At 57.0% G+C, this 202,901-nt stretch overlaps 46 protein-coding genes across 46 annotated transcripts; 32 read left to right on the forward strand and 14 right to left on the reverse strand.

Moving 5' to 3' along the window:
- Positions 1–2,143: 2,143 nt before the first annotated feature.
- JKF63_07889 (uncharacterized protein) lies at positions 2,144–3,397 on the reverse strand (the record flags this gene model as incomplete). Its single annotated transcript, XM_067903817.1, has 1 exon — positions 2,144–3,397. One exon carries the CDS (start codon positions 3,395–3,397, stop codon positions 2,144–2,146), a length of 1,254 nt encoding a protein of 417 aa, XP_067759289.1.
- A 2,402-nt stretch (positions 3,398–5,799) lies between these two features.
- Positions 5,800–7,356, reverse strand: JKF63_07890 (uncharacterized protein; the record flags this gene model as incomplete). The annotated part of the gene is made up of 1 exon (XM_067903818.1): positions 5,800–7,356. The coding sequence occupies one exon, from the start codon at positions 7,354–7,356 to the stop codon at positions 5,800–5,802; it is 1,557 nt and encodes a 518-aa protein (XP_067759290.1).
- A 4,571-nt stretch (positions 7,357–11,927) lies between these two features.
- Positions 11,928–16,379, reverse strand: JKF63_07891 (uncharacterized protein; the record flags this gene model as incomplete). The annotated part of the gene is made up of 1 exon (XM_067903819.1): positions 11,928–16,379. One exon carries the CDS (start codon positions 16,377–16,379, stop codon positions 11,928–11,930), a length of 4,452 nt encoding a protein of 1,483 aa, XP_067759291.1.
- Positions 16,380–17,828: 1,449 nt separating this feature from the next.
- On the reverse strand, positions 17,829–24,233 carry JKF63_07892 (uncharacterized protein; the record flags this gene model as incomplete). The annotated part of the gene is made up of 1 exon (XM_067903820.1): positions 17,829–24,233. One exon carries the CDS (start codon positions 24,231–24,233, stop codon positions 17,829–17,831), a length of 6,405 nt encoding a protein of 2,134 aa, XP_067759292.1.
- A 1,143-nt stretch (positions 24,234–25,376) lies between these two features.
- On the reverse strand, positions 25,377–25,997 carry JKF63_07893 (uncharacterized protein; the record flags this gene model as incomplete). The annotated part of the gene is made up of 1 exon (XM_067903821.1): positions 25,377–25,997. The coding sequence occupies one exon, from the start codon at positions 25,995–25,997 to the stop codon at positions 25,377–25,379; it is 621 nt and encodes a 206-aa protein (XP_067759293.1).
- Positions 25,998–26,983: 986 nt separating this feature from the next.
- Positions 26,984–29,416, reverse strand: JKF63_07894 (uncharacterized protein; the record flags this gene model as incomplete). Its single annotated transcript, XM_067903822.1, has 2 exons — positions 26,984–28,266; positions 28,297–29,416. The coding sequence occupies 2 exons, from the start codon at positions 29,414–29,416 to the stop codon at positions 26,984–26,986; spliced, it is 2,403 nt and encodes an 800-aa protein (XP_067759294.1).
- A 1,845-nt stretch (positions 29,417–31,261) lies between these two features.
- JKF63_07895 (uncharacterized protein) lies at positions 31,262–32,152 on the reverse strand (the record flags this gene model as incomplete). The annotated part of the gene is made up of 1 exon (XM_067903823.1): positions 31,262–32,152. One exon carries the CDS (start codon positions 32,150–32,152, stop codon positions 31,262–31,264), a length of 891 nt encoding a protein of 296 aa, XP_067759295.1.
- A 1,098-nt stretch (positions 32,153–33,250) lies between these two features.
- On the reverse strand, positions 33,251–33,691 carry JKF63_07896 (uncharacterized protein; the record flags this gene model as incomplete). The annotated part of the gene is made up of 1 exon (XM_067903824.1): positions 33,251–33,691. One exon carries the CDS (start codon positions 33,689–33,691, stop codon positions 33,251–33,253), a length of 441 nt encoding a protein of 146 aa, XP_067759296.1.
- A 1,167-nt stretch (positions 33,692–34,858) lies between these two features.
- JKF63_07897 (uncharacterized protein) lies at positions 34,859–36,577 on the reverse strand (the record flags this gene model as incomplete). Its single annotated transcript, XM_067903825.1, has 1 exon — positions 34,859–36,577. One exon carries the CDS (start codon positions 36,575–36,577, stop codon positions 34,859–34,861), a length of 1,719 nt encoding a protein of 572 aa, XP_067759297.1.
- Positions 36,578–38,866: 2,289 nt separating this feature from the next.
- On the reverse strand, positions 38,867–41,335 carry JKF63_07898 (uncharacterized protein; the record flags this gene model as incomplete). Its single annotated transcript, XM_067903826.1, has 1 exon — positions 38,867–41,335. The coding sequence occupies one exon, from the start codon at positions 41,333–41,335 to the stop codon at positions 38,867–38,869; it is 2,469 nt and encodes an 822-aa protein (XP_067759298.1).
- Positions 41,336–46,253: 4,918 nt separating this feature from the next.
- Positions 46,254–50,372, reverse strand: JKF63_07899 (uncharacterized protein; the record flags this gene model as incomplete). Its single annotated transcript, XM_067903827.1, has 1 exon — positions 46,254–50,372. The coding sequence occupies one exon, from the start codon at positions 50,370–50,372 to the stop codon at positions 46,254–46,256; it is 4,119 nt and encodes a 1,372-aa protein (XP_067759299.1).
- Positions 50,373–51,446: 1,074 nt separating this feature from the next.
- Positions 51,447–52,445, reverse strand: JKF63_07900 (uncharacterized protein; the record flags this gene model as incomplete). The annotated part of the gene is made up of 1 exon (XM_067903828.1): positions 51,447–52,445. One exon carries the CDS (start codon positions 52,443–52,445, stop codon positions 51,447–51,449), a length of 999 nt encoding a protein of 332 aa, XP_067759300.1.
- Positions 52,446–53,521: 1,076 nt separating this feature from the next.
- JKF63_07901 (uncharacterized protein) lies at positions 53,522–61,276 on the reverse strand (the record flags this gene model as incomplete). The annotated part of the gene is made up of 1 exon (XM_067903829.1): positions 53,522–61,276. One exon carries the CDS (start codon positions 61,274–61,276, stop codon positions 53,522–53,524), a length of 7,755 nt encoding a protein of 2,584 aa, XP_067759301.1.
- A 14,145-nt stretch (positions 61,277–75,421) lies between these two features.
- Positions 75,422–77,248, reverse strand: JKF63_07902 (uncharacterized protein; the record flags this gene model as incomplete). The annotated part of the gene is made up of 1 exon (XM_067903830.1): positions 75,422–77,248. The coding sequence occupies one exon, from the start codon at positions 77,246–77,248 to the stop codon at positions 75,422–75,424; it is 1,827 nt and encodes a 608-aa protein (XP_067759302.1).
- A 10,815-nt stretch (positions 77,249–88,063) lies between these two features.
- JKF63_07903 (uncharacterized protein) lies at positions 88,064–88,549 on the forward strand (the record flags this gene model as incomplete). The annotated part of the gene is made up of 1 exon (XM_067903831.1): positions 88,064–88,549. The coding sequence occupies one exon, from the start codon at positions 88,064–88,066 to the stop codon at positions 88,547–88,549; it is 486 nt and encodes a 161-aa protein (XP_067759303.1).
- Positions 88,550–88,870: 321 nt separating this feature from the next.
- JKF63_07904 (uncharacterized protein) lies at positions 88,871–89,974 on the forward strand (the record flags this gene model as incomplete). Its single annotated transcript, XM_067903832.1, has 1 exon — positions 88,871–89,974. The coding sequence occupies one exon, from the start codon at positions 88,871–88,873 to the stop codon at positions 89,972–89,974; it is 1,104 nt and encodes a 367-aa protein (XP_067759304.1).
- Positions 89,975–91,583: 1,609 nt separating this feature from the next.
- Positions 91,584–92,678, forward strand: JKF63_07905 (uncharacterized protein; the record flags this gene model as incomplete). Its single annotated transcript, XM_067903833.1, has 1 exon — positions 91,584–92,678. One exon carries the CDS (start codon positions 91,584–91,586, stop codon positions 92,676–92,678), a length of 1,095 nt encoding a protein of 364 aa, XP_067759305.1.
- A 1,458-nt stretch (positions 92,679–94,136) lies between these two features.
- On the forward strand, positions 94,137–95,789 carry JKF63_07906 (uncharacterized protein; the record flags this gene model as incomplete). Its single annotated transcript, XM_067903834.1, has 1 exon — positions 94,137–95,789. The coding sequence occupies one exon, from the start codon at positions 94,137–94,139 to the stop codon at positions 95,787–95,789; it is 1,653 nt and encodes a 550-aa protein (XP_067759306.1).
- Positions 95,790–97,949: 2,160 nt separating this feature from the next.
- Positions 97,950–100,547, forward strand: JKF63_07907 (uncharacterized protein; the record flags this gene model as incomplete). The annotated part of the gene is made up of 1 exon (XM_067903835.1): positions 97,950–100,547. The coding sequence occupies one exon, from the start codon at positions 97,950–97,952 to the stop codon at positions 100,545–100,547; it is 2,598 nt and encodes an 865-aa protein (XP_067759307.1).
- Positions 100,548–102,580: 2,033 nt separating this feature from the next.
- Positions 102,581–103,696, forward strand: JKF63_07908 (uncharacterized protein; the record flags this gene model as incomplete). Its single annotated transcript, XM_067903836.1, has 1 exon — positions 102,581–103,696. One exon carries the CDS (start codon positions 102,581–102,583, stop codon positions 103,694–103,696), a length of 1,116 nt encoding a protein of 371 aa, XP_067759308.1.
- Positions 103,697–105,480: 1,784 nt separating this feature from the next.
- JKF63_07909 (uncharacterized protein) lies at positions 105,481–108,294 on the forward strand (the record flags this gene model as incomplete). The annotated part of the gene is made up of 1 exon (XM_067903837.1): positions 105,481–108,294. The coding sequence occupies one exon, from the start codon at positions 105,481–105,483 to the stop codon at positions 108,292–108,294; it is 2,814 nt and encodes a 937-aa protein (XP_067759309.1).
- Positions 108,295–109,052: 758 nt separating this feature from the next.
- On the forward strand, positions 109,053–112,478 carry JKF63_07910 (uncharacterized protein; the record flags this gene model as incomplete). The annotated part of the gene is made up of 1 exon (XM_067903838.1): positions 109,053–112,478. The coding sequence occupies one exon, from the start codon at positions 109,053–109,055 to the stop codon at positions 112,476–112,478; it is 3,426 nt and encodes a 1,141-aa protein (XP_067759310.1).
- Positions 112,479–113,959: 1,481 nt separating this feature from the next.
- JKF63_07911 (uncharacterized protein) lies at positions 113,960–115,273 on the forward strand (the record flags this gene model as incomplete). The annotated part of the gene is made up of 1 exon (XM_067903839.1): positions 113,960–115,273. The coding sequence occupies one exon, from the start codon at positions 113,960–113,962 to the stop codon at positions 115,271–115,273; it is 1,314 nt and encodes a 437-aa protein (XP_067759311.1).
- A 1,101-nt stretch (positions 115,274–116,374) lies between these two features.
- JKF63_07912 (uncharacterized protein) lies at positions 116,375–118,063 on the forward strand (the record flags this gene model as incomplete). Its single annotated transcript, XM_067903840.1, has 1 exon — positions 116,375–118,063. The coding sequence occupies one exon, from the start codon at positions 116,375–116,377 to the stop codon at positions 118,061–118,063; it is 1,689 nt and encodes a 562-aa protein (XP_067759312.1).
- Positions 118,064–118,697: 634 nt separating this feature from the next.
- On the forward strand, positions 118,698–119,954 carry JKF63_07913 (uncharacterized protein; the record flags this gene model as incomplete). The annotated part of the gene is made up of 1 exon (XM_067903841.1): positions 118,698–119,954. The coding sequence occupies one exon, from the start codon at positions 118,698–118,700 to the stop codon at positions 119,952–119,954; it is 1,257 nt and encodes a 418-aa protein (XP_067759313.1).
- Positions 119,955–120,724: 770 nt separating this feature from the next.
- On the forward strand, positions 120,725–122,104 carry JKF63_07914 (uncharacterized protein; the record flags this gene model as incomplete). The annotated part of the gene is made up of 1 exon (XM_067903842.1): positions 120,725–122,104. One exon carries the CDS (start codon positions 120,725–120,727, stop codon positions 122,102–122,104), a length of 1,380 nt encoding a protein of 459 aa, XP_067759314.1.
- A 1,561-nt stretch (positions 122,105–123,665) lies between these two features.
- JKF63_07915 (uncharacterized protein) lies at positions 123,666–127,418 on the forward strand (the record flags this gene model as incomplete). The annotated part of the gene is made up of 1 exon (XM_067903843.1): positions 123,666–127,418. The coding sequence occupies one exon, from the start codon at positions 123,666–123,668 to the stop codon at positions 127,416–127,418; it is 3,753 nt and encodes a 1,250-aa protein (XP_067759315.1).
- Positions 127,419–128,642: 1,224 nt separating this feature from the next.
- JKF63_07916 (uncharacterized protein) lies at positions 128,643–129,230 on the forward strand (the record flags this gene model as incomplete). Its single annotated transcript, XM_067903844.1, has 1 exon — positions 128,643–129,230. The coding sequence occupies one exon, from the start codon at positions 128,643–128,645 to the stop codon at positions 129,228–129,230; it is 588 nt and encodes a 195-aa protein (XP_067759316.1).
- An 826-nt stretch (positions 129,231–130,056) lies between these two features.
- JKF63_07917 (uncharacterized protein) lies at positions 130,057–131,229 on the forward strand (the record flags this gene model as incomplete). Its single annotated transcript, XM_067903845.1, has 1 exon — positions 130,057–131,229. One exon carries the CDS (start codon positions 130,057–130,059, stop codon positions 131,227–131,229), a length of 1,173 nt encoding a protein of 390 aa, XP_067759317.1.
- A 1,023-nt stretch (positions 131,230–132,252) lies between these two features.
- On the forward strand, positions 132,253–133,998 carry JKF63_07918 (uncharacterized protein; the record flags this gene model as incomplete). The annotated part of the gene is made up of 1 exon (XM_067903846.1): positions 132,253–133,998. The coding sequence occupies one exon, from the start codon at positions 132,253–132,255 to the stop codon at positions 133,996–133,998; it is 1,746 nt and encodes a 581-aa protein (XP_067759318.1).
- A 1,287-nt stretch (positions 133,999–135,285) lies between these two features.
- On the forward strand, positions 135,286–136,833 carry JKF63_07919 (uncharacterized protein; the record flags this gene model as incomplete). The annotated part of the gene is made up of 1 exon (XM_067903847.1): positions 135,286–136,833. The coding sequence occupies one exon, from the start codon at positions 135,286–135,288 to the stop codon at positions 136,831–136,833; it is 1,548 nt and encodes a 515-aa protein (XP_067759319.1).
- Positions 136,834–137,576: 743 nt separating this feature from the next.
- JKF63_07920 (uncharacterized protein) lies at positions 137,577–137,876 on the forward strand (the record flags this gene model as incomplete). Its single annotated transcript, XM_067903848.1, has 1 exon — positions 137,577–137,876. One exon carries the CDS (start codon positions 137,577–137,579, stop codon positions 137,874–137,876), a length of 300 nt encoding a protein of 99 aa, XP_067759320.1.
- A 2,504-nt stretch (positions 137,877–140,380) lies between these two features.
- JKF63_07921 (uncharacterized protein) lies at positions 140,381–142,957 on the forward strand (the record flags this gene model as incomplete). Its single annotated transcript, XM_067903849.1, has 1 exon — positions 140,381–142,957. One exon carries the CDS (start codon positions 140,381–140,383, stop codon positions 142,955–142,957), a length of 2,577 nt encoding a protein of 858 aa, XP_067759321.1.
- Positions 142,958–144,063: 1,106 nt separating this feature from the next.
- On the forward strand, positions 144,064–144,708 carry JKF63_07922 (uncharacterized protein; the record flags this gene model as incomplete). Its single annotated transcript, XM_067903850.1, has 1 exon — positions 144,064–144,708. One exon carries the CDS (start codon positions 144,064–144,066, stop codon positions 144,706–144,708), a length of 645 nt encoding a protein of 214 aa, XP_067759322.1.
- Positions 144,709–146,323: 1,615 nt separating this feature from the next.
- On the forward strand, positions 146,324–147,655 carry JKF63_07923 (uncharacterized protein; the record flags this gene model as incomplete). Its single annotated transcript, XM_067903851.1, has 1 exon — positions 146,324–147,655. One exon carries the CDS (start codon positions 146,324–146,326, stop codon positions 147,653–147,655), a length of 1,332 nt encoding a protein of 443 aa, XP_067759323.1.
- Positions 147,656–148,592: 937 nt separating this feature from the next.
- On the forward strand, positions 148,593–149,237 carry JKF63_07924 (uncharacterized protein; the record flags this gene model as incomplete). Its single annotated transcript, XM_067903852.1, has 1 exon — positions 148,593–149,237. The coding sequence occupies one exon, from the start codon at positions 148,593–148,595 to the stop codon at positions 149,235–149,237; it is 645 nt and encodes a 214-aa protein (XP_067759324.1).
- Positions 149,238–150,853: 1,616 nt separating this feature from the next.
- Positions 150,854–152,185, forward strand: JKF63_07925 (uncharacterized protein; the record flags this gene model as incomplete). The annotated part of the gene is made up of 1 exon (XM_067903853.1): positions 150,854–152,185. The coding sequence occupies one exon, from the start codon at positions 150,854–150,856 to the stop codon at positions 152,183–152,185; it is 1,332 nt and encodes a 443-aa protein (XP_067759325.1).
- Positions 152,186–153,118: 933 nt separating this feature from the next.
- JKF63_07926 (uncharacterized protein) lies at positions 153,119–154,450 on the forward strand (the record flags this gene model as incomplete). Its single annotated transcript, XM_067903854.1, has 1 exon — positions 153,119–154,450. The coding sequence occupies one exon, from the start codon at positions 153,119–153,121 to the stop codon at positions 154,448–154,450; it is 1,332 nt and encodes a 443-aa protein (XP_067759326.1).
- A 910-nt stretch (positions 154,451–155,360) lies between these two features.
- Positions 155,361–156,005, forward strand: JKF63_07927 (uncharacterized protein; the record flags this gene model as incomplete). Its single annotated transcript, XM_067903855.1, has 1 exon — positions 155,361–156,005. The coding sequence occupies one exon, from the start codon at positions 155,361–155,363 to the stop codon at positions 156,003–156,005; it is 645 nt and encodes a 214-aa protein (XP_067759327.1).
- Positions 156,006–157,623: 1,618 nt separating this feature from the next.
- On the forward strand, positions 157,624–158,268 carry JKF63_07928 (uncharacterized protein; the record flags this gene model as incomplete). Its single annotated transcript, XM_067903856.1, has 1 exon — positions 157,624–158,268. One exon carries the CDS (start codon positions 157,624–157,626, stop codon positions 158,266–158,268), a length of 645 nt encoding a protein of 214 aa, XP_067759328.1.
- A 1,618-nt stretch (positions 158,269–159,886) lies between these two features.
- Positions 159,887–160,531, forward strand: JKF63_07929 (uncharacterized protein; the record flags this gene model as incomplete). Its single annotated transcript, XM_067903857.1, has 1 exon — positions 159,887–160,531. The coding sequence occupies one exon, from the start codon at positions 159,887–159,889 to the stop codon at positions 160,529–160,531; it is 645 nt and encodes a 214-aa protein (XP_067759329.1).
- A 1,640-nt stretch (positions 160,532–162,171) lies between these two features.
- On the forward strand, positions 162,172–163,503 carry JKF63_07930 (uncharacterized protein; the record flags this gene model as incomplete). Its single annotated transcript, XM_067903858.1, has 1 exon — positions 162,172–163,503. The coding sequence occupies one exon, from the start codon at positions 162,172–162,174 to the stop codon at positions 163,501–163,503; it is 1,332 nt and encodes a 443-aa protein (XP_067759330.1).
- Positions 163,504–164,435: 932 nt separating this feature from the next.
- JKF63_07931 (uncharacterized protein) lies at positions 164,436–165,080 on the forward strand (the record flags this gene model as incomplete). Its single annotated transcript, XM_067903859.1, has 1 exon — positions 164,436–165,080. One exon carries the CDS (start codon positions 164,436–164,438, stop codon positions 165,078–165,080), a length of 645 nt encoding a protein of 214 aa, XP_067759331.1.
- A 4,019-nt stretch (positions 165,081–169,099) lies between these two features.
- Positions 169,100–170,845, forward strand: JKF63_07932 (uncharacterized protein; the record flags this gene model as incomplete). The annotated part of the gene is made up of 1 exon (XM_067903860.1): positions 169,100–170,845. One exon carries the CDS (start codon positions 169,100–169,102, stop codon positions 170,843–170,845), a length of 1,746 nt encoding a protein of 581 aa, XP_067759332.1.
- A 1,279-nt stretch (positions 170,846–172,124) lies between these two features.
- Positions 172,125–173,669, forward strand: JKF63_07933 (uncharacterized protein; the record flags this gene model as incomplete). Its single annotated transcript, XM_067903861.1, has 1 exon — positions 172,125–173,669. The coding sequence occupies one exon, from the start codon at positions 172,125–172,127 to the stop codon at positions 173,667–173,669; it is 1,545 nt and encodes a 514-aa protein (XP_067759333.1).
- A 717-nt stretch (positions 173,670–174,386) lies between these two features.
- On the forward strand, positions 174,387–174,686 carry JKF63_07934 (uncharacterized protein; the record flags this gene model as incomplete). Its single annotated transcript, XM_067903862.1, has 1 exon — positions 174,387–174,686. One exon carries the CDS (start codon positions 174,387–174,389, stop codon positions 174,684–174,686), a length of 300 nt encoding a protein of 99 aa, XP_067759334.1.
- Between the last annotated feature and the right edge of the window lie 28,215 nt (positions 174,687–202,901).

Below are 202,901 nucleotides of genomic sequence, written 5' to 3' on the forward strand. Positions count from 1 at the left end.
CTGGAGCGGCAGCGAAACAGATGCCCTCGCCCACGGGAGGAAAGAGAGGAGTGGCTGCCTTTCCTTCCCCACACCGCGAAGGTCCACTAAAAAAAGAGAATGAGATTTTTTTTTGATTGAACAACAACAACAAAAAAAAAGCAATCACGCTGATAACACCCGAAGAGGGGGAGACACATACGTGTACACACCTCTCGGCCACATGCATGCTGATGTCAAGGCTCTTCCTGTGCTCGTGGCAACGCGTAACTCTGATGCTGCAACGAGAGCTGTATAGGCATGTAGAACATGTGTTTGTGTGTGGGGGGGGGGTCTCCCCACCCAACCCCTCCCATCCCTTTTCAGCCAATCCGAGCATTGCTATGGGCACACATCTTTGCTTGCTGTGTTTTTCTCCCTCTTGACCCCCCCCACTACCACCAATATCCCATCGTCACATCCATGCTGATCTTTTTTCCCCCTTTTTTGTGAGAATCGATGCTCTCCTTTCCCTCTCTCACCCCCCCCCCCCACCCCTCCTCTGTGTATGCGTGCTTTACTACCAAAGACAGTCATTCAAACAAAAAAACCGGCGCAGTCGCAGCCAACACGGATGATGGGCACCGGCGGATGATAAAACCAAGCGACGCCCCCCCCCCCTCCAAAAAAAATATTTTCGAAGCAAGCATGCGCGGGGATATGCGCCGCCAATCGACCCCCCCTGCCGGCGCCCTCAGCCCCCGGCCCAGGGGGCGTCGCGGCCCGGCGGCGGGGTGGGGTGGGGGCGAGGGCCCAGGCCGCATAGGGAAACCACCAAACCCGCGCAAGCCTGACCAGGCGCAGGACACGAGGAGGACCGCCACCCCACAAACACGCGGGCCTCGCGCAACGGAGAAAGGGGAGGAGCGCACAGATGTTTTCGGTGGGAGCCGTCGCCCGAACAGAAATAGGGACATGGTGGTTCTGGCGTGCGCAAGGGTCGGCGAAAGCGCCCGACATGTCCCCCCCACCCCCCTCACACGCACACAAACGTGTGCTGCGTGGGCGACAAGCGGATCAACTGCGCCATAAAACCCCTCCCTTTTTTTGTTTGCTGGGGGGAGGGGGCGGGGGGAAGGGAGGGCGATTCTCTTTGTTTTTTTTTTTCTTGTACTCTCCCCCTTCTGTTGTGATAGTAATGATACGTACACGTCCACATATATACACGCACCTAGACTTTAGTTGATATATAAATATATATATATATACGTACGATAATACATGTATGTAGGGGGTTATATGAGGGACCAGCACTAAAAAAAAAAGCAGCTGTTTTGCTGCGCCGGAGGAGTGCCCAAGCCGTTTACGAAGCACAGCAAATCAAAATCCACGCGCCTCCCCCCCCCCAACCACACACACACACACGCCCTACACACAAAAAAAAAAACGGGGGCAGAGAAGGCGAAGAGCACGTCACCATCTCTACAAACAGACCTGGATGTGTGCTTCCCGAATTCTTCTTGAGCACCGCAAAGCAGGGACAAGCATCACACACACACACACACACACACATGTATATATATATATTATATATATACATATGTTGAAGGAACAGAAGACGGGGAGGGGACGGACAGTCAAGACTCGCAGAAGCACCACCAACCTAAGCAACATGGAGGACGGTGGAAAAAGTTAACACGAAGAGCGAGGCGTCCAAAATAGGTGTGTGAAGGGAAACAGCGAAAAGCCCTGATGGCCATCGCCATACACGCTGCGGCTCACACAAAAACCCATCAAACAACGAAAGAAGGGGAGCTAAAAAAAATGTAAAACTGCACCAACCTATGAAACCTGAAAAGAAAAATATGTGCAGATTCGAATATCCGTTCAGGTATTGTGTGTGTGTGTGTATGTGTGTTGCTTTTTTTGGGGGGGAGGGAGGATGGGAAGGGCTTGAGGCGAAGGGGGGACGCGCAAGCCGCCACGTAACAATTGTTTTTTCTCTAGGTAGCGAAGCGCAGGGGGGGGGGGGGGGAAGAGGAAAAAAATGTAAAGGTCGCCCCAAATCGTTCGCACGCGTACACCCCCACACGCGTGCGCTGCACCCCATAAATACAGTCCTCCTTCTGCCCAGCCTTTTTCTTTTTTGTCGAGATGCGGGCGTTTAGGTCTGCAGACGCCACGGCTACGTGGTGGTGGTGGTGGTGGTGGGGTGATGATCTTTCTCTGTCTCCTCGTGCACGTTGCCCTTCCCTGAGTTGTGCGGCGGCTTTACGGACCTCGGTGTCGTCACCGGCATCACGGGCGTCTTGGAATTGTTTAGCACGTCCTGATGCGGCTCACGGGCTGCATTATTGCAACTGGTGGAGCTCGTGGTGCTGTTACTGGTCTGCTGGCCATCGACCGAGTCATCCAGGACCTCTTCACCCTCGGAGGGCCCCTCATTATTGTAGCCCTCGCCGAGCACGGGCTCCTGCGAGTGTCCCTTCGAGTGGTCAGTGAATGGATCTTTGGCGTTGGCGACGGCCTCGAGGATCAGCGTGTTTTGGAGGCTGTTGTACTCATTGTTGAGTGGATACACCTCTGCTATCGCTGGCAACACGCGGTCCATTGAAGCCACAAGCTGCTGCAGATACTCGTGATTCAGCGTGAGGTAGCGGTGAATGATCTGCGCAGCGGCGTGGTCATTCACCTCCATGAGCATGCCGAATATGTTGTTGAACTTGTCTCGGCGTTTGACGTATTCCTTCCACGCCTCGTCACGCTTTTGAGTGCACCTCTTGTGGGTCTTGCTGTCGCAGAACGGCTTACCCTTCTTCGTGTATCGCCTCTCCACCTTCTCTACTTCTGCCTTCGACTTGTTGTAGCGACCCAACGCCTCAGTGCACTTGTGGCGGTACTCGCAAATGGTTTTTAGGTAATCAGAGACGGGGAGGAGGCGAGTAATGACGTCGCGGTGAATGCCGGCGTTGTACGACTGGAACGGCTGACCCTCATTTATGCGACGCGCCTCCTCAGCGAAGGTCTTTGCCAGTCTACGCACCTGCGAGTTGGCCTCGTCCGGCATGCGCGTACTCGTGACGGAACCGGTGTAGTCCGCCATCGCGGCGCCGGCGGTGGCAGCGGCCTGCTGCGACATAAATTGCACGTCCGCCTCGGTCGGGTATGGGCTCGGCTCCTCGGTCGCCTCCGGTCCGGGAACCGGGTTGTTGTTGGCGAGGGTCAGCTCCGTGAACGCCTGCCCGACAGCCTCATAAGCGCTCGCGATTTCTTTCATTGCCACCATGCCCTGCATCACAGCGCGATCGAAGTGATCGACTGCGCACTGCAGCCGCCGCATATCGTTCACGCGGCGCTCAAATTCGTAGTCGCGGTGCGCTGTCATGTTGGCCGAGTCGGAGTCGAAGCGTTTTGCAAAGTCGGCTCGAAGTTTTTGCATTTCCAACGAACAACCGCGAGCGGCGGGGGGGGGGGGAGGAGGGATGAGAAAGGGGTGAGATAAATCACGTGGACGCGAACACGCGTACAAGAACAAATATAGAGGGGAATAAAAAACCTTAGCAGCGCACCCAGGTGGGGGGAAGGGGGAAGAGGGGGAAGAGGACGTGTGTAGCGGCAGCAGCAGAAAAAGAGAGGGGAAGGGGGAAAAAAAAAACAGACGGATCCCTGAGTTGATGAAGTGTTGAGAAACCCTAAAAGGGAAGCACCAAAACGCAGCAGCAACTAAAACACCTAGTCGCACGCACACACCGATGCGCGCCACGGATGTGTGTGTGTGTGTGTGTGTGGATTATATATATATATATATATATCTACACGTGTATTGGTTTTGAGTTTGCTGCGCGGTCGTGTAATCGCGAGAGGCCTAGAACAAATGAGGTACCCCAACTACAAACAAAAAAAACGATCGTTCACAAAAACGTCTACACAGACAGAGACAGGAAAAAGCGCTAGCGGGGGGCGGGGGGCAGTGCGGGGAGGGGGGGGGGGCAGTGCGGGGGGTGATGATGGCCGAATCGTGAAGAGGAGAGAGAGAGAGAGAGAGAGGAGACCCGTGGCACACTGATGAGGTAACCCACTACACTAAATCCCTCTACAAAATGGTCAAGTACCAACAGTGGGTGTGTGTGTGTGTGTGTGTGTGCGTGTGTGTGCACGCGCGCTTGGGGGGAAGGGTAGCTGTCGATGACAAAAAGAAAATCCGGTTCTCGTCAAGCCACGCGCCACATGTCCAGAGAGAGAGCGAGAGAGCACCGAAACGCACGCGCACGTCCACGCAAGCACAGGTACAGGTCAATAAAAAAAAAGCCAAGATAAAGATAAGAGACAAGAGAAACGCAAAAAAAAGACAACGATGATAAAGTTTGACGGACCGGGAAAAGGCAGGGAGGGGAGCGGGAGGGGAGCTCTATGTAAAAACAGAAGGAGGAAGGCGTGTGTAGCCGTACCACTCAGTGTTCGACATGCAGCTTAAACCATAGGAGGCAAGGCAGAACAGCACCCGTGTGTGTGTGTGTGTGTGTGTGTGTGTGTGTGTATGTGTATGTGTGTGTATGTGTGTGTGTGTGTATGTGTATGTGAAGGGAGAGAAAGTGTGGCGATTTTTTTTTTGGGGGGGGAGAAGGTTTGTGGGTGTTGACGCCAGCCGCAAAGACACGGGTGACAAACGAAAGAGGGGGAGAGACGTCGGTTGCCACCGCCCCGATTAGTTCTCAAAAGAACCGCACACACACACACACACGCAAGGAAAGCAGGCAAATACGAGCCAAATCGGAAGGAGGGAGGGGAGAGGGGCGACAGTCAATCGAGGGGTCGTAACAGCCATCGGGGGAACGGCGCTGCTGACTCAAGGCAACGTACAAAACCTCGTGCTCTGTTCTGTATGCTGTCGCTGGCACGCACACACACTACGCGCGCGCAACGGACGCCATACCCTAACCCTCACCACCCCCCCCATTCAGCCTCCATATTGCGTTGGACGATGATGTAAAGTGCTTTACTAGCGAACGCACGCACACACACACACACACACGTGCCCCCTCCCGCGCATACGGAAAATGGAGGGAGAGGGTGGGCTGCCGGTGCACCTTAGGAGCAAGCCCAAATCGAGAGAGCGCACGTCAGAGAGTGAAGCCAATGTTTAACTACACACTCCTGCCAAACCACACACAGAGATACCTACATATCCTCACACCTGTGTGCTGCGCGCCACTCTCAGCCATGCCTCTCTTGTTTTTTTTTGGTAACCCGTTGGTTACTGTTGTGTAAGAAACGAAGCGTCTACGCTATTCACACACACACACACACCACATCACATCAAATCACACATCACATCACATCACATCACACATCACATCACATCACACACCACACACCACACATCACATCACATCACACATCACACCACATCACCGCCACCCCTCCTTTTTCCTCATCGCAACCCGGGAATTTGGGGGTATTTAAGCAGTATTTTATCGTCTAGTCGTACACAGAATTCACAACAAAGCTGACGTCACTGTTCTCCCTCCCTCCCTCCCTCCCTTTCCCTGTGTGATGACGGGAAAAGCGCGAAGGCGTCAAGCAAGATTGTCACAAGAGAAGACGTGGTGCAAAATTAATAGCCGCCCAATAAAAAAAAAAAACATTTTTTTAATCGAGTCTTCCACCAATGTCGAACAAACAGATGAGCAGCGAAAAGCTGTGTGTGCGGCTGTGTGTGTGTGTGTGTGTGTGTGTGTGTGTGTGCGAAAAAGAAAAAAAAAGAAAGGGTGGTGGAAACGAAAAACGCGTCGCATCCTGCGTCTGGATGTCCTCCTCCTCCTCATTCGCTTTTCTTTTTTTTTACCGCTTTTGCGAGCGCTGACGCAAGCACAACTCGCACGTGCAAAAGAAACGGTACTGCTCCAGGAGGTGTCGTGAGCGCGTCTGGAGGTCTTCGCCGAGGCTGCCGAGGTCCACGTACGAAATCGTGATTTCCTCCCCAACGGCGATGGGGCGCGTGGCCTCGATGCCGATCCAGCCAGCCAGAGATGGCGAGTACGAGGTGGAGTACGGCGACTCGGACGAGGTCGCGACCGCCCGGAAGGCGGCGAGGCGCTCGCTGGCTTTCCGACGAGCCGCCGCCTCCGCCCGCTCATCCGACGGCGAGGCGTGGGAGGCACCACCAGGGCGCCCTGTAAGTGCCGCAGCCGCCGCCATGGCGTCCGCCGAGTCGTACAACATAATCACAGCTGCATTCGGCACGCAGCTGTGGTTCAGCATGCACACGGTCTCGTGCAGTGACCATCCCGTCGTCTCCTCCGAGTTGTACGGAAAGCCGATGCTGTTGCAACGGGTGCGTAGAAGTGTGTCACGCAAGTCCGTCCAAGGAATGGGGTACGGCGGCGGGAAGTGGGCCCCGAGAGCGCTGCCACGGTGGCGGATGCCATCACTGTTGCAGGCACGGATGACGCTGCCGACGGAGGCGTGCACGCCGACCTGACTCAAAAAAGGGTGGCTGCCCACCGACTTGGCTGGTGCTGGTGGTGTTGTGGTCGCAGTGCTGGCTTTGGCCCCCTTCCCGAACGTCGCCACCACGCGGTCACGAGCAAATACTTCACACAGCTGCGTCGACTCCTTCGACTGCACGCTCGCATTCGTGTCGAGGGTCGCCAACGCACGCATCATAGCGGTGTCACCGAGGTACGCACGCGCGCCGTAGTCCAGACAGAAGCGAAGAAAGTCTGTATCATTGCCAGGTGCACGGATGGAGGCGGGGAGAGAGGTGTACCAAGCGCATGATATCGCGTGAGCGCGCAGGAGAGGGTGGCGGTTGAGTCGCTCATCCACGACACTGCCGCCTCTCCTCACTTCCCCTCGTCGCTGCAGGAGGGGGATAGACATATTCGTGCCGTCAGCCCCGGCAGGGTTCAGCACGTCGACACCAATATCGAGGAGCAGCTGAACCACACACGGTGCGCAGAGAACGAACTGGTCGCAGTTGGGACAGGAGTAGGAGCGCACCGGGGGGACAGGGGCAGTGGCAGTGCTTGACAGAGAGGGCGACGACGTGAGTGAGGACGACACACCGATCGGAGAACGGGAGAGCGCGCTGGGGTGCGACTGCGGCGGCGGCGGCGGCGGCGGTGGCGGCTGATGTTGCGAGTTGTGCTGCGCTTTTTGCGACTCCGCGCACAGGCGAACGTCAGCAACGAGGCACCGAGCGCAGATATGGTTTGCGAAAGGCGAGTACAGCACAGCTATATCCGGTGGGGCGGCGAAGATCGCGTTGCCAGGCTTCAGTTCTATAGTCGCGACGACTCGACGGCCCTTGCGCTTCGCATCCGGGTGCATCTCCTGGACCGCCATCCGCGGGGCGGCGCCGATGGAGACTTGTGTCGGATGAACGTAGTAATTCATTGGACGACGTAATTACACGGAGAAAATCGAGAAGAATAATTTTTTTTTAAGGAGGAGATCAGAGAACAATTGAGAAACGAAGGAGAGGGTGGTGGTGGCGGTGGTGGTGGTGGTGTTGTTGTTGTTTGCTTTATATACTTTTTTTTTCTTTTAATCGTTTTTTCGTTGTGTTATCCCTTCTTCTTTTTTTTTTTTTTGAGGGGGGGAGGCCTGTTGTTGTTGTTGATGATGATGTTTTTCGAACCGTGCCGCTGTTCTTCTCTCCCCCCCTCAAAAAAAAAAAACAACAGCAAAAAAGAAAAGTGAAATACAAAAAAAAAAAGAAAGAGGGAAACACACACACAAATAAGGAGGGACGCGGTGGTGTGGCGGGCAGTCTCGCTAAGGGCACATCTGTGGGTGGAGTGGTCAACACGTGGGCGGAGGCCACGCCATTCCGAAGATCATGAGAAAATGGGGAGGAGTGGAGAGAGAGAGGGAAAAAGTGTGAGTAGAGCATAGGGGCACAAGAGAAGGGATGCACTGTGAGCACCACGATTGGACACCTCTGAGGAACGTGCATTTTTCATGGGCTCCGGTTCACGTGGCATCGACGCGGAGGGGGACCGAAGATTTGGCGCGCGGCGGGGGAGGAAGAGGGGAGGAAGAGGGGAGGAAGAGGAGGAGCTCTCTCGTCCGTTGCGTTGTTGTTGATGCATAAAATATTCCCTCTGCTTATTTTGTGCGGTGGTGTGGACCGCCCACTATACCCCCCTTCCCCCCCTCCTCCTCCTCTTTTCTGTTGAAAAATTACACACAACGTCCGAGGGGAAAAAGAGAGACCAGCAAAAAAAACAATACGTGAACAAGTATAATCTGCTTTATAGCATCGGTGCCAGACTACATCACCTCTCACACACACACACACACACACACACCAGAAGTATACCGCCACACTCCAACGTCTTTTCGCCCGCCCCCCCCTCCCCGCATGACCTGTCCACAGACCGACCTCGTCGCATGCCGAAGAGGCAGGCACGCATCACCGCAAAAAAAAAACTCCATCATCCTTGTAATAGTATCTGCTTCAAACCTCGCCTATCCTCTTTTCCCAGGACGCCTCGTCGCCACCCCTGTTATGCTGGCTGTCACGTGGTGTGCCCGTCGGAAGGGGGGGGGGGGAACTCAGGCTCCTTCACTATCCAGCAGCGAAGGCCAGGCAAGACCTATTCGAGTTACGCTGACACCGCGCATAACAACGGGCACGGCACAGGTCTGCTCGCTGCCGCAGGTCCCGACACCAGCTGCAGAGTCATTCAGCACCAGCACCAACCCCTCCCAAAAAAAAAAAAACAACAGAGTCAGTGGTGGACACACACACACACACACGCATCTTCCTCTCACCCGCGTAACTACACGGGGGCGCCACCAATACAAGAATAACATGCAAACGTAAAGAAGCCTCACCCTCACCACCACCGCACATATACATACATATATATATATATATATATATATATATGCATGTATGTATAGACGCACACGCGCGCGTCCCAGCGCTCTATGAACACCACCAAAATGGGGAGAAGAAAAAAAGGAGAGAGAAAAATAAAACACACACACACACACACACCGCGTGAGGGGCCGGACGGCCATACCCCCCACCACCACCATGCATGGAGGGGTGAGTACGCCTCTCTCTACACAGCTCCCCTTTCCCTTCCGCTTGCGTCATCGCAGAAGACTCTATGGGGGGGGTCGCATCCAGAGCTCTTCAAAAAGTTGTTCTCCAACACTCGCTCTTTCCGCTAGCGGTTCGTATTGGAGAAAAAAAAAAGATCCACTTTTTTTTTTCAAGGGTCACGGTTCTCTGGCTTGGCGTACGGCATGCCGAGCACATCGAAGACATCCTGCTCCGAGCGCACCTCGACACGTTTGTCCTCTAACTCATCCTTCGGGACGCCGAGTTCCTCACCTGCGTTTTTCCCACGAATGCCAATGCGCTCGTACAGCGCACGGGCCTCCTCTGGCGTGCCCAATTTGAAGAGGCCGTACTCGTTCAGCAAGTACCCCTTGCTGATGGCGGCCTGGCGCATGATGACGTTGAAGTTCTTGCTGCCCGTGAAGGTCAGCATCGCTGTGGGGACACTCTTTGTCTCGATAAGACGAATATCGACGCGACGCGCCTTGTACACTTTTGTGTTCTCGCGGCCAGCCTTGTCACGAACAATGCGGGGTGGCAACCGACCCATCCCCATGTACTTGAGTGGTCCCTGGGCCATCGTCGCCTCCAGGTACTTGATGCTCTCAAGGAACTCGACAAACCCCCCTAGGACGCCGGTAGCAGCAACCGGCTCGCTCAGCGGCGGTGCGTCAAGCGTGCGCGAGAGGATAGCGTCGACGTCACCGCTGAAGGGGTGGCGACGGCGGTAGCTACCGCAGATAAGAATAGAGAAGTCCCTGCCGAGCAGCTCCATGCACTTCTCGCGTAAGAAATTTTCATGCAACACGCTCTCCTGCATTGGAATCTTTTCATTGATGTCGTAGAAGTACTTGATGCCGACACGCTGCTGATCCGTCAATGATGGGATGCTATCCGCCTTCTGGAGAAGCTCGTCCACAGTGAAGATTCCCTCGCGGTCGAAGAGCGCAGCGGCGGCGCGAGGGCCGAAGCCGTGCACCTGCGTCAACTCCTGGATAGCTTTGAGCTTCGGCTTGGTCTTGCTCTCTAGCTCCTCGAGCTTCCCGGTGGCGATGATCTCCTCCGCTTTCTTCAAGAGCTTTGCGCCGAAGCCGGAGAACGCCTTCAGATCCTGCGGTGTGTTGAGGGGCTTGTCGAGGTTTGTCTTGAGACTCTCAATGCTGCGTTGGTAGCTGCTCACCTTGTATTTTTCTCCAAGAGCGTTATTCAAATCTGCCATCTCCTGGAAGATGCGAATAACGTTCTCGCGATGATCGCGACGCAAGAACGTGCGGCGGAGCATACTTTTTTTTTTTCGCTGTCTATGAGTGTTTTAATAAAGGGGAAGAAGTCGTGCTAGAAAAATGGGGGGAGGGGGGGGGGGGGGGGGGGAGGATGGAGGAAGGAGGAAGGAGGAAGGAGGTGCGAAGCCAACGCCAAGCACGCGCTCGATTGTAAATAAATATATATATTATATAAATATATATTAGAATCTTCAGATCGGTGACGTGGCGCAAAGCACCGGTACCATCGAAGGTCACCTAGTAATCCGCGAAAGTGTGTTGGAAAGTATACACACGTATCCCTTCCTCCCTCTATATATGTGTGTATATATATATATATGTATGTGTGTGTGTGGTGTGTATGCGTCTGTAGTCAAAAAAAAAAAAAACGGTGCGTCGTATCGCTATCTGGAGCTCAATCTGAGAACACGTTATACACGCATGTGACAAGTCCGGTGCGATGTCTTCGAAGTGGAATGCTGTGGTATAGACAGATGACGTTTTGTTGTTTTTTTTTTTGGGGGGGGGGTTCTTCCTCGTATTTTTTTTTATTCGAGGGGCGATTTGCACTTGCCTTGCCCCCTTCTATTTTATGTAGAGGGAAAGATGCGTAGAGGTACGTACGTATGTATGGTGTGTACGTGTGTGTGTGTGTGTGGTGTGTACGTGTGTGTGTGTGTGTGTTGCAGACGCTCTCAGAATGTTGCACTTGACGTAAGAGCTGCGTATTCTCTTTGATGAACGCGCGAGCCGGACGACGTGAGAGAGAAAAAAAAACAAAAAAGAGTGGGGTGTGAGGAATGTTGACATGGACGACAAGGAATGCAGGACTTCTCGCTTGGCCTGGGTCCATATATATAGAGGACGGGGGGGAAGGGGGGAAGGGGGGGCACTACAAACGCATATGCAAGTATGTAGGCAGTCGTAGGCAACCTCCTCTCGATCTCGAGACGCACCACCGCTTGATGTGCTCTGCCCGATGTGGGCGCAGTACATCATCTCCGTTGTGGTTTATTTTCTCTCTGCAGTTTCCTTGCAGAGAATACACAACTAAGCGACGACGATCCTCACAGACACACACACACACACACACACACACGCGCACACAACCTCCCTCCCTCTGCAAGAACGCGCGCAACGTACAACGCCCATCATCTGCCACCACGCGCACGTGTCTTGAGAGCATCCACATCATTTTTTCAGTCACCAACGACACCACCTCTCCCCTTTAAAAAAAAAAAGGGGGAGAACAGAAAAAAAAGGGAAGGAAGAGAAACAAAAAAAAACACGTGGCGCCTTCTCGCAGCCCTCACACACACACACACACACACACACACACACACACACACACACACACACACACACACACAAACACCTATCGTCCGCCATTGCATGCATTCATGTCAATCCGTCCACGCGTTAACAGCGATACTATCTATGAGAGCGAAGAAAACAGGGAGATGATGAAGAAAAAAAAAAGTCGTAGAGAGAGAGTGGGGTGAGCTCACGTGCAACAAAAAGAAAAGGGTAAAACATATAAGAAACGATGAACGCAAGACTGTTCACCTCGGTGTGGACGATACACCGAAGCCGAGCACGTGCCAAAGTAGGCTTATTCGATACCACCCTCACACGCTGCGATCCTTTGGAGAGACGTAGTCCATGCCTAGCGCCTCGAAGATGGCACGCTCCGTCTGTGCCTTAACACGCTGCCTCTCCACGATCTTCGCGATCTCGTGCAACTCCGCTATCTCTTGCTTTGTCTTCTCCTTTCCCTTCCTCTTTACCTTCTTAGCGGCGGCTGTCACGCTCTTCCCTGCTGCGCTGCCCTCTGCAGAGGTTGAAGCGCCATCCTTCGCGTCAGCGGCGGATGGCCCGCAAGCGACCCTGTCTCCCTCGTCTTTGATGGCGGTGATATCGAAGCGAGCGAGGCGGGTGACCATGTCGTGGAAGCTCAAGTCGGGGCTTTTCTGCAAAACGCTGTACTGCTGCATCTGCCTTCGCGTCGGCTTGCGGAAGAGGCCGTACTCGTTGAGGATGCAGTTCTTCTTGATGGCCTCGCTGCGCATAATAACGTTAAAGTTCTTACTCCCGGTGAAGTACAGCATCGCCGCAGGAAAGCTGTCCGAGTCCACGTAGCGGACATCGAGGCGGCGGGCGCGGAACGTGGTCGACGTCGAGGTGTTTGCCTTCGTCTCTTTACCTTTGCCAGGAGCCACGAGCTCGCTGCCCATCGCGCGCAGGCGACACAGCCCCATGAACTTCGTTGGTCCCTGCGCCAGCGTGGCTTCGATGTACCTATCTGCCTTGAGCCCAGCGAGGAAGGCGTCCAGTACCCCCGAAGGCGGCAACAGCGGGCGGCCACCGCCCTCCGCTGAGCTGCGCTTGTGCGTGATCAGCACGTCAATATCGCCAGCGGTTTCCACTTGGCGGCGGTAGCTACCACACACCACGAGCTCGTAATCCTTGCCGAGGTACTTGCGCATGCGCAGCTTCATGAATGCCTCGTGCAGGCGACCCTCCTCATGTGGGATGCGGTGGCACATGTCCTCGTAGTAAACCAGACCGAGGCGCTGCGCCTCATTCAAGTGGAACTTGGACTTGTCCGCACAAACCACAAGATTGGCTGGCTTGCCGCTGCTCTTGTTGTTCATGTCCAACTCCCCTGCCTTGGTCGCGTAGCTTCGAAGCTGCTCTACAGTACTAATGTTATATTTCTTAAAGTAATCAATGGCGGTGCGTGGGCCGACGCCGTGCACCTGTGTGAGCTCGCGGATAGCGCAAATGAGGGGTTTGGCCTCCTGCTCATGTAGCTCCTTCAATCCACCCGTCGTGAGGACTTCAATCACCTTCTCACGCAGCTTCGTCCCTATGCCTGGGAGGAGGTTGTCTGGCGAGAGAACGAGACTGCGCTTCGCCCGGTTCCGCTCCACCTCTTCGGCGCGCCTCCTCTTCGCGGCGGGGTCGTCCTTGTAGAAGGCCTCCATCGACGCCATATTTTTAGGGTCGTCCTCTGGGAGCGGCAGCAAATTCGGTGGCAACAACTGAAACACCTTATCGCCGCGCTTGATACGCTCGACGAAGCGACCATACGACTGCGACTTGAAGCGCTCGCCAAGGGCGCTGTTGATCTGCGTGAGCTGCTCGAATATCTGCACAACGCGCTCGCGGTAATCGGGGAAGAAAAGAGTATCCTTGGAGTTGGCGCCCTTACCGCCTTTGCCAGACTTGCCGCTGCCGCTGCTGATGCTGCCACTGCCGCTGCTGGCGCCGCCCTTGGCGCCGAAACCGGCCTTCAAGCCGCCTGCCGCGCCTTCCAGCTGCTGCTGCTGCTGCGACACGCGGGCGGCGGCTAGGGCAACGAGAGAGTGAGGCACGGGCGTCGAATCAGCAGTGGCAACGGCTGCCACCTCCTCCTCTGCTTGCGGTGCCATTGGATATTCGTCGTCAATGACCTCGGGCTTTGACACCAGGGCCATCGCTGCTGCCATCGCCGCCGCAACATCGGCCTCTCTCTCCGCAGATTGAGTAAGATCCTCCACCCCGTCAACCCTTTCCGGCTCCACCACAGGTGAAGCAGACGTCACTGTCGCGGTGGTAGCCGTACCCGCGACACTCCTCCTCCCCCCGAGCCCACAACGCCTCCCACCCTTCTTTGTGGCACGGCCCTTCGACTTGGCGCTGCCTGCGACAGTTGCCTTATCGCCAGCAATCGGCCCGACAGAGCTCGACGTGGCTGCCATCGGTGGCGGTGCAGCCGCGTCGCGCGAATCCAGACTCTTTCCCCTCTTCAGACGTCGACGCGGGGATGACGGCGATGAAGATGCACACACCTCGGATGACGCCGCCGCCGCCGCTGCCGCCCCCACATCCCCTTTGGGTTCGGCTGCGGCCAAGTTTGCCGTAAAGCCGGCTTCGTCCACGGGCGGTGGGCCACTGGTGGAAGGGGGGGGTTGCGGAGACAGCGTGAGCCTCTGCTGCAGCTGCCAGCGACGGCGAATAATTTTCGCAGCCAGACGCTTCTTCAGGGCGAGTGGGGAGAGCCCCTTCGCAGGATCGGCGGCTTCGACCTCGACGTTGGCAAACAGTTTGTGAAACGAGCCGGTTGCGGGCGGGGGTGTCGCTAGCTTTTTTTTCCCACCGTCCGCGGCAGCCCCCTCCGGTACGGACGAGTGTGCGGTGGCCACAGCCACTTCTGGCGTGGCACCGTCCGCCGGGGAGAGAACATGATTCGCTGTCGCCCGCTTGCGTCGCGACCTCCTCCCTTTGCTAGTGGACGCGCAGGAGGCAGTCGTGGACTCCAGGGTCTCCGTGACAACCTCGACATCTGCATCCATCTTCGACCTCGGTGATCCCGTCGGGGCGGTTGGTGCAGCCTGCTCCTCCGCACCAACCAGCACGTGAGTCGCGGGGGTAACCTTGGTCGCGGACGGGGGAGAAGTCGACTTTTCTGCCGTCGCATCCCCGACCGCTGGCGCTTGGGCTGCGACGGCTACGCTTTCCTCTGCAGCGCTAGTAAGCGTTACTGGTACCTCGGCACGCAAACGCTTTCCACCGCGAGTACGTGAGGCGGATCGCTGGCGCTGACTACTGCGGCAGGGACCACCACCACCACCACCACCACCCCCGCTCGTCTCCGCGAGGCCGTCGGGCAGTTCATCAGCACTATCCGTTTTGTTGTTGTTCTCCTGGACAACGACTTCTGTGTTCTTAGAGCTCGCAGGTTTCTCAGCGGCCTCTTGACTCCCTTGACGAGGCAAGCGTCTCCTGCCTCTTCTGCCCGGGCGACGCTCCACAGCCTTCGCATCGGACGCGACAGCCTCAGATAAAGCTTTCGGGTGCTGTGAAGACTGCGGAGGGGCGGTGGCGCCCGCCGACTCGATGCCCGGTGCCCGACTTTCTCCCTCACCCGTGTCTGCTGTCCATGAACTGGGGTGATTATCAGCCACCCTGAGAGACGGCACCACTGCAACGCCGGCCGGCTCTACTCCACCCGCCGACCCCACGCCCCCCACAGAAGCAGCACCGGCGGCGACGGCAACGGCAACGGTCTCGCTGCACCCCGGGCGCTCCCCTTTCCGACGTCGGGAGGGCTTTTCGTGCGAGGCCGCAGAGGCCGCTGTGAGGGTTCTCACGTGTGCCGCCTCTGTTAAGGGGGCCGAAACCGCAGCACGAGAAGCCACACTCAGAGCAGCAGCAACGGCCACCGGTTCCACCGTGGTCTCGGTAGCCTCTACCCCTGCCTCTATCCCGGCGCGGCGGCCCCTGTCGCCTCTCTTCACCCTCGTACTCCTCTTTTTGCGGCTAGGCAGGGCCATCTCGGTGGCAAGGGCATCCGCCTCGGGGGCTTTGAGAGCGGGGTCGGAGCCATTCGCGTCGTCCGTCGGCTGAGAACTTGTTGCCGAATTCCCAGTCGATTCGCTGAAGCCATTGAGATGCGCGGTAGCTGTGACCGTCGGTGGCTGTGCGCCCACCGCAGCGTCGTCCAATGTACCGTTGCCCGCATCCGCCGCAGCAGCCACACTGCTCTTGATGGCTCGGCGGCGCAAGGGTTTGCGAGGCTTCTTTGAAGAGTCAACCAAGACACCAGCTGGCAGAACAGAGTCAACGACCACGGCAAAGCCACCATTCTCGTCATCCCCGAGCGAAACATCGGCGAGCGGGGTCGTCTCCTCTGCCACAGAGACACGACCACGCCTGCGATGAGAGCCGCGACGATGACGCAGCTTCGTCCTCGTTGACAAAGCGGCGACGGCGGCGACGGCGGCAGCGGCAGCATCAGTGTCAGCAGTTGTATCTGCCGATGTGCTTGTCGAGCTGGCGAAGCCGCGCCGCTGCACCGTTAGCGACGCCCTCATGGCTAGCGAAGCGCACAGGGATGCAGAGGTCCCTGAGAGACGCCCACCAGCGCGCACCCATGCCGATGACCATCGCGGCGGCCCACGAGTGAGGCACCGGCCATCACTAGAAGCCAAAGATGCTGCAACCAGAGCGGCGACAACGACAGAGAGAGAGTCGCCACGGTGGCGATGGAGACCTCGCGCCGTCCATGGCACAACCGAGCCCAGTCGGAGGCGCATCCAGCGGTCTATACCCTTACTTCTCTTTCCTCCTCCTCCCCCTCCCTCGGGGATGCGCTTCGAGAACGTGGTAAGTATGGAGTAATGGAGAAGAGGAGGGGAGGTATGCATGTGTATATAAATAAATATAAATATATGTGTGTGTGTGTGTGTGTGTGTCTGTGTATGTCGATGAATACACTGTGTACCTGCGTGTCTGTGTCTTCGTGTGTGTTTATATAATATATCATGCAAATTGCATGCGTATGCACGTCGTTCTGGATGTGAGGGAGACTTGCAGTATCTCTACCTGCTTTGCTTCTTCTCGCATAGACTCCTTACTTCCAGGTCCTGCGTGCACTACGCACGGGCAGCACCAGCACACAAGCCTACACAACGGCGCCAGCAGCAGCAGCAGCAGCAGCAGCGGTTGGCGGCGGTGCTAGGAAGAGGGAGGGGGGGGGAGACGATGAGACCTCCAGTTGATCTATGTAAAAGTGTAGTGTGTCACTACCCCTTCTTCTACACACATATCGTTCTATAAGCACATATATGCGTAACCGTGCACGGGAGGCTCGAGTATGGCAGCTGGCAAAAAAAAAAGAAAGAGAGAGAGATGAGGTTTAGGGGGGGGGGGGACGCGATGTGCGCCTGTGTGTGTGTGTGTACAAAAAAAAAGGGGGGAGGGCACAGCCAACCCACCTTCTATTTTTCTTGCTGGCTGCGTTTGCAGTGATGCGGAAGGTGGGGGTAGCCAAGACGAAAATAATATAAATGTATACAATAAATATGTATAGCTGCGGGCAGAGACGTGCACGCGCGAGCTCACGCAGAAAATCTTGAATGACCCCTCCCCGAAAAAAAAAATGCGTGTTCGAAAACCCGTGCAGGAACGTCCTTTGTGTGTGTGTGTGTGAGTAGTAGTAGCAGCAGCAGCAGCGAGGGGTAGGGGGAGGGGAGAAGGGGAGAGGTAGTGTGAGAGGGCAAATTGTGGTATGCGACAAAAATATATAAGAGCTCACACACACACACACACACACACGCGGACGCGGGAGATGCCTCGAGGGAAGCATCATCACCATCACCACTATCACGCCAGCAGTGTCAGCAGTAAGAGAGCACATCGTTGGACGCCCACAGAGAAATGTGGTCGACGCGAATCGTCTATACGAGACGCGAGACGACACGGTTAGCGATATATCCAGGTCTCCCTTCCAGATGCTGTATTGTATCAGCATCAAGTATTGATGTATGCCGCGCTGGGCTTGGAGGAGGAGGAGGAGGAGGAGGGGGAAGATTTTCTCTTGGAATTAATCGTGTTAAAACAGGAAAAGAAAAGTCAATGCCCGGGGGCTCACACACACACACACACACACTCTCCTCTCTGTCTTGCGCGACCCCCCCCTCCTTCATGGCGATTCACCGTGAAGCTGAACTTCTGTTTCGTTTGTTGCACCTGCTGTGGTTGAGTTAATGGCCTTCGGACCTGCATCCGTCGCGAGTGGGGCGGCGCACCAATTCTTTGGTCGCTGCTTCTGTGGGGCGACCACTGCCACTGCGCATCCGCTGGGTCGTGCTGATGCCCCAAGAGTCGTACTCCTCCAACAGTCGCACAAGTGTCGGAGTAAGTCTCGGCACGAGACCGCGCTGCATGTCGCGGAACGAAATCATCATGAGATCAAAAGCGAAGGACATGTTGGGGTACGGTGATGCAGTAACGTCGCTAGTGACAGCGGGTGGCGGCACCAGTGGCTGGCCCGCACCCTCCTGCTGCTCAGTATCTCGCCTGCTCCTGTTGAGGCCGCCATCCTCTCGCTGTGCCCTTAGTGAAACCCTTCCTGAGAGCCCCTGCTGTTCGTTGAGGCTTCTTGGCCCTGGCGCACCTTCATCACCCACGCGGTCGCCAACAAGGTGGGCCGGGCTCTCTGACACCGTGTGATCCACCGCCGACGACACCGCCGCAGCAGCAGCGGGGGCTCGTGTGCGACGTTGACAAACAAGGTCCGTCGACCGTCCACACAGCTGCTCCTCCGACAAGCCTGGCAACTTCGGGTAGCGCTGAGAGAAGTGATTCAAGACAACGAACTCGGCCCGCACTGCGGCACCGATGCGGAGTGCCTCGGGAAGAGTCGAGTGCTTCTTGCGAATGGCCTCGGCTTCAAACCCAGGGCCAAAGGTCGCCTCGTGCAGGAGAATGAAGACTGGTGGTGGTGGTGGTGGTGGTGGTGATGGGGCTGGTGCCAGCGTCGGCGGAGGCGGAGGCGAAGTAGACCGTCGACCCGAAGGTCCTGCTTGAACCCCGCCAGAGCTGCTGCCTCCGTTCCCCCTCGCCATGAATGTCGCTCTCCCTTCCTCGAAAGCGTTACCGGTGGCGGATTCATCTGCTGTAAGCCTGCTCCGTGCCGGGAGCTCGGTGGAGTCGGCGACGCATGTCGGCAGGCGACTCTGCGCCGATGCGGTGAAGGCCCGGCTGCGCTCCACCAAGAAGGAGGACGGACGTGTGTCACCTGAGAAGAGCAACACACGAGAGGTGTCAGGGACACGCGAGAGACGCTGTGCCACAGACATCCCTCCAGTGGAAGCCTTGGCCACGTCTGCCCTGACTGCAAAAGTGGCGCCGTCCTCAGCCACTTCGCCACACACGCCGCGATCACTCTGCCCATTATTCAACGGCAAAAAGGAAGGGAATCGCAAGAGAAGTGCGTGCGCGTTGGCGGGGTGGTCGACGGTGATCACCTCCGCATTCCACCAGGCATTTCCCGTTGGCTGCGCCGTTGCCGCATCGCCACCGACACGGCAGTCAGCCACCATGGAAGCACCTGCGTGTGCCTCAAAAGAAGCTGGCAGAGAGAAGGAGGAGGAGAGGCATTGCCGCTGATGGTGCTGAATGCCGACCTCGATGGCCTGGTTCCACGCGGAAAGGTGTGCTTGCAGCAACGGCATCGGCACAACATGCTGCTCCTCGGGGTATACGCTGCGAGTGTGAAGAGCCTGGCGATTGTGGCGTTGGCAGCGATGCGTGACAGATGCAGCACGAGTGGAGTCCACAACGCCATCGTCGACACCGTTGTGATCGGGCTCCAGATCGCCCACAGCGTCATAAATGGTGTCGCCCTCCACGGCGGTCAACGCCTGGCGCCTCTCCTCGACTTCGCGCGGGGCAACATCGTCCTCCGCCGTTTCCACCACCTTCGACAACAGTCCCTCCCCGCGAAGGTGGTTGACTGGGGGTGGCATCAGCTCAAATAGGCATTCGTCGTGAAGCCACGTCGCGTATGGCTCCGTGTTGCCCCAGGTGTCTGTCATGAAAGCATAAACCTCGGTCGGACACACCACAAGAAGTCTCGGCACCGATTGTGGCGCACACTCGGCACGTTGGAGGTACTCATGGCGCAGCGTGAGGAGGGTCATGAGGCCGAGGTGGTGATCTGCGTGGGCATGTGAGATGAACACAAGTACGATATCCAGCACAAACCGAGCAAGACGTAGGTCGGCACCATCATCATCATCATCATCCAACTCGGTAAGAATCGCTCCCGGAGCGATGTAGGGTGAAGACGCACTGCCCTTTGGGTCCACCGCGGGATCGCTGCGGAGCCCTTCGCGCTGGTCCTCCCCCCTTGTGCTCTCTTGGTGACGGTCAAGTGCGCCGCACAGCGGTGACGTTGACCAAGTGTTGCAAGACCGAGTGTTATTGCATGAGCTGCCGCAACGGACTCGCCTGCAGAGGGAAGCAAGCTGCCCGGCGCTGCCCTCGCCAAAGTCTAAGATGATCACCCCACGTCGAAGTTGGTGCGAAGCCGTCCTAGAAGGTGCCGAGAGCACTTGGGGAGACACAGTTGCATGGGAGTGGACAACACGAGTCGTGGTAGAGCTGCAAGAGCGCTTCAAAGAAGTGACCGGCTCAGCGCAACGCAAGTCATCAACTGCGCGCCATGCGCATGAGGTCTCGTCCGTGGAGAGGCTGGCGTGCGTCGGCAACGGTGTATATGTCTCCTCCCCCACTCCAGCCCCCGAGGCATGGACACCATCGTCCTCTCGAAACGGGCGATGGGCGGTGCGCTCCCCTCCTGGAAAGCAGTAAGCGGGAAGATACAGCTCCAGAAAGCTGCCGCTCACGTTTCGGTACTTGCTGGGGACAGCAGAACCGGTGCCGAGAAACCCAAGTGCCCCACCCCCACTGTCGCTCACACCGATGCAAAACGCATCAACGCTCGCACGCGGGGCTGCATCGCAGTCGTCTCTCTCCTTGTGCCCCTCAGTCGAAGTTGACGTCATCACTGGGGCTTCCCCAGCGGTCGGTGCAGTCGAACTCGTAGAATCCGTCTTGAGTAGGCGGAGGAACGAGGCGGAGAGAAGAGAGAGCGCTGAGGCCGGTGTGGGGTACGGCAGCAGAGACGACACTCCATCCACGACAGCGATGCGGCGAGGTGGCGCTGGAGAAGGAGGAGGAGGTGGTGGTGGTGGTGGTGGAGTCCTCGCGGATACGGAGCGTGGTAAAACGCAAGACGTTTCTACACTTCGAGGTAGAGAGTTCAGAGTCGCATGTGCTGCACAAGCGGGCGCTGATGCGTCATCGCGGCTCGGACTAGACCTACGCACGCGCTTACGGGAAGTCGACGAGTCAGTGGTGGGAACGACATCGAGGCCCGAAAAAAACTGGACAGTTGATGATCCTCGTTGCAGCGAGCCTTCCATCTCGGCCCCTTGCGTTTCTTGGACAGCCTTCTTCTTCATGCCCTGATTTTTGGAGGGCAACTGCAGCGCCGCATCGGGGATGCACCGCAGCTTCAACGAGTAAGGCCAGTACTCCACGCTGTCATCGGCACACGCGCTACTCGAGCACAGCGCGTTTGGCTTGGCACGCTGCGCGTGCGCCGCCTCATCGCTGCCGGGTGCCTGCGCCGAAACAGCGGCCCTTCCTGCTGCGCAGCCCTCACCAACGCCGCCGAGGTCGCCAGCTCGTTGCGTCAGTGCCTTCAACCCCATAATGGGGAATAGCGAAGGCGCTAGGTGATGCAGATGGTAACGGTGGACAAGCGCCGTAGGAAAGGCAGTGAAGTACTGCTGCACGTAGCTGGTGAACAAATGCCACGTCGTGCGCCGCAAGCAGTCTGCCGCCGGAGGGCATCTCTGCTGTCCCTGTGGCGAGTGGGTCCAGGGTGACTCCCTGAGGGGTGCAGTAAGGCCATCCTCGCGCCGCCGCCTCTTCTCGCCCACCTCCGCATCCTCCTCGGTATGGTCGGTCATGTCGTGGAGAGTGAAGGACAGCGACGGGGCTAATGAGAGCTGTACGGCTGCCTGGGACCCAACGGGGCTCCGCTGCGGCAGCGAAGAGGTGCCCGAAACCGCAACCGTGGCACTGCCGGTCTCGATCCTCCTCCCAAGTGTACTCCCCCCACCCTCATTCGCCGCGCGGCAGACGCCTCGGTCCTGATGGTGATGATGATGATGATCCCGCGAACTGCTTCGGGCAGTCACGTCAGCAAATATGAACATGTTATAGGCGCTGTAGACGTTGGATGCATTTATGCTGTAGTGCGGTGCTGGCGACGTCATCGACTGCACAGCTAATTTCTCTTCATGCGTCACTGGCGAGCATAGCAGCGTGCCTCGGCCGCAACGGCGGTCAAACTGAAGAAAGTACGATGTGGGCTGCACATGAACAACGTGTCGAAGAGTGAGTTGACGCAGTCGTCGAACCAAACGTGGTTTCTGCGAAGGCGATGGAGCTGCGGAAGTCCCCGGAACCATCACATCCTCCTCATCCTCGTAGTAGTACGCCAGGTGCGGGAAGTGCTCGCGCAGCAGTCGCTGCAGCACCCCACTGCCGTGGCCATCCACCGCGCAGGCGCGACAAGCGCTGCTGCCCTCTTGAGTCCCCTCACACGCAGCAGAACAGCCGCTTGCGGGCGGTACCTCACTGTCACTGACGGCGTTGCCGCCTAGTAGCCGAGTAAGTGCCTCTCGCACATCCTCCGGCCGATCGCCGTCCAGCACCAGCGAGATATACGCATGCCTCGTTGCCGCGGTAGGTCGCATTACTTGGTGAGGGTGTACCCAGTGACGTGTAGGGGCAGGAGGTGGATCGCTGATGGTCTCAGAGGAGACAGTAGCGCTCTGCGAGGATGGCCTCAATGCAGCTGAGGTGCCCGCCATGTCCGGATCCACGTCTGCCTCTACAGGCATCCCGAGCTTGAGCTGACCGTACTTGGGGCCCGAGCGAACACCCAGCGAGCGCGCCTTAGCGACGTCGAAGCTAGAACCCGGTGCCACGATGATCGCGTACCCCAAGACCACATCATGACTTGTGGGGGCCGTGAAGAACGCCGTCGGCGCTGCCGCGTCCGCCCCCTCTGCTCTCTTGCCACCCCCTGTGCGCGCGGCAAACTTAACGGAACGCGGCGGGTGACGCTCTCGCTGGTCGTCTGACACAATGGACGGAGATGCCAACGGTGAGTGGCTCATCATGGCATCACTTGCGGCGGAAGCAGCTGCAGTGCCCTCCCCCCCGCCACGTCTACAGCCACCCGATACACGAAAACCAACAAGCAGGCTCTGTGCGCTGAGTGGAACGGTGATATGGATGAATGGCGACACGTCCGCCAGCGGGTTGTCCTTTGGTGTGACACACAGCATCGTCGGCTCCCCCACCGTCTCCATGAAGTGAACTTGGTTATTCCCCTCGGGCGCGCTCGAGTTCGTGATGGCGTCGTCGCTGCCGCCGCCGCCGCCGATGACCGCCGGGCTCGTCGTACTTCTCACCACACCATGGAGCTGCCGGAAGACCATGGGCCGGTACTGAAAATAGTGAAAGCGCAGCGCCCGGAGGAAGTCGCGCAGACCAGCTGACGGTCGTGTTGAGGCGATCCTGCTTCCTCCCACAGTCACCACTGATCCAACTGTGCACTCCACAGCTAACTTTTGAGCATCTCGAAGTCCAGAAGCATGCGCACTTGCGTGTTCGCTGAGGGAGCTGCGGGGCTCGCCACCGTCACTGTCGCGTGCACCAATCGGCCCGGTGTCATGGATAGAAGCTGCATGTGGTGCATCGTCCAGAACCGCACTGGGGCCAAAGAATGTGGCATGCCGTACCCCGGCATCGTTGATAGTGAAAAGCATGCCAGGTAGCCCCATCACAGCGGACGCCGCGCCGACAGGCATCTCCGCCGTCCTCGCGTCTACGATCTCGGCGACCGTGTCGTGTGTGGCGCCTCTTTGGTGCGCGTCCTTGACAAAATAAGAGGCATTGCGAGACAGGGGCGGAGTCACGGCGGCCCCTGTGCTGCTCCAGCGCGTGAAGAAAAATCCCCGCACCTTTTTGAGTTTGATGTTGGCCTCCGAGCTAAACCGCTGCGTTCCCTCCGGACAATTGAAGAAAATGTAGCCCTCACTGCCACTTAGGCCGGTCTCCGACGTCACGTGCGGTGCTGGCGTCGTCGTCCATTTATCCGGTGGCAACAGCGACGACGATGGCGGCCGTGGGTTCAGTAGTGTAGCCCGGTGGAGCGGACCAGACCGGGGCCACTGTGGGGGCTTTGCTCTGAGGTACGCAGACCAGTTCCACTGGGAAGACACCGCAGCCGCAGCTGCCTCGGCCGTCGACGAGCGCTTCTGGGGAGCGTCATCACCGCATGCGTTCAGCGATGACGCAAAACGAGAAGCGGAAACGCTCGCTTCGGCATCCGCGGCGTAAATGTGGCCTGAAATCTCTGGGGTCTCCCCTCGAGGCGGACTCGACCCCGCGGCGGCGGTGGTGGTGGCGGCGGTGGTGGTGGACTCTCGCAGCGCGGGATGATCAAGCGGACCGTAGTAGCAGCACCCACCGTACCCGTTTGGCGTATCAGAGCCGAGCAGCTGAACGTAATACGCCATTAATTATATCATTACCGGAAGGAAGAGAAGGGAGGTGGGGGGTGGGGTGGGGTGGGGAGGGGTGGGAGAGTACTCGTTGGCATAGAACAGCGCTCACACAACACAACGCACACCTCTGTTTTTCCTCTTTCCCGAGAAAAAAAAATAGTAAAGAGAGAGACGGAGAGACGAAAACAAAACACTAAAAAGAGAACCGTGTGTACGTGGAGTGGCGGTCACGACGAGTGTAACACACTAAGCGCCCACGGCCTCTGTCTGGGGATTTCGAGCGTGCTTGCTTGCTTTTATTTGATTTTATGTGCGTGCGGGTGTATCCGTCTGTCTGTCTGTGTGCGCTAAAAAAAAACTTATTGAAAACAAAACGCCGGTGTGTGTGTGTGTGTGTGTGTTTTGTTGTTTCAAAACGGGGTGGGTGGGTAGAGGAGGAGGGGGGGAGACGATGGGAATTGAAGTGTTTAACGAGCCGCAGATCGAAAGGCGTGGTGGTGCTCCTTTTTTGTTGTTGTTCATGGAGAGCCGGATTGTTGGGGTACCTGTGTGATGGCGTTGTCACTAAACCCACGCACCTACAAGCACACCCACACACACCGACCCGGAAGGAGGGGGAGGGGGCAGGAAAAAGATGAGGTCGCGTATGTACTCAAATGTCAGCAGGCCACAGCCCCCTTCCCCACCTTTCCCCTCAGAGGAACGTGTCGTTGACACCGCTGCGGTGTATTCACCAAGTCTTCCTTTTATTTGTTTGAGGGGGGGGATGGGGGTTGCCTCCCTCTTCCTCCAACACCTCCCCCCATGGAGAAACCTCGAGTTTTAGGGCTAGAAAACCGCAGAAGAGTCTCAGCGAAGATTGAAGAAAAAAAAAGGAGGCACACATTCACGAGAGAAGTGCACACACACAGACACACACACACACACACGTGATACAGCAGCATCGCAAAAACGACGCCCCGCCGCAGAGCTGCGACACGCGCACTTGGAAGAAGCGCGTAGGCCATGCCACGAGCAAGAGAAAAGGGGGAAGAAATGGAGGAGGGAGGGAAGACGCGATGAGCAGGTTGGGCACTGCCAGATAAACGGGGGGAGAGGGGCCTAACGCTGCAATGCTCCAAGTCTGGCAGCATTATTGTCGTCAGGCTTACCTCGCTACTTCTTTTCCGCCTCCGTGGCGCTGTTGCCGTCACCCGGAACCTCCGAAGGCGTCGAGGACGGAGAAGTAGCTCCTGTTGCCGCTGCTGCAGCAGGTGCCTTGCTGCCACTGTCCGCATTCGCTGTCTTCCCTTCTAGGCCCTCGCCCAAGAATCCTTCAGCATTCATTGTTATCCATGACGGCAACATCAACTCCGCGCCTGCCACCAACCGCGGAAGCAACGTCATCCTCAAGCCCAGTATGAAGAGGCGGAATGCCGCCTCCTGCGGAATGCGAGGCACATCGCGGGTGAACAAGATGAGCGCCTGCGCCTGTCGGTCCCACGTCGGATAGTACGACCGCGATGCCCCGCCGCGGTAAAACTCGCGGCGAGCGGACCAGAACGCCTGTTCATCGCCATGCACCGCCTCCGCGTCGATGAGGCGCGGACACTGTGCCGGATCGTTCTTGTACGCTGCAACGTAAGTCGGTGTGTAGTCGATCGCAACGGACGAGCGCAGCTGATGCGTGCGGCCACCGCGGCGGGTGAGGTAGTCGCGCTGAATGATGCGCAGACGCGAAGAGACGAGGCGGCCGACCTTCTCTGTTCCGGTCGCCGCTGCAGCTCTAGAAGACATCGAGGCTCTGGAGAAAGTGCGACATGGAAAAGATAGAGACCCAGAAAAGGCGGGAGGAAAGGAGGGCGCAGATAACGATGAAGCATTGGAGAGAGGAAGGCGGGCCCCCGTGAACGCATGCGCGCAAGCGCGGCGGAGGTAGTAGTGGGGGGGAGGGGGGGGGAACGAATGTGTTGGTAACCATCGGCCTTTGTCTGCTGATACACACTTACACGTACAAGCAAGCATCGATGTGATGGATATACATGTGTAGTTGAGGGGTGGGGGAGGGGACCGTGAATAGAACTCGCAAGTGACCTTGAAGGCTCACCTGCACATTCCTTTTTTTCTTTCCTGTCGTCGACGCCTGTGTAGCGGCTCCACACGAAACAGAGTCTCTAGTTCGCAGGCATCGGCCTGCAGCCAATCCGTCACGTACACCAGCAGCAACTGATGACATACCCGAGGGACTGCACCGTTGCCAGAAGCACTCGCGGCGTGCGGTGTCATCCGTTCCAACGGCCGCGTCCTCTTCATGTTGTGCACACACACACACACACACAGAAACAATGAAAAACGGTGAAGAGGAAAGAAAGCCGAAGCCACAAAACACACACCAAAAAAAAGATTCGAAGAGTGTAACGTTTGCCCACGGAACCACACCACAGAAAGAAGCGAAGCCACATCGACATATCCAGGGCCTATGCATCAAAATATACACTCGTGTATATATATAATGTATATATATATAGTTTTCTCTTTCCAGGGTGGGAAGGGAGGGAGTAGGGGGGGGGGGCACATACGCCAAAACAAAACAGTCAACAGGAAAAGGGTAACGCAGCAACAGCAGCACACGCACACACACACACATGGGGATTTGCAAAGAAAGAGAGGGAAAAAAACGTGTATACGACTAAGAAAAAGGAAAAATAAACGAAGAGGGATGCAGGCAAGGAGGCCAAAATCAAAAATAGTGTACAGCGTTGATAGGGGAGGGAGGGAGGCCATCAGCCTGCCCTGCCCAACTCCGGTGCGCTGAGATCAAGTTCCTGCGCGCATGAAGAGAGAACATCGAGACTTTGTGCATCCAGCGTGGCCATGGGCAACAGGAGCCCCTCCACACCGTCGTGCTGCATCCCAACGAGTGCGCCACAGGTGAGGCACGTGTAGATGATCCACACAGCGCTCCGTTCTGCTGCCGCCGCGCCGTCATTGCCGGTTGTAGGTTTAGAGCCCAGTGGATGCGACGCCGCCTGGTGCCCGTCCCCCTCCACTTGAAGCGATGATGCAGCTTGTGAACGGTGGACGTAAGCTCGAATGTTGGCCTGACCGAGCGCTGCAGCGGCTACGTCGCCTGCCTGTGCGCTGATTTCTTTACTCGAGCATAGAGACGCGACGCGGGGAGACTGCACGGAACGAGATATTGGGGTACAGCTGACGCTGCAGCTACCTTTTCCTTTAACCACTGGCCCTCGGTCGAGGCTATGGTCCGGCGGCGTTCCCCCGGCCTGAGCGCGCAGCACAACAGCAGCAACCGCGCCCGTGCCTGCACTGGGGCCCCTGTTTGTCGGGTTCCCAGCTGGTGCATCCGATGGTGCGGGCAAAGAGAGCAGCGCCGTCAGTCCATGCACCACCCCAGGTAGATGCAACCATTCTACGCCATGTGCGGCACCTGTAAATCGAACGCACACATCACAGGAACAAATGAAAGAGCCGTATATCATGGAGAGGAAACCGTTTGAGGTGACAGCACGACCGCAGAGGCAAGCCGTCGTGAAGTGAAGATCGGCTGCACTCTCACCCGTGTTCCCATCAACTTCTACTGATACGCTGGCACCACACATCGTTCCGCGCATCACCGCAGTCCCGAGAGGGTTGTGCTTGAATATCGTGCTGGCCGTCATCGTTGTGTGCACTGTATCGAGCCTGTCACTTGTGCCCTGCAAGGCCTTCCTTATGGACTCTTGCAAGAGCGGCGCCCGTCCTGAGAGGGAGAACGCAGCATTAGTCCTCTCCAGTAAAGTCGATGGTAGCGGTTGTGGCGATGGACCTCGCAGTTGTTGTCGCTGTGCGGCTGCAGATGCAGCTTGAACGGCATCGACGTCAAGCGCGGTGCCAAGCGCATCCACAAAGCTCAGCGTAGCGCTTTCATCGTCGTCGTTGTCGTCCTTCTCGTCGTCGCCGCTGCCGCTGCCGCTGCTGACGCGCGTTTTGACACCCGAAGAGACAACGAGTGCCCCGACGATCGACTTCCCTCTATCCGCGGTGTCTGCGCTCTTTCCCATCTGTCCAACATCGCCCCCGATAGTTAGCTGCTCATCTCGGGTAGCCGCTTTGCCGCCTTTGCCCTCGTGGACCGCCACGGCCTCTGCTGGCCCAGGCGGTGAGGGGTCGGTCACGTTCTTTCCGAGCGTAGGTTGCTCCTTATGTGAAGCGGCGGACCTCGGTGGTTCCAAAGAGGAGACGTGAGCGCTCCCCTTGAGGGAGTCACAGCGCAGCATTACCTCGCCTTCAGACTTGCCGCTTGCGTCGTCTCGAGGTATGCGGTGACCACTGTGGCGCAGCTGTCGCCGGGCGCTGCGCTCTTGCCACGAAGAGAGCTCCGAAAGAACTGCGCTGAGCTCACCTGCCGCCGGCAGTGCACCAGAGGCGGCCAATGGCGACGCGGGATCGTTTCCCAGGGGGTCACTGCAGCGCTGCCGCTGTGTACGCGCGGGGCTAGGTTGGGCCTGTGCAGCCGCCACGCCAGCATGGCCATCGCTGCCCTGCCGTGGCGTTGGATTACTACTTGTCAACTTTGGCGCCTGCACGGCGGACACACCTTCACGCCCTCGCAAGGAAGGCGACGAGGTAGTGGGTAACGCGGCGGGTCGATGCTGATCGACGGCAACGGCGTCGCGAAGTGACGCAGGAATCGGCGGTGGCATAAAGGCCGCCCGCGAGGGTGCAGCAGCTGCGGCCACCGAGGAAGGTGCACCACCGCCCAACGAATGCCTGTGCGCCCCACCGTCTGCTCGCTCTGCGCCATGCACCTTCACCCCCTGCTGTCGAAGGGCAGCAGCAGCACCTGGCGAGAGCCGCGCTGGACCCTCAGCGCGAGAGCCGTTGGTTACGCCGCACGTGGTGGGCGCTCCCTGCGAGCCTTCTTGGATTTCACGCCTGCGCTGTCTTGCGTCTGCGATGTGCTGCTTCTGTGCATCAAATCGCGCGAGCAGCTGAAGAATCGAGGAGGTGCCAGCCCCGGCCCCAGCACCGCCAGCGGCGGCGGCCGTGCTCGGTGAGAGGCTCGCACCACCACTACGACCACTGGCTTCAGACGAAGACGGCAAGGCCTGATGACCTCTTCGTGGAGGTGGCGGCGGTGGGGGTGGCGGCGGCGGTGGGGGTGGCGTAAGGTGGGCAGAAGCCTGAGGACCGTCATGTTTTAAGGCGCTGTCCATGCGGTCCACGGCAGGCGCACCGCCATTCCCTGTGTCGTCGGCGAGCTGCTGGATCAAATCAGGCACGTGTCTCATAAGTACTGGCGACATGAGCACCTGACCCGCGTCAGGTCGCCGCCGCGCGTCCTTCTGCAGAAGACGCACCACCAGCTCCCACAGCTCCTCCGAGTAGACAGCTGGAATACGGGGTGGCTGTTTGTGCACGATGTCCCGCATCAGCGCCTTCATCGACGTGGACTCGAACGGGACGTGGCCGGCACACAGCTCGTACAGCAACACACCTAGCGCCCACATATCACTCTTGCTGTTGTATGGGCGACCCTGGCAGAGTTCAGGTGAAAAGTAGCACGGCGTCCCACACATGGTGCTCGCCATCGCTACTGTGCTCTGTAGGACCGTACTAATGCCAAAGTCGCCGAGCTTGACGACATGGTTCTTGGTGAGGAAAATGTTTGACGACTTGATGTCACGGTGCAACAGGCGGCGGTCGTGCATGTACTTCACCGCCATTGTGGTTTGCACAAAGAGACTGACAACCTGTGCCTCTGACAAGAGCCCTGCAGTAGTGGTGAAGCGCGGCGAAGCCCCCAGATTACTCGGAGGGGCGGCAGAGTCGCCTCGGAGCCCGCTAGCGGCCCTCATTCTCCGCGCCGTCTGCGCAGAACTCAGCAACGAGTACACATCACCGCCGTCCGCATACTCCATGACGATATACAGATGTGGGTGTTCCTCATAGTACTCGACATAGCGAACAATGTTGGGGTGATGCAGTTTCTGCAGTATGTTTATCTCGTTGTGTGCGTTGTGCCTCTGAGCAGACGACATGCCGGCCAGGTTCAGGTGCTTGACAACAAAATACTGTTTCTTCGGTTCATGATAGACGAGCAAGGCTTGGCCGTAGCTGCCCTTCCCCAGAGAGCGAACCGCCAGGTAGCCGGACTTGCGAAGCGTCAGGGGCAGTTGGGGCCGTGAAGGCCCGATCCCCAGCAGCAGGTTCAGCTCGTCCACCGCATTCATGCTTCTCGGTTTACTTGTGTACGTGTCTGCGTGTGCGTGCGTCGAAACAGGGAAGCCACAGAGGCAAGCAGGGGCCCCGCTGACCAAGGTGCAACTAAAAGAGCGTCCAGAGATATAACGAAGAGATTTTTTTCAAAGATAGAAGATGGCATGACGTGCTACGGAAGGGGAAGAGAGAAGACGCAGAGAATAATGCGGGGCCTGCCTCGCACGCGGACGTATGCGCGCGCGGTCATCGGCTTGTGTCTCAAGAGGGGGAGGGGAGAAGGGAGTCAGTCTCCGTACATACCCGAAGAGGTGGCGAAGCATCACTCTTTAGAAGGATGGGGAGATTATATATATATGTATATACACCAACGTCCACACTCGCAATATGACTGGATGTGCCCTTCACCACGTCGGTGCATGGACTCTGTCCAGGAGAAAAATAGGGAGTTGTTGTTTTTTTTTTATTACTTTACGCGCAAGTAACACTATTCAATGAATCATACAAAGAAAAAGAGACACACACGCATGGATTATACTCCCACTCCTCCTCCTCCCCCACCACCACCATCCATCCATTCATCCATCCATCCATCCTCGGCCATACGCGACCAGGACCACCGATTTTTCCAACGCGTTGATGTGTGTGTGTGTGTGTGTGTGTGTGTGTGTGTGTGTACGTCAAAGTGTGCCATGTCAAATAAATGGGGAAGGGGTCTCCGATATGCAATCCCAAAAACACACACACACACACGCACGCACGCACACACGCACGCACACTCCGTGTGGCGTGGGGAGAAACAAGGAAGCATTAAAAAAGGGGGAGAGGGAACGCGGCGTGGCCTATCCAGCCGTTGTGTACCCAACCACACGTTGTGTGACTGGGTCACGGATCACAAGCAGCGGAGCTCCCCATACGCCATAGCGGTGCACCTCTTCCGGTGGCGGAGTCGACACCGTTGTGGGAGACGGCGCACCCTGACTCTCGTGAGCATGACGGGTGCGAACTTCATGATAAGATGCGACTGGAGGTGAGCCAGTGAGAAGGGCGCCACCTCCTGAGACAGCAATGTCCTGCACGCCAGTGGCGCGGAACGCGTAGGTCGTGGTGGCGATGCTCCCCATCGATTCGACCCCCGTCCCTTCGCTTGCGTTTGTCGAAGAGGATGCCGCGGAAGGGCTGCCACTCGCCTCCAACGTGACCGATATCGTCGGTGTAGAAGAAGGAGGTGCCCGCTGTAACAGCGACGACACACGCACCATCGCACCGCCGTCCTTCCCGTCAGCTCGGTGCCGCCACCACCGTGGGAGTAGCACATGATACCACGCCTCCCCCTCTTCGAGATAGTAAACTCGTGCCGACAGGCACGTGAAGTACAATAACGCGAGAAGCGGGGACCAAAGGAGTAACTCACGGAAGCCGGGCGGCAGTCGATCCAAATACATCGACAACGTCATGTACTGCCGGTGGCGGTTGGCATTGCGCTCTCGACGGAAGGCACCATACGCGCTGAAGAAGTTTGACCCACGGCTGTGGGTGGTGTGGTGGTGGTGGTGGGCGGTGTCCTCCGTGTTTGTCGTCCTCGACGTGAAGCGTCGGCTCGTCCCGGCTGTAGCGTTAAATGACCTCAGCAATGCGACCCGCCTCGTTGCAGCACGGGCCAGTAAGCTCACCGCAGGTACCGCAGCCCACACGCTGATGCCCGCTGCCGAACGACTGAGTGGTGAAGTCATGACAACAACCTACGGAAGCAAAAAAAAAAAACTCACGGGGAAAAATGGGAGGGGAGAGGGGGAGGCCAGCGCAGAAGGTGGACAAACGGAAAAAAAAAACGGCGCGGCTGTGTTGCTACAATGAGCAGGCGGCTGAGCAACAAACATGCATGAAGCACGCAGAGAGACAGACACACGGGGAGAGAAGAGAGAAGAAGAGTAGCAAGGGGATCACAAGAGAAAAATGACCCGAGAACATAATTAAACAAAGAGAGAGAGAAGGGGGCGAGAGGGGGCGAGAGGGGGCCACAAAGGACTAAGACGGTTTGTTTGGCAGCCCATGCATGCACAGCCTCCAACCCCCCCCCTCCCCACCCCTTTCCTCCCTCCAGCAGCCATTGAAGGCCCGCCGAGTCAGTCAGCCATCCATCCGTCAAGGGGCGTGACATGAGCACCGTAGCTCCATAACAAAAAAAACAATAAGGGAAAAAACGATCGAGTAGCACCCACTGCCAAATGGCCACCCTACTGGCGACGACCACCACCACCACAGGAGTTGGCATCGTGCTTACCGGAAGGAGTACACAACAACGCTCATGTCAAGTACATCTGAACTCAACAATGCCCCGTATTCCACGCACGTCTTTCCTCTTTCCACGGCCCTTTTTTTGGGGGGAGGGGAGGGGAGGGAAGGGGGGGGGGAAGAGAGTGGTGGAGGGGGGGCGCAGATGTTATTAACGCATGCGGTGTGAGCCGAGTCAAAAAAAAAAGCTTCACCTTTTTTTTTCCAAGGCTTTCCGTGTTGCCTTTTCATTGGCCCTTCAACGCTGATGCGCTAGCCGTCACCATCGCCCCTACCCACACCCACACCCACACCATACCACCTTACAAATATGCATATCTGTACACACATACATGAGGGAGGGAAGAAGGACGACTTGATATCCAAAGAACTTACACGACTCAGGAGGAGGGCAGCCTTCCACAAACGCGGGGAGAGGCACCACTCCCCCCCCCGCCCACCCGAGTAGGCGCGTGACGAGCATAGCAGAGCAACTAGCAGCAGCAGTGAGAGGTGGAGGAGGCCACACATGTTCCCATAATCGAAGACCCCCTCCGTCACCAATTCTTATGCTTCTGCACGCGGAACGACTCCGTACGCTGCGTGCGTCCCTTCCTCATGAGTCGTCGAGTGCTCTCTTGCATTTGGAGCAGCTGCCGCGCTGTCGCCATCTCCGCCGCGCGGTCCTTGGCGGTGCGGTAAACTTGTCCTGCCGTGCCACCGCGCCGTCCGACACGGTATGCACGGTCATACATGAGATCCTCGGCGGCACCCTGCATGGAGCGCCGCCCCTCTGCAAAAATGTGCTGACGCGCTCCGTACTCCCGGTTCAGCTGCTGTTGAACGTAGAAATTCGAGCGCTGTGTCTGCGAACGCAGACGACTCTTCTGAAGCGCGACCTTTGACTGACGGAAGTTTTGCTTGAGTGTGTGTGTGGCGAGCGCACCATCGGAGAGCTGCCTCGATGAGAGGCAAAGGGCCAAGGTGAAGCGGAGCATGGCTGTGATGCAAAAGAAACGCTGTCCTTGGAACGATATCCAGTCCACTTGCCCCGTCAGGTTTTCTCGCCTGCTGCAAGTCTTTTTTTTTTTTTTTTGGGGGGGGGGGGGGGGGGTTGTATACCGAGACTGTGAAGGGGGAGAGGCGTACGCGCGCGCACGCCCGTGTGTGTGTGTGAAAAAAAAAAGATTGTAAACCCGTCAAACCATTGGGGGGAAGAGTGAGAGAGAGACACACACAGAGAGAGAGAGAGAGTCTATGGTAGGGAATAGATAATGGAAAGAGGCTCGCGCTTCCAACGTAGATCCCTCCACTTATGTCGGATCGATCAGTGAAATATTACACAGTTCGAGATCAGCCCAAGCAGGGCGGGGAGAGAGAGAGCATGCAGCTGTGGTCTTGGTGGGCATGCGTTGGTGTTCATAAGAAGACAGATTGAAGGACAACCTCTGAGCCTCGCATCACACCTAAACCGCATGAGTGGGAAAGGGGAGGACATAACGGGAAGAACATAACACGAGTACTCTCTTGCGCATCTAACGGACTGTTGTCACCTCGACTGCTGGACTCTAGTGAACATATTCGAGAGAGAGAAAAAAAGAAGAGGAGGAGGAGGGGGGGGGGGGGCAGAGGGCTGTACATCATGCGTACCAGTATACTTACATTGCAATGGCACACACACAGGCAGAGGCGGAGCGCAAAAAAAAAAGTAGAAAAATGCCCAAACGGCTCAAACGTATATCGACACTTCACCACCACCACCACCCTGACACTCCACGACCCTTCACTCACTGACACACGGACACATATTTGGAAAGGGCAAAAAAAAAGGGAGGGGGGGGGTGAAGAAGAAGAGAAGGTCATGACTATGCGAAATAAACGCAAGGAGAGGAAGAGCGCGGACAACGCAGCACAAAAGTGGCGAGGGAGAAGACGCGGGTCCCTACGCCGCGAGGCATACGTCGATAAACTCACAAGGACGCCACTCGAAACGGGGATAGAAGGAAGAGGAAAGAATGTGAAAGCGCGCACACATATCGTGAGTTTTTTTTTTGTGTGCGCGTGTGTGCACCCATGGGGTCTGTGGTCTGCCAGTGGTGAAGTGACAATCAAGTGCCCCCCCCCACACACACAGGGAAGTGCACGGCATTGATCAACCTGAGCACTCACGCAGCCTCGCTCTCACCCTCCTCCTCCTCATCATCCTCCTCCCCGCTCGCGTCGAGTTGACGTTGCAGGCTTATCGCTTTCATCGAGTAGGCCTCGCGCTGACGCCTGTCACGGATCTCCCAAATCTTTGCTAACGCCTCTTCCGTGTCCACGCCGAGCCGCTCCTGTAACGCCTGGACTCCCACCATGTCCAGCTCGCCGGTCTCCTCGTCTACAAGCGCCTCGTCATTCATGGGGTCCTCGGCTTCGTCCTCAGGGAGCTCATCGAGGTCATCCAAGGACAATCCCATATCCTGTCGCTGCTGCACGACCGCATCGCGCGCTTGGCGGTATGCAACCGCAGCGGTCACAAAGCGCATCACGCCGTACATCACGATACCGCCACGCTGCTTGACTTGGTTCTCGACGATGTTTCGCAGCTCCTCAACGCGCTCGCGTGCCTTGGCCGCTGCGTTGATCTCGTCAGCCAGCGTCGGTATAAGCTTCTCCTTCGGCGCCTTGTCCTCGTCGTCGGAATCTGACTCGGCAGCGTCTTCCTCGATCATCTCCTCGGTGTAGAACTCCTCTGGGTCGACCTCGCACTGGTACTCCCCATCCAGCCAGCAGATCCGCAGAACGCGCGCGGCGCGGCGCACCTGGCGCGTCGTCGGCTGTGTAAACGGGGCGCCAAGAGCCTCCTCTGACGCTGCGTCATCCTGCCTGCGGCGCTCCTCAGCATTACCTTCGCCGTCATCGTCGTCGCCACCGGCCGCGGCAGCGAGCTCTGGCACAAGGCGCTCCAACCTCAGTGGAACCCCACGATTGTACGAGGACACTGGGTTGAAGGCGCGCAGGTGCTGCACCAAAACTGCCGGCTTCAGCAGTGCGGCAACCTTCGCAGCTGTGTTTGTGTCCTTGGGAGTGGAGTTTAGCAAAAGATAGCACACGCAGCGGAAGACAAGGTAGGTGACGTACGGGATGGAGATGAAGCGGTGGTCGCGGTGCTCAGCGAGACGCTCCGCCAACTCCGCCGCAGCGGGGGAAAGCACTGGCTCAGCATTTGCAGTTGAGGGTGCGGTAACCAACTCGACAAGTGCAGCCTCCTGCGCAGCGGCACGGTGGTAAGCGCCGAGTGTGGCGTCCTGCGCTACACGCACGCACTCTGCCATGTCCTCCAGCATGTGCTTGAGCTCACCCACAGCGCTTTTGGGGAGGGTTAACAAGAAGCGCTGGGACTTGAAGAATTCTCTGCGGGACTCGCTCATTGCAGTCTCCTTATCCTCGAGCGCTGCGGCAGCGCGAGCGGCAGGGTCTTTGTCCGACGTCGTACCCTCGCCGTTCTCCTCAGCGTCTTCACCACCCTTTCCGGCCTTGAGGGCCTCCTCCTCGTCCAGCAGCTCCTCCACCTCGGCCTCGGTCTCCTCGTACGCCTCCCGAAGCGCCTCCTCGGCAGCTCGCTTTCTGCGAAGGTGAACTTGGAAGCGACGGAAGCTGCGCTGAATGACGTCGGCGGCGGTCTTCTCGCGCAACGCACGCCGCTCAGACCACTCCTGCCGAAGTGCATTGACCTTACCCTTCTGTGTTGAGGCGTACGCCCTGCGCTCCTCGTCCTGGAGCTGGTGGAGGAGGAAGAGGGCGAGGTACTCCTGTGGATTACTTGGCTGCGCCGTAACCGTCTCCGCGATCCCCTTCGCCAGGAGAACCCCGACGTGGTTTTTCAAGTAGGCGCTATCCATGGTTGACGTAGGCGTGCGGTGATTGGGGATTGGGGAGAGAGGGGAGGGGAGGGGAGGGGGGTTGTGTGAGTGTATGGAAGGGGGAGGGAGGGGGGCTGTTCTGCGGGTACGTCGACGAGTAAAACGACAAGCGTTACTCCACACGGCAGACCGAATAAAAATAAATATATATAAATATTTTCTTTTCAGGATTTGAGACCCTGACCCTGAAAACCTGTTTCCCTTCGAGAGAGAAAACGCACGCACACACACACACACAGAGAGAGACAGAGAGAGAGAAAAAAAAAGAGAGAGATGGGGGTCTCGCGCGGGCGATTAGATTGGATAGGGTTATCCTGTTGGTTGTAGCTGTGGCAAGCTACTATCAGCATGCCAGCGGCGGGGGTGAGGAGGAGAGTGCGAGGACGACATATGCGTGTTGGCGCAGGCGGTGTGCAAAGAAAAAAAAAAGTGCGCATGGTTGATCAAGTCCGCAACGTGTGTGCATGTGTGGAGGGGGGGGGGAGAAGAGGCGGAGGGGAGTAACGAGGTGGAGAGTGATAATCAGAAAAGAAGGGAGAGGCACCAAGGGAAGGCCCGACTTCCTCCTTAGCATAGAAGAGGGTGACCAGTGGACCTCAACTGATGCAAAACAGGAAAGCTAAACGCAGAGAGAACGTACACTGCCGCCATCACCTTGGATCAACCCCTCCACCCTCCCCCACCCCTGCGCCTTGCCCCCCCCCCTCCATCATCACTGCCTACATGATCGGACATTTTCGTGTATATGGCAGGATATATACATGAGGGACTCGTTGGTGGCGCTGCGCTAGTTCTCCTCAAACACACACACACACACACAAGTGCTTCACGGTGACCCGGCACCGTCGCAGCTAGAAAAACAGCGCAGCAACGATGTTTGTCTCGATGTCGACCGACTACTCTCCCACCGACGGGGGTGACCAACGGTGGGCGATGGATGACCTGAGAGTCACCACTAAAGCTCTCCGTCCCTTTCCATCTGGGATTTTCCCTTCACAGAGCCATGGATGCCGATATGTCGACAGATGTTCGAGCTTCTCCTGTCGGTGACGGGGATGAGGTGCGTGCCCATGCTTGGGATCTGCCGCGAGAAAGATGAGAAGCGGAACACACACACATACACAGAAATTGTGTCTGTAGGAGACCAATACTTTTCTTTCTTCCAGTCATCCTAAGCCCCCACCCCTCTCTCACTCCCTCCTCCCTCTTCTTCCGCGATCAGCTGGCTCCGGCTTTCTTGACATGGGCATCCCCCCAAGCAAGTACGTCAACCTTTGTACGTGTACCTCTTCAGCCCACATGACCATCTGCCCCCCTCCAAAAATAAAAACACGGTCACGCATACAGAAGGCACACTATGAATGCCAACACACCAAGGCAGAAAGAAAAAAAAGACTGCTGTGAAGCCTTTCGGAAGGGAGAAGAGGGAAGGGGGGGGACGACGACGACGACGACGACAAGACATCAGTAGACCCACGAACGATGCAGACCTGAGAAGGAAAAAAAGAAAAAGCATAGATATATTATATGAATCCTGTTTGGAGAGGGAGGTGGGGGGGGATGGGGGGTAGGTGTGCCGGAAGCGCAAAAAAAAAAAAGTGACCGCAGACACACGTGAAAAGACGAAAGATTAAAGCAATGATACATGTTCATATGTTTTTATTTGTTGCTTCTCTCCCCTCCGTCCCTCCCGGTCTGTTCATTTGGACACTACACAAGGTGTCACTGGGTTTACTGCAGTGCCCCACACACACACACACACATACAACACCAGGCCTGCACCGAGCCCCATCCAAAAGACCTCATCGCGTGGTGCAATGCAGCAGGAAGCACGCGCTGCCGCAGTAGCCGACTCTCACCTGAAAGGGGGCCTCCTCCACTCCACTAACCCCCCCCCTCGCTGCACCCTCCCCCCCCTCAGGAGAGCCCAGGCATCTCAGCAATGCCCAGCAAGTGCTGAACGAGATACGTTCGAGTCGCGCCGATACCCTGCCTACCCTGAGGGTCTCTTAGAGACAGGATCGCCGTGGCGGGTTGCTTGGATGCAGCACCACCCAAGACCTAGCCACCAGGATGCGTAGCGATGCATCACTGTCAACTCTCCAAGTCCTGAGGGCAACTAGACCTCGTCACCAACAGACGCCCTTTCGCATTGGACAGTGTGTGTGTGTGGGGGGGGGACACAGGGGAGGGAGGGAGGGAGGGGTGCGAGGGTGTTAGTGTGTGTGTGTGTGTGTGTGCCTACTCAGCATCTTTCTGTTCAGAAGACTAGGGGGTTTGGGCGGGATGGTGGTTACCTCTTTGCAGCAACACCTCTCGCATAGCCCTTTCCTCCTCCCTCATCAGCTGCTGCCGCTGTGCTGCCTCCTCCCTCTGCATCGTCATGCACCGACGCTGGTAACTGCGAACCGCCTCCTCCTGAAAATGGTGACGGTCGCGCTCCTCCTGCTCCGCCAGCTGCGTCGACCCGGCCATGAAGAGCAGCGGAGTCATGCCAATGATAAGCCCCAGCACCATTCCCAGCGTGATGCCCGCCTGCGTGGCACGCGAGTAGGAGTCGCTGTGTTGCTGCTCCGCTGTCAGCTGTGGAGGTGCTACCCGCGTGTATCGTTCCGCCAGGCCGTGCACCTGAATGCCCGCAACGCCGCTGACGACTCCACCAAGAGCGGCGGCGGCCATCTGGGAGAGCCCAAGGCTGTCCGAGAGAGCGTTATCGATGGCACCACCAGCGAGGACAAGGATCGAGTTGTCCAGCATCCCAAACGCAAGGAACGGCGGTGCGGCGGCCACGATAATCCTTAGGTATGTCCGCCACGGAATAAAGTTCGGGGCTTGTTTGATGGACGCGCTCGCTGCGCCGGTGCCAACGGCAGAAAGTGGGGTGCTCGGCGGTGAGGGGGAAGCCACCGCGCCGTCGCCATCGACGCCACTGATACCGCCACCGCATGTGCGGGAATCACTGCCCTCCAAAGGTGACGGTGCAGGCGATGGCATCGAGAAAGGCACAGTACAACTACCAGCGGCGGCAGCACCATCACCAACGGCGTCACGACTCCCTGGCGCTGCCTTCGCCGAGGCCGCCACCGCCTCGGCTGTTTGACGGGAACGCGTGGCAGACTCGGTTACAGAGGAGAGAACGCTCGTGGAATGGGAAACTGGAGCTTCAGGAGAGGAGCTTGCCTGGAGTGCATCCCGGCTGCTGCCCAGCGGCCCTTCTGGAGGCATGGACAGTGGCGAGGCGGCGTCGCCCTGAACAGTGTCCAGCGGCAGCTCTGGGACCGCAGTGTCTGCGCTTGTCTGGCCGTCTTTCGCGTGGCGACGCTTGGCCGGCGTCGAGTTCGCGATCCGCCGCGCCCAGGCATCGTACTCCTTAGATGAGATCGAGTTATCTCTGTCTGTGTCTGCCTCCTTCACCTGCTCCGCCACCTCCTCGTAATCTACGCCGAAGTACTCGCTGGCAGCCCCCATGATAAGTAGCAGCCGCCGGCTCTCAGCGGATAGCTGACCCAGCAGCTGCGGCCCCAGAGTGGGGTCGCTGTTCAGCAGCTCTGAAAGCACATGCGCCACGTCTCGTTTATAGCGGTTGCGAAACGGTGACACCGACGTCGAGATGCGGACGCTGTGCACTGTGAGGGTGCCACCCGTTGCCCGCGGTGAACTCAACGAGGCCACCTTTTTTGTACCACCGAGATCACTGGAAGCGAGAGTGCCAGCGACCGGACAAGAGGGAAGAGATGCAGTCGGTGTACCCAAGGCAGCCCCCTGCGATTCGCCTAGTGCTGCTACGTGCGAGTGCTCCGTCGCCGTGGGTGCCACTCCAGCAGAAAGCACTGACGGCTGCGAGGGCAACGCACGTGACGTCGATACCGGCGGTGCGCTGGCCGTCGTGCTCGCCGAAGAAGCCTCAGTGGCCCTAGATGCCGCCACTATACTGTCCGCGCCGGTGGTGGTGGTGGTAGTGGCTGGCCCTTGACCCTTGCCGCTGTACCCAACGTCATCGGCACCGGCCTCATTGACGAGAGCCCAGAACTTGGGCTTCTTGTTACGAATCCACGATGGTGACGACGACGGCATGAGTGTCGTCGCACGGCCATCATTCGGGATCGAAGTGGGGTTTGTGGTTGCGACGGCATTCTCATCACTGCCCGCTCTGGGACCACGACTGCTGGCACCGCTGGTGTTGGTGGTGGCACCAACACCGCCCGCCCTCGACTCTGCTACTGGAGACGTTGCGGAAGCGGCCGCAAGTGCAACAGAAACGCCAGAAACCATCGCCGACGCCAGTGATGGAGGCTCAACACGACCCCCTCCAGGACTCGTAGAGGAGGTCTGAGCGAAGGTGGTCGGAGTGGATGTAGTTCCCTGGGATTGCTCCGCCTTCGCTCTTTCCACCTCAGAGAGCGCCCGCAGCGCCACCCGCAGACGCTCAGTCATGTCCGCCAGCGACGCGCTGGGCGCCGCAGCCGCTGGCGCCGGCGAAGCCGTGAAAGATGACGCATACAGAATCGCTGCTGGCGGCGCTGCAGCGGCTAAAGTGGCTGACGTCGTCGTTGCCGAGGGGCTGGGTGACGATGATGCACAAGCAGCGCTGCTAGCGACGTCACCACCCACAACCTTACTCGATGCCGTCCTCATCTGCTGAGATGATTTGGTGGGGGTGGGGGTTATCGCCCGGTTCGACAGGAGCAGGCCGCAGTAGGAGACCTGCCCCGTTGACACACACCCGAAACGTCGCATGAGAAAAGATATATATATGCATATATATATATATATATATATGTGTGTGTGTGTGTGTGTGTTTTGTAATAATATGTAAATATATATATTCCTATAGTATGTCACCAGTTAATGATTGGAGGACGTTCAATGACCACTACCCCTCCACCCTCGTTACTCGTTGTGTTGCTGCAGCAGCCACTCCCGCGCAACCACCACACCCTCCTCCTCCTTTGTTGATTAATATTTGTCTGTGACGTTACTCGAACGTTGTTATGAAGGCCCGTGTCGCGTCCTCCTCTTCCCTCCCTCCCTCCTCCCTCTCTCGAGGCGTGATGATACGCCTGTGCCTCCAGCAGGGAAAGTGGAAAGGGGAGGGGGGGGGGTTAAGTTGATGACGACGCAGGCAGACAGTGGAGGCGGGGTGCTCGACAGAGTGAGTTCATCCGCGTGCGGCACTGACGGGTGGGTAGGGAGAGGGAGAGAGGGAGGGAGAGGGAGGGACCAATTTCTGAAGTCGTGGTCGACTACGTTTCTCACTCTACACCCGAGATGCGCGCACGCCTGGACCTCAAAAATACGGATAGGCCAGCGATAGCAATTGGACACACACGCACACACTCCAGAAGCTCAGCCCGATGTGTGTGTGTGTGTGTGTGTGTGTTGGGGGGAGGGGGGGTGGGGACAAGAGTAGATCTATATGGTAATATATGTATATATATATATATATATATATACGTGTGTGTGTAATGGGGGTGGGTGGGGTTATGTACGTGTATATGCACCGATGAATGCACTTAGCGAACTCATCTGAACTTCAACGCGAAGGAGACACTACGCGATGTGTGGCAACGTGGGAGGAACAGCAGCAGCGAGAAGGGGGGGAGGGGAGGGGAGGGGCAAACTGAAGGAGACGAAATTGGAAAAAAAAATTTAGAATATATGACGACCCTCGTCAAAGATCATCTTCAACGGTTCAAGTGCAGATCTCATCACACTTCGTACATCCTGGGCCATCATCTGCATGTGCGCCGCCCTGTGTGTGTGTGTGTGAGTGTGTGTGCATACAGACGGCGACACCACTACAGGCAAACACATAAAGCAATGATACATGTTCATATGTTTTTACTTGTTGCTTCTCTCCCCCCCCTCCCGGTCTGTCCATTTGGACACTACACAAGGTGTCACTGGGTTTACTGCAGTGCCACACACACACACACACATACAACAACAACAACAACAACACCAGGCCTGCACCGAGCCCCATCCAAAAGACCTCATCGCGTGGTGCAATGCAGCAGGAAGCACGCGCTGCCGCAGTAGCCGACTCTCACCTGAAAACGGCCTCCACCACCGACCAGCGTTGCGTTTAGGCGGACACACACACACACACCGCAGACGAGCCCGTATGGCGTCTCATTCCGGTGCCTGGCACAGATGGTTTTGCAGCTACTGTGCAGCCACTCCCCCGACGCCTGTATGTCCACCACCACCACCACCACCACCACCACACGAGGCGCATATATTCAAATATATATATACAGGCACATGTGTGTGTGTGTGTGTGTGTGTACCTGTTGAGTGCACATGTCAGTGATAAATTGGGGGAAGAGAAGGGTGTGGACTAGTGACACAGAAAGAAAGGCAAAAGACAAACCCTGTGTGGGGAGGGCGGGGGGAAGGGGGGGAGGGGAGGAGGGGAGGGGAGCGTCAACCAGACTAACGCCCGGGGTGAGTGATCTACTACATCTGTAGAGCTGTGTGCATTGAGCATTTCCCCGTCTAACCCAACCCAACCCATCCCACCCCACACACGCAAGCCACCACAGAGAGAGGAAGAAAGAAGAATGCCTGCCCAAGCACACAGCTTAAAGAAAAAAAAGGGAAGAGAAGGGAGAAAAGATGAAGGCGGGGGGTACAGGGGGGATGCCGGAGGAAGCAGGGCTCGTAGCCAAACGCCGATGAAGCCAACCAGCACGTAAGCAGAGAGCCAGGAAAAAAAAGAGACGCGGCGCCACAGAGACTACAATCACTAAAAAAACGTATCACCCCTCACAAACCATATGGAGGGGGGAGGGGAAGCCATCTGAGATAAGGGGAGACGAGAAGAAAAATTCTTCGACAGTACAGCCAGCCAAACAGGCACACACACACACACATTTGCACGAAGACTGTGGGCGTCACACAAACACACACACCCACACAAGCACACACCCACACAAAAAGAAAAAAAAAAAGAGGCGCGCGCTTCTCAATTGTGAATGGAAGATAAAGCGTGAAACTGAGAGAATAAATAAAACAAGGGAATGTTGGGGAGGGGGAGGGGGGGGGGAGAGAGGCGGTGGCTAATCGCCAAGCATATACACAAAACTGCACACGCACACCTAGACGCAGATAAGACAGAGCAGCCACACAAAAATATAATTAGGTCTGTGTCCTTTTTTTTTTGGGGGGGGAGGAAGGGGGAGGCTTCAGGCGGGGCACAGCAGTGACGGCAACAAACCAAAGTGAGACAACGAAAATATTTACCCCCCCCCCTCCCTCCCACCCTCCCACACCCGATGGAAAAAAAAATTCTTCGGCATCGCATACACAAACGAGATTACACCAGTTGGCACAACAACAGCGGGAAAAAAAAAACGGAGCAATGCGAAACCCAACTCACTGCCGAGATATAAAATAAAACACCAGTCAACCGCCCCCTCCCCTCCCCACCCCACCCCACACTCCTTCAGTCCAAAACGCAGGAAGGAGTGCCTCTCCTGTGCCCTGGAGCACACACACACACACACTCCAGCCATCGATCGTGCAACGCACCTCAGACAACAACGGAGCCCACGTAGATGTTAGCGAAGATATCACAGGGAGGAGGGAACACGCGATCTGCTACACTAGATGTACACGTTCCATGAAAAAAAAAAGAGGAGCAGAGCAGAGACAAGCGCGCATCAGCACTTATCACCAGGGCCACCACACCCACCTCATTATGCACCACCCTCTGCCCCCCCCACACAAAAAAAAAAGCAAACCGAGTAGAGAAGCGTGGTGGCGACAGAAGAAAGAAGAGATGAGCACCAGTGCAAAAAAAAATTGTGAGGATGTCTCAATCTGTAAGGGAGGGGAGGGAGGGGAGGGAAGAAGCGTGACCATGGGTGCGGAGGAGGGGAGAAAGTTTGAGGTAGTGGGGGGCAGGGGGGGGCAGGGGACGGAAGCTTTGGAGGGGCGTCAAGACAATCAAAGAAACCTACGAAAAAAATGGAAAAGCCAGGGTAATACAAAACACGAAAAACGGGAAGATGAAGAGGGAAAGGGGATTGTAGCATGGAGCGGCGACACGGGCAGAGTAGGTGAACGGTAGAGAAGAAAAAAGGGGAGAAGACGAAGGACGGGGGGAAGGAGTCGGGAAGAGAGACGCGTGTGCGTTTATGTGAAAGTTGGAGGGAGAGGGGGGGGAGGGGTCAAGGTTGAACAAAATAAAAATATTTGAGCGCACTACACACACACAGAGAGAGAAAGAAAGAGTGCGGCACATAAATTCTTGAAAAGTAGCCAAATCCAGGCAGGGGCTATGCATTCATCCACAACTCAAGGGAAAACAGAAGAAAAATGGAAAAGGAGTGGGAGCAGGAAGGAGAGAGAGAGAGAAGGGGAGGGCAAAAAAAAACGCGTGGAAGCACACAATACGAAGGGAGGGGGGAGAAAGAGGGAAAACAAAATGGTGGGATGCAGGAGAGGAAAAAAAAAGGTGCAAGGCGCCAGAGAGTCCACGACTAAGGATCGGGTCAGGTGCGCCGGAGGAGAAAGGGAGGAGCGGGGGAAGATGACAAGGACAGCGATGATGACCAATGGGAAGGGGGATAGGGAACTCAGACACACACACACATACACACGCATACACATATACATACATGCGCCAGCGCGATACACGCCAAGTGTTATGAACTCACAGAGAAGCCCAACCACTCAGCAGTCAATCCAAAGGGGGAGAGAGAGAGAAAAAAAAAAAGAGGCATCCTCACTCCACCTATCCACGCGTCCCCAAACCCTCTTGGCGTGTCGTGCACATCACTGTTGTGCACGCGTGCATGTATGTAACGCGAATCTATGTGGGTGTATATCATTACATGAAGGGGGGAAGGGGAGGGGGAGGAGGGAAGGAGGGAAGAAGGAAAAAACGTGGAGAATGAGAATAGGCTGCAGAAATGGGGTCAAGAAGCAGAGCCTCTGCCGAACCCCTCCCCCCTCTCCCCTCTCCCCCCCCCCTTTCCCTCCCTCTCTGCCTGTCTCCTTTGAGAGAAAATTGGGGGGGGGGAGAAGGAAAGTGGAAAAGAAAATTTTATATGAGCAGAGAATGAAGAGGAGTATATATGAATATGTATATATATATATATATATAAATATATATATATACAGAGGGGGGGGGGGGCTGGGCAGGCATCTGGCAGACACAGATGGACAATACGATAATGATGATGTGGAAAAAAAAAGAAGGGGAATGACCAAGGAAGACTATACCAAAAAAAATAGTCATATATATATTTATATATTTATATATATATTGAAGAACACAGGGAGCTGCCATAAACAAGCGCAATGCATAGCAGTGACACACGCACACGAACCGTGAAGTCCAGACATGCGCGCAGGCACACAATGGAAGGAACATAAAGGAAAATATATGTGTATATATATATACACGTGCATCCCCCCCCCAAGAAGACGCAAGTGATGGTGTGTAACGGGGGAAGGGGGAAGGGGGGAGGGGGAGGGGGGGTTAAAAAAATGAAAGCCACACCACAACGCATGAAAGAACGCTCACCCAAGCGAACAAGCAAAAGATGCAGGAAACAGACGGGGGGAGGAAAAAGGAAAGGAAAAGGAAGAAGGGAAGGGGGAAGGAAAGGGGGAAGGAAAGGGGGAAGGCAGAGGTGCAGACACATTACGACACCCCTGCGCCCTCGCCATCCGGCAAACTCACGTCGGTGGATCGGCGGCGGCGTGACAGTGGCACCTTTCGTGTAGGAACGCGGCTAGCACGCTCGTGGTCCACTCCAAAACCGCGATGTTGGGAACGGTCATGCGATGCCACTTTGTCCGGTCGCACCATGAGAGAGTGACGGTGGTGGGGATCAGGCTGACGATAATTGGCCGTGTTGCTGCCCCTCTCCTCACTGGAGGTGCTGCTCCACGATCCAGCTGCATCCCCCTCAGGGATCGCCGCAACCGTTTTCTGACGCACTGCTGGCACAGGCGACTCATCGCTGTGGCCCTCAGTCATGCTAGTGTCGTTGGGTGAGTTCAAGCACGCTGGATTCGTAGCTGTCTCTGTAGTGGGGCTTGACCCCGATGTCGGCAGTCGTTCAAGTGGCCGCCCCGAGCCCTTTGCCAGACGGCTGCCCGGATCGTCCACAGCACGTAAGGAAGGTGGCTGCACCAGCTTCCCTGGCGAGTGGCCGGTACCGGCCGCTGTATTGGCACCGGGGGCTGCGCCGGCGTTGCTGTTCAGGTTTGTGCTACACACGACTGGCGGGCCGTGGAGAAATCCGTGCAACTTCCCGCCCTGAGACGACTCATCACCGCTATCGTCTATGGTGCCTGGGAATGACTCGGGCCGATGTGACCGCTGTTGGTGTAGTGGTCTCGCCACCTCCTGGTCACGCCGGACGATGCCCTTCATAGGTGACGCAGAATTGTTCGAGGGCTGTGCAGGAATGTCGCCTGCGTTCGGCAACGCCCCAGCCGGCAGGCTGTACGAGCGAGGTCGATTACGACTTGGTGACACAGTTGAGCCAGCCGCCTGTACGCCGCTGCTGGGAACACCTTCACTGCCCGGGCCAAGAAACACCACTGCCATCGATCTGCGATCGGCTAACATCCGTGCTCGCGAGTGCATCACCTGCCACACACCCTGCATTCCCTCAGCGCTGCCAACACGAGGAACAAGGGCGCCTGTCTTGAGGGGTCCTGAAGCGTCGGCCTTCACAGACGACCTCGTCGCATCAGTGCCAATCCCAGCGGAACCAGCGGCTTGGAAGGTTACCTGGCCAACAAAGCGGCCCAGGGGTTCTAATGAGGGAGATCGACCACGCACCGCACGCGTCACCACTCCGCTCTCCTTGGAGGGTGTGAGGGCTGCACGGACGAGGCCTGCCGGTTGCGAGACGCGCCGTTCTGCGAGTCTGATGCGATCCCCGTTGCCTGGCGACCCTCCCAGTGGTGGGGCGCGACGGACACGACTAGTAGCGTGTACAGAGGAGTCTCCACCGCTCTCACAGCCGCCAGCACTAACGCTGGTGGGTGAAGATGTGGCGAGGGCGACTGGCGCCAGCGCGCTTGGTTTGCCCTGTTGTTTGTCAGTGCAGTCTTCGCGACGGGCGCGCGCGACCGCTGCCGTGGTCGGTGACGGAGCCGCCGGTACGGATATGGTAGCGGCGGTCGGTGGGACAATCACGTTGCTGTTGCTGCTGCTGCTGCCGCCGGCGTGGTTGCTGCTCAGCCAATTGGCGCCGGAGCGTCCTCCGAGGCTGTAACACCCCGCTGGGCCCTTTGGTCCTAAGCGAGAAGACGAGCCTAGTGCAGTGTTGTGCTCTCCCCTCAGGGCCGGTGAGCACGCCTCGTGCTGCAAAGACCGCGTAGAGGCAGAGGAGGCTGAGTCAGAGCTGTGTGCACAGCCGTTGTGCGCGTTTGCGTCGGAGACGTCAGCGCTGGACGTGCGGCTGCTTGCAGTCAGCTGCCAACGCAGTCTACAACTACCGTTGGTGGTGCGCAGCGACAGCGGTGGCTGCGTGCTGCCCAGGCTCGGCAGGCAGTCCACCGAGGACGGCATACGCATGCTACAGGAGCTACAGCGTTTTGCAGCTTCCGTCGCGACGGCGGTGCACCGCGATGAGTCCGGCCGAGGCGCCTGTGTAACTTTGAGGTGTGTGTCGCACATGTTTCTGGGCGAGGTGACCGCTGCCACAGTTGACAGCTTCTGAGAGGACAGCGGCTTGGTCGTGCCAATGGAGGAGATGATAACGGCAGGACGTACTTGCTGCTGCGGGTGGTGTGGCATGGCGAGTCGCTGCACCACAGCAGACGGCCTCGGAGACGCCTCCGTGGCAGAGCGGAAAACCCCCGATGTGGCGGATGCCATGCCGACGGCGGTGCTCGACAAGAACGGCGGGCGCGAAGAGGTGGCGGCGCTGCGCCTCATCGACGACTTCCCCTGAGGGGTAACCCCAGGTGTTGGCGGCGCGCCATCATCGATTCTCTCTCGCCTCCCAGCCTCGGCTCCGTGCGGATCAACGCTCGTAAGTTCTGCTCCTTGCCAGCCGTGACTCGCTTGCTCTGAGCCGGGCGTAGGGACATCTGGGTGTGCCTGTGGCGCCGTTGGCATGTGCGTGATGTTTTGGCGCACGTACCTCGGTGATATCGCGCGAGCGTTACAACCGGCCAGTGATCCGTCGATGCCGGCGACAGCCCGGTCCTTCTCTTTTCGGGTGAGTCCAGCCGAGGGCGACGGGCTCGCCTTACACAGCGCCTCGCTCCTCTCCTCGCCGGCTTCTCTCTTGAGCGGAGGAGGGCTCGAAGGCGGCAAGCGCGCCCCGCTCTGGGCGCCCAGTACCGCGGCAGGAATACGCTTGGCAGCCTCGACCATGCGCCCGCTGGTCATACCCCGCGAGGACTCTCTCGGCAAACTGTTTTTTGTGCCCGCCGATACCGATGCATGAGACACGACAGAGGTAGGAGTAACACTGGGCGAGCCCAGGGGGGTGTGCCCCGTTGTGGTCGCACCAGCGGAGGCAGAGCCGGTTGGCGAGCGCGCCTTTGGTGGAAGCGAGGCCGTTGTCTGCGTTACGATTTCTGTGCAGTCCTCGAGCACCAAGATCTCCCCCTGATGGCGAGTCCTCCCGGAGGTACTTTGTTGTCGCCTAACCGGCGCACGGACGTTCTTCCTCTCATTCGGAGCACGCGACGCGCCCGACGACGCTTCGGGCAATCGTCCAGCAACGGCAGAAAAGGGAAGGGGCTTCGCAGCGGTCGCCCCGGCCTCGCTCGTGGCCCCGTCGCGCCCGTCGCCGCCACCGTCTTTTGCAGGACTCCGTTCTGTCCGTCCATCAGGAAGACTGTGCGTGCCGTGTGGCACAGCAAGAAGCGGGGTCGAGTCCATCATCGATGTAACTCCTGCAGCAGCGTCATGCCCAGCCCGACGCCCATGCACGCGCTTTGTAAGATCGCTCTTGTCCCCCTCCGCTGGAGTCACTGCCTCTGCGCGTGCTAGTGGACTAGTCGGCGCCGGAGGACCGCTGGATGTGGCGACGCGCTGCCTCTGCTGCGGTGTTCGGAGCGGTTGCTGTTTTAACAATGCCGCGGCGCGTGACACTCGCGAGCCACCCGCCCCTGCGACAAAGCCCCCACACGCTCGGCTCACAGCGATGGCAGCTGGCGGAGACACCTCTGCTGCCTCCTGTGCCTTCGCCCTCGCCCTCCAGGCGGCCACGGGAAAGTCATCTGAGACCGCCTCAGTCCGACGCATCCGATCCAAATTTTGTGGAGTCAACTCGCAATGCGAAGACGCTGTTGTCATGGAGGATGTGGTGGCAACCCCCATAGAGGTGACAGGACGTGCTACGACGGTGGGGGTGGCATTGGTAAACGTCCCCGGAACCTTGGGGCCTGCGCTGGTAGCGGTGCGTGGCGACGCACGTAACTTGTCGACTCTGTTGAGTCCGAGGCTTGGTGACCACACAGCACCGCCGCTACCGCCGTGAAGGACGTGCGCTCCAGACCACACAGTCAAAGATGAGCCAGACATGCATATTTGCTGCTCACCCACGGAAGGGGATACCGTGCCACGACGCATCGACGCGCAGGGCGAGATGCCTCGCGACAGACCTGAAGCCGAAAAGGGCCATGGAAGAGACTTGAACTGTTGGCTCACTGCCTCACTGTCGATCCCAGTAGACAACTCCGACTCGTCCTCCTCGTCCTCCTCATCGGTGTCGTCGTGATGCCCTGGCGTGAAATAGGGCAGCGGCGGGCGCTCCAGGCGCTGCGCTGGCCGTACCGGCTCCATGTTGATGTCACCACACCTCAAAAAAAAAAAGTGGGAGAGGGAAAAAGACACAAGAAAATCAACACACAAGCACACACACACGCACACCTCTCTTTTTTTTTTGCTTTCAGTGTATAACTGTGTTGTGTGTGAAGGAGAAAGAGGGAGGGGAAAGGGGAAGGGGAAGGGGGAGGAGGAGGAGGGGGAGGAGGAGGGGGGATAAAAAATAGTAGGCACCAAAGAAATCAGTCCAGAGAGACACGGCGAACCCCAACGAACAGGGCCCGCACGTGTGTATGAGAGTGTTATGAGGATAACGAAAAGTCGGTGGATGGTGAGTGGCGTGCGTGTGCGTATATATATATATATATATATAGATATATATATATATATGTATATGTGGGTGTGTGGACGGGTGATATGGATGAGTGGGTGGGCAGTGCGCACTCACGCCAGCCTCTTCTTCTCCTCCCTCCTCCCCCCCCACACTGAAAGAAGAGGACGAAAAGCAAAAAAACGAAAAGCGGAGGTCGCTGAGATAACAGCAGCGCAGTATGAGGAGATAAACCGTGAGATGTGGTACAGACAGACAGACAAACAGCCACACCTACACGTGGGTGTGTACGTACGAGGGAGCGGGGGAAGGGAGGGGGAGGCGCAGGGAGGAGGAAAAAAAAGACGAGTAGTAATGAGCACAGGTGGCAACGGGAGTCCAGATTGAGAAGAGCAAATGTACGCACAGACACGATAGTGCAGGGGGATGGGGAGAGAGAGCGCAACACGCCTTCACCAGCTCCCCAGTACGCGCATGGGTGTTTAAGCGTGCGGGTGTATGCAATTGGGTCATCATTCGCATGTGCGCCGCCGTGTGTGTGTGTGTGTGTGTGTGTGCTTGTTATCTGTTTTCTTTTTGCGTTTGCGGCTTATCATCGTAGCATATATCTTTGCCATACCAGCAGCTGCAACGCCAGCTATGAGAGCATTGCGGAGCCCAGTCACTATCATCACCCTTGATTGCACAACCTGCAGAGTGAAAGAAACGGAGCAGTGGTTATTGGGGCCGGGGAACCGCCGCCCCCCCCCCTCCGAAGAGGCCTAAAAGAGCTGCAAGTCACGCCACTCCTTTCTCTGTCGCTCCAGCTCCGCCGCCAGCGCTGCCTCCTCCTTTTCCTTCTCTTCTTTGAGCTTACGCCGCCGTATCGCCTCCTCGCCCAGGCGCGCAGCCTCGAGCTGCTGATCTCGCAACGCCTCCATCCGCCTCTTCTGCAAGCGCTCCTCGCCCGTCATGTTCTCCTCGGGGCACCAGCCGTTGGCGTCACCACCGCTGCCACTGCACTGCGCTGCTGCCATTTTCAAGGCCGCCTCTTTTTTCCGCTGCTGCTCAAATCCCACCTTGAAGCGCATGAGCTTCTTCTCATCAGCCAACTCCTTGTGCGCCTTCTCAAACACGGTGAAGGCCTCCTGCACATGGGGCAGCTGGCACTTGTCCGGGTGCAATGCCTGTGCCATCTTGCGGTAGCGCCTGTCCACATCGGCGACGCTGCAGCTGCTGGGGTCCACATCGAGGATAAAAAAGTAGTCCGTTGATTTGCACTGCAGCACCCGGCGAATCTCAGCGGCCTTCTGGGAATCACTGGACAAACCGCTGCTGGCAAGCTGGGTGAGGGAGCCGAAGGCGATGGGTGGCAGCGCCGCTTCCGCCTCACGTGCGCGCTTCCGTTGCCCAGTCGCGGGGCCAGCAGGTGACGAGGACGCAGCAGACGGGAGGGGGGTGCGGCTCCCGCTTGACGTGCCGGAGGCGCCCTCCTCTGCCAGACGATTCTGCTGCTTCTGATAAGCCCGCTTCAGGTGATAAAAAACCGCTTCCTGGCTGAGCGACTTGTGTACCCTCTCAGCAGCGTGGAAGGCATCGATGGCGTTCGCGAGTTGACACTTGTCGGGATGCAGCAATAGCGCGATCCTTCGATACTGCCGGTGAACATCAGCCACCTCACATGTGGCGATGTCAAGCTGAAGAAACTCAAATGGACTGGCCCTGCGCGCCTCACATTCCAGGAGCCGCGCAATCTCAGCCGCCTGCTGCACCTCACTCATGCTTTCTGGAGGAGAGGAGAGGAGGGAGGGACGGTGGGACGGTGTCCGCACTACATACATATATATGTAAACAAACAAGGGGGAAGCCCAATATCCACCGAGCAGGTAAGAGATTAATGTTATCGAACTGCAATTAACAGCCGTGCAGAACGCACTTGAGTGTGTTGGTGGGGTGGGGTGGGGTGGGTGTGAGAGAAGAGAGGAGAGGGACCAAGGGGGTAAGAGAACGTGGAAACAAATGATAGATATAACGCAGCAGGGGGGGGATAGAGAGGGAGGGGGGAGGAGGGAAACGCAGCGCTGTGGTGGCATAACACAGAGGGCCGTCAGTACCAGCAGTGAAGATCAAAAACTTGGCCATACCCCCCGTAGTAATATATATATATATATATACATCGTAACCTGGTAAGCCCCCTTTTCTCTTCCCCTCTCCCCAATGTGGCACTCAAACTTTCGTAAACGTGTCTGAGGTGTGTGTGTGGGGGTGTGCGGATGTAATTTCAACGATACATTTATATAAATATACATATAAATATAAATGTATACATGTATGTGTGTGTGTGTGTATGTGTGTGTGTGTGTGTGTGTGCCCCCGCTACGGTCGAGTAACACGAAATCGATGCCTCTTCTGTCCATATCTTTTTTTTTTTGAGGGGAGGGGGGATTATGCTTGCGTGCTTATTTTATTCCCACACACACACACACATACACACAAGCCCCTTCTTCTGTGGGTGCCCAGATGGGATGTTTGCAAAGTGCAGCAGGCATCAAAAACACTTATTAACTCAGAGAAAAAAAAGGCTTTTCAGTCGCTGGCATCGTCGTCCCTCCATCCCTCCTCCGTATTCAGATGAAAGTGGGAGAGAGAGGAACGCCTGGTGAGAGACCCAAAACCAACAATGCAAGCCAATGAGAGAAAAAAATCACGAAAGGAACAGGGGGGGAGGGTGCAGGAGTACCCCCCCCCCTCAGCGGCCTCTGATCGCTCAAAACCGCCTCGCCCCCCCCCTCTCCCACCCTACCCCCCTTCCTGTCCCTCACCCTTTCCCTCCCACCCACCCACCCACCCCCTCGGCTCAGAAGAGGTTAGCGGACGTGAAAATTTGACGCAGTACTTGGGGCAGCGCATCAGTTCGCATACATTCGTACCCGTGCCCAGCCGGCAGCTGCTGCTGGAGGTCCGACGCCTGTGCACCAAGTGTAGCAATAAAAATGCAGAACATCTTCACCTCCGGCTTGCTCAGAATTATTTCTGTCAGCTCGCGTGGTGTGATGCCGTACCGGGGCAGGTTTGCGTCGCTGATCACAAAGACAAAGTAGGCATCGCCCCTCTCCTTCGTCACGATTTCAATGCTGCGCCGCATTGCCTCGACTGTGTTGTCGCCAGACCAGCAGTGCTGTGCGTAGGCCATCATCCTCTGGCAGATGATCATGCGCTCCTTCTGGTTTGCGGGTGGGACACCAAAGTTGACGAGAGGGATATGGTCGCTGTCACCGTTGTGACCCATCATGGCATAATCCAGCTTCGACTCGAAGCCGGCAAAGGCCTCCATGATCATGATAGTCGTCTCAAGCAACTTGGTCAAGCGCTGGTCCAGGCCGTTGAAGGAATACATGCTGGCACTCACGTCCAGCACAAAGACCAGCCGCTTCTTGTACCTCTGGTTAAACGGGTTCGTCTCCTTGGAGTCTACGCGGCGTTTGTAAACATTCTTTTCTCCAATGATGCCCTCCACTATTTTCTTGTCGTCCCAGACACCGTCAGTCTGCCCTGTCATCCATACCCGCTCACCCTCGGAAGCCTTCAGTCCCATCAGCAGCGTGCGCAGCTGAGCAACCGCTGGTCGCACACGTTCCTGCAGAACCTGATACTGCCTGTACTCCTCCTCGGTCATACCAATAGACTGCAGGCGCTCCTTCAGGGCCTCGCGACCCATCCGCCGCGCCTCCTCGAGAAGGTGCTTGGGGACCTTGCGCTTCTCCTCGGGCGACACGCGATACACATAATTGCCCTTGTCGAGGCGGTACGGCCCAACCAACCCCCCCAACCCCGCAGTGTCTGTGCCACCCGTGCCGCCGGCCCAGGTGTTGCCACCGTGGTGCTCCTTGTCGTCCACCTCGCCGTGCTTCAGAGTACCGGAGGGCTGCTTATGTGGCCTGCTGTACCTCATCTTGAAGTCCTTCACGTCCCCCTCCCCCTCCTCGACGGTGGCAGCGTCACCAACGGTTTCTGCGTTGCCGGTAAGCAGCGACGACCACTCTGAGTAGCGCTGCTGCACACGCTCGCTGTCCACATCAGCAACGGAAAGCTGCTGCGAGGTCGATTGCCACACGTAGATAGTGCCACTGCGGCTGTCCAGAGACCAGCGCTCTGACGCCAATCCCGATGCAGCAGAAGATGACGGCGACGACGACGACAACGACGCGGCGGCCGCCTGAATTTCGGAACGAGGGACGCCCGCAAATGTGCGCTGCGTGGCGTGCTGCGTGTCAATCGCAAAGACCGTCTGTCCGTCAGGGTGGATCTGGAGGAGTTGGTGGCGTGCGTCATCCATAAGGACGTGGGAGGCCGCCGATGGCACGGCGTTGGCAAGAGCGGAGCCAATATTGGCTTTGTAGTAGCGCAGCTGCAGCCCGCTCTCTGCAATACCTTCGACGCGAGCGTAAACGAGGTTGCGACCCGCTGGATCGTCCTTGTCGGCCTCGGACCCGGCAGTGGCGCCTAGTGGTGTGCCTGTCGAAGGCGACTCCGTTGCACCGACGACACGCCACACCGACCCCATCAAGTCTGCGGGAACGAGTACCCCATGTGACACGCTGCGCTCGTCACTCGCAGCCAAGTGAGAAGCGCTCTGATCATCAGCGGGAGCCATCGCAGGAGCCTCCACAAGATCCAGCCGCTGCGTCTCCGTGGGGAGCGGCAACATCGTTGCACAGACGCTTCCATCGACTGCCACTGACACCTTTACAACACCAGCGCTGCGATGCCACGCCCCAGGAGCACCACCACCATCACCAGCAGCAACAGCAGTGGCGGCAGCAGCAGTGGCGTCCATCTCTACCGTAGCCAACTGCCCGCCCACAAACCGCAGCGACGTCACCGGCTGTGGGAAGCGCACCTTCACCACGTGCCCTTGGAGAAGGAAAAAGCAGTCCTTTGTAGCTGCTGAGCCGTCGGTAAAGGAGATGACACCGTGGCGAGCACTTACATCGAGCACACGGACGCCTGGGTCTGAGGCTCTTGGAGTCGATGCAGCAGAGAGACACCAGTCCAGGTGGAGCGGCAGCACAGCAGGAAGAGTCGTCACCTTTTCTACCCTGTCTTTCGTGTTCGCTGCTGCCATCGCTTCTTGTGCGACACCCATGCGGGTCATGTACAGGTCCGAGGCCGCACTCGCCAGCACATCAATCAGGAGTGTGCGGCCTGTCTTGGTCGAGGACAGCAGCAGCATACTCTGCGGAGTGCGTTCCGAGGCGGTTGCGGCGCCGCTGTTCCTGCGCAGAAAGGATGCTCGCGCACCCACTGTATGTGACCAAGTTGCAAGTGACGGCGGCCACATACAGTGGCGCTGCGGCTGCCCCAGCGTGTCACCCACCCTGGCGCCACCAGTGCTCCAAGGAAGTGCTTGCGTAGACATGTTAAACCCCGTAAAAATGAAGAGCGACTTCGGGGAGTCAGCTGCGACTGCCAGCTCCGTTGCATAGTGCGCAGACACATCCGAAAACCGTACGTGGCCCACCGGCCAGAGCGTCGACAGCTGCTCCACCTTGTCGGCGATAGGGTAGTGTGCGTCTATCGAGGAAGGCGGCAGGCGCACGGTCGCGACTATCAGTCGCAGTGCTGCAGCTGTGGCTGCGGCTGTTGCGGTCGACGGGACACTCTTGCCGCCGCAGTCCTTCGAGGACGGGCGGCGAATCAGCAACACCGCGAGCAGCGGCAGTGTCGCAGGATCTGTCTCCATCTCGCACCCCACAACAGTCGTCACGGAGGTCATGTCAACAACCGTGTCAGTGGTGGAATCCACGAATGGCAGTGTGAGCTGGCTTGCCCACTCCGTAAATGCCTCTGCTGTGGATGATTCGGTACCGGCAGAAGACGACGACGCCACCGCCGCCGCCGAGGCAGGAAAAAACGACTCCGTTGGATACGTTGTGTGCCACTGCGCTGCAGCCGTGTCGCTCGCGTGGGCACTCTCTGTTCGCTGCGCTGCTTGGTCCTCCTCGGCCTCGAGAATGCGCTCAAGGAAGCGGCGTCCACTGACCATCACCACCTCTGCTGAGAGGGAAACGAGGGCGGAAAAATTTTTAGCCTCTGCCGCCGTCGCTGTGGGGGTCTTCGTTGTCATGGGCAGCGTCACTAAATGCGGTACGGGGAGCAGCGGTGTCGGCAGCCCTGCCTTGAAGGGCTTGAGTAGCTGCAGGCCACCCTGCTGAACCATCGGTTGGAGGTAGTTGGCGAGCACCTGACGCACGATGCGTAGCGTGTTCTCGTCACGCGCGTCGAAGTTGAAGACGTTGTTCAGGGCCCCGTAAACGCCGTCTTGCGGATAACGGGACATGTGCCTCACCACGGCGATGAGTTCACGGAGCGAGAACGGGTACGTCAGGTTACCTTGCGTAAAGGCGTTCTGCAGCTCGCGGAAGACCAGAACGAGGCGCTTTAGGAACGGCTGCGGCAGGGCTGGCGCGTAGGCAGTCAAGACACTGAGCTGCGATTCCGTGTCCGGGTTGCTCATCACGTACGCAGCGAAGAGGTCACCACACTCGCGGAAAAAATCGTTGCCGTGAAAGGGAAAACCGGGCGGATTAGCCAAGACGATAATGCGAAAGTCCGGGTGGATTACGATGCGCTGTGTCGACCCCACCGTAGCGGCGGTTTTTGAGGCGGGCGGTTCCATCGTGGGGTCGCAAATCTGCCGTCCGTCACCGAGCCGCATTTCGCGGTCCTCAATCAGGCCCTTCAAAACCTGAACCACCTCAACCGGGGCCTTGTCGATCTCATCCACCACGAGACAGTGACCTTGCTGGACCGCTTTCACGAGCGGCGAGTCCTCCCAGACGACCTTGCCGCCTTCTACCGTAGGGTTGATTGTCAAGCTACCCACGGTCGTGTCACGGTGCAGCTGGATGTAGTGCCGTGGGATGCCGAGACGGGAGAGGAATACATCCACCACCTTGTTCTTACCCACGCCTTGGTTGCCGATAAGAAGAATGTTGCTGCCCATCGCATATTGCTTTGCCAACCAAGCCAAGATCGACTCGTGCACGTGATTCGCATGGAACCCAGTGACGAACGGAACTAGGGCTGACTCCGCCTGCGTGTATGTACGACAAAGCTCCAGCACAGGCTCGCCGTTCACGCTCCAGAGGCGACTGGCGCTCGTGGACGTTGCACTACCGGCGCGCACGGCGTCGTTCGCGGCCAAAAGGAGAGCCTCACGCTCCGCTGTCGCTGCTGTGGACGCCCTGTCACGGCATTGCCTCGCTGTACGGACGCTTTGTTGCGCCAACCCGCAGACCTCCAGCGCGTGCTGCACTTTGGTCGCAGCGACACCAGTCATCATCGGCAGCAGCAGCGTGTTGCGCACACTCTCCTCGATGCGCGATGGGTAGCGCACGGCGAAGCGGACGAGCTGGCGCAGCTGCCGGAGGCTCAGCTGCGGCATCTTACCATCTGTAGAGTGCAGCTCCTCCAGCTCACTGCTCAACTGAATAAGCTGCTCCACAACAGCCTCAATGCGCTTCTGCGTCGCGGCTGGTGCCTCTTGCTTCCACCAGGCCTCGGACTGCACCAAGCGTGCCTCTGCCTGCGCTACTTCCCGAAGAACCGGCTTTAGCGCACCTTCATTAGCGTCTGGCATTGCCACCATGCGGAACAGCGTTGTGAGGTCTTCTGTTATGAAGAAGTTCCGCCCTCCTCGGCTGCCCGACGCGCCGCCAGCGCTGATCGGTGACGGTGGACGAGCCGTCGCCACCACTCGAAAACACGGGTGCACTGCGAAGATTTTCCGCGCCCGCATATCTGCATCCGTTGGCTTCCAAACCACTCCGTTAGTCGGGTCACGCTCCGCGAGCTGCTCCTTCAGCAAGATATACTCATTCGGTGGCTTCAAGATTGTGCCGTCGGCCAGCACGGCGCTCTGGTCCACGAGGATCTGCTGTAAGGAGGACAGCATCCCACTCGGCAGCTTCTCCATGCCATCCAGTACAACCAGCTCGCCGTGGATGGCGGCGTGTAGCAGCGGGGAGTCCCGCCACGTTGTGTTGCCCGTCTTGGGATCGGTCATGCGCTGCTGGAAGAGGTCCTTGTGCGTCATGTCCGCGTACAGGTGCATCGTCGAGGCAAACGGGTATCCCAGCAGCCGCCCAAACGCGCGCGCCATCGCTGTCTTGCCGCAGCCGGTGGGGCCGAGGAGGCAAATGTGTTGTCGGCTGGCGTGCACCTGGAGCATTGTCTGCAGGACGTGGTAGTGCGCAGAGGTGAAGACCGTGGATGGCGCAGCAGTGGTGCTGAGGTACTCCGCGACCTCCCACCCAACTTTGCCGCTCGCACTTACGGACTCGCTTAAGGAGAGCGCCTGGGCCCCCATGAAAACCCTCAGAAGATACGTTCCCGACTGGCCAGGATGCTCAGCATCGTGCGCAGCAGTCGCCACCACCGCCTCTGCCACGACGACTGGAACGCCGGAGAACACCGCAGTGGACGTGACGTTGCGGTACTGAAGAATATAGTTGCAGGTCTGCTGCACCGAGGGTGGGACGCTAGCGACTGTCGCGGCAGCCGAGACGAGCTGGCCGGAACGGACGTAGGCGCGCGCCGCCGCTGAGCCGCGAGGCTCGTCATTCGCTGACCCCACGCCTTGCCCCCGCGCAGCGGAGAGCAGCCTTTGACTCATGCGCAGCTTCTTGGCTGGTGGCTCGCGTACCAGGTGGCCACGTGGAGTCCTTTGCCCACTGCTCTCACCGCTAGAATAGCGAGAATGTGCGCCGCTACTGGCAAACTCGGCGCTGAGGAGCAAAGGTGGGTACACATGACAACGCTGTAGCACCTCTGCGTACTGCGCCAGTCGGCAGCGGTACTCCTCGATGCTCGCGTACCCCGTTGCCGCGCCGCCCGCACCGCTGCGGACAAGTTGCCGGGCGTAGTACGGCCAGGGGAAGCCGCGCATGACGGCCTCGCCCACTGGCATATCAGGAAAATTGGCGAGCTCCTGTTCAATGGTGGCGAGTGCCCAGTTGCCAAACGTCTGCAGAGGGCTGCTTGCCGACGAGAAACCGCTGGCGCCGACGCTGTCTGCGTCCTCCTCGCCAGCGCCGTCCCTGGAGAACTGCTCTACCACATCATCGCTGTAGTGCATGGAAGGGTCCGTAACCCTACCACCGCGCGCTGGCGCCGCTGGGGCAGCCCTCCTCTTGCTCGGCTTGCTCAGCTGAAAATCGCGTGTGGAGTCGTTGATGGCGGTGATGGCCGCGCGCAGCTGCACCACCTGTTGAACGCGCGCCGACTGCTGCTCCCGAAGCTCTGCAACCTGCTTCGTCCGCTTGCCATTGTTGCTGCTCTGGTCACCCGTGCTTGTCACCAAAGTGCCCACCACGGACAACGACTGACGGATCACCGGCATGGGCGTGCGGACGTACAGGCACTGGAAGCGGGAGCGCAGCGGGGGATCAAGTGGGTTGCCCTCATAGGGCGGCACCGGCACCGTTATGCCAATCACACGGAACTTCTCCGAGACGCGCACCAAGCCCATTTGAGCCAGCTCATGTTTGGCTTCAGCGATCAGCTCCGCGCGCGGCACACCATCGCGTGTGCTCTGCTCTTGATGCCCCCGCTGTTGAAGTTTGGAATCATATAGTTTCTGCAGCAGTGAGTCGTAGCGTGCCGGGTGAATAAGGACCGATCCGTTGTCGAGGTGCATCTCTCGGTTTTCGAGGAGATTGTTTATGACGGGCAGGACATTGCGCTCCACACGCGCCAGACCCTCTAGCACCAACAGCTGGCCCTCCACGGCAGCTGAGACAGCGCTTTGGTCATCGTAGATGAGGCTGCCATTCCGTATCTCTCGACGCTGCTTCAAGTCGCTCTCTGTGATGTCGCTGTTTAGGTACACAACTCGGATCTCACGGCGGGTGAGGTGGCTGTAAAGCATCACCAGCCAACGCATTGCAGGGCCAGGGTCACCAATGAGACACATGTCCTGACCCAGGTGCTCCTTCTGCGCGATCCAGCGAAGGTAGCGCCGCGTGAGGGGGTCCTGCACGGAGAAGAACGTGTTGTCCTCCGCCAGTGAAGCATCGCTCAAGGACGGTAAGCTGCCGACGGGGTCCATAGCTCCTGTCTGAGAGTCGGCAGACGCAGCTGGTAGAAGATATGGTGCGGTGTGGTCAACGCCAGGGGAGGCCCATACCACCCGCTCGGGGTGCACCGCGTAGTCCGGTACTGAGATCACCACATCGCCGATGGTCAGTTGTGTGCTGCAGGGCACCTCCACGCCATCCCGTGACATGGCTGGAGTACCAGAGCGCCGTTCACCTTCAGATGGGGTCCAAGGTGCACCGCCGCTGCCGCTCGGACTGCACAGTGACTGCGAAGTCGTCAGTAAAGAAGATCGATAATGCTGCCGTGCGCACGCAAGAGTATCGCCGCTGCGGAAAGACACAACGATAGGCTCTCGTGCAGCAAACCTGATGAGCGAGGAAGATGCCAAGGCGGTGACTGTGGTGGTGTGAAGAATCAAACTAGAATAAGGGTCGTGGTAGTAGTGAAAGGGGGTCCATAGAGGGTAATGAAGCTCACGACAGGGGACCTCGACAATACGGCGGCGCAACATTTGCGGGGAGGGGGGAGAGGGGGAGGGGGAGGGGGAGAGAGAGGGGGAGAGAGAGAGGGGGGGGGGAGGGAAGTAAGGGACAGAATGAAATAGGGAGGGGGGAGCGAGTGGAAGGCCCCCGCCACAAATGGACTAGTCGCACTACGATGGGTCTCTTGTTTCTACTCGGTCCTGCTTTGTGGGGTGACCGTCGATGTAGATTTGTGTGTGCGTGTAAGTAGTGGTGGTAGATGAGGGATGGCGACATGACAGTAAAACAGCGAAAAAGAAGAAGAGGGTTTGGAGAGAAAACGGGATGGGAGACACCCCAGAAGGGAGAGGGGGGTAGGTGAAAAAACACAATCGTTTGGGGGGGCAAACAGGAAATAGGAAGCAGGAAGGAGGGACAGAGAAGGGAACGTCGCACACCCACAACCCTCCGACATTGGTGTCTTGTCATTCGCGTCAACCAGAAGCCTCCGTTGCTGAAGCTGCTTGGACATTGCACCCGCCCCTTCACCATCAGCGAGGTGAACGATCGCCCACCTTCCCCTCACCCCGCACCACCGCACCACCGCACCACCGCCACCAACCACAAAAAAAAAGGCGCAAGAAAGGAGCCGATGACCCTTCACCAACAAATATCTCTTTTTATTTTTGGCACGTCAACACAAGACATGAGATGAGAACGAGGGAGAGAAGCCACATTGAGGGCTGCCAGCGTGCGCTCCAAAGACATCACCCCCTCGGGGCTCCGTTCCTCTTGGCGGAAGCGTCAACCCAAGTAAATCTCCGAGTCTTTCAACTGCACCACCACCACCACCACCACCACCAGCCCCTCTCCCCCATCCCGGGGGAGATACGGGGGGGGGGGGGGAAGGCTGTTTACTGGTGATGCCTCTACTACGGTACACTTCCTCCTGCCTCCAACTAATCATGACACACCTTCTCCGCACGTGACAGTCCTGCACGTGCGTGAGGGAGGGAGGGAGGGAGGGAGGGGGAAGGGATGGGGAAGGACTATAAGATTGCATTGGGGCATCGACTGAATAAGGTAAAATAAATAAATAAACCCTGAAGATGTGCCGCATCACTTCGCTCCCTGCTGTCGTGGTTTGTTGTTGCATCGGGGACTCCTCTTTCCTCATCGCTCACCTCACCCCAGCCCTGCCAGCCCCACACTGCCTTTCTTTCCTCGCCAATCCACAGAGTAAGCACGACGAGCTATCACGCAAGGCTGCCATTAAGACACAAAAATATAAATGCGTGAACATATATGTGTGTGTGTCAAAGAGAAAGAGCCCAGCTCTACAACAACTGGGAAGGCTGTGTGGGGTGGGTGGGTGGGTGGGTGGGTGGGCATGCACAAAACCTGAAAAGGGGGCGAGACAAAAAAAAGGAAAGAAAAAAGAGACGCGGAAAGGCGAAAAGTGGGGCGGGGAAAGAGGCAACAATGAGTTGCCCTCCCTTTCATCCCAGAAGATAACAGAAAAAAAAAACCTATACAGAGAGACTTGGTGAATCGTGACGAGCCGCCGCCAGCAAACCAGCAGGGAGACCGAGAAAAAAGAGAGGCTCACATATGATATACTCACCTCTCTTCGCACAAACACACACACACACACACACAGTCACATACACAACTAAACACATCCGTGGGAGTTCGAAGCATGAAAAACCAAAACAGAAATACATTTGTACCCCACACACACACACACATACAAGTGCAAATAGATATATATACACACGCGCACGTAACACCTAGCCTTGCTGAAGCCTCCCCACGCACGCATACAAGAACAGCTGGTGTGGAGAGAACGTGGCGAGAAAAATAAGGAAGGTGAGGAGTGGAGAATAGGGGAGTGGCTGTGTGTGTCTGTGTGTGTGTGTGTGTGTATGGGAGGGGGGGAGGGGGGCGTACTGAGAGGCGAAAAGGGTGAGGCGGAAAAGGCTTGTGAAACACACAAAACAATTCCACAAAACAAAAAAAAAGCTGCAAAGCAAACGGTGGTGTCAAAACCTTCGTCTCCCCTCTTTGGTGGGTGCGCTTGCCTGCACCCTTGCGTGGCGCACAAGTGCGCGCCCCCTCCGCCTCAGGTGAGGTCAAGAGGGAGATCATCGGGGAGAGGAGGAAGGGGGAGGGGGGAACAGCAATGTTCGGCACGGCGAATAGCCGGTGGTGCCATCGCTCTGCTTCACCGTGCACATGCCCCGTCGATCTCCTCCCTCAGCACGCCCTGTGGCCTCAAACCTCCTCCTCCCCTCTCTCCTCCTCCTCCTCCGCCGAGGTCTACCTCCTCTTCCTGGGGATCACATCATCTGTTTACGTGGAGCAACCGCCGCAAGCATGCTTCGAGCAGGGTCTATTCACACACGGGCCTACGCATCCACCACAGAAACACACACACACACACACACAATCCCATACATGCTCCTACCTTAAACACGCCTGCACACGTCCGTTTGCGAGCCTGACAACGAAATCATGCACTTATCCTCAGGGATCACCGTGTACTTTGCAGTACCGCTGCAATCCTTGCTCGAGAACGTGCGCATGACCACCACGTCTACACCGCACCCCAGTATAACGGAGCCGCCCTCTGCGGACGCGTGGCACTCATTCGTAGCGATCTGCTGTTTCTTGCACCCATTTTGGCAGAAATAATCCGTGCATTTTGTCTCCTCCACCACCAAAGCGCCGGGGGCAGGGGTGCTGCCGCTGGACACCACCGCGGACACGGGGTATTCCTGGACCAGGCACTCGTTCGTCCCCTTGCGCACACGCACAAACCCGTCCTCGCCCCAGTTCGTGCCCCACGAGTTCTTGATCACCCAGTAGGGAACATCGTTTGTCGTGTTGTACCCAACGAGCAAGACACCGTGGTTCAGCTGCTGGCCGTTGCACGTGGTCAAGATGCCGCTCTTATACGACATGAAGGCAGTAGCGTCGACTGCAATCGCGATAGGGCCGTTCTCCGCAAGCCACGCAGCCATCTCATCCTCGTCGCTTTGGATCGTCACGTGGCCGTCGATGGCCGCCCCAACAACAAGGTCATTGCTATCTCGGCACTCGGGAACACTGCCATCACCGGACACGTAGGCGTAACTCTCCTCCGTATACACGCTCCCGTTTACGTTGCTCACCAGCCACTCAAGCGCCTGCAGCATCAGCCCGCCGTTGCACCCCGAGTCCACACCATCGCAGCTCACCAGCTGCTGCTCTGACAAGCGCACCAGTGGGTTACCAGCAAGGTGCCACTGCGACTCGATGTTCCCGATCGTCGAGAACGCCCAGCACGACCCGCACGACCCCTGATCCTTCACAGGCGACACGGCGCCCTCCGCGCGCCAGTCCTTTGCCGCAGGCGCCTTCGACCGGTTCGCTCGAACCCTGCGATAGTTCTGCCCTGCCAACTCCTTTGCCTTGGTGTAGTGCGCAGTGCCGGCCAAGTAGCGCGCAGCGAACTCCGCCTCCGACAGATCGAAGAACTTCGTGACCCCGAAGCGTGCGTGTGGGTTGTTCGCCTGGTGCTTGAGCATCAACTCCATGTTGCGCTCGAAATTCCTCAGCCGCTGTTGCTCCTCGCCCAGAGTCTCGTACGTGCGCCGGTACTTCTGCTTGAAATCCTCGAAAAGCGCAGTGGTCGACATGCCCACGTGCATCGCATGCGCAGGTGTGTAGGCAGCCGCCAGCAGCACGCACGCAACCGCAGCGACGCAAAGAAACGCCCTCAACATCGCCATCGCGGAGAAGAGCAAGGGGAAAAAACGAGGAGGGGAGAAGTGGAGAGAGACAAACAAAAAAAAAACACAAAAGGGGATCTGGGCCAGTCGATCACTGTGCGAGGTCGGAGGGGGGAGAGAGGAGCGAGGAGACAGAAATAGTGGAAGAGAAGGGCGGGGCAGAACACCATCACATAAAACGCCGGCGTGCACGACCTCACACAGCAGGGCCGCATCAAGCACATCGCGTGTACAGAGGAGCGAGACAGACAAAGGCCCCCGGCAAGGTGAGTCACACAAGCCCTCTCCCCTGTGCACACTCTGTGCGGTGATCTCCAGCAAGAAGTACCCCCATGATCGTGAAGTCCCATCACTGGGGTAGAGTACAGGTCAAATTTGTTTTCTCCCTGCACATCACCTTTCGTTTGACTTGCCGCTCTCCGCGAACGCCGGCCATTACACAGAAAAAAACAAGCGCACATTGAAGGCAGGCGCAGACATTCACATCATCGTTTTTCATGTGCTATAACAATATATATATGTACAGATTATATTACATATATATATATATATGTATATATGTATATATATATATATTACAGATACATATCCCCCCCTGTTAACGTTTGAGGGAATTATTTGCTGCGATGGTTGTGAAACAAATTTTTTAATATCTTTGTGTGCTGTTGTGAATGCACATTTGTTTTTCTTCGTTACTTTTTCCCCTTTTCTTCATTTTTTTCTTTTTGGAGAGGTCTGCGTATTCCACGATTTCTTTGCTTTGCTTTTGTTTTCGCTCGTGCACACACAAAAAACAGGCAAAAGCGCGCACCAGCACCACTCCAACAAAAAGAAAAAAAAAGCGAAGTGGAACTCACTGTGGTCAAAAGAAAAAATTTGAATGAATGTTGTCAAGGCAGCAAATGGAGGAAGGGAGGAGGGGATCAGAGGGGGGTGAAAGGCACCAGACACGTCGAACAATCATGCGCACTGGCACCAGGGTGCAGTGTGCTAGCTGTGTGTACGTGCAAACCTTGGGGAAAAAAAATAACATCGGAGCACTCACGCAAACCACCATGGTGAAATAAGCTCCGACGCCAACGCTGTCCAGGGAAACGTGGGGCAGCTGAACAGAGAGAAGAAAAAACGGCATAAAAACAAAAGAAAGACCGCCCCATACCCGGGAAAAAAAAAATCCAAGCTGCAAAGGATAAAACCTCAAAAAGCGAGCACATCAACCACAATATATATACACGGAATTATTTTTCCTCACCACATCCCACACTCCCCACCACCACCACCACCAGCCCCCGGGAAAGGAGCGGCGAGAAAAATAAGGAAGGTGAGGAGTGGAGAATAGGGGAGTGGCTGTGTGTGTCTGTGTGTGTGTGTGTGTATGGGAGGGGGGGAGGGGGGCGTACTGAGAGGCGAAAAGGGTGAGGCGGAAAAGGCTGGTGAAACACACAAAACAATTCCACAAAACAAAAAAAAAGCTGCAAAGCAAACGGTGGTGTCAAAACCTTCGTCTCCCCTCTTTGGTGGGTGCGCTTGCCTGCACCCTTGCGTGGCGCACAAGTGCGCGCCCCCTCCGCCTCAGGTGAGGTCAAGAGGGAGATCATCGGGGAGAGGAGGAAGGGGGAGGGGGGAACAGCAATGTTCGGCACGGCAAATAGCCGGTGGTGCCATCGCTCTGCTTCACCGTGCACATGCCCCGTCGATCTCCTCCCTCAGCACGCCCTGTGGCCTCAAACCTCCTCCTCCCCTCTCTCCTCCTCCTCCTCCGCCGAGGTCTACCTCCTCTTCCTGGGGATCACATCATCTGTTTACGTGGAGCAACCGCCGCAAGCATGCTTCGAGCAGGGTCTATTCACACACGGGCCTACGCATCCACCACAGAAACACACACACACACACACAATCCCATACATGCTCCTACCTTAAACACGCCTGCACACGTCCGTTTGCGAGCCTGACAACGAAATCATGCACTTATCCTCAGGGATCACCGTGTACTTTGCAGTACCGCTGCAATCCTTGCTCGAGAACGTGCGCATGACCACCACGTCTACACCGCACCCCAGTATGACGGAGCCGCCCTCTGCGGACGCGTGGCACTCATTCGTAGCGATCTGCTGTTTCTTGCACCCCTTTTGGCAGAAATAATCCGTGCATTTTGTCTCCTCCACCACCAAAGCGCCGGGGGCAGGGGTGCTGCCGCTGGACACCACCGCGGACACGGGGTATTCCTGGACCAGGCACTCGTTCGTCCCCTTGCGCACACGCACAAACCCGTCCTCGCCCCAGTCCGTGCCCCACGAGTTCTTGATCACCCAGTAGGGAACATCGTTAGTCGTGTTGTACCCAACGAGCAAGACACCGTGGTTCAGCTGCTCACCGTCGCACGTGGTCAAGATGCCGCTCTGGTACGACATGAAGGCAGTAGCGTCGACTGCAATCGCGATAGGGCCGTTCTCCGCAAGCCACGCAGCCATCTCATCCTCGTCGCTTTGGATCGTCACGTGGCCGTCGATGGCCGCCCCAACAACAAGGTCATTGCTATCTCGGCACTCGGGAACACTGCCATCACCGGACACGTAGGCGTAACTCTCCTCCGTATACACGCTCCCGTTTACGTTGCGCACCAGCCACTCAAGCGCCTGCAGCATCAGCCCGCCGTCGCACCCCGAGTCCAAACCATCGCAGCTCACCAGCTGCTGCTCTGACAAGCGCACCAGTGGGTTACCAGCAAGGTGCCACTGCGACTCGATGTTGCCGATCGTCGAGAACGCCCAGCACGACCCGCACGACCCCTGATCCTTCACAGGCGACACGGCGCCCTCCGCGCGCCAGTCCTTTGCCGCAGGCGCCTTCGACCGGTTCGCTCGAACCCTGCGATAGTTCTGCCCGGCCAACTCCTTTGCCTTGGTGTAGTGCGCAGTGCCGGCCAAGTAGCGCGCAGCGAACTCCGCCTCCGACATATCGAAGAACTTCGTGACCCCGAAGCGTGCGTGTGGGTTGTTCGCCTGGTGCTTGAGCATCAACTCCATGTTGCGCTCGAAATTCCTCAGCCGCTGTTGCTCCTCGCCCAGCGTCTCGTACGTGCGCCGGTACTTCTGCTTGAAATCCCCGAAAAGCGCAGTGGTCGACATGCCCACGTGCATCGCATGCGCAGGTGTGTAGGCAGCCGCCAGCAGCACGCACGCAACCGCAGCGACGCAAAGAAACGCCCTCAACATCGCCATCGCGGAGAAGGGCAAGGGGAAAAAACGAGGAGGGGAGAAGTGGAGAGAGACAAACAAAAAAAAAAAGGGGATCTGGGCCAGTCGATCACTGTGCGAGGTCGGAGGGGGAGAGAGGAGCGAGGAGACAGAAATAGTGGAAGAGAAGGGCGGGGCAGAACACCATCACATAAAACGCCGGCGTGCACGACCTCACACAGCAGGGCCGCATCAAGCACATCGCGTGTACAGAGGAGCGAGACAGACAAAGGCCCCGGCAAGGTGAGTCACACAAGCCCTCTCCCCTGTGCACACTCTGTGCGGTGATCTCCAGCAAGAAGTACCCCCATGATCGTGAAGTCCCATCACTGGGGTAGAGCACAGGTCAAATTTGTTTTCTCCCTGCACATCACCTTTCGTTTGACTTGCCGCTCTCCGCGAACGCCGGCCATTACACAGAAAAAAACAAGCGCACATTGAAGGCAGGCGCAGACATTCACATCATCGTTTTTCATGTGCTATAACAATATATATATGTACAGATTATATTACATATATATATATGTATATATGTATATATGTATATATATATATATTACAGATACATATCCCCCCCCTGTTAACGTTTGAGGGAATTATTTGCTGCGATGGTTGTGAAACAAATTTTTTAATATCTTTGTGTGCTGTTGTGAATGCACATTTGTTTTTCTTCGTTACTTTTTCCCCTTTTCTTCATTTTTTTCTTTTTGGAGAGGTCTGCGTATTCCACGATTTCTTTGCTTTGCTTTTGATTTCGCTCGTGCACACACAAAAAAAAAACAGGCAAAAGCGCGCACCAGCACCACTCCAACAAAAAGAAAAAAAAAGCGAAGTGGAACTCACTGTGGTCAAAAGAAAATATTTGAATGATTGTTGTCAAGGCAGCAAATGGAGGAAGGGAGGAGGGGATCAGAGGGGGGTGAAAGGCACCAGACACGTCGAACAATCATGCGCACTGGCACCAGGGTGCAGTGTGCTAGCTGTGTGTACGTGCAAACCTTGGGGAAAAAAAATAACATCGGAGCACTCACGCAAACCACCATGGTGAAATAAGCTCCGACGCCAACGCTGTCCAGGGAAACGTGGGGCAGCTGAACAAAGAGAAGAAAAAACGGCATAAAAACAAAAGACAGACCGCCCCATACCCGGGAAAAAAAAAATCCAAGCTGCAAAGGATAAAACCTCAAAAAGCGAGCACATCAACCACAATATATATACACGGAATTATTTTTCCTCACCACATCCCACACTCCCCACCACCACCACCACCAGCCCCCGGGAAAGGAGCGGCGAGAAAAATAAGGAAGGTGAGGAGTGGAGAATAGGGGAGTGGCTGTGTGTGTCTGTGTGTGTGTGTGTGTGTGTGTATGGGAGGGGGGGAGGGGGGCGTACTGAGAGGCGAAAAGGGTGAGGCGGAAAAGGCTTGTGAAACACACAAAACAATTCCACAAAACAAAAAAAAAGCTGCAAAGCAAACGGTGGTGTCAAAACCTTCGTCTCCCCTCTTTGGTGGGTGCGCTTGCCTGCACCCTTGCGTGGCGCACAAGTGCGCGCCCCCTCCGCCTCAGGTGAGGTCAAGAGGGAGATCATCGGGGAGAGGAGGAAGGGGGAGGGGGGAACAGCAATGTTCGGCACGGCAAATAGCCGGTGGTGCCATCGCTCTGCTTCACCGTGCACATGCCCCGTCGATCTCCTCCCTCAGCACGCCCTGTGGCCTCAAACCTCCTCCTCCCCTCTCTCCTCCTCCTCCTCCGCCGAGGTCTACCTCCTCTTCCTGGGGGATCACATCATCTGTTTACGTGGAGCAACCGCCGCAAGCATGCTTCGAGCAGGGTCTATTCACACACGGGCCTACGCATCCACCACAGAAACACACACACACACACAATCCCATACATGCTCCTACCTTAAACACGCCTGCACACGTCCGTTTGCGAGCCTGACAACGAAATCATGCACTTATCCTCAGGGATCACCGTGTACTTTGCAGTACCGCTGCAATCCTTGCTCGAGAACGTGCGCATGACCACCACGTCTACACCGCACCCCAGTATGACGGAGCCGCCCTCTGCGGACGCGTGGCACTCATTCGTAGCGATCTGCTGTTTCTTGCACCCCTTTTGGCAGAAATAATCCGTGCATTTTGTCTCCTCCACCACCAAAGCGCCGGGGGCAGGGGTGCTGCCGCTGGACACCACCGCGGACACGGGGTATTCCTGGACCAGGCACTCGTTCGTCCCCTTGCGCACACGCACAAACCCGTCCTCGCCCCAGTCCGTGCCCCACGAGTTCTTGATCACCCAGTAGGGAACATCGTTAGTCGTGTTGTACCCAACGAGCAAGACACCGTGGTTCAGCTGCTCACCGTCGCACGTGGTCAAGATGCCGCTCTGGTACGACATGAAGGCAGTAGCGTCGACTGCAATCGCGATAGGGCCGTTCTCCGCAAGCCACGCAGCCATCTCATCCTCGTCGCTTTGGATCGTCACGTGGCCGTCGATGGCCGCCCCAACAACAAGGTCATTGCTATCTCGGCACTCGGGAACACTGCCATCACCGGACACGTAGGCGTAACTCTCCTCCGTATACACGCTCCCGTTTACGTTGCGCACCAGCCACTCAAGCGCCTGCAGCATCAGCCCGCCGTCGCACCCCGAGTCCAAACCATCGCAGCTCACCAGCTGCTGCTCTGACAAGCGCACCAGTGGGTTACCAGCAAGGTGCCACTGCGACTCGATGTTGCCGATCGTCGAGAACGCCCAGCACGACCCGCACGACCCCTGATCCTTCACAGGCGACACGGCGCCCTCCGCGCGCCAGTCCTTTGCCGCAGGCGCCTTCGACCGGTTCGCTCGAACCCTGCGATAGTTCTGCCCGGCCAACTCCTTTGCCTTGGTGTAGTGCGCAGTGCCGGCCAAGTAGCGCGCAGCGAACTCCGCCTCCGACAGATCGAAGAACTTCGTGACCCCGAAGCGTGCGTGTGGGTTGTTCGCCTGGTGCTTGAGCATCAACTCCATGTTGCGCTCGAAATTCCTCAGCCGCTGTTGCTCCTCGCCCAGCGTCTCGTACGTGCGCCGGTACTTCTGCTTGAAATCCCCGAAAAGCGCAGTGGTCGACATGCCCACGTGCATCGCATGCGCAGGTGTGTAGGCAGCCGCCAGCAGCACGCACGCAACCGCAGCGACGCAAAGAAACGCCCTCAACATCGCCATCGCGGAGAAGGGCAAGGGGAAAAAACGAGGAGGGGAGAAGTGGAGAGAGACAAACAAAAAAAAAACACAAAAGGGGATCTGGGCCAGTCGATCACTATGCGAAGTCGGAGGGGGGAGAGAGGAGCGAGGAGACAGAAATAGTGGAAGAGAAGGGCGGGGCAGAACACCATCACATAAAACGCCGGCGTGCACGACCTCACACAGCAGGGCCGCATCAAGCACATCGCGTGTACAGAGGAGCGAGACAGACAAAGGCCCCCGGCAAGGTGAGTCACACAAGCCCTCTCCCCTGTGCACACTCTGTGCGGTGATCTCCAGCAAGAAGTACCCCCATGATCGTGAAGTCCCATCACTGGGGTAGAGCACAGGTCAAATTTGTTTTCTCCCTGCACATCACATTTCGTTTGACTTGCCGCTCTCCGCGAACGCCGGCCATTACACAGAAAAAAACAAGCGCACATTGAAGGCAGGCGCAGACATTCACATCATCGTTTTTCATGTGCTATAACAATATATATATGTACAGATTATATTACATATATATATATATGTATATATGTATATATATATATATTACAGATACATATCCCCCCTGTTAACGTTTGAGGGAATTATTTGCTGCGATGGTTGTGAAACAAATTTTTTAATATCTTTGTGTGCTGTTGTGAATGCACATTTGTTTTTCTTCGTTACTTTTTCCCCTTTTCTTCATTTTTTTCTTTTTGGAGAGGTCTGCGTATTCCACGATTTCTTTGCTTTGCTTTTGATTTCGCTCGTGCACACACAAAAAAAAAACAGGCAAAAGCGCGCACCAGCACCACTCCAACAAAAAGAAAAAAAAAGCGAAGTGGAACTCACTGTGGTCAAAAGAAAAAATTTGAATGAATGTTGTCAAGGCAGCAAATGGAGGAAGGGAGGAGGGGATCAGAGGGGGGTGAAAGGCACCAGACACGTCGAACAATCATGCGCACTGGCACCAGGGTGCAGTGTGCTAGCTGTGTGTACGTGCAAACCTTGGGGAAAAAAATAACATCGGAGCACTCACGCAAACCACCATGGTGAAATAAGCTCCGACGCCAACGCTGTCCAGGGAAACGTAGGGCAGCTGAACAAAGAGAAGAAAAAACGGCATAAAAACAAAAGACAGACCGCCCCATACCCGGGAAAAAAAAAATCCAAGCTGCAAAGGATAAAACCTCAAAAAGCGAGCACATCAACCACAATATATATACACGGAATTATTTTTCCTCACCACATCCCACACTCCCCACCACCACCAGCCCCCGGGAAAGGAGCGGCGAGAAAAATAAGGAAGGTGAGGAGTGGAGAATAGGGGAGTGGCTGTGTGTGTCTGTGTGTATGTGTGTATGGGAGGGGGGGAGGGGGGCGTACTGAGAGGCGAAAAGGGTGAGGCGGAAAAGGCTTGTGAAACACACAAAACAATTCCACAAAACAAAAAAAAAGCTGCAAAGCAAACGGTGGTGTCAAAACCTTCGTCTCCCCTCTTTGGTGGGTGCGCTTGCCTGCACCCTTGCGTGGCGCACAAGTGCGCGCCCCCTCCGCCTCAGGTGAGGTCAAGAGGGAGATCATCGGGGAGAGGAGGAAGGGGGAGGGGGGAACAGCAATGTTCGGCACGGCAAATAGCCGGTGGTGCCATCGCTCTCCTTCACCGTGCACATGCCCCGTCGATCTCCTCCCTCAGCACGCCCTGTGGCCTCAAACCTCCTCCTCCCCTCTCTCCTCCTCCTCCTCCGCCGAGGTCTACCTCCTCTTCCTGGGGATCACATCATCTGTTTACGTGGAGCAACCGCCGCAAGCATGCTTCGAGCAGGGTCTATTCACACACGGGCCTACGCATCCACCACAGAAACACACACACACACACAATCCCATACATGCTCCTACCTTAAACACGCCTGCACACGTCCGTTTGCGAGCCTGACAACGAAATCATGCACTTATCCTCAGGGATCACCGTGTACTTTGCAGTACCACTGCAATCCTTGCTCGAGAACGTGCGCATGACCACCACGTCTACACCGCACCCCAGTATGACGGAGCCGCCCTCTGCGGACGCGTGGCACTCATTCGTAGCGATCTGCTGTTTCTTGCACCCCTTTTGGCAGAAATAATCCGTGCATTTTGTCTCCTCCACCACCAAAGCGCCGGGGGCAGGGGTGCTGCCTCTGGACACCACCGCGGACACGGGGTTTTCCTGGACCAGGCACTCGTTCGTCCCCTTGCGCACACGCACAAACCCGTCCTCGCCCCAGTCCGTGCCCCACGAGTTCTTGATCACCCAGTAGGGAACATCGTTAGTCGTGTTGTACCCAACGAGCAAGACGCCGTGGTTCAGCTCCTGGCCGTTGCACGTGGTCAAGATGCCGCTCTTATACGACATGAAGGCAGTAGCGTCGACTGCAATCGCGATAGGGCCGTTCTCCGCAAGCCACGCAGCCATCTCATCCTCGTCGCTTTGGATCGTCACGTAGCCGTCGATGGCCGCCCCAACAACAAGGTCATTGCTATCTCGGCACTTGGGAACACTGCCATCACCGGACACGTAGGCGTAACTCTCCTCCGTATACACGCTCCCGTTTACGTTGCTCACCAGCCACTCAAGCGCCTGCAGCATCAGCCCGCCGTCGCACCCCGAGTCCACACCATCGCAGCTCACCAGCTGCTGCTCTGACAAGCGCACCAGTGGGTTACCAGCAAGGTGCCACTGCGATTCGATGTTGCCGATCGTCGAGAACGCCCAGCACGACCCGCAGTACCCCTGTTCCTTCACAGGCGACACGGCGCCCTCCGCGCGCCAGTCCTTTGCCGCAGGCGCCTTCGACCGGTTCGCTCGAACCCTGCGATAGTTCTGCCCGGCCAACTCCTTTGCCTTGGTGTAGTGCGCAGTGCCGGCCAAGTAGCGCGCAGCGAACTCCGCCTCCGACATATCGAAGAACTTCGTGACCCCGAAGCGTGCGTGTGGGTTGTTCGCCTGGTGCTTGAGCATCAACTCCATGTTGCGCTCGAAATTCCTCAGCCGCTGTTGCTCCTCGCCCAGAGTCTCGTACGTGCGCCGGTACTTCTGCTTGAAATCCTCGAAAAGCGCAGTGGTCGACATGCCCACGTGCATCGCATGCGCAGGTGTGTAGGCAGCCGCCAGCAGCACGCACGCAACCGCAGCGACGCAAAGAAACGCCCTCAACATCGCCATCGCGGAGAAGGGCAAGGGGGAAAAACGAGGAGGGGAGAAGTGGAGAGAGACAAACAAAAAAAAAAAAGGGGATCTGGGCCAGTCGATCACTGTGCGAGGTCGGAGGGGGGAGAGAGGAGCGAGGAGACAGAAATAGTGGAAGAGAAGGGCGGGGCAGAACACCATCACATAAAACGCCGGCGTGCACGACCTCACACAGCAGGGCCGCATCAAGCACATCGCGTGTACAGAGGAGCGAGACAGACAAAGGCCCCCGGCAAGGTGAGTCACACAAGCCCTCTCCCCTGTGCATACTCTGTGCGGTGACGTAGGTGTGCCACACGTTGCGTGTCTTGCGGATGTTGCGGCGTTTATGTCTCTAATGTTTGTCGACGTGATTTTCGGGGGGGGGTTGATTTTTCAGTTCCGTGTTTTCCTGCCTTTCCGTGCCTTTTTTTGCTCCCTTCAGCTGTCGCTTCCGGAATCGAAATCGTCAACGGGGGCCGCCAGTCATTCTGTGGAATACGTCAAGATGAATAAGCAACAACAACGAGTACGAAACTGGTGCATACTGTGGGGGAACGCGCCAGGGTAAGGGACGAGAAGACGGTGGGATAGAAAACGTTGATCCTCGGCCCGGTGGACCCCTGGACAGATCAAGGAAGAAGCTGAAGAAACTCAATGTCGCGGCGAGTCGCGACGAGACGATACGCACACGCACACACATATAGAGATCTCCACACGAGAAAAAAAATACAGGCAGTAAAAAAAAAGGGTAAAATGCTCATACCGCCATGGCCTCCCGGTGAATTTCCTGCACTTTGGCTATCAGTGCGGCACACCAGCGCTTATGACGAACTAGAAGCTGGGCGTCTTGCTGTGCCTGTTCTGGCTCCTCCGACGCAGGCGGCTTCACTTCACACCCCGGGCCGGTGGATTCTGCGCCAACAGCCTCCTCCTCTACCCGCTCCCTGCGCAGCCGCTGCCATTCGCGGTACCGCCGCTCCTGGCGTTTCCGTAAATCGGTCCACACCCTGGGTGTCCTTTCCTTAAGAAGTTCCTGCAGTACAGGGTCCGTGCGAGGAAAGCACAACGCGAGAGCGACAGAGAGCACCCCTTGCGCAACCGCCTCCGGGTGGTAACCGCCTTCCAGTGCAACGACCAGCCCCACGGTCCGTCCTTCATGCAGGCACCACTCCTTCAGCCGTGACAGGACGGAGGCGAACCCACTCTCTACGGCCATCTTGCCCAGGGGATCGCCATAGGCAGCATCGAACCCCAATGACACCAAAATCAGGTCAGGTTGAAACACAGCCAGTCGCGGTAGGAAAATGCCTTCCAGAACACAGTTCATGAGGTGGTCAGAGATCACCTCCTCACACCGCGTCGGCTGCTGCGCGTTGGTGTGCACAGCCACATTGCAGATGCTGCCTTTGGAAGCGGTGTGTCTACTCCCGCCGACGTAACCAGTGTCACCGCGCCTGTCAAATGGATAAAACTGTTGCTTGTCGTAGCGGTGGAGCGATAGATAGAGTAACGAGGCAGGGTCACATGCATCTTCAACAAAAGACGCGGTTCCCTCGCCGAAGTGGACGTCCAGATCGAGAATCGCAATGCGGGGAGGGCCAGAGGGAAACAACGAGGCGTGACGAATGCGCAATTGCTGAGCTGCGATGGCGACGTTGTTGACCAGGCAAAAACCGCTCGGCTGTGACGCCGTGCAGTGATGCCCGGGTGGCCGGACAAGACAAAATGAAACAAGGGGAAGCACACACCCAGTAGCGGTGGAGGCGGTAACAGACCGAGAAGCCGCCACAGCGCGAAGTGCGGCTGCGCTAGCATCGATCACGGCACCTGCAGAGAGTCGAGCGGCAACGCTGCTCACACGGTCGATGCAGTAAACATCTCTTTTCAGGTTCTCCAGCGCCACACCGCTCTTCACAAAGTTGTTGTATACTTGCGGGTCTTGGAAGGAGCAAACCTCATCATAGGTGGCCAGTCGTGGAGGTATCCACTGCGAGCGGTTCGCTGCGCTCATCGGTGGCGCTGCTCGGCTCAGGTCCTGCTCCATGCTGCCATCCATGTGCATCCTAAAGGGTCTCAGTAGCTCGATTGGAAGAAAGTCGCAAGCGCACCCACAGCCCTGGAGGGCTTCGATTGCACGCTGCAGGCGGTGCGGTGTTTCAGGAGAGCGATTAATTTCAGAGCGATGCAGCAGCACACGGGCGTCAAAACACCACCCCACTGTGATGTCGGGGTGCTGAGGTGGCGTCCTATTCGTCACGCTACCCGAAACAACATGCTTCGTACTTGGAGCCGAGAGGTTGCTGTCGCCTGCATCAGCACAAGAGCCCCCTGTAATATAGTACACCCCCTTGTCTACAAGCTTTCCCAGGAGCGCAAGCTCTTGGTCATCGACAAGACACAAGTCAGCTCTGGGTGGGTCTGTAGATTGTGGCGCTCGCAGGCCCACTCGATCCGCTACAGCTTCCAGCGGTTCTTTTAAATGACCTTTTCTAATAGGCGCTTCGGTCTCCAGCTGAGGAGGCTGAAAGCGCCGCACAACGACGGTGCCGTTCAGTTCAGGACGCGCAAAACATCGCGGTGGCATCGGTGAATGGAGGTCGGAGTAAACTAAGTGGCGTTTTTTTTAAAGAAGAGTCACAAGAGAAGCAGTGGATAATAATGGGAAGCCCCCTACACCCTTTTTTTTCTTCTAATCACACTGTCTACTTTGCGATGCATGGAAGGCACGCGCGACGGAGTTCGTCGTCTCTAATGGATGGGGACACCACCTTGGGCTTCCTCCTCCCTCCCTCCCTCCCCCTGAACAGAAAAACTGAGGAAACTCTATTATGATGTCTTTCTTTCTTTGTCACAAGAGACCATACACAACTCTCACTTTGGTCGAAGGGTGATTTACACTTGAGAGGCCCGCGGGGGGGATGCAAGATTTGCAAGAAAAGCGATAGAACAGGAAAAGAAACAGAAAACGATACGTAACGTTAGAAAGGGAGAGAGAGAAATCCCCTTTCCTTTATTTACTTTGAAAATGAAATAAAAAGTGAAACGAAAGCAGCCAGTTCACAGTGGCCCTCTGGCATCTGAAAAAAGATGTGACATGTTTGACCCCTCACTCAGATCCTAGTGAGCCGTCCAAACCCGGTGAAGCCCATAATATCACATTACAACGATTTCAGATCCATTGGACATCGCTGTAATTCTTCTCCGTGCGCAACAGATAGCAACACAGACACATATATATATATATATCCTTTGTTTTTTTTTGCGCACACTAACTCATGAGCAAGCTCAAAGGCCTTTTTCCCATTGGTGAAGCGAAAAGGGAGGAGGCACACTCGATCGAGCACCACGTCGCACACTCTGGTACGTGATTAACGTACACCGACCCCGTTACCCTTTTTCGTCTTATGCGCAACATTGAAGCATAACGACAGGCTTTCAACCTCTCCAGGCATTGAACTCGACCGTGCGGAGGTCCATAATGAGTTCAACACGACACTGCTCCCTGAATACCTCTCGATTTTTTCCGATGATGAGTCGCTCAGCTTATCCCAGTAAAGCTGAAAACTTGAAAATATAGATGGAGAACGTTGTGTAAGCTGCTTGGCAGCGATTGCCACAGAAAACAAACCCTCTTTGTATCAAAACCGATGCATCATATGATTCACAGTCCATTGCGAATCCTATCAAGTCCACCTCCGCCTCGAGGCTTCACAACAAATACTCGCAATTTCGCCGCTGGTAGCTGTCGACGTCGGGGCCGCCAGCACAGCTGCTGGTTACATATAACTGATCTGCCTTGTCCACTCAAAAATCTACGAGATTCCCTGCGCCCTGCGACGGGAAAAACACGTCACTAATGTGACCTTGGTGACTTTTCAAAAAAAAACTGCACTGTGTTTATGAAATCACCCGCCTGGACTTCACAGGCGACACCACAGTCTTCTATGCTCACACGAGCTGAACAAGATAAGGGAAACAGATCCGCCACCTCTTCGGCGTGCGAGCATCGAGGTACGCGCACCTGTGACTAGGCAGCAGAAAACTCGTCTTGCAGTGGAATCCTTGCTTGACGGCGGTTAGAGACTGCCCCACCTCTGTAAACCCAGACCTCAGACAAGACCACCTTCAGAAGTCAGATTGCATTTTTCAATATCACTTCTCTCTTTAGAAGAAGGTTACACTGGCGGTATATATTTAGTGGCTCATCTCTTTTTTTCTCGGCACGTATCCGCTCTGTGAGTCGATAAAAAGTTCAGATCCGACACGATCTCCCACAGGGCCTACACACACACACACACACACAAACGGAATGTGATGCCAAACAGCAGAAGCCCCGGTAGCAGCACGCTGCCGCAACGGTGACTCAGTCCTCTGAGCGCGCAGTCCCTCCTTCAAACCCTGCTAATCCCCGTCGCGCGTCGTCCATCGACGAGTGTAGCCCTCCAGGTGTGCCAGCCGCCACGTGCTGCATCACTCGGGGTGGCCCAAAGGCTCCCCTCCCACCCGCAGCAATGATCAGCGAGGCCCGGCCGAGGTGTGTTCGAGTCGTGCGGGTGGTTTTCCTATCATATCGATGACGCGAACGCGTCTGCCGTTGCGTGGCGCCCTAACGCAACACCACGCACGAGCGGACACTCGGCATCAGCAGGGATACGCGATCGTGACCGTCCCCGCGTCGCTGGTGTTTCACGCTGCCACCCCCAGCAGCCGTTGATGGGGTTTGGCAGGCGGGGAATAGGGTGCGGCTTGTCTTCACCGACGAAAAAAACGAAAAAAAGAGTAGGTAGTGGATCTTGGATATGATGCAGCGTCATTCTCCATAGTGAGGGCCTCCCTTTACGCTATACTTCCAAACTCATAAAATACCATCAGCGGCGCCGATCACGGTGCCACTGAGAAAACCAAACTTCAAAAAGAATAACAAAACCGCATCGTTGCACTGGGAACCTTTGTTCCGTAGCGGTGTCGCCGTGCTAAATCCCTCGTAAGTCCACACTATGAACGTCTTGACAATCTACAATGGTGCTGTAAATTGAAGAGGGAGCCTCTGTAGCCGCAGCGGAGATAAATGTCAAACGTTGAGAAAAAAATAAACGCATCGGTCATGCTTGTGTTTCCTTGGGAAAGTCCTGCAGAAAAAGAAACTCACTGCATAAGTGGGGGAGAAGTTGCTATTTTGAAATGATGCTTCGGCCTGATAATTCCATTATCTTCAGCTTCCGATCGACAGAAAATACCATTCCCTGTCGCAACCACTTGTATAACAGAGGCTATGCCGGGCAGTCCAATAGGCAAAGAATGAATCATTCCGTGAAGATCAGTTTCCTAGAGATCCATTCGTTGGAGGTCAAGAAAAAAAAAAACGCTCATCACACTAATACGATTTCGAAAAATATATGTATCAACGAGCTGCCGAAGTATAACGCAAACAAAAGTACTGCACAAAGATCTCAGATTAGCGATAAAAGTAGTCGAGTGCTAGCGCGGTCGTTTTACAAAAGCTTTGGTGAATTCTCCGGAGGCCTCGGGAACAACAAACGCCTCTTTGACTCGATGGAGTCTAGCAAAGCATAGGCATGAGACTCCTCACGGGGTGGAAAGTCGACAAAGTGCATCAAAAAAAGTTGGTCATTGTCGATATGATGATCAACGAGCAGAATATGGACTACAGTCTTCAGTGATGGTAGTCCAATGTACGACTCGGCCGAGAGACTCACGCTAACAGAACTATTACCTCTGCAAATATTACCACTCAAAAAGAAAAATTCTCATGGTGGCGATCGAAGAGGTTGAGTTTCGAATCTATGTGAAGGAAAAAGTCGGAGACAAAGCGTTTACGCCGTCCATCTTCTAGAGATACAAGCAATTTCTCCAGAGTTGAAACCACCACACGATGTACAATCATAGTCTCCAAATACGTAGAGGTGACCTTCTGGCTTGCTTACTCCTCTGGAGGAAGGCGATTCGAGAGTACATGGCCTTTTGTAAGTTCCATTGAGCCCTCCTCCTCGTTTTGGGGCACTCATCTAGAGCCATATACTCCACTGGCGTCGTTCGTGAGTGGCTTTTCCCATCCACTGCTTCATCCTTGCTGAGCTCTGCTGCACCCATGTATCTCGTATTGCCTCCACCCATAACCCGTCGGGGCAATCAAAGGCACAGATGGCGGGCCTTAGTCGTATGCGAGATATAAAGGAACACCAAGAACACGAGCGTCAGGAAAGACGTCCAGCCCTAGTGTTCGTCTGAAGAGCAGCTCTCAGCTATTTTCTGTCACCTTTGAATGATATCCCCAGCGATCTGCGCTTGCGGTTCGAGAATCCGGAACTTTAAACGGGCTACTTCACCCCCGACGCCAATGAACGAGGAATAAGACGGAAACGCACCGAGATAAGGTATTCCGTAGGCAGCTCTGTGGCACTGGGCTACTTACAGATACTATGTAGTTCAAATTTCGAAACCCCTTTCTTCGAGGCCGGGGCACGCCGCGGCAGGCACCGTACCCTCCAAAGCGAGTAGTTTGCCTACCCGAGTGCTCCAGCCTTCCCATCTTTGGGTGGATTGGGTTCCTCTTCAGTCGGCGTCTCCGCCTCTGGCGCTCCTGGCAGCATATGAGGTGGTGACCTTAAGAAGGAAGTCCTCAGGCAGTGTGGACTCCCCTCTCTTGGGGTGGCAAGCCAGAACATCATGATTCCTCGTGTGCTTCCCACGCAGTTGTCAGTCCTCTCGAATCTGTGTACGCACGGCACCCACCTTTGCCACGTGAATGTGATTCTGGGTGGCCTCTCACATAGTGGAGCGAGAGCCGCTCTCGGAAATAGACCAACTCTGCTCGAGTAGTGTGCGTACTGAGCGCAAAAGGTGGGGCGCTTTGAAGCCTCGTGCACGCATCTCCACGTCGAGAAACCGTAGACTTGACTGGGGAGCAGAAGACATACAGATCCCAGAAAAATCCACACGGCACTGCCTTTTGACACCCTGGGTAGCCGATGAGCGTAACCCAGAGCTTAAATCAGTGCTCGTCGTTTAACCTGAGGGTGGAATGACCCGCACCCCCCCCCCTGCTTGGCGCGAGCAACACTCGATATTACACGTTTTTCCATTCAATGCTTTCCAAGACATATCACCGGAAACAAAAAACAGAATGCCACACGAAACCTCTTTTCCCCACCTCGCAGAAGTGTACTAGACCTGTCTTTGAATGCAACGACGCGAAACGCCTCCAACGTTACACCGATACCAAAAACCGCCAGACCATCGGAGAACAGATATCCGCGCTACCGGCAACCCCCTCCCCCTCACTCCTTTGACACCGACGTTTTATTCCCCAGATTCAGGGAAAAACCCCCGGCACTTTTAGGGAGGCGGCGGCGGCCTGTCCTCACCACACCCGGGAAAGACAAGCCGCACCCTATTCCCCGCCTGCCAAACCCCATCAACGGCTGCTGGGGGTGGCAGCGTGAAACACCAGCGACGCGGGGACGGTCACGATCGCGTATCCCTGCTGATGCCGAGTGTCCGCTCGTGCGTGGTGTTGCGTTAGGGCGCCACGCAACGGCAGACGCGTTCGCGTCATCGATATGATAGGAAAACCACCCGCACGACTCGAACACACCTCGGCCGGGCCTCGCTGATCATTGCTGCGGGTGGGAGGGGGGCCTTTGGGCCACCCCGAGTGATGCAGCACGTGGCGCCTGGCACACCTGAAGGGCTACACTCGGCGAGGGGCGACGCGCGACGGGGATTAGCAGGGTTTGAAAGAAAAGGAATGAATTTTCATTGGCGAAGTCTTTTTGACGGAGGCAATCGAATGGTACATGATTTTCTGGATGGATTGAAAGTTCTACACGGGAGGGGGGGTCCGAGCGAGGGGGTCGGGTACCATGTGGTCGGCCGGCGTTCCGAGTGAGTGACGCACATTCACTGCTATGCAGTGTGTGGTGCGGGGGGTTTCTGATGAATACATGTCCGGGTTTCGTCCGAGATGTCTGGTCCGAATGTATTTTGGTACCCCGTACCCGGGTGTACCCGGGACGGTTTGGTCCAGGGCACCTTGTGTGCCGATATGCTCCTGAAGTGGTTTTCTACAAATGTGATGTCACATGTGTGTATGTTTGTTATCTCTTTACCGAATGATTATTCGTTCTCTCTCCTTCTACCTCTGTCTCTTCTGGAATTGGATACGAATCCAGTAAGTAATCTAAGTGGGTTTAATGCGGTCTCTGACGCAAAAACGCCCACCCACCCACCCCTGAGAACTAGAACTCCTGACGGTGTCTGGTCCGCGGTGAAGTGGTTTTTTCTTAAGAAATGTTGATTCAGTTTAAGCTGTTCCAGGCCACACGATGGCAGATCAGCAAACCAGTTTGTTTTCAAGGTGGTCAAGAATACCACGTGAGTGTGATTTTATTCCGTATTTTTACATGTGCCCGAGGGGGGTTTCGACCAGCTCTCCTTTTCCCCCGCGCCCGGGTCTTTCCAGGAAAGAGGGCGCGGGTCTGAGTTGAAAGGGTGCGCTTCCGAGATGGTAGGATCGTGGCGGAGAGCTATCCACCCTCATATGCCGATGGCGTTTCAACACCCCGTGGGCTTTAACAAAGGGGAGCCGTTGATTGATTTGTTCCCTCCGTAATGACATCCCTTTCGATTCTTTACTTTTTCAGCATTTTTCTTCCCTTCAATAGTTGATGGCTGGGCATCGCTGGGTGAAGAAATGGTAGCCGGGATGACCTGAAAAATGAAAAAACGATATGTAACGTTTATGATTGATTTCTCCAAAGATTCTCTTGTTTTCAGTTTTCTCTTAACACAGCATGGGTTCCCGCTGTGTTCGCCATAACCCTCTGACGAACGCCGGCGGGGCGTTTTTCATCCACCCAGTAACTTTTCTTTGTTTTCTGTCACTCTTTGGTTTGTTCGATTTCTCTAGTTTAGTAGATTCTCTTGTCTTCGTCTTTTTGCCCACTAACAACACGAGTGCTCGTTTCGCCTCGGCTTCTTCTTTTCCCCTCGGGCACCACCGTTTGTTCAGTCGGAGCTGATTTGCCTTTGTAGTTTCCTGTGTTTTCAGATTTTCTTCCGTGATCCGTTGTTTTTGCATGTCCGTTCGGCATGCACACCTTTGGCACAAATGAAGGGGCACTCGGTGCTTGGGGCTTCCCCGGTACCGGTGCCAAGCCACAAGAAAAACATACAACAGAGACGTGGACGACGTGACGTGTTCCACACGCGACTGGACGCGAAGGGCGGACGAACGGAACCCCAGTTACGCGGCCACGCGGCTGTAGTCGCGTGCCTGCCTTGCCGTCCCCTCTCTCACTCCCTGTCGGCCTTCCCCTTCCGCGACACCTCTCTCATACCACTCGGTGGCATTATACGGTTGAGCAAGCGGTGTTGAAACCTCTAGCCCCACACAACCGATAGCGGGCGGCGGGCATTACAAGGCCGAGGAGCGCACAACTCCTCTCATGGCGCCAACTTAAGATTGAAAATTCAAAGGGAGCACTAAAACCTGGGGTAGCGGAATATTCTCACCCACCCTGGAATGACGTGAAGCAAAGGATCTGAGCTCCGTTTTCCAATTACCTGCACCCAGGATAATTGTTAACTGAATCTTCATGCTCTGAGACTATTTTTCACGAAATGCTAAAAACCGCGCTGCGCAGCGAAGCAGCACACTTACACCACCGAAAGGAAAGCGGTGAGAAAAGCCAACCGCCTTTTAGAGCAAGTATTCCATTGCATAACCAAGTTTTTCAGCCACTTCCGCGACCCCTCAGCTCAACCGCGAAGCTGACAAATGTGTTTTTCCAGGGTTTATATTCCATGACTCTCAAATCGACAAACATGCGAAAACATTACAACTGTTTTGCTTTTTTCAGGGGGGTTCCGTTTCCGAGGGTCGGGGTCGGCAAAGCCCCCCAAAGAAAAAGAACCGATGGCCACAAAAACAAAAGAGCCAGATGAATTAACACCGGGGAAGTGAAAAAAGGTGCAGAGCGCAGTGAATCACTCGAGTCGCAGTTGTGAGAGCCGCCGCCGAGTGGAGAGGCGAAAGGATGCCTTCGGCCTTCAAAGGTGGGCATTATTTTCACTTATCCGGTCGCATGAAATCTATAGAGTGAAAATTCGATAGCGTTCAACCACCGGCTTCTGTAAAAGTCCGCCCCTTGGAAACAGCACGCAACCCTAAAGGTACGCATGGCACCGGCCAGCGCATATGGAACGCGAAAGCAGACACACACAGATAGAATTGCCCGTTGCCCTGGATGAGGGTTCTTTTCGGAGTTGCGCAAAAATTCGAAGAATCAATTCAATTGAAAGAGCCAGCTGGTATGAAACAGTTTCCCAACTTATCTGGAAACACAGTGGAGGAGAGAGGCGCGCGCCCCCACCTGTTTGCGCACGGCCCATCGCGAGCCCAGCGCCGGGCCTCGCACTGAAGAGGCCAGGGTGGGAAAAGCCTTTCCACCGGCATTGGGGGCGCTAGATGCCCTTCGGCGCTGCTAGTCGCATAGATTTTCGGTTCTTTCATCCGATTTTTCCACCGCACCCACACCACTGCACGTTTCTCGATACAGAAATAACTTTCTTTGGAAGGTCACGGTGCCTTTGCGAGACGGCAATCGAGACGGCAATGGAAATCTACGGGTTCAAGACTCAGCTGTGAACATTGAATGGCGGCGAAGACCAGTGTTCCGCTCGGGATACGCTGCGCGGAAAGTCTTATTGGCCCGTTAGTGGCTAAAAAGGATCACCTCGCAGGTTTGTGGCGCGTTGTGGATACCACTGTCGGGGAAGTGCGGGGTGTAAAGGCCTCGGGCGTTTGTGGTCCGGGAAAGGGGGGCGGCCCCGCGCGCACCCCACCAAGGCGACAAACCATTTAGGGCTCGTGGAAAAAAAAGGTGATTGCCTTTGAAGGTTGCCTGGGGGGTAATAATGGCGACGCGTGCGGTCGGAAATGTCGCATCCTTTGAATTTTCGGATGCGTTACCACTACAGCGCGCCAGAAGAAACCCAGCGGTAAAAGCGTCATTTTGAATACCGGCCCTGGGGTTATGGTGTTTCCCTGTGTCGGTTGTTGGGCGGGGGTGTTGGTGGCCGTTTCCAAAACCGTTGGGGCCGCGCGGGTGGGGTTGGTGTGCGGGGTTGGTTGTGATCCCCCTGGGCGCAGGAACCCGACCCCGCGCGCCACCCCGGCAACAGCGGGGAACCACCACTGCCCATTCGACGACGCCCGGGGGACGCACAAACCGCGCGACCGGAATGCGGTGAAGGCAATCAAGTTCATAGCCCCGCGGATACGGTAGGGGGGGGGGGGATAAGCCACATGTGGTCTCAGCGCGTTTGTGCTTTTTCAATTCGTAGCATAATTGGGCGCCCCGGGGGGTTCGGCACGCGGGTAAGATTTGTCAAAAATTAATACCGAGCTGGAGGCAATTCTTGTGATCATTTTCGTTTTCCGTAAAAAGGCTGCTGGGGAAAGTTTGTTCGTCGCGTGTATTTGGCTTCTCCGTCAATTCACCGTGCCACGACGCAAATCCTCGTTGTTGTCACAAATTCTGGGAAAGACTCCTCCTCACGGAAAACGGGAGGATTGGTTTCTAAGAAGAAAAAATGCTACACGGAGAGAAGCGGAACACGCTCGGAGTCATACGGTGCCTGTGCGTTTTTTTCTTTTCACTGTTGGTTTTCTTTTCTCAAGGTAATGGCACTTTCTTGCTGGACTCCGTGTGCAGGGTGCGTGTGTGTTGGGGGGGGGTTGCGGTGGTGAATGCAGAGGTTTTTAAAAAAGTGAGAAAAGAGAAGGAAAAGACACAGCCAGCCAACTTTAGCTCTTTGGAGTTACGGGTGATGAGAGGCGTTTTGGGGCGAATATGGGCAGCGCTGGCCGGTGTGGTGAGGAGGAGGGGTCGTATGCCGAATTCTCTCGAATTCAGGAAAGAAAGCTGCTCCTCAGGTTAGCGGCCACCCAAGAAAACACCGGAAATGAGGGCTTGCGGGGCCCTTCTTTCGATTTTCTTGGGGTTTGCCAAAATGTTGGTGGGTTTGTGGCGGGTTTCATTTTTTTTTTCGCGTGTCCTGCCACCCCTTTCGCGGGGAGTTCGCCCATAATTTGATGGGATTGCGGATGGTGTTTTTACTAAAAAGGATGACGGTGCGGTGTCGTGGCTGCGTGTTGGGGAATGCCGTGGGTTGCGTCGTTGCACTGGGTTTGGTTTGGTGGCGTGGCGTTTTTTCGAGTGCCCCCGGCTGCCGTGTCCTTTTCCACGGGCTGAAAAACCCGCCCTTTTCCATCGGGGGGGGGGGGCTGAAGCAGCGCACCTGCCCACTGGCAGCCTTGCAGAACCCGGCATCTCTCATGATCCTTTGTTTGAGATGAGTGATGCAAAAATATTCACTTCAGTGCTCAGAGGTCCATCGGCAAAGCTGCAAAGCCTTCGGGGGGTGGCGCCCCCGGGAGCCAGTCAAGAAAGCTGATTCAAAAAAGGGCAGCAGCAGGCTTTGATGCGATTGCTTCTGAATAGGGTATTCATACCTGCGCAGGAATTCTGACGTTGAGTGAAACAGGTGTGTGTCACGCTACTGTGTCAGCAGCCCAAGCTGTGCACAGCGGGTTTCATCCCAATGAGGACCCGTCTTTCGTTTAGTGGAATGGTTTGCGGCTTTTTAGGCGCCCGTTTAACAGACGTTCCTCGCGATTTGTGTGTGGAGGCTAGTGGCGAGAATCTGAGCGTGTGTGTGTGTGTGTGTGCGCCATCCAGCCTTGAGGACTTTTGAGGTACGTGAGTGTAAAAATTTTGCACTGTTACAGATTTATTCAAACACCATCTTTGGCGGACCACGCGTGTCGTTGGAGTGAATCAGTCGGGTGGGGGTTGTATTGGATTGGTTTCCAGTAGCGTGGCATGGTTGCGAGACTGCAATGATGCTGACCACATTTCTCTGTTATTACAAAAGTGTACATTGTCACAGTATAATTGCCTTCTGCCGTTACTCTTCTTTTCTGCGCACCTTCGGGCGCTGTATTAATAGTGGTCGTTATTGGTTCGTTACCCCTTGTAAGTTTCATTTCTATGTTGAAAAAAAAAGCGATAGAACTCATGTAATAATTGACCCTACGTACCTTACCGCGCGAAGGTGTTGTGACATTATGAAGTCACAGCGCAGGAGGCGAAAAGGAACACTGGTAAAGAACTGGTGCCACTGGTCCCGAGACAACCATTAACCGCTCTCAAGCTCGGGTATGACTGGAGGCGGTCTTAGTGCACATGCGATAAACAATCAAACTTTTCGCACACCATTTTTTTTCCTGCACCAACAAATTAACAAGAAAGCGTGGTTGTTTCATTCCTGGAGGATTTTTGACCGACTTTCCGCATTCCCGTAAAGGTTAATAATGTCTGTTAGTTCGCCGAGTGCCCTACGCTGCACTCTGCTACCAGTGCAGAAAGTCATTTTCCTGTCAGTTCTGCAGGTCACAGTAGATGCTGTTCGAGAGGCTCTATCCAAGTATACAGATATCGCTCCAGAAGCGTTTGAATTGTACGTGAAAGCGAACAACACACTCATTGCTTGGGGGGACAATACAAACTGCAATGATTCAGTATTCGCTCTTGTGAGGTGCCGTGGTGGCGGAAAAGGTGGCTTTCGCAAACAGCTGGAGAAGAAGGCTCGTGGATTTGCGCGTGCTAAGATGAAAGAAAAGCGCAACAACGCCAAGCTGATGCCGCAGGAAGAGGGCAAGCCTCAGCAGAAGAAACAAGACATCGCGGTAGTGAAAGCGGTTCTGGCGAAGGCTGAGCCAAGCGAAACGAGAGCGCTTGTAAACCAAGGGCTTGCTTTTGTCATGGACTCCTTGAAGAGAAGAAGTCATTCTTGCTAAACTGCTTGACATCTGTGTATTTCGAGCAACGTTCTCAACGATACGGCGTAACAAAATAATCCCCTGCCTACCCCCCCAAAAAAACAGACGGTGTGCTGACATGTATTTATTTTGGCTTATACCTTCACCTTCGACAGCTTACAAGGTAGACTCACTCCACATGATATTCATACCATGGCGTGTTAGACTGGCCGAAGATTAGGTCAATGAAGGCGATATCGAAACTATTTGCTTTGCTCGTAACTGATTCACTCTTTCCATCAGTCCCAATGGTCTTTTTTTTCTTAATGACAAGAAGGGAACTCGTGTAGCTGGAATGAGATGACGCAAACACCGGTGTGGATCAAAGAGTGTCCCGCTTATGCTGTAAAGAGAATTGCGGCAGTGAAAAGAGATCGCATGGTCATCAGAGAACTAGATGACCCAACGAAGTTTTCTGTGAATGGAAGAGAAAAAAAGTATTTGTGCACAATTGGAAATCCGCATGTGTGTTCATGCCTTTCAACACAGCCGTGCATTCATATTTTATCTGTATTGCTCTTGCACTATAACGTCATCGAAGAAAATCCAATTATATGGCAAAGGTATATCAATGAGGTGGAGCTAAGCGACCTCATTGACAAAAAAAAAGATAGAGAACGATGTCTGTTTTGCCGCGAGTGCATGAGCAACGGCTGCTCATGCGAAAGTTGCGGTGCCCGTTTTCATCGGATGTGTCTGAAACTTGCGTCTAGGGGCCGAAAAGGGGACTCCAGCACCTGTCCGAAGTGCAATGAGACGAACTTCAAGTCTGAAACGAAAAGCATTACTTCCTGTAGCAACTGCAAAGAGTCTTGCAAAGCAAGGCACTACCGTTGTCTGCTTTGCCCTGCTTTTTACTTGTGCGGGCGCTGTTACAGATCATCGAGGAATCATCCCTCACACCCTTTTGCTTGTTGCGGCGAGGACAGCCCCTCAACGTCGGGGGGCACTGTAGAGTTTCACAATGTGGGGGATTTGCAATACCGTGAAATTAACCCGGAGGATTATGATGTACTTCTCGCGTTAGATCACGATCACCGGAGACCGTTGGGGGCAGATGAGATCAGAAACCTTTTAACTGAGCGTTTTGGAGCTCGTGCCAGGATGAATGATAGTTGCCCGGTGTGTCTCCGCGGATTCACGGTTTCCAGCATGTGCACAGCACTTCCTTGCGGTCACGTGATGCATTCCGGTTGTGGATTCAAATGGCTATCTGAGTACAGTGACGCATGTCCGATTGACAATCGCAAGGTGAGGGACAGAAGGACTATCCAGGAGAGGGAGACTGCTGGCAAGGCTCAAGCTGCCCTGCAGGCTTCTTCAAGCGATAGAATGGCATCGCCAAATTTATTTCAGGCTGGATCCCTCAGGTTTGCTGCTGGTAGGCCACGGGGGCGGAGGTAATAACTCTGTTAGGACCGCATGCAACTTCCTGAATGTCTCACTGTCTTTGGAGCAGCCGGCAATTTATTCTGGCGCTTTGAATATGCGGCGGGGGAACGATTTTTCATTCGTGTTGTCTAGCGTTAGACTTCATTATTTTCGGACAGTGAAACTGTGGAATCGCCCGATGGATATGTGCACTGCGGAACTTCATGCGAGAGTTGTTTGAATTTCTTATTGTTTTTATTTTGGTTTTCTATGACATGACGTAGAGAGTATATATATATTTCCGAGGTATTGTAGTCACTTGCTTCACAAGAGCACGAGGACCTTTTTCCCCCTTCTGTTGTTGACCTCAGTGATGGGACCGGTTGCAGCGTGAACCATTCGGTTTCCATATTCGTGCAGTTTAAAAAAAAAGCGAATGTATATGTGAACTTCTGCACATTCGGTTTATATCTGTGAGGAGCACTTCCAATGAAAATTTCTGCTGAGACATATTCATGTGTCCCTTTTTCTCAGATTCCTGCGCGGTATATGGGTATTTCATCTTATTTTTTTTATAATACCACCCTGTGCTTGGGGAGTGATGATTCTACAAATCCCACTTAGCTTTTGACATAGGGAGTTCTTTTTTTTCATTTCAGAGGTATTATCTCTTTTTTTTGTTTGTCTTTTTTTTTTGTCTCTTAGAGTGCTTGAAACTTTTTCTGACAGGAGAATGTCGCTGCATCATATCCAAGATCCACTACCTACTCTTTTTTTCGTTTCGGGGAAGGCAAGCCGCACCCTATCCCCGCCTGCCAAACCCCATCAACGGCTGCTGGGGGTGGCAGCGTGAAACACCAGCGACGCGGGGACGGTCACGAGCGTGTATCCCTGCTGATGCCGAGTGTCCGCTCGTGCGTGGTGTTGCGTTAGGGCGCCACGCAACGGCAGACGCGTTCGCGCCATCGATATGATAGGAAAACCACCCGCACGACTCGAACACACCTCGGCCGGGCCTCGCTGATCATTGCTGCGGGTGGGAGGGGAGCCTTTGGGGCACCCCGAGTGATGCAGCACGTGGCGGCTGGCACACCTGGGGGGCTACACTCGTCGAGGGGCGACGCGCGACGGGGATTAGCAGGGTTTGAAGGAGGGACTGCGCGCTCAGAGGACTGAGTCACCGTTGCGGCAGCGTGCTGCTACCGGGGCTTCTGCTGCTGTTTGGCATCACATTCCGTTTGTGTGTGTGTGTGTAGGCCCTGTGGGAGATCGTGTCGAGTCTAAACTCGGTATTGCTTTGTGGGGGAAGTGGACATGTAATGAACAGTAACAACAACAGAACACATGGGGTGCACCACAGCGAAAGCTTTGTGCGTTATCTCTTTGCAGTGGGGGTTTCTCTTTTTATTTAATTTCACGATGTTCGGGGTACTCTTCCGTGTGGGTCTGTGTGCGCCTATCAAAAAAGCGACTCGGTGACGGGCTAGCTCGGGCTCTGAAGTATCCAGGCCTTTTCCACTATCCTCTCCTTCCTCCATTTTCTGGGTTCTGCTTTAAAAAATTTGAATGATGCTGAACACAATGCGACGGTGATGCGTAGATCAGTAGACCGAACCGTAAGCTATAAGGTAAATTCTTGACGATGCGCCGTCTCACTGCCTGTACATCGAGTGCTCCGTGCGTTCGCTCCATCTGCGGAGCGGCGCCTCTGATGTACTTCCCTCCCGTGCCGTTTGCGTCCGCCTCCAAGGAGAAGCAGATCAAAAAGAACACCAAGATCGCGATCGAGATGATCCGACGCTACAAGGGTGAGGCACCGGTGCCCTATACTCGCAAGCACACCGCCACCATAGAACAGCTCGAGAAAGAGATCGAGGCGCTTCTGGGTGGTGCGCAGAAAATGCGCAAGGCCACCACGGATGATCAGCCGATGGACAAGTTGGCGCTGATGGAGCGGTGCCTTCGCCACGCTCTGTGGTCCTACCACAAGGACGATGGTAAGTACGATTTTGATCAGATTGCGAAATGGGTTGTGTACACCCCTGAGGACGAGGTGAAGCTCGCGCAGATGAAGCGCCAGGCAGAGGCCAAGTCGAAGCTCGCCGCATACCGTGCGAAGCGCGCCCAGGAGGGTCTGCCTGACGCTCCGGTACCACAGATCAACTGGGAAGAGGAGTACAGCAACGTGACGGACCGCGAGCTCGTGAATGAGAAGCGGATTCGCTATGATACGATCGCGGCAAACACCATGGAGCGTGATGAGGCCCAGATCGAGGCGGTGCTGCAGCAGTACCGCCGGCCGGTGCAGGACAAGCGTCTTGATGATCTTGTTGAACTTCTTGAGCGCTTCAAGCCTGTCCTCGCTCGCGAAGCCATTATGCAGCGCCTTACTATCAAGCACTTGGAGGGTCAGCTGGGCGTGTGGCGTTACATGGACTGGTGCCCTGAGGTGCGTGACCGCGCTGAGCTCGAGGTCGATGTTTCCGGCTTCCAGTGGTGGTCTCCGCTGGAGGAGCGTCGCTTGTTGCCGGTGCGCCTGCGCTCTGTGAACGAGGTGCGTGAGATTATGGCGCAGACCCAGTCTGCCAAGGCTGCTGAGGCGTCGGCTCACAGCCCACAAGCGTCTCAGTCTGCCGCAGACGGTGACCGCGAGCGACTCCTGAAGGAGGTGCTGGCTTTACAGGCCCGCATCCACCAGCGCGATGACGCGCCGGTGGAGAAGAAGGCTGCTCACTAAAGGGTGTGTGTTTCACATTGTTTCCAACCACTGCACGACACACAAGCCGTCGTATATGATGGGGGAGGAGAGGATGATGAGCCGGCGCGTGACTTGTTGTGTATTCGCGGATGTCACTCAGTCCTATCGTTGTTGGTTCACCAGTTCTTCGCGTTTGCGTGATTGGCGGCGTCGGTTCCCCCATTACCTTCTTTTCCTTTTTTTGGGGGTTTCTACTCTCTCACCGCGTAGTTTTTTTTTGTTTTACACAGGTTAGGAAGTGCCGCGAAGGCACGTGTGTGCGCGTGTTTGTTGCGGGTAAAGGCGAGCGGAGAGAGGCCGCACACGCACCTGGGCGCAGCATCGCAGGCACGGCGAACAGAAGAGTGAGCGAGCACCCACACCCAATCCACCCCACCCCTCTCCACTCCTCTCCCCGTCGCTCTCCACTCTTCTGGTTCGTTCTTTCTTCATATTGTTTTTGAGGTAGTACACACACACATTACGATCATTTTTACCCCCTTTTTTCTTTTTTTTTTCGCCGTCGTTGTTATTAAAAAAAGGTGTGTGTATATGTATATATATGTATATACACACTTTTTAGCACCCTGTCTGTCTCTGTGTGTGTTTCTGTGGCCCCCACTCTCCCCCAAGATGGGGGGGAGGAGGGAAAAAGAGGAAAAGAAAACACCGCTTCAGTCACAAACACTACATGCACATACAACATACACGGGTACACACACGGTGGCTCGTCTGTGGTGGTCTGGAAGCGATGTTGTTGGTGCGATGGGCGCAACGATATAATTGACTGCGGGGTGTGTGCTAGTGATGGTGTAGAAGCGGGGAAAAAAGATGAAAAAAAGAAAAAATCTGCGTTTTGTACGCTTGTGTGTCTAAAGATTTGCCGCACATGCAAAGGCGGCATCGTTGGATCAGCAGCACCGGTTGCCCCCTTTCAAGAACCCTATATTGCCCCTGGGGGTGGGGGGGGGTGGGGACACTAATCCGGTCAGGTTTCCTCCTCCCTCTCTCTTTTTATTTCCCTCCCCTCCCCCCCCCCCAGAATGTGGAAAGATCTAGCGGTGATGTTATATCCTTCTCTTCCTCGTATCTCACCTCCTCCCTGGCACGCTTATTTTGCCTTCTTATGTTGCTCGCTTTTTATCCTCTTGTCTGTGGGCGTCTGTGTGTATGCACCTGGAACCCCCCCCTCCCCCCCTCCCCGCGCTCGCCTCCATCCCGGTGTTGGTTAAAACAGAACCACTTTCAAAGCCCACAAGCGTTCTCTCATACATTACAACCCCCTCCTCACTCCCCCCAGAAAAAAAGAGACTAACTAAATAGACTCCTTCCCTCCCTCCCTCCCCAAGGCGAGAACTACTTCATACACACGGTGTAAAGGTTCTGTTGAGGTATTCGTGGAGTTGAGTTCTCGCGCACCTTTTTTTTCCCCCCTCCCTCCCCTCCCCCATTCCCCTAATGGACGCGAACGAGTTGAAGAACAAAGGAAACGAAGAGTTCTCCGCCGGCCACTATGTGGAGGCGGTGAATTACTTCTCTAAGGCGATCCAGCTGGATGGGCAGAACAATGTCCTCTACAGTAACCGCTCCGCCTGTTTTGCAGCCATGCAAAAATATAAAGACGCGCTAGACGACGCCGACAAGTGCATTTCAATCAAGCCGGACTGGGTCAAGGGTTATGTACGCCGAGGTGCAGCCCTCCATGGAATGCGTCGCTACGACGATGCCATCGCTGCATACGAAAAGGGGCTCACGGTGGACCCTTCGAACAGCGGCTGCGCGCAGGGCGTGAAGGACGTGCAGGTTGCCAAAGCACGCGAAGCTCGTGACCCCATCGCTCGCGTTTTCACCCCGGAGGCGTTCCGCAAGATTCAAGAGAATCCTAAGCTCTCCCTCCTGATGCTGCAACCCGACTACGTGAAAATGGTGGATGCCGTTATCCGAGACCCTTCGCAGGGCCGCCTGTACATGGAAGATCAGCGGTTTGCCCTGACACTCATGTATCTGAGTGGGATGAGGATTCCCAACGACGACGAGGACGAGGCGGAGGAGCGTCTGGCTACGAAGACAGCAGCTGTAGCGTCCGCGACTGCCAAGTCGGAGGAGACGAAGCCTCTCACTGACGACGAGAAGGAGGCCATGGCGCTCAAAGAGGAGGGTAACAAGCTGTACCTCTCGAAGAGGTTTGAGGAGGCGCTGGCGAAGTACCAGGAGGCGCAGGCGAAGGACCCAAAGAACACACTATACATTCTGAACGCATCGGCCGTGTACTTTGAGCAGGGAGACTATGACAAGTGCATCGCCGAGTGTGAGCACGGCGTCGAGCACGGTCGCGAGAACCACTGCGACTATACAATCGTTGCCAAGCTTATGACTCGGCACGCCTTCTGCCTCCAAAAGCAGAAGAAGTACGAGGCCGCTATCGACCTTTACAAGCGCGCCCTTGTGGAGTGGCGTAACCCCGACACTCTCAAGAAGCTGACGGAGTGCGAGAAGGAGCACCAAAAGGCGGTGGAGGAGGCGTACATCGACCCTGAGATTGCGAGGCAGAAGAAGGACGAAGGCAATCAGTACTTCAAGGAGGATAGGTTCCCCGAGGCCGTGGCGGCGTATACGGAGGCCATCAAGCGCAACCCCAGCGAACACACCTCCTACAGCAATCGCGCCGCCGCGTACATCAAACTCGGCGCCTTCAACGATGCTCTCAAGGACGCGGAGAAATGCATTGAACTGAAGCCCGACTTCGTGAAGGGCTACGCGCGCAAGGGTCATGCTTACTTTTGGACAAAGCAGTACAACCGGGCACTGCAGGCCTACGATGACGGTCTCAAAGTGGACCCGACTAACACGGACTGCAAGGATGGTCGCTACCGTACCATGATGAAGATTCAGGAGATGGCCACTGGTCAGTCCAAGGATAGCGATGAGGCGGCGCGCCGCGCCATGGACGATCCTGAGATTGCGGCGATTATGCAAGATAGCTACATGCAACTAGTGCTGAAGGAGATGCAGAACGATCCCACACGCATTCAGGAGTACATGAAGGACCCCGGCATCTCAGCAAAGATCAACAAGCTTATATCCGCTGGCATCATTCGGTTTGGTCAGTAGGTGCTATTCTGGCTCTACTTCGCCGCCGCCTTCACCAGCGGCGCTGGGCATCGTGACAAGGAGAGAGAAAAAAAATACGCGACGAGATGGGCACGTGCGCGAAAGGTAGTTTTGTTGACCATACCAAACATCAAGGCTGGGTTGGGGATGCGCCTTCTGCGTGAAGGTAAAAGGAAGAGTAGATGAGGTGGGTGAGGTGTGTGTGATCTGTGATTTGTGATGTGCTGTTGGTTACACATACACACATACACACATACACATATATACATATATACATATATATTTGTATATATATTATATACTTGTATATATATGCTCATATATTTTCGCATATATGCACCAATACACACCCCTCACCTCATCTACTTCACTTTCAGCTTTCTCCTTTTCCTTCTCCCGCTCCCGCTCCCCTGCCCCTCAACCCCTTCTTTTTCCACACACACACACGCACGCACACACATACACCACACCCCGGCATACGCTCTCGCGCAGTGATGCGACTACTCCGTTTTGTTTCCTTGGCGCCTCTTCCTTGTGTCTTTCCCCATATATGTTTCCCTATTAAATGGTGTGACGGACACGAAAGTCGGTCTGTTTTCGAGTAGGATGAAGGCCCACATGAAAAGAGGTGAATAGAGGGGGAGAGAGAGAGTGTGATGACGAGCAAAAGGGGGGGACTCACCAACCATGCCCGAAAGGGACATGAGCCTCCGACACCGGCTTTTACTGGCTCTCTCTCACCCACTTCCTTCCCCTCTTGCTATCTTCTTTGTAGAAGACGTTTAAGAAGCATGATGGGAGAGAGTGGGTGTGGGGGTGGGGTGGGGAGGGGTAGCGTGCTGCGTCTGTTAGGCCCTGGTTTATGTGTGTGTGTGTGTCATCCTCCTTTTTTATTTTCCCCTATTGGCACAATTTCTTGTGTTTCTTCGCTGTCGTACGTGTCCCCCCACAAAAAAAGATCTCCCTTCTTCACCCCATACACATACTTACTGGGCCTGACATGAGCTAAGGAGAGAAGAAGGAAGTCGCACAGGGCGTGTGCCGTGGCGCATGTGCGCGTGTTCTCCTCTACACGTTTGTGCGGAGTCTTCTCATAACAGTTTGTAATGTGCGCGCATGATTTGAAAAAATTTAAGCGTCTATTCTATGCGTTTCTATCAAGAAGTCGTGAAGCACAAATACACTGACACACACACAAAACACACACAGACACACACAACTGGAATACATACGAGAGCGAAAGGGGGATGCTGCTGGGTGTGCATCACCTCGTCGCCTCGCACCCCCCCCTCCCCCTTTATAGGAGAAGAGGTGGTGGACGTGAGGATGAAGAGGGGGGGGGGAGGTGTAATGGGGGAATGAGGGTAGAAGGGCCAACCAATACCTGAGAGGCCAGACAGGATGGCCATGGAAAAAAAAAGAGTTCACTAATAGCCTTATATATATTCCCCCCTCTATTTCCGGGCTTCAGTTGGACGACATCGAGTCGGGTGAGTAGGTGGGTGGCGGCGATAGGTGTATACGGGGGTTGTGGGCATCTGAGAAACGCACGGGCTTAGTCGCGCCGCTTCTGGTTTTACAAGCTGATCATGTTGATGTGATTCTGCAATTCAGTGCAACTCCCACCAACGCCAAAGATCGCGAGCAGAACACAACATGATCAAGAAAAAAGGAAGGAGGCAACACTCACTCACCGTTGGTGGCAGTCTGCGGCTGATGCTCTGGAGGACAAAGCTCACGTATTCACGACACCACTGTGCTGCATGATTCCCTCCAGTATTTATATCGAGGCTGTGAGGAGGACCCTCTCATCCGTGGCCAAGCCGGCGCTTTGGTGTCTCACCACCCCCCCTTTGGTTTGTACATGCGCATCTTGTCTCATGCACGGCTATACACTCCACCCATCATGTAGCAAACACCTTCGTCGCTTTTCCACCTTTTCTCAATTTTCCTCTCCCCTTACCCCTAAAACTGTCAACGCCAAATCAAATCTTCTGACCCCCCCTCCCCCCCCCCCGTAAATCTGACTGAGTGCACCCCCGTTTTTTTTTCTTTGCACCTTCCAGCACCCGCGCACGTGATCCGTGCACCACTACTCACTACTCAACAAAAAAGAAAAACAACAGTGGGTGTAGGGCTGATTTTTTTTTTGTTTCCATCATGTCCAGCGATCCACAGCTCCGCCTCTCCATGGCGAACCCGAACAACGTCCCAAAGGAGTACGTTCGCGCTTTGGATCCACAGCTACTGCCCCCGCGCGTGGGGCACAACTGGAATGACCAGGCGTTTCGCGCCAAGCAAGGCAAGCCACAGCAGCTGGAGGAGGAGTTCCGCGGAAGGCGCGTGTTCCCTGCCACGCAAAACAGCACATTCCCAGCACCGGCACCTGATATGTGCCGCACGGCGAAGCAGTTAGTCGATGCCTTGATGTCTGCTCCCCTCAACCGCAGCGCCGCCACGCGCAAAGCTCGCACTGTTGAGGCGTTGCGCCACGTGACGTTGGATGACAAGGTGCTGCGCTTCTACGCTTTCTTCAATGAGCCGGCTCCTGAGGCGGGGTCAGCCTCGTTCTGGCACCGCAAAGTGGTCATTAGTTTTTTCCCCGTGGACGACACCATTCTCATTGAGGAGCCTCGAATCATCAACAGCGGCCTAGACGGCGGCGTCTTTTTGAAACGGCAGAAGGTGATTGCTGATCCCCGGCAGCGGGAGCTGTTCCCTGGCGAGGAGTACGTGTCCCTCAACTTCTTCAATGTGGGGCACTCAGTCCGACTCAACTCCACCGAGTTTTTCCTGTACGACTGCGACAACTTCACACGGGATCTTCTCACAGCCCTCGGCGTCGAGGTGGGGGAGCCGTTGGGGTGCCCAGATGACCTGCTCATGTCCGAGTATGGCCAATATCAGGAGCGGCTCAAGTCTGCCAAGTTTGGCTTGCTCTCGCAGGATCACAGTGCCGACGTCGTCGAGCGTTCCATCCGTTTCATTCGTGACGGTGGAAAGGTGCTCCGTTTCTACGGAATCCTCGACGAGCGCAACAGCATCCCTGGCGGGATGCTACGGAAGATGGAGGTGTTGCTGTTTGTGGAGGACAGCTCGATAGCTATTCTGCAGCGGCGGAGCTCCCCGGAGAGTTGCCGAGGGCTGTATCTGTCGCGATGCTGGTTGCCCAAGTGCGGTTCGGTGGCCAAGGTGAATGAGCTTACGTTCGCGCATCGCGTAAATGGACAACGCGAGCCTGACATGGGTAGCCCAGACGCGTATTATCGTGACGTGGATCTGGACATCGGTGTGACGCTGAACGTATTCGGCCGCTCGGTTCTCCTTTACGATTGCGACGACTACACACGCGAATTTTTCATGGAGCGCCACGGCGTCGCTCTGCGTCCGCCGGTGGACGTGTCGAGTTACTTCCAGGGGGAGAGACGCAGTACGGTGTTCGGAACAGATGTACTCACAAAGAGCCCCATTGGCGGCCATTCGAGAGGTGTAGGGGATCCATCCGCCAGCGCTGCCGACATCGGGGACGCCGACGCTTCTCTCGCCACCTCCTCCGTCTCTGCCGGTGCAACAACGAAAGTTGTGCAGGCTGACACACTCCGTTTCCGTGCTGTTCTCGCCCACCCTGCCAATCATGATGACCAACAGCGCCGCTTTAGTGTCCTCTACTACGCCGGGTCAGAGGAGTTTGTGGTGTTTGAGAGCCCGTATCCGAGGGCCGGCATCAATGGTGGCTGCATGTGGAAGCGGAAGAAAGTGATGAAGATTCCACCCAAACCGGGCCCACGCAACGCGCCGAAACCGCCGGCTGTGCCGGGCGAGGTGCCACACTACACCCTTTCCGATCTTGGTGAGGGCAAGGTCATCGTCGTGAACGGTGTGGCGTTGCGGCTCTTTAGAATGGATGCAAACACGGCTTCTTTCTTCGCTCGCTGCGCCGGGACAGTGCCAGAAGACACTGCTGATGAGTCAGCAATGGTGACCGATGCAACGGGGGCGATGGTGACAGTGGACCACCTTGTCTCTGAGCTGCGCAACTACCTTGGGTCCCACTATGGAACTGGAGTGGCCTCGTTTCTAGCTCTCGACCGTGACCGCGACGGTATTGTCAGCATGCCCGAGTTCGCCAAGGTGATGAAGGCGTTCCAGATTACTGAAGACAAGAACGCCGCAGCTTTAATTTTTGCGCACATCGCCCCCACGCGTGACACGGCGTTTTTCACCTCCGCGGACTTCATGAAGTGGATGGACGCCGTCAAAGGGGAGCACGGGGCGAATGCTGTACGGATTTCCAGCATGCCCAAGGGCGGCAAGGAGGCTGAGCTGAAGGAGATCAAGAGACGTGCACTGCGGTCAAAGGTGCTGCGGGAGCTGAAGTCCCGCCTGGACGCGAGATGCTGGAAAGGTGTGGACATGTTTCGCCTGGCGTCCACCATGCCGCGTGCCTATCGTGGCCGCCGGGCTGACTTGTACTCTCTCACGAACCCAGACCGCGACACGGTCATCACTCCAGTGCAGCTGCGCCGCTGCATCGAGGAGATCCTCACCGGCACTCCCACCTCGGAAGAGATGGCTTCTCTCTTAGAGTTTTTCTTTCCTAGTTTGCCAGCGGAGGCCTACACCCAAACCCGCGACAACGGCACCACCTACGCCGTTGACATAAACGCTTTCCAGAAGCAATACTACATTATGACGAAGGAGACGATGCTGCCAGACGACGATGCTGCTGCTGCTGCTGTTGCCGCCCCAGGTTCGTAGCGAAGAGGAAGAAGAGGGGGGGGCGGGGGAGAGTAGAAGGGAGTGGATTCATGTCATTTGATGTTTTTTTTTTGCCGTGCGGGGATATGATGGCGTGCTTGTCTTTGCTCCCCCCTTCCCTCGTTGCTCAAAAAAGGCTTAATCCGCAGCCTGGAGGCATTGATGAGCGTCGTTTATGAAGGGTCAACCCCGCCCCTCTCGTTCTTTGGGTTTCTCTCCCCTCCTCTCTTTTCCTGCCTGTCTGTCAGTCTCACCAACCCTCCCCCCCCCTTCCTTCGTTGGCAGCAACCATGGTTGTCTGATGGTGTCATATCAGCATGTTCATATGGCGGTGTAGTGAACTCCCCTTCGTCTTCTTCCCTCCTCCCTCTGTGTGCATGTGATCACCTTATGTTTCTTTCATATGTAAACTACAATGCGGGATCGTGCCATCTCTTTTCCTTCTTCTCACCCATTCTCTCTCCCTTCTTCGGCATGTCCCGCCTCCTCCCCTCGCCCGTCCCCCGCCCCCACTCACGATTCTTTCTTTTGTTCTTCTCCCTGTCTCAGCCTCTATAGTTTTTTGTTGCTCTCCCCTCTGCAGTTGCTTCTGTGTGTGTGTGTGTGTGTGTGTGCGCCCCCCCCCCCGTTTCCATAACTGCACTCTTGAAACACACACACACACATTCCCAAGGATAGAGAGAGGAGAAAGGGGGGGGGCTGGTGTGAGCGAGGAGGGGAGAACATGGCTTGATTCCCAAGAAAGAAAAACACATGACCGACTTCCTCTTTCCTTTTTTTCCCTCTCCACATTATCTTCCCTCTCTTCCTCCCCCCGCTATACAAGGGGGAGGGAGAGAGGGGGGGGATATACAGATGCACGCGACATTGACATGGTGCGATGTTGGGGTTTGCTTGTGGAGAGGAGGACACTTCATGCGCTTTGGCTCCTTTGAGGTACTTACCGTGTTGCACTGCAGTGACGGTGCGAGTACAGCTTCCGCGTGGGTGTGTGTGTGTGTGTACATTAGTTAAAGTGTAACACCCCTGGGCAGGCACATGTGGGAATGGCGCCCTTTTTTTCCAGAGGGGTCAGACGCTTCGCCTTGGAAGCGTGGTGCAACTGCCTGAACCCTCTCTCCTCCTTTCACCCCTCTCTCTCCCATTTTTTTTTCTCTCTGTGGCTGTCTGTCTCTCTCTCTCCCCCTTTCCTTCGGTGTGCTGAACATTCCTTTGCTGCGCACGTACGCGTCTGTGTGTGTGTGTGTCTCATTCCCCTTTCTCTTCTCTCCCCCTCCGTCTAACCACGAGGGGGTGACCGCAACCACAGCGACAACAACAAAAGTAAAACCAAAGGACGTTTCCATCATCCAAGTCGGTGCGCGTTCTCTCTTGATTCTCCGCTCTTTTTGTCCTCTCCCTTCTTCGGTCGCTCTCGCCGGTATCTGCTACTTTTTCTGGCGTCCCCCCCCTCCCTTCTCCCCTCCCTCCTTTCACACAGTCTACACGAGGGGTGGGGGTGGGGGATAAAATTCACCCATCCATCATATATATATATATATTCAAAAACGAAAACAAATAAAATAAGCCTCGCAACGACGGTGTGAGGGGAGGAACAAAGAAAAAGAGTATTCAAAACATACCAAAGGGAAAAGCGCGCCTGCAACTGAGTGAGTGAGCAGGCAGATTTAAGCAGAGGGAGAGACGACGAGGAGCCTGTGGCCGACAAATATATGTACATACATACACACATATATATAACGCGTCAAGTAGAGAGGACAGTCAGAGCAGTGGAGTATACGAGCCGAACATAACCCACTGAAAAAGAGGGAAAGCAAAAAACAACAAGAGACACATTCGCGATTTTCCGCCCCTTCCACTCCCCTTCCACCCCCCCCCCCACCACAAGCCCCACCCCATTTTTATTCCCTCGGTCTCTTTTCAGTTTTCTTCGATCGAAACGCTTTTGAATATTTCTTTTGTTCTGTTTTTCCTCCCCTCCCCCCTTTCCTCCCCTCCCTCACCCCCCACAGTAGTGGAGATCCTGATTGAAAATGTCCGGTTCTCTTCTTTACGATCAGCTGAAGCGCATCGAGGAGGCGTACTTCTACCAGCCAGGTAAAATGACGGGTGTGCATGCAATGAGTGGCGTTGTGACTCCGCACACAGAGAAGCGTAACCACTCTCGCCCGTTTTGCCTCGTATCTGGCAATGGGAATCGCCCACTCGCAGAGGCAGTGGCGCTTCTGATGGGCACCCACACCCATCACACCTCCGTGATGCAGTACTCCAACGGTGAGGTGAATGTACGCATTAACGAGAACGTTCTTGGCGCTGACGTCTACATCATTCAGAGCACGACTGGCAACGAGATCATTGACGTTAATACAGCGCTAATGGAGCTGCTTCTCCTGATCCGAAAAATGCGTCTGAGCAATGCAAAGAGTGTGACCGTCATCGCCCCCTTTTTCGGGTACGCTCGCCAGGACCGCAAGACGGACCTGCGCGGCCCCATTTCCGCCTCCGCGGTTGCGCGCATGATCGTCAAGATGGGTGCAAACCGTTTTGCCTCCCTGGATCTTCACTCGAACCAAATTCAAGGTTTTTTCGATAACATACCTGTAGACAACCTGCTCATGGCGCACGAGTTTGCGCGGTATCTGCGGGATCAGCCGTGGTTCGACGTACATCAGGTGGTGGTGGTCTCGCCTGATGCAGGCGGTGTAGAGCGGGCGAAACAGCTGGCTGATATTCTTCAAGTGGGTCGTATTGTCACCATCGTGAAGCGGCGCATCGCGGCTGGCAAGGTGGACACAATGCAGAGTGTGGGCGAGGTGGCCGGTTTCACCTGCATCATCGTAGACGACATGATCGACACCGGCGGCACGCTAGTCAAGGCCTGTGAGCTGCTCAAGGATCTGGGTGCCGTGCGCGTGACAGCGTGCTGCACTCACGGCATCCTTACGAACCCTTGCTCGGAGCGCATCAACAACTGCGACGCTCTTGAGGAGTTGGTGGTGTCGGACTCCATCCCGCAGGAGGAACATCAACGAGTAGTCCCTAAGCTGAAGGTGCTCACAATCGCACCTCTAATCGCGGCCGTAATCGACAAGTACTTGAACGAAGAGAGTGTCAGCTCCCTCTTCCTTACATCCCTGCAGGGTAACTAAGTACGATGCGATGGAGCGCTGAGATTCAAGACACATCTCTGTGAGTTGCGGCATGCGGGAGAGGGTGGGAAGAGGAGAAGAGCTGACAAAAGCTTCCGACCTCTCTCTCTTCCCCCTACCCCCCTCCTCACCCTTGCCTGCCACGGGCAGACGTATACGCGCACATACACCCAAGCCGAAGAGCTTAGAACGAGAGGGGTGTAGGCCACTTCATTCTCTCTTCTGTTTCGTTTAACTGACGGTGTTATTGATGGTTGCACCAACAAATCAACGCGTTTGGTGGCCAAAGGACTCTCCCGTGTGTGTGTGTGTCTTCGATACTCCCCTCAACGGCACTTTTGTTTGTGTGGCTCATCTTCTCTCTTTCCTCCTTTTACTGGGGTGGGGGGTGCGTGCGTGGTCCACTACTCTCTTTCTGTCGGGGAAGGCAAGCCGGACCCTATTCCCCGCCTGCCAAACCCCATCAACGGCTGCTGGGGGTGGCAGCGTGAAACACCAGCGACGCGGGGACGGCCACGAGCGTGTATCCCTGCTGATGCCGAGTGTCCGCTCGTGCGTGGTGTTGCGTTAGGGCGCCACGCAATGGCAGACGCGTTCGCGTCATCGATATGATAGGAAAACCACCCGCACGACTCGAAGGCACCTCGGCCGGGCCTCGCTGATCATTGCTGCGGGTGGGAGGGGAGCCTTTGGGGCACCCCGAGTGATGCAGCACGTGGCGGCTGGCACACCTGGAGGGGGGGCTACACTCGGCGAGGGGCGACGCGCGACGGGGATTAGCAGGGTTTGAAGGAGGGACTGCGCGCTCAGAGGACTGAGTCACCGTTGCGGCAGCGTGCTGCTACCGGGGCTTCTGCTGTTGTTTGGCATCACATTCCGTTTGTGTGTGTGTGTGTGTGTGTGTCTAGGCCCTGTGGGAGATCGTGTCGAGTCTAAACTCGGTATTGCTTTGTGGGGGAAGTGGACATGTAATGAACAATAACAACGAAAGAGACGTCGAGTGCACCTGTGAGGATCTTCTCAACTTTTCGATTTAAAGTTTGGGAGGGTCTGAGGACGGAAGGGGGGGGGCTGAGGGAATACATAGGTTTACTTGAGCTTACTCACGCACACGCACACGCACACACACACATATATATTTATATATTTATATGGTGTGTGTGTGTGTGTGTGTGTGAGTGTGTGTGCTGTAAGACGACAAAAAAGCGCTTGTCTGGTTTTTTACCCCCCTTTGGCTTTCTCCTCTTTTTTTTTCTCCTCTTTGCATCTTCTGTCTGCTCCTCCTCCTCCTCCTCCCATCTTGAACCATCCGCCTCCCCCCGCCCATTACATACATCCTACTTATTGATTACGAGAGAAGGCTACGACAAACAACAGACGGAAGCGGCTAGAGGTAAGCCAAGCCATTTTTTCTTCCCTTCCCTTCCCTTTCCCTCCCCTCTCCTCCTGCGTGTGTGTGTGTAAACACTGGCACACTCGTGCGCTGCTGTGATTCTCTCAACACTCTCGAAAGGTTTCTTCTCAGAACCCCTCAAAAAAAAAAAAGAAGCGATAAGGGATACGGTTTTCTCTAGAGTTTCTTTTTTCCACCATTTTCACTCACGTATAGTAGACGGCCGCACATATCCCTACGCCCACGCTGCTGCTGTGGCTGCTTCTTGAACCTCTTCCATTGATGAGGCTGATTATAAAGTCATAGATACAAAAAATTTGCACTTACACACACACACACACCCACACACACACCTACTCCGTTTATCCCCATACATGTGTACACTCGCAGAATGTCATCGCTGAAACTCAGAGAAATCGGTGTCAAGAACGACTCTGTAGAGGACGGAGACGTTTTGGAGCTGTTCGCAGCGTGTCGCGAGAGCGTCGTCCACGTCGCGGCGTCGCATCTGCTGCCGGGGCATGTTGCCGTGACGACTCGGAGCGGCTTTATTCAGCTGATAGACACCGCCACCGGTGAGTTTCGCCTTTTTTTGACGTATCTCGACCGAATCCCCCTTGACGCCTCTCTGCGGTGCCTTTCACTTGCGCCAGGGCTTTACGTGGCCTCGCCACAGCAGTACCGTGGCCACTGTCAGCACCATCTCATCTACTCCTTATCCTACTCAAACGAGCTTCTCTTGGCGAATGTGGAGACGGGGGAAGTGCGCCTCTGTGCAGCGTGTGGGAGCCGGCCAAGTGTTGTGCAGTGTGACGGAGACTACATCGTCTGTGGCGAGGGGAGCGGGCAGGTGACGGTCTGGCGCGCGAGTTCGGAAGAGTGGAACATGCGATGTTCTTCTAGCTCTGGTGCATCCCCCTTCCCATTGCCGCCTTTGTGGAGGGCCCGCTTCTTTGACAGTACTGTTGTCTGTGCAAATACCCATCGGGATCAGGTTATCTGCTGCTCAGCAGACTATCGCTGTGTCGTGGCTTCTCTGGAGGATGGCATCCTGCACGCGACCCTGCCGCTCGTTTTGGACCAGGCAGTGGCGGTGTTTGCTCTCAGAAAGCCGTCAACGGCATCGTTGCTGCACAAAAGCCTAGTCATATGCCTCAGATCACGCATCTCTGTCTTTACAACGAGGTCTTCGGGCGACACAGCTGCCGCAGAACAACCCCTTCCGTCTCTCTTGCCGGCTGCACGGCACGCGGAGCGCTGGACTCACCAGCAGGACTGCGTTCTTGGACGGGAGGAGGTGGCGTGTGCTTCATGCCTGGGCGGTTATTTGGCGGCTGGTACGATTTCTGGACTGGTGATACTGTGCGCCTGTGAAGCTGTCGTCGAGTCGCCAGTGAGGGAGCTGGTGCGCTTCAACGTTGGTTACGGGGTGATGGGCGTGCAGCTGTTTTCCAACGACACACTCCTCGTTGTTACATCTGTTGGTGATGTCTGGCGATGGCCGCTGTGTGATTTGCTGCGAAGCGCTAATGCGAGCGGCACAGAGGGTGGTGTGGATAAGACACTCGAGGCGGAGCCAATGGCTACAGTGCACCAGCCCCCACTGCCGTTGGCTGCACCAGGGGGTCCACCGACGCACCCTCCGTTAGACAGCACTCTCTCCCTCGAACCGCGTGTGTCCGCGACCCCGTACGAGCTGAGCTTCACGCAGGAAGGCTTCGCCGAGGACCGCAACCTCTCTGCCCACGAAATTTCGAACCTGACAAATGCACCGCAATCGGAGAACGAGGCAACAAAGGGGACAGGGGAGGCCTTGACGCCGGTCTCTATCGGCGGGGATGGTCATCATGTTGAGGCCATTGGTGGTGGTGAGGAGGAGGGGACCCCGTCTGTGCGTCTCTCCACTGCATCTGTGTCTTTGCGGACTACGAGCGTATCTTCCGAGGACGATAGTGACGAGGGTAACCTGGACGCCCGCCGCGTCGAGCCAGCGACGGTGCCGTGCCTGCCGCCCCCGGTGCCTCCGCTCGTGTCGCTGGCGGTCACAGACAAATCCGTGGAGGGGAGAGACATCGGCACTGCAGCTCGATGTGCCACCGAGTCGCAGCCGCGCATCTTGTACGACCCAGAGCAGGGCCCTGAGGAGCCTGAAGTCGTTGGTGTGGACGTGCTGCCCAGTACTGCTGAAGGCTTGGCCGGACTTAGCGATGATCACCTGCACCTCGCCACCTCACTCACTTCCACGGCTGACACCACCGCCTGCCACGACTCAGCGTCAGAGGACAGCGGTGCAGGCGGGCCAGAGGTGTTAGCGGAGGGGTCGACCGCAGGTGCCGCGGCACTGGCGGCAATCGAGGGGGAGATCAGTAGTGAGAGTTTACATCCCTTCCAGACCAACCGGGTCGGTCTCCAGGGCACGGCCGATGCGACGCAAAATGTCCACAACCGTCCGGGTGCTCCAAACAGCCCCCCAAAAGATATGAAGGCGCACGTGGAGGATCTGGAAAGCGAGTTCGCGCACGCGATGGGGCGATTGCTAGGCTCAGCTGTGAGTGTTGAGGGTCTTCGGAAGAACCGCCGTATGTGTCCTCGCAAAGTGGCTGGTGTCCTTGCCAACCTCACGAATCAGCGGGCGACTGCACCGGACGTCGATGTGGTTACTTGTGATGAGGCACCAGCGAAACTCCCTGGGCTTGAGGGGCCGAACAGCACCAAGCTGCTGGAGGCGAAGCGGGCGACATTGGAGGCGGCTGTGTTCGATTTTGAGGAGTATCGGCAGGCTCACCGCCTGGAGGTGGATGCCCTGCAGTACCACCACCCCGTTCTGGCCCCTACTTACACTCTGCAGGACCGTGTCTTCGACGCCGTCGTCTCCGCTGGACGTCTTTGCGACAATGGAGACAGAAAAGCCTCCGAGGCCAGCGGGCGTGCCGCTGCTGTTTTCCCGGCAGCGTCAGAGGACGAGCTACGCGACGTGACGCACGGCAAGGTGAAGTGGACTCTGGACCCTCAGATTGCCGAGGAGCGTCGGCGCGGCGGACCCGATATGGCACAGCACCACTGCGATGATTTGATATTTCCGACTCCTCGCTCCCCGAAGGGCACGGTGCTGTTTGCAGAGGAGGCGCCTCTCATGCCGAGCAGAGCCTGGGAGGAGGTTCTCCTGCTGCCGCTGCCGCTTCCTCCTGCTCCCTCTGTCTTCTGAGGCAATTTTTATTCAGCCACCCTCCCCCTTCCCCCCCCCTTCCTCTCTTCTTTTCGTTCACTTGCTATTCCCAAGTAGTCCACCACCACCACGAGCTTTTCCATGTCACTAGAGCCGGCAATGGTGATCAGGCTCGAGCTCATAGAGGATTTGGGCAAGGGGGAGCGAAGGCGATATACTTGCCTTGTTTTCCTTCGCCCCCTTTTTTTTTTGGGCAGAGGTTTCCCTTTGTGGTGTGTGCGCTCTTCCGCAGCCGTGTAAGGATGCGTATTGTGCTCTCATCCTGAGAGAACGAAAATGAGGCAGGGACGTGGCTGTGAGAGGGAGAGCGGTGGTTCTCCGCTTATGAGTCATGTCCACTTGACCTGTTTCTGCCGTGAGCATGTAGCTGCGCACTTTACGTGTCATGCCTGCAACAGTCGTGCTTGGTGTCTCCTGTTTCCTCCCCTACTTTCTCTGTGAACTCTCCCCCCTCTACACCTCTGGTGTGGGTGTCCCTCTTCTTAGGTGACGTGTGTGGATGCAATTTTTGTCTGGTTGCGTTTTGTTGACGTGCTTCACTGTGTGTATTCCCCCTCACCCCCCCCACCCCCTGCCTTCCCCCCTCTCCATACCCCCTTTATTTCTGGCGTTTACATCACCACCACAGCAAAACACTCATGGGTGTGGACAAGGCCCTCTCCCTCCCTCGTCCACCAACAACACACACACACACACACAGACGCACTTATATATACATATATAGCGTTATTGCCACAATGAGCCGATACAAAGAGCTCCAGCCCGTGCTTGACGGCATCTTTCACTCGCGTGGGGAGGAGGTGGTGGCCCACGAGATGGTGTCTGATATCACCAGTAAAAAAAAGGCCTTGACGCTGCGGCTGCTCATCCTGTCACACCTCATCGGTAGCAGCGGTAACGCCACGCTCAGTATCCTCACGGTAGACTCACACAAGCAACGGGTGAAGCTTAAGTCTGCCTTCGCCCTGGATCGGTTGGTCGACATCTCGAGCGAGGGAAGCTTCGATGCAACCTTCCACTTTGGTGCCAGTGGCGTGTTGTCTGTCAGCTTCGAGTCCCACATACAACGAGAGATGTTCGTCGCCGCTACTCGACGCATTCGCGCGACGCCGTCATCGTCCTCCAGGGGCCGTGACGCCTACGCCGAGAAGCGGCTGAGCGTTATCCACGGTGTGCTCTCAGGGGCGATGGGCGCCGAGGTAGAGGCCGACGCTGCGGCGCGAGTGCGAAAGCTTCGTCAGGACAAGCGACGCGTCTTCACAACAGAGGAGGAGGAGCACCTGTTGCGACATATGGGCACTGGCGGGGCCGGGTTCGACGACATCAAGCAGTTTCAGGAAGTTCTCCTCCGCCGTCAGAAGAGTTCCGAGCTCAGATCGCTCGATCTGCTCACCACCTCGGAGGCTGCGTGGCACGAGGCGCAGCGGCAGTTGCAGGGCCTCGTCCAGGACGTGGAGGAGGTGGAACGGCGCATCGAGTCGTACTCAACTCATCTTTTATCCAAGAAGAATGTCATCCAGTTAGTGGAGCACGACAATAACACACTGCAACGACGGCAGCAGAACCTAGAGTCTCTCTATTTGATGATGTCCGATCTGCGCTACCAGCTGCAGCTCGCGCCGGCGACGATGTCGCTGCTGAGCCGCTTGCGGACCATACCCGACGATAGCCTTGTGGCCTTCTTCTCCGAAGGCAGCAACGCGGCTACGCTGTCGGCAGCCATGAAGCAGATGCAGAGTGTACTGCAAAACCCGAAGCTGGACAGTGATTTCCCTATCACCGCCGTCGCGGAGAGGAAGGCCTTTTTTCTGGAACAGCGAAGAATGATTGCACAACGCTCCAAGTCGTACATCATGACCACAATCGAGTACTTCGAGTCCGCGTACCTCTCGGACAAGACGCGGTACAGTCGTGATGCGTCGCTTGTGTGGCGATTGCACGTGGAGCTGGCGCACAAACTGCTGAACATAAGCGATATTATCCGTGCTCTCGGGCGTATTGATGTGGAGGGCTTTAATAACGCACTACGCAAATATCGGATGAGCATGCAGAGGGTTTATGCGCTGGAGATCACGCGCTTCTTCAAATGCCTCAAGAGGCAGGTGAAGAAGGTGAACACCTGGCGGGGCCCCTTCCTCCTCGGCTCCTCCGAGTCGCGGAAGGAGTCCCTGTCGATGCACATGGAGACGGCCCAGGCCGGCGCGACGCCGAGGATGCATTCCCGCAGCGTGCTCACAACACCAGCACTCACTCCTCGAATGACACACTTTGACAATGACTCAGACTACGGCATCGGGGCTGGTGGTCGGCTAGCCTCTGGCGTTGATGGCAACGAAGACCACACGTACCTCTCTGTCCAGTTCCCATCTGTGGGGGATTTGGACATGGAAGGCATTGTCCCTGAGTCGGCCATTGAGTTGTACCAGAGCACGAACACACTGCGCCGGATGAACGTGCGAGCTGAGAAATCGTCCGCGATGAGCGGCTTCAAGTCCCTCACCCCTGTCCACACCAGCGGTGGCGGGTACGTACGGCCCGATCTCGCCTTCGCGATCGCGCTGGAGTCGTCTGTGCTAGCGGTGATTCACGAGGAGGTTATTCTCAACCGCTGCTTCGACTTATTCAGCGAACCAGCAGAAAAGGATGATGACGGCCAAGGTGGCGCAGAATCCTTCAGTGCCAGCGTCAACACCCTGCCGGGCGGTGCCAAGAAGACAGGCGCTGCCACTCCCATCGATGCGGCGACGGTGGACCGCGCGCAGCTCAGGCAAGAGTCCTTGCTGGAGCTATTTGGTGGCGTCGATACGAATCATCTTGTACGCACTCTTCAAGGGTTATCGCCTCGCTCCAATGCGCCGAGCTCCCGCGCGAGTAGCCAGGGCATTGGTCTGCCACCTCGTCCACCTCCGGCAGGGTACGGCGGAGGTGGCGGTGAGGTTCCGTTGCATCATCGGCGGACGTGGAGCAGGGCGTCATCGACGGTGTACAGTTTCGACCACCACTCTGTCAGAGGTGACGACATGGATGGCAGCGGTCCTGAAGGTGAGGCCAGCTGTGCCTCCCGCACCACATTGCACCAACTTTTTCTCATTCGCACGCTGCGTGACTTGGCGCTTTTCCTCGTAGAAAAGTGTGATCGTGTGTATTGCATCCCCATCTTGTGTATGTTGCGCGCCTACCGCTCCACCACGGCTGACAAGGCCATGCTGCCGTCGAAGAGCGCCTTCTGTCAGGCGATGCTGGCGGAGGTGGAGACCGTGATGGTGCGTGGCATGATGCAGTTTGTGGCGGAGCAGACAGACTCTATTCACCGGTGCCGCAAGCGGTATGTGGTGCATCCCACGGCGCTGCTGCACTGCTTCTCCAAGATGCCGGCCCTCTTCCTGCGGCTTGAGGCGGTGCACAACGCCCTAGCAGCCAACGTGTGTGACCGCACGGAGTACGCCTCCATCGCGCTGAGTCTCGTCAACCAGTCATTCGATGCGCTGGACCAGATTACAGACGTGAAGGCCGGCGGCGACAAGCAGAACAAGCAGCGGCTGAAGCTGAACCAGCTCATTGCGCAGAAGGTGCACTCCGTGATTAGTGGCGTGGAGGTGGACATCAACTCACTCAAGTGGGTCTTTATCCAGCAGTACCGCCATCAGTCGTTCTTCTGCGCGTTTTATTCAACGATGCCAAGCGACAGCTTCGCGGTGGAGCTGCTGCACGACCACTATGAGTCAGCGAAGGTGAAGCGGGACCGCTACGAGGAGCTATATCTGACGCGTGTGCTTCTCGTGCGCAGCTTCCCGGTCTTTGGAGTCTTCGTGCTCTCCGCGGAGGACCTCTCGATGATCTACTCAAGGGAGGAGCTGCATCATCATAAGGCGCTTTCCGTGGACGCAGTCAGTGCGGTGATTGGCGGGCTCGAGAAGGAAATGCGCTGCGGGGTGGGGGCGAGCGCAGCGCGGATGAAAAAACATTTTTTGAGGGATGTGGACCTCAATGGCAACGAGGCTTCTTTCCATAAAACGCTGCTGCAGCGCACCTGGCAGCACTTCTCCTCACTGCTGCTCCAGAAATTTGACTTCGTGGTAAAGCTGCTCACATCGCCGGTGTATCGTGACATATCCCTGTCCGTGTCGCGCTCAGACGTTCTGGGGATGCTCGCGGCTTACTAGACGGCAAGAGAGAGGGCAGGGGCGGGGTAAGGCTCGCGGCAACTGCCTGTCGTCGTATCGGCAGGTAAGACTCCATAGTTGCTGCAAACGCCGTGGAAGGGGAAAAGTCGAGACACACACACACACACACACACACACGCTCTGCCAGAAGCGAGAGAGAAGCCTGGGCATCGACTCTTCCGTCTTCCCAAAACTGTTGCACTTCTCTAGCCCTGTGTGTCATTGTCCATCTTCACTTTGTTGCGTCAATTCCCTTTCAGCGTCGCATGTTATTTTTATTCCCGCGTTCGCCCCTCCCCCCTTTTTTTAATTATTTTTCACCGCCTTGGACGTATTTGGTTGGACTGTGCACGTCTGCCCGGGTTTACAAATTCTCGCCTGTCATCGCCTGTTGTCCTCCTCCTCATACATGTCAGTGTCTTTTTCCCCTCTACCCCCTCATTTTCTGCTGTTTTTTTTTGTGTCTGATGAAATCCAGAGAAGAACGAAGGGCAATAGAAGAAGACAAGGGAAAGGAGGGAGGGAGGGAGGGATGAAGAGGAGGGGGGGGGAGCTGATGGGTGTGCATGCACAGAGCTCCCCCCCCTCCCCCCCAAGCCACTCCGACGTGGAAAATACCCCAATCGCATGCGCAAGCATCAATCCCCCCCTTTTTCCGATGATGGGTATGTACACATACACACATTATATATATATATATAATATGTGTGTACATACCCAACGCGGGGGAGGGGGGTGAGGGGAGGGGGAGAGATGCACCGAGTTGTCTCTATGTTGCTTCCTCACTTTTTACTATTTTTTTTTTCTTGGCTGCTCCGGAACCGTCTCCCTCTCTTCCCCCTCACCCTCAAAAAAAAGGGGGAGAGGAGGTGGAGTTCGCGTAAAAGGTGTCGTATACACGCATACACTCGCAACACGCGCATAATAATAAAGGCTGACATGCACGTCATTGTGTATCGTAATGTACATTGATGCGGTCGGCGAGTTTTGCCCTCTTCCCTTTTCTGTGGGTTGAGAGGTGCCTCGGGTGGGGTGGGTGGGGGGTGGGGGTGACATCACAGCGATGTCGACTGACTATTTCAATGTTCCATGTGGTTCAATCACTCTCTCTCTCTTTTTTTTCTTTGTTCTCCCTTCTTGCGCCTTCGTTAATAGGCGCAGACACCCACGCCCACATTACAAGCACACGCGCACACCTACACAGGGACGCCGTGTGCTTTTACACGTCTATGGGTATGTGTTGTGTGTGTCTGTGCGAGTGCTGTTGTTAGTTGGATAAGAGCTGCGACTGCTTTCATGAGCAGCATTCCCGGCTCCCTTTGGACCTCCTCTTCCCGTGTTGAGATGCACAGGGTGGGCCTCGCCGGAGCAACAGTAGCAGCAGAGTAGCAGTAGCAGCACTCGCAACAAAGCGGGAAAAAAGGGCTTGGACACAGCGCAAGCTCAAAAATCGAGAGTGTTGAGAGAAGAGTTTCGCAACGATGTTGCACTCAACGCGGATGCGGTGCATTGGGGTGCACATACCCAGCGCCAAGGAGCTGGATGATCAGCTGCTGCTCAATCGTCTGCGAAGGTCGCGACCGAAAAGTATTTTTTCCATGAAGGCTCTCACAGCAGGCCGCATGCAGGGCTTCATAGCCGCTGCTGGTATCGTTCTCGGCGCTGCCGTTTTTCTGGGTCCGTGGCTCTGGGAGGAGGTGCAGGAGCTGATGGGCAACCGGTACGTTCCCCTTCCCCCGTCGCAGATGCCCCGCACCTCACCGGAGTGGTGGGAGAACGAGTGGCGCAAAATGAACCCGTTGTGGCGGGCGGGTGAGTCGATGGCCGACTTCTTCGTTGGCCCCTATCGTTTTGTAAAGGAGCAAACAGGGCGCGACTTGTCCTCTGCACAGGATTTTCTACGAACCTCAACATCACCACCACCACCACCACCACCGTCGTCGTCGTCGTCGTCGTCTTTGTTTGGAGTGGGTGAAAAAAGACACTTCAGCTTTGTGCATCGTTTCCTGTACATGTTCTGGCGAGGGGTATCTCCCGCTTTTTTTACTGATCTCGCCACAAGTCGTGGTGGTGCAGAGGGGGCCAGTAAGAGTGGGGGGGATGCTCGCGGCGCCTCTGTTTCCCCCGTGTTGCTGCCGAGCCCGCCATTGATGTTGGTGCCGCTTTGCGGTGACTCCCCGATCATCCGCACCGCGGTACTACAGGGCTTTGAGGTGGATGCTGTGGACTCCTCTCAGACCGCCATACAGTCAGCCGTCAGCCGCACCGAGGAGGGCCTACCGCAGGGCCTCTACTCAAGAGTTCACCTGCACTGGCACGACTTCTTATCTCCTGAGCTGTGGGAGGGGCCATTGAAGGGAAAGAGGTACGACGTTATTTACGAGCGTCAGGGCATGACCTCGCTAAACCGGGAGCAGCGACCGGACTACGCTTATCTGCTGAAGCGTGCCCTGAAGGACAATGGCCTGATCTATGTTGAGGGCATCTTCCGCACGGGACGGGTGAAAGGCAATAAGTTGGTGGGGCCACCCTATTCCCTGTCGAGGCGAGAGTTGGAGCAGCTGTTTCCCCTAAGCGAGGGTTACTATGTGCGGTGCGAGGAGAAGACGGACGCGATGCTGCAGCTAAGCCGCGAGAACCGCATCCTCAAGCGAGTGCCCAAGGAGCGTTACGTGACTCCGTTCAGCTGTGTGGTGTTTCGTGAGGCCACCGTCAATATGCGAACACGAACGGAGCCGCTGCAGCGCCCCGAACCACCGATATTGACACCTCCACAAGAGAAATTCGTATGGTAGTCGAGGCGATGGGTCCTCTCGTCGTATTCGGCTCGCTGTAGTTGGCGTGACTCCCTCCGTGGGCGGGGGAGGCGCTGCTACTTTTTCAATCCTGTCTTTGGCGTCGAGGTCATCGTCACTAGATGCGTCTCTGTCTCCCTTCTCCACGTGCGTACACACCCACTTGCGCACATGCGAACCAATTCGGAGATGTTTTTTTCTATTTTTCAGAGGGGGAGAAGAGGCGAGCGGCTCGGCAGACATGCGTCTGCATGTGCACTCATGTGCTCCTCTCCACCGTTTGAGTGCGGTCGGCGGCGTCGGTGGATGATCTCATGGATCGTGCGGGGATGTATCGTTATTTATTCCTTCACATGTGTTTTTAGGGGGGGGGTATGGGAGGGAAAAAGAGAAGAAGTTGCGACAAAGTGTTTTCTTTGGTGTGATCCCCTCCGCTAGGTCCTTCTCGATGTCTCTCCTGCAACGGATACTTCACCTGGTGCACACAGCCCTCCCCCCCCTGTCAAGACAATGGTCAAACGAGCACAGCGATTGAAACATGGACAGCGAGGTGGTGCATCGGTACACCGCGTCACATATATGCACTTGGAAGTTCGCTCCAGCAACAGCGAACTTCGTAGGGAGCTGCTCATGTGTGTGTGTGTGTGTGTGTGTGTGTGTCTGGGGCAACACTTGCACACACGCGCACATGTATATATATATATATGCATGTAATATATTTCTATTCTGTATATTGGCGCCCCCTTGCTCATGCGAAGCTTGCAATCTGATGGGAAGACGTCACCGGTTTTCTTGTTCTAATGAAAACGCGGCTTATCCCTCTCCTCCTCCTCCTTGCTGTTCCTCCTCCCACGTATCTCCCTCCTGGTGTATCTTGCCCCACTCCTCTTCCCTCGCTCTTTATTCTCTATTTTTTTTTTCTGTCTCTCTCAACAACTCCGCAGCCTTGTCCCGCAAAAAACAAAAAAGGGGAAAAGAGCCACCCGCACACCCGCACACCCGCACCCGCCCATCCCCCAAAATCCTCAACCCACGCGTTGGGACGACGTCGTCTTCTTCACCTCCCCAATTTGACTCCCCGGTCCGACGGGCGGCAGAGCCATGTGCGACTTTAGTGTATTGGGGTTGCGGGGATGCATGCTGACTCGACGGCTGTGGCCCTTCGATGTGGCACGGCGAAGCGGCGGTATTTCGATGTGCTCAACGACGTTCTCGTCTAAGCGGTCTCAGGCTACGGGTGCGGGGGGTATGCCCCTTCCCCCTCCTTCTCCTCCTCCCACATCATCGTCCTCCTCTCCAGTTCCGGCGCCGGTGAGCGCCAACACGCTCTACCGCAATGACGCTGCGGGGAACAACGCCATCCCTTTTGGTCGTCACTTATCACCTGGGGAGTTGGCGTTACCCCAGAGCCCCCGGGGGTCGCACCTGTCGGCGCGCAACATCGCCATAGAGGCTCTGCAGATGAAAAAACTTCACCAGGAGCGCGGCGGCAATCCGATGTTGGCCCAGCAGGCTCGTCGCGTGCTCTTTGCCACTTCGATCGCTGGGCAGAATATCGACGCCCGCACCGTCGCACTTCTTCTGAACACGGCCGTGTACTTCGGCATGGAGAGCGACGCACGCGTGGTGCGGGAGTGCATTGATTTCTGTTTGAGGAACGACAAGTTCATCTCGCTGGACATTATGCCCATCGTGGTCACAGCGTGCGCCACGCTCAAGTCGCGTGACGCGCGCGAGGTGATTGAACTGCAGGCGATCAAGGCCACCAAGAACGCGCGCTTCCTGGATGCGAAGGGTGTCACAAACATCATTAGCGCTTTCTCAAAGACGAGCATCAATCATGAAAAGCTGTTCGGGCTGCTCTCGATGCGTGTGCAGACCCTCGCGCGCGTGGGTGAGTTTGAGGCCGCCCATCTGGTGATTCTCGCCAACGCCTTTGCGAGGCTGCGCTTTAGAGAGCAGAATGTTTTCAGTGCCATCGCGCGGCGTGCCATGTCACTGCGAGAGCGCGTCACCGTGAACGAGTTGGTGCCCCTCATCAACGCCTTCTCCAAGGCGGGGCTCAAGGACCCGAAGCTGAGCAAGCGGTTCGCGGGGAAGGCCATGGAGTACGTGGACCAGATGAACGCCGAGCAGGTATCGATGATGTTCCAGTCTTTTGCCTACTTCGGTATCCGCTACGATCAGCTCTTCGGCGTGCTGACCAACCGCGCTGTAGAACTGATCGACGAGTTCAACGCGCAGTACATCAGCACGACACTTGCCGCCTTCCAACGCATCGGCATCAACAACCCCGAGCTGTTCGACAACCTGGCCGAGCGTGCGCTTGCAGTGGTGCAGGATCACGATGCAAAGGATATCGCCATGACCGTTACAGCGCTAGCGCACTTTGGCCTCAAGGATGAGGAGCTGTTCAAGCGACTGGCGTCGCACGCCGCATCCATTGCGGATCAGTTCGACTCGATGGGGTTGGTGAACACAATCCACGCGTTTGCTCGCACGTTCTTTCTTCAAGAGGACATGGTCGTTGCCTTGTCGGAGCGCTGTGTGTATGTCTGCCGTCACCTCGACGCAAATCAGGTGCGCCGCCTACTCTGGTCGCTCGCCAAGTTCCAAGTGAAGGACCCCCGCATCCTTACCCCGGTTTTTAACCGCTGCCTCGCTCTTCACCAAGACTTCTTCTCTGACCCGATGGGTGGGGAGGAGATCGAGGAGATCTTTGATGCCTTTGGACCCAACTTCTGCCCTCCCCTTTACCAGCTCTACATGTCGCGGGGGAGTAGCGTATAATTAGGTCACTGGTTCGTGTGTGTGTGTGTGTGTGTGTTTTGTGTGTTTTGTGTGTGTGTTGCGTGTGTGCGTGTGCGTTGGCTGGAGGCCTCCCTTCCCTTTCCTTTCCTTCCCTTCCCTCCGCTCCTCTTTCCTTTTGCTTCGACTACGTGCTCAGGGAGTTGGGGGAGGGAGGGAGGGGAGGGGAGGGGTGTGTGCCCTCGTGGTGCGTGTGGGATCGGTCACAGTGCAAGACGTTGGTAACAATGCCGGAATATCGTCAAGAAGGGACAAAAGAAAAACAAAAAAGACGCGACTCGGGACATTTTATTGGATTCGACAATGTTGTTGATGTATTGTGGCGGTGCTGCATAGGAGAGACAGCCCCCCCCCCCTCCCCTCCCCTCCTTCCTTCCTTCCTTCCTTCCTTCCCCTATCCGATTCGTTTTTTTCTCCTGTCATGCCCCTCTAGTGAATTTATGGTGTCTCCTGCTCCGTGGTAAGGAGGAGAAAACGTGAACACAACAATACACAAACCGCGGTTGTGGGCAGGCAAGCACGCACACCCACACACGCACCCACACAAACACACGGGGGCACTTCCCCTCCCCCCTTCCCCCCCTTCCCCATTGCCAATCTTTTGGATCCACATTTAATGAAGCCGAACGCCGATGAATCAAGTAAAACGTCGTCGGTGCGGCAGATGCTGCGCCAACAGCGCGAGCTGCAGGAGATGCGCAAATTTGGTTTAGCACCACTCGCCGTGGATACAGAGACGCACCAGGAGATCAGCCCCAACATTCCAGAGTTTATCTCGCGTGCGCCGTGGTACTACGGTGCAACAGGCCCTACACTCGTTCATCAGCGCAAGCAAAGTGACGGCACCACCACTCAGGTGCCAGTTGACGTATTGGATGAAAAAGTAGACCGCATCGTGGTCAAGGGCCAAGCGACTCGCTTCACCGCCGGCGCATGCAAGAACTGCGGCTCCCGCACTCACAAGACGAGCGAGTGTTACCAGGCCAAGAAGAAGGTCGGTAGTGTCTACACGAATCGCGTCACCGGGGAAGACATCGAGACGCACCAGGAGGTCAAGACGTACTCGCAGAAGCGCGACCGTTTTGTTGGCGAGGTTGGCGTTGACTTGATGGGTGGGGTGCGCCAGAGCGAAGAGGCTGACGATGTCGATGTTTCGGCACCGGCAACGGCGCGCCATCGCCCCGAAGATGTCTTTGGAAGCCGCACGGCACAGCACGGAGGGGCGGAGGTGAAGGAGCTGCCCAAGTATCTGCACAATTTGGATCAGCAAGACGGCCTCTTTTTTGACCCCAAGACCGGCTCGATGCGCGCGAACCCGAACGCCGGTGACTCGACCAATACTTTTCGAGGGGACCTGGAGCGATATCGCACTGGCGACTTTTATAACTACGTCGAGTCACAGTATCGTTTTCTGACAGGAAAGTCGAAATCCTTTGTGGACTTCGAGTTCGATGATGAGATGCGCAGGTCACATGAGCAGCCGTCGCAGCAACAACAGGACCAGCACGGTACAGGTGGGCCAGTAGCGAAGACGTTAGTGGAAACACCACAGGATGTTCTTCTGCGCTCTTTATACGGCACGGGAGCGCCAACATTCGACACCGATCTGCCACCCGTATCTGCCCCTGAGAACAAGACGTCCCCGCCATCTACATCTTCTGCTCTTCCGATAGGCTCACCAGCCCCGACGGCAAGTGCGGCCGCGACCGCGCACTCCAGTATTCAGGAAGCTTCCCTCTCATGGGTGCCCACACGCAACGGCCACGCTGCCGTATACGGAAGCTACTTTGACCCAATAAGCTTTCGGTGGGGCTACGCGTGTTGCAGGGCCATTGGCAAAGACGCGACTAGCTGCCGCGTGACACACGCGTGACGTCCATGGGAGAGTTATGCCCCCCCCCCCCTCCCTCTCCCCCTCTCCCCCTCACCTGCTGTTCCCTCACACACACACATACGGACAGAAGTATCTTTGTCTCTTGGCCTGGTGCTGATGCCACCTCCCCTCCCGCGCATGTTTCGTTCTATGTTGTTGGCCCCTTAGCCAACGTAGAGAACACCACGATAAATTTCAAAATAAATAAAGACAACAGCAACAGCTAAACAAAGAGGAGGGGAGGGGGGAGGAAGGGGAGGACGGGAGAGGCGCGATGGTGATTGCGCCACACATCCTATACGCGTATATAAACATGCATCTGTTTGCATCCGCGTTTACGCATGTCTGAGAAGGAGGAGGAGAGAGGGGAAAGAGGCAGTACGTGTGTATGTGTGTACGTGTCTGGGGTATCAACCAAGACAGGACCGACACTCGTCTCCTTTTTGAGGCCCCCAATCCCCCCCGCCGCCGGTCCTCCTCCACACTTTCTTCTTACACCTCACGTACCTCTTTCTTTTTCTCTGGTTGTGGCCCTCTCCCTGTTTCCACAAGGACATTCCCAGTTGCACCTCTCTCTACAGCATTTGCTTCTTGGGTTCGAGTTGCACATTCTACACACACCAGTGCGCGTGTGCATTCATGTTGTGTCGTCCCTCACCAAAGCGTGGCCCCGAAAATTTTTTTTTTTATTATACGTCTGTCTCGTTCTCTTCTGTACTGATCGTGTGTCGTTCCCCCTGGTGGTCCATCGCTCAGATTCGCTTTCAGCAATGGAGGTCTCCCCGAGCGCTGCACCCACGACCGTGCCGACGGACAAAACGTTGGCGGAGCGGCGCACGGCTGCCACACTTGACGATGGGGCGGCCACCTTGGCACTTGAGACACAGAAGAGAGGCGACTCAGATCCGTGGTTGTCGATTGAGCTTGCGCGGCGCAGGGTGAGTCGTTACCTGCAACCAACGCTTCTCATTCAAGGCCGTCCCATCCCCGGGACGGATGTGAGGACTTATTACAAGTGTGATCACATGCGCCGTAGCGGATCCTACAAGGAGCGTGGCAGCCTCAACGCGCTTCTCTGCCTACCAAAAGAGAAGCGAGAAAAGGGGGTGATTGCGGCCTCGGCAGGCAATCACGCGCTGGCGCTGGCGTACCACGGCGGGAATCTCGGCATTCCCGTAACGGTGGTGATGCCGCTCAACGCCCCGATCGTGAAGCGGGAGAACTGCAAAAACTTTGGTGCGAATGTCATTCTTCACGGCAAAGACTTTGGCGCCGCCAAGGAGAAGGCGGTGCACCTGGCTCAGGAAAAGGGGTACACCTACGTGAATGGCTTCGACGATCTGAACGTGATCGCTGGTGCCGGCACATGTGGGCTGGAGATCCTTGACCAGCTGCCATCCGTGGATGTGATTATTGTGCCTGTGGGCGGCGGCGGTCTCCTCGCCGGCATCGCCCTCGCCGTGAAGAAGTTGAGCCCGAAAGTGAAGGTGATCGGCGTGGAGTCAGAGCGGTGTGCCAGTGCTACGTGTGCCCTCAAGGCAGGGAAGCCGATATACACTCCTGTCGGTGCGGGAGGTACCGTTGCGGACGGCTTGGCTGTGAACGTGGTTGGCGCGAACACATTTGCTGTGATTCGTGAGTATGTGGACTCCATTATCACTGTACCTGAGTCTTACATCACTCGTGCAATCTTGCACATGCTGGAGGTGGAGAAGATGGTGGTGGAAGGCGCCGGCGCGACGGCCCTCGCGGCCATCATGGCAGGCAGGCTAGACGCTGAGCTCAAGGGCAAGAACGTTGTAACACTTATCACTGGTGGCAACATCGACATAATGCTCATAGGGCGTGTCATCAACCAGGGCCTCTACGCCTCTGGCCGCCTCCATATGTTCGACGTCGCCATCTCCAACCGCGTTGGGGGTATCGCAAACTTCATGACTGCGCTTGCAAAGACCGGGGCATCGGTCAGGGCGGTTTCGCAAGAGACCCCGCTCGTCACCGACATCAATGTGACAACGCTGCACATGGAGGTGGAGACAACAGATCTTGAGCACTGGACGTCGGTGGTGGCGATGATGAAGCAGTCGGGCTTCGTTTTACTACCCTACAGTGGTCAAAAGTACAACAACGTGGACTTGTCAAAGTTGTAAGAGACCCCCGACTGCGTCAGTGAGGGACTTGTGACTCTGTTTAACGGCGGGGGTCGCTGTGGATGCAATAAAGGGGTTCGTGGAGGTGATGTCCTGCCCCCCCTCCCCCCCTCCCCCCATCATCTTCGTCATTCTATCGGCTCGCACGCCCAACACCCCCACGGCTGTGTAACACCATTCACGCACTCACCCACTCACTAGCTTCTGCGATCGTGAGCGTAGTTCCCCGGTTTCTTCGTCGGTTTGGACGTGCTTCTCTCTTCCTTTATGTCCTCCCCCCCCTCTCGACCTCTTTTTTTTTCCATATTGATATATACAAATATATTATATATATAATATATATAGTATATACTGTATATATAGTATATTATATATATATATATTATTCAGTCTTATTGAAATTCTGTTCGTCTTTTTTTTTTGTTTCTAGTGAAGGGGGAGAGGGGCTGCATCACGCACTTCTCTTCCCTACATCTCTCGTCATATCGCCCCCTTTTTCGTTTGTTCCCCCTCCCTCCCCCCCTCCTCCCCTCCCTCCCAAATCTAACATCCAGCGTTTCCCCACGTGCTGCTCAGCCCCATTACTCCAAAAAGGAAGGAGGGAGGGATGTGTACGCGCTTTTTTTTTGTCATTGTCTGTGACACTCCGCAATTTTTTTTTTTCGAGAAGCTAGACACACACACAAAAAAAAAAACAACAACAACCAAGCAAACAGACAAGCGAGCATTGCAGTTCCCAGTGCCAGCCAGCTGAGCGTGACATCCCCCCACTCTGGATACATACGCACACACCGGTGTTTATACACACAACGACCCCAATCAAGCCGTCTAGAGTAACTCGTGGAGCAACAGTAAAACATATATGCCGACGACCGCTCAAGAACGGTTATTTCCGAGAGACACTGAAAAGGGGTCGGCGCTCGGGCATATGTGTGACCATTGCACTTGAGTATGTACGTTTGTGTGTGTGTGTGTCTGTGTATCCATGTATACAGCCTTCACCTTCCAACTCTTCCTCATTTTCGAGTACCCCCCCCTCTTTCTGCCGTTCTCGCCGCTCTCATCTCTTCTGCGTGGAAGCATCTATTGACTGCGCACGCACCCCCCCTTTTTTTCTCTACCCCTCTTTTACAGTCCCCCCCCACTGCCACTTTCCCCGCTCCGTCTGCCAGCCGCTGGCTGCGCATTATTTTCTCCCCCTTTTATCCCCTCACCTCCCCCCCCTTTTTTTTTACCTTGCCTGCCCCCAGACAAGGGGCATCCGGGGCGGGGGGGGTATCCACGTTCCATTCTTTCGAGCTGAGCTGAGAAGGGTGGGGGCGGTGTGTGTGTGTCTCCCTTGTCGGTGTGCGTACGTGATCTCTGTCTTGCCCTTCAACATCTACCCAGCAGGTTGAAGGGCCACTTTCTCTCTTCCCCCCTCCCCCCCCCTTCTGTGCGTTGTGCCTCACCTCAACAGGGGCCACGTGACAGGGAGAAGAAGCGGGGCATCTGCACCGCCCGCCTTCGCATCACTTCTTTTCACACAAAGCATATTGATCGATTGTGTACATCTCCGCCAATGTTGGTCTACCTCAGCAAGCGCATCGCCATGCCGAATGGCGTGAAGGTGACGTCCACTGCGTGGTGCGAGGAGCAGGGGTGGCTTGCTTGCGGTGGGGAGAATGGTCTGCTGAAGGTGCTCAAGGTGGATGGCGGCCCACAAGGTCAGAGGGCCGGTGGTCTTTCCTCAAATCAAACCCTCGAGGGACACGAATCGACTGTCCACATGGTGACTTGGAACCAGACGTACGGCAAACTGACTAGCTGCGACGTCAGTGGCCGTATTGTGGTATGGATGCTGCACAAGGGAATGTGGTTCGAAGAAATGGTCAACAACCGCAACAGCAGCCGCGTCGTGGACTTTTCGTGGAACCCTGCAGGCACAAAGATATGTATCGCCTACGAGGATGGCACGGTCATCATCGGGGGCGTAGAGGGCAACCGCTACTGGGGCCGTGAGCTGCCCTACACTCTGGCAAAGGTGTGCTGGAGCGCCGATGGCCACTTGATTCTCTTCGGTACCGCGGCGGGTGACGTGTGTGTGCACGACGCCATGAGCGGCGCACAGCTTAGCCAGATCGAGGCCCGCTTCGACAAAGCTGAAGGTCCGTCCCCGTTGGCGGGGTTGTCATGGCACCCAGCAGGGGCGGAGCGACCGGAGCCGCCGGCGACGCTTGCCGTGTGCTACCAGTCCGGCAAGGTGGAGCTCATGACTGGCATTAGTGATGATGAGCCGTACGTGATTGACACGAATTTGCCTCTTCGATGTGTTTCGTGGAACCCACTCGGCACGGTGCTCGCGGTCTCCGGCGTGACACCGAGTGGGACAGGAGATTCATCTGTGGTTGTGACACAGTTCTTTAGTAACGAGGGGGTTCACCTGCGCACGCTGCGGGTGGCTGGAAGCCAATGCGGCGGTCTCACGTGGGAGGGCGGCGGCTTGCGAGTCGCCATCGCCGTTGATTCATCCGTGTACTTCGCGAACGTGCGGCCCGAGTACAAGTACTGCTACTTCAAAAAAACTGTCGTCTTCACCTTCACGGTGCCCGATAAGGTTGAAGAGAGCGTCATGTTTTGGAACATCAATACGAACGAGCGCAAGGTGAAGAGTGTGCGAGGTTTGCTGTACCTTGACGCGTGCAAGGAGGCGTGCGTTCTGGTCAGCCGCCCCGACACGGCTCAGCCGCAGCAGAGCATGATCCAGTTGGTGAACACCATTGGCAGCCCGTTGGAGACGCGCTTTATCGACATGGAGCTCTACACATACGCCATGAACTCCTCCGTCGTCGTGTGCTGCGGCGATGAGTCCATCTACGTATGGCAGTTCCGTGACCCCAGTGCGGTGGTGGACGGGCTTGACCCTGTCTCAATGCAGGCGAGTCGCGCTGAGAGCCTGGAGCGCATCATCCACATCGCCGACATCGTCCGCAGCGACACGACACCTACCATGAAGGTGCGCTCGGCTCTCACAAATGATCTTATTTGTGCTGTGTGTCTCAGCGAGACTCACATGTTCGTTTCTCGCGAGTCTGGAACCCTGCACGTTTATCAGCTCCACCCCCTGCAGCTCGTCTCCAAATCCATCCTTCCTACCCGCGCGCAGTCCATGTCGGCCAACTGTGACTCGACGCAGTTGGCTGTTATGGACCTCGGTGGCATCATGAGTGTATATCCGATGATGCGGGAGAGGTTCTCACTTGTGCCATTCAAGGCTGAACCGATGGATGGTGTGGAGCTGAAGGACGTGTGGAGCATGCGCTGGGCCGTCGACGACCCGCATCGTTTTGCAGTTATGGAGAAGACACGCATGCTCGTGTATAACCGCGGCGTTGCGGAGGAGCCGGTGCAATCGTGCGCGAACCTGTGCAAGTTCAAGTCGCTCAAAATACGTGCGCTGCAGCTGGATGAGCTCTTGCTTGACCCAGAGAGACCCCGAAAGGACTACGTCGTTGATTTCGAGGCACAGCTGCTGCGCGAGATGCGCGCCGTGCTGCGTGACGACACCATCAAGAACGCATATGAGTTTGCCGAGTCGCACAATACGAAGAAGTTGTGGGAGCTGCTGGCAGAGCACGCACTTCTCCAGCTAGACTTCACCTATGCCGAGATGGCATTTATACACTGCAAGGACTACCCTGCCATTCAGTTTGTGAAGCGCGTCCGCAGCCTTGACGACCCGAAAAAGCAGCTCGCTGAGGTGAACGCCTACTACCATCGTTTTGACGAGGCGGAGAGGCTCTACAAGGATGTAGACCGCAAAGACCTTGCACTGGACCTGCGCCACCGTCTCGGCGACTGGTTCGGCGTCGTGCGGCTCGTCCAGGAGGGCGGCGGCGATGAGGCGCTGTTGCTAAAGGCGTGGGAGAACATTGGAGACCACTACGCGGACCGACAGAAGTGGTCCAAGGCTGCGCAGTACTACACTCAGTGTCGCCACTATCGTAAACTAGCCAATGTCTTTTACATCTTTGAGGACTACGAGATGCTCACGCAGCTGATCTCCATGGCTGAGCACGACAAGGAGCTGATGGTGACTCTGGGCAACATGCTGCTGACTGTTGGGCTCGCCGAGGATGCGGCGAAGGCCTTCGTCGCGGCCAGCGAGCCGCGCATGGCGGTGAACGGGTGCGTGCAGGTGAACATGTGGGACCGGGCCATCGCACTTGCGGAGGAGCACCGGCTGGAGGATGTTGGCCAGCTCCTCCAGAAGTACGCCAAGTACCTCATTCAGCGCGAGCGTCTTACTGAGGCGATCGAGCTGTACCGCAAGGCCAGTAAACACGATGAGGCGGCGACGTTGCTGGCGCAACTCGGCAAACGCGCGGCCCTCAGTGACCCCCTGAAGGCGAAGAAGTTCTACGTGCTCTCGGCGCTTGAGGTGCAGAGGTACCGTACCAGTGCGATCGCTCTCAATCGCGACGGCGTCTCGGTGGTCTCGGAGCTGCTCAGCAAAGACCGCAGCGCTGTGTCGGAGCGCACACTCGACGCGGCCTGGCGCGGTGCGGAGGCATACCACTTCCTACTCATGTGCCAGCAGCAGATCGTGGACAAGAACTTCAAGGTTGCACTTGTCCTGGCGATGCGCCTCATGGAGTATGATGACCTGGTGGCGCCGGTCGACAGCTACAGCCTGATTGCCTTAACGGCGTACCTCGTGAAAAACTTTGGTTTGTGCAGCAAGGCATTCGCGCGGCTCGAACAGGCAGAGCGCAACGACGAAGCGGCGGGAGGGTCCACGGCAGCGTTGCCAGCGACGCATCTCGAGAACTTTTCTCTCGACCTCGATGTGACGCAGCGTACGATGGCGAGCACGAGTGGCGGGTTCGCCGGTGGTGTTAACAGCATTACTAGCCGCGGCGGTGACTCTGCACTATCGGGCACCACAACTTCTCTCCAGCTCACCAACCCAAGCAAGGGTGTGACGCGAACAGCCGCCCTGACGTACCCGACCGTGAGTCTGCTTGATCCACCGAGACGCTTTGCCGACCTCGCACAGCGGATTTTCATGGCGCACGCACCGCTGGATACGTCGGTGGAATCGGTGCCGTGCCCGACTTGCGGCAGCTTCAACAAGGAGTGGGCACAGCGCTGCATCAAGTGTCAGCAGCCCTTTGACACGTGCATTGTGAGCGGCTGTGCCATTGCAAGCGAGGATGGGGCGTGGCAATGCGCTGTGTGCCATCGAAAAGCACTGGAGGCAGTTGTGGAGAAGTACCGTAACTGCCCGCTCTGTCACACGCCCAGGAGGGGCCGGGCGCGCCGCGTAATGTGATGTGATGTGGTGTGTGCGTGACCTGGTGATGTACAATATAGAGCACCATTGTTGTATGAGACGGAGAGGGGAGAGATCAATGAAAGTAAGGGCTGGATAGGGGGGGGGGCAGTTGTTGTAGGCTGAGAAAGTGGACGAGGGTGTGGTGGTTTAAAGACACGGACCGCACAATCCCATGCCCGTGCTTCCCTACGTCCTCAGCTGTCGCCTTCATCTACTTGTCCCTCTTTCCTTCTCAATGTTTTTTTTTTTTTGCGCATGCGTATGTCGGTGTGTGTCGCATCATGACGTCAGTGAAGGGTGACAGTGGCCGACAAGAACGCTCCCAGTGTGCAGTTTTTTGCTCGTAGAAACGATTATTTTCACCACCACCACCACCACCACCGTCACCACCACCGTCACACGTTAGGGTGCGCGCGTCCTTTTCTTTATCGAGCAGAAGATGGAAAAAGAGAGAGAGAGACTAAAGAAGGCGAACACCACAGTGCGTCGATGCCCCTCGAAGACATGATGTGTGTCTTCGAGAGGTACGCTTGCCTGTGTCGATATGCCTGAAAGGGGGGGGGAGGGAGCTATGGAAGTACGTGGGTGTCTACGTGGGGCTACTTGTGGAGATGTTGCTGCTCCGCTCTTTTTCTTCCCCCCTCCCCCAGGCCAGATCGACGAACACATGAGTGGGCGCACTCGGACTGCCATAAGTGTACCCCCCCTCCTTTTTTTATTTTTCCCCCCTACGCATATTTCGTCCCGGGAAGAAAAGTTGCCCACATCTTTTTTTTTTTTCGTGATCATCATCATCCCTCATTTATTTTTGTGGCCCTCCCCATTTATCTGACCTCCTTTCTTCCCCTCTCCCTCCTTTCTTCCAACCTGCACACACACACACACACACACACACACACACACACACACACACACACGCACACAAAGCACACATTCACAATCCTCGTCACTCTTCTCGTACAGGCTGGCTTAGGGCCCGGGTGACGTGAACGAAGTGCGGAGGACCGCACGAAAAGCCCCCAAACTGAGAACACGCGCGCACGCTCAGCTAACACTCCTCAGATACACGCAGCGAGTGTGTGTGTGTGTGTGTGTGTGTGTGCAGAGGGGGGGGGGCACTTCGCCGTGGCGACGACGTGTGCGCGTGTTGGCCCGCACAAACACTTCAACCCCCCTCCTTCCTCATTTTCAAGTCGCTGGTGTTTCCTTGACATAAAAAAAATGTTTCATCACACTGCGCGTCGCATGGCGAGCCTGTCGAGATTCACCGGGATCGAGATCGACCCGTACACGGCCAAATCGATGTTTTTGTTTGGGTTTATTGCTTCTGTCGGTTTCTTGTCTGTCTATTCCGTCAAGGAGACAAAGAGAGCGGGGCCGATTGAGTTGCCTGAGGAGTTGGAGGCACAGCGGCAGCGACATAACGATCCGCGGCGACCGCCGTGGCCACTGTTGCACCAGCGTGTTGTGTTGCTCCGGGAGGGCAAAGCTCCTCCAGAGGATATCGCGCTCATGTGGGAGCAGACGAAGCATTACTATCCTGCGGACTGGTTGATCCCACTGGAGCTCACGCAGGTGCTGAAGTACTCGAGTGGAAACTACTTACAGACTTACGTGGCCGACCCAGACGAGATGCGCAAGGAGGTACTGATGCAGCTGCTGAACGTCAAGTATGGCCGTGTCAGCGATCCCAACGGTGGGCGGGTTAACAAAGACGTCGAGGAGATCATCTCTATGGCAGTCGATGACCTGGAGAACATGGATCTGAGTCCGTCCGCTGACGCAGTGCTGATACCCACTCACACGTGATGCGTTTTTTTTTTTTTTACACCTCTGGCTGCAGCAGACAGCCGAGCGGACAGTGGGCACATACACGAAACACAACAACATCGTGGTAGGACTTGGCGCGCTGTTGTCGATAGCCGCTTTGTTGGCTCCCCCACCCCCCATTCCCACCGACTCCTCCCTCCCTTTTCTGTTGGCTGCTCGCTCTACTTTAGCATACAACTCTTCTCCATGAAATTGTGCCCGTCGACAATTTTTTTTCCGTTTCGCAGCCCCCCTTTGTTTGTTTAATGGGCGGTTGTTTGCATCTCTCTCTGTGTGTGTGTGTCTGTGTGTGTGTACATCGGACGACTTGGTGTTCCGCGTAGCGCGAGTTCGCCATGATGGCGATAGGCGCAACTCCTCTCTTCTATCACTACCGCCGCCTTTTCCTCTGTGATCAAAGTCTGGTGTCTGCTAGCCGACCGGGCTGTTTGACGACTATTCCCCTCTTCCCGCCCTGCCCTTTCTCTGATCGCTGGTGTGACACCTCCCGCCTCTCTCTGCCGCTCATCCGAATGCATCAACAGTTTCTGCGGCCTTGTGCTTCTGCCACTTCACTGTCTCCCTCCCCCCTTCCCCTGCGCGTACGCAAAGCGTACACACACACACACGCGCGCGCTTACATATTAAATAATAATAAAACACATCACCCTGCGTACAGCGCGGTGGGGGATCGCCGTAGTGCCACCGATTTTTTGGGTAACGCACGTATGTGCGTTTCGCTACCTCGGGTGTAAGGGGGTAGCTGCGCGTCTCTTTTTTTTTGTTGTGTGTGTGTGTGTCTGCTGGTACTCATTGAAGCTGTGCAATGTCGTCCCTTGTGTTGCGCCGCGACCTCTCTTTGGAGGTGCCGAGGCTGTTGGTCGGTGCGGTGCAGCCGTACCAGACACTCGCTGGGCCTGCGCTTACCACGTCCTTTCTGCGTCAGCCAGACCTCCTCCCCTTCCAACGAACTGCCTTTTCACACGCGGCCATCGCACCATTGTACTTCCACACGCTGCTGCACACCCTCGCCGAGTTTGCTGAGACACCGCGTGCCGTTCAGCATAGTCCTGTGAAGTTGCGCCACGCTCCCATGCCCAATTTCTGGGACTTAATCGGTACGCTGAACTGCTTCTACTACTCAGCCCACGCCCCGTACGGGGAGCTGGCCGGGAGCTCTGCTTTGGATGAGCATCCGGCCATGGGCGCGGTGGAGCTCGTGCGTCCTGGGCACCGCAAGGAGAGCGACGTGAAGCTGACACTCTTCAACAACGCTCACCAACCTGTGGCATCGATGCTGATGACGGGTCCGAAGGGAGGAACCACGCACCAAGCAGGTGGGGACGCCGTGGAGGATCTTCAGGACACTTCCTGTGCCTCTCCTCTCACACGAACTGCCTTCCCGTATGTCGAGCCGCCCACTGAGTTGACCACGTCGGACTGCGAAGGGCTTTCTGCCGTCATGATCGGTGGTACACAGGTATACGGCGGTCTATACGGTAGCCTGATGCCAATGGAAGGTAGTGGCGGCTTTGGGCAGCGCGCCTGTTATAGGGTAGAGAATGTGGCCGTGTCCTCACTATCTCCAGATGACCCTGGCCAGGTCAGCGTGGCAGAGGAGGCCGCTGACGACAACGCGGCCTCGTCATCGGAGTCCATTGCCATGCCACCCTGGGTTCTCTATGATTGTGTTCAGCGCTTCTTTTTTAGACTCCACAGCAGCGGCGTCTTCGGTGGTGATGCGGCAATTGCGCCGGGGGAGGGCTGGCGGGTCTCAGCTCATCACGTCATTCAAACCGGGGATGCGGTCTTCGGCGTTCCTGTGGAGGTTGTCTGCGCAGTTCCGCGTGTGTACATCAACTATCGATTGCCACCGTGGCGGCATCAGTTAGGGCTTCCTGCGGTGAACAACGCCACCGCGTGCGTGTGTCTGCGCTGTGAGACGCGACAGGATGGCCGGCTCGTTTCTACTGGTGTGTACTTCTTTTGTCGGTCTTAAAATTTGCGTTTTCCCTTTTTTTTCGTGTTGGTGGTGGTGGGGAGAGGAGGGGAGGGGAGAGGAGAGATGATGAGAATGGGGGGGGGGGCGGGGGTGGTGTGTGGGCCATCTGGCAGCGTGAGATACCCCCATTTTTGCTTCATTGACGAATCCCTCTCTCCTTTGTTGCTCTTGCCATGTCGACAAACGTCCGCTGCACTCTCCCTCCTTCACCCCTCCCTCTGTCTTATTAAAAAAGAGTTGCCTAGTATAGGCTCACATCTTCACTGTCTGCACTGCTCCCTCTCTTCTGCACCGCGTACACCAATGGATATCGCACAGGGAGGGGGGGAGCCCTACCGTACCCAGGCAAAAACGTTTATCCAGTGTGTGTGTGTGCGCGCATTTCTCTTGGGATGCACAAGCGAATAAATTCTGGCAACTCTCCAATCATTGGTGAGGCCGAAGTCGTACCTTTTTCCTCCTGCCCCCTGGCCCCTGTCCTCTCTTCCCCTCCCCCCCTCTGTCCCCCTTGTCGCTTCCCTCGTCGTCATCACAGCGCAACGTCTCGGTTCTAATAGGGGGAGGGGTGCGCACTTTTCTGTAGCGGTGTAGGGGCCATCCGCGAGCTGCACTCCCTTCCTTCCTCCCTCACTCCCCCCCCCCCACACACACACACCGATGCTTACGCGTTCTCTGCCCCCTTCCCCTTTTCCGTCTTTTTATCTGTCCTCTCGTCCCCCGCCTCAACTCTTCTTTCCCATTCGGGTTTTCACACACACACATATATACACAGGTATGCACAGGACTGCCCAGTTGGTGATCTGCTCGGTTGTCCCAGCTCTCGCACTCCTGCTGCATGCCTCTACATCTTTGAGCCTCTCTCTACCCAGGGACGTCTGCTTAGCTGTTCTTCCTCCTGCCCTCCCTTTGTGTGTTTGTCTGTGTGTCTGTGCCACTGTTGCGCGTGTGTGCATCGAGCAGCGAGTACACCGGAGACGGTGATAATTTAGGTGCTTGGCTAGGCAGTCTGCTGGTGCCCCAATGCCGAAGCGAAAGAAGGGTTGCGGGCGAGGGACGGTTGTGAAAAATACGTGGGATGTGTCCGACTCGCCAGCGGCTGCCCCTGGAGGGCGTAGCGGCGGCGCACATGAACGTCCGTCCATCGCTACCACCGCGGCGACTTATCGCCGCCCGAGACCGGTGCGGCGCGTCGACCCCTCTGTGCTGAGGCGTGCGTTCATGCTGCAGAACTTTCAGTTCATCCTTCGTGCCGACCTGCTGACGCTCACGTCCACGCAGGGACTACCGCAGGGCCAGCGTCGGCTGCTGGAGTGCATGCAGGCGAGCGACAATCTTGTGCCGTGGGAGACGGTGCACTCCGTCGTCATGCGGACCACTCCCGAGGAGTTTCAGTGTCCCATCTGCATGGACATGCCGACAGCACCGCGCATCACGGAGTGCGGCCACGTCTACTGCCTCCCGTGTGTCCTGCAATACATAAGCTTTCGAAAGGCGGCCGGCGCGCCGCGGACGTGCCCGATATGTCACGATCTTCTCATCCCCTACACACTACGCCCGTGCGTGTTGCAGCCGGCGCCACCGCGGAAGGCCGGGGTGGAAGCTCGCTTTGACCTCTTCAAGCGACACCGCCGCTCGTGCGTACTGCGCCGCTTTGACGACCCCTTTCTCTCGTCGCCGCCGCCCTCCGGGAAGGCCGCTGTGATTCACCTCCCGGCCTACATGGAGCCGACGTCGTGCCAGAGTCGGTACGTGATGGCGACCCCTCAGTATGAGGCGGAGCAGCGCTATGCGGACGGCGCCAGTATTTCGGAGCGGATGCGCGAGCTGGAGCAGCTGACGCAGCCGCTGAGCGAGTCTGACGCGGAGGTGGGGCGATTCTTGCTTGAGGCGCTGAACGAGGTAGCTAAGGAGCCGAAGGGCTTGGCGCCGTCGATGCTGCGCAGCTCGCCGCCCCTTGCACCATGCCCTGTCAGCTCTGCTCCGGAGGACGAGGGCGCGTACTTCGAGCTGTACGCTGACGGAGAAGGGCAGCCGTACTACCTCCATATGTTGACGGTGAGGATGCTGAAGCACGACGCGAAATTGCGCCACACGCCACTGCCGGTCACAGTCACTGGCGTGATTGAGGAGGTGGTCACGATGGTGCAGACGGAGGAGACGCGCCACGTCTACAAGGTCTTCTCGCACATCCCCCTGCATGGCACGATTAAGCTCTGCGTTGTGAATGTGGATCGGCTCGTCCTGCCGGAGACTCGCGCTGCATTTGCCTCCACGCTGCAGAAGATGGCAAACGACAGGGCGCGGCGCCGACGCCACGACGACCTCGCCGCCAGCGAGGATGTTTCGTGGAAGCAGTACTTGATGAGGTACAGCAGCCACAGCGGCACCCACGGCGGGGACGGCTGGGGCTTCTCGCCAGACATGGCGCCGTCCGACTTCTCCATCGACATGGAGAGTCTGCCGTGCCTGCAGCTCCCCTCCACGGGCTCTACGGGCAGCGACCGTGGGTTACCGCCCAGCACGCTCGACACGCGGCAACGTGCCACCAAGCGACAGGACCTGCAGTCGCTGCTGGCCAACTCGGTGGAGTCGCCCCTGTCACACGACAACACAGCAGAGGCGGCGGCCGGCACCCCGAAGCGCAGCTCTACCGCCGCCTACTCGGCCGGCTGCTGGGCCCAGGGGAGCGCAGCCAAACTATTCGCCAGGGCGGAGAGGAGGTCGACCGTATCGACGTGGGGTGGACACGTGTTCACCCCCAAGTAGTCGCCTCCCTCTGAGGTGGGAGGGGGATCTCTCTCACTGCTAGCGCCCCTGCGCGTCATTCTGTGTCTGCATGTTGTGCGCCGTTGGTAACCCCAGCGGTACACCCGAAAGCGTGCGCGCACACAGCGGCGCATGTGAGTGCGTAGTTGGACCAGCATCACGTGCGTGGTGTCATATGTAGCGTCCACTGCTCTGGGGTTATCTGTAGGGAATCGTGTGGGATGGGAATAGAGCAGGGCAGAGAGGGGGAAAGAGCGATCGATGCCACGCAGCGGCCCCTGTTGTTGTCACATCGGTGTCCGATCTCCTTTCATATAACCATCGTTTTTCGCACCGTGTGTTTATATATGTATCAGGTCCCCCCCTCTTTCTCGCGTCGTCTCGCTCTTTGCGCAAACAGCGGGACCTCCCCCGCTACACACACACACACACACAAGCACACATACACAAGCACGCACACGTGTGTGTGTGTCGGGAGGGTCTCTCTCCGATTTTCACTCAAGGCCGCCCTAGGTGGCGGCGTAGCGTGTAGTGCAGCGCATTCATCCATCAGCCCGCCTGCTTGTCTGTCTGTGCAGAAACGATACGCTCACTGGTACTTCTGACTGCACCGGTTCATTGCCGAGATATGTGCACGCAGCTCAATCTACGAGCTTTTTCGCGTACATCCTTGTCGCTCGACTGTGGTTGTAGCTCTCCCATGTAGGCGCTGCTTTGGGGAGGAGGGGGGGGAGCGTGGTTGTGAATGTGTGTGCGCGTGTGCGTGCCTGTATGCATGAGGACACCGACCCCCTGGCATGCGTCACTTGGCCCCCTCTACTCAGAACCACACACTCCTCCATTCAAAGACCGCGTGCATGGGTGTGGGTTGCTGAGCCTGTGTACGTTTTCTCCCACCCCCTATCATCCCCCCTTGCGTCTCCTCCATCTCGGCATTGCTCTGTGAGGGGGCCCGCTGCTGCTGCTGCTGCTGTTCTTCAAGGCAGAAGACGACGGGACATTGCAGTCCCCCTTCCCTTCCCTTCGCCTCCCCATAGAAATCACAGCGTACATTCCTGCGAAATACCTCCCAAGTTAATACGAAGAGAGGCACACATACGTTGTGCGTGATCCCACCAGTGGACGCATCGATCTCAGTGTACCGCGGCTACTTGGCGTTCTGCTCACAGAGCGTCGTGCGCAGCTCCCCGGTGGCTGCACTTGGTGACCGCTAGCGCTGCGGGTTACCCCTCCTTTTTTCGTATATTCTTTCTCGGTTTGACTTCGGGGGAGAGGGCATTCGAACGCATGTGGAGAGCGGAAGAGAACATATTTGTGCACACGAGGCCCGCGCGGCTCGACACGCGGTACTGCCACACGAGCGGCGGGACAAGGACACCGCCTGCAGGCATGCTGGTGCCGCCACGGTGGTTCCATGTCCCCGGGAGCGGTGCACAGGATGCGCAGGCACCGACAGAGGGCCTCGTCACGTCCACTCATCTGCCCTGCTCGCTGCTACAGCAGGGCAGCTCGTTGCTCGATCACCGCGATGCTGCTGACGATTCTTCACATGGGCTGGGGCTGGACGGCCGCGACGCTGGCGGGGGTTGCTGGGGCATGGCTGAGCCCTCCAAGGTGACACCCCAGAAGCTGCCTTCCGCCTCACAAAGCGGCATAGACACGCATTGCACTCCCACGATGGGAATCCACTACCACAATCCGCATGTGCGCCCCACGCACGACATCGGCACAGACGAGACGTCGTCTGCAGAGGTGAGCCGCCTGCTGCGTCACTACCGAGAGGAGAACGTGCGACTGCGCGAGCAGCTGAGGGCAAATGAGTTGCACGAGGCGCACATCATGACGAAGCTCGAGGAGGTAAGTCACAAGTGTGCACGTCTGCAGCTGGCATGGCAACGTGCTTCCAGTGACACACCGAGCGCGCTGTTCCAGAGCGTAGACGACAACGTGTGTGGCGTGCCACGTGCGGGCGATGGCAGCGGAAAGGTCCAGGATACGCTGCAGTCGCGTCTCGCGCAGCGTGAGGCTGAGGTGCGCGAGTTGCAGGGGCGAGTAGAGGCGTACCGGGAGGCATTGCAGCGCTCTCGAGCCTACGCGGCACTGTTGGAAGGGGGGCGGCAGCCAGCTTCTGCACACGCCACTTGCACTACAGGCAGCAGTAGCACTGCTAGCGCCTCGCCCACATCACTCCACCTGCTCCTCTTGCAGTCCCTGAACGCTGCCGATTACCTCGTGAAGGTGTTCAACGCGCTCCAGCACTGTCACTCCACACGGCACGATGGTGCCGATGGGGGTGCGGGTGGCTGTTGCTGTCGCAGCCTGCACGACTGCAAACTGCGCTGCCTGGAGGCAGCCATGAGGGGTGCACCCATCAGTCGCGAGCTGCTGGAGCTGGAGGATGGGCCGGAGAACGACACGGTTGCTGCGAACACGGAGACGGCAGTCGCGGTGCGAGAGGAGTTGTTTTACTGCGAGGCTGTTGCTGTCCGTCTGGCGGCATCGCTGCTGGGCCGCGAGAGCTTTGCTGATGACGACGCTGCCCCGTTTGTCAGAACACTCACCAGCGCGTCATCAGAGAAAGCCCTGTCCGCGTCGCCACCCGCTGCACTTCGCTCACGAACCGCGCTTGATGCCACTGAACTCGCTGCAGTCGCGAATGAAGCCGCAGGAGCAGCGTCAGGCACTGACGACGACGGCGAAGAGTGCGCCAGGAGGGGTGAGGTAAACACGGAGGAGAATGGGCATGGCACCGTGCTGTGCGCGGCTACCGTACGCGAGCCCCGGCGCCGCCCTCCACGATGCCGTCCCGATATTGGCGACTGCGAGGTGCAGTAGTGTACGGACTGGAGGGGGCTCTGGTGACAGCGATGGTGGTGGGTGGGTTAGGGCCTGTGTGTGCGTGCGTGTGCAGTGCAGAGCTCTCGGACCTCTCATTGTTGTCTGTCTGTATCTCCCCCCTCCCACAATTAGTCACTACCCACCTTCCGTTGGGTTTCAGAGTATTTGAGCAGGCGTGCGCTGAGCCGTCACGTCTTTGGGGAACGGGGGAAGGGGCACACGTTGGCTAGAAGCCCGAACAGGGCGCTTGCTCGTAGAGAGCGCTTGCGCTGTAGGACGACTCATCTCAACCCCAGCCTTTTTTCCCCTCTCCGCTTGTATGCGTGCGTATGTGAAAATGTACGTGTCTTTCTTCCTTTCTTTGTGTGTGTCGCTCTTACGAATCGCTCTTTAGCGCCGTTCTGTATCCTGCTCCTGATCTTTCTCCACACCTCTGCTCCACCCCACCCATCATCTCCATCATCTCCATCGTTCCCGATGCTTCTGTCATTCAACTCTTTCCCTCCCTCTCTCTCCTTGATATCATGACGACACGCAACCTACACTCACAAAAATTTGCTGCCGGCGGTGCGCCAACTCACAAGTGTAGTGAAGCACCTCATTTCTCTCCCATACAAATACGAGTTGGCCGCTTAGGCGCCGTTTCGGATTTACGCTGTCTCTTGTCCCCGTGTGCACGTCTGTCCGTGTGTGCGCCCCCCACCCCTCTTCATTGAGTCTGCCGTCACTCCCCATTCATCATGTCCCAGCAGCTCGCTTTCCACGACGTGTCGAATGACGCCATTCAGCACATGCAGGCCAGCGAGGCGCTGCAGAAGCACCTCGAGAATGCCCAACTGGCGCACCGCGTGTGTGTCGCCAAGGCGCTGAAAGCGGACGAGCCGCCGGTGGACAAGTGCGCACTGACCTGGGGTGAGGTGGTGATGCGCTACAACCAGTGGTCTGAGTACCGCCCGGCATTCCAGGATAGCGACGCGCGGAAGAAGTACTCCCAATACTGGACCAAGAAGCGTCAGGCCGCCGACGACAGCAGTCTGTAACAGTAAACTGATCTGTGTTTGCGTATGTGCGTGTGTGCGCATGAGTCTGTGGAGGGGGGGGGTCTAGGCATGAACGCACCTGCCCTCGTCCTTCTGCGTGTCCGCAAGCTGTGCATTCACTTGTGCGTCTCCCCCTCTGTGTGTGAGCTCTGCTCGCCTTCACGTTCAGGGCAAGTCTCCTCACACCCGCACTCCGTGGAGGTGGGGACGGAGGCGAGGCCCAGGAAGCCCGAGTGGGGGAGGGGGTAGAGCGCGAGGACGAGAAGGGAAGGGCCCTCGGCGTCTTTTCTGTAGAGCTGTGTGATGATGGGGCCAGTGGACCCCACCACTGGCGCGTAGTGTGCACGTGTGTGTGTGTGTGTTTTAGGATTGAGACATCTAGTTGTTGTGTGACACCGCCTCTTTTCTCTCCCTCTCTTCACCTCCCCTCCCTCTCTCCACGATGTATGCAGATACGCACAGCGCTCACATATACACATGTCATGCATGCTCTAATGGATTTTACCCTCCGTGTGTGTGTGTGTGTGGGTGTGTCGATTTGTGCACACATGGGACGATGGCCGCCGCGATCAGAAGAGAAAGGAAGCGGCACCGGCTAGGCATAGGGATGTGATTGTTGTGCGCCTCGCCCCCCACCCCCCACCCCCTATCTGCATTGGGTTGGCGTGTGCGGGTGCAGGGGTGGGTGAGTGCGTATGTAAGTGTGTATGTGTGTGTGTATGTGTGGGGGAGTTTCTCTACATAGCTCTCCCCGTATCGTGATGGGGCACAGACAAACAGAAAACTGATAAAGCGTGATATACAGCCGCAGCAGGGAAAAGGGGGGAGACAACATGTAATGCTGCGTGGCTCCGTCATCCGGTGCGCTTCACTGTGTTGGTGTGTAACGTCCGCCCCCCCATGTAGGGGTTTGGTGTTCCCTTTGTGTGTGGGGTGCGCCTTGGAGTGTGTGTGAAGTGAGGGGGTGTCACCGCAGTGTCGGAGTGCTCCGCCCTCAATCTATACCTGCGCATGTTTGCGACGTGTGTGTGTGTATGTGTGTGCATCTGCGTTGGTTTCTTTTGCTCGAGGCGCCTCAGCCCCCTCATTTTTTAACCCCCTTTTCCATGTTTCTTTATTTACACACACAAACACACACAAACACACACACACGCACACACACGTCACAGACATGACGGCCACGGCTGTCCGCTGGTGGCGGGTGTGTCGATGTGCATGTGATATGCCTCTTCATGTGCGCGGCAAGGACTACCGCGTCCTGCTCTCCGGCGTCAAATATGGCGGACTTCTTTACAGCTGTCACCACCAGTATCAGCATTTGTACCGATTGCTACATCATTGTCTGGGTCGAAGGCAGTGATAAGCCCGTGTACGCTTGCACCGCCCCTCTGCTCCCTAGTTGGCCCTGCGCGTCCAAGTCATCGGAAGCGGCCGCGGTTCCAGCGGTGGACGTCGTGATGCTAAGGCGCTTCTTCTCCGCTCTCGCCCTCCTCTCGTGCTCGCCGCCGCGGACGGCAACGGCAAAGAGCAGGACATGCGAGCCTCGAGCCGCGCGGCAACACGGCTTTCCCTTCACGCGGGATACCACCAAACTGCTGCGCACAGCTCTTCCGCAGGGCTTAGTGAGCGCATACGGCGCATCGTCGCTTTATTACTGCGTCGCTGTGCTGGCCCCAGGCACTGTTGCTGCACTGGCCAATCGGCTGCTCGCCTGGCTGGCCTGTGGTGTGCTGGCAGCGCTTCCCCTTGGCGCTGGCAACGGTGGTGGTGCGGTGGCGCTAATTACGACCAGCGTTGGATATGTGGGACCTCACGTAGCGCTCTACCAAGTAGTACTTGCCCATTCCCATCATCCGCCCCGTGGCACCGCTGTTCACAGCGCTGCTTCGTATCTCCACTACGTGACCACCAGCGACGTTGCTGCTTGTGGTAGGACTCCTTGGCATCTTGATGCTCTGCGCAGCGTTTGGACATGATGTGTTTCCTGTGACGTACACACTCACTTGCCCGTTTCCGGGCACACTTCAAAGCAAACCAGCTATACCTACATGTGTGTAATGCGTACGCGTGTGGCCTGCGCGGCTGGCGCGATGGACGATGCACCGCGAATGCGTTTCTCTCGGGCGCCTTCTCGTTTCACCCGGCTGCTCTCTCTCTTGCCCCCTTCCCTGCGGTGTGGTGTGGCCGGCAGTTTTCTTGTTCTGCCTCCCCACGCTTTCGTCTTCCTCCTCCTCCTCCTCCACTGACACGTGCATACTTCACAGACGTCGATATTGAGAGGGACTCGCACGCAGAGCACATCCGTACCCCCCACCCCCCCACCCCCCCACCCCACCACCACACCCTCCCTCTTTTCCCATCCTCTGGAGGGTTCCACTGCGCGCGGGTGAAAAAAAAGGGCGCGCGTGCAACACATCAGAGCGTCATTTTGGATTTTTACCTTTTTTGTGTGTGTTTTCTCTGGTGTGTTCCGTTTCTCCAACAGCGGGGGTGATGACAGCATTATGCGAGGCGCGTCATCAGTCCAACTCGAGCGGTTGCCAAGCCCAGCAGATGGCGGCGTGGACAGTCTGCACGGGGATGACACTGGGGCAGAGACGGCGAGGCAGAGGAGCACTGTCAGCACCACGACGTTGTTTCTAGCGCTGCCTTGGCTCGCCTGCACCGTGTGCCTGGTCGCTGTTGTCCTTTATGTGAACATCGACACCTTCTCTGTCTGGGGCACATTGATGTCCATGCCGGGTAGCACCGCGGGGGATGTGTCAGCGCTTCACCGTGACATGGCCCGCTACACCGTCCTCGTCGTAAGTCTTGTTCTCCTGACGGCACACTTGGCCGTTTCATTCTGCTTCTTTCGTCGTGCCTATCACGTTTTGTGGGACGTGCAGATGTCTCTCGTGGAGCTGTCCTTCATGGTGGATATGATCCGTGCACACCGCCACAGTACCTCTTTTTTTGTGGACTGCGTGGAGCGTGCGCGACGCGTAAGCGAATCGATGCGGTACTGGGTGAAAGAATTCTCGGGATTCAAAGAGATCTGCGCCGCGGAGTTGGCTGTGAACCAAGTGACGCTGCGACTCATGACCTGCCCCTCGGATGGTGTACAGCGACAGGGGCCGCCTGGTGACACGCGCTCGCTGTGTATCGGCTCAGGGGCATCTTCGCCGGTGCAGATGACTCGCAGTAGCCGTTTGGCACCGGACATTAACGCAGCCGCTTCTCGGCTTCATTTGGATGCAGCCTGGTCACAGCACGCGCAATCGGCGCGCACAGATAGCGCCCATGCAGACAGCGGACCCAGTCGGCATCTGGCTTGCCATCAGAGTGGCTCTCGCCGCTCGCTGTCGGTCACCACAGAAACGGGCATCACACCGATGGCTCACCAAGTAACGCTAAAGCGGCGCCACGTTGCGCTTCTCCTCCTGAGCTTTCTTACTTACCGGGAACTTGTGCGTGTAGAGGCCGAGGAGACGCGACAGATCTCTCGCGATTTCATTGCAGCTGTCAACATGTGCGCTCAGCAGTACAAGGCGTGCATAGTTGAGCTCTACAGTGACCGCGCCATCCTGTCGTGGAACGCATTCTTCGAGTCCGCTGGCAATTATGCCCAGACTTGCGTGCAGTGCGGAGAGTGCTTTCATGATCGGTTTGTACGCAGGTTCTCTCCGGAGAACGGTGCGTACTTCTTCAGCACTGCCGGCTACGCGGGTCACGTTGTCTGCGGCACAACGACGGAAAGGTCGCTCTTGCTCCATGGTCAGCCCGTGTCGATGCTGCGTGGGCTCCCGACTCTACTCGAGATGCGCTACTGCGCATTTGTGTGGCTTGGCACCCCACCACCGGCGTGCTCCAATTCGCCCATGCCCTGGATCAGAATTGGCGCCGTGCAGACCAACGCAGACTTCTCGCTTGATCTGCACGCCATGCAGCGTACATCGACAGAATCGCTGCCAGTAGCCATGGTGTGGCACATGCCCCAGTGGCCAGTGTTCGGCAACGAGCGCGCCGTCAGCGCAGAGGTACCGGCGAATGACATTGCCACAGCGCTAAAGCAGGACGGGGACGCTGTGCCGATCTCGCCTGCGAACGCCACTGCTGCGGCTGCTGACAGCCTTGCCGCTGCCGCTCCACTATCCAAACCATTGTCTCCGCACAGCAGCCGCGGAGCTGGTACGCTGAACGAAACCTTCTACGATCGTAGCCACAATTTCTACCAGCTTTCCAACACGGTGCTTGGGGAGTCCAAGTCGTGCGTCGTACGCCTCGCTATCTCCGATACAGGAAACTTCGTGGCCGTCAAGGAAATCAAGATTGAACGGGAGGACGTCAAGCCCATTCGGCGGCGTCGGTATCAGCGAGAGAATCGTATCATCGTCACGCGCGGCAAGAAGCCACAGTGGATGAGTGAGGTGGAGATCATGGAGCGGCATCGACACACATGCATCGTTGCTTACATCTCTTTTGTGGAGACGGAGGACAGACTTCGCATCGTCATGGAGTACGTGGGCGGCGGCAGCTTGCTCAAATTCGCGTCTTGCCACCGCCATGTAGAGGAGGGGAGGGGGGAGGGAGGGCGGACGCCAATGGCGGTCCTGCTGCGCCACGTCGTGGAGGGGCTGAAGTTTCTGCATCACAAAGGCATCGTGCACGGTGACATCAAACCGCAGAATGTTCTCGTTCCCGACTCGGGGCCGTGCAAGATAGCAGACTTCGGCATCTCTCGCAGGGCCACCACAGCTGTTACCAGCGGGATTGAAGGAACCCCATTTTACATGGCACCGGAGGCGACGCGCGGGGAAGTCACGGCGGCGTGCGACATTTGGAGTTTTGGCATCATGATGGCCCAGGTGCTCACTGGTCGCCTACCATATGATGCTTCTGTGCGTGACTACTACTTGGTGAGTCAGTTCATGAACCACAACGACGTCGAACGTGCGTTGTGCGCACCCATCGGTCAACCCGCTCTCGATGTTTTTCTCGCATGCACCCAATACGACCCCGCCAAACGTAAAACAGCCAAAGCCCTGTTGAAGATGCCCTACTTCACTCTCCACCCCGACGGGAGTACCCGTGATGCCTAACGTGAGAGCCGCAGAAGGCAGGCCAACAAGTGTTCGCCTCCTCCCCTCCTCTCCTCTCAGTCCTTTGCCGTGCCGCGGTGACTGACAGTGATCGGTGCCGGATCGCCATAGCATCGTCTCCATCCCTTGGCTCCCCCGTGCTTCTTCCCTCACATGGTCACCGAAGCCGCCTTTGGACGCAGAAGAGCGAGAGTGCTGAACATGGGCAGTGCCCATCCTCTCCCCCTACTCCCCTGCCCACAGTGCGCTATAACGTTGTCTTATTCAGAGAGAGAGAGGTAGCCAAACCATCCTGGGTTGTGAACCCAAGGTCACCCCGCCTGTTCCCCCCCCCCCCCTCCCCCTCCCCACCATCGTCGGCCTATTAACCCTTCAAGAAGCCTCCATACCCCGTCCCTCTCGCCACACCCCTCTTCCTCTCCGCACCAGCCGACTCGCCATTTCTTCCGCCCCTTTCGCTGATCCCCTCCCCTCCCTCCCCTCTCTGTTCTCCTTAGCTGCAATGATGTGAAAGGAAGACTTCAACTGCGGTTGCTTCGCTTTGTGCCGCTGTGCGTTTTCGTTGTGATGCGTGCTGGTCGCGTGGCGCAGGGGTGTGTGTCGCCACGGATGCGGTGCGCGCGTGTGCTCCTTTGTCCGCGAACCCCCCCTCTCCCCCTTCCCTCTCTCCCTCCCAGCCTGCTTGGTTCCTCTCTTCACACACACACCGCGGCTGGTCAATGGTCTTTATCCGCCGTCACCGCCACATGCGACCTGCGCCGCGCCCCTCCGCGCGCAAGCGCGGCGGCGGCGTGCTGCCTCGCATGCCATGCGGCGCACACGAGAAGGCCCAGTCGTGCGTACGCACCTCTCCACGGCTGCCCCCCCCCTCCCTACCCCTTCCTCCCTCTCCTTTCCACGTTCTCTCCTGCCCACACCACCGCCCTTCTCTCTGCGCTCGTTTGCCACTACACGTGCACGACGTGGCGCTCTTCTGCTTTTTGCGCCGCGTGGACGTGGACCCTCGCTGCCACAAACGCTGCCCCACAGTTCTCCACCACACATTTTGTGCTTCCCTGCACTTGTCACCCACTCCCCAAGATCGGATTGTAAGTACACACATCACCATGCGCGAGATCGTTTCCTGCCAGGCCGGCCAGTGCGGCAACCAGATCGGCTCAAAGTTCTGGGAGGTCATCAGCGACGAGCACGGCGTTGACCCGACTGGCACGTACCAGGGCGACTCGGATTTGCAGCTCGAGCGCATCAACGTTTACTTCGATGAGGCCACCGGCGGCCGCTACGTGCCCCGCGCGGTGCTGATGGACCTCGAGCCGGGCACCATGGACTCCGTCCGCGCCGGCCCGTACGGCCAGCTGTTCCGCCCGGACAACTTCATTTTTGGTCAGTCCGGCGCTGGCAACAACTGGGCCAAGGGCCACTACACCGAGGGCGCGGAGCTGATCGACTCCGTGCTTGATGTTTGCCGCAAGGAGGCGGAGAGCTGCGACTGCCTGCAGGGCTTCCAGCTGTCTCACTCCCTCGGTGGCGGCACGGGCTCCGGCATGGGCACCCTGCTCATCTCCAAGCTCCGCGAAGAGTACCCGGACCGGATCATGATGACCTTCTCCGTTATCCCGTCCCCCGCGTGTCGGATACCGTCGTTGAGCCGTACAACACAACCCTATCTGTGCACCAGCTCGTGGAGAACTCCGACGAGTCGATGTGCATTGATAACGAGGCGCTGTACGACATTTGCTTTCGTACGCTGAAGCTGACGACGCCGACGTTCGGTGACCTGAACCACCTGGTGGCCGCTGTGATGTCCGGCGTGACCTGCTGCCTGCGCTTCCCTGGTCAGTTGAACTCTGACCTGCGCAAGCTTGCCGTGAACCTGGTGCCGTTCCCGCGTCTGCACTTCTTCATGATGGGCTTCGCGCCGCTGACCAGCCGCGGCTCGCAGCAGTACCGGGGCCTGTCCGTTGCGGAGCTGACGCAGCAGATGTTCGACGCCAAGAACATGATGCAGGCTGCCGACCCGCGCCACGGCCGCTACCTCACCGCGTCTGCGCTGTTCCGCGGCCGCATGTCGACCAAGGAGGTCGATGAGCAGATGCTGAACGTGCAGAACAAGAACTCCAGCTACTTCATCGAGTGGATCCCGAACAACATCAAGTCTTCCATCTGCGATATCCCGCCCAAGGGCCTCAAGATGTCCGTCACCTTCATCGGCAACAACACCTGCATTCAGGAGATGTTCCGCCGCGTTGGTGAGCAGTTCACCGGCATGTTCCGCCGCAAGGCCTTCCTCCACTGGTACACGGGTGAGGGCATGGACGAGATGGAGTTCACCGAGGCCGAGTCCAACATGAACGACCTCGTGTCCGAGTACCAGCAGTACCAGGACGCCACCGTCGAGGAGGAGGGTGAGTACGACGAGGAGGAGGAGGCCTACTAGAGAGTGGCTGTACGTGTGCGCGTGTGTTGGTGCGTAGCGCGCTCGCTGCCTCTGCGTCCCGCCACCCCCGCTCTCCACCGCTCGGTGTGTGTCGCCTGCACTCGTTCCCTTAGCGCCTTTTCTATGTTCATCATTTACCTGTACACCGCTTTGGGCTCGTTTTCCTTTCCTTTTTCTTTTGTGAGTGGGTGGGGCGTGTGGGAGGAGAGGAGAAGGTGTGTGTGTGTGTGTGTGTGCCGGGCGGGCCGCGTGTGTGTGTGTGCGCGTGCGCACGTGAGCCCCGTCCCTCCCCCTCTCCCCCTCCCTCCCCTCTCTGTTCTCCTTAGCTGCAATGATGTGAAAGGAAGACTTCAACTGCGGTTGCTTCGCTTTGTGCCGCTGTGCGTTTTCGTTGTGATGCGTGCTGGTCGCGTGGCGCAGGGGTGTGTGTCGCCACGGATGCGGTGCGCGCGTGTGCTCCTTTGTCCGCGAACCCCCCCCCCCCTTCCCTCTCTCCCTCCCAGCCTGCTTGGTTCCTCTCTTCACACACACACCGCGGCTGGTCAATGGTCTTTATCCGCCGTCACCGCCACATGCGACCTGCGCCGCGCCCCTCCGCGCGCGAGCGCGGCGGCGGCGTGCTGCCTCGCATGCCATGCGGCGCACACGAGAAGGCCCAGTCGTGCGTACGCACCTCTCCACGGCTGCCCCCCTCCCTACCCCTTCCTCCCTCTCCTTTCCACGTTCTCTCCTGCCCACACCACCGCCCTTCTCTCTGCGCTCGTTTGCCACTACACGTGCACGACGTGGCGCTCTTCTGCTTTTTGCGCCGCGTGGACGTGGACCCTCGCTGCCACAAACGCTGCCCCACAGTTCTCCACCACACATTTTGTGCTTCCCTGCACTTGTCACCCACTCCCCAAGATCGGATTGTAAGTACACACATCACCATGCGCGAGATCGTTTCCTGCCAGGCCGGCCAGTGCGGCAACCAGATCGGCTCAAAGTTCTGGGAGGTCATCAGCGACGAGCACGGCGTTGACCCGACTGGCACGTACCAGGGCGACTCGGATTTGCAGCTCGAGCGCATCAACGTTTACTTCGATGAGGCCACCGGCGGCCGCTACGTGCCCCGCGCGGTGCTGATGGACCTCGAGCCGGGCACCATGGACTCCGTCCGCGCCGGCCCGTACGGCCAGCTGTTCCGCCCGGACAACTTCATTTTTGGTCAGTCCGGCGCTGGCAACAACTGGGCCAAGGGCCACTACACCGAGGGCGCGGAGCTGATCGACTCCGTGCTTGATGTTTGCCGCAAGGAGGCGGAGAGCTGCGACTGCCTGCAGGGCTTCCAGCTGTCTCACTCCCTCGGTGGCGGCACGGGCTCCGGCATGGGCACCCTGCTCATCTCCAAGCTCCGCGAAGAGTACCCGGACCGGATCATGATGACCTTCTCCGTTATCCCGTCCCCCCGCGTGTCGGATACCGTCGTTGAGCCGTACAACACAACCCTATCTGTGCACCAGCTCGTGGAGAACTCCGACGAGTCGATGTGCATTGATAACGAGGCGCTGTACGACATTTGCTTTCGTACGCTGAAGCTGACGACGCCGACGTTCGGTGACCTGAACCACCTGGTGGCCGCTGTGATGTCCGGCGTGACCTGCTGCCTGCGCTTCCCTGGTCAGTTGAACTCTGACCTGCGCAAGCTTGCCGTGAACCTGGTGCCGTTCCCGCGTCTGCACTTCTTCATGATGGGCTTCGCGCCGCTGACCAGCCGCGGCTCGCAGCAGTACCGGGGCCTGTCCGTTGCGGAGCTGACGCAGCAGATGTTCGACGCCAAGAACATGATGCAGGCTGCCGACCCGCGCCACGGCCGCTACCTCACCGCGTCTGCGCTGTTCCGCGGCCGCATGTCGACCAAGGAGGTCGATGAGCAGATGCTGAACGTGCAGAACAAGAACTCCAGCTACTTCATCGAGTGGATCCCGAACAACATCAAGTCTTCCATCTGCGATATCCCGCCCAAGGGCCTCAAGATGTCCGTCACCTTCATCGGCAACAACACCTGCATTCAGGAGATGTTCCGCCGCGTTGGTGAGCAGTTCACCGGCATGTTCCGCCGCAAGGCCTTCCTCCACTGGTACACGGGTGAGGGCATGGACGAGATGGAGTTCACCGAGGCCGAGTCCAACATGAACGACCTCGTGTCCGAGTACCAGCAGTACCAGGACGCCACCGTCGAGGAGGAGGGTGAGTACGACGAGGAGGAGGAGGCCTACTAGAGAGTGGCTGTACGTGTGCGCGTGTGTTGGTGCGTAGCGCGCTCGCTGCCTCTGCGTCCCGCCACCCCCCCGCTCTCCACCGCTCGGTGTGTGTCGCCTGCACTCGTTCCCTTAGCGCCTTTTCTATGTTCATCATTTACCTGTACACCGCTTTGGGCTCGTTTTCCTTTCCTTTTTCTTTTGTGAGTGGGTGGGGCGTGTGGGAGGAGAGGAGAAGGTGTGTGTGTGTGTGTGTGTGTGTGTGCCGGGCGGGCCGCGTGTGTGTGTGTGCGCGTGCGCACGTGAGCCCCGTCCCTCCCCCTCTCCCCCTCCCTCCCCTCTCTGTTCTCCTTAGCTGCAATGATGTGAAAGGAAGACTTCAACTGCGGTTGCTTCGCTTTGTGCCGCTGTGCGTTTTCGTTGTGATGCGTGCTGGTCGCGTGGCGCAGGGGTGTGTGTCGCCACGGATGCGGTGCGCGCGTGTGCTCCTTTGTCCGCGAACCCCCCCCCCCCTTCCCTCTCTCCCTCCCAGCCTGCTTGGTTCCTCTCTTCACACACACACCGCGGCTGGTCAATGGTCTTTATCCGCCGTCACCGCCACATGCGACCTGCGCCGCGCCCCTCCGCGCGCGAGCGCGGCGGCGGCGTGCTGCCTCGCATGCCATGCGGCGCACACGAGAAGGCCCAGTCGTGCGTACGCACCTCTCCACGGCTGCCCCCCTCCCTACCCCTTCCTCCCTCTCCTTTCCACGTTCTCTCCTGCCCACACCACCGCCCTTCTCTCTGCGCTCGTTTGCCACTACACGTGCACGACGTGGCGCTCTTCTGCTTTTTGCGCCGCGTGGACGTGGACCCTCGCTGCCACAAACGCTGCCCCACAGTTCTCCACCACACATTTTGTGCTTCCCTGCACTTGTCACCCACTCCCCAAGATCGGATTGTAAGTACACACATCACCATGCGCGAGATCGTTTCCTGCCAGGCCGGCCAGTGCGGCAACCAGATCGGCTCAAAGTTCTGGGAGGTCATCAGCGACGAGCACGGCGTTGACCCGACTGGCACGTACCAGGGCGACTCGGATTTGCAGCTCGAGCGCATCAACGTTTACTTCGATGAGGCCACCGGCGGCCGCTACGTGCCCCGCGCGGTGCTGATGGACCTCGAGCCGGGCACCATGGACTCCGTCCGCGCCGGCCCGTACGGCCAGCTGTTCCGCCCGGACAACTTCATTTTTGGTCAGTCCGGCGCTGGCAACAACTGGGCCAAGGGCCACTACACCGAGGGCGCGGAGCTGATCGACTCCGTGCTTGATGTTTGCCGCAAGGAGGCGGAGAGCTGCGACTGCCTGCAGGGCTTCCAGCTGTCTCACTCCCTCGGTGGCGGCACGGGCTCCGGCATGGGCACCCTGCTCATCTCCAAGCTCCGCGAAGAGTACCCGGACCGGATCATGATGACCTTCTCCGTTATCCCGTCCCCCGCGTGTCGGATACCGTCGTTGAGCCGTACAACACAACCCTATCTGTGCACCAGCTCGTGGAGAACTCCGACGAGTCGATGTGCATTGATAACGAGGCGCTGTACGACATTTGCTTTCGTACGCTGAAGCTGACGACGCCGACGTTCGGTGACCTGAACCACCTGGTGGCCGCTGTGATGTCCGGCGTGACCTGCTGCCTGCGCTTCCCTGGTCAGTTGAACTCTGACCTGCGCAAGCTTGCCGTGAACCTGGTGCCGTTCCCGCGTCTGCACTTCTTCATGATGGGCTTCGCGCCGCTGACCAGCCGCGGCTCGCAGCAGTACCGGGGCCTGTCCGTTGCGGAGCTGACGCAGCAGATGTTCGACGCCAAGAACATGATGCAGGCTGCCGACCCGCGCCACGGCCGCTACCTCACCGCGTCTGCGCTGTTCCGCGGCCGCATGTCGACCAAGGAGGTCGATGAGCAGATGCTGAACGTGCAGAACAAGAACTCCAGCTACTTCATCGAGTGGATCCCGAACAACATCAAGTCTTCCATCTGCGATATCCCGCCCAAGGGCCTCAAGATGTCCGTCACCTTCATCGGCAACAACACCTGCATTCAGGAGATGTTCCGCCGCGTTGGTGAGCAGTTCACCGGCATGTTCCGCCGCAAGGCCTTCCTCCACTGGTACACGGGTGAGGGCATGGACGAGATGGAGTTCACCGAGGCCGAGTCCAACATGAACGACCTCGTGTCCGAGTACCAGCAGTACCAGGACGCCACCGTCGAGGAGGAGGGTGAGTACGACGAGGAGGAGGAGGCCTACTAGAGAGTGGCTGTACGTGTGCGCGTGTGTTGGTGCGTAGCGCGCTCGCTGCCTCTGCGTCCCGCCACCCCCCCGCTCTCCACCGCTCGGTGTGTGTCGCCTGCACTCGTTCCCTTAGCGCCTTTTCTATGTTCATCATTTACCTGTACACCGCTTTGGGCTCGTTTTCCTTTCCTTTTTCTTTTGTGAGTGGGTGGGGCGTGTGGGAGGAGAGGAGAAGGTGTGTGTGTGTGTGTGTGTGCCGGGCGGGCCGCGTGTGTGTGTGTGCGCGTGCGCACGTGAGCCCCGTCCCTCCCCCTCCCCCCCTCCCTCCCCTCTCTGTTCTCCTTAGCTGCAATGATGTGAAAGGAAGACTTCAACTGCGGTTGCTTCGCTTTGTGCCGCTGTGCGTTTTCGTTGTGATGCGTGCTGGTCGCGTGGCGCAGGGGTGTGTGTCGCCACGGATGCGGTGCGCGCGTGTGCTCCTTTGTCCGCGAACCCCCCCCCCCCTTCCCTCTCTCCCTCCCAGCCTGCTTGGTTCCTCTCTTCACACACACACCGCGGCTGGTCAATGGTCTTTATCCGCCGTCACCGCCACATGCGACCTGCGCCGCGCCCCTCCGCGCGCGAGCGCGGCGGCGGCGTGCTGCCTCGCATGCCATGCGGCGCACACGAGAAGGCCCAGTCGTGCGTACGCACCTCTCCACGGCTGCCCCCTCCCTACCCCTTCCTCCCTCTCCTTTCCACGTTCTCTCCTGCCCACACCACCGCCCTTCTCTCTGCGCTCGTTTGCCACTACACGTGCACGACGTGGCGCTCTTCTGCTTTTTGCGCCGCGTGGACGTGGACCCTCGCTGCCACAAACGCTGCCCCACAGTTCTCCACCACACATTTTGTGCTTCCCTGCACTTGTCACCCACTCCCCAAGATCGGATTGTAAGTACACACATCACCATGCGCGAGATCGTTTCCTGCCAGGCCGGCCAGTGCGGCAACCAGATCGGCTCAAAGTTCTGGGAGGTCATCAGCGACGAGCACGGCGTTGACCCGACTGGCACGTACCAGGGCGACTCGGATTTGCAGCTCGAGCGCATCAACGTTTACTTCGATGAGGCCACCGGCGGCCGCTACGTGCCCCGCGCGGTGCTGATGGACCTCGAGCCGGGCACCATGGACTCCGTCCGCGCCGGCCCGTACGGCCAGCTGTTCCGCCCGGACAACTTCATTTTTGGTCAGTCCGGCGCTGGCAACAACTGGGCCAAGGGCCACTACACCGAGGGCGCGGAGCTGATCGACTCTGTGCTTGATGTTTGCCGCAAGGAGGCGGAGAGCTGCGACTGCCTGCAGGGCTTCCAGCTGTCTCACTCCCTCGGTGGCGGCACGGGCTCCGGCATGGGCACCCTGCTCATCTCCAAGCTCCGCGAAGAGTACCCGGACCGGATCATGATGACCTTCTCCGTTATCCCGTCCCCCCGCGTTTCGGATACCGTCGTTGAGCCGTACAACACAACCCTATCTGTGCACCAGCTCGTGGAGAACTCCGACGAGTCGATGTGCATTGATAACGAGGCGCTGTACGACATTTGCTTTCGTACGCTGAAGCTGACGACGCCGACGTTCGGTGACCTGAACCACCTGGTGGCCGCTGTGATGTCCGGCGTGACCTGCTGCCTGCGCTTCCCTGGTCAGTTGAACTCTGACCTGCGCAAGCTTGCCGTGAACCTGGTGCCGTTCCCGCGTCTGCACTTCTTCATGATGGGCTTCGCGCCGCTGACCAGCCGCGGCTCGCAGCAGTACCGGGGCCTGTCCGTTGCGGAGCTGACGCAGCAGATGTTCGACGCCAAGAACATGATGCAGGCTGCCGACCCGCGCCACGGCCGCTACCTCACCGCGTCTGCGCTGTTCCGCGGCCGCATGTCGACCAAGGAGGTCGATGAGCAGATGCTGAACGTGCAGAACAAGAACTCCAGCTACTTCATCGAGTGGATCCCGAACAACATCAAGTCTTCCATCTGCGATATCCCGCCCAAGGGCCTCAAGATGTCCGTCACCTTCATCGGCAACAACACCTGCATTCAGGAGATGTTCCGCCGCGTTGGTGAGCAGTTCACCGGCATGTTCCGCCGCAAGGCCTTCCTCCACTGGTACACGGGTGAGGGCATGGACGAGATGGAGTTCACCGAGGCCGAGTCCAACATGAACGACCTCGTGTCCGAGTACCAGCAGTACCAGGACGCCACCGTCGAGGAGGAGGGTGAGTACGACGAGGAGGAGGAGGCCTACTAGAGAGTGGCTGTACGTGTGCGCGTGTGTTGGTGCGTAGCGCGCTCGCTGCCTCTGCGTCCCGCCACCCCCCCGCTCTCCACCGCTCGGTGTGTGTCGCCTGCACTCGTTCCCTTAGCGCCTTTTCTATGTTCATCATTTACCTGTACACCGCTTTGGGCTCGTTTTCCTTTCCTTTTTCTTTTGTGAGTGGGTGGGGCGTGTGGGAGGAGAGGAGAAGGTGTGTGTGTGTGTGTGTGTGCCGGGCGGGCCGCGTGTGTGTGTGTGCGCGTGCGCACGTGAGCCCCGTCCCTCCCCCTCTCCCCCTCCCTCCCCTCTCTGTTCTCCTTAGCTGCAATGATGTGAAAGGAAGACTTCAACTGCGGTTGCTTCGCTTTGTGCCGCTGTGCGTTTTCGTTGTGATGCGTGCTGGTCGCGTGGCGCAGGGGTGTGTGTCGCCACGGATGCGGTGCGCGCGTGTGCTCCTTTGTCCGCGAACCCCCCCCCCCCTTCCCTCTCTCCCTCCCAGCCTGCTTGGTTCCTCTCTTCACACACACACCGCGGCTGGTCAATGGTCTTTATCCGCCGTCACCGCCACATGCGACCTGCGCCGCGCCCCTCCGCGCGCGAGCGCGGCGGCGGCGTGCTGCCTCGCATGCCATGCGGCGCACACGAGAAGGCCCAGTCGTGCGTACGCACCTCTCCACGGCTGCCCCCCCCTCCCTACCCCTTCCTCCCTCTCCTTTCCACGTTCTCTCCTGCCCACACCACCGCCCTTCTCTCTGCGCTCGTTTGCCACTACACGTGCACGACGTGGCGCTCTTCTGCTTTTTGCGCCGCGTGGACGTGGACCCTCGCTGCCACAAACGCTGCCCCACAGTTCTCCACCACACATTTTGTGCTTCCCTGCACTTGTCACCCACTCCCCAAGATCGGATTGTAAGTACACACATCACCATGCGCGAGATCGTTTCCTGCCAGGCCGGCCAGTGCGGCAACCAGATCGGCTCAAAGTTCTGGGAGGTCATCAGCGACGAGCACGGCGTTGACCCGACTGGCACGTACCAGGGCGACTCGGATTTGCAGCTCGAGCGCATCAACGTTTACTTCGATGAGGCCACCGGCGGCCGCTACGTGCCCCGCGCGGTGCTGATGGACCTCGAGCCGGGCACCATGGACTCCGTCCGCGCCGGCCCGTACGGCCAGCTGTTCCGCCCGGACAACTTCATTTTTGGTCAGTCCGGCGCTGGCAACAACTGGGCCAAGGGCCACTACACCGAGGGCGCGGAGCTGATCGACTCCGTGCTTGATGTTTGCCGCAAGGAGGCGGAGAGCTGCGACTGCCTGCAGGGCTTCCAGCTGTCTCACTCCCTCGGTGGCGGCACGGGCTCCGGCATGGGCACCCTGCTCATCTCCAAGCTCCGCGAAGAGTACCCGGACCGGATCATGATGACCTTCTCCGTTATCCCGTCCCCCCGCGTGTCGGATACCGTCGTTGAGCCGTACAACACAACCCTATCTGTGCACCAGCTCGTGGAGAACTCCGACGAGTCGATGTGCATTGATAACGAGGCGCTGTACGACATTTGCTTTCGTACGCTGAAGCTGACGACGCCGACGTTCGGTGACCTGAACCACCTGGTGGCCGCTGTGATGTCCGGCGTGACCTGCTGCCTGCGCTTCCCTGGTCAGTTGAACTCTGACCTGCGCAAGCTTGCCGTGAACCTGGTGCCGTTCCCGCGTCTGCACTTCTTCATGATGGGCTTCGCGCCGCTGACCAGCCGCGGCTCGCAGCAGTACCGGGGCCTGTCCGTTGCGGAGCTGACGCAGCAGATGTTCGACGCCAAGAACATGATGCAGGCTGCCGACCCGCGCCACGGCCGCTACCTCACCGCGTCTGCGCTGTTCCGCGGCCGCATGTCGACCAAGGAGGTCGATGAGCAGATGCTGAACGTGCAGAACAAGAACTCCAGCTACTTCATCGAGTGGATCCCGAACAACATCAAGTCTTCCATCTGCGATATCCCGCCCAAGGGCCTCAAGATGTCCGTCACCTTCATCGGCAACAACACCTGCATTCAGGAGATGTTCCGCCGCGTTGGTGAGCAGTTCACCGGCATGTTCCGCCGCAAGGCCTTCCTCCACTGGTACACGGGTGAGGGCATGGACGAGATGGAGTTCACCGAGGCCGAGTCCAACATGAACGACCTCGTGTCCGAGTACCAGCAGTACCAGGACGCCACCGTCGAGGAGGAGGGTGAGTACGACGAGGAGGAGGAGGCCTACTAGAGAGTGGCTGTACGTGTGCGCGTGTGTTGGTGCGTAGCGCGCTCGCTGCCTCTGCGTCCCGCCACCCCCCCGCTCTCCACCGCTCGGTGTGTGTCGCCTGCACTCGTTCCCTTAGCGCCTTTTCTATGTTCATCATTTACCTGTACACCGCTTTGGGCTCGTTTTCCTTTCCTTTTTCTTTTGTGAGTGGGTGGGGCGTGTGGGAGGAGAGGAGAAGGTGTGTGTGTGTGTGTGTGCGCGTGCGCACGTGAGCCCCGTCCCTCCCCCCCCTCTCCCCCCCTCCCTCCCCTCTCTGTTCTCCTTAGCTGCAATGATGTGAAAGGAAGACTTCAACTGCGGTTGCTTCGCTTTGTGCCGCTGTGCGTTTTCGTTGTGATGCGTGCTGGTCGCGTGGCGCAGGGGTGTGTGTCGCCACGGATGCGGTGCGCGCGTGTGCTCCTTTGTCCGCGAACCCCCCCCCCCCTTCCCTCTCTCCCTCCCAGCCTGCTTGGTTCCTCTCTTCACACACACACCGCGGCTGGTCAATGGTCTTTATCCGCCGTCACCGCCACATGCGACCTGCGCCGCGCCCCTCCGCGCGCGAGCGCGGCGGCGGCGTGCTGCCTCGCATGCCATGCGGCGCACACGAGAAGGCCCAGTCGTGCGTACGCACCTCTCCACGGCTGCCCCCCCCTCCCTACCCCTTCCTCCCTCTCCTTTCCACGTTCTCTCCTGCCCACACCACCGCCCTTCTCTCTGCGCTCGTTTGCCACTACACGTGCACGACGTGGCGCTCTTCTGCTTTTTGCGCCGCGTGGACGTGGACCCTCGCTGCCACAAACGCTGCCCCACAGTTCTCCACCACACATTTTGTGCTTCCCTGCACTTGTCACCCACTCCCCAAGATCGGATTGTAAGTACACACATCACCATGCGCGAGATCGTTTCCTGCCAGGCCGGCCAGTGCGGCAACCAGATCGGCTCAAAGTTCTGGGAGGTCATCAGCGACGAGCACGGCGTTGACCCGACTGGCACGTACCAGGGCGACTCGGATTTGCAGCTCGAGCGCATCAACGTTTACTTCGATGAGGCCACCGGCGGCCGCTACGTGCCCCGCGCGGTGCTGATGGACCTCGAGCCGGGCACCATGGACTCCGTCCGCGCCGGCCCGTACGGCCAGCTGTTCCGCCCGGACAACTTCATTTTTGGTCAGTCCGGCGCTGGCAACAACTGGGCCAAGGGCCACTACACCGAGGGCGCGGAGCTGATCGACTCTGTGCTTGATGTTTGCCGCAAGGAGGCGGAGAGCTGCGACTGCCTGCAGGGCTTCCAGCTGTCTCACTCCCTCGGTGGCGGCACGGGCTCCGGCATGGGCACCCTGCTCATCTCCAAGCTCCGCGAAGAGTACCCGGACCGGATCATGATGACCTTCTCCGTTATCCCGTCCCCCGCGTGTCGGATACCGTCGTTGAGCCGTACAACACAACCCTATCTGTGCACCAGCTCGTGGAGAACTCCGACGAGTCGATGTGCATTGATAACGAGGCGCTGTACGACATTTGCTTTCGTACGCTGAAGCTGACGACGCCGACGTTCGGTGACCTGAACCACCTGGTGGCCGCTGTGATGTCCGGCGTGACCTGCTGCCTGCGCTTCCCTGGTCAGTTGAACTCTGACCTGCGCAAGCTTGCCGTGAACCTGGTGCCGTTCCCGCGTCTGCACTTCTTCATGATGGGCTTCGCGCCGCTGACCAGCCGCGGCTCGCAGCAGTACCGGGGCCTGTCCGTTGCGGAGCTGACGCAGCAGATGTTCGACGCCAAGAACATGATGCAGGCTGCCGACCCGCGCCACGGCCGCTACCTCACCGCGTCTGCGCTGTTCCGCGGCCGCATGTCGACCAAGGAGGTCGATGAGCAGATGCTGAACGTGCAGAACAAGAACTCCAGCTACTTCATCGAGTGGATCCCGAACAACATCAAGTCTTCCATCTGCGATATCCCGCCCAAGGGCCTCAAGATGTCCGTCACCTTCATCGGCAACAACACCTGCATTCAGGAGATGTTCCGCCGCGTTGGTGAGCAGTTCACCGGCATGTTCCGCCGCAAGGCCTTCCTCCACTGGTACACGGGTGAGGGCATGGACGAGATGGAGTTCACCGAGGCCGAGTCCAACATGAACGACCTCGTGTCCGAGTACCAGCAGTACCAGGACGCCACCGTCGAGGAGGAGGGTGAGTACGACGAGGAGGAGGAGGCCTACTAGAGAGTGGCTGTACGTGTGCGCGTGTGTTGGTGCGTAGCGCGCTCGCTGCCTCTGCGTCCCGCCACCCCCGCTCTCCACCGCTCGGTGTGTGTCGCCTGCACTCGTTCCCTTAGCGCCTTTTCTATGTTCATCATTTACCTGTACACCGCTTTGGGCTCGTTTTCCTTTCCTTTTTCTTTTGTGAGTGGGTGGGGCGTGTGGGAGGAGAGGAGAAGGTGTGTGTGTGTGTGTGTGTGCCGGGCGGGCCGCGTGTGTGTGTGTGCGCGTGCGCACGTGAGCCCCGTCCCTCCCCCTCTCCCCCTCCCTCCCCTCTCTGTTCTCCTTAGCTGCAATGATGTGAAAGGAAGACTTCAACTGCGGTTGCTTCGCTTTGTGCCGCTGTGCGTTTTCGTTGTGATGCGTGCTGGTCGCGTGGCGCAGGGGTGTGTGTCGCCACGGATGCGGTGCGCGCGTGTGCTCCTTTGTCCGCGAACCCCCCCCCCCCTTCCCTCTCTCCCTCCCAGCCTGCTTGGTTCCTCTCTTCACACACACACCGCGGCTGGTCAATGGTCTTTATCCGCCGTCACCGCCACATGCGACCTGCGCCGCGCCCCTCCGCGCGCGAGCGCGGCGGCGGCGTGCTGCCTCGCATGCCATGCGGCGCACACGAGAAGGCCCAGTCGTGCGTACGCACCTCTCCACGGCTGCCCCCCCCCTCCCTACCCCTTCCTCCCTCTCCTTTCCACGTTCTCTCCTGCCCACACCACCGCCCTTCTCTCTGCGCTCGTTTGCCACTACACGTGCACGACGTGGCGCTCTTCTGCTTTTTGCGCCGCGTGGACGTGGACCCTCGCTGCCACAAACGCTGCCCCACAGTTCTCCACCACACATTTTGTGCTTCCCTGCACTTGTCACCCACTCCCCAAGATCGGATTGTAAGTACACACATCACCATGCGCGAGATCGTTTCCTGCCAGGCCGGCCAGTGCGGCAACCAGATCGGCTCAAAGTTCTGGGAGGTCATCAGCGACGAGCACGGCGTTGACCCGACTGGCACGTACCAGGGCGACTCGGATTTGCAGCTCGAGCGCATCAACGTTTACTTCGATGAGGCCACCGGCGGCCGCTACGTGCCCCGCGCGGTGCTGATGGACCTCGAGCCGGGCACCATGGACTCCGTCCGCGCCGGCCCGTACGGCCAGCTGTTCCGCCCGGACAACTTCATTTTTGGTCAGTCCGGCGCTGGCAACAACTGGGCCAAGGGCCACTACACCGAGGGCGCGGAGCTGATCGACTCTGTGCTTGATGTTTGCCGCAAGGAGGCGGAGAGCTGCGACTGCCTGCAGGGCTTCCAGCTGTCTCACTCCCTCGGTGGCGGCACGGGCTCCGGCATGGGCACCCTGCTCATCTCCAAGCTCCGCGAAGAGTACCCGGACCGGATCATGATGACCTTCTCCGTTATCCCGTCCCCCGCGTGTCGGATACCGTCGTTGAGCCGTACAACACAACCCTATCTGTGCACCAGCTCGTGGAGAACTCCGACGAGTCGATGTGCATTGATAACGAGGCGCTGTACGACATTTGCTTTCGTACGCTGAAGCTGACGACGCCGACGTTCGGTGACCTGAACCACCTGGTGGCCGCTGTGATGTCCGGCGTGACCTGCTGCCTGCGCTTCCCTGGTCAGTTGAACTCTGACCTGCGCAAGCTTGCCGTGAACCTGGTGCCGTTCCCGCGTCTGCACTTCTTCATGATGGGCTTCGCGCCGCTGACCAGCCGCGGCTCGCAGCAGTACCGGGGCCTGTCCGTTGCGGAGCTGACGCAGCAGATGTTCGACGCCAAGAACATGATGCAGGCTGCCGACCCGCGCCACGGCCGCTACCTCACCGCGTCTGCGCTGTTCCGCGGCCGCATGTCGACCAAGGAGGTCGATGAGCAGATGCTGAACGTGCAGAACAAGAACTCCAGCTACTTCATCGAGTGGATCCCGAACAACATCAAGTCTTCCATCTGCGATATCCCGCCCAAGGGCCTCAAGATGTCCGTCACCTTCATCGGCAACAACACCTGCATTCAGGAGATGTTCCGCCGCGTTGGTGAGCAGTTCACCGGCATGTTCCGCCGCAAGGCCTTCCTCCACTGGTACACGGGTGAGGGCATGGACGAGATAGAGTTCACCGAGGCCGAGTCCAACATGAACGACCTCGTGTCCGAGTACCAGCAGTACCAGGACGCCACCGTCGAGGAGGAGGGTGAGTACGACGAGGAGGAGGAGGCCTACTAGAGAGTGGCTGTACGTGTGCGCGTGTGTTGGTGCGTAGCGCGCTCGCTGCCTCTGCGTCCCGCCACCCCCGCTCTCCACCGCTCGGTGTGTGTCGCCTGCACTCGTTCCCTTAGCGCCTTTTCTATGTTCATCATTTACCTGTACACCGCTTTGGGCTCGTTTTCCTTTCCTTTTTCTTTTGTGAGTGGGTGGGGCGTGTGGGAGGAGAGGAGAAGGTGTGTGTGTGTGTGTGTGTGTGTGCCGGGCGGGCCGCGTGTGTGTGTGTGCGCGTGCGCACGTGAGCCCCGTCCCTCCCCCTCTCCCCCTCCCTCCCCTCTCTGTTCTCCTTAGCTGCAATGATGTGAAAGGAAGACTTCAACTGCGGTTGCTTCGCTTTGTGCCGCTGTGCGTTTTCGTTGTGATGCGTGCTGGTCGCGTGGCGCAGGGGTGTGTGTCGCCACGGATGCGGTGCGCGCGTGTGCTCCTTTGTCCGCGAACCCCCCCCCCCCTTCCCTCTCTCCCTCCCAGCCTGCTTGGTTCCTCTCTTCACACACACACCGCGGCTGGTCAATGGTCTTTATCCGCCGTCACCGCCACATGCGACCTGCGCCGCGCCCCTCCGCGCGCGAGCGCGGCGGCGGCGTGCTGCCTCGCATGCCATGCGGCGCACACGAGAAGGCCCAGTCGTGCGTACGCACCTCTCCACGGCTGCCCCCTCCCTACCCCTTCCTCCCTCTCCTTTCCACGTTCTCTCCTGCCCACACCACCGCCCTTCTCTCTGCGCTCGTTTGCCACTACACGTGCACGACGTGGCGCTCTTCTGCTTTTTGCGCCGCGTGGACGTGGACCCTCGCTGCCACAAACGCTGCCCCACAGTTCTCCACCACACATTTTGTGCTTCCCTGCACTTGTCACCCACTCCCCAAGATCGGATTGTAAGTACACACATCACCATGCGCGAGATCGTTTCCTGCCAGGCCGGCCAGTGCGGCAACCAGATCGGCTCAAAGTTCTGGGAGGTCATCAGCGACGAGCACGGCGTTGACCCGACTGGCACGTACCAGGGCGACTCGGATTTGCAGCTCGAGCGCATCAACGTTTACTTCGATGAGGCCACCGGCGGCCGCTACGTGCCCCGCGCGGTGCTGATGGACCTCGAGCCGGGCACCATGGACTCCGTCCGCGCCGGCCCGTACGGCCAGCTGTTCCGCCCGGACAACTTCATTTTTGGTCAGTCCGGCGCTGGCAACAACTGGGCCAAGGGCCACTACACCGAGGGCGCGGAGCTGATCGACTCCGTGCTTGATGTTTGCCGCAAGGAGGCGGAGAGCTGCGACTGCCTGCAGGGCTTCCAGCTGTCTCACTCCCTCGGTGGCGGCACGGGCTCCGGCATGGGCACCCTGCTCATCTCCAAGCTCCGCGAAGAGTACCCGGACCGGATCATGATGACCTTCTCCGTTATCCCGTCCCCCGCGTGTCGGATACCGTCGTTGAGCCGTACAACACAACCCTATCTGTGCACCAGCTCGTGGAGAACTCCGACGAGTCGATGTGCATTGATAACGAGGCGCTGTACGACATTTGCTTTCGTACGCTGAAGCTGACGACGCCGACGTTCGGTGACCTGAACCACCTGGTGGCCGCTGTGATGTCCGGCGTGACCTGCTGCCTGCGCTTCCCTGGTCAGTTGAACTCTGACCTGCGCAAGCTTGCCGTGAACCTGGTGCCGTTCCCGCGTCTGCACTTCTTCATGATGGGCTTCGCGCCGCTGACCAGCCGCGGCTCGCAGCAGTACCGGGGCCTGTCCGTTGCGGAGCTGACGCAGCAGATGTTCGACGCCAAGAACATGATGCAGGCTGCCGACCCGCGCCACGGCCGCTACCTCACCGCGTCTGCGCTGTTCCGCGGCCGCATGTCGACCAAGGAGGTCGATGAGCAGATGCTGAACGTGCAGAACAAGAACTCCAGCTACTTCATCGAGTGGATCCCGAACAACATCAAGTCTTCCATCTGCGATATCCCGCCCAAGGGCCTCAAGATGTCCGTCACCTTCATCGGCAACAACACCTGCATTCAGGAGATGTTCCGCCGCGTTGGTGAGCAGTTCACCGGCATGTTCCGCCGCAAGGCCTTCCTCCACTGGTACACGGGTGAGGGCATGGACGAGATGGAGTTCACCGAGGCCGAGTCCAACATGAACGACCTCGTGTCCGAGTACCAGCAGTACCAGGACGCCACCGTCGAGGAGGAGGGTGAGTACGACGAGGAGGAGGAGGCCTACTAGAGAGTGGCTGTACGTGTGCGCGTGTGTTGGTGCGTAGCGCGCTCGCTGCCTCTGCGTCCCGCCACCCCCCCGCTCTCCACCGCTCGGTGTGTGTCGCCTGCACTCGTTCCCTTAGCGCCTTGTCTATGTTCATCATTTACCTGTACACCGCTTTGGGCTCGTTTTCCTTTCCTTTTTCTTTTGTGAGTGGGTGGGGCGTGTGGGAGGAGAGGAGAAGGTGTGTGTGTGTGTGTGTGTGTGTGTGTGTGTGCCGGGCGGGCCGCGTGTGTGTGTGTGCGCGTGCGCACGTGAGCCCCGTCCCTCCCCCCCCCTCTCCCCCCCTCCCTCCCCTCTCTGTTCTCCTTAGCTGCAATGATGTGAAAGGAAGACTTCAACTGCGGTTGCTTCGCTTTGTGCCGCTGTGCGTTTTCGTTGTGATGCGTGCTGGTCGCGTGGCGCAGGGGTGTGTGTCGCCACGGATGCGGTGCGCGCGTGTGCTCCTTTGTCCGCGAACCCCCCCTCCCCCCCTTCCCTCTCTCCCTCCCAGCCTGCTTGGTTCCTCTCTTCACACACACACCGCGGCTGGTCAATGGTCTTTATCCGCCGTCACCGCCACATGCGACCTGCGCCGCGCCCCTCCGCGCGCGAGCGCGGCGGCGGCGTGCTGCCTCGCATGCCATGCGGCGCACACGAGAAGGCCCAGTCGTGCGTACGCACCTCTCCACGGCTGCCCCCCCCTCCCTACCCCTTCCTCCCTCTCCTTTCCACGTTCTCTCCTGCCCACACCACCGCCCTTCTCTCTGCGCTCGTTTGCCACTACACGTGCACGACGTGGCGCTCTTCTGCTTTTTGCGCCGCGTGGACGTGGACCCTCGCTGCCACAAACGCTGCCCCACAGTTCTCCACCACACATTTTGTGCTTCCCTGCACTTGTCACCCACTCCCCAAGATCGGATTGTAAGTACACACATCACCATGCGCGAGATCGTTTCCTGCCAGGCCGGCCAGTGCGGCAACCAGATCGGCTCAAAGTTCTGGGAGGTCATCAGCGACGAGCACGGCGTTGACCCGACTGGCACGTACCAGGGCGACTCGGATTTGCAGCTCGAGCGCATCAACGTTTACTTCGATGAGGCCACCGGCGGCCGCTACGTGCCCCGCGCGGTGCTGATGGACCTCGAGCCGGGCACCATGGACTCCGTCCGCGCCGGCCCGTACGGCCAGCTGTTCCGCCCGGACAACTTCATTTTTGGTCAGTCCGGCGCTGGCAACAACTGGGCCAAGGGCCACTACACCGAGGGCGCGGAGCTGATCGACTCCGTGCTTGATGTTTGCCGCAAGGAGGCGGAGAGCTGCGACTGCCTGCAGGGCTTCCAGCTGTCTCACTCCCTCGGTGGCGGCACGGGCTCCGGCATGGGCACCCTGCTCATCTCCAAGCTCCGCGAAGAGTACCCGGACCGGATCATGATGACCTTCTCCGTTATCCCGTCCCCCCGCGTGTCGGATACCGTCGTTGAGCCGTACAACACAACCCTATCTGTGCACCAGCTCGTGGAGAACTCCGACGAGTCGATGTGCATTGATAACGAGGCGCTGTACGACATTTGCTTTCGTACGCTGAAGCTGACGACGCCGACGTTCGGTGACCTGAACCACCTGGTGGCCGCTGTGATGTCCGGCGTGACCTGCTGCCTGCGCTTCCCTGGTCAGTTGAACTCTGACCTGCGCAAGCTTGCCGTGAACCTGGTGCCGTTCCCGCGTCTGCACTTCTTCATGATGGGCTTCGCGCCGCTGACCAGCCGCGGCTCGCAGCAGTACCGGGGCCTGTCCGTTGCGGAGCTGACGCAGCAGATGTTCGACGCCAAGAACATGATGCAGGCTGCCGACCCGCGCCACGGCCGCTACCTCACCGCGTCTGCGCTGTTCCGCGGCCGCATGTCGACCAAGGAGGTCGATGAGCAGATGCTGAACGTGCAGAACAAGAACTCCAGCTACTTCATCGAGTGGATCCCGAACAACATCAAGTCTTCCATCTGCGATATCCCGCCCAAGGGCCTCAAGATGTCCGTCACCTTCATCGGCAACAACACCTGCATTCAGGAGATGTTCCGCCGCGTTGGTGAGCAGTTCACCGGCATGTTCCGCCGCAAGGCCTTCCTCCACTGGTACACGGGTGAGGGCATGGACGAGATGGAGTTCACCGAGGCCGAGTCCAACATGAACGACCTCGTGTCCGAGTACCAGCAGTACCAGGACGCCACAGTCGAGGAGGAGGGTGAGTACGACGAGGAGGAGGAGGCCTACTAGAGAGTGGCTGTACGTGTGCGCGTGTGTTGGTGCGTAGCGCGCTCGCTGCCTCTGCGTCCCGCCACCCCCGCTCTCCACCGCTCGGTGTGTGTCGCCTGCACTCGTTCCCTTAGCGCCTTTTCTATGTTCATCATTTACCTGTACACCGCTTTGGGCTCGTTTTCCTTTCCTTTTTCTTTTGTGAGTGGGTGGGGCGTGTGGGAGGAGAGGAGAAGGTGTGTGTGTGTGTGTGTGTGTGTGCCGGGCGGGCCGCGTGTGTGTGTGTGCGCGTGCGCACGTGAGCCCCGTCCCTCCCCCTCTCCCCCTCCCTCCCCTCTCTGTTCTCCTTAGCTGCAATGATGTGAAAGGAAGACTTCAACTGCGGTTGCTTCGCTTTGTGCCGCTGTGCGTTTTCGTTGTGATGCGTGCTGGTCGCGTGGCGCAGGGGTGTGTGTCGCCACGGATGCGGTGCGCGCGTGTGCTCCTTTGTCCGCGAACCCCCCCCCCCCTTCCCTCTCTCCCTCCCAGCCTGCTTGGTTCCTCTCTTCACACACACACCGCGGCTGGTCAATGGTCTTTATCCGCCGTCACCGCCACATGCGACCTGCGCCGCGCCCCTCCGCGCGCGAGCGCGGCGGCGGCGTGCTGCCTCGCATGCCATGCGGCGCACACGAGAAGGCCCAGTCGTGCGTACGCACCTCTCCACGGCTGCCCCCTCCCTACCCCTTCCTCCCTCTCCTTTCCACGTTCTCTCCTGCCCACACCACCGCCCTTCTCTCTGCGCTCGTTTGCCACTACACGTGCACGACGTGGCGCTCTTCTGCTTTTTGCGCCGCGTGGACGTGGACCCTCGCTGCCACAAACGCTGCCCCACAGTTCTCCACCACACATTTTGTGCTTCCCTGCACTTGTCACCCACTCCCCAAGATCGGATTGTAAGTACACACATCACCATGCGCGAGATCGTTTCCTGCCAGGCCGGCCAGTGCGGCAACCAGATCGGCTCAAAGTTCTGGGAGGTCATCAGCGACGAGCACGGCGTTGACCCGACTGGCACGTACCAGGGCGACTCGGATTTGCAGCTCGAGCGCATCAACGTTTACTTCGATGAGGCCACCGGCGGCCGCTACGTGCCCCGCGCGGTGCTGATGGACCTCGAGCCGGGCACCATGGACTCCGTCCGCGCCGGCCCGTACGGCCAGCTGTTCCGCCCGGACAACTTCATTTTTGGTCAGTCCGGCGCTGGCAACAACTGGGCCAAGGGCCACTACACCGAGGGCGCGGAGCTGATCGACTCCGTGCTTGATGTTTGCCGCAAGGAGGCGGAGAGCTGCGACTGCCTGCAGGGCTTCCAGCTGTCTCACTCCCTCGGTGGCGGCACGGGCTCCGGCATGGGCACCCTGCTCATCTCCAAGCTCCGCGAAGAGTACCCGGACCGGATCATGATGACCTTCTCCGTTATCCCGTCCCCCGCGTGTCGGATACCGTCGTTGAGCCGTACAACACAACCCTATCTGTGCACCAGCTCGTGGAGAACTCCGACGAGTCGATGTGCATTGATAACGAGGCGCTGTACGACATTTGCTTTCGTACGCTGAAGCTGACGACGCCGACGTTCGGTGACCTGAACCACCTGGTGGCCGCTGTGATGTCCGGCGTGACCTGCTGCCTGCGCTTCCCTGGTCAGTTGAACTCTGACCTGCGCAAGCTTGCCGTGAACCTGGTGCCGTTCCCGCGTCTGCACTTCTTCATGATGGGCTTCGCGCCGCTGACCAGCCGCGGCTCGCAGCAGTACCGGGGCCTGTCCGTTGCGGAGCTGACGCAGCAGATGTTCGACGCCAAGAACATGATGCAGGCTGCCGACCCGCGCCACGGCCGCTACCTCACCGCGTCTGCGCTGTTCCGCGGCCGCATGTCGACCAAGGAGGTCGATGAGCAGATGCTGAACGTGCAGAACAAGAACTCCAGCTACTTCATCGAGTGGATCCCGAACAACATCAAGTCTTCCATCTGCGATATCCCGCCCAAGGGCCTCAAGATGTCCGTCACCTTCATCGGCAACAACACCTGCATTCAGGAGATGTTCCGCCGCGTTGGTGAGCAGTTCACCGGCATGTTCCGCCGCAAGGCCTTCCTCCACTGGTACACGGGTGAGGGCATGGACGAGATGGAGTTCACCGAGGCCGAGTCCAACATGAACGACCTCGTGTCCGAGTACCAGCAGTACCAGGACGCCACCGTCGAGGAGGAGGGTGAGTACGACGAGGAGGAGGAGGCCTACTAGAGAGTGGCTGTACGTGTGCGCGTGTGTTGGTGCGTAGCGCGCTCGCTGCCTCTGCGTCCCGCCACCCCCCCGCTCTCCACCGCTCGGTGTGTGTCGCCTGCACTCGTTCCCTTAGCGCCTTTTCTATGTTCATCATTTACCTGTACACCGCTTTGGGCTCGTTTTCCTTTCCTTTTTCTTTTGTGAGTGGGTGGGGCGTGTGGGAGGAGAGGAGAAGGTGTGTGTGTGTGTGTGTGCCGGGCGGGCCGCGTGTGTGTGTGTGCGCGTGCGCACGTGAGCCCCGTCCCTCCCCCCCCCTCTCCCCCCCTCCCTCCCCTCTCTGTTCTCCTTAGCTGCAATGATGTGAAAGGAAGACTTCAACTGCGGTTGCTTCGCTTTGTGCCGCTGTGCGTTTTCGTTGTGATGCGTGCTGGTCGCGTGGCGCAGGGGTGTGTGTCGCCACGGATGCGGTGCGCGCGTGTGCTCCTTTGTCCGCGAACCCCCCCTCCCCCCCCTTCCCTCTCTCCCTCCCAGCCTGCTTGGTTCCTCTCTTCACACACACACCGCGGCTGGTCAATGGTCTTTATCCGCCGTCACCGCCACATGCGACCTGCGCCGCGCCCCTCCGCGCGCGAGCGCGGCGGCGGCGTGCTGCCTCGCATGCCATGCGGCGCACACGAGAAGGCCCAGTCGTGCGTACGCACCTCTCCACGGCTGCCCCCCTCCCTACCCCTTCCTCCCTCTCCTTTCCACGTTCTCTCCTGCCCACACCACCGCCCTTCTCTCTGCGCTCGTTTGCCACTACACGTGCACGACGTGGCGCTCTTCTGCTTTTTGCGCCGCGTGGACGTGGACCCTCGCTGCCACAAACGCTGCCCCACAGTTCTCCACCACACATTTTGTGCTTCCCTGCACTTGTCACCCACTCCCCAAGATCGGATTGTAAGTACACACATCACCATGCGCGAGATCGTTTCCTGCCAGGCCGGCCAGTGCGGCAACCAGATCGGCTCAAAGTTCTGGGAGGTCATCAGCGACGAGCACGGCGTTGACCCGACTGGCACGTACCAGGGCGACTCGGATTTGCAGCTCGAGCGCATCAACGTTTACTTCGATGAGGCCACCGGCGGCCGCTACGTGCCCCGCGCGGTGCTGATGGACCTCGAGCCGGGCACCATGGACTCCGTCCGCGCCGGCCCGTACGGCCAGCTGTTCCGCCCGGACAACTTCATTTTTGGTCAGTCCGGCGCTGGCAACAACTGGGCCAAGGGCCACTACACCGAGGGCGCGGAGCTGATCGACTCCGTGCTTGATGTTTGCCGCAAGGAGGCGGAGAGCTGCGACTGCCTGCAGGGCTTCCAGCTGTCTCACTCCCTCGGTGGCGGCACGGGCTCCGGCATGGGCACCCTGCTCATCTCCAAGCTCCGCGAAGAGTACCCGGACCGGATCATGATGACCTTCTCCGTTATCCCGTCCCCCGCGTGTCGGATACCGTCGTTGAGCCGTACAACACAACCCTATCTGTGCACCAGCTCGTGGAGAACTCCGACGAGTCGATGTGCATTGATAACGAGGCGCTGTACGACATTTGCTTTCGTACGCTGAAGCTGACGACGCCGACGTTCGGTGACCTGAACCACCTGGTGGCCGCTGTGATGTCCGGCGTGACCTGCTGCCTGCGCTTCCCTGGTCAGTTGAACTCTGACCTGCGCAAGCTTGCCGTGAACCTGGTGCCGTTCCCGCGTCTGCACTTCTTCATGATGGGCTTCGCGCCGCTGACCAGCCGCGGCTCGCAGCAGTACCGGGGCCTGTCCGTTGCGGAGCTGACGCAGCAGATGTTCGACGCCAAGAACATGATGCAGGCTGCCGACCCGCGCCACGGCCGCTACCTCACCGCGTCTGCGCTGTTCCGCGGCCGCATGTCGACCAAGGAGGTCGATGAGCAGATGCTGAACGTGCAGAACAAGAACTCCAGCTACTTCATCGAGTGGATCCCGAACAACATCAAGTCTTCCATCTGCGATATCCCGCCCAAGGGCCTCAAGATGTCCGTCACCTTCATCGGCAACAACACCTGCATTCAGGAGATGTTCCGCCGCGTTGGTGAGCAGTTCACCGGCATGTTCCGCCGCAAGGCCTTCCTCCACTGGTACACGGGTGAGGGCATGGACGAGATGGAGTTCACCGAGGCCGAGTCCAACATGAACGACCTCGTGTCCGAGTACCAGCAGTACCAGGACGCCACCGTCGAGGAGGAGGGTGAGTACGACGAGGAGGAGGAGGCCTACTAGAGAGTGGCTGTACGTGTGCGCGTGTGTTGGTGCGTAGCGCGCTCGCTGCCTCTGCGTCCCGCCACCCCCCCGCTCTCCACCGCTCGGTGTGTGTCGCCTGCACTCGTTCCCTTAGCGCCTTTTCTATGTTCATCATTTACCTGTACACCGCTTTGGGCTCGTTTTCCTTTCCTTTTTCTTTTGTGAGTGGGTGGGGCGTGTGGGAGGAGAGGAGAAGGTGTGTGTGTGTGTGTGTGCCGGGCGGGCCGCACTTGTGCAAAGGCTCCGAGGGGCTGTGTGCTCGAGGAGTTAACGACGGAAGGACGGTTCGAGTTCCCGGATTTTTCATGTGGAGTAACTTCAGGTGAGTTTCGTGGTTGCAGGCGCGACTCCGCTCGCCGGTCATCGGGCTGCTGTCCTCTTCTACTTCAACCCTGCTTCCTCGAACTCACAAACTTCTGTATTTGTCATCCCTCATCTCTGTCGACAGAAGTCGCATGTGCTATGGGATGCTGTGAGAAACGGTTACTCCGTGGGCTCATGTGGGTACACCCGTTATGGCTGCCCGTTTTTTTACCCTTTTCAAGGAAGAGCGTCTGTGATATGCTGCTGGCACTGATCCCCTAAAGCGGTGCGCCGTGCGACTGCAGAGAAAAAGGCGCGATCGCGAAGTCTCCCGTCAGTGTATTTTCTCGCTTTGATGTCGTGGCTGCGGGTAAGTGGAGTGCATGGTTTTGTGCTGCGTACCCTCCCGCTTCTTTCCTCCCATTCGCTTTCCTTTCTCTCACAAGCACACACCGGCCCACGAAACACACACACACACACACATACACACACACACGCACACGCGCAATCCCCACCTCCGCAGGGCGCACTCGTGTGACGAGGTCCCCGTGGTTGTCAACGGTTCTCAGCAAAAACGTATCTCCCTTCTTTCTTCCTCCTGCCCTTCCTTTGTGTGTATGTGTGTATGTGTGTTTGTCTGTGTGTCTGTGCCACTGTTGCGCGTGTGTGCATCGACCAGCGAGTACACCGGAGACGGTGATAATTTAGGTGCTTGGCTAGGCAGTCTGCTGGTGCCCCAATGCCGAAGCGAAAGAAGGGTTGCGGGCGAGGGACGGTTGTGAAAAATACGTGGGATGTGTCCGACTCGCCAGCGGCTGCCCCTGGAGGGCGTAGCGGCGGCGCACATGAACGTCCGTCCATCGCTACCACCGCGGCGACTTATCGCCGCCCGAGACCGGTGCGGCGCGTCGACCCCTCTGTGCTGAGGCGTGCGTTCATGCTGCAGAACTTTCAGTTCATCCTTCGTGCCGACCTGCTGACGCTCACGTCCACGCAGGGACTACCGCAGGGCCAGCGTCGGCTGCTGGAGTGCATGCAGGCGAGCGACAATCTTGTGCCGTGGGAGACGGTGCACTCCGTCGTCATGCGGACCACTCCCGAGGAGTTTCAGTGTCCCATCTGCATGGACATGCCGACAGCACCGCGCATCACGGAGTGCGGCCACGTCTACTGCCTCCCGTGTGTCCTGCAATACATAAGCTTTCGAAAGGCGGCCGGCGCGCCGCGGACGTGCCCGATATGTCACGATCTTCTCATCCCCTACACACTACGCCCGTGCGTGTTGCAGCCGGCGCCACCGCGGAAGGCCGGGGTGGAAGCTCGCTTTGACCTCTTCAAGCGACACCGCCGCTCGTGCGTACTGCGCCGCTTTGACGACCCCTTTCTCTCGTCGCCGCCGCCCTCCGGGAAGGCCGCTGTGATTCACCTCCCGGCCTACATGGAGCCGACGTCGTGCCAGAGTCGGTACGTGATGGCGACCCCTCAGTATGAGGCGGAGCAGCGCTATGCGGACGGCGCCAGTATTTCGGAGCGGATGCGCGAGCTGGAGCAGCTGACGCAGCCGCTGAGCGAGTCTGACGCGGAGGTGGGGCGATTCTTGCTTGAGGCGCTGAACGAGGTAGCTAAGGAGCCGAAGGGCTTGGCGCCGTCGATGCTGCGCAGCTCGCCGCCCCTTGCACCATGCCCTGTCAGCTCTGCTCCGGAGGACGAGGGCGCGTACTTCGAGCTGTACGCTGACGGAGAAGGGCAGCCGTACTACCTCCATATGTTGACGGTGAGGATGCTGAAGCACGACGCGAAATTGCGCCACACGCCACTGCCGGTCACAGTCACTGGCGTGATTGAGGAGGTGGTCACGATGGTGCAGACGGAGGAGACGCGCCACGTCTACAAGGTCTTCTCGCACATCCCCCTGCATGGCACGATTAAGCTCTGCGTTGTGAATGTGGATCGGCTCGTCCTGCCGGAGACTCGCGCTGCATTTGCCTCCACGCTGCAGAAGATGGCAAACGACAGGGCGCGGCGCCGACGCCACGACGACCTCGCCGCCAGCGAGGATGTTTCGTGGAAGCAGTACTTGATGAGGTACAGCAGCCACAGCGGCACCCACGGCGGGGACGGCTGGGGCTTCTCGCCAGACATGGCGCCGTCCGACTTCTCCATCGACATGGAGAGTCTGCCGTGCCTGCAGCTCCCCTCCACGGGCTCTACGGGCAGCGACCGTGGGTTACCGCCCAGCACGCTCGACACGCGGCAACGTGCCACCAAGCGACAGGACCTGCAGTCGCTGCTGGCCAACTCGGTGGAGTCGCCCCTGTCACACGACAACACAGCAGAGGCGGCGGCCGGCACCCCGAAGCGCAGCTCTACCGCCGCCTACTCGGCCGGCTGCTGGGCCCAGGGGAGCGCAGCCAAACTATTCGCCAGGGCGGAGAGGAGGTCCACCGTATCGACGTGGGGTGGACACGTGTTCACCCCCAAGTAGTCGCCTCCCTCTGAGGTGGGAGGGGGATCTCTCTCACTGCTAGCGCCCCTGCGCGTCATTCTGTGTCTGCATGTTGTGCGCCGTTGGGAGCCCCAGCGGTACACCCGAAAGCGTGCACGCACACAGCGGCGCATGTGAGTGCGTAGTTGGACCAGCATCACGTGCGTGGTGTCATATGTAGCGTCCACTGCTCTGGGGTTATCTGTAGGGAATCGTGTGGGATGGGAATAGAGCAGGGCAGAGAGGGGGAAAGAGCGATCGATGCCACGCAGCGGCCCCTGTTGTTGTCACATCGGTGTCCGATCTCCTTTCATATAACCATCGTTTTTCGCACCGTGTGTTTATATATGTATCAGGTCCCCCCCTCTTTCTCGCGTCGTCTCGCTCTTTGCGCAAACAGCGGGACCTCCCCCGCTACACACACACACACACAAGCACACATACACAAGCACGCACACGTGTGTGTGTGTCGGGAGGGTCTCTCTCCGATTTTCACTCAAGGCCGCCCTAGGTGGCGGCGTAGCGTGTAGTGCAGCGCATTCATCCATCAGCCCGCCTGCTTGTCTGTCTGTGCAGAAACGATACGCTCACTGGTACTTCTGACTGCACCGGTTCATTGCCGAGATATGTGCACGCAGCTCAATCTACGAGCTTTTTCGCGTACATCCTTGTCGCTCGACTGTGGTTGTAGCTCTCCCATGTAGGCGCTGCTTTGGGGAGGAGGGGGGGGGCGTGGTTGTGAATGTGTGTGCGTGCCTGTATGCATGAGGACACCGACCCCCTGGCATGCGTCACTTGGCCCCCTCTACTCAGAACCACACACGCCTCCATTCAAAGACCGCGTGCATGGATGTGGGTTGCTGAGCCTGTGTACGTTTTCTCCCACCCCCTATCATCCCCCCTTGCGTCTCCTCCATCTCGGCATTGCTCTGTGAGGGGGCCCGCTGCTGCTGCTGCTGCTGCTGTTCTTCAAGGTAGAAGACGACGGGACATTGCAGTCCCCCTTCCCTTCCCTTCGCCTCCCCATAGAAATCACAGCGTACATTCCTGCGAAATACCTCACAAGTTAATACGAAGAGAGGCACACATACGTTGTGCGTGATCCCACCAGTGGACGCATCGATCTCAGTGTACCGCGGCTACTTGGCGTTCTGCTCACAGAGCGTTGTGCGCAGCTCCCCGGTGGCTGCACTTGGTGACCGCTAGCGCTGCGGGTTACCCCTCCTTTTTTCGTATATTCTTTCTCGGTTTGACTTCGGGGGAGAGGGCATTCGAACGCATGTGGAGAGCGGAAGAGAACATATTTGTGCACACGAGGCCCGCGCGGCTCGACACGCGGTACTGCCACACGAGCGGCGGGACAAGGACACCGCCTGCAGGCATGCTGGTGCCGCCACGGTGGTTCCATGTCCCCGGGAGCGGTGCACAGGATGCGCAGGCACCGACAGAGGGCCTCGTCACGTCCACTCATCTGCCCTGCTCGCTGCTACAGCAGGGCAGCTCGTTGCTCGATCACCGCGATGCTGCTGACGATTCTTCACATGGGCTGGGGCTGGACGGCCGCGACGCTGGCGGGGGTTGCTGGGGCATGGCTGAGCCCTCCAAGGTGACACCCCAGAAGCTGCCTTCCGCCTCACAAAGCGGCATAGACACGCATTGCACTCCCACGATGGGAATCCACTACCACAATCCGCATGTGCGCCCCACGCACGACATCGGCGCAGACGAGACGTCGTCTGCAGAGGTGAGCCGCCTGCTGCGTCACTACCGAGAGGAGAACGTGCGACTGCGCGAGCAGCTGAGGGCAAATGAGTTGCACGAGGCGCACATCATGACGAAGCTCGAGGAGGTAAGTCACAAGTGTGCACGTCTGCAGCTGGCATGGCAACGTGCTTCCAGTGACACACCGAGCTCGCTGTTCCAGAGCGTAGACAACGTGGGTGGCGTGCCACGTGCGGGCGATGGCAGCGGAAAGGTCCAGGATACGCTGCAGTCGCGTCTCGCGCAGCGTGAGGCTGAGGTGCGCGAGTTGCAGGGGCGAGTAGAGGCGTACCGGGAGGCATTGCAGCGCTCTCGAGCCTACGCGGCACTGTTGGAAGGGGGGCGGCAGCCAGCTTCTGCACACGCCACTTGCACTACAGGCAGCAGTAGCACTGCTAGCGCCTCGCCCACATCACTCCACCTGCTCCTCTTGCAGTCCCTGAACGCTGCCGATTACCTCGTGAAGGTGTTCAACGCGCTCCAGCACTGTCACTCCACACGGCACGATGGTGCCGATGGGGGTGCGGGTGGCTGTTGCTGTCGCAGCCTGCACGACTGCAAACTGCGCTGCCTGGAGGCAGCCATGAGGGGTGCACCCATCAGTCGCGAGCTGCTGGAGCTGGAGGATGGGCCGGAGAACGACACGGTTGCTGCGAACACGGAGACGGCAGTCGCGGTGCGAGAGGAGTTGTTTTACTGCGAGGCTGTTGCTGTCCGTCTGGCGGCATCGCTGCTGGGCCGCGAGAGCTTTGCTGATGACGACGCTGCCCCGTTTGTCAGAACACTCACCAGCGCGTCATCAGAGAAAGCCCTGTCCGCGTCGCCACCCGCTGCACTTCGCTCACGAACCGCGCTTGATGCCACTGAACTCGCTGCAGTCGCGAATGAAGCCGCAGGAGCAGCGTCAGGCACTGACGACGACGGCGAAGAGTGCGCCAGGAGGGGTGAGGTAAACACGGAGGAGAATGGGCATGGCACCGTGCTGTGCGCGGCTACCGTACGCGAGCCCCGGCGCCGCCCTCCACGATGCCGTCCCGATATTGGCGACTGCGAGGTGCAGTAGTGTACGGACTGGAGGGGGCTCTGGTGACAGCGATGGTGGTGGGTGGGTTAGGGCTTGTGTGTGCGTGCGTGTGCAGTGCAGAGCTCTCGGACCTCTCATTGTTGTCTGTCTGTATCTCCCCCCTCCCACAATTAGTCACTACCCACCTTCCGTTGGGTTTCAGAGTATTTGAGCAGGCGTGCGCTGAGCCGTCACGTCTTTGGGGAACGGGGGGGGGCACACGTTGGCTAGAAGCCCGAACAGGGCGCTTGCGCTGTAGGACGACTCATCTCAACCCCAGCTTTTTTTCCCCTCTCCGCTTGTATGCGTGCGTATGTGAAGATGTACGTGTCTTTCTTCCTTTCTTTGTGTGTGTCACTCTTACGAATCGCTCTTCAGCGCCGTTCTGTATCCTGCTCCTGATCTTTCTCCACACCTCTGCTCCCCATCGTCTCCATCATCTCCATCGTTCCCGATGCTTCTGTCATTCAACTCTTTCCCTCCCTCTCTCTCCTTGATATCATGACGACACGCAACCTACACTCACAAAAATTTGCTGCCGGCGGTGCGCCATCTCACAAGTGTAGTGAAGCACCTCATTTCTCTCCCATACCAATACGAGTTGGCCGCTTAGGCGCCGTTTCGGATTTACGCTGTCTCTTGTCCCCGTGTGCACGTCTGTCCGTGTGTGCGCCCCCCACCCCTCTTCATTGAGTCTGCCGTCACTCCCCATTCATCATGTCCCAGCAGCTCGCTTTCCACGACGTGTCGAATGACGCCATTCAGCACATGCAGGCCAGCGAGGCGCTGCAGAAGCACCTCGAGAATGCCCAACTGGCGCACCGCGTGTGTGTCGCCAAGGCGCTGAAAGCGGACGAGCCGCCGGTGGACAAGTGCGCACTGACCTGGGGTGAGGTGGTGATGCGCTACAACCAGTGGTCTGAGTACCGCCCGGCATTCCAGGATAGCGACGCGCGGAAGAAGTACTCCCAATACTGGACCAAGAAGCGTCAGGCCGCCGACGACAGCAGTCTGTAACAGTAAACTGATCTGTGTTTGCGTATGTGCGTGTGTGCGCATGAGTCTGTGGAGGGGGGGGGGTCTAGGCATGAACGCACCTGCCCTCGTCCTTCTGCGTGTCCGCAAGCTGTGCATTCACTTGTGCGTCTCCCCCTCTGTGTGTGAGCTCTGCTCGCCTTCATGTTCAGGGCAAGTCTCCTCACACCCGCACTCCGTGGAGGTGGGGACGGAGGCGAGGCCCAGGAAGCCCGAGTGGGGGAGGGGGTCGAGCGCGAGGACGAGAAGGGAAGGGCCCTCGGCGTCTTTTCTGTAGAGCTGTGTGATGATGGGGCCAGTGGACCCCACCACTGGCGCGTAGTGTGCACGTGTGTGTGTGTGTGTGTTTTAGGAATGAGACATCTAGTTGTTGTGTGACACCGCCTCTTTTCTCTCCCTCTCTTCACCTCCCCTCCCTCTCTCCACGATGTATGCAGATACGCACAGCGCTCACATATACACATGTCTTGCATGTTCTAATGGATTTTACCCTCCGTGTGTGTGTGTGTGTGTGGGTGTGTCGATTTGTGCACACATGGGACGATGGCCGCCGCGATCAGAAGAGAAAGGAAGCGGCACCGGCTAGGCATAGGGATGTGATTGTTGTGCGCCTCGCCCCCCACCCCCCACCCCCTATCTGCATTGGGTTGGCGTGTGCGGGTGCAGGGGTGGGTGAGTGCGTATGTAAGTGTGTATGTGTGTGTGTATGTGTGGGGGAGTTTCTCTACATAGCTCTCCCCGTATCGTGATGGGGCACAGACAAACAGAAAACTGATAAAGCGCGATATACAGCCGCAGCAGGGAAAAGGGGGGAGGCAACATGTAATGCTGCGTGGCTCCGTCATCCGGTGCGCTTCACTGTGTTGGTGTGTAACGTCCGCCCCCACACACACACACACACACACACACGGGCCAACAAACATGTGAATGCACTCGGCTGGGTACACCGTCATTTCCTCATCTCGTAGTCAAGGAGTGCGAGCGGATCCGAAGCTTCCATGACAATTTCGAACCGGCTGCAACGACAGTGTTGCTGTATTGTCCGTGTTTTTTCTCCCCCGACGTACTACGCCGCACATTAAACACCTTCCGACCAAAAAACTCCCAGCATCCTCTCTCCCTCTCTTTTGGCTCTCTCCCACACTCACTTCCAAATTCGCTTCAGATTCTCTACGCCTTACAGCTTTCACCACTTTTCCTCACACTTCCTCAACTTATCAACCATGGCCAAGGGAAAGCGCTCCGCTGATGCCAAGGGCAGCCAGAAGCGCCAGAAGAAGGTGCTGCGCGACAACATCCGCGGCATCACGCACGGCTGCATCCGCCGCATGGCGCGCCGCGGTGGCGTGAAGCGCATCTCGAGTGAGATCTACGAGGAGGTGCGCCGTCTGCTGAAGGCATACGTGGAGGACATTGTTCGCTCCAGCACGGCCTACACCGAGTACGCGCGCAAGAAGACCGTGACGGCCTCTGACGTCGTGAACGCGCTTCGCAAGCGCGGCCACATCCTGTACGGCTACGCGTAAGCATGCATGTCTTAGTCTCGTTTCCGCCTCTCTCTCTCGCTTAGGCACACCTGCGTGAGCGAAAGAGGGGCGTCCAGGGACACGTGTATGTGCGTGTACGTGTCTGTGTGTCTGTGTGTCTTTTTATAGAAAACCTTTTTTTTTTCTGAACTACCCCCTCCCCTTCTCCCTCCCCCCTTTTCTTCATTTTTTTCAAAGGTCAACGTTCGTTATGCTGAAAGATCTTTTTTTTTTCTTCATGTTGAGTTTACGACTACCCCCTTCACTGACCCCCCCCCGGGCAGAGAGCAAGAGAAACCACAGAAGATGATCATTACGGAATAACTCTCTGGCGCGTGTGTTGTAATTGGGGAGAGAGGGCCCCAAACGCCGCGTACATTATCTGCACGCGTGTGCCTCATCCCCTGCTGCCGGGTGAACACACCCACCTGTTTACAATGAAGCGCTGCGCGTCGATGTTGCCTGGGTTGCTCTCACCAAATCAGCGTACACACCCACACCCTCATGGATAAGAAAACGGGCACGGTAAAGCTGAACCACATCCGCCTTGAAGACGTTGATCGCATTTCTCCGCTTCTGGCACTCCACTATTCCTCTCACCCCACATGCCCGTTTTGATTTTTGCTTGCAGGGCCTTCTTGCGCGCCCATCCCAATCGCGCACACAAAAATTACACACACACACACACACACACACACACGCGAACCCACGGGCACATATGGGGCCGGTCATTGAGCTACTGGCAAGGGCACACAAGAGAGTCTTCCAAGGAAATCCAGGCACCAACGAGAGAGATGCAGTGCGGATGCACTGTTTCATCGGGTTAACGGCGCTGAGATTGCAGTCGCGGTGCGTTTCTTTTTCCTTTTTCACCGCCTCTCTTTTGGAACCAGGCATGCGTCCTCCACAATTGCTGCGTTCTCTCTCCCTCGAAAGCGCGACTGTATTCAGGGGGGGTGGGCGATGGGTCAAGCCGTCACGGTGACCCCCCTCACCCACGATCGATCTGCGGAGACAGAGAAAGAAAGTAAGCGCCACCCACATGTATCTCGCTCTTGGCTCACCCGAGGCAGGTTTGAGAGAGTATCGGGGTTCACAGGCTAGCGGATGAGGGGGGTGCGCCCTGCCGCGGGAAAGCGCACGGCGTTGCTTGTGTGCGCGCTTTCTTGAGAGCCATGTCTTCAGTGCTGACAAAAGTAGTTGTGATGCGGCCGATTGAGGACGTGGCCTATGCTGCACTGGCCGGTGAACCCCAGCGCGCTCTAGGAGCTGGTGGGGGGGACTGGCCAACTGGCGGCGGGATCCCCTTCCGCATCGCGAAGCTGTTACACATGAGGAGGCTGCGCATCTTCTCACACGGATCACTGCAGCGACGCCCCGGATCTCAAACCGACATGTCAACTTTCCAGACTTGGCAAACCGCTCTCGGTTTGAGGTCTACACAGGGGATGTTGTCGAACATCGAAGACCGCGCCGAGGGTGTGACCCAGCACTTGGTGAAACCTCCTGCCGCACATTTTTGTGGCCCAGGAACTCTCCGGGCTTGGGCATTCGAGCTGTTTGGCTGCTGTAGGCTTTTGCTTGAGGTCCACACCTGCGGGGGAGGGGGAGGTCTTGTCTCGCTCGCAGGAGTTTCGTGCCTGGGAGGAAGTCTTGCGCGACAGAGTAGCCTGCACAGCATCAAAGATCTCTGAACATGCTCTGCCGTCTAGTAAGTGGACTTTGAGGGCTTCAAAGAGCTGGGGTACCTCGCACCGCTCGTTTGGTATGCTGCCAGCTCAAGCCCTGCTCCTTTGATCAGCCGCAGTGCTTTGTTTGGACACAATTTTGATGCACGTGACGGTGACACGCCAATGATGCGTGTTTGGGCCGCAACGAGAGTGCGTACCAGGCCGCACCGGACGTGACTCGTCGCGTTCCCTTTTTTAAAATTCCATCTTGTGTGCCTTGGTTTGCCTTGCAAAGGTGTTTCATCATAATGTGGGGCGCATGGGGTGTGCCATATGACTGGCACTTAATTTCTCTGTGTGTGTGTATGCGAGAGGTAGAGGGAAGGCCAAATGCCATGCCACCAAAGCAATGCGGAGCCGTACCGCCCCTGAACGCTGCTCTTTTCTTCTCATTAACCTCACGACGCACTTTTCGGACACCCCATTCCCGCCTTCTCCCCCTCCCTCTCTCTCTCTCTCGAAGACTGCGTTTTCTTGAGGAAGACCCGCTTTCCACGAATGTGTGACACATGTGAATTGCCCGTGTCGTTGGCGTTTGTCAAGAAGTTGTTGAGCAGCTCTCCGTGTTCCCACTTAATTTTCATTCTGCTTGTATGTGCACCATTGGTTTATTAATCGTTTTTTTTTGTTCCTTTGATCTCCCTCCACTCATCCTGCTTGGCCCTGCGGGGGGTAGAAGCGCCCGCCGTTGCTCGCTAGCACAGCGACCTGCACACCTACTCATTGCTCTCTCCACTCCGTTTCCACTAAAGATCATTTCTGTGTGTTGTTGTGCATCTGTCCACGTGCTACAGCGTCGTCGTGTTCTTTTCCGGTTTCCCTCCTTCCCACTTCTGCATTTTCTCTTTTCGTCTGCACGTCACACAGTGCCCGTCTGCTGTCCGGACTAGACCTCCAAGAAGCGCACTGTCTCACGTGGCGCCTCCTGACATGTCTGCTGCGCCCCCCTCACTTTCTGGGTTGCAAGCACACACGGGGTCACGTGGAAGAAGGAAGAAGGGCATTCGCTCTATATGTTGTCCTTCGCCACAAGACACCACTATGTGTTTGGGGGCGTGCCACGTTTCCTCGAGTCGTGGGACCCTTTGCAGTACACTTTCGTTGTGCCGTCGGGCTTCTTTTTCCCCCTCCTTCAGATTGTCGCCGTTACTGCGTTCACTGTGTGTCCACTGTTCTCATGTCAGTGTCACGTTCAACCTGAGAGTCCTCAGGCGGAGTGCAGCGTACTCTCATCTAAGCATCACCTTGCTGCGCGGCCGCCATGGCGCCTCCCGTGTTGCAGGAGTGTATGCCATTACAACTGTGGCGTGTGCTTGGATATCAGGTGCAAGGGAAAGCGATGAACGGGATCAAGAACCGCAAAGGTGGAGGCACACGCGGTCCTGCACGCGCCTTTTTTGTTCTCTTTGACTGCTTCCCGCTACCCGCTTCTCTCCCTCCTCCCCATGCACGCCACCAGGGTAAGCTACAAGGAGACACCTTTACTGCTCGTCGGTATCCTTGGAGAGGGGGGAGTGATTCCAGAAAAGGGCTGTGTATGTTTTGGTGTTCGCCATTTGTGCGTGGAGAGGAGGGGCGGCGGTCTCCGGTTGCACTTCTTTCTTCTTTTTCTTCTTGCTGTGATCCAGCACGGTCCCTTGTACTGCCGCGTGTCGTCTGAGAAAAGACGCGCACTAGGCATACCGGCCGTCGATGTATCGCTCACACACCGTCTATTCAAGCACGGGAGTCTATCGCCACCATGAGAGAACCGCATCACCCTTGAGGGGAAATAGTGTCCCCGGTGGACGCTGGAGTGCGGTAGTGCGTGTGTGTGTGCGTGTGTGTGACTGCGGGTGCGGAGACTGGAAAGGAGGCGACGCCCCGCACCGCCCCGCGTGGCACCAGGCTTCGGTCAGGAGTTTAGGTGGCTGTGCGCGTGGTTCCTACACCGATGTTCCCCTCCCCTCCCCGCCCTGAGTCTTGCTGGTAGGCATGCTCCACTTCTCACTAGGCCCCTCCCTTTCGCGGTTTACTCTTCCCCCCTCTCATCATTTTGCGTGAGTTTTTTTTCTCGCTGTCGTCGCCTTTCACCCCCTCCCCCCCTTCACGCAGGGTGTACGCGCGTGACGCGATGTGATGTCAAAGAACTGCATCGACAGCAAGTACAGTTCCAGCACTGCGGCGCAGTGTCACACTTCACTCGCACTTTCACCTCTTCTCCGTGCGTCCAGCACAGTCCCACGGCTTCCCCTTTTACCCCATCCCAGATGCTGGGAGATTTGCATAGAGGAACTGAAACGTTTATAGAAACTGTAGACCAAAAAAGGGCTAAGTGAAGTGCAACGCGTGCTCAGATTGCAGACAACGGGCATTTTTTGCCAAATCTTCACTGTACCTTTGCTGTGTACATCGTTAGTTGGCCTTTTTCTATGCTTTGCACCTCACCCCTTCCTCCCATGTACTGCGCACTGTCCACAGCTGTGTGTACTTTGCCGAGAATAGGGCCGCGTTAAATCCTCTTGCGGATCGACCTTGAGAATATACCTGACTTCTACTCCTTTCATGCCCACCACAAATACACACAATCTCTTACTCGGAACACCAGTGACGCTTGTCTTCTAGTCTTGCTCATCCGCGTTTCAAGACCTTTTCATCGACCACACTGGCCGGTATCACTGTCAACGTTGTATCTTTGCTCTTATTTTTCAGTTCTGGCAACAATTCTGTCTATGAAGACGTTCTTGTTCCTCTTGATGGCACTTGCGGTGCTAGCTTCTTACAGTGAGAAGAGCAGCGCCTGCAACATCCCAAACTGTGATATCTGCGGTCCCTACGAAATGGGGTTGTGTGAATACTGCATACCAAACCCCAGTGAATATTCTCTTTGGGGTTGCATAGCGAGGGCATGCCATCCCTACATGTGCCTGACTTGTAAATTAAGAGGTCCTGCAACGTGCGCGAAATGCAACGCAGGCTTTTCCTTGAAGGAAGGTGCGTGCGTCAAGAATCCCTGCACAGTAGCAGACTGTGCGGCTTGCGACGAACAAGGCGTGTGCACCCTGTGTGCAGAGGGTTACCACGCACAGGACGGTGTGTGTGAGCAGGACGCCTGCAAACGCGAATACTGTAGAGCTTGCAACGAACAAGGCGTGTGCACCGCGTGTGCAGAGGGCTTCCGCGCACACAACAGTGTATGTGTGCGGGACAGCTGCGAAGACGAACACTGTACAGCTTGCGACGAACAAGGCGTGTGCACCGCGTGTGCAGAGGGCTACCAGGCAGAGAACGGTGTGTGTGAACAGGACGCCTGCCGGGTCTATGGGTGTGAAGTTTGCCATGCCGGCAAACCCTCTATTTGCACAAGGTGCGAGTATCCCTTCGTTTTGACGAAGGGGGGGAGGTGTATTTCACCTAAGAACGCTGCCGCATCGGTGAAGTACGGCGTAGCTGCTGTGGCTGCATTGGGCGCTACTGCCTTAGTGTGCATGCTCTAAGGACAAACGCGTAATGTCGCACGGAAAGGGCGTGTGGGAAAATGAAGAAAGCATTGCGGAGAACCTCGAAAAGTTGTGAGGGGAACGCAGAAGCAACCCAGGGCGGTACGTAACGGCAAAAAAACAGCGAATTCTTTTCATAATGCGACGCAAGTCGCGTGGCACCAATGTCTGGTCACACTATTTTTATTTCAGTGTATTTTTTTTCTCTTTTCATATCTTTTTGCCCAGGGTATGTGTTTCTTCGTTCCTCCTCGCCTTGGCGCCGCCGATGTTGGTAGCTCTGTTGTATCCCCTCCACGTCACATACGGACACATACGCAAACCCAGCCGCCTCCCTATGTGCTGCGCTTCTTTCTTCCCGTGTCTGCAACTGCCCTCCCCCCGCTCCCCTTCTGCAATTGTTTTTGCGCATGAGTGAGTGCTTGCAAAAGAGTGGTTGCACGTGTGGCTCTCCTCAACTACATCCCCGTTCAGAAGGGGAGATTTCTCCCGCCTAATCTTTTCCTCTTGTTTCTCCTCCTCAGGTACCTGTTTTACCATATCGTTTGTATAACTTCTCTTTTGGTTCAAAAAGTGTGTAATTCCCCACTTCTCTTTTTTTTTCCGTTCTCCCATTGTACGTGCGTATAGTTTCTCTCAACTCCGTTCGTGATGCAATCTGCTCCGACGTGACTCCTCTTCCCTTCGTCCCTCCTCCCTCTGCCCTCTGTTTTTATTGAGGCCTGTTTTGTGTGTGTGTGTCCATGCGTTCAGATTACCCTGTGTTGTGCGTCATGCGGGCAACACGATTGCCACATCCATCAAGCAGCAGGGAAAGAGAGACACCCGACAAGGGCACGTGGCCCTGCAAAGGGGGCGCGGGGAAAAGGAATTAACATGAAAAAATAGCTTTTACTCCTCACCGTGAACATATCTAAAGCAAGTAAGGAGCGAACTCTTCAACTGTATGCCCACGCGCGCGCGCGCGTACACACACAGTCTCAGCGGACTCACGCCACGCATCCTACCGCATCTGCTCTTCTTCCGTCAACATCCTCTGTACATTTGAGATGACTGACCCACGAAGGCCACCGTGTGCTCTACACACGTGCATGTTCTTTTCCTAATTGGAAACAATAGTGGTGAATGTGTGTCCGTCGTGTTGACCACTTGTCCTACCACAGATGTTCTCTTCCTGTTCTTTCTCAGGTGTTAAGCGCCCCAATATACAAAGGCACAGCATGTGAGCGCTAGCTTTCTCTTCTCCACCCATCATCTTTCTGCGCTTCCAAGCAGGCGGCGCACGCACACATCCCCGTGGTCTTTTTTCGCTCTCTTCTCTTGTTTTGTACGTGATTTGGCGGCGCTCCTCCCCCACAAATGACAAAAGTTCAGGTGTTGCTTGTTGATACATTCTTCTCCATGAGTGCGTCCTCCGCCGTTTTGGTCAGCTGTCACACGACATGCGAGCAGGGGAAACGATATATAAGCAATGACGGGGGTAGGGGTCGAGACTAGAGAGGCTCACCTTCCCACGAAATAAAGGAGTCACGTAAGGACGGTGCGGTGATGCAAGGGATCCTTTGTTCGCACACCGGCAGCGTTGGCGAAACTGTGGGAAGTGGCTCTCTTCACCGCACGGGTGCCGGAGAGAGTCCCTGCTTGTTTGCAGGCGTGTCGGTGCACCTGTGGCGAACGTAATCTTTTCAATTCCTACCGTCTTTGGCTCCTGCGTGACCCTTGCGTGGCCACGGTGCGAGTTGATTGGGGGCGGGGGTCACTGCAGGCTCTCTTTTCTAGTGGGTACCCGGGCATGTTTTTATTGCCGGCAACTCCGCTTTACGGCCCCGAGAAGGGAAGTAAGATCTAACGCCGAGCCTGCCCATGTGTGCGCGGGTTCGATGGCAGCGACTCAGTCCCCATGGTATTGTCCTAAGATCTGCGACGGGTGAGGATTTTCTACAGAACACTTGTCTTGTTTGCTATGGCGGGCTGTGTGTCGGCGGCGATGTGTGCATCTCGCCCCTATGTGCGGTGTCGTGCGAAACAACTGTGATGGCGCAAGCGGCCTTGCTGGTTGAGGCTCTGTGAGCTTATACTGTATCAGGGCCGCGGCGCTGTGAAGGACGCAAAGAACCTCTCGATATAGTGGCCTGAGGGTTATCGGTGCCGCTGTGGGAGCGATCTTGATGTTTGATGCCGAAAGTCCATGACGCCGTGGCGAGGACTAGGCTGGTGTACTTGTTTTTGCTGCGCCGCTTTTAATATAGCACCGTTCTCGACAGGTGCAATGTTGAATGGCAGGGCTGCTTGTTTAGGGATGGGAGGGTTAGGAGCATGAGGTTGAAGGAATAGCTGGGTTGAGGCGGCCCTCGGTCATAGGGTTAGGGTCAGGGTCATAGGGTTAGGGTCCGGGTCATAGGGTTAGGGTCCGGGTCATAGGGTTAGGGTCCGGGTCATAGGGTTAGGGTCCGGGTCATAGGGTTAGGGTCCAGGTCATAGGGTTAGGGTCAGGTCATAGGGTTAGAGTCAGAGTCATAGGGTTAGAGGTCCAGGTCATAGGGTTGAGTCCAGGTCATAAGGTTGAGTCAGGTCGTAGGTAGGTTAAATTAAAATTGAAATTAGGAAATTAAGATTAAGTCAAATCTGGGTTGAATCAAATCATAAATTAGATTAAGTTAAATTAGGTTAGGTCGGGTTAGGGTTTCATTGGCGAAGTCTTTTCGACGGAGGCAATCGAATGGTACATGATTTTCTGGATGGATTGAAATGGGCTTTAAGCTCGGCACGGGGGGTCCGAGCGAGGGGGTCGGGTACCATGTGGTCGGCCGGCTTTCCGAGTGAGTGACGCACATTCACTGCTATGCAGTGTGTGGTGCGGGGGATTTCTGAAGAATGCATGTCCGGGTTTTCGTCCGAGATGTCTGGTCCGAATGTATTTTGGTACCCCGGACCCGGGTGTACCCGGGACGGTTTGGTCCAGTGCACCTTGTGTGCCGATATGCTCTTGAAGTGGTTTTCTACAAATGTGATGTCACATGCGTGTATGTTTGTTATCTCTTTACCGAATGATTATTCGTTCTCTCTCCTTCTACTTCTGTCTCTTATGGAATTGGATACAAATCCAGTAAGTAATCTAAGTGGGTTTAATGCGGTCTCTGACGCAAAAACGAAAACAAAAACACATTTTGCACAAAAAATACCGTACGCACGCGCCCAGGCAGATCCGCAGCTTCTCGTCATCTAGCCGTTCAAGAAGTTCCGCCACGTCACAAAAAGACGATTGTACTTCACAACATTCGCGCTTAACAATGAGCAACAAGACGGATATCGCTTCGCTTTCCACCGAGGAGGGCGATGTGGACATCAGTTTCTTTTTGAACAACCCAAGCACGTCGACTAGAGCGAAGACGTGGAGAGGTCTCCGCAAACAAGGGATCATTTCAGCGGAGAAGTATCACGAAGAGCTTGTGCGCCTGGCTGAGGGTCTTGAAAAGGACAAGGAAAGGGACCGAACGGTGCCGTTGGACGGTGACGCGAGGATTCAACACAACATGATGGAAGCGCAAACCATCTACGCGGACACACGGCTCCGCGAATGCATGAACACGGAAAATGCAGACAAACAGGCTATCGAGGCGCTCCGGAGCCTACGCCAAACAACGGGAGACCCGTTAGAAGGGGCCCTGGAAAAACTGGAAACGGCAATCGAAGCATCACAGGTGACACCAGTCGTGGCGGCGTCGGCGGTAATCCTGCTCGGCCTATCCGGGCCGGAGCTGAAAGAATTGAGCGATAGGGAGCGGATCGCGTTATGGCTCGATATGTTTCTCGAAGAACCCAAGCCGACGCGCCTTTTCCGGTACAACGTGCATGTTGCAAGGGCGATGGGAGCCCAGATGCGTACATGGCGACAAATTATCCAAGAAGTCAGCGAGCCATTGCTTCCACAAACGCCACGCCTGGCGAGATTCACGCGAGACATTATGGAAACAGCGCAGGCTGCAGTAATGACTAAAAAGGCGGAATTTGAAGGCGGCGCTGGTTACACCAAAAAACCCAAAAGCACGTTCCGGAACTCAAAGGACGATAAATGTGACCCGCTTGAAGGTGGAGCTGCGTATGCGCAAATTGTGGGCACGGACGGGTCACCAATTGGAGCGTTGGACTTGAGCAGCTGGGATGAATTCGCCACCACTCTTTACGCAAAGTTGGACACCCTCAATGCCAATGATCGTGAGCTTGTTTCTCGGATGATGAAAGAACGCATGCGCGCGCAAACGCGCCAAAGCACTCAATACCGCTCGGACGCCCCCGCAAATTACAAGAGTTACCAAGGACGAAATTATTCAAATGGTAGCAGGCGAGGCGGCTACGGCAACGGAAACGCAGGAGGCAGAGGCCACACATACCGCGGAGGCGAACCGCAGGAAAATCCAAAAACTGATGCGCGACGGAACGGCAGCCGTCGTTTTGAAGGAGGAATCCACACACACACCAAAAAATATGTCGAATATTGCCCGCGAATTCGGCAAGGAAGTGTGGGGCGGCGACATGCTCGAAGGCAAAACATCAAACATAGAACTCGACGCCATTTACGAGCAGTACCTCCCACCAAAACGCATCGTTCCGTCGGATACAATGGTGTACTTGGACCGCGATAAAACCCAACAACTTACGAAGATGGTGCGCGAGCACGGCTTTGTTTATTTTCCAATCTTTATTATGAAGCATTGGATAGCGGGCATTTTGGAGCAAGACGACGAGGATGCAACAGGCATTCAGTTATCCCTTTATGATTCCGCACCATCCCCAATTTTGGAGCAACAACTCAATGAGAACCTCAAAAAGGTTTGGCCAGCTTTGCGTTTGGTGAAACAATTTTCGCCACGTCAGGAACGCTATAGCAATGATTGTGGGTTGTTCATGTCCGCGGCATTTTTCAGTCATTATTTACAATTAATGGTTGATCACCGTCGTGATTTGCCACGGTGTTTGCGACGACTATTTTATGCGGCGTCGCAGTATCACCCGCCTCGTGATTATTTCCTCACGAAAATGAGAAAGGTGCTCACGAACCACCCGGTGTCTAGGAAAGATTTCTTTTACGATGAAATCGCGAAGATGCCATGGAAGCGTGCAAAAATGGATGACGCAGTCCAATCATCCGGATCACGCGACGCTCTCCACGGAGGTGGTGGTGTAAAGCAGTCGAAAAAGTCTCCGCCGAATCGGAAACGACCAACGACACGCACCACACGAGCGGTCCAGAGCATTCCAAAACCATCTTCGAGACAGAAGAAAAGGGAAACCAGGATGCAGAGGAACGTGGACCGAGCTGCGCGAACGAGGCGCACACCACAGGAGAGAAAATCGACATCGCAGGCGTCGTCCCGAAAACGTCCGGACAGGTCCTCGATGGATGCTCCGCTTCCAAGGCGTAAGGCTGCAAAGAAACGTGGTAGACAAATGTCCGTGGATCCAGTTCAGGTGACAGAAAACACATCACATTCCCCACTGGTAAGCGACCCCTCATCCGATGATGAGGACATGCTGCTGATTGATGCGATCGCGCGTGCCGACGCACGCGCTGCAGCACTACGGGACAACGTGCCCGTCAATGAAACAACCAGCGCATCAGCACGAGACGTGGCTCACGAGCCTGATGGCGCATCAGCACGAGTCGTGACTCACGAGCCTGAGAGCGCATCGGCGAAAACTCCCGAAAAAGCATCAGAAAATGAGCAGAGGATTGTCCCAGAGAACATCCCAGGGAGTATGCCAGCGAACGCGACCGTGAGTGTAGCTGAAAACGTGCCGGCGAATCCATCACCACCACCTCCACAAGGGAAATGCATCTCCGAGTGGATAGAAGAAACATTCGCAGAGGCAAACAAACACGCCAGGAGGGTATACGAATTTGTTTTGGATCACCTATGGGCTGCGACGGCTCTGGCGAGAGCCGGCGATGGTGTCGCGCGCGGTATGAGCGACACAGCCGTTGGACAGCAGCGTGTGCGACACAAACTGACACCGCTGCAACCCTATAGTGTTCAAGAGATGCTGAAACTTCTCCACAAGAAGATCCACATCGTGGATCCATCACCGACCGATCCGAATGAGGTGATTTTCCGTGAGGAGAACGGAGCCGATGAGGTGTCGATGGACCCTCCGATCGACGAATTGTATCTCGTTCGAGGGCCCTCGATGTCGGCGTTATCTGACCAGTTTAGAAACTATAAGTTTCTCCTCGGAGCGAGACTCCGTGAGGCACCGGAAGACATGAACGGGGTGCGATACCCGAGCTATTACGTCCTCACAAAAGTGGCGTCGGAAGCGACGGTGGGTGTGTACATTCCCGCCGGGATGACGCATTACCCGACCTCAAAGCCACAGCGTGCGTCACGCCACGCGTCCCGATACGTGCCTCGTCCAAGAGGTGCGACGCCGGAGACACATCAAGGTCGTTCGGAGGATCCAGCGCCACGTCTGACCAGACGGAAAAGATGGCCAGGTGATGGAGTGAACGTCGATCCGGACATCAACGATGAAGGCGATGAAGGCGAGACATCCAGGATTCCTGGCAACAGGAAAGGTGATGGATACGCCGATGTCGACGCGAACATATCGGAGGAGGCGAAACGAGCACTCGAGGATATCCGTTCAAACCCTTTAAACATGCAGGGCAGGCCTCTTTCGCAAGCAGAGGAAGCAGAGGCCTGCCCGAGAAACTGGTTCCTCTTCAGCGCGAAACCGCCACACGTCTCACAGCTGGCATGGAGTCTTGTGAGGCCGGACACGCGCGCACACCATCTACGATGGCTGACGCGCATAAAATGCATGAATTCAGAGCAGATGCTCATGCGTCTTCCGTCGGCGTGCATCGACCTGATCCTGTCGACCGCTCGGGCACGCAAATGGAAGTGGGCAACGACAGCGAAGGCGTTTGCGGGAGTAGCGGGTGCGCTGCGCGACCTGCCGCTCTATTCCACCCAATCGCGAGGCATTCGCCTCCAGGACGACCCGGAATGGCGAAGCGCTTTTGGCACGGCGCAGCGCTTCATGAAGGAGTCGGTGCCAGACGCGCCTCCTTTCGTATCGCGTATGCAGGTCGAGAAAATCCTCGACCGACTTCGCCTAGGCCATCCTCGGGCTGCACTTTTCTTGGCAATGATGTGGGGATTCGCGGCGCGAGCGTGCGACATATCCACGCTGCGTGTGAAGGACGTGACGGTGTTTCCGACACCCGCTGCGGAGCCGGACCACCACAGCAGGAGAAGAGCGACCACCATCGCAGAGGAGGAGCCGTGCGTGCGAATCACCCTGACGATACGCAAAGGAAAAGGTGCCAAGACGAGGGGCCCATACCCTGTGCCGTCGATGCTGACCAGAGACCTTGCAGCCACGCTGCAAGAGATGATGGCAAAACGGAAACCATCAGAGGAGTTGTTCGCGCCTCACTCGGAGGAGCTGAGGTCGCGGATCGCACACGAGGTGCGGACAGAGATGCGAGGCGCACAGCTGCCCTCGATTCGAAAAGGCGCACTCCGCTGCATGGCGGAAGCGGGTGTCCCGCTGAAGGACTTGATGACGATATCAGGCCACGCCAAACAAGCCACGCTGCTGCGCTACCTTGGGTATGGCCAGCAGCCTACGGTGGAGGCCGAGACCGCAAGGGAAAACGCAGGAAGAGCGTTATTCCAGACCCGCTAGAAGCGGCGACTTCGGTGTTTCGTTTCCGCTCCCAGGAATCGTCATGTGCGAACCTCGCGATTGCACCGCAAGAGGTGTCGGACATGGTGGATCGCATGTCCGGGTTCGTCCGAGTGATGGCGGAAAGGCCGGCGCTGGTAAAGCACTGGCCGCTGCACTTGAAACAAAACACGCCGCTCGACATGGAGGCGGTGCTGACGATGCCGACAAAACGCGCCTCCACAAAGCGTTTTCTTCGCCGGATCCAGTGCTTCCTGGATCCCTGCTTCTATGATGGATTGCGGACCTCGCGGACCATCAAAAAATGCGCCCTGACAGCGGACGAGATCCGCCAGGCAGTCGACATGGGAAAATTCGAGCCGTGTCCTGCCAACGAATTGGGTACCCAGGCGCAACTGCCTGAGGGAGTGCATGGCGTGAACGTGTTCACGGTGCCCGAGTTGAAGGGCAGACGGCGCCTCATCACGGAGCCGCTGCTGAACCGGGTGATCCCGACACATCACGTGCCACGCGTCCACTACGACACCCGCCTCGGAAGGCGGCAGCGGTTGCGATACGCCCGCTACATGCTGCAGATCGATTTCGAAGCTTATTACGACGCTATCCCGATCGCGGCGACACTCCGCAACAAGTTCGTGTTTCGAGCACGACATGACGGGCGATACTACCGTCTGCGGACGCTTCCGACCGGTGCGCGATGGAGCGTTGCAGTGGGTCAGGCCGTGACCTGGACGATCGTCGACATCGACACGCCAGTCACCATCACCACCCTCATCGACAACATTCTGATCGCAGCGAAGGAGGGTCAGGAACGTGAGTTCCTGATGGCGGTGCGCGCGGTCGTGGCGCGCATCAAGGCGGCAAACCTCATGACATCACCAAACCGCGACGAGTTGGAGGTGATGTCCGACGAGGCGATCTTGCAGATGGCAGGTGCCAATACGGTGTTTCTCGGTGAGGAATACATGTGGAACGGACATGAACGTCTGATTCGGAACTCGGTCAAGACCGTGGCGAAGATGCAGATTGCGCTGCGGAAAACTTCCCACACGATTCGCAGTTTGGCGTCGCTGATCTCGCTGATATTTTTCGCGCTCCACACCACCCAGGTGAACCCGGCTCGCGCCTTCAAGCTGTTGAGAACCTACCGCGGCATATTCCGTCTGACGTTCCGGGGCTTCGACTGGGACGACCCAGTGCCATACATTGACTCGGCGGTTTCGCGCACACTCCAGGAGATTGGCGGAGCACTTGTGCACAACCAGTGGTGGAAAATATCGAATGAGCGTCACCCGTCCTATGACGAGGCGGCCTACGACGCGGTGTGTTTCACCGACGCGTCGCTGGAAGGCTGGGGTGCGGTCCTTCACCTGCGCGAGGCCGGCGCCACGGAAATGTGGACGTATCGACAACGTTGGACCGAGGACCTGGAGCAGCAGCTCTGCGGTGAGGACGGCGAGGCGACCCGCGTGCTGGAAAAACTGCGAAAATACCAGCAACAATGCCATAGGAATCCGGACGGCAAACTAGGAGATCCGGACCTCGAGACGGACCGGTTCCAGGCGAGGTACTCGGCACATGCGGAACCTCGCGCAGCGCAACTGATGCTGCGATACATTGTGGAACACCATCGCGTTCCAGATGGTGCACGCATCGCGCTGGCAACGGATCACCGGGCGATTGTGATTGCACAAAAGCACCTGAACGGTTTCGGTGGCATCGGCAGAGGCTATGCACTGAACAAACTTTTCGAGTACACATATGACCTCTGGTATGACAGAGGCATCGACGTAGTGTTTTTCTACGTCGAGGGTGCGCAGAATCCGGCTGACGCCTACTCGCGCCACTTTGGGGTTGACGCGACGGGGTCGCTGGAGGTGGAGCGTGTAGCTCCCATCGGTGTGCCGTTTCTCCGCCAAACGTGGTGCCCGCTATGCGAAGAGCAGCCCCGCGAGGAGGGCGGAGAAGTGTGACGACCAACCCCGCACACACACACACGCACACCATGAGATGAAGAACTTCGAAGGAAGAAAAGATGCAAGAGTGGTTTCTGGCTAACCGCGCGCTATGGGGGGCTTCCCCGGTACCGGTGCCAAGCCACAAGAAAAAACACACAACAGAGATGTAGACGACGTGACGTGTCCCACACGCGACTGGACGCGAAGGGTGGACGAACGGAACCCCAGTTACGCGGCCACGCGGCTGTAGTCGCGTGCCTGCCTTGCCGCTTCCCATCGGGGTCGCGAAGAATCATGCCATGACTTGCCCCACCTCAGGCCACGCCTCCCTCACTTCCCCTCGGCCTCTTTCTTTCGCGACACATCTCACACAGGTCGGTAGCATTTCATTGGCGAAGTCTTTTCGACGGAGGCAATCGAATGGTACATGATTTTCTGGATGGATTGAAAGTTCTGCACGGGAGGGGGTCCGAGCGAGGGGGTCGGGTACCATGTGGTCGGCCGGCTTTCCGAGTGAGTGACGCACATTCACTGCTATGCAGTGTGTGGTGCGGGGGATTTCTGAAGAATGCATGTCCGGGTTTCGTCCGAGATGTCTGGTCCGAATGTATTTTGGTACCCCGGACCCGGGTGTACCCGGGACGGTTTGGTCCAGTGCACCTTGTGTGCCGATATGCTCTTGAAGTGGTTTTCTACAAATGTGATGTCACATGCGTGTATGTTTGTTATCTCTTTACCGAATGATTATTCGTTCTCTCTCCTTCTACTTCTGTCTCTTATGGAATTGGATACAAATCCAGTAAGTAATCTAAGTGGGTTTAATGCGGTCTCTGACGCAAAAACGCCCACCCACCCAACCCTGAGAACTGGAACTCCTGACGGTGTCTGGTCCACGGTGAAGTGGTTTTTCTTAAAGAAATGTTGATTCAGTTTAAGCTGTTCTATGCCACACGATGGCAGATCAGCAAACCAGTTTGTTTTCAAGGTGGTCAAGAATGCCACGCGAGTGTGATTTTATTCCGTGTTTTTACATGTGCCCGAGGGGGGTTTCGACCAGCTCTCCTTTTCCCCCGCGCCCGGGTCTTTCCAAGAAAGAGGGCGCGGGTCTGAGTTGAAAGGGTGCGCTTCCGAGATGGTAGGATCGTGGCGGAAAGCTATCCACCCTCATATGCCGATGGCGTTTCAACACCCCGTGGGCTTTAACAAGGGGAATCGTTGACCCCATTAAGGTCATTCTTCTTTAAAAGTTCTTTAGTTTTCCAAGCACCATCTTCCTTCAATAGTTGATGGCTGGGCATCGCTGGGTGAAGAAATGGTAGCCAGGATGACCTGAAAAATGGAAAAACTATATCTAACGTTTATGATTGATTTCTCTAAAGATTCTCTTGTTTCCAGTTTTCTCTTAACACAGCATGGATTCACGCTGTGTTCGCCATAACCCTCTGACGAACGCCGGCGGGGCGTTTGTCATCCACCCAGTATCTTTTCTTTGTTTTCTGTCACTCTTTGATTTGTTCGATTTCTCTAGTTTAGTAGATTCTCTTGTCTTCATCTTTTTGCCCACTGACAACACGAGTGCTCGTTTCGCCTCGGCTTCTTCCTTTTTTCCCTCGGGCACCACCGTTTGTTCAGTCGGAGCTGATTTGCCTTTGTAGTTTCATATGTTTTGGATTCTCTTTCGTGATCCGTTGTTCTTGCATGTCCGTTTGGCATGCACACCTTTGGCACAAATGAAGGGGCACTCGGTGCTGGGGGCTTCCCCGGTACCGGTGCCAAGCCACAAGAAAAAACACACAACAGAGATGTAGACGACGTGACGTGTCCCACACGCGACTGGACGCGAAGGGTGGACGAACGGAACCCCAGTTACGCGGCCACGCGGCTGTAGTCGCGTGCCTGCCTTGCCGCTTCCCATCGGGGTCGCGAAGAATCATGCCATGACCTGCCCCACCTCAGGCCACGCCTCCCTCACTTCCCCTCGGCCTCTTTCTTTCGCGACACATCTCACACAGGTCGGTAGCATTAGGGTTAGGGTTAGGGTTAGGGTTAGGGTTTCATTGGCGAAGTCTTTTCGACGGAGGCAATCGAATGGTACATGATTTTCTGGATGGATGAAAGTTCTGCACGGGAGGGGGGTCCGAACGAGGGGGTCGGGTACCATGTGGTCGGCCGGCTTTCCGAGTGAGTGACGCACATTCACTGCTATGCAGTGTGTGGTGCGGGGGATTTCTGAAGAATGCATGTCCGGGTTTTCGTCCGAGATGTCTGGTCCGAATGTATTTTGGTACCCCGGACCCGGGTGTACCCGGGACGGTTTGGTCCAGTGCACCTTGTGTGCCGATATGCTCTTGAAGTGGTTTTCTACAAATGTGATGTCACATGCGTGTATGTTTGTTATCTCTTTACCGAATGATTATTCGTTCTCTCTCCTTCTACTTCTGTCTCTTATGGAATTGGATACAAATCCAGTAAGTAATCTAAGTGGGTTTAATGCGGTCTCTGACGCAAAAACGAAAACAAAAACACATTTTGCACAAAAAATACCGTACGCACGCGCCCAGGCAGATCCGCAGCTTCTCGTCATCTAGCCGTTCAAGAAGTTCCGCCACGTCACAAAAAGACGATTGTACTTCACAACATTCGCGCTTAACAATGAGCAACAAGACGGATATCGCTTCGCTTTCCACCGAGGAGGGCGATGTGGACATCAGTTTCTTTTTGAACAACCCAAGCACGTCGACTAGAGCGAAGACGTGGAGAGGTCTCCGCAAACAAGGGATCATTTCAGCGGAGAAGTATCACGAAGAGCTTGTGCGCCTGGCTGAGGGTCTTGAAAAGGACAAGGAAAGGGACCGAACGGTGCCGTTGGACGGTGACGCGAGGATTCAACACAACATGATGGAAGCGCAAACCATCTACGCGGACACACGGCTCCGCGAATGCATGAACACGGAAAATGCAGACAAACAGGCTATCGAGGCGCTCCGGAGCCTACGCCAAACAACGGGAGACCCGTTAGAAGGGGCCCTGGAAAAACTGGAAACGGCAATCGAAGCATCACAGGTGACACCAGTCGTGGCGGCGTCGGCGGTAATCCTGCTCGGCCTATCCGGGCCGGAGCTGAAAGAATTGAGCGATAGGGAGCGGATCGCGTTATGGCTCGATATGTTTCTCGAAGAACCCAAGCCGACGCGCCTTTTCCGGTACAACGTGCATGTTGCAAGGGCGATGGGAGCCCAGATGCGTACATGGCGACAAATTATCCAAGAAGTCAGCGAGCCATTGCTTCCACAAACGCCACGCCTGGCGAGATTCACGCGAGACATTATGGAAACAGCGCAGGCTGCAGTAATGACTAAAAAGGCGGAATTTGAAGGCGGCGCTGGTTACACCAAAAAACCCAAAAGCACGTTCCGGAACTCAAAGGACGATAAATGTGACCCGCTTGAAGGTGGAGCTGCGTATGCGCAAATTGTGGGCACGGACGGGTCACCAATTGGAGCGTTGGACTTGAGCAGCTGGGATGAATTCGCCACCACTCTTTACGCAAAGTTGGACACCCTCAATGCCAATGATCGTGAGCTTGTTTCTCGGATGATGAAAGAACGCATGCGCGCGCAAACGCGCCAAAGCACTCAATACCGCTCGGACGCCCCCGCAAATTACAAGAGTTACCAAGGACGAAATTATTCAAATGGTAGCAGGCGAGGCGGCTACGGCAACGGAAACGCAGGAGGCAGAGGCCACACATACCGCGGAGGCGAACCGCAGGAAAATCCAAAAACTGATGCGCGACGGAACGGCAGCCGTCGTTTTGAAGGAGGAATCCACACACACACCAAAAAATATGTCGAATATTGCCCGCGAATTCGGCAAGGAAGTGTGGGGCGGCGACATGCTCGAAGGCAAAACATCAAACATAGAACTCGACGCCATTTACGAGCAGTACCTCCCACCAAAACGCATCGTTCCGTCGGATACAATGGTGTACTTGGACCGCGATAAAACCCAACAACTTACGAAGATGGTGCGCGAGCACGGCTTTGTTTATTTTCCAATCTTTATTATGAAGCATTGGATAGCGGGCATTTTGGAGCAAGACGACGAGGATGCAACAGGCATTCAGTTATCCCTTTATGATTCCGCACCATCCCCAATTTTGGAGCAACAACTCAATGAGAACCTCAAAAAGGTTTGGCCAGCTTTGCGTTTGGTGAAACAATTTTCGCCACGTCAGGAACGCTATAGCAATGATTGTGGGTTGTTCATGTCCGCGGCATTTTTCAGTCATTATTTACAATTAATGGTTGATCACCGTCGTGATTTGCCACGGTGTTTGCGACGACTATTTTATGCGGCGTCGCAGTATCACCCGCCTCGTGATTATTTCCTCACGAAAATGAGAAAGGTGCTCACGAACCACCCGGTGTCTAGGAAAGATTTCTTTTACGATGAAATCGCGAAGATGCCATGGAAGCGTGCAAAAATGGATGACGCAGTCCAATCATCCGGATCACGCGACGCTCTCCACGGAGGTGGTGGTGTAAAGCAGTCGAAAAAGTCTCCGCCGAATCGGAAACGACCAACGACACGCACCACACGAGCGGTCCAGAGCATTCCAAAACCATCTTCGAGACAGAAGAAAAGGGAAACCAGGATGCAGAGGAACGTGGACCGAGCTGCGCGAACGAGGCGCACACCACAGGAGAGAAAATCGACATCGCAGGCGTCGTCCCGAAAACGTCCGGACAGGTCCTCGATGGATGCTCCGCTTCCAAGGCGTAAGGCTGCAAAGAAACGTGGTAGACAAATGTCCGTGGATCCAGTTCAGGTGACAGAAAACACATCACATTCCCCACTGGTAAGCGACCCCTCATCCGATGATGAGGACATGCTGCTGATTGATGCGATCGCGCGTGCCGACGCACGCGCTGCAGCACTACGGGACAACGTGCCCGTCAATGAAACAACCAGCGCATCAGCACGAGACGTGGCTCACGAGCCTGATGGCGCATCAGCACGAGTCGTGACTCACGAGCCTGAGAGCGCATCGGCGAAAACTCCCGAAAAAGCATCAGAAAATGAGCAGAGGATTGTCCCAGAGAACATCCCAGGGAGTATGCCAGCGAACGCGACCGTGAGTGTAGCTGAAAACGTGCCGGCGAATCCATCACCACCACCTCCACAAGGGAAATGCATCTCCGAGTGGATAGAAGAAACATTCGCAGAGGCAAACAAACACGCCAGGAGGGTATACGAATTTGTTTTGGATCACCTATGGGCTGCGACGGCTCTGGCGAGAGCCGGCGATGGTGTCGCGCGCGGTATGAGCGACACAGCCGTTGGACAGCAGCGTGTGCGACACAAACTGACACCGCTGCAACCCTATAGTGTTCAAGAGATGCTGAAACTTCTCCACAAGAAGATCCACATCGTGGATCCATCACCGACCGATCCGAATGAGGTGATTTTCCGTGAGGAGAACGGAGCCGATGAGGTGTCGATGGACCCTCCGATCGACGAATTGTATCTCGTTCGAGGGCCCTCGATGTCGGCGTTATCTGACCAGTTTAGAAACTATAAGTTTCTCCTCGGAGCGAGACTCCGTGAGGCACCGGAAGACATGAACGGGGTGCGATACCCGAGCTATTACGTCCTCACAAAAGTGGCGTCGGAAGCGACGGTGGGTGTGTACATTCCCGCCGGGATGACGCATTACCCGACCTCAAAGCCACAGCGTGCGTCACGCCACGCGTCCCGATACGTGCCTCGTCCAAGAGGTGCGACGCCGGAGACACATCAAGGTCGCTCGGATGATCCAGCGCCACGCCTGACCAGACGGAAAAGATGGCCAGGTGATGGAGTGAACGTCGATCCGGACATCAACGATGAAGGCGATGAAGGCGAGACATCCAGGATTCCTGGCAACAGGAAAGGTGATGGATACGCCGATGTCGACGCGAACATATCGGAGGAGGCGAAACGAGCACTCGAGGATATCCGTTCAAACCCTTTAAACATGCAGGGCAGGCCTCTTTCGCAAGCAGAGGAAGCAGAGGCCTGCCCGAGAACTGGTTCCTCTTCAGCGCGAAACCGCCACACGTCTCACAGCTGGCATGGAGTCTTGTGAGGCCGGACACGCGCGCACACCATCTACGATGGCTGACGCGCATAAAATGCATGAATTCAGAGCAGATGCTCATGCGTCTTCCGTCGGCGTGCATCGACCTGATCCTGTCGACCGCTCGGGCACGCAAATGGAAGTGGGCAACGACAGCGAAGGCGTTTGCGGGAGTAGCGGGTGCGCTGCGCGACCTGCCGCTCTATTCCACCCAATCGCGAGGCATTCGCCTCCAGGACGACCCGGAATGGCGAAGCGCTTTTGGCACGGCGCAGCGCTTCATGAAGGAGTCGGTGCCAGACGCGCCTCCTTTCGTATCGCGTATGCAGGTCGAGAAAATCCTCGACCGACTTCGCCTAGGCCATCCTCGGGCTGCACTTTTCTTGGCAATGATGTGGGGATTCGCGGCGCGAGCGTGCGACATATCCACGCTGCGTGTGAAGGACGTGACGGTGTTTCCGACACCCGAGGCGGAGCCGGACCACCACAGCAGGAGAAGAGCGACCACCATCGCAGAGGAGGAGCCGTGCGTGCGAATCACCCTGACGATACGCAAAGGAAAAGGTGCCAAGACGAGGGGCCCATACCCTGTGCCGTCGATGCTGACCAGAGACCTTGCAGCCACGCTGCAAGAGATGATGGCAAAACGGAAACCATCAGAGGAGTTGTTCGCGCCTCACTCGGAGGAGCTGAGGTCGCGGATCGCACACGAGGTGCGGACAGAGATGCGAGGCGCACAGCTGCCCTCGATTCGAAAAGGCGCACTCCGCTGCATGGCGGAAGCGGGTGTCCCGCTGAAGGACTTGATGACGATATCAGGCCACGCCAAACAAGCCACGCTGCTGCGCTACGCTGGGTATGGCCAGCAGCCTACGGTGGAGGCCGAGACCGCAAGGGAAAACGCAGGAAGAGCGTTATTCCAGACCCGCTAGAAGCGGCGACTTCGGTGTTTCGTTTCCGCTCCCAGGAATCGTCATGTGCGAACCTCGCGATTGCACCGCAAGAGGTGTCGGACATGGTGGATCGCATGTCCGGGTTCGTCCGAGTGATGGCGGAAAGGCCGGCGCTGGTAAAGCACTGGCCGCTGCACTTGAAACAAAACACGCCGCTGGACATGGAGGCGGTGCTGACGATGCCGACAAAACGCGCCTCCACAAAGCGTTTTCTTCGCCGGATCCAGTGCTTCCTGGATCCCTGCTTCTATGACGGATTGCGGACCTCGCGGACCATCAAAAAATGCGCCCTGACAGCGGACGAGATCCGCCAGGCAGTCGACATGGGAAAATTCGAGCCGTGTCCTGCCAACGAACTGGGTACCCAGGCGCAACTGCCTGAGGGAGTGCATGGCGTGAACGTGTTCACGGTGCCCGAGTTGAAGGGCAGACGGCGCCTCATCACGGAGCCGCTGCTGAACCGGGTGATCCCGACACATCACGTGCCACGCGTCCACTACGACACCCGCCTCGGAAGGCGGCAGCGGTTGCGATACGCCCGCTACATGATGCAGATCGATTTCGAAGCTTATTACGACGCTATCCCGATCGCGGCGACACTCCGCAACAAGTTCGTGTTTCGAGCACGACATGACGGGCGATACTACCGTCTGCGGACGCTTCCGACCGGTGCGCGGTGGAGCGTTGCCGTGGGTCAGGCCGTGACCTGGACGATCGTCGACATCGACACGCCAGTCACCATCACCACCCTCATCGACAACATTCTGATCGCAGCGAAGGAGGGTCAGGAACGTGAGTTCCTGATGGCGGTGCGCGCGGTCGTGGCGCGCATCAAGGCGGCAAACCTCATGACATCACCAAACCGCGACGAGTTGGAGGTGATGTCCGACGAGGCGATCTTGCAGATGGCAGGTGCCAATACGGTGTTTCTCGGTGAGGAATACATGTGGAACGGACATGAGCGTCTGATTCGGAACTCGGTCAAGACGGTGGCGAAGATGCAGATTGCGCTGCGGAAAACTTCCCACACGATTCGCAGTTTGGCGTCGCTGATCTCGCTGATATTTTTCGCGCTCCACACCACCCAGGTGAACCCGGCTCGCGCCTTCAAGCTCTTGAGAACCTACCGCGGCATATTCCGTCTGACGTTCCGGGGCTTCGACTGGGACGACCCAGTGCCATACATTGACTCGGCGGTTTCGCGCACACTCCAGGAGATTGGCGGAGCACTTGTGCACAACCAGTGGTGGAAAATATCGGATGAACGTCACCCATCCTATGACGAGGCGGCCTACGACGCGGTGTGTTTCACCGACGCGTCGCTGGAAGGCTGGGGTGCGGTCCTTCACCTGCGCGAGGCCGGCGCCACGGAAATGTGGACGTATCAACAACGTTGGGCCGAGGACCTGGAGCAGCAGCTCTGCGGTGAGGATGGCGAGGCCACCCGCGTGCTGGAAAAACTGCGAAAATATCAGCAACAATGCCATAGGAATCCGGACGGCAAACTAGGAGATCCGGACCTCGAGACGGACCGGTTCCAGGCGAGGTACTCGGCACATGCGGAACCTCGCGCAGCGCAACTGATGCTGCGATACATTGTGGAACACCATCGCGTTCCAGATGGTGCGCGCATCGCGCTGGCAACGGATCACCGGGCGATTGTGATTGCACAAAAGCACCTGAACGGTTTCGGTGGCATCGGCAGAGGCTATGCACTGAACAAACTTTTCGAGTACACATATGACCTCTGGTATGACAGAGGCATCGACGTAGTGTTTTTCTACGTCGAGGGTGCGCAGAATCCGGCTGACGCCTACTCGCGCCACTTTGGGGTGGACGCGACGGGATCGCTGGAGGTGGAGCGTGTAGCTCCCATCGGTGTGCCGTTTCTCCGCCAAACGTGGTGCCCGCTATGCGAAGAGCAGCCCCGCGAGGAGGGCGGAGAAGTGTGACGACCAACCCCGCACACACACACACGCACACCATGAGATGAAGAACTTCGAAGGAAGAAAAGATGCAAGAGTGGTTTCTGGCTAACCGCGCGCTATGGGGAGCTTCCCGGTACCGGTGCCAAGCCACAAGAAAAAACACACAACAGAGATGTAGACGACGTGACGTGTCCCACACGCGACTGGACGCGAAGGGTGGACGAACGGAACCCCAGTTACGCGGCCACGCGGCTGTAGTCGCGTGCCTGCCTTGCCGCTTCCCATCGGGGTCGCGAAGAATCATGCCATGACTTGCCCCACCTCAGGCCACGCCTCCCTCACTTCCCCTCGGCCTCTTTCTTTCGCGACACATCTCACACAGGTCGGTAGCATTTCATTGGCGAAGTCTTTTCGACGGAGGCAATCGAATGGTACATGATTTTCTGGATGGATGAAAGTTCTGCACGGGAGGGGGTCCGAGCGAGGGGGTCGGGTACCATGTGGTCGGCCGGCTTTCCGAGTGAGTGACGCACATTCACTGCTATGCGGTGTGTGGTGCGGGGGATTTCTGATGAATGCATGTCCGGGTTTCGTCCGAGATGTCTGGTCCGAATGTATTTTGGTACCCCGGACCCGGGTGTACCCAGGACGGTTTGGTCAGTGCACCTTGTGTGCCGATATGCTCTTGAAGTGGTTTTCTACAAATGTGATGTCACATGTGTGTATGTTTGTTATCTCTTTACCGAATGATTATTCGTTCTCTCTCCTTCTACTTCTGTCTCTTATGGAATTGGATACAAATCCAGTAAGTAATCTAAGTGGGTTTAATGCGGTCTCTGACGCAAAAACGCCCACCCACCCAACCCTGAGAACTGGAACTCCTGACGGTGTCTGGTCCACGGTGAAGTGGTTTTTCTTAAAGAAATGTTGATTCAGTTTAAGCTGTTCTATGCCACACGATGGCAGATCAGCAAACCAGTTTGTTTTCAAGGTGGTCAAGAATGCCACGCGAGTGTGATTTTTATTCCGTGTTTTTACATGTGCCCGAGGGGGTTTCGACCAGCTCTCCTTTTCCCCCGCGCCCGGGTCTTTCCAAGAAAGAGGGCGCGGGTCTGAGTTGAAAGGGTGCGCTTCCGAGATGGTAGGATCGTGGCGGAAAGCTATCCACCCTCATACGCCGAGGGCGTTTCACCACCCCGTGGGTTTTAACAAGGGGAATCGTTGATCCCATTAAGGCCATTCTTCTTTAAAAAGTTCTTTAGTTTTCCAAGCACCATCTTGCCTTCAATAGTTGATGGCTGGGCATCGCTGGGTGAAGAAATGGTAGCCAGGATGACCTGAAAAATGGAAAAACTATATCTAACGTTTATGATTGATTTCTCTAAAGATTCTCTTGTTTCCAGTTTTCTCTTGACACAGCATGGATTCACGCTGTGTTCGCCATAACCCTCTGACGAACGCCGGCGGGGCGTTTGTCATCCACCCAGTATCTTTTCTTTGTTTTCTGTCACTCTTTGATTTGTTCGATTCCTCTAGTTTAGTAGATTCTCTTGTCTTCATCTTTTTGCCCACTGACAACACGAGTGCTCGTTTCGCCTCGGCTTCTTCCTTTTTCCCTCGGGCACCACCGTTTGTTCAGTCGGAGCTGATTTGCCTTTGTAGTTTCATATGTTTTCAGATTCTCTTTCGTGATCCGTTGTTCTTGCATGTCCGTTTGGCATGCGCACCTTTGGCACAAATGAAGGGGCACTCGGTGCTGGGGGCTTCCCCGGTACCGGTGCCAAGCCACAGAAAAACACACAACAGAGATGTAGACGACGTGACGTGTCCCACACGCGACTGGACGCGAAGGGTGGACGAACGGAACCCCAGTTACGCGGCCACGCGGCTGTAGTCGCGTGCCTGCCTTGCCGCTTCCCATCGGGGTCGCGAAGAATCATGCCATGACCTGCCCCACCTCAGGCCACGCCTCCCTCACTTCCCCTCAGCCTCTTTCTTTCGCAACACTCTCACAGAGTCAGTAGCATATAAGAGTTGGAATTGGAGTTAAGGTTAAAGTTAAATTCAGAGAGTTAAGTCAAGTCAGGTGAAGTCAGTTAAAGTTCAAATTAAGTTAAGGTTAAAATTAAGATTAAATTAGGTCAAATTAGATCAAATTAGAAATTAGAATTAGAGTCAGATTTAAATTAAGAATTAAATTAGAATTAAAAATTAAAATTAGGAAGTCAAAATTAAAATTAGGTCAAATTAAAAATTAAAATTGAAATTAGAAATTAAAGAGTTAAGAGTTAAAGTTAAGATTAAGATTAAAGTTAAAGTTAAATTAGATTAAATTTAAAAGTTAAAATTAAATTTAAATTAAGATTAGGTCAAATTAGGAAATTAAAATTAGGAAGTTAAAATTTGAGTTAAGTTAGGGAATTAAATTAGAAGTTAAAATTAAGTCAAAATTAAGTCAATTAAGTCAAATTAAAATTAAGTCAAATTAAAGTTAAAGTCAAATTCAAATTAAATTAAAATTAAGTCCAAATTAAGGTAAAATTAAGTCAAATTCAAGTCCAAGTCAAGTCAAGTCAAGTCCAAGTCAAATTAAGTCCAAGTTAAAATTAAAGTTAAGTTAAAATTCAAGTTAAATTAGATTAAAATTAAGTCAAGTTAAGATTAGGAATTAAAGTTAAAATTAAAATTAAGATTAGAGTCAAATTAAAATTAGAATTAAGTCAAGTCAAGGTCAAGTCAGAATTAAAAGTCAAGTCAGGTCAAATTAAAATTAAGTCAATTAAGTTAAATTAAGTCAAATTAAAATTAAA

The sequence above is a fragment of the Porcisia hertigi genome, chromosome 8 (assembly GCF_017918235.1).
Source record: "Porcisia hertigi strain C119 chromosome 8, whole genome shotgun sequence".
Lineage (NCBI taxonomy): Eukaryota > Euglenozoa > Kinetoplastea > Trypanosomatida > Trypanosomatidae > Porcisia > Porcisia hertigi.